The following is a 288,358-nucleotide window of genomic DNA, read 5'->3' as shown; positions in this document are numbered from 1 at the left end:
CTCTGACACTTTCTGAAACTCTCTGACACGCTCTGACCCTCTCTGAAACACTCTGAAACTCTCTGGCACTCTTTGAAACTCATCTGAAACTCTCTGACACTCTCTGACACTCTCAGACAGTCTCTGACACTCTCTGACACTTTCTGAAACTCTCTGACACTATCTGACACTTTCTGAAAATTTCTGACAATCTCTGACACTCGATCACACTCTCAGAAACGCTCAGAAACTCTCTGAAACTGTCTGAAACTCTCTGACACTCTGTGACACTCTCTGAACCTCTCTGAAGCTCTTCGGCTCTCTCTGACACTCTCAGATTCTGTCTGACACTCTCTGAAACTCTCTGACACTATCTGAACCTCTCTGACACTCTCTGACACTCTCTGACACTCTCTGAAACTGTTTTACACTTTTGGACACTCTCAGACACTGTCTGACTCTCTCTGAAACTCTCCGAAACTCTCTGACACTCTCTGACACTCCCTGACACTCTCTGAAACTCTCTGAAAATCTCTGAAACTCTCTGACACTCTCTGAAACTTTCTGACACTCTCTGAAACTCTCTGAAACTCTCGGACACTCTCAGCCAATCTCTGACACTCTCAGACACTCTCTGACTCTCTCTGACACTTTCTGAAAATCTCTGACACTATCTGAAACTTTCTGAAACTTTCTGACAATCTCTGAAAATCTCTGACTCTATCTGAAACTTTCTGAAACTTTCTGACAATCTCTGAAACTCTCTGACACTATCTGATCCTCTCTGACACTCTCCGCCAATCTCTGACACTCTCAGACACTGTCTGACTCTCTCTGAAACTCTCCAAAACTCTTTGACACTCTCTGACACTTCCTGACATTCTCTGAAACTCTCTGAAACTCTCTGAAACTCTCTGACACTCTCTGAAACTTTCTGACACTCTCTGAAACTCTCTGAAACTCTCGGACACTCTCAGCCAATCCCTGACACTCTCAGACACTCTCTGACTCTCTCTGACACTTTCTGACACTTTCTGAAACTTTCTGACAATCTCTGACACTCTCTGACACTTTCTGAAACACTCTGACACGCTCTGACACTCTCTGAAACACTCTGAAACTCTCTGGCACTCTCTGAAACTCATCTGAAACACTCTGACACTCTCTGACACTCTCAGACAATCTCTGACACTCTCTGACACTTTCTGAAACTCTCTGACACTATCTGACACTTTCTGAAAATTTCTGACAATCTCTGACACTCTATGACACTCTCAGAAACGCTCAGAAACTCTCTGAAACTCTCTGACACTCACTGACACTCTGTGACACTCTCTGAACCTCTCTGAAGCTCTTCGGCACTCTCTGACACTCTCAGATTCTGTCTGACACTCTCTGAAACTCTCTGACACTCTCTGAAATTCTCTGACACTCTCTGACACTCCCTGACATTCTCTGAAACTTTCTGGCACTCTCTGACACTCTCTGAAGATCTCTGAAACTCTCTGAAAATCTCTGACACTCTCTGAAACTCTGTGACACTGTCTGAAACACTCTGACACTCTCTGACACTCTCCGACACACTCAAAAACTGTCAGAAACACTCAGGCACTCTCTGACACTCTCAGAAAGTCTCTGAAACTCTCTGACACTATCTGAACCTCTCTGACACTCTCTGACACTCTCAGATACTGTCTGACACTCTCTGAAACTCTCTGACACTCTCTGAAGTTCTTTGACACTCTCTGACACTCCCCGACACTCTCTGAATCTCTCTGAAGCTCTCTGACACTCTGTGACACTCTCTGAAACTTTCTGGCACTCTCTGACACTCTCTGAAGATCTCTGAAACTCTCTGAAACACTCTGACACTCTCTGACTCTCTCCGACAAACTCAGAAACTGTCAGAAACTCTCAGGCACTCTCTGACACTCTCAGAAAGTCTCTGAAACTCTCTGACACTATCTGAACCTCTCTGACACTCTCTGACACTCTCTGACACTCTCTGACACTCTCTGAAACTCTTTTACACTCTCGGACACTCTCAGACACTGTCTGACTCTCTCTGAAACTCTCCGAACCTCTCTGACAATCTCTGACACTCCCTGACACTCTCTGAAACTCTCTGAAACTCTCTGAAACTCTCTGACACTCTCCGAAACTTTCTGACACTCTCTGAAACTCTCTGAAACTCTCGGACACTCTCAGCCAATCTCTGACACTCTCAGACACTCTCTGACTCTCTCTGACACTTTCTGAAAATCTCTGACACTATCTGACACTTTCTGAAACTTTCTGACAATCTCTGACACTCTCTGACACATTCTGAAACTCTCTGACACGCTCTGACACTCTCTGAAACTCATCTGAAACTCTCTGACACTCTCTGACCCTCTCAGACAATCTCTGACACTCTCTGACACTTTTTGAAACTCTCTGACACTATCTGACACTTTCTGAAAATTTCTGACAATCTCTGACACTCTATCACACTCTCAGAAACGCTCAGAAACTCTCTGAAACTGTCTGACACTATCTGACACTCTGTGACACTCTCTGAACCTCTCTGAAGCTCTTCAGCTTTCTCTGACACTCTTAGATTCTGTCTGACACTCTCTGAAACTCTCTGACACTATCTGAACCTCTCTGACACTCTCTGACACTCTCTGACACTCTCTGAAACTCTTTTACACTCTTGGACACTCTCAGACACTGTCTGACTCTCTCTGAAACTCTCCGAAACTCTCTGACACTCTCTGACACTCCCTGACACTCTCTGAAACTCTCTGAAAATCTCTGAAACTCTCTGACACTCGCTGAAACTTTCTGACACTCTCTGAAACTCTCTGAAACTCTCGGACACTCTCAGCCAATCTCTGACACTCTCAGACACTCTCTGACTCTCTCTGACACTTTCTGAAAATCTCTGACACTATCTGAAACTTTCTGAAACTTTCTGACAATCTCTGAAACTCTCTGACACTTTCTGAAACTCTCTGACACGCTCTGACACTCTCTGAAACTCTCTGAAACTCTCTGGCACTCTCTGAAACTCATCTGAAAGTCTCTGGCACTCTCTGACCCTCTCAGACAATCTCTGACACTCTCTGACACTTTCTGAAACTCTCTGACACTATCTGACACTTTCTGAAAATTTCTGACAATCTCTGACACTCTATCACACTCTCAGAAAAGCTCAGAAGCTCTCTGAAACTCTCTGACACTCTCTGACACTCTGTGACACTCTCTGAACCTCTCTGAAGCTCTTCGGCTCTCTCTGACACTCTCAGATTCTGTCTGACACTCTCTGAATCTCTCTGATACTCTCTGAAATTATCTGACACTCTCTGACACTCCCTGACACTCTCTGAAACTTTCTGGCACTCTCTGACACTCTCTGAAGATCTCTGAAACTCTCTGAAAATCTCTGACACTCTCTGAAACTCTGTGACACTCTCTGAAACACTCTGACACTCTCTGACACTCTCCGACACACTCAGAAACAGTCAGAAACTCTCAGGCACTCTCAGGCACTCTCTGTCACTCTCAGAAAGTCTCTGAAACTCTCTGACACTATCTGATCCTCTCTGACACTCACAGCCAATCTCTGACACTCTCAGACACTCTCTGACTCTCTCTGACACTTTCTGACACTTTCTGAAACTTTCTGACAATCTCTGACACTCTCTGACACTTTCTGAAACTCTCTGACACTCTCTGACACTCTCTGAAACTTTCTGACACTCTCTGAAACTCTCTGACACTCTCAGACACTCTCTGACACTCTCAGACACTCTCTGACACTCTCTGGTACTCTCAGAAAGTCTCTGAAACTCTCTGACACTCTCTGAAACTCTCTGACACTCTCAGACACTCTCTGAAACTCTTTGGCACTCTCTGACACTCTCAGATACTGTCTGACGCTCTCTGAAACTCTCTGAAACTCTCTGACACTCTCTGACACTCTGTGACACTCTCTGAACCTCTCTGAAGCTCTTCGGCTCTCTCTGACACTCTCAGATTCTGTCTGACACTCTCTGAATCTCTCTGATACTCTCTGAAATTATCTGACACTCTCTGACACTCCCTGACACTCTCTGAAACTTTCTGGCACTCTCTGACACTCTCTGAAGATCTCTGAAACTCTCTGAAAATCTCTGACACTCTCTGAAACTCTGTGACACTCTCTGAAACACTCTGACACTCTCTGACACTCTCCGACACACTCAGAAACTGTCAGAAACTCTCAGGCACTCTCAGGCACTCTCTGACACTCTCAGAAAGTCTCTGAAACTCTCTGACACTATCTGATCCTCTCTGACACTCTCAGCCAATCTCTGACACTCTCAGACACTCTCTGACTCTCTCTGACACTTTCTGACACTTTCTGAAACTTTCTGACAATCTCTGACACTCTCTGACACTTTCTGAAACTCTCTGACACTCTCTGACACTCTCTGAAACTTTCTGACACTCTCTGAAACTCTCTGACACTCTCAGACACTCTCTGACACTCTCAGACACTCTCTGACACTCTCTGGTACTCTCAGAAAGTCTCTGAAACTCTCTGACACTCTCTGAAACTCTCTGACACTCTCAGACACTCTCTGAAACTCTTTGGCACTCTCTGACACTCTCAGATACTGTCTGACGCTCTCTGAAACTCTCTGACACTCTCTGACACTCTCTGACACTCTGTGAGACTCTCTGACACTCCCCGACTCTCTCTGAATCTCTCTGAAGCTCTCTGACACTCTGTGACACTCTCTGAAACTTTCTGGCACTCTCTGACACTCTCTGACACTCTCTGAAGATCTCTGAAACTCTCTGAAACACTGTGACACTCTCTGACATTCTCCGACATACTCAGAAACTGTCAGAAACTCTCAGGCACTCTCTGACACTCTCAGAAAGTCTCTGAAACTCTCTGACACTATCTGAACCTCTCTGACACTCTCTGACACTCTCTGACACTCTCTGAAACTCTTTTACACTCTCGGACACTCTCAGACACTGTCTGACTCTCTCTGAAACTCTCCGAAACTCTTTGACACTCTCTAACACTTCCTGACATTCTCTGAAACTTTCTGACACTCTCTGAAACTCTCTGAAACTCTCCGACACTCTCAGCCAATCTCTGACACACTCAGACACTCTCTGACTATCTCTGACACTTTCTGAAACTTTCTGACAATCTCTGACACTCTCTGACACTTTCTGAAACTCTCTGACACGCTCTGACCCTCTCTGAAACACTCTGAAACTCTCTGGCACTCTTTGAAACTCATCTGAAACTCTCTGACACTCTCTGACACTCTCAGACAATCTCTGACACTCTCTGACACTTTCTGAAACTCTCTGACACTATCTGACACTTTCTGAAAATTTCTGACAATCTCTGACACTCTATCAAACTCTCAGAAACGCTCAGAAACTCTCTGAAACTGTCTGAAACTCTCTGACACTCTGTGACACTCTCTGAACCTCTCTGAAGCTCTTCGGCTCTCTCTGACACTCTCAGATTCTGTCTGACACTCTCTGAAACTCTCTGACACTATCTGAACCTCTCTAACACTCTCTGACACTCTCTGACACTCTCTGAAACTCTTTTACACTTTTGGACACTCTCAGACACTGTCTGACTCTCTCTGAAACTCTCCGAAACTCTCTGACACTCTCTGACACTCCCTGACACTCTCTGAAACTCTCTGAAAATCTCTGAAACTCTCTGACACTCTCTGAAACTTTCTGACACTCTCTGAAACTCTCTGAAACTCTCGGACACTCTCAGCCAATCTCTGACACTCTCAGACACTCTCTGACTCTCTCTGACACTTTCTGAAAATCTCTGACACTATCTGAAACTTTCTGAAACTTTCTGACAATCTCTGAAACTCTCTGACACTTTCTGAAACTCTCTGACACGCTCTGACACTCTCTGAAACTCTCTGAAACTCTCTGGCACTCTCTGAAACTCATCTGAAAGTCTCTGACACTCTCTGACCCTCTCAGACAATCTCTGACACTCTCTGACACTTTCTGAAACTCTCTGACACTATCTGACACTTTCTGAAAATTTCTGACAATCTCTGACACTCTATCACACTCTCAGAAACGCTCAGAAACTCTCTGAAACTCTCTGACACTCTCTGACACTCTGTGACACTCTCTGAACCTCTCTGAAGCTCTTCGGCTCTCTCTGACACTCTCAGATTCTGTCTGACACTCTCTGAATCTCTCTGATACTCTCTGAAATTCTCTGACACTCTCTGACACTCCCTGACACTCTCTGAAACTTTCTGGCACTCTCTGACACTCTCTGAAGATCTCTGAAACTCTCTGAAAATCTCTGACACTCTCTGAAACTCTGTGACACTCTCTGAAACACTCTGACACTCCCTGACACTCTCCGACACACTGAGAAACTGTCAGAAACTCTCAGGCACTCTCTGACACTCTCAGAAAGCCTCTGAAACTCTCTGACACTATCTGATCCTCTCTGACACTCTCTGACACTCTCTGAAACTCTTTGACACTCTCTGACACTCTCAGACACTGTCTGACTCTCTCTGAAACTCTCCGAAAATCTCTGCCACTCTCTGCCACTCACTGACACTCTTTGAAGGTCTCTGAAACTCTCTGAAACTCTCTGACACTCTCTGAATCTCTCTGACACTCTCAGACACTCTCTGACACTCTCAGACACTCTCTGACACTCTCTGGTATTCTCAGAAAGTCTCTGAAACTCTCTGACACTCTCTGAAACTCTCTGACACTCTCAGACACTCTCTGAAACTCTTCGGCACTCTCTGACACTCTCAGATATTGTCTGACACTCTCTGAAACTCTCTGACACTCTCTGAAGTTCTTTGACACTCTCTGACACTCCCCGACTCTCTCTGAATCTCTCTGAAGCTCTCTGACACTCTGTGACACTCTCTGAAACTTTCTGGCACTCTCTGACACTCTCTGAAGATCTCTGAAACTCTCTGAAACACTCTGACACTCTCTGACACTCTCCGACAAACTCAGAAACTGTCAGAAACTCTCAGGCACTCTCTGACACTCTCAGAAAGTCTCTGAAACTCTCTGACACTATCTGAACCTCTCTGACACTCTCTGACACTCTCTGACACTCTCTGAAACTCTTTTACACTCTCTGACACTCTCAGACACTGTCTGACTCTCTCTGAAACTCTCCGAAACTCTCTGACAATCTCTGACACTTCCTGACATTCTCTGAAACTCTCTGAAACTCTCTGAAACTCTCTGACACTCTCTGAAACTTTCTGACACTCTCTGAAACTCTCTGAAACTCTCGGACACTCTCAGCCAATCTCTGACACTCTCAGACACTCTCTGACTCTCTCTGACACTTTCTGACACTTTCTGAAACTTTCTGACAATCTCTGACACTCTCTGACACTTTCTGAAACTCTCTGACACTCTCTGACACTCTCTGAAACTTTCTGACACTCTCTGAAACTCTCTGACACTCTCAGACACTCTCTGACACTCTCAGACACTCTCTGACACTCTCTGGTACTCTCAGAAAGTCTCTGAAACTCTCTGACACTCTCTGAAACTCTCTGACACTCTCAGACACTCTCTGAAACTCTTCGGCACTCTCTGACACTCTCAGATACTGTCTGACGCTCTCTGAAACTCTCTGACACTCTCTGACACTCTGTGACACTCTCTGACACTCCCCGACTCTCTCTGAATCTCTCTGAAGCTCTCTGACACTCTGTGACACTCTCTGAAACTTTCTGGCACTCTCTGACACTCTCTGACACTCTCTGAAGATCTCTGAAACTCTCTGAAACACTCTGACACTCTCTGACACTCTCCGACAAACTCGGAAACTGTCAGAAACTCTCAGGCACTCTCTGACACTCTCAGAAAGTCTCTGAAACTCTCTGACACTATCTGAACCTCTCTGACACTCTCTGACACTCTCTGACACTCTCTGAAACTCTTTTACACTCTCGGACACTCTCAGACACTGTCTGACTCTCTCTGAAACTCTCCGAAACTCTTTGATACTCTCTGACACTTCCTGACATTCTCTGAAACTCTCTGAAACTCTCTGAAACTCTCTGACACTCTCTGAAACTTTCTGACACTCTCTGAAACTCTCTGAAACTCTCGGACACTCTCAGCCAATCTCTGACACTCTCAGACACTCTCTGACTCTCTCTGACACTTTCTGAAACTTTCTGACAATCTCTGACACTCTCTGACACTTTCTGAAACTCTCTGACACGCTCTGACACTCTCTGAAACACTCTGAAACTCTCTGGCACTCTTTGAAACTCATCTGAAACTCTCTGACACTCTCTGACACTCTCAGACAATCTCTGACACTCTCTGACACTTTCTGAAACTCTCTGACACTATCTGACACTTTCTGAAAATTTCTGACAATCTCTGACACTCTATGACACTCTCAGAAACGCTCAGAAACTCTCTGAAACTCTCTGACACTCACTGACACTCTGTGACACTCTGTGACACTCTCTGAACCTCTCTGAAGATCTTCGGCACTCTCTGACACTCTCAGATTCTGTCTGACACTCTCTGAAACTCTCTGACACTCTCTGAAATTCTCTGACACTCTCTGACACTCCCTGACATTCTCTGAAACTTTCTGGCACTCTCTGACACTCTCTGAAGATCTCTGAAACTCTCTGAAAATCTCTGACACTCTCTGAAACTCTGTGACACTCTCTGAAACACTCTGACACTCTCTGACACTCTCCGACACACTCAGAAACTGTCAGAAACACTCAGGCACTCTCTGACACTCTCAGAAAGTCTCTGAAACTCTCTGACACTATCTGAACCTCTCTGACACTCTCTGACACTCTCAGACACTGTCTGACACTCTCTGAAACTCTCTGACACTCTCTGAATTTCTTTGACACTCTCTGACACTCCCCGACACTCTCTGAATCTCTCTGAAGCTCTCTGACACTCCGTGACACTCTCTGAAACTTTCTGGCACTCTCTGACACTCTCTGAAGATCTCTGAAACTCTCTGAAACACTCTGACACTCTCTGACACTCTCCGACAAACTCAGAAACTGTCAGAAACTCTCAGGCACTCTCTGACACTCTCAGAAAGTCTCTGAAACTCTCTGACACTATCTGAACCTCTCTGACACTCTCTGACACTCTCTGACACTCTCTGAAACTCTTTTACACTCTCGGACACTCTCAGACACTGTCTGGCTCTCTCTGAAACTCTCCGAAACTCTCTGACAATCTCTGACACTCCCTGACACTCTCTGAAACTTTCTGACACTCTCTGAAACTCTCTGAAACTCTCGGACACTCTCAGCCAATCTCTGACACTCTCAGACACTCTCTGACTCTCTCTGACACTTTCTGAAACTTTCTGACAATCTCTGACACTCTCTGACACTTTCTGAAACTCTCAGACACGCTCTGACACTCTCTGAAACACTCTGAAACTCTCTGAAACTCTTTGAAACTCATCTGAAACTCTCTGACACTCTCTGACACTCTCAGACAATCTCTGACACTCTCTGACACTTTCTGAAACTCTCTGACACTATCTGACACTTTCTGAAAATTTCTGACAATCTCTGACACTCTATGACACTCTCAGAAACGCTCAGAAACTCTCTGAAACACTCAGGCACTCTCTGACACTCTCAGAAAGTCTCTGAAACTCTCTGACACTATCTGAACCTCTCTGACACTCTCTGACACTCTCTGACACTCTCAGACACTGTCTGACACTCTCTGAAACTCTCTGACACTCTCTGAAGTTCTTTGACACTCTCTGACACTCCCCGACACTCTCTGAATCTCTCTCAAGCTCTCTGACACTCTGTGACACTCTCTGAAACTTTCTGGCACTCTCTGACACTCTCTGAAGATCTCTGAAACTCTCTGAAACACTCTGACACTCTCTGACACTCTCCGACAAACTCAGAAACTGTCAGAAACTCTCAGGCACTCTCTGACACTCTCAGAACGTCTCTGAAACTCTCTGACACTATCTGAACCTCTCTGACACTCTCTGACACTCTCTGAAACTCTTTTACACTCTCGGACACTCTCAGACACTGTCTGACTCTCTCTGAAACTCTCCGAAACTCTCTGACAATCTCTGACACTCCCTGACACTCTCTGAAACTCTCTGAATCTCCTGAAACTCTCTGACACTCTCCGAAACTTTCTGACACTCTCTGAAACTCTCTGAAACTCTCGGACACTCTCAGCCAATCTCTGACACTCTCAGACACTCTCTGACTCTCTCTGACACTTTCTGAAAATCTCTGACACTATCTGACACTTTCTGAAACTTTCTGACAATCTCTGACACTCTCTGACACATTCTGAAACTCTCTGACACGCTCTGACACACTCTGAAACTCTCTGAAACTCTCTGGCACTCTCTGAAACTCATCTGAAACTCTCGGACACTCTCAGCCAATCTCTGACACTCTCAGACAATCTCTGACACTCTCTGACACTTTCTGAAACTCTCTGACACTATCTGAAACTTTCTGAAAATTTCTGACAATCTCTGACACTCTCTGACACTCTCAGAAACGCTCAGAAACTCTCTGAAACTCTCTGACACTCACTGACACTCTGTGACAGTCTCTGAACCTCTACGAAGCTCTTCGGCAATCTCTGACACTCTCAGATTCTGTCTGACACTCTCTGAAACTCTCGGACACTCTCTGAAATTCTCTGACACTCTCTGACACTCCCTGACACTCTCTGAAACTTTCTGGCACTCTCTGACACTCTCTGAATATCTCTGAAACTCTCTGAAAATCTCTGACACTCTCTGAAACTCTGTGACACTCTCTGAAACACTCTGACACACTCCGAAACACTCAGAAACTGTCAGAAACTCTCAGGCACTCTCTGACACTCTCAGAAAGTCTCTGAAACTCTCTGACATTATCTGAACCTCTCTGACACTCTCTGACACTCTCTGACACTCTCTGAAACTCTTTGACACTCTCTGACACTCTCAGACACTGTCTGACTCTCTCTGAAACTCTCCGAAACTCTCTGACACTCTCAGACACTCTCTGACACTCTCAGACACTCTCTGACACTCTCTGGTACTCTCAGAAAGTCTCTGAAACTCTCTGACACTCTCTGAAACTCTCTGACACTCTCAGACATTCTCTGAAACTCTTTGACACTGTTTGACACTCTCTGACTCTTTCTGAAACTCACTGACACTATCTGACACTTTCTGAAAATTTCTGACACTCTTTGACACTCTCTGACACTCTCTGACACTCTCAGAAGCTCTCAGAAACTCTCTGAAACTTTCTTGCACTCTCTGACACTCTGTGACACTCTCCAAAACTCTCTGACACTCTCTGACACTCTCTGAATCTCTCAGACAGTCTCTGACAGTCTCTGAATCTCTCTGAAGCGTTCTGGCACTCTCTGACACTCTCAGCTACTCTCTGACACTCTCTGACACTTTCTGAAACTCTCTGATACTACCTGACTCTTACTGAAACTCTCTGATACTCTCTGAAATTCTCTGACACTCTCTGACACTCCCTGACACTCTCTGAAACATTCTGGCACTCTCTGACAATCTCTGAAGATCTCTGAAACTCTCTGAAAATCTCTGACAATCTCTGAAACTCTGTGACACACTCTGAAACACTCTGACACTCTCCGACACACTCAGAAGCTGTCAGAAACTCTTTAGGCACTCTCTGACACTCTCAGAAAGTCTCTGAAACTCTCTGACACTATCTGAACCTCTCTGACACTCTCTGACACTCTCTGGCACTCTCTGAAACTCTTTGACACTCTCTGACACTCTCAGACACTGTCTGACTCGCTCTGAAACTCTCCGAAACTCTCTGACACTCTCTGCCACTCCCTGACACTCTCTGAAGCTCTCTGAAACTCTCTGACACTCTCTGGCACTCTCTGAAACTTTCTGACACTCTCTGAAACTCTCTGACACTCTCTGACACTCTTTGACACTCTCTGACACTCTCAGACACTGTCTGACTCTCTCTGAAACTCTCTGAAACTCTCTGACACTCTCTGCCACTCCCTGACACTCTCTGAAGCTCTCTGAAACTCTCTGACACTCTCTGACACTTTCTGAAAATTTCTGACACTCATTGACATTCTCTGACACTCTCTGACACTCTCTGACACTCTCAGAAGCTCTCTGAAACTCTCTGAAACTCTCTGACACTCTCTGACACTCTGTGACACTCTCCATAACTCTCTGACACTCTGTGACACTCTCTGAAACTCTCTGACACTCTCTGACACTCTCTGACACTCTCTGAACCTCTCTGAAGCTCTTCGGCACTCTCTGACACTCTCAGATTCTGTCTGACACTCTCTGAAACTCTCTGACACTCTCTGAAATTCTCTGACACTCTCTGACACTCCCTGACACTCTCTGAAACTTTCTGGCACTCTCTGACACTCTCTGAAGATCTCTGAAACTCTCTGAAACTCTCTGACACTCTCTGACACTCTGTGACGCTCTCCAAAACTCTCTGACACTCTCTGACACTCTCTGATTCTCTCAGACAGTCTCTGACACTCTCTGCCTCTCTTTGAAACTCTCTGATACTATCTGACACTTCCTGAATCTTTCTGACAATCTCTTACACTCTCTGAAACTCTATGACACTCTCTGAAACACTCTGACACTCTCTGACACTCTCTGACACTCTGCGACACACTCAGAAACAGTCAGAAACTCTCAGGCACTCTCTGACACTCTCAGAAAGTCTCTGAAACTCTCTGACACTATCTGAACCTCACTGACACTCTCTGACACTCTCTGACACTCTCTGAAATTCTTTTACACTCTCTGACACTCTCAGACACTGTCTGACTCTCTCTGAAACTCTCCGAAAATCTCTGACACTCTCTGCCACTCCCTGACACTCTTTGAAGGTCTCTGAAACTCTCTGACACTCTCTGACACACTCAGACACTCTCTGACACTCTCAGACACTCTCTGACACTCTCAGACACTCTCTGAAACTCTTTGACACTCTCTGAAACTCTCTGACACTCTCAGACACTCTCTGAAACTCTTTGACACTGTTTGACACTCTCTGTCTCTTTCTGAAACGCTCTGACACTATCTGACACTTTCTGAAAATTTCTGACACTCTTTGACACTCTCTGACACTCTCCGACACTCTCAGAAGCTCTCAGAAAATCTCTGAAACTCTCTGACACTCTCTGACACTCTGTGACACTCTCCAAAACTCTCTGACACTCTCTGACACTCTCTGAATCTCTCAGAAAGTCTCTGACACTCTCTGAAACTCTCTGAAGCTCTCTGACAAGCTCTGACACTCTCTGACACTTTCTGAAACTCTCTGATACTACCTGACTCTTACTGAAACTCTCTGACACTCTCAGAAATTCTCTGGCACTCTCTGACACTCCCTGACACTCTCTGAAACTTTCTGGCACTATCTGACACTCTCTGAAGATCTCTGAAAATCTCTGAAAATCTCTGACAATCTCTGAAACTCTGTGACACTCTCTGAAACACTCTGACACTCTCTGACACTCTCCAACACACTCAGAAACTGTCAGAAACTCTCAGGCACTCTCTGACACTCACAGAAAGTCTCTGAAACACTCTGACACTCTCTGACACTCTCTGAAATTCTTTGACACTCTCTGACACTCCCTGACACTCTCTGAAGCTCTCTGAAACTCTCTGACACTCTCTGAAAATTTCTGACACTCTCTGAAACTCTCTGAAACTCTCTGACACTCTCAGACACTCTCTGACACTCGCAGACACTCTCTGACACTCTCTGGTACTCTCAGAAAGTCTCTGAAACTCTCTGACTCTCTCTGAAACTCTCTGACACTCTCTGACACTCTCTGAAACTCTTTGACACTGTTTGACACTCTCTGACTCTTTCTGAAACTCTCTGACACTATCTGACACTTTCTGAAAATTTCTGACACTCTTTGACACTCTCTGACACTCTTTGACACTCTCTGACACTCTCAGAAGCTCTCTGAAACTCTCTGAAACTCTCTGACACTCTCTGACACTCTGTGACACTCTCCAAAACTCTCTGACACTCTGTGACACTCTCTGAATCTCTCAGACTGTCTCTGACACTCTCTGACACTCTCTGACACTCTCTGACACTCTCTGAAACTCTCTGACAATCTCTGACACTCTCTGAATCTCTCTGAAGCCCTCTGGCACTCTCTGACACTCTCTGAAACTCTCTGACACTCTCTGACACTCTCAGACACTCTCTGACACTCGCATACACTCTCTGACACTCTCTGACACTTTCTGAAACTCTCTGGTACTATCTGACACTTTCTGAAACTCTCCGACAAACTCAGAAACTCTCAGAAACTCTGTGACACTCTCTGACACTCGATGACACTCTCTGACTCTCACTGAAAGTCTCTGATACTCACTGACACTCTGTGACACTCTCTGAAACTCGGTGACACTCTCTGACACTCTCTGACACTCTCTGAACCTCTCTGAAGCTCTTCGGCACTCTCTGACACTCTCAGATTCTGTCTGATACTCTCTGAAACTTTCTGACACTCTCTGAAATTCTCTGACACTCTCTGACACTCCCTGACACTCTCTGAAACTATCTGGCACTCTCTGACACTCTCTGAAGATCTCTGAAACTCTCTGAAACTCTCTGACACTCTCTGACACTCTGTGACTCTCTCCAAAACTCTCTGACACTCTGTGACACTCTCTGAATCTCTCAGACAGTCTCTGACACTCTCTGACACTCTCTGAAACTCTCTGATACTATCTGACACTTCCTGAATCTTTCTGACAATCTCTTACACTCTCTGAAACTCTATGACACTCTCTGAAACACTCTGACACTCTCTGACACTCTGCGACACACTCAGAAACAGTCAGAAACTCTCAGGCACTCTCTGACACTCTCAGATAGTCTCTGAAACTCTCTGACACTATCTGAACCTCACTGACACTCTCTGACACTCTCTGAAACTCTTTGACACTCTCTGACACTCTCAGACACTGTCTGACTCTCTCTGAAACTCTCCGAAAATCTCTGACACTATCTGCCACTCCCTGACACTCTTTGAAGGTCTCTGAAACTCTCTGACACTATCTGAACCTCACTGACACTCTCTGACACTCTCTGACACTCTCTGAAACTCTTTGACACTCTCTGACACTCTCAGACACTGTCTGACTCTCTCTGAAACTCTCCGAAAATCTCTGACACTCTCTGCCACTCCCTGACACACTTTGAAGGTCTCTGAAACTCTCTGAAACTCTCTGACACTCTCTGACACTCTCTGACACTCTCAGACACTCTCTGACACTCTCAGACACTCTCTGACACTCTCTGGTACTCTCAGAAAGTCTCTGAAACTCTCTGAAACTCTCTGACACTCTCAGACACTCTCTGAAACTCTTTGACACTGTTTGACACTCTCTGTCTCTTTCTGAAACGCTCTGACACTATCTGACACTTTCTGAAAATTTCTGACACTCTTTGACACTCTCTGACACTCTCTGACACTCTCAGAAGCTCTCAGAAACTCTCTGAAACTCTCTGACACTCTCTGACACTCTGTGACACTCTCCAAAACTCTCTGACACTCTCTGACACTCTCTGAATCTCTCAGAAAGTCTCTGACACTCTCTGAAACTCTCTGAAGCTCTCTGAAAAGCTCTGACAAACTCTGAATCTCTCTGAAGCTCTCTGGCACTCTCTGACACTCTCAGACACTCTCTGACACTTTCTGAAACTCTCTGATACTACCTGACTCTTACTGAAACTCTCTGACACTGTCAGAACTTCTCTGGCACTCTCTGACACTCCCTGACACTCTCTGAAACTTTCTGGCACTATCTGACACTCTCTGAAGATCTCTGAAAATCTCTGAAAATCTCTGACAATCTCTGAAACTCTGTGACACTCTCAGAAACACTCTGACACTCTCTGAAACTCTCCAACACACTCAGAAACTGTCAGAAACTCTCAGGCACTCTCTGACACTCACAGAAAGTCTGTGAAACTCTCTGACACTATCTGAACCTCTCTGACACTCTCTGACACTCTCTGACACTCTCTGAAACTGTTTGACACTCTCTGACACTCTCAGACACAGTCTGACTCTCTCTGAAACTCTCCGAAACTCTCTGACAATCTCTGCCACTCCCAGACACTCTCTGAAGCTCTCTGAAACTCTCTGACACTCTCTGAAACTTTCTGACACTCTCTGAAACTCTCTGAAACTCTCTGACACTCTCAGACACTCTCTGACACTCGCAGACACTCTCTGACACTCTCTGGTACTCTCAGAAAGTCTCTGAAACTCTCTGACTCTCTCTGAAACTCTCTGACACTCTCTGACACTCTCTGAAACTCTTTGGCACTGTTTGACACACTCTGACTCTTTCTGAAACTCTCTGACACTATCTGACACATTCTGAAAATTTCTGACACTCTCTGACACTCTCTGACACTCTCTGACACTCTCAGAAGCTCTCTGAAACTCTCTGAAACTCTCTGACACTCTCTGACACTCTGTGACACTCTCCAAAACTCTCTGACACTCTGTGACACTCTCTGAATCTCTCAGACTGTCTCTGACACTCTCTGACACTCTCTGAAACTCTCTGACAATCCCTGACACTCTCTGAATCTCTCTGAAGCCCTCTGGCACTCCCTGAAACTCTCTGAAACTCTCTGACACTCTCTGACACTCTCAGACACTCTCTGACACTCTCAGACACTCTCTGACACTCTCTGACACTTTCTGAAACTCTCTGATACTATCTGACACTTTCTGAAACTCTCCGACAAACTCAGAAACTCTCAGAAACTCTGTGACACTCTCTGACACTCGATGACACTCTCTGACTCTCACTGAAAGTCTCTGATACTCACTGACACTCTGTGACACTCTCTGAAACTCTCTGACACTCTCTGACACGCTCTGATACTCTCTGAACGTCTCTGAAGCTCTTCGGCACTCTCTGACACTCTCAGATTCTGTCTGACACTCTCTGAAACTCTCTGACACTCTCTGAAATTCTCTGACACTCTCTGACACTCCCTGACACTCTCTGAAACTTTCTGGCACTCTCTGACACTCTCTGAAGATCTCTGAAACTCTCTGAAACTCTCTGACACTCTCTGACACTCTGTGACTCTCTCCAAAACTCTCTGACACTCTGTGAAACTCTCTGAATCTCTCAGACAGTCTCTGACACTCTCTGACACTCTCTGAAACTCTCTGATACTATCTGACACTTCCTGAATCTTTCTGACAATCTCTTACACTCTCTGAAACTCTATGACACTCTCTGAAACACTCTGACACTCTCTGACACTCTCTGACTCTCTCTGAAACTCTCTGACACTCTCTGACACTCTCAGACACTCTCTGACACTCTCTGACACTTTCTGAAATTCTCTGACACTATCTGACACTTTCTGAATCTCTCGGACACATTCTGACACTTTCTGACTCTCTCTGACACTCTCTGATACTCTCTGACACTTTCTGAATCTCTCTGAAACTCTCTGACACTCTCTGACACTCTCTGACTCTCGCTGACACTCTCTGATACTCTCTGACACTCACTGACACTCTGTGACACTCCCTGAAACTCTGAAACTCTCTGAAACTCTCTGACAATCACTGACACTCTGTGACACTCTCTGAAACTCTCTGACACTCTGACACTCTCTGAAACTCTTCGACACTCTCTGACACTCTCTGATACTGTCTGACACTCTCTGACACTCTCTGAAATTCTCTGACACTCTCTGACACTCTCTGACACTCCCTGACACTCTCTGAATCCCTCTGAAGCTCTCTGACACTCTCTGAAGATCTCTGAAACTCTCTGAAAATCTCTCACACTCTCTGACACACTCAGCAACTGTCAGAAACTCTCAGGCACTCTCTGACACTCTCAGAAAGTCTCTGAAACTCTCTGACACTCTCTGAAACTCTCTGACACTCTCGGACACTCTCTGAAACTCTCTGAAACTCTTTGACACTCTCCGACTCCCTCAGAAACTGTCAGAGACTCTCAGGCACTCTCTGACACTCTCAGAAAGTCTCTGAAACTCCCTGACACTCTCTGACCCTCTCTGAAACTTTCTGACTCTCTCTGACATTCTCTGAACATCTCTGAAACTCTCTGAAAATCTCTGAAACTCTCTGACACTCTCTGACTATCTCTGAAAATCACTGACACTCTCTGACACTGTCTGAAGCTCTCAGACTCTCTCTGACACTCGCTGACACTCTCTGAAAGTCTCTGAACACCTCTGACACACTGTGAAACTCTCTGACACTCTCTGACACTCTCTGACACTCTCTGACACTCTCTGAACATCTCTGAAACTCTCTGCAAATCTCTGAAACTTTCTGACACTCTCTGACCCTCTCTGAAAATCTCTGACACTCTCTGACACTGTCTGACACTTTCTGAAACTCTCTGACACTATCTGACACTTTCTGAATCTCTCGGACAATCTCTGACAATCTCTGACTCTCTCTGACACTCTCTGATACTCTCTGACACTCTCTGAATCTCTCTGAAACTCTCTGACACTCTGTGACACTCTCTGAAACTTTCTGGCACTCTCTGACACTCTCTGAAGATCTCTGAAACTCTCTGAAAATCTCTGACACTCTCTGAAACTCTGTGACACTCTCTGAAACACTCTTACACTCTCTGACAGTCTCAGACACTCTCTGAAACTCTCTGACACTTTCTGAAATTCTCTGACACTGTCTGACACTCTCTGAAACTCTCTGACCCTCTCTGACACTCTCTGAAACTCTCTGAAACTCTCTGACACTCTCTGACTCTCTCTGAAACTCTCTGACACTCTCTGACACTCTCAGACACTCTCTGACACTCTCTGACACTTTCTGACACTCTCTGACACTATCTGACACTTTCTGAATTTCTCGGACTCTCTCTGACACTCTCTGACTCCCTCTGACACTCTCCGATAGTCTCTGACACTCTCTGAATCTCTCTGAAGCTCTCTGACACTCTGTGCCACTCTCTGAAACTTTCTGGCACTCTCTAACACTCTCTGAATATCTCTGAAACTCTCTGAAAATCTCTGACACTGCTTGAAACTCTGTGACACTCTCTGAAACACTCTGACACTCTGTGAAACTCTCTGAATCTCTCTGAAACTCCCAGACACTCTCTGACTCTCTCTGAAACTTTCTGACACTCTCTGAACATCTCTGAAACTCTCTGAAAATCTCTGAAACTCTCTGACACTCTCTGACACTCTCTGAAAATCTCTGACACACTATGACACTGTCTGAAACTCTCAGACACTCTCTGATACTCTCTGACACTCTCTGACACTCTCTGAAACACTCTGAACATCTCTGACACACTGTGAAACTCTCTGAAACTCTCTGACACTCTCTGACTCTCTCTGAAACTCTCTGACACTCTCAGACACTCTCTGACACTCCCTGACACTTTCTGAAATTCTCTGACACTATCTGACACTTTCTGAATCTCTCGGACACATTCTGACACTTTCTGACTCTCTCTGACACTCTCTGATACTCTCTGACACTTTCTGAATCTCTCTGAAACTCTCTGACACTCTCTGACACTCTCTGACTCTCGCTGACACTCTCTGATACTCTCTGACACTCACTGACACTCTGTGACACTCTCTGAAACTCTGACACTCTCTGAAACTCTCTGACAATCACTGACACTCTGTGACACTCTCTGAAACTCTCTGACACTCTGACACTCTCTGAAACTCTTCGACACTCTCTGACACTCTCTGATACTGTCTGACACTCTCTGACACTCTCTGAAATTCTCTGACACTCTCTGACACTCCCTGACACTCTCTGAATCCCTCTGAAGCTCTCTGACACTCTCTGAAGATCTCTGAAACTCTCTGAAAATCTCTCACACTCTCTGACACACTCAGCAACTGTCAGAAACTCTCAGGCACTCTCTGACACTCTCAGAAAGTCTCTGAAACTCTCTGACACTCTCTGAAACTCTCTGACACTCTCGGACACTCTCTGAAACTCTCTGAAACTCTTTGACACTCTCCGACTCCCTCAGAAACTGTCAGAGACTCTCAGGCACTCTCTGACACGCTCAGAAAGTCTCTGAAACTCTCTGACACTCTCTGAAACTCTCTGACACTCTCTGACACTCTCTGACACTCTCTGAAACTCTTTGACACTCTTTGACACTCTCAGACACTGTCTGTCTCTCTCTGAAACTCTCTGACACTCTCTGAAACTCTCTGAAACTGTCTGACACTCTCCGACAGTCTCTGACACTCTCTGAAGCTCTCTGAAACTCTCTGACACTCTGTGACATTTTCTGAAAATCTCTGACACTCTCTGAAACTTTCTGACACTCTCTGAAGCTCTCTGAAACTTTCTGAAACTCTCTGACACACTCTGAAAATCTCTGACACTCTCTGACACTCTCTGACACTCTCTGACACTCTCTGAACATCTCTGAAACTCTCTGCAAATCTCTGAAACTCTCTGACACTCTCTGACTCTCTCTGAAAATCTCTGACACTCTCTGACACTGTCTGAAACTCTCAGACACTCTCTGACAATCTCTGACACTCTCAGACACTCTCTGAAACTCTCTGACACTTTCTGAAACTCTCTGACACTATCTGACACTTTCTGAATCTCTCGGACAATCTCTGACAATCTCTGACTCTCTCTGACACTCTCTGATACTCTCTGACACTCTCTGAATCTCTCTGAAACTCTCTGACACTCTGTGACACTCTCTGAAACTTTCTGGCACTCTCTGACACTCTCTGAAGATCTCTCAAACTCTCTGAAAATCTCTGACACTCTCTGAAACTCTGTGACACTCTCTGAAACAATCTGACACTCTCTGACAGTCTCAGACACTCTCTGACACTCTCTGACACTTTCTGAAACTCTCTGACACTCTCTGACAATCTCAGAAACTCTCTGACACTCTCTGACACTCTCTGACTCTCGCTGAAAATCTCTGATACTCTCTGACACTCACTGACACTCTGTGACACTCTCTGAAACTCTCTGACACTCTCTGACACTCTCTGAAACTCTGTGACACTCTCTGAAACACTCTGACACTCTCTGACACTCTCCGACTAACTCAGAATCTGTCAGAAACTCTCAGGCACTCTCTGAAACTCTCAGAAAGTCTCTGAAACTCTCTGACACTCTCTGACACTCTCAGACACTCTCTGACCATTTCTGACACTTTCTGACACTCTCTGACACTATCTGACACTTTCTGAATTTCTCGGACTCTCTCTGACACTCTCTGACTCGCTCTGACACTCTCTGATAGTCTCTGACACGCTCTGAATCTCTCTGAAGCTCTCTGACACTCTGTGCCACTCTCTGAAACTTTCTGGCACTCTCTGACACTCTCTGAATATCTCTGAAACACTCTGAAAATCTCTGACACTCTCTGAAACTCTGTGACACTCTCTGAAACACTCTGACACTCTGTGAAACTCTCTGAAGCTCTCTGAAACTCCCAGACACTCTTTGATTCACTCTGAAACTTTCTGACACTCTCTGAACATCTCTGAAACTCTCTGAAAATCTCTGAAACTCTCTAACACTCTCTCACTCTCTCTGAAAATCTCTGACACACTCTGACACTGTCTGCAACTCTCAGACACTCTCTGATACTCTCTGACACACTCTGACACTCTCTGAAACTCTCTGAACATCTCTGACACACTGTGAAACTCTCTGAAACTCTCTTACACTCTCTGACTCTCTCTGAAACTCTCTGACACTCTCAGACACTCTCAGACACTCTCTGACACTTTCTGAAATTCTCTGACACTATCTGACACTTTCTGAATTTCTCGCACACTCTCTGACACTCCGTGACTCTCTCTGAAAATCTCTGACACTCTCTGACACTGTCTGAAACTCTCAGACACTCTCTGACAATCTCTGACACTCTCAGACACTCTCTGAAACTCTCTGACACTTTCTGAAACTCTCTGACACTATCTGACACTTTCTGAATCTCTCGGACAATCTCTGACAATCTCTGACTCTCTCTGACACTCTCTGATACTCTCTGACACTCTCTGAATCTCTCTGAAACTCTCTGACACTCTGTGACACTCTCTGAAACTTTCTGGCACTCTCTGACACTCTCTGAAGATCTCTCAAACTCTCTGAAAATCTCTGACACTCTCTGAAACTCTGTGACACTCTCTGAAACAATCTGACACTCTCTGACAGTCTCAGACACTCTCTGACACTCTCTGACACTTTCTGAAACTCTCTGACACTCTCTGACAATCTCAGAAACTCTCTGACACTCTCTGACACTCTCTGACTCTCGCTGAAAATCTCTGATACTCTCTGACACTCACTGACACTCTGTGACACTCTCTGAAACTCTCTGACACTCTCTGACACTCTCTGAAACTCTGTGACACTCTCTGAAACACTCTGACACTCTCTGACACTCTCCGACTAACTCAGAATCTGTCAGAAACTCTCAGGCACTCTCTGAAACTCTCAGAAAGTCTCTGAAACTCTCTGACACTCTCTGACACTCTCAGACACTCTCTGACCATTTCTGACACTTTCTGACACTCTCTGACACTATCTGACACTTTCTGAATTTCTCGGACTCTCTCTGACACTCTCTGACTCGCTCTGACACTCTCTGATAGTCTCTGACACTCTCTGAATCTCTCTGAAGCTCTCTGACACTCTGTGCCACTCTCTGAAACTTTCTGGCACTCTCTGACACTCTCTGAATATCTCTGAAACACTCTGAAAATCTCTGACACTCTCTGAAACTCTGTGACACTCTCTGAAACACTCTGACACTCTGTGAAACTCTCTGAAGCTCTCTGAAACTCCCAGACACTCTTTGATTCACTCTGAAACTTTCTGACACTCTCTGAACATCTCTGAAACTCTCTGAAAATCTCTGAAACTCTCTAACACTCTCTCACTCTCTCTGAAAATCTCTGACACACTCTGACACTGTCTGCAACTCTCAGACACTCTCTGATACTCTCTGACACACTCTGACACTCTCTGAAACTCTCTGAACATCTCTGACACACTGTGAAACTCTCTGAAACTCTCTTACACTCTCTGACTCTCTCTGAAACTCTCTGACACTCTCAGACACTCTCAGACACTCTCTGACACTTTCTGAAATTCTCTGACACTATCTGACACTTTCTGAATTTCTCGCACACTCTCTGACACTCCGTGACTCTCTCTGAAACTCTCTGACACTCTGTGACACTCTCTGAAACTCTCTGGCACTCTCTGACACTCTCTGAAGATCTCTGAAACTCTCTGAAAATCTCTGACACTCTCTGACACTCTGTGACACTCTCTGAAACACTCTTACACTCTCTGACAGTCTCAGACACTCTCTGACACTCTCTGACACTTTCTGAAATTCTCTGACACTATCTGACACTTTCTGAAACTCTCGGACACTCTCTGACACTCTCCGAAACTCTCTGACACTCTCTGACACTCTCTGACTCTCGCTGACACTCTCTGACACTCTCTGAAACTCTGACACTCTCTGACACTCTCTGACACTCTCTGAAACTCTTTGACTCTCACTGACACTCTGTGACACTCTCTGAATCTCTCTGACACTCTCTGACACACTCAGAAACTCTTCGACACTCTCTGAAACTCTGTGAAACACTCTGAAACACTCTGACACTCTCTGACACTCTCTGACACACTCAGAAACTGTCAGAAACTCTCAGGTACTCACTGACACTCTCAGAAAATCTCTGAAACTTTCTGACACTCTGTGAAACTCTCTGACACTCTCGGACAGTCTCTGAAACTCTCTGAAACTCTTTGACACTCTCTGACACTCTCCGACTCACTCAGAAACTGTCAGAAACTCTCAGGCACTCTCTGACACTCTCAGAAAGTCTCTGAAACTCTCTGACACTCTCTGAAACTCTCTGACACTCTCTGACACTTTTTGACACTCTCTGAAACTCTTTGACACTCTTTGACACTCACAGACACTGTTTGTCTCTCTCTGAAACTCTCTGACACTCTCTGAAACTCTCTGAAACTGTCTGACACTCTCCGACAGTCTCTGAAACTCTCTGAAGCTCTCTGAAACTCTCTGACACTCTGTGACATTTTCTGAAACTCTCTGACACTCTCTGAAACTTTTTGACACTCTCTGAAGCTCTCTGAAACTTTCTGAAACTCTCTGACACTCTCAGAAACACTCAGAAACGCTCTGAAACTCTCTGACACTCTTTGACACTCTTTGACACTCTCTGAAATTCTCTGACAATCTCTGACACTCTCTGACACTTTCTGAAACTCTCTGACACTAACTGACACTTTCTGAATCTCTCGGACAATCTCTGTCACTCCCTGACTCTCTCTGACACTCTCTGATACTCTCTGACACTCTCTGAAGATCTCTGAAACTTTCTGAAAGTCTCTGACACTCTCTGAAACTCTGTGACACTCTCTGAAACAATCTGACACTCTCTGACAGTCTCAGACACTCTCTGACACTCTCTGACACTTTCTGAAACTCTCTGACACTATCTGACACTTTATGAAACTCTCGGACACTCTCTGACAATCTCAAAAACTCTCTGACACTCTCTGACACTCTCTGACTCTCGCAGAAACTCTCTGATACTCTCTGACACTCACTGACACTCTGTGACACTCTCTGAAACTCTCTGACACTCTCTGACACCCTCTGACATACTCAGAAACTCTCTGACACTCTCTGACACTCTCTGACTCTCGCTGAAACTCTCTGATACTCTCTGACACTCTCTGAAACTCTGTGACACTCCCTGAAACACTCTGACAATCTCTGACACTCTCCGACAAACTCAGAATCTGTCAGAAACTCTCAGGCAGTCTCTGACACTCTCAGAAAGTCTCTGAAACTCTCTGAGAATCTCTGACACTCTCAGACACTCTCTGACCATTTCTGACACTTTCTGACACTCTCTGACACTATCTGACACTTTCTGAATTTCTCGGACTCTCTCTGACACTCTCTGACTCTCTCTGACACTCTCTGATAGTCTCTGACACTCTCTGAATCTCTCTGAAACTCTCTGACACTCTGTACCACTCTCTGAAACTTTCTGGCACTCTCTGACAATCTCTGAATATCTCTGAAACACTCTGAAAATCTCTGACACTCTCTGAAACTCTCTGACATTCTCTGAAACACTCTTGCACTCTCTGACAGTCTCAGACACTCTCTGAAACTCTCTGACACTTTCTGAAATTCTCTGACACTATCTGACACTCTCTGAAACTCTCTGACCCTCTCTGACACTCTCTGAATCTCTCTGTAACTCCCAGACACTCTCTGACTCTCTCTGAAACTTTCTGACACTCTCTGAACATCTCTGAAACTCTCTGAAAATCTCTGAAACTCTCTAACACTCTCTGACTCACTCTGAAAATCTCTGACACACTCTGACACTGTCTGAAACTCTCAGACACTCTCTGATACTCTCTGACACTCTCTGACACTCTCTGAAACTCTCTGAACATCTCTGACACACTGTGAAACTCTCTGAAACTCTCTTACCCTCTCTGACTCTCTCTGAAACTCTCTGACACTCTCAGACACTCTCTGACACTCTCTGACACTTTCTGAAATTCTCTGACACTATCTGACACTTTCTGAATCTCTCGGACACTCTCTGACACTCTCTGACTCTCTCTGACACTCTCTGATACTCTCTGACACTCTCTGAATCTCTCTGAAACACTCTGACACTCTGTGACACTCTCTGAAACTTTCTGGCACTCTCTGACACTCTCTGAAGATCTCTGAAACTCTCTGAAAATCTCTGACACTCTCTGAAACTTTGTGACACTCTCTGAAACACTCTTACACTCTCTGACAGTCTCAGACACTCTCTGACACTCTCTGACACTTTCTGAAATTCTCTGACACTATCTGACACTTTCTGAAACTCTCGGACACTCTCTGACACTCTCTGAAACTCTCTGACACTCTTTGACACTCTCTGACTCTCGCTGACACTCTCTGATACTCTCTGACACTCACTGACACTCTGTGACACTCTCTGAAACTCTGACACTCTCTGACGCTCTCTGACACTCTCTGACACTCTCTGAAAGTCTCTGACTCTCACTGACACTCTGTGACACTCTCTGAAACACTCTGACACTCTCTGACACTCTCTGAAACTCTCCGACACTCTCTGAAATTCTCTGACACTCTCTGACACTCCCTGATACTCACTGAATCTCTCTGAAGCTCTCTGACACTCTCTGAAGATCTCTGAAACTCTCTGAAAATCTCTGACACTCTCTGACACTCTGTGAAACTCTCTGAAACACTCTGACACTCTCTGACACTCTCTGACACTCTCTGACACTCAGAAACTGTCAGAAACTCTCAGGCACTCTCTGACACTCTCAGAAAGTCTCTGAAACTCTCTGTCACTCTCTGAAACTCTCTGACACTCTCGGACACTCTCTGAAACTCTCTGAAACACTTTGACACTCTCTGACACTCTCCGACTCACTCAGAAACTGTCAGAAACTGTCAGGCACTCTCTGACACTCTCAGAAAGTCTCTGAAACTCTCTGACACTCTCTGAAACTCTCTGACACTCTCAGACACTCTCTGACACTCTCTGACACTCTCTGAAACTCTTTGACACTCTTTGACACTCTCAGACACTGTTTGTCTCTCTCTGAAACTCTCTGACACTCTCTGAAACTCTCTGAAACTGTCTGACACGCTCCGACAGTCTCTGACACTCTCTGAAGCTCTCTGAAACTCTCTGACACTCTGTGACATTTTCTGAAACTCTCGGACACTCTCTAACACACTCTGCAACTCTGTGACACTCTGTTACTCTCTCTGACACTCTCTGAATCTCTCTGAATCTCTGTGACAGTCTGTGACACTCTCTGACACTCTCTGACACTCTCTGAATCTCTCTGAAACTCCCTGACACTCTCTGACCCTCTCTGAAACTTTCTGACTCTCTCTGACACTCTCTGAACATCTCTGAAACTCTCTGAAAATCTCTGAAACTCTCTGACACTCTCTGACTCTCTCTGAAAATCTCTGACACTCTCTGACACTGTCTGAAACTCTCAGACACTCTCTGACACACTCTGACACTCTCTGACACTCTCTGAAACTCTCAGAACATCTCAGACACACTGTGAAACTCTCTGACACTCTCTGACACTCTCTGACACTCTCTGACACTCTCTGACACTCTCTGAAACTCTCTGCAACTCTCTGAAACACTCTGACACTCTCTGACTCTCTCTGAAAATCTCTGACACTCTCTGACACTGTCTGAAACTCTCAGACACTCTCTGACAATCTCTGACACTCTCAGACAATCTCTGACACTCTGTGACATATTCTGAAACTCTCTGACACTCTCTGAAACTTTCTGACACTCTCTGAAGCTCTCTGAAACTTTCTGAAACTCTCTGACACTCTCAGAAACACTCAGAAACGCACTGAAACTCTCTGACACTCTCTGACACTCTTTGACACTCTCTGAAATTCTCTGACAATCTCTGACACTCTCTGACAAACTCAGAAACTCTCTGAAGCTCTCCGACACACCATGACACTCTCAGACACTCTCTGAAACTGTCTGACACTCTGTGACACTCTCTGAAATTCGCTGACAATCTCTGAAAATCTCTGACAAACTCACAATCTCTCAGAAATTCTCTGACACTCTCTGACACTCTCTGACACTCTCTGAAACTCTCTGACACTCTGTAACACTCTCTGAAACTTTCTGGCACTCTCTGACACTCTCTGAAGATCTCTGAAACTCTCTGAAAATCTCTGACACTCTCTGAAACTCTGTGACACTCTCTGAAACACTCTGAAAATCTCTGACACTCTCAGACACTCTCTGAATCTCTCTGAAACTCCCTGACACTCTCTGACCCTCTCTGAAACTTTCTGACTCTCTCTGACACTCTCTGAACATCTCTGAAACTCTCTGAAAATCTCTGAAACTCTCTGACACTCTCTGACTCTCTCCGAAAATCTCTGACACTCTCTGACACTGTCTGAAACTTTCAGAAACTCTCTGAGACTCTCTGACACTCTCTGACACTCTCTGACACTCTCTGAAACTCTCTGAACATCTCTGACACACTGTGAAACTCTCTGACAGTCTCTGACACTCTCTGACACTCTCTGAACTTCTCTGAAACTCTCTGCAAATCTCTGAAACTCTCTGACAGTCTCTGACTCTCTCTGAAAATCTCTGACACTCTCTGACACTGTCGGAAACTCTCAGACACTCTCTGACAATCTCTGACACTCTCGGACACTCTCTGACACTCTCTGACACTTTCTGAAACTCTCTGACACTTTCTGACACGCTCTGACTCTCTCTGACACTCTCTTATACTCTCTGACACTCTCTGAATCTCTCTGAAACTCTCTGACACTCTGTGACACTCTTTGAAACTTTCTGGCACTCTCTGACACTCTCTGAAGATCTCTGAAACTCTCTGAAAATCTCTGACACTCTCTGAAACTCTGTGACACTCTCTGAAACAATCTGACACTCTCTGAAACTTTCTGACACTCTCTGAAGCTCTCTGACTCTTTCTGAAACTCTCTGACACTATCTGACACTTTATGAAACTCTCGGACACTCTCTGACAATTTCTGAAACTCTCTGACACTCTCTGACAACCTCTGACTCTCGCCGACACTCTCTGATACTCTCTGACACTCACTGACACTCTGTGACACTCTCTGAAACTCTCTGACACTCTCTGAAACTCTGTGACACTCTCTGAAACACTCTGACACTCTCTGACACTCTCCGACAAACTCAGAAACTGCAAGAATCTCTCAGGCACTCTCTGACACTCTCAGAAAGTCTCAGACACTCTCTGACACTCTGTGAAACTCTCTGACACTCTCTGACACTCTCTGACACTCTCTGAAACTCTTTGACACTCTCTGAAACTTTCTGACACTCTCTGAAGCTCTCTGAAACTTTCTGAAACTCTCTGACACTCTCTGAAACTCTCTGACACTCTCTGACACTCTCTGACACTCTCTGAAACTCTTTGACACTCTCTGAAACTTTCTGACACTCTCTGAAGCTCTCTGAAACTTTCTGAAACTCTCTGACACTGCCAGAAAGACTCAGAAACTCTCTGAAACTCGCTGACACTCTCTGACTCTCTCTGAACCTCTCTGACTCTCACTGACACTCTGTGACACTCTCTGAAACTCCCTGACACTCTCTGACTCTCTATGAAACTTTCTGACAACCTCTGACACTCTCTGAACATCTCTGAAACTCTCTGAAAATCTCTGAAACTCTCTGACACTCTCTGACACTCTCTGACACTCTGTGACACTTTCTGAAACTCTCTGACACTATCTGATACTTTCTGAATCTCTCGGACACTCTCTGACACTCTGTGACACTCTCTGAAACTTTCTGGCACTCTCTGACACTCTCTGAAAATCTCTGACACTCTCTGAAACTCTGTGACACTCTCTGAAACACTCTGACACTCTCTCACAGTCTCGGACACTCTCTGACAGTCTCTGACACTTTCTGAAACTCTTTGACACTATCTGACACTTTCTGAAACTCTCGGACACTCTCTGACACTCTCTGAAACTCTTCGACAATCTCTGACACTCTCTGATACCGTCTGAAACTCTCTGACTCTCACTGACACTCTCTGACACTCTCTGAAACTCTCTGACACTCTCTGACACTCTCTGAAACTCTTCGACAATCTCTGACACTCTCTGATACCGTCTGAAACTCTCTGAAACTCTCTGACACTCTCTGAAATTCCCTGACACTCTCTGACACTCCCTGACACTCTCTGAATCTCTCTGACACACTGTGACACTCTCTGAAACATTCTGGCACTCTCTGACACTCTCTGAAGATCTCTGAAACTCTCTGAAAATCTCTGACACTCTCTGAAACTCTCTGACACTCTTTCAAACACTCTGACACTCTCTGACACTCTGCGACACACTCAGAAACTGTCAGAAACTCTCAGGCACTCTCTGACACTCTCAGAATGTCTCTGAAACTCTCTGACACTCGCTGACACTATCTGAAACTCTATGAAACTCTTTGGCACTCTCTGACACTCTCCGACACACTCAGAAACTGTCAGAAACTCTCAGGCACTCTCTCACACTCTCAGAAAGTGTCTGAAACTTACTGACACTCTCTGAAACTCTCTGACACTCTCTGACACTCTCTGAATCTCTTTGACACTCTTTGACACTCTCAGACACTGTCTGACTCTCTGTGAAACTCTCAGACACGCTCTGAAACTCTCTGAAACTGTCTGACACTCTCTGACAGTCTCTGACACTCTCTGAAGCTCTCTGAAACTCTCTGACACTCTGTGACACTCTCTGAAACTCTCTGACTCTCTCTGAAACATTCTGACACACTCTGAAGCTCTCTGAAACATTCTTAAACTCTCTGACACTCTCGGAAACACTCAGAAACTCTCTGAAACTCTCTGACAATCTCTGACACTCTCTGACAAACTCAGAAACTCTCAGAAACTCTCTGAAACTCTCTTAAACTCTCTGAAACTCTCTGAAACTCTCTGAAACTCTCTGACTCTCACTGACGCTCTGTTACACTCTTTGAAACTCTCTGACACTCTCTGACACTCTCTGAAACTCTTCGGCACTCTCTGACACTCTCAGATACTGTCTGACACTCTCTGAAACTCTCTGACACTCTCTGAAATTCTCTGACACTCTCTGACACTCTCTGACACTCCCTGACACTCTCTGAATCTCTCTGACGTTCTGTGACACTCTGTGACACCCTCTGAAAATTTTCTGGCAATCTCTGACACTCTCTGAAGATCTCTGAAACTCTCTGAAAATCTCTGACACTCTCGGAAACACTCAGTAACTCTCTGAAAGTCTTTGAAACTCTCTGACAAACTCAGAAACTCTCAGAAACTCTCTGACACTCTCTGAAACTCTGTGACACTCTCTGAAACACACTGACATTCTCTGACACTCTCCGACACACTCAGAAACTGTCAGAAACTCTCAGGCACTCTCTGACACTCTCAGAAATTCTCCGAAACTCTCTGACACTATCTGAACCTCTCTGACATTCTCTGACACTCTCTGACGCTCTCTGAAGATCTCTGAAACTCTCTGACAATCTCTGACACTCTCTGACAAACTCAGAAACTCTCAGAAACTCTCTGAAACTCTCTGAAACTCTCTTAAACTCTCTGAAACTCTCTGAAACTTTCTGAAACTCTCTGACTCTCACTGACGCTCTGTTACACTCTTTGAAACTCTCTGACACTCTCTGACACTCTCTGAAACTCATCGGCACTCTCTGACACTCTCAGATACTGTCTGACACTCTCTGAAACTCTCTGACACTCTCTGAAATTCTCTGACACTCTCTGACACTCCCTGACACTCTCTGAATCTCTCTGACGTTCTGTGACACTCTGTGACACCCTCTGAAAATTTTCTGGCAATCTCTGACACTCTCTGAAGATCTCTGAAACTCTCTGAAAATCTCTGACACTCTCGGAAACACTCAGTAACTCTCTGAAAGTCTCTGAAACTCTCTGAAAAACTCAGAAACTCTCAGAAACTCTCTGACACACTATGACACTCTCAGACAATCTCTGAAACTCTGTGACACTCTCTGAAACACACTGACATTCTCTGACACTCTCCGACACACTCAGAAACTGTCAGAAACTCTCAGGCACTCTCTGACACTCTCAGAAATTCACCGAAACTCTCTGACACTATCTGAACCTCTCTGACATTCTCTGACACTCTCTGACGCTCTCTGAAGATCTCTGACACTCTCTGACTCTCTGTGACACTCTCTGACAAACTCACAAACTCTCAGAAACTCTCTGGCACTCTCTTTTTTTTTAGAATATTACAGCGCAGTACAGGCCCTTCGGCCCTCGATGTTGCGCCGATCATCTGACCTACACTATTCCATTTTCATCCATATGTCTATCCAATGACCACTTAAATGCCCTTAAAGTTGGCGAGTCTACTACTGTTGCAGGCAGGGCGTTCCACGCCCCTACTACTCTCTGCGTAAAGAAACTACCTCTGACATCTGTCCTATATCTTTCACCCCTCAACTTAAAGCTATGTCCCCTCGTGTTTGCCATCCTCATCCGAGGAAAAAGACTCTCACTATCCATCCTATCTAACCCTCTGATTATCTTGTATGTCTCTATTAAGTCACCTCTCCTCCTCCTTCTCTCTAACGAAAACAACCCCAAGTCTCTCAGCCTTTCCTCGTAAGACCTTCCTTCCATACCAGGCAACATCCTAGTAAATCTCCTCTGCACCCTTTCCAAAGCTTCCACATCCTTCCTATAATGCGGTGACCAGAACTGCACGCAATACTCCAGGTGCGGCCTCACCAGAGTTTTGTACAGCTGCATCATGACCCCGTGGCTCTGAAACTCGATCCCCCTACTAATAAAGGCTAACACACCATATGCCTTCTTAACAGCCCTATTAACCTGGGTAGCAACTTTCAGGGATTTATGGACCTGGATACCAAGATCTCTCTGCTCATCTACACTACCAAGAATCTTCCCATTAGCCCAGTACTCTGCATTGCTGTTACTCCTTCCAAAGTGAATCACCTCACACTTCTCCACATTAAACTCCATTTGCCATCTCTCAGCCCAGCTCTGCAGCCTATCTATGTCCCTCTGTACCCTACAACACCCTTCGACACTATCCACAACTCCACCGACCTTCGTGTCATCCGCAAATTTACTAACCCACCCTTTACACCCTCATCCAGGTCGTTTATAAAAATGACAAACAGCAGTGGCCCCAAAACAGAACCTTGCGGTACACCACTAGTAACTAAACTCCAGGATGAACATTTGCCATCAACCACCACCCTCTGTCTTCTTTCAGCTAGCCAATTTCTGATCCAAAGCTCTAAATCACCTTCAACCCCATACTTCCGTATTTTCTCTGACACTCTCAGACACTGTCTGACTCTCTCTGAAAATCTCCGAAATTCTCTTACGCTCTCTGACACTCCCTGACACTCTCTGAAGCTCTCTGAAACTCTCTGACACTCTCTGACACTCTCTGAAACTCTCTGACACTCTCTGACACTCTCTGAAACGCTTCGACAATCTCTGACACTCTCTGATACCGTCTGAAACTCTCTGAAACTCTCTGACACTCTCTGACACACTCTGAAACTCTCTGACTCTCACTGACACTCTCTGACACTCTCTGAAACTCTCTGACACTCTCTGACACTCTCTGAAACTCTTCGACAATCTCTGACACTCTCTGATACCGTCTGAAACTCTCTGAAACTCTCTGACACTCTCTGAAATTCTCTGACACTCTCTGACACTCCCTGACACTGCCTTTCAGTGCAGCAGCTTTTTCGGGAGCAGCGTGTGAGCGAGTGAGCAGCTGGGAAAGTCCGTTTGAAAGTAAATTTAATTTCCTTTTGTTTTTCGGCGGAGGCCAGGGGGCTGCTGGGTAAGTAAAACACTATATATTTGGGCGGTTTCTGAACCCGAGACACCACACTTGTAGTGTCTCCCACCCGCCCTCCTCCTCTAACCAAAAAAAAGGACTCGGTGGGGTGTTTATAAGGTAAGGCATTTTCGATTTCTCTGGTTTTATTGTGATTGGTAAAAACTTTTCGTTCCTTTTTCATTTAACTAAGTTTAAACTTAAGATTAAAAATGGCAGGAGATCTCAGACCCGTATCATGCTCCTCTTGCTCAATGTGGGAGCTCAGGGACATGGCTGATGACCCTGGCTCCTTCACGTGCAGGAAGTGTGTCCAGCTGCAGCTCTTGTTGGACCGCATGACGGCTCTCGAGCTGCGGATGGACTCACTTTGGAGCATGCGCGATGCTGAGGAGGTCGTGGATAGCACGTTTAGTGAATTGGTCACACCGCAGATTAGGATTGCTGAGGGAGAAAGGGAATGGGTGACCAAAAGGCAGAGAAAGAGCAGGAAGGCAGCGCAGGAGTCCCCTGCGGTCATCTCCCTCCAAAACAAGTATACCGTTTTGGATACTGTTGAGGGAGATGGCTCACCAGGGGAAGGCAGCAGTAGCCAGGTCCATGGCACCGTGGCTGGCTCTGCTGTTCCGAAGGGCGGGAAAAAGAGTGGAAGGGCTATAGTCGTAGGGGATTCGATTGTAAGGGGAGTAGATAGGCGGTTCTGTGGTCGAAAACGAGGCTCCCGAATGGTATGTTGCCTCCCAGGTGCACGGGTCAGGGACGTCTCAGATCGGCTGCAGAACATTCTAAAGGGGGAGGGTGAACAGCCAGTTGTCATTGTGCACATAGGCACTAATGATATAGGTAAAAAACGGGATGAGGTCCTACATGCAGAGTTTAGGGAGTTAGGAGCCAAGTTAAAAAGTAGGACCTCAAAGGTAGTAATCTCAGGATTACTACCAGTGCCACGTGATAGTCAGAGTAAAAATGAAAGAATAGTCAGGATGAATGCGTGGCTTGAGAGATGGTGCAGGAAGGAGGGGTTCAGATTTTTGGGACATTGGGACCGGTTCTGGGGGAGGTGGGACTATTACAAATTGGATGGTCTACACCTGGGCCGGACTGGAACCAATGTCCTTGGAGGTGCTTTTGCTAACGCTGTTGGGGAGGGTTTAAACTAATGTGGCAGGGGGATGGGAACCAATTGAGGTCAGTTGACAGTAAGGAGGTAGTAACAAAAGCCTGTAAGGAACTAGATAATGAAGTCAGTGTGACTAAGGGGAAGAGCAGGCAGGGAGCAGATGATGAATATAAAGGGACTGGTGGTCTGAGGTGCATTTGTTTTAATGCAAGAAGTGTAGTAGGTAAGGCAGATGAACTTAGGGCTTGGATTAGTACCTGGGAGTATGATGTTATTGCTATTACTGAGACTTGGTTGAGGGAAGGGCATGATTGGCAACTAAATATCCCAGGATATCGATGCTTCAGGCGGGATAGAGAGGGAGGTAAAAGGGGTGGAGGAGTTGCATTACTGGTCAAAGAGGATATCACAGCTGTGCTGAAGGAGGGCACTATGGAGGACTCGAGCAGTGAGGCAATATGGACTGAACTCAGAAATAGGAAGGGTGCGGTAACAATGTTGGGGCTGTACTACAGGCCTCCCAACAGCGAGCGTGAGATAGAGGTACAAATATGTAAACAGATTATGGAAAGATGTAGGAGCAACAGGGTGGTGGTGATAGGAGATTTTAATTTTCCCAACATTGACTGGGATTCGCTTAGTGTTAGAGGTCCAGATGGAGCAGAATTTGTAAGGAGCATCCAGGAGGGTTTTCTAGAGCAGTATGTAAATAGTCCAACTCGGGAAGGGGCCATACTGGACCTGGTGTTGGGGAATGAGCCCGGCCAGGTTGTTGAAGTTTCAGTAGGGGACTACTTTGGGAATAGTGATCACAATTCCGTAAGCTTTAAAATACTCATGGACAAAGACGAGAGTCGTCCAAAAGGGAGAGTGCTAAATTGGGGGAAGGCCAACTACACCAAAATTCGGCAGGAGCTGGGAAATGTAGATTGGGAGCAGCTGTTTGAAGGTAAATCCACATGTGATATGTGGGAGGCTTTTAAAGAGAGGTTGATTAGCGTGCAGGAGAGACATGTTCCTGTGAAAATGAGGGATAGAAATGGCAAGATTAGGGAACCATGGATGACAGGTGAAATTGTGAGACTAGCTAAGAGGAAAAAGGAAGCATACAAAAGGTCTAGGCGGCTGATGAAAGACGAAGCTTTGAAAGAATATCGGGAATGTAGGACCAATCTGAAACGAGGAATTAAGAGGGCTAAAAGGGGTCATGAAATATCTTTCGCAAATAGGGTCAAGGAAAATCCCAAAGCCTTTTATTCATATATAAGGAGAAAGAGGGTAACTAGAGAAAGGATTGGCCCACTAAAGGACAAAGGAGGAATGTTATGCTTGGACTCAGAGAAAATGGGTGAGATTCTAAACGAGTACTTTGCATCGGTATTCACCGAGGAGAGGGACATGACGGATGTTGAGGTTAGGAACAGATGTTTGATTACTCTAGGTCAAGTCGGCATAAGGAGGGAGGAAGTGTTGGGTATTCTAAAGGGCATTAAGGTGGACAAGTCCCCAGGTCCGGATGGGATCTATCCCAGGTTACTGAGGGAAGCGAGAGAGGAAATAGCTGGGGCCTTAACAGATATCTTTGCAGCATCCTTAAACACGGGTGAGGTCCCGGAGGACTGGAGAATTGCTAATGTTGTCCCCTTGTTTAAGAAGGGTAGCAGGGATAATCCAGGTAATTATAGACCGGTGAGCCTGACGTCAGTGGTAGGGAAGCTGCTGGAGAAGATACTGAGGGATAGGATCTATTCCCATTTGGAAGAAAATGGGCTCATCAGTGATAGGCAACATGGTTTTGTGCAGGGAAGGTCATGTCTTACCAACTTAATAGAATTCTTTGAGGAAGTGACAAAGTTGATTGATGAGGGAAGGGCTGTCGATGTCATATACATGGACTTCAGTAAGGCGTTTGATAAGGTTCCCCATGGCAGGCTGATGGAGAAAGTGAAGGCGCTTGGGGTCCAAGGTGTACTAGCTAGATGGATAAAGAACTGGCTGGGCAACAGGAGACAGAGAGTAGCAGTAGAAGGGAGTTTCTCAAAATGGAGACGTGTGACCAGTGGTGTTCCACAGGGATCCGTGCTGGGACCACTGTTGTTTGTGATATACATTAATGATTTGGAGGAAAGTATAGGTGGACTGATTAGCAAGTTTGCAGACGACACTAAGATTGGTGGAGTAGCAGATAGTGAAGGGGACTGTCAGAGAATACAGCAGAATATAGATAGATTGGAGAGTTGGGCAGAGAAATGGCAGATGGAGTTCAATCAGGGCAAATGCGAGGTGATGCATTTTGGAAGATCCAATTCAAGAGTGAACTATACAGTAAATGGAAAAGTCCTGGGGAAAATTGATGTCCAGAGAGATTTGGGTGTTCAGGTCCACTGTTCCCTGAAGGTGGCAACGCAGGTAAATAGAGTGGTCAAGAAGGCATACGGCATGCTTTCCTTCATCGGACGGGGCATTGAGTACAAGAGTTGGCAGGTCATGTTACAGTTGTATAGGACTTTGGTTCGGCCACATTTGGAATACTGCGTACAGTTCTGGTCGCCACATTATCAAAAGGATGTGGATGCTTTGGAGAGGGTGCAGAGGAGGTTCACCAGGATGTTGCCTGGTATGGAGGGCGCTAGCTATGAAGAGAGGTTGAGCAGATTAGGATTATTTTCATTAGAAAGACGGAGGTTGAGGGGGGACCTGATTGAGGTGTACAAAATCATGAGAGGTATAGACAGGGTGGATAGCAAGAGGCTTTTTCCCAGAGTGGGTGTTTCAATTACTAGAGGACACGAGTTCAAAGTGAAAGGGGAAAGGTTTAGGGGGGATATGCGTGGAAAGTTCTTTACGCAGAGGGTGGTGGGCACCTGGAACGCATTGCCAGCGGAGGTGGTAGATGCGGGCACGATGGAGTCTTTTAAGATGTATCTAGACAGATACATGAATGGGCAGGAAGAAAAGAGATACAGAACCTTAGAAAATAGGCGACATGTTTAGAGAGAGGATCTGGATCGGCGCAGGCTTGGAGGGCCGAAGGGCCTGTTCCTGTGCTGTAATTATCTTTGTTCTTTGTTCTTTGTTCTGACACTCTCTGAATCTCTCTGACACACTGTGACACTCTCTGAAACATTCTGGCACTCTCTGACACTCTCTGAAGATCTCTGAAACTCTCTGAAAATCTCTGACACTCTCTGAAACTCTGTGACACTCTTTGAAACACTCTGACAATCTCTGACACTCTGCGACACACTCAGAAACTGTCAGAAACTCTCAGGCACTCTCTGACACTCTGAGAAAGTCTCTGAAACTCTCTGACACTCGCTGACACTATCTGAAACTCTATGAAACTCTTTGGCACTCTCTGACACTCTCCGACACACTCAGAAACTGTCAGAAACTCTCAGGCACTCTCTCACACTCTCAGAAAGTCTCTGAAACTCTGTGACACTCTCTGAAACTCTCTGACACTCTCTGACACTCTCTGAAACTCTTTGACACTCTTTGACACTCTCAGACACTGTCTGACTCTCTGTGAAACTCTCTGACACGCTCTGAAACTCTCTGAAACTGTCTGACACTCTCTGACAGTCTCTGACACTCTCTGAAGCTCTCTGAAACTCTCTGACACTCTGTGACACTCTCTGAAACTCTCTGACACTCTCTGAAACATTCTGACACTCTCTCAAGCTCTCTGAAACATTCTTAAACTCTCTGACACTCTCGGAAACACTCAGAAACTCTCTGAAACTCTCTGACAATCTCTGACACTCTCTGACAAACTCAGAAACTCTCAGAAACTCTCTGAAACTCTCTTAAACTCTCTGAAACTCTCTGAAACTCTCTGAAACTCTCTGACTCTCACTGACGCTCTGTTACACTCTTTGAAACTCTCTGACAATCTCTGACACTCTCTGAAACTCTTCGGCACTCTCTGACACTCTCAGATACTGTCTGACACTCTCTGAAACTCTCTGACACTCTCTGAAATTCTCTGACACTCTCTGACACTCTCTGACACTCCCTGACACTCTCTGAATCTCTCTGACGTTCTGTGACACTCTGTGACACCCTCTGAAAATTTTCTGGCAATCTCTGACACTCTCTGAAGATCTCTGAAACTCTCTGAAAATCTCTGACACTCTCGGAAACACTCAGTAACTCTCTGAAAGTCTCTGAAACTCTCTGACAAACTCAGAAACTCTCAGAAACTCTCTGACACACTATGACACTCTCAGACACTCTCTGAAACTCTGTGACACTCTCTGAAACACACTGACATTCTCTGACACTCTCTGACACACTCAGAAACTGTCAGAAACTCTCAGGCACTCTCTGACACTCTCAGAAATTCTCCGAAACTCTCTGACACTATCTGAACCTCTCTGACATTCTCTGACACTCTCTGACGCTCTCTGAAGATCTCTGACACTCTCTGACTCTCTGTGACACTCTCTGACAAACTCACAAACTCTCAGAAACTCTCTGGCACTCTCTGACACTCTCAGACACTGTCTGACTCTCTCTGAAAATCTCCGAAATTCTCTTACGCTCTCTGACACTCCCTGACACTCTCTGAAGCTCTCTGAAACTCTCTGACACTCTCTGACACTCTCTGACACTCTCTGAAACTCTCAGAAGCTCTCTGAAACTCTCTGACACTCTCTGACACTCACTCATACTCTGTGACACTCTCTGAAACTCTCTGACACTGTCTGACAATCTCTGACAAACTCAGAAACTCTCAGAAATTCTCTGACACTCTCGGACACTCTCAGACACTCTCTGAAACTCTCTGAAACTCTCTGACACTCTCTGACTCTCTCTGAAACTCTCTGACTCTCTCTGACACTCTCAGACACTCTCTGACACTCTCTGACACTTTCTGACACACTCTGACACTATCTGACACTTTCTGAATTTCTCGGACTCTCTATGACACTCTCTGACTCTCTCTGACACTCTCTGATAAACTCTGACACTCTCTGAATCTCTCTGAAACTTTCTGGCACTCTCTGACACTCTCTGAAGATCTCTGAAACTCTCTGAAAATCTCTGACACTCTCTGAAACTCTGTGACACTCTCCGAAACACTCTGACACTCTGTGAAACTCTCTGAATCTCTCTGAAACTCCCAGACGCTCTCTGACTCTCTCTGAAACACTCTGACACTCTCTGACACTCTCTGAACATCTCTGAAACTCTCTGAAAATCTCTGAAACTCTCTGACACTCTCTGACTCTCTCTGAAAATCTCTGACACACTCTGACACTGTCTGAAACTCTCAGACACTCTCTGATACTCTCCGACACTCTCTGACACTCTCTGACACTCTCTGAAACTCTCTGACACTGTCAGACACTCTCTGACACTCTCTGAAACTCTCTGACACTTTCTGACACTTTCTGAATCTCTCGGACACTCACTGACACTCTCTGACTCTCTCTGACACTCTCAAATACTCTCTGACACTCTCTGAATCTCTCTGAAACTCTCTGACACTCTGTGAAACTCTCTGAAACTTTCTGGCACTCTCTGACACTCTCTGAAGATATCTGAAACTCTCTGAAAATCTCTGACACTCTCTGAAACTCTGTGACACTCTCGGAAACACTCTTACACTCTCTGACAGTCTCAGACACTCTCTGACACTCTCTGACACTTTCTGAAATTCTCTGACACTATCTGACACTTTGTGAAACTCTCGGACACTCTCTGACACTCTCTGAAACTCTCTGACACTCTCTGACACTCTCTGACTCTCGCTGACACTCTCTGATACTCTCTGACACTCACTGACACTCTGTGACACTCTCTGAAACTCTCTGACACTCTCTGACACTCTCTGAAACTCTCTGACTCTCACTGACACTCTGTGACACTCTCTGAAACTCTCTGACACTCTCTGACACTCTCCGACTCACTCAGAAACTGTCAGAAACTCTCAGGCACTCTCTGACACTCTCAGAAAGTCTCTGAAACTCTCTGACACTCTCTGAAACTCTCCGACACTCTCTGACACACTCTGAAACTCTCTGAAACTCTTTGACACTCTTTGACACTCTCAGACAATGTCTGACTCTCTTTGAAACTCTCTGACACTCTCTGAAACTCTCTGAAACTGTCTGACACTCTCCGACAGTCTCTGACGCTCTCTGAAGCTCTCTGAAACTCTCTGACACTCTGTGACATTTTCTGAAACTCTCTGACACTCTCTGAAACTTTATGACACTCTCTGAAGCTCTCTGAAACTTTCTGAAACTCTCTGACACTCTCAGAAACACTCAGAAACTCTCTGAAACTCTCTGACACTCTCTGACACTCCTTGACACTCTCTGAAATTCTCTGACAATCTCTGACACTCTCTGACAAATTCAGAAACTCTCTGAAGCTCTCCGACACACCATGACACTCTCAGACACTCTCTGAAACTCTCTGACACTCTGTGACACACTCTGAAATTCGCTGACAATCTCTGAAACTCTCTGACAAACTCACAATCTCTCAGAAACTCTCTGACACTCTCAGACACTCTCTGAAACTTTCTGACACTCTCTGACACTATCTGACACTTTCTGAATCTCTCGGACTCTCTCTGACACTCTCTGACTCTCTCTGACACTCTCTGATACTCTCTGACACTCTCTGAATCTCTCTGAAACTCTCTGACACTCTGTGACACTCTCTGAAACTTTCTGGCACTCTCTGACACTCTCTGAAGATCTCTGAAACTCTCTGAAAATCTCTGACACTCTCAGACACTCTCTGAAACTCTCTGACACTCTGTGACACTCTCTGAAACACTCTGAAAATCTCTGACACTCTCAGACACTCTCTGAAACTCTCTGACACTCTGTGACACTCTCTGAAATTCGCTGACAATCTCTGAAACTCTCTGACAAACTCACAATCTCTCAGAAACTCTCTGACACTCTCTGACACTCTCAGACACCCTCTGAAACTCTCTGACACTCTCTGACACTATCTGACACTTTCTGAATCTCTCGGACCCTCTCTGACACTCTCTCACTCTCTCTGACATTCTATGATACACTCTGACTGTCTCTGAATCTCTCTGAAACTCTCTGACACTCTGTGACACTCTCTGAAACTTTCTGGCACTCTCTGACACTCTCTGAAGATCTCTGAAACTCTCTGACACTCTGTGACACTCTCTGAAAATCTCTGACACTCTCTGACACTCTCTGACACATTCTGATACTCTCTGACACTATCTGACACTTTCTGAAACTCTCGAACACTCTCTGACACACTCTGCAACTCTGTGACACTCTGTGACACTCTGTGACACTCTCTGCATCTTTCTGAAACTCTCTGACACTCTGTGACACTCTCTGACACTCTCTGACACTCTCTGAATCTCTCTGAAACTCCCTGATACTCTCTGACCCTCTCTGAAACTTTCTGACTCTCTCTGGCACTCTCTGAACATCTCTGAAACTCTCTGAAAATCTCTGAAACTCGCTGACACTCTCTGACTCTCTCTGAAAATCTCTGACACTCTCTGACACTTTCCGAAACTCTCAGACATTCTATGACACTCTCTGACTCTCTCTGACACTCTCTGATACTCATTGACACTCTCTGAATCTCTCTGAAACTCTCTGACACTCTGTGACACTCTCTGAAACTTTCTGGCACTCTCTGACACTCTCTGAAGATCTCTGAAACTCTCTGATACTCTCTAACACTCACTGACGCTAACTGACACTCTCTGAAACTCTCTGACACTCACTGACACTCTGTGACACTCTCTGAAACTCTCTGACACTCACTGACATTCTGTGACACTCTATGACACTCCCTGACACTCTCTGACACTCTCTGAAACTCACTGAATCTCACAGACGCTCTGTGACACTCTCTGAAACTCTCTGACACTCTCTGACACTCTCTGAAACTCTTCGGCACTCTCTGACACTCTCAGATACTGTCTGACACTCTCTGAAACTCTCTGACACTCTCTGAAATTCTCTGGCACTCTCTGACACTCCCTGACACTCTCTGAATCTCTCTGAAGCTCTCTGACACTCTGTGACACTCTCTGAAACTTTCTGGCACTCTCTGACACTCTCTGAAGATCTCTGAAACTCTCTGAAAATCTCTGACACTCTCTGAAACACTCTGACACTCTCTGAAACTCTCCGACAAACTCAGAAACTGTCAGAAACTCTCAGGCACTCTCTGACACTCTCAGAAAGTCTCTGAAACTCTCTGACACTATCTGAACCTCTCTGACACTCTCTGACACTGTCTGACACTCTCTGAAACTCTTTGACACTCTCCGACACTCTCAGACATTGTCTGAAACTCTCTGAAACTCTCCGAAACTCTCTGACACTCTCTGACACTCTCTGACACTCCCTGACACTCTCTGAAGCTCTCTGAAACTCTCTGACACTCTCTGACACTCTCTGAAACTCTCTGACACTATCTGAAACTTTCTGAATCTCTCGGACACTCTCTGACACTCTCTGACTCTCTCTGACACTCTCAAATACTCTCTGACACTCTCTGAATCTCTCTGAAACTCTCTGACACTCTGTGAAACTCTCTGAAACTTTCTGGCACTCTCTGACACTCTCTGAAGATATCTGAAACTCTCTGAAAATCTCTGACACTCTCTGAAACTCTGTGACACTCTCGGAAACACTCTTACACTCTCTGACAGTCACAGACACTCTCTGACACTTTCTGAAATTCTCTGACACTATCTGACACTTTGTGAAACTCTCGGACACTCTCTGACACTCTCTGAAACTCTCTGACACTCTCTGACACTCTCTGTCTCTCGCTGACACTCTCTGATTCTCTCTGACACTCACTGACACTCTGTGACACTCTCTGAAACTCTCTGACACTCTCTGACACTCTCTGAAACTCTCTGACTCTCACTGACACTCTGTGACACTCTCTGAAACTCTCTGACACTCTCTGACACTCTCTGAAATTCTCTGACACGCTCTGACACTCCCTGACACTCTCTGAATTTCTCTGAAGCTCTCTGACACTCTGTGAAACTCTCTGAAATTTTCTGGCACTCTCTGACACTCTCTGAAGATCTCTGAAACTCTCTGAAAATCTCTGACACTCTCTGAAACTCTGTGACACTCTCTGAAACACTCTGACACTCTCTGACACTCTCTGACACACTCAGAAACTGTCAGAAACTCTCAGGCACTCTCTGACACTCTCAGAAAGTCTCTGAAATTCTCTGACACTCTCTGAAACGCTCTGACACTCTCGGACACTCTCTGACTCTCTCTGAAACTCTTTGACACTCTCTGACACTCTCCGACTCACTCAGAAACTGTCAGAAACTCTCAGGCACTCTCTGACACTCTCAGAAAGTCTCTGAAACTCTCTGACACTCTCTGAAACTCTCCGACACTCTCTGACACACTCTGAAACTCTCTGAAACTCTTTGACACTCTCAGACAATGTCTGACTCTCTTTGAAACTCTCTGACACTCTCTGAAACTCTCTGAAACTGTCTGACACTCTCCGACAGTCTCTGACGCTCTCTGAAGCTCTCTGAATCTCTCTGACACTCTGTGACATTTTCTGAAACTCTCTGACACTCTCTGAAACTTTATGACACTCTCTGAAGCTCTCTGAAACTTTCTGAAACTCTCTGACACTCTCAGAAACACTCAGAAACTCTCTGAACCTCTCTGACACTCTCTGACACTCCTTGACACTCTCTGAAATTCTCTGACAATCTCTGACACTCTCTGACAAACTCAGAAACTCTCTGAAGCTCTCCGACACACCATGACACTCTCAGACACTCTCTGAAACTCTCTGACACTCTGTGACACACTCTGAAATTCGCTGACAATCTCTGAAACTCTCTGACAAACTCACAATCTCTCAGAAACTCTCTGACACTCTCAGACACTCTCTGAAACTTTCTGACACTCTCTGACACTATCTGACACTTTCTGAATCTCTCGGACTCTCTCTGACACTCTCTGACTCTCTCTGACACACTCTGATACTCTCTGACACTCTCTGAATCTCTCTGAAACTCTCTGACACTCTGTGAAACTCTCTGAAACTTTCTGGCACTCTCTGACACTCTCTGAAGATCTCTGAAACTCTCTGAAAATCTCTGACACTCTCTGAAACTCTGTGACACTCTCTGAAACACTCTGAAAATCTCTGACACTCTCAGACACTCTCTGAAACTCTCTGACACTCTGTGACACTCTCTGAAATTCGCTGACAATCTCTGAAACTCTCTGACAAACTCACAATCTCTCAGAAACTCTCTGACACTCTCTGACACTCTCAGACACCCTCTGAAACTCTCTGACACTCTCTGACACTATCTGACACTTTCTGAATCTCTCGGACTCTCTCTGACATTCTCTCACTCTCTCTGACATTCTATGATACACTCTGACACTCTCTGAATCTCTCTGAAACTCTCTGACACTCTGTGACACTCTCTGAAACTTGCTGGCACTCTCTGACACTCTCTGAAGATCTCTGAAACTCACTGAAAATCTCTGACACTCTCTGAAATTCTGTGACACTCTCTGAAACACTCTGAAAATGTCTGACACTCTCAGACACTCTCTGACACTCTCTGACACATTCTGATACTCTCTGACACTATCTGACACTTTCTGAAACTCTCGAACACTATGTGACACACTCTGCAACTCTGTGACACTCTGACACTCTGTGACACTCTCTGAATCTTTCTGAAACTCTCTGACACTCTGTGACACTCTCTGACACTCTCTGACACTCTCTGAATCTCTCTGAAACTCCCTGATACTCTCTGACCCTCTCTGAAACTTTCTGACTCTCTCTGGCACTCTCTGAACATCTCTGAAACTCTCTGAAAATCTCTGAAACTCGCTGACACTCTCTGACTCTCTCTGAAAATCTCTGACACTCTCTGACACTTTCGGAAACTCTCAGACATTCTATGACACTCTCTGACTCTCTCTGACACTCTCTGATACTCATTGACACTCTCTGAATCTCTCTGAAACTCTCTGACACTCTGTGACACTCTCTGAAACTTTCTGGCACTCTCTGACACTCTCTGAAGATCTCTGAAACTCTCTGATACTCTCTAACACTCACTGACACTAACTGACACTCTCTGAAACTCTCTGACACTCACTGACACTCTGTGACACTCTCTGAAACTCTCTGACTCTCACTGACATTCTGTGTCACTCTCTGAAACTCTATGACACTCTCTGACACTCTCTGACACTCTCTGAAACTCACTGACTCTCACAGACGCTCTGTGACACTCTCTGAAACTCTCTGACACTCTCTGACACTCTCTGAAACTCTTCGGCACTCTCTGACACTCTCAGATACTGTCTGACACTCTCTGAAACTCTCTGACACTCTCTGAAATTCTCTGGCACTCTCTGACACTCCCTGACACTCTCTGAATCTCTCTGAAGCTCTCTGACACTCTGTGACACTCTCTGAAACTTTCTGGCACTCTCTGACACTCTCTGACGATCTCTGAAACTCTCTGAAAATCTCTGACACTCTCTGAAACACTCTGACACTCTCTGAAACTCTCCGACAAACTCAGAAACTGTCAGAAACTCTCAGGCACTCTCTGACACTCTCAGAAAGTCTCTGAAACTCTCTGACACTATCTGAACCTCTCTGACACTCTCTGACACTGTCTGTCACTCTCTGAAATTCTTTGACACTCTCCGACACTCTCAGACACTGTCTGACACTCTCTGAAACACTCCGAAACTCTCTGACACTCTCTGACACTCTCTGACACTCCCTGACACTCTCTGAAGCTCTCTGAAACTCTCTGACACACTCTGACACTCTCTGAAACTCTGTGAAACTCTCTGACACTCTCTGACATTCTCTGAATCTCTCAGACACTCTCTGACACTCTCTGAAACTCTCTGACACGCTCTGACACTCTCTGAAACTCTCTGAAGCTCTCTGGCACTCTCTGAAACTCTCAGACACTCTCTGACACTTTCTGAAACTCTCTGATACTATCTGACACTTTCTGAAACTTTCTGACAATCTCTGACACTCTCTGACACTCTCAGAAACTCTCAGAAAATCTCTGAAACTCACTGACACTCTCTGACACTCTGTGACACTCTCCGAAACTCTCTGACACTCGCTGACACTCTCTGACTCTCACTGAAATTCTCTGATACTCTCTGACACTCACTGACACCATCTGACACTCTCTGAAACTCTCTGACACTCACTGACACTCTGTGACACTCTCTGAAACTCTCTGACACTCTCTGATTCTCGCTGACACTCTCTGATACTCTCTGACACTCACTGACACTCTGTGACACTCTCTGAAACACTCTGACACTCCCTGAAACTCTCTGAAACTTTCTGGCACTCTCTGACACTCTCTGAAGATCTCGGAAACTCTGAAAATCTCTGACACTCTCTGAAATTCTGTGACACTCTCTGAAACTCTATGACACTCTCTGACACTCTCTGACACTCTCTGAAACTCACTGACTCTCACAGACGCTCTGTGACACTCTCTGAAACTCTCTGACACTCTCTGACACTCTCTGAAACTCTTCGGCACTCTCTGACAATCTCAGATACTGTCTGACACTCTCTGAAACTCTCTGACACTCTCTGAAATTCTCTGGCACTCTCTGACACTCCCTGACACTCTCTGAATCTCTCTGAAGCTCTCTGACACTCTGACACTCTCTGAAACTTTCTGGCACTCTCTGACACTCTCTGAAGATCTCTGAAACTCTCTGAAAATCTCTGACACTCTCTGAAACACTCTGACAATCTCTGACACTCTCTGACACTCTCAGAAACTCTCAGAAAATCTCTGAAACTCTCTGACACTCTCTGACACTCTGTGACACTCTCCGAAACTCTCTGACACTCGCTGACACTCTCTGACTCTCACTGAAATTCTCTGATACTCTCTAACACTCACTGACACTAACTGACACTCTCTGAAACTCTCTGACACTCACTGACACTCTGTGACACTCTCTGAAACTCTCTGACACTCTCTGACACTCTGTGACACTCTCCGAAACTCTCTGACACTCGCTGACACTCTCTGACTCTCACTGGAAGTCTCTGATACTCTCTAACACTCACTGACACTAACTGACACTCTCTGAAACTCTCTGACACTCACTGACACTCTGTGACACTCTCTGAAACTCTCTGACACTCACTGACAAGTTGTGACACTCTCTGAAACTCTATGACACTCTCTGACACTCTCTGACACTCTCTGAAACTCTCTGACTCTCACTGACGCTCTGTGACACTCTCTGAAACTCTCTGACACTCTCTGACACTCTCAGACACTGTCTGACACTCTCTGAAACTCTCTGACACTCTCTGAAATTCTCTGGCACTCTCTGACACTCCCTGACACTCTCTGAATCTCTCTGAAGCTCTCTGACACTCTGTGACACTCTCTGAAACTTTCTGACACTCTCTGTCACTCTGTAACACTCTCCAAAACTCTATGACACTCTGTGACAATCTCTGAATCTCTCAGACAGTCTCTGACACTCTCTGAAACTCTCTGATTCTCGCTGACACTCTCTGATACTCTCTGACACTCACTGACACTCTGTGACACTCTCTGAAACTCTCTGACACTCTCTGACACTCTCTGAAACTCTTCGGCACTCTCTGACACTCTCAGATACTGTCTGACAATCTCTGAAACTCTCTGACACTCTCTGAAATTCTCTGACACTCCCTGACACTCTCTGACTCTCTCTGAAGCTCTCTGACACTCTGTGACACTCTCTGAAACTTTCTGGCACTCTCTGACACTCTCTGAAGATCTCTGAAACTCTCAGAAAATCTGTGAAACTCTCTGACACTCTCTGAAACACTGTGACACTCTTTGACACTCTCTGACACTCTCTGACACTCTCAGAAGCTCTCAGAAACTCTCTGAGACTCTCTGAGACTCTCTGACACTCGCTGACACTCTCTGACTCTCACTGAAATTCTCTGATACTCTCTAACACTCACTGACACCATCTGACACTCTCCGAAACTCTCTGTCACTCTCTGACAGTCTCTGACACTCTCTGAAGCTCTCTGAAACTCTCTGACACTCTCTGACACTCTCTGAATCTCTCTGAAACTCTCTGACACTCTCTGACATTCTCTGAATCTCTCTGACACTCTCTGGCACTCTCTGAAACTCTCTGACACGCTCTGACACTCTTTGAAACTCTCTGAAGCTCTCTGGCACTCTCTGAAACTCTCAGACACTCTGTGACACTTTCTGAAACTCTCTGATACTATCTGACACTTTCTGAAACTTTCTGACAATCACTGACACTCTCTGACACTCTCAGAAACTCTCAGAAAATCTCTGAAACTCTCTGACACTCTCTGACACTCTGTGACACTCTCAGAAACTCTCTGACACTCGCTGACACTCTCTGACTCTCACTGAAATTCTCTGATACTCTCTAACACTCACTGACACCATCTGACACTCTCTGAAACTCTCTGACACTCACTGACACTCTGTGACACTCTCTGAAACACTGTGACACTCTTTGACACTCTCTGACACTCTCTGACACTCTCAGAAGCTCTCAGAAACTCTCTGAGACTCGCTGACACTCTCTGACTCTCATTGAAAGTCTCTGATACTCTCTAACACTCACTGACACTAACTGACACTCTCTGAAACTCTCTGACACTCACTGACACTCTGTGACACTCTCTGAAACTCTCTGACACTCACTGACAATCTGTGACACTCTCTGAAACTCTATGACACTCTCTGACACTCTCGGACACTCTCTGAAACTCTCTGACTCTCACTGACGCTCTGTGACACTCTCTGAAACTCTCTGACACTCTCTGACACTCTCTGAAACTCTTCGGCACTCTCTGACACTCTCAGATACTGTCTGACACTCTCTGAAACTCTCTGACACTCTCTGAAATTCTCTGGCACTCTCTGACACTCCCTGACACTCTCTGAATCTCTCTGAAGCTCTCTGACACTCTGTGACACTCTCTGAAACTTTCTGGCACTCTCTGACACTCTGTGAAGATCTCTGAAACTCTCTGCAAATCTCTGACACTCTCTGAAACACTCTGACACTCTCTGAAACTCTCCGACAAACTCAGAAACTGTCAGAAACTCTCAGGCACTCTCTGACACTCTCAGAAGGTCTCTGAAACTCTCTGACACTATCTGAACCTCTCTGACACTCTCTGACACTGTCTGACACTCTCTGAAACTCTTTGACACTCTCCGACGCTCTCAGACACTGTCTGACACTCTCTGAAACTCTCCGAAACTCTCTGACACTCTCTGACACTCTCTGACACTCCCTGACACTCTCTGAAGCTCTCTGAAACTCGCTGACACTCTCTGACTCTCTCTGAAAATCTCTGACACTCTCTGACACTTTCGGAAACTCTCAGACATTCTATGACACTCTCTGACTCTCTCTGACACTCTCTGATACTCATTGACACTCTCTGAATCTCTCTGAAACTCTCTGACACTCTGTGACACTCTCTGAAACTTTCTGGCACTCTCTGACACTCTCTGAAGATCTCTGAAACTCTCTGATACTCTCTAACACTCACTGACACTAACTGACACTCTCTGAAACTCTCTGACACTCACTGACACTCTGTGACACTCTCTGAAACTCTCTGACTCTCACTGACATTCTGTGTCACTCTCTGAAACTCTATGACACTCTCTGACACTCTCTGACACTCTCTGAAACTCACTGACTCTCACAGACGCTCTGTGACACTCTCTGAAACTCTCTGACACTCTCTGACACTCTCTGAAACTCTTCGGCACTCTCTGACACTCTCAGATACTGTCTGACACTCTCTGAAACTCTCTGACACTCTCTGAAATTCTCTGGCACTCTCTGACACTCCCTGACACTCTCTGAATCTCTCTGAAGCTCTCTGACACTCTGTGACACTCTCTGAAACTTTCTGGCACTCTCTGACACTCTCTGACGATCTCTGAAACTCTCTGAAAATCTCTGACACTCTCTGAAACACTCTGACACTCTCTGAAACTCTCCGACAAACTCAGAAACTGTCAGAAACTCTCAGGCACTCTCTGACACTCTCAGAAAGTCTCTGAAACTCTCTGACACTATCTGAACCTCTCTGACACTCTCTGACACTGTCTGACACTCTCTGAAATTCTTTGACACTCTCCGACACTCTCAGACACTGTCTGACACTCTCTGAAACACTCCGAAACTCTCTGACACTCTCTGACACACTCTGACACTCCCTGACACTCTCTGAAGCTCTCTGAAACTCTCTGACACACTCTGACACTCTCTGAAACTCTGTGAAACTCTCTGACACTCTCTGACATTCTCTGAATCTCTCAGACACTCTCTGACACTCTCTGAAACTCTCTGACACGCTCTGACACTCTCTGAAACTCTCTGAAGCTCTCTGGCACTCTCTGAAACTCTCAGACACTCTCTGACACTCTCTGACACTCTCAGACACTCTCTGACACTCTCTGACACTCGGTGACACTCTCCGAAGCTCTCTGACGCTCTGTGACACTCTCTGAAACTTTCTGGCACTCTCTGAAACTCTCTGAAGATCTCTGACACTCTGTGACACTCTCTGAAACTTTCTGACACTCTCTGTCACTCTGTAACACTCTCCAAAACTCTATGACACTCTGTGACAATCTCTGAATCTCTCAGACAGTCTCTGACACTCTCTGAAACTCTCTGATTCTCGCTGACACTCTCTGATACTCTCTGACACTCACTGACACTCTGTGACACTCTCTGAAACTCTCTGACACTCTCTGACACTCTCTGAAACTCTTCGGCACTCTCTGACACTCTCAGATACTGTCTGACAATCTCTGAAACTCTCTGACACTCTCTGAAATTCTCTGACACTCCCTGACACTCTCTGACTCTCTCTGAAGCTCTCTGACACTCTGTGACACTCTCTGAAACTTTCTGGCACTCTCTGACACTCTCTGAAGATCTCTGAAACTCTCAGAAAATCTGTGAAAATCTCTGACACTCTCTGAAACACTGTGACACTCTTTGACACTCTCTGACACTCTCTGACACTCTCAGAAGCTCTCAGAAACTCTCTGAGACTCTCTGAGACTCTCTGACACTCGCTGACACTCTCTGACTTTCACTGAAATTCTCTGATACTCTCTAACACTCACTGACACCATCTGACACTCTCCGAAACTCTCTGTCACTCTCTGACAGTCTCTGACACTCTCTGAAGCTCTCTGAAACTCTCTGACACTCTCTGACACTCTCTGAAACTCTCTGAAACTCTCTGACACTCTCTGACATTCTCTGAATCTCTCTGACACTCTCTGACACTCTCTGAAACTCTCTGACACGCTCTGACACTCTTTGATACTCTCTGAAGCTCTCTGGCACTCTCTGAAACTCTCAGACACTCTGTGACACTTTCTGAAACTCTCTGATACTATCTGACACTTTCTGAAACTTTCTGACAATCTCTGACACTCTCTGACACTCTCAGAAACTCTCAGAAAATCTCTGAAACTCTCTGACACTCTCTGACACTCTGTGACACTCTCAGAAACTCTCTGACACTCGCTGACACTCTCTGACTCTCACTGAAATTCTCTGATACTCTCTAACACTCACTGACACTATCTGACACTCTCTGAAACTCTCTGACACTCACTGACACTCTGTGACACTCTCTGAAACACTGTGACACTCTTTGACACTCTCTGACACTCTCTGACACTCTCAGAAGCTCTCAGAAACTCTCTGAGACTCGCTGACACTCTCTGACTCTCATTGAAAGTCTCTGATACTCTCTAACACTCACTGACACTAACTGACACTCTCTGAAACTCTCTGACACTCACTGACACTCTGTGACACTCTCTGAAACTCTCTGACACTCACTGACAATCTGTGACACTCTCTGAAACTCTATGACACTCTCTGACACTCTCGGACACTCTCTGAAACTCTCTGACTCTCACTGACGCTCTGTGACTCTCTCTGAAACTCTCTGACACTCTCTGACACTCTCTGAAACTCTTCGGCACTCTCTGACACTCTCAGATACTGTCTGACACTCTCTGAAACTCTCTGACACTCTCTGACTCTCTCTGGCACTCTCTGACACTCCCTGACACTCTCTGAATCTCTCTGAAGCTCTCTGACACTCTGTGACACTCTCTGAAACTTTCTGGCACTCTCTGACACTCTGTGAAGATCTCTGAAACTCTCTGAAAATCTCTGACACTCTCTGAAACACTCTGACACTCTCTGAAACTCTCCGACAAACTCAGAAACTGTCAGAAACTCTCAGGCACTCTCTGACACTCTCAGAAGGTCTCTGAAACTCTCTGACACTATCTGAACCTCTCTGACACTCTCTGACACTGTCTGACACTCTCTGAAACTGTTTGACACTCTCCGACGCTCTCAGACACTGTCTGACACTCTCTGAAACTCTCCGAAACTCTCTGACACTCTCTGACACTCTCTGACACTCCCTGACACTCTCTGAAGCTCTCTGAAACTCGCTGACACTCTCTGACTCTCTCTGAAAATCTCTGACACTCTCTGACACTTTCGGAAACTCTCAGACATTCTATGACACTCTCTGACTCTCTCTGACACTCTCTGATACTCATTGACACTCTCTGAATCTCTCTGAAACTCTCTGACACTCTGTGACACTCTCTGAAACTTTCTGGCACTCTCTGACACTCTCTGAAGATCTCTGAAACTCTCTGATACTCTCTAACACTCACTGACACTAACTGACACTCTCTGAAACTCTCTGACAATCACTGACACTCTGTGACACTCTCTGAAACTCTCTGACTCTCACTGACATTCTGTGTCACTCTCTGAAACTCTATGACACTCTCTGACACTCTCTGACACTCTCTGAAACTCACTGACTCTCACAGACGCTCTGTGACACTCTCTGAAACTCTCTGACACTCTCTGACACTCTCTGAAACTCTTCGGCACTCTCTGACACTCTCAGATACTGTCTGACACTCTCTGAAACTCTCTGACACTCTCTGAAATTCTCTGGCACTCTCTGACACTCCCTGACACTCTCTGAATCTCTCTGAAGCTCTCTGACACTCTGTGACACTCTCTGAAACTTTCTGGCACTCTCTGACACTCTCTGACGATCTCTGAAACTCTCTGAAAATCTCTGACACTCTCTGAAACACTCTGACACTCTCTGAAACTCTCCGACAAACTCAAAAACTGTCAGAAACTCTCAGGCACTCTCTGACACTCTCAGAAAGTCTCTGAAACTCTCTGACACTATCTGAACCTCTCTGACACTCTCTGACACTGTCTGACACTCTCTGAAATTCTTTGACACTCTCCGACACTCTCAGACACTGTCTGACACTCTCTGAAACACTCCGAAACTCTCTGACACTCTCTGACACTCTCTGACACTCCCTGACACTCTCTGAAGCTCTCTGAAACTCTCTGACACACTCTGACACTCTCTGAAACTCTGTGAAACTCTCTGACACTCTCTGACATTCTCTGAATCTCTCAGACACTCTCTGACACTCTCTGAAACTCTCTGACACGCTCTGACACTCTCTGAAACTCTCTGAAGCTCTCTGGCACTCTCTGAAACTCTCAGACACTCTCTGACACTTTCTGAAACTCTCTGATACTATCTGACACTTTCTGAAACTTTCTGACAATCTCTGACACTCTCTGACACTCTCAGAAACTCTCAGAAAATCTCTGAAACTCACTGACACTCTCTGACACTCTGTGACACTCTCCGAAACTCTCTGACACTCGCTGACACTCTCTGACTCTCACTGAAATTCTCTGATACTCTCTGACACTCACTGACACCATCTGACACTCTCTGAAACTCTCTGACACTCACTGACACTCTGTGACACTCTCTGAAACTCTCTGACACTCTCTGATTCTCGCTGACACTCTCTGATACTCTCTGACACTCACTGACACTCTGTGACACTCTCTGAAACACTCTGACACTCCCTGAAACTCTCTGAAACTTACTGGCACTCTCTGACACTCTCTGAAGATCTCGGAAACTCTGAAAATCTCTGACACTCTCTGAAATTCTGTGACACTCTCTGAAACTCTATGACACTCTCTGACACTCTCTGACACTCTCTGAAACTCACTGACTCTCACAGACGCTCTGTGACACTCTCTGAAACTCTCTGACACTCTCTGACACTCTCTGAAACTCTTCGGCACTCTCTGACAATCTCAGATACTGTCTGACACTCTCTGAAACTCTCTGACACTCTCTGAAATTCTCTGGCACTCTCTGACACTCCCTGACACTCTCTGAATCTCTCTGAAGCTCTCTGACACTCTGACACTCTCTGAAACTTTCTGGCACTCTCTGACACTCTCTGAAGATCTCTGAAACTCTCTGAAAATCTCTGACACTCTCTGAAACACTCTGACACTCTCTGAAATTCTTTGACACTCTCCGACACTCTCAGACACTGTCTGACACTCTCTGAAACTCTCCGAAACTCTCTGACACTCTCTGACACTCTCTGACACTCCCTGACACTCTCTGAAGCTCTCTGAAACTCTCTGACACTCTCTGACACTCTCTGAAACTCTCTGAAACTCTCTGACACTCTCTGACATTCTCTGAATCTCTCAGAAACTCTCTGACACTCTCTGAAACTCTCTGACACGCTCTGACACTCTCTGAAACTCTCTGAAGCTCTCTGGCACTCTCTGAAACTCTCAGACACTCTCTGACAATTTCTGAAACTCTCTGATACTATCTGACACTTTCTGAAACTTTCTGACAATCTCTGACACTCTCTGACACTCTCAGAAACTCTCAGAAAATCTCTGAAACTCTCTGACACTCTCTGACACTCTGTGACACTCTCCGAAACTCTCTGACACTCGCTGACACTCTCTGACTCTCACTGAAATTCTCTGATACTCTCTAACACTCACTGACACCATCTGACACTCTCTGAAACTCTCTGACACTCACTGACACTCTGTGACACTCTCTGAAACACTGTGACACTCTTTGACACTCTCTGACAGTCTCTGACACTCTCAGGCACTCTCTGACACTCTCTGAGACTCGCTGACACTCTCTGACTCTCATTGAAAGTCTCTGATACTCTCTAACACTCACTGACACTAACTGACACTCTCTGAAACTCTCTGACACTCACTGACACTCTGTGACACTCTCTGAAACGCTCTGACACTCACTGACAATCTGTGACACTCTCTGAAACTCTATGACACTCTCTGACACTCTCGGACACTCTCTGAAACTCTCTGACTCTCACTGACGCTCTGTGACACTCTCTGAAACTCTCTGACACTCTCTGACACTCTCTGAAACTCTTCGGCACTCTCTGACACTCTCAGATACTGTCTGACACTCTCTGAAACTCTCTGACACTCTCTGAAATTCTCTGGCACTCTCTGACACTCCCTGACACTCTCTGAATCTCTCTGAAGCTCTCTGGCACTCTGTGACACTCTCTGAATCTTTCTGGCACTCTCTGATTCTCGCTGACACTCTCTGATACTCTCTGACACTCACTGACACTCTGTGACACTCTCTGAAACACTCTGACACTCCCTGAAACTCTCTGAAACTTTCTGGCACTCTCTGACACTCTCTGAAGATCTCGGAAACTCTGAAAATCTCTGACACTCTCTGAAATTCTGTGACACTCTCTGAAACTCTATGACACTCTCTGACACTCTCTGACACTCTCTGAAACTCACTGACTCTCACAGACGCTCTGTGACACTCTCTGAAACTCTCTGACACTCTCTGACACTCTCTGAAACTCTTCGGCACTCTCTGACAATCTCAGATACTGTCTGACACTCTCTGAAACTCTCTGACACTCTCTGAAATTCTCTGGCACTCTCTGACACTCCCTGACACTCTCTGAATCTCTCTGAAGCTCTCTGACACTCTGACACTCTCTGAAACTTTCTGGCACTCTCTGACACTCTCTGAAGATCTCTGAAACTCTCTGAAAATCTCTGACACTCTCTGAAACACTCTGACACTCTCTGAAACTCTCCGACAAACTCAGAAACTGTCAGAAACTATCAGGCACTCTCTGACACTCTCAGAAAGTCTCTGAAACTCTCTGACACTATCTGAACCTCTCTGACACTCTCTGACACTGTCTGACACTCTCTGAAACTCTTTGACACTCTCCGACACTCTCAGACACTGTCTGACACTCTCTGAAACTCTCCGAAACTCTCTGACACTCTCTGACACTCTCTGACACTCCCTGACACTCTCTGAAGCTCTCTGAAACTCTCTGACACTCTCTGACACTCTCTGAAACTCTCTGAAACTCTCTGACACTCTCTGACATTCTCTGAATCTCTCAGAAACTCTCTGACACTCTCTGAAACTCTCTGACACGCTCTGACACTCTCTGAAACTCTCTGAAGCTCTCTGGCACTCTCTGAAACTCTCAGACACTCTCTGACAATTTCTGAAACTCTCTGATACTATCTGACACTTTCTGAAACTTTCTGACAATCTCTGACACTCTCTGACACTCTCAGAAACTCTCAGAAAATCTCTGAAACTCTCTGACACTCTCTGACACTCTGTGACACTCTCCGAAACTCTCTGACACTCGCTGACACTCTCTGACTCTCACTGAAATTCTCTGATACTCTCTAACACTCACTGACACCATCTGACACTCTCTGAAACTCTCTGACACTCACTGACACTCTGTGACACTCTCTGAAACACTGTGACACTCTTTGACACTCTCTGACAGTCTCTGACACTCTCAGGCACTCTCTGACACTCTCTGAGACTCGCTGACACTCTCTGACTCTCATTGAAAGTCTCTGATACTCTCTAACACTCACTGACACTAACTGACACTCTCTGAAACTCTCTGACACTCACTGACACTCTGTGACACTCTCTGAAACTCTCTGACACTCACTGACAATCTGTGACACTCTCTGAAACTCTATGACACTCTCTGACACTCTCGGACACTCTCTGAAACTCTCTGACTCTCACTGACGCTCTGTGACACTCTCTGAAACTCTCTGACACTCTCTGACACTCTCTGAAACTCTTCGGCACTCTCTGACACTCTCAGATACTGTCTGACACTCTCTGAAACTCTCTGACACTCTCTGAAATTCTCTGGCACTCTCTGACACTCCCTGACACTCTCTGAATCTCTCTGAAGCTCTCTGGCACTCTGTGACACTCTCTGAATCTTTCTGGCACTCTCTGACACTCTGTGAAGATCTCTGAAACTCTCTGAAAATCTCTGACACTCTCTGAAACACTCTGACACTCTCTGAAACTCTCCGACAAACTCAGAAACTGTCAGAAACTCTCAGGCACTCTCTGACACTCTCAGAAGGTCTCTGAAACTCTCTGACACTATCTGAACCTCTCTGACACTCTCTGACACTGTCTGACACTCTCTGAAACTCTTTGACACTCTCCGACGCTCTCAGACACTGTCTGACACTCTCTGAAACTCTCCGAAACTCTCTGACACTCTCTGACACTCTCTGACACTCCCTGACACTCTCTGAAGCTCTCTGAAACTCTCTGACACTCTCTGACACTCTCTGAAACTCTCTGAAACTCTCTGACACTCTCTGACATTCTCTGAATCTCTCAGACACTCTCTGACACTCTCTGACACTCTCTGACCCTCTCTGAAACTCTCTGACACGCTCTGACAATCTCTGAAACTCTCTGAAGCTCTCTGGCACTCTCTGAAACTCTCAGACACTCTCTGACACTTTCTGAAACTCTCTGATACTATCTGACACTTTCTGAAACTTTCTGACAATCTCTGACATTCTCTGACACTCTCAGAAACTCTCAGAAAATCTTTGAAACTCTCTGACACTCTCTGACACTCTGTGAGACTCTCCGAAACTCTCAAACACTCACTGACACCATCTGACACTCTCTGAAACTCTCTGACATTCACTGACACTCTGTGACACTCTCTGAAACTCTCTGACACTCTATGAGTCTCGCTGACACTCTCTGATTCTCTCTGACACTCACTGACACTCTGTGACACTCTCTGAAGATCTCGGAAACTCTCTGAAAATCTCTGACACTCTCTGAAATTCTGTGACACTCTCTGAAACACTCTGACACTCGCTGACAATCTCCGACACACTCAGAAATTGTCAGAAACTCTCAGGCACTCTCTGACACTCTCAGAAAGTCTCTGAAACTCTCTGACACTCGCTGACACTCTCCGATTCTCGCTGACACTCTCTGAAACTCTCTGACACTCTCTGACACTGTCTGAAACTCTCTGAAACTCTCTGACTTTCACTGACGCTCTGTGACACTCTCTGAAACTCTCTGACACTCTCTGACACTCTCTGAAACTCTTCGGCACTCTCTGACACTCTTAGATACTGTCTGACACTCTCTGAAACTCTCTGACACTCTCTGAAATTCACTGACACTCTCTGACACTCCCCGACACTCTCTGAATCTCTCTGAAGCTCTCTGACACTCTCTGAATCTCTCTGAATCTTTCTGGCACTCTCTGACAATTTCTGAAGATCTCTGAAACTCTCTGAAAATCTCTTACACTCTCTGAAACTCTGTGACACTCTCTGAAACACTCTGACACTCTCTGACACTCTCCGACAAACTCAGAAACTGTCAGAAACTCTCAGGCACTCTCTGACACTCTCAGAAAGTCTCTGAAACTCTCTGACACTATCTGAACCCCTCTGACACTATCTGAAACTCTCTGACACTCTGACACTCGCTGACACTCTCTGATTCTCGCTTGCACTCTCTGATACTCTCTCACACTCACTGACACTCTGTGACACTCTCTGAAACTCTCTGACACTCTCTGAAACTGTCTGACACTCTGTGACAATCTCTGAAACTCTCTGACAAACTCACAATCTCTCAGACACTCTCTGACACTCTCTGACACTCTCAGACACTATCTGACACTTTCTGAATCTCTCGGACTCTCTCTGACACTCTCTGACTCTCTCTGACACTCTCTGATACTCTCTGACACTCTCTGAATCTCTCTGAAACTCTCTGACACTCTGTGACACTCTCTGAAACTTTCTGGCACTCTCTGACACGCTCTGAAGATCTCTGAAAGTCTCTGAAAAGCTCTGACATTCTCTGAAACTCTGTGACACTCTCTGAAACACTCTGACACTCTCTGACACTCTCAGACACTCTCTGACACTCTCTGACACATTCTGAAACTCTCTGACACAATCTGACACTTTCTGAAACTCTCGGACACTCTCTGACACACTCTGCAACTCTGTGACACTCTATGACGCTCTCTGACACTCTCTGAATCTCTCTGAAACTCTGTGACACTCTGTGACACTCTCTGAAACTCCCTGACACTCTCTGACCCTCTCTGAAACTTTCTGACTCTCTCTGACACTCTCTGAACATCTCTGAAACTCTCTGAAAATCTCTGAAACTCTCTGACACTCTCTGACTATCTCTGAAAATCTGTGACGCTCTCTGACACTGTCTGAAGCTCTCAGACACTCTCTGAACACCTCTGACACACTGTGAAACTCTCTGACACTCTGAAATTCACTGACACTCTCTGACACTCCCCGACACTCTCTGAATCTCTCTGAAGCTCTCTGACACTCTGTGACACTCTCTGAATCTTTCTGGCACTCTCTGACAATCTCTGAGGATCTCTGAAACTCTCTGAAAATCTCTGACACTCTCTGAAACTCTGTGACAATCTCTGAAACACTCTGACACTCTCTGACACTCTCCGACAAACTCAGAAACTGTCAGAAACTCTCAGGCACTCTCTGACACTCTCAGAAAGTCTCTGAAACTCTCTGACACTATCTGAACCCCTCTGACACTATCTGAAACTGTCTGACACCCTCTGACACTCGCTGACACACTCTGATTCTCGCTGACACTCTCTGATACTCTCTGACACTCACTGACACTCTGTGACACTCTCTGAAACTCTCTGACACTCTCTGAAACTGTCTGACACTCTGTGACACTCTCTGAATTTCTCTGACAATCTCTGAAACTCTCTGACAAACTCACAATCTCTCAGAAACTCTCTGACACTCTCTGACACTCTCAGACACTCTCTGAAACTCTCTGACACTCTCTGACGCTATCTGACACTTTCTGAATCTCTCGGACTCTCTCTGACACTCTCTGACTCTCTCTGACACTCTCTGATACTCTCTGACACTCTCTGAATCTCTCTGAATCTCTGTGACACTCTGTGACACTCTCTGAAACTTTCTGGCACTCTCTGACACTCTCTGAAGATCTCTGAAACTCTCTGAAAAGCTCTGACACTCTCTGAAACTCTGTGACACTCTCTGAAACACTCTGACACTCTCTGACACTCTCCGACAAACTCAGAAACTGTCAGAAACTCTCAGGCACTCTCTGACACTTTCAGAAAGTCTCTGAAACTCTCTGACACTATCTGAAACTCTCTGACACTCTCTGACACTCGCTGACACTCTCTGATTCTCGCTTACACTCTCTGATACTCTCTGACACTCACTGACACTCTGTGACACTCTCTGAAACTCTCTGACACTCTCTGAAACTGTCTGACATTCTGTGACACTCTCTGAAATTATCTGACAATCTTTGAAACTCTCTGACACTCTCTGACACTCTCAGACACTCTCTGACACCATCTGACACTCTCCGAAACTCTCTGTCACTCTCTGAAACTCCCTGACACTCTCTGAAGCTCTCTGAAACTCTCTGACACTCTCTGACACTCTCTGAAACTCTCTGAAACTCTCTGACACTCTCTGACATTCTCTGAATCTCTCAGACACTCTCTGATACTCTCTGAAACTCTCTGACACGCTCTGACACTCTTTGAAACTCTCTGAAGCTCTCTGGCACTCTCTGAAACTCTCATACACTCTCTGACACTTTCTGAAACTCTCTGATACTATCTGACACTTTCTGAAACTTTCTGACAGTCTCTGACACTCTCTGACACTCTCAGAAACTCTCAGAAAATCTCTGAAACTCTCTGACACTCTCTGACACTCTGTGACACTCTCCGAAACTCTCTGACACTCGCTGACACTCTCTGACTCTCACTGAAATTCTCTGATACTCTCTCACACTCACTGACACCATCTGACACTCTCTGAAACTCTCTGACACTCACTGACACTCTGTGACACTCTCTGAAACTCTCTGACACTCTCTGATTCTCGCTGACACTCTCCGATACTCTCTGACACTCTCTGAAATTCTGTGACACTCTCTGAAACTCTCTGACACTCTATGAGTCTCGCTGACACTCTCTGATACTCTCTGACACTCACTGACACTCTGTGACACTCTCTGAAACACTCTGACACTCCCTGAAACTCTCTGAAACTTTCTGGCTCTCTCTGACACTCTCTGAAGATCTCGGAAACTCTCTGAAAATCTCTGACACTCTCTGAAATTCTGTGACACTCTCTGAAACACTCTGACACTCGCTGACAATCTCCGACACACTCAGAAACTGTCAGAAACTCTCAGGCACTCTCTGACACTCTCAGAAAGTCTCTGAAACTCTCTGACACTCGCTGACACTCTCCGATTCTCGCTGACACTCTCTGAAACTCTCTGACACTCTCTGACACTGTCTGAAACTCTCTGAAACTCTCTGACTTTCACTGACGCTCTGTGACACTCTCTGAAACTCTCTGACACTCTCTGACACTCTCTGAAACTCTTCGGCACTCTCTGACACTCTTAGATACTTTCTGACACTCTCTGAAACTCTCTGACACTCTCTGAAATTCACTGACACTCTCTGACACTCCCCGACACTCTCTGAATCTCTCTGAAGCTCTCTGACACTCTCTGAATCTCTCTGAATCTTTCTGGCACTCTCTGACAATCTCTGAAGATCTCTGAAACTCTCTGAAAATCTCTTACACTCTCTGAAACTCTGTGACACTCTCTGAAACACTCTGACACTCTCTGACACTCTCCGACAAACTCAGAAACTGTCAGAAACTCTCAGGCACTCTCTGACACTCTCAGAAAGTCTCTGAAACTCTCTGACACTATCTGAACCCCTCTGACACTATCTGAAACTCTCTGACACTCTGACACTCGCTGACACTCTCTGATTCTCGCTTGCACTCTCTGATACTCTCTGACACTCACTGACACTCTGTGACACTCTCTGAAACTCTCTGACACTCTCTGAAACTGTCTGACACTCTGTGACACTCTCTGAAATTCTCTGACAATCTCTGAAACTCTCTGACAAACTCACAATCTCTCAGACACTCTCTGACACTCTCTGACACTCTCAGACACTATCTGACACTTTCTGAATCTCTCGGACTCTCTCTGACACTCTCTGACTCTCTCTGACACTCTCTGATACTCTCTGACACTCTCTGAATCTCTCTGAAACTCTCTGACACTCTGTGACACTCTCTGAAATTTTCTGGCACTCTCTGACACGCTCTGAAGATCTCTGAAAGTCTCTGAAAAGCTCTGACACTCTCTGAAACTCTGTGACACTCTCTGAAACACTCTGACACTCTCTGACACATTCTGAAACTCTCTGACACTATCTGACACTTTCTGAAACTCTCGGACACTCTCTGACACACTCTGCAACTCTGTGACACTCTGTGACACTCTCTGACGCTCTCTGACACTCTCTGAATCTCTCTGAAACTCTGTGACACTCTGTGACACTCTCTGACACTCTCTGACACTCTCTGAATCTCTCTGAAACTCCCTGACACTCTCTGACCCTCTCTGAAACTTTCTGACTCTCTCTGACACTCTCTGAACATCTCTGAAACTCTCTGAAAATCTCTGACACTCTCTGAAACTCTGTGACACTCTCTGACACACTCTGCAACTCTGTGACACTCTGTGACACTCTCTGACGCTCTCTGACACTCTCTGAATCTCTCTGAAACTCTGTGACACTCTGTGACACTCTCTGACACTCTCTGACACTCTCTGAATCTCTCTGAAACTCCCTGACACTCTCTGACCCTCTCTGAAACTTTCTGACTCTCTCTGACACTCTCTGAACATCTCTGAAACTCTCTGAAAATCTCTGACACTCTCTGAAACTCTGTGACACTCTCTGAAACACTCTGACACTCTCTGACACTCTCCGACAAACTCAGAAACTGTCAGAAACTCTCAGGCACTCTCTGACACTCTCAGAAAGTCTCTGAAACTCTCTGACACTATCTGAACCCCTCTGACACTATCTGAAACTCTCTGACACTCTCTGACACTCGCTGACACACTCTGATTCTCGCTGACACTCTCTGATACTCTCTGACACTCACTGACACTCTGTGACACTCTCTGAAACTCTCTGACACTCTCTGAAACTGTCTGACACTCTGTGACACTCTCTGAATTTCTCTGACAATCTCTGAAACTCTCTGACAAACTCACAATCTCTCAGAAACTCTCTGACACTCTCTGACACTCTCAGACACTCTCTGAAACTCTCTGACACTCTCTGACACTATCTGACACTTTCTGAATCTCTCGGACTCTCTCTGACACTCTCTGACTCTCTCTGACACTCTCTGATACTCTCTGACACTCTCTGAATCTCTCTGAATCTCTGTGACACTCTGTGACACTCTCTGAAACTTTCTGGCACTCTCTGACACTCTCTGAAGATCTCTGAAACTCTCTGAAAAGCTCTGACACTCTCTGAAACTCTGTGACACTCTCTGAAACACTCGGACACTCTCTGACACTCTCCGACAAACTCAGAAACTGTCAGAAACTCTCAGGCACTCTCTGACACTTTCAGAAAGTCTCTGAAACTCTCTGACACTATCTGAAACTCTCTGACACTCTCTGACACTCGCTGACACTCTCTGATTCTCGCTTACACTCTCTGATACTCTCTGACACTCACTGACACTCTGTGACACTCTCTGAAACTCTCTGACACTCTCTGAAACTGTCTGACACTCTGTGACACTCTCTGAAATTCTCTGACAATCTTTGAAACTCTCTGACAAACTCACAATCTCTCAGACACTCTCTGACACTCTCTGACACTCTCAGACACTATCTGACACTTTCTGAATCTCTCGGACTCTCTCTGACACTCTCTGACTCTCTCTGACACTCTCTGATACTCTCTGACACTCTCTGAATCTCTCTGAAACTCTCTGACATTCTGTGACACTCTCTGAAACTTTCTGGCACTCTCTGACACTCTCTGAAGATCTCTGAAAGTCTCTGAAAAGCTCTGACACTCTCTGAAACTCTGTGACACTCTCTGAAACACACTGACACGCTCTGACACTCTCAGACACTCTCTGACACCATCTGACACTCTCCGAAACTCTCTGTCACTCTCTGAAACTCCCTGACACTCTCTGAAGCTCTCTGAAACTCTCTGACACTCTCTGACACTCTCTGAAACTCTCTGAAACTCTCTGACACTCTCTGACATTCTCTGAATCTCTCAGACACTCTCTGACACTCTCTGAAACTCTCTGACACGCTCTGACACTCTTTGAAACTCTCTGAAGCTCTCTGGCACTCTCTGAAACTCTCATACACTCTCTGACACTTTCTGAAACTCTCTGATACTATCTGACACTTTCTGAAACTTTCTGACAGTCTCTGACACTCTCTGACACTCTCAGAAACTCTCAGAAAATCTCTGAAACTCTCTGACACTCTCTGACACTCTGTGACACTCTCCGAAACTCTCTGACACTCGCTGACACTCTCTGACTCTCACTGAAATTCTTTGATACTCTCTCACACTCACTGACACCATCTGACACTCTCTGAAACTCTCTGACACTCACTGACACTCTGTGACACTCTCTGAAACTCTCTGACACTCTCTGATTCTCGCTGACACTCTCCGATACTCTCTGACACTCTCTGAAATTCTGTGACACTCTCTGAAACTCTCTGACACTCTATGAGTCTCGCTGACACTCTCTGATACTCTCTGACACTCACTGACACTCTGTGACACTCTCTGAAACACTCTGACACTCCCTGAAACTCTCTGAAACTTTCTGGCTCTCTCTGACACTCTCTGAAGATCTCGGAAATTCTCTGAAAATCTCTGACACTCTCTGAAATTCTGTGACACTCTCTGAAACACTCTGACACTCGCTGACAATCTCCGACACACTCAGAAACTGTCAGAAACTCTCAGGCACTCTCTGACACTCTCAGAAAGTCTCTGAAACTCTCTGACACTCGCTGACACTCTCCGATTCTCGCTGACACTCTCTGAAACTCTCTGACACTCTCTGACACTGTCTGAAACTCTCTGAAACTCTCTGACTTTCACTGACGCTCTGTGACACTCTCTGAAACTCTCTGACACTCTCTGACACTCTCTGAAACTCTTCGGCACTCTCTGACACTCTTAGATACTTTCTGACACTCTCTGAAACTCTCTGACACTCTCTGAAATTCACTGACGCTCTCTGACACTCCCCGACACTCTCTGAATCTCTCTGAAGCTCTCTGACACTCTCTGAATCTCTCTGAATCTTTCTGGCACTCTCTGACAATCTCTGAAGATCTCTGAAACTCTCTGAAAATCTCTTACACTCTCTGAAACTCTGTGACACTCTCTGAAACACTCTGACACTCTCTGACACTCTCCGACAAACTCAGAAACTGTCAGAAACTCTCAGGCACTCTCTGACACTCTCAGAAAGTCTCTGAAACTCTCTGACACTATCTGAACCCCTCTGACACTATCTGAAACTCTCTGACACTCTGACACTCGCTGACACTCTCTGATTCTCGCTTGCACTCTCTGATACTCTCTGACACTCACTGACACTCTGTGACACTCTCTGAAACTCTCTGACACTCTCTGAAACTGTCTGACACTCTGTGACACTCTCTGAAATTCTCTGACAATCTCTGAAACTCTCTGACAAACTCACAATCTCTCAGACACTCTCTGACACTCTCTGACACTCTCAGACACTATCTGACACTTTCCGAATCTCTCGGACTCTCTCTGACACTCTCTGACTCTCTCTGACACTCTCTGATACTCTCTGACACTCTCTGAATCTCTCTGAAACTCTCTGACACTCTGTGACACTCTCTGAAATTTTCTGGCACTCTCTGACACTCTCTGAAGATCTCTGAAAGTCTCTGAAAAGCTCTGACACTCTCTGAAACTCTGTGACACTCTCTGAAACACTCTGACACTCTCTGACACTCTCAGACACTCTCTGACACTCTCTGACACATTCTGAAACTCTCTGACACTATCTGACACTTTCTGAAACTCTCGGACACTCTCTGACACACTCTGCAACTCTGTGACACTCTATGACGCTCTCTGACACTCTCTGAATCTCTCTGAAACTCTGTGACACTCTGTGACACTCTCTGACACTCTCTGACACTCTCTGAATCTCTCTGAAACTCCCTGACACTCTCTGACCCTCTCTGAAACTTTCTGACTCTCTCTGACACTCTCTGAACATCTCTGAAACTCTCTGAAAATCTCTGAAACTCTCTGACACTCTCTGACTATCTCTGAAAATCTCTGACGCTCTCTGACACTGTCTGAAGCTCTCAGACACTCTCTGACACTCTCTGACACTCTCAGACACTCTCTGAACACCTCTGACACACTGTGAAACTCTCTGACACTCTCTGAAATTCACTGACACTCTCTGACACTCCCCGACACTCTCTGAATCTCTCTGAAGCTCTCTGACACTCTGTGACACTCTCTGAATCTTTCTGGCACTCTCTGACAATCTCTGACGATCTCTGAAACTCTCTGAAAATCTCTGACACTCTCTGAAACTCTGTGACACTCTCTGAAACACTCCGACAAACTCAGAAACTGTCAGAAACTCTCAGGCACTCTCTGACACTCTCAGAAAGTCTCTGAAACTCTCTGACACTATCTGAACCCCTCTGACACTCTCTGAAACTCTCTGACACTCTCTGACACTCGCTGACACACTCTGATTCTCGCTGACACTCTCTGATACTCTCTGACACTCACTGACACTCTGTGACACTCTCTGAAACTCTCTGACACTCTCTGAAACGGTCTGACACTCTGTGACACTCTCTGAATTTCTCTGACAATCTCTGAAACTCTCTGACAAACTCACAATCTCTCAGAAACTCTCTGACACTCTCTGACACTCTCTGACACTCTCTGAAACTCTCTGACACTCTCTGACACTATCTGACACTTTCTGAATCTCTCGGACTCTCTCTGACACTCTCTGACACTCTCTGACACATTCTGAAACTCTCTGACACTATCTGACACTTTCTGAAACTCTCGGACACTCTCTGACACACTCTGCAACTCTGTGACACTCTATGACGCTCTCTGACACTCTCTGAATCTCTCTGAAACTCTGTGACACTCTGTGACACTCTCTGACACTCTCTGACACTCTCTGAATCTCTCTGAAACTCCCTGACACTCTCTGACCCTCTCTGAAACTTTCTGACTCTCTCTGACACTCTCTGAACATCTCTGAAACTCTCTGAAAATCTCTGAAACTCTCTGACACTCTCTGACTATCTCTGAAAATCTCTGACGCTCTCTGACACTGTCTGAAGCTCTCAGACACTCTCTGACACTCTCTGACACTCTCAGACACTCTCTGAACACCTCTGACACACTGTGAAACTCTCTGACACTCTCTGAAATTCACTGACACTCTCTGACACTCCCCGACACTCTCTGAATCTCTCTGAAGCTCTCTGACACTCTGTGACACTCTCTGAATCTTTCTGGCACTCTCTGACAATCTCTGACGATCTCTGAAACTCTCTGAAAATCTCTGACACTCTCTGAAACTCTGTGACACTCTCTGAAACACTCCGACAAACTCAGAAACTGTCAGAAACTCTCAGGCACTCTCTGACACTCTCAGAAAGTCTCTGAAACTCTCTGACACTATCTGAACCCCTCTGACACTCTCTGAAACTCTCTGACACTCTCTGACACTCGCTGACACACTCTGATTCTCGCTGACACTCTCTGATACTCTCTGACACTCACTGACACTCTGTGACACTCTCTGAAACTCTCTGACACTCTCTGAAACGGTCTGACACTCTGTGACACTCTCTGAATTTCTCTGACAATCTCTGAAACTCTCTGACAAACTCACAATCTCTCAGAAACTCTCTGACACTCTCTGACACTCTCTGACACTCTCTGAAACTCTCTGACACTCTCTGACACTATCTGACACTTTCTGAATCTCTCGGACTCTCTCTGACACTCTCTGACTCTCTCTGACACTCTCTGATACTCTCTGACACTCTCTGAATCTCTCTGAATCTCTGTGACACTTTGTGACACTCTCTGAAATTTTCTGGCACTCTCTGACACTCTCTGAAGATCTCTGAAACTCTCTGAAAAGCTCTGACACTCTCTGAAACTCTGTGACACTCTCTGAAACACTCTGACACTTTCTGACACTCTCCGACAAACTCAGAAACTGCCAGAAACTCTCAGGCACTCTCTGACACTCTCAGAAAGTCTCTGAAACTCTCTGACACTATCTGAAACTCTCTGACACTCTCTGACACTCGCTGACACTCTCTGATTCTCGCTTACACTCTCTGATACTCTCTGACACTCACTGACACTCTGTGACACTCTCTGAAACTCTCTGACACTCTCTGAAACTGTCTGACACTCTGTGACACTCTCTGAAATTCTCTGACAATCTTTGAAACTCTCTGACAAACTCACAATCTCTCAGACACTCTCTGACACTCTCTGACACTCTCTGACACTCTCAGACACTATCTGACACTTTCTGAATCTCTCGGAATCTCTCTCTGACACTCTCTGACTCTCTCTGACACTCTCTGATACTCTCTGACACTCTCTGAATCTCTCTGAAACTCTCTGACATTCTGTGACACTCTCTGAATCTTTCTGGCACTCTCTGACACGCTCTGAAGATCTCTGAAAGTCTCTGAAAAGCTCTGACACTCTCTGAAACTCTGTGACACTCTCTGAAACACTCTGACACTCTCAGACACTCTCTGACACCATCTGACACTCTCCGAAACTCTCTGTCACTCTCTGACACTCCCTGACACTCTCTGAAGCTCTCTGAAACTCTCTGACACTCTCTGACACTCTCTGAAACTCTCTGAAACTCTCTGACACTCTCTGACATTCTCTGAATCTCTCAGACACTCTCTGACACTCTCTGAAACTCTCTGATACGCTCTGACACTCTTTGAAACTCTCTGAAGCTCTCTGGCACTCTCTGAAACTCTCAGACACTCTCTGACACTTTCTGAAACTCTCTGATACTATCTGACACTTTCTGAAACTTTCTGACAATCTCTGACACTCTCTGACACTCTCAGAAACTCTCAGAAAATCTCTGAAACTCTCTGACACTCTCTGACACTCTGTGACACTCTCCGAAACTCTCTGACACTCGCAGACACTCTCTGACTCTCACTGAAATTCTCTGATTCTCTCTAATACTCACTGACACCATCTGACACTCTCTGAAACTCTCTGACACTCACTGACACTCTGTGACACTCTCTGAAACTCTCTGACACTCTCTGATTCTCGCTGACACTCTCTGATACTCTCTGACACTCTCTGAAATTCTGTGACACTCTCTGAAACACTGTGACACTCTTTGACACTCTCTGACACTCTCTGACACTCTCAGAAGCTCTCAGAAACTCTCTGAGACTCGCTGACACTCTCTGACTCTCACTGAAAGTCTCTGATACTCTCTAACACTCACTGACACTAACTGACACTCTCTGAAACTCTCTGACACTCACTGACACTCTGTGACACTCTCTGAAACTCTCTGAAACTCACTGACAATCTGTGACACTCTCTGAAACTCTATAACAATCTCTGACACTCTCGGACACTCTCTGAAACTCTCTGACTCTCACTGACGCTCTGTGACACTCTCTGAAACTCTCTGACACTCTCTGACACTCTCTGAAACTCTTCGGCACTCTCTGACACTCTCAGATACTGTCTGACACTCTCTGAAACTCTCTGACACTCTCTGAAATTCTCTGGCACTCTCTGACACTCCCTGACACTCTCTGAATCTCTCTGAAGCTCTCTGACACTCTGTGACACTCTCTGAAACTTTCTGGCACTCTCTGACACTCTGTGAAGATCTCTGAAACTCTCTGAAAATCTCTGACACTCTCTGAAACACTCTGACACTCTCTGAAACGCTCCGACAAACTCAGAAACTGTCAGAAACTCTCAGGCACTCTCTGACACTCTCAGAAGGTCTCTGAAACTCTCTGACACTATCTGAACCTCTCTGACACTCTCTGACACTGTCTGACACTCTCTGAAACTCTTTGACACTCTCCGACGCTCTCAGACACTGTCTGACACTCTCTGAAACTCTCCGAAACTCTCTGACACTCTCTGACACTCTCTGACACTCCCTGACACTCTCTGAAGCTCTCTGAAACTCTCTGACACTCTCTGACACTCTCTGAAACTCTCTGAAACTCTCTGACACTCTCTGACATTCTCTGAATCTCTCAGACACTCTCTGACACTCTCTGACACTCTCTGACACTCTCTGAAACTCTCTGACACGCTCTGACACTCTCTGAAACTCTCTGAAGCTCTCTGGCACTCTCTGAAACTCTCAGACACTCTCTGACACTTTCTGAAACTCTCTGATACTATCTGACACTTTCTGAAACTTTCTGACAATCTCTGACATTCTCTGACACTCTCAGAAACTCTCAGAAAATCTCTGAAACTCTCTGACACTCTCTGACACTCTGTGACACTCTCCGAAACTCTCAGACACTCACTGACACCATCTGACACTCTCTGAAACTCTCTGACATTCACTGACACTCTGTGACACTCTCTGAAACTCTCTGACACTCTATGAGTCTCGCTGACACTCTCTGATACTCTCTGACAATCACTGACACTCTGTGACACTCTTTGAAACACTCTGACACTCCCTGAAACTCTCTGAAACTTTCTGGCACTCTCTGACACTCTCTGAAGATCTCGGAAACTCTCTGAAAATCTCTGACACTCTCTGAAATTCTGTGACACTCTCTGAAACACTCTGACACTCGCTGACAATCTCCGACACACTCAGAAACTGTCAGAAACTCTCAGGCACTCTCTGACAGTCTCAGAAAGTCTCTGAAACTCTCTGACACTCGCTGAAACTCTCCGATTCTCGCTGACACTCTCTGAAACTCTCTGACACTCTCTGACACTGACTGAAACTCTCTGAAACTCTCTGACTTTCACTGACGCTCTGTGACACTCTCTGAAACTCTCTGACACTCTCTGACACTCTCTGAAACTCTTCGGCACTCTCTGACACTCTTAGATACTGTCTGACACTCTCTGAAACTCTCTGACACTCTCTGAAATTCACTGACACTCTCTGACACTCCCCGACACTCTCTGAATCTCTCTGAAGCTCTCTGACACTCTCTGAATCTCTCTGAATCTTTCTGGCACTCTCTGACAATCTCTGAAGATCTCTGAAACTCTCTGAAAATCTCTTACACTCTCTGAAACTCTGTGACACTCTCTGAAACACTCTGACACTCTCTGACACTCTCCGACAAACTCAGAAACTGTCAGAAACTCTCAGGCACTTTCTGACACTCTCAGAAAGTCTCTGAAACTCTCTGACACTATCTGAACCCCTCTGACACTATCTGAAACTCTCTGACACTCTGACACTCGCTGACACTCTCTGATTCTCGCTTGCACTCTCTGATACTCTCTGACACTCACTGACACTCTGTGACACTCTCTGAAACTCTCTGACACTCTCTGAAACTGTCTGACACTCTGTGACACTCTCTGAAATTCTCTGACAATCTCTGAAACTCTCTGACAAACTCACAATCTCTCAGAAACTCTCTGACACTCTCTGACACTCTCAGACACTATCTGACACTTTCCGAATCTCTCGGACTCTCTCTGACACTCTCTGACTCTCTCTGACACTCTCTGATACTCTCTGACACTCTCTGAATCTCTCTGAAACTCTCTGACACTCTGTGACACTCTCTGAAACTTTCTGGCACTCTCTGACACGCTCTGAAGATCTCTGAAAGTCTCTGAAAAGCTCTGACACTCTCTGAAACTCTGTGACACTCCCTGAAGCACTCTGACACTCTCTGACACTCTCTGACACTCTCTGACACATTCTGAAACTCTCTGACACTATCTGACACTTTCTGAAACTCTCGGACACTCTCTGACACACTCTGCAACTCTGTGACACTCTATGACGCTCTCTGACACTCTCTGAATCTCTCTGAAACTCTGTGACACTCTGTGACACTCTCTGACACTCTCTGACATTCTCTGAATCTCTCTGAAACTCCCTGACACTCTCTGACCCTCTCTGGAACTTTCTGACTCTCTCTGACAATCTCTGAACATCTCTGAAACTCTCTGAAAATCTCTGAAACTCTCTGACACTATCTGACTATCTCTGAAAATCTCTGACGCTCTCTGACACTGTCTGAAGCTCTCAGACACTCTCTGACACTCTCTGACACTCTCTGACACTCTCTGAACACCTCTGACACACTGTGAAACTCTCTGACACTCTCTGAAATTCACTGACACTCTCTGACACTCCCCGACACTCTCTGAATCTCTCTGAAGCTCTCTGACACTCTGTGACACTCTCTGAATCTTTCTGGCACTCTCTGACAATCTCTGAAGATCTCTGAAACTCTCTGAAAATCTCTGACACTCTCTGAAACTCTGTGACACTCTCTGAAACACTCTGACACTCTCTGACACTCTCCGACAAACTCAGAAACTGTCAGAAACTCTCAGGCACTCTCTGACACTCTCAGAAAGTCTCTGAAACTCTCTGACACTATCTGAACCCCTCTGACACTATCTGAAACTCTCTGACACTCTCTGACACTCGCTGACACACTCTGATTCTCGCTGACACTCTCTGATACTCTCTGACACTCACTGACACTCTGTGACACTCTCTGAAACTCTCTGACACTCTCTGAAACTGTCTGACACTCTGTGACACTCTCTGAATTTCTCTGACAATCTCTGAAACTCTCTGACAAACTCACAATCTCTCAGAAACTCTCTGACACTCTCTGACACTCTCAGACACTCTCTGAAACTCTCTGACACTCTCTGACACTATCTGACACTTTCTGAATCTCTCGGACTCTCTCTGACACTCTCTGACTCTCTCTGACACTCTCTGATACTCTCTGACACTCTCTGAATCTCTCTGAATCTCTGTGACACTCTGTGACACTCTCTAAAACATTCTGGCACTCTCTGACACGCTCTGAAGATCTCTGAAAGTCTCTGAAAAGCTCTGACACTCTCTGAAACTCTGTGACACTCTCTGAAACACTCTGACACTCTCTGACACTCTCCGACAAACTCAGAAACTGTCAGAAACTCTCAGGCATTCTCTGACACTCTCAGAAAGTCTCTGAAACTCTCTGACACTATCTGAAACTCTCTGACACTCGCTGACACTCTCTGATTCTCGCTTACACTCTCTGATACTCTCTGACACTCACTGACACTCTGTGACACTCTCTGAAACTCTCTGACACTCTCTGAAACTGTCTGACACTCTGTGACACTCTCTGAAATTCTCTGACAATCTCTGAAACTCTCTGACAAACTCACAATCTCTCAGACACTCTCTGACACTCTCTGACAAACTCAGACACTATCTGACACTTTCTGAATCTCTCGGACTCTCTCTGACACTCTCTGACACTCGCTGACACACTCTGATTCTCGCTGACACTCTCTGATACTCTCTGACACTCACTGACACTCTGTGACACTCTCTGAAACTCTCTGACACTCTCTGAAACTGTCTGACACTCTGTGACACTCTCTGAATTTCTCTGACAATCTCTGAAACTCTCTGACAAACTCACAATCTCTCAGAAACTCTCTGACACTCTCTGACACTCTCAGACACTCTCTGAAACTCTCTGACACTCTCTGACACTATCTGACACTTTCTGAATCTCTCGGACTCTCTTTGACACTCTCTGACTCTCTCTGACACTCTCTGATACTCTCTGACACTCTCTGAATCTCTCTGAATCTCTGTGACACTCTGTGACACTCTCTAAAACATTCTGGCACTCTCTGACACGCTCTGAAGATCTCTGAAAGTCTCTGAAAAGCTCTGACACTCTCTGAAACTCTGTGACACTCTCTGAAACACTCTGACACTCTCTGACACTCTCCGACAAACTCAGAAACTGTCAGAAACTCTCAGGCATTCTCTGACACTCTCAGAAAGTCTCTGAAACTCTCTGACACTATCTGAAACTCTCTGACACTCGCTGACACTCTCTGATTCTCACTTACACTCTCTGATACTCTCTGACACTCACTGACACTCTGTGACACTCTCTGAAACTCTCTGACACTCTCTGAAACTGTTTGACACTCTGTGACACTCTCTGAAATTCTCTGACAATCTCTGAAACTCTCTGACAAACTCACAATCTCTCAGACACTCTCTGACACTCTCTGACACTCTCAGACACTATCTGACACTTTCTGAATCTCTCGGACTCTCTCTGACACTCTCTGACTCTCTCTGACACTCTCTGATACTCTCTGACACTCTCTGAATCTCTCTGAAACTCTCTGACACTCTGTGACACTCTCTGAAACTTTCTGGCACTCTCTGACACGCTCTGAAGATCTCTGAAAGTCTCTGAAAAGCTCTGACACTCTCTGAAACTCTGTGACACTCTCTGAAACACTCTGACACTCTCTGACACTCTCAGACACTCTCTGACACTCTCTGACACATTCTGAAACTCTCTGACACTATCTGACACTTTCTGAAACTCTCGGATACTCTCTGACACACTCTGCAACTCTGTGACACTCTGTGACGCTCTCTGACACTCTCTGAATCTCTCTGAAACTCTGTGACACTCTGTGACACTCTCTGACACTCTCTGACACTCTCTGAATCTCTCTGAAACTCCCTGACACTCTCTGACCCTCTCTGAAACTTTCTGACTCTCTCTGACACTCTCTGAACATCTCTGAAACTCTCTGAAAATCTCTGAAACTCTCTGACACTCTCTGAAAATCTCTGACACTCTCTGAAACTCTGTGACACTCTCTGAAACACTCTGACACTCTCTGACACTCTCCGACAAACTCAGAAACTGTCAGAAACTCTCAGGCACTCTCTGACACTCTCAGAAAGTCTCTGAAACTCTCTGACACTATCTGAACCCCTCTGACACTATCTGAAACTCTCTGACACTCTCTGACACTCGCTGACACACTCTGATTCTCGCTGACACTCTCTGATACTCTCTGACACTCACTGACACTCTGTGACACTCTCTGAAACTCTCTGACACTCTCTGAAACTGTCTGACACTATGTGACACTCTCTGAAATTCTCTGACAATCTCTGAAACTCTCTGACAAACTCACAATCTCTCAGAAACTCTCTGACACTCTCTGACACTCTCAGACACTCTCTGAAACTCTCTGACACTCTCTGACACTATCTGACACTTTCTGAATCTCTCGGACTCTCTCTGACACTCTCTGACTCTCTCTGACACTCTCTGATACTCTCTGACACTCTCTGAATCTCTCTGAATCTCTGTGACACTCTGTGACACTCTCTGAAACTTGCTGGCACTCTCTGACACTCTCTGAAGATCTCTGAAACTCTCTGAAAAGCTCTGACACTCTCTGAAACTCTGTGACACTCTCTGAAACACTCTGACACTCTCTGACACTCTCCGACAAACTCAGAAACTGTCAGAAACTCTCAGGCACTCTCTGACACACTCAGAAAGTCTCTGAAACTCTCTGACACTATCTGAAACTCTCTGACACTCTCTGACACTCGCTGACACTCTCTGATTCTCGCTTACACTCTCTGATACTCTCTGACACTCACTGACACTCTGTGACACTCTCTGAAATTCTCTGACAATCTTTGAAACTCTCTGACAAACTCACAATCTCTCAGACACTCTCTGAAACTCTCTGACACTATCTGAAACTCTCTGACACTCACTGACACTCTGTGACACTCTCTGAAACTCTCTGACACTCTCTGAAACTGTCTGACACTCTGTGACACTCTCTGACACTCTCTGACACACTCTGAATCTCTCTGATACTCTCTGACACTCTGTGACACTCTCTGACACTCTCGGAAACTCTCTGAAACTCTCTGAAACTCTCTGAAACTGTCTGACACTCTCTGACACTCTCTGAAGCTCTCTGAAAGTTTCTGACACTCTCTGAAATTCTCTGAAATTCTCTGACACTCTCTGACACCCCCTGACACTCTCTGAATCTCTCTGAAGCTCTCTGACACTCTGTGACACTCTCTGAAACTTTCTGGCACACTCTGACACTCTCTGAAGATCTCTGAAACTCTCTGAAAATCTCTGACACTCTCTGACACTCTCTGAAACTCTATGACACTCTCTGAAACACTCTGGCACTCTCTGACACTCTCCGAAACACTCAGAAACTGTCAGAAACACCCAGGCACTCTCTGACACTCTCAGAAAGTCTCTGAAACTCTCTGACACTCTCTGAAACTCTCCGAAACTCTTTGACACTCTTTGACACTCTCAGACACTGTCTGATCTCTCTGAAACTCTCTGAAACTCTCTGACACTCTCTGAAACTCTCTGAAACTGTCTGACACTCTCTGACACACTCTGACACTCTCTGAAGCTCTCTGAAACTCTCTGACACTCTGTGACACTCTCTGAAACTCTCTGACACTCTCTGAAACTTTCTGACACTCTCTGAAACTCTCTGAAACTCTCTGAAACTCTCTGACACTCTCAGAATCTCTCAGAAGCTCTCTGGAACTCTCTGACACTCTCTGACACTCACAGATAATTTCTGAAACTCTCTGACACTATCTGACACTTTCTGAATCTCTCAGACACACTCCGACACCCTCAGAATTTCTCAGAAGCTCTCTGGTACTCTCTGACAATCTCAAAAAGTCTCTGAAACTCTCTGACACTCTCTGAAGCTCTCTGAAACTCTCTGAAACTCTGTGACACTCTCTGAAACTCTCTGACACTCTCAGAATCTCTCAGAAGCTCTCTGGAACTCTCTGACACTCTCTGACAGTCACAGATAATTTCTGAAACACTCTGACACTATCTGACACTTTCTGAAACTCTCTGACACTCTCTGACATTCTCTGAAACTCTCTGACTCTCACTGACACTCTGTGACACTCTCTGAAACTCTCTGACACACTCTGACACTCTCTGACACTCTCTGAAACTCTCTGACTCTCACTGACACTCTGTGACATTCTCTGAAACTCTCTGGCACTCTCTGACACTCTCTGACACACTGTGAAACTCTTCGACACTCTCTGACACTCTCTGAAATTCTCTGACACTCTCTGACACTCCCTGACACTCTCTGAATCTCTCTGAAGCTCTCTGACACTCTGTGACACTCTCAGACCCTCTCTGACACTCTCTGACACTTTCTGAAACTCTCTGACACTATCTGACACGTTCTGAATCTCTCGGACAATCTCTGACACTCTCTGACAATTTCTGAATCTCTCTGACACTATCTGACACTTTCTGAATCTCTCAGACACACTCCGACACACTCAGAAAATCTCAGAAACTCTCTGGCACTCTCTGACACTCTCAGAAAGTCTCTGAAACTGTCTGAAACTGTCTGAAACTCTCTGACACTCTGACACTCTCTGTAACTCGCCGACACTCTCTGAAACTCTCTGACACTCTCTGAAAGTTTCTGACACTCTCTGAAACTCTCTGAAACTCTCTGAAACTCTCTGACACTCTCAGAATCTCTCAGAAGATCTCTGGAACTCTCTGACACTCTCTGACACTCACAGATAATTTCTGAAACTCTCTGACACTATCTGACACTTTCTGAAACTCTCTGACACTCTCTGACACTCTCTGACACAGTCTGAAACTCTCTGACTCTCACTGACACTCTGTGACACTCTCTGAAACTCTCTAGCATTCTCTGACACTCTCTGACAATTTCTGAATCTCTCTGACACTAGCTGACACTTCCTGAATCTCTCAGACACACTCCGACACACTCAGAAAATCGCAGTAACTCTCTGGCACTCTCTGACACTCTCAGAAAGTCTCTGAAACTCTCTGAAACTGTCTGACACTCTCTGACACTCTGTGACACTCTGAAACTTTCTGGCACACTCTGACACTCTCTGAAGATCTCTGAAACTCTCTGAAAATCTCTGACACTCTCTGAAACTCTATGACACTCTCTGAAACACTCTGGCACTCTCTGACACTCTCCGACACACTCAGAAACTGTCAGAAACACTCAGGCACTCTCTGACACTCTCAGAAAGTCTCTGAAACTCTCTGACACTCTCTGAATCTCTCTGACACTCTCTGAAACTCTCTGAAACTCTTTGACACTCTTTGACACTCTCAGACACTGTCTGAACTCTCTGAAACTATCTGAAACTCTCTGACGCTGTCTGACACTCTCTGACACTCTCTGAAACTCTCTGAAACTCTCTGACACTCTCTGAAACTCTCTGAAACTGTCTGACACTCTCTGACACACTCTGACACTCTCTGAAGCTCTCAGAAACTCTCTGACACTCTGTGACACTCTCTGAAACTCTCTGACACTCTCTGAAACTTTCTGACACTCTCTGAAACTCTCTGAAACTCTCTGACACTCTCAGAATCTCTCAGAAGCTCTCTGGAACTCTCTGACACTCTCTGGCACTCACAGATAATTTCTGAAACTCTCTGACACTATCTGACACTTTCTGAATCTCTCAGACACACTCCGACAAACTCAGAATTTCTCAGAAACTCTCTGGCACTCTCTGACAATCTCATAAAGTCTCTGAAACTCTCTGACACTCTCTGACACTCTCTGAAAATGTCTGACACTCTCTGACACTCTCTGAAACTCTCTGAAACTCTCTGACACTCTGTGAAACTCTCTGAAACTCTCTAACACTCTCAGAATCTTTCAGAAGTTCTCTGGAACTCTCTGACACTCTCTGACACTCACAGATCATTTCTGAAACTCTCTGACACTTTCTGACACTTTCTGAAACTCTCTGACACTCTCTGACATTCTCTGAAACTCTCTGATTCTCACTGACACTCTGTGACACTCTCTGAAACTCTCTGACACACTCTGACACTCTCTGAAACTCTCTGACTCTCACTGGCACTCTGTGACATTCTCTGAAACTCTCTGGCACTCTCTGACACTCTGTGACACACTCTGAAACTCTTCGACACTCTCTGACACTCTCAGATACTCTCTGACACTCTCTGAAACTCTCTGACACTCTCTGAAATTCTCTGACAATCTCTGACACTTCCTGACACTCTCTGAATCTCTCTGAAGCTCTCTGACACTCTGTGACACTCTCAGACACTCTCTGACACTCTCTGACACTTTCTGAAACTCTCTGACACTATCTGACACGTTCTGAATCTCTCGCACAATCTCTGACACTCTCTGACAATTTCAGAATCTCTCTGACACTATCTGACACTTTCTTAATCTCTCAGACACACTCCGACACACTCAGAAAATCTCAGAAACTCTCTGGCACTCTCTGACACTCTCAGAAAGTCTCTGAAACTCTCTGAACCTCTCTGAAACTCTCTGACACTCTGTGACACTCTCTGAAACTCTCCGACACTCTCTGAAACTCTCTGACACTCTCTGAAAGTTTCTGACACTCTCTGAAACTCTCTGAAACTCTCTGAAACTCTCTGACACTCTCAGAATCTCTCAGAAGATCTCTGGAACTCTCTGACACTCTCTGACACTCACAGATAATTTCTGAAACTCTCTGACACTATCTGACACTTTCTGAAACTCTTTGACACTCTCTGACACAGTCTGAAACTCTCTGACTCTCACTGACACTCTGTGACACTCTCTGAAACTCTCTGACACTCTCTGACACTCTGTGAAACTCTCTGAAACACTCAGACACTCTCTGACACTCTCAGACACTCTCTGACACTATTTGACACTTTTTGAAATTCTTGGTCTCTCTCTGACTCACTCTGCAACTCTGTGACACTCTGTGAAACTCTCTGACACTCTCTGACACACTCTGAATCTCTCTGATACTCTCTGACACTCTGTGACACTCTCTGACACTCTCGGACACTCTTTGAAACTCTCTGAAACTCTCTGAAACTGTCTGACACTCTCTGACACTCTCTGAAGCTCTCTGAAACTCTCTGACACTCTGTGACACTCTCTGAAACTCTCCGACACTCTCTGAAACTCTCTGACACTCTCTGAAAGTTTCTGACACTCTCTGAAACTCTCTGAAATTCTCTGACACTCTCTGACACTCCCTGGCACACTCTGAATCTCTCTGAAGCTCTCTGACACTCTGTGACACTCTCTGAATCTTTCTGGCACACTCTGACACTCTCTGAAGATCTCTGAAACTCTCTGAAAATCTCTGACACTCTCTGAAGCTCTATGACACTCTCTGAAACACTCTGGCACTCTCTGACACTCTCCGACACACTCAGAAACCGTCACAAACACTCAGGCACTCTCTGACACTCTCAGAAAGTCTCTGAAACTCTCTGACACTCTCTGAAACTCTCTGACACTCTCTGAAAATCTCTGAAACTCTTTGACACTCTTTGACACTCTCAGACACTGTCTGATCTCTCTGAAACTCTCTGAAACTCTCTGACGATGTCTGACACTCTCTGACACTCTCTGAAACTCTCTGAAACTCTCTGACACTCCCTGAAACTCTCTGAAACTGTCTGACACTCTCTGACACACTCTGACACTCTCTGAAGCTCTCTGAAACTCTCTGACACTCTGTGACACTCTCTGAAACTCTCTGACACTCTCTGAAACTTTCTGACACTCTCTGAAACTCTCTGAAACTCTCTGAAACTCTCTGACACTCTCAGAATCTCTCAGAAACTCTCTGGAACTCTCTGACACTCTCTGACACTCACAGATAATTTCTGAAACTCTCTGACACTATCTGACACTTTCTGAATCTCTCAGACACACTCCGACACACTCAGAATTTCTCAGAAACTCTCTGGCACTCTCTGACAATCTCAATAAGTCTCTGAAACTCTCTGACACTCTCTGACACTCTCTGAAACTGTCTGACACTCTCTGACACTCTCTGAAGCTCTCTGAAACTCTCTGACACTCTGTGACACTCTCTGAAACTCTCTGACACTCTCAGAATCTCTCAGAAGCTCTCTGGAACTCTCTGACACTCTCTGACACTGTCTGATCTCTCTGAAACTCTCTGAAACTCTCTGAAACTCTCTGACACTCTCTGACACTCTCTGAAACTCTCTGAAACTCTCTGACACTCTCTGACACACTCTGACACTCTCTGAAGCTCTCTGAAACTCTCTGACACTCTGTGACACTCTCTGAAACTCTCTGACACTCTCTGAAACTTTCTGATACTCTCTGAAACTCTCTGAAACTCTCTGACACTCTCAGAATCTCTCAGAAGCTCTCTGGAACTCTCTGACACTCTCTGACACTCACAGATAATTTCTGAAACTCTCTGACACTATCTGACACTTTCTGAATCTCTCAGACACACTCCGACACCCTCAGAATTTCTCAGAAGCTCTCTGGCACTCTCTGAAACTCTGTGACACTCTCTGAAACTCTCTGACACTCTCAGAATCTCTCAGAAGCTCTCTGGAACTCTCTGACACTCTCTGACACTCACAGATAATTTCTGAAACTCTCTGACACTATCTGACACTTTCTGAAACTCTCTGACACTCTCTGACATTCTCTGAAACTCTCTGACTCTCACTGACACTCTGTGACACTCTCTGAAACTCTCTGACACACTCTGACACTCTCTGACACTCTCTGAAACTCTCTGACTCTCACTGACACTCTGTGACATTCTCTGAAACTCTCTGGCACTCTCTGACACTCTCTGACACACTCTGAAACTCTTCGACACTCTCTGACACTCTCAGATACTCTCTGACACTCTCTGAAACTCTCTGACACTCTCTGAAATTCTCTGACACTCTCTGACACTCCCTGACACTCTCTGAATCTCTCTGAAGCTCTCTGACACTCTGTGACACTCTCAGACACTCTCTGACACTCTCTGACACTTTCTGAAACTCTCTGACACTATCTGACACGTTCTGAATCTCTCGGACAATCTCTGACACTCTCTGACAATTTCTGAATCTCTCTGACACTGTCTGACACTTCCTGAATCTCTCAGACACACTCCGACACACTCAGAAAATCTCAGAAACTCTCTGGCACTCTCTGACACTCTCAGAAAGTCTCTGAAACTCTCTGAAACTCTCTGAAACTGTCTGACACTCTCTGACACTCTGTGACACTCTCTGAAACTTTCTGGCACACTCTGACACTCTCTGAAGATCTCTGAAACTCTCTGAAAATCTCTGACACTCTCTGAAACTCTATGACACTCTCTGAAACACTCTGGCACTCTCTGACACTCTCCGACACACTCAGAAACTGTCAGAAACACTCAGGCACTCTCTGACACTCTCAGAAAGTCTCTGAAACTCTCTGACACTCTCTGAAACTCTCTGACATTCTCTGAAACTCTCTGACACTCTCTGAAACTTTCTGACACTCTCTGAAACTCTCTGAACCTCTCTGAAACTCTCTGACACTCTCAGAATCTCTCAGAAGCTCTCTGGAACTCTCTGACACTCTCTGACACTCACAGATAATTTCTGAAACTCTCTGACACTATCTGACACTTTCTGAATCTCTCAGACACACTCCGACACACTCAGAATTTCTCAGAAACTCTCTGGCACTCCCTGACAATCTCAGAATCTCTCAGAAGCTCTCTGGAACTCTCTGACACTCTCTGACACTCACAGATAATTTCTGAAACTCTCTGACACTATCTGACACTTTCTGAATCTCTCAGACACACTCCGACACCCTCAGAATTTCTCAGAAGCTCTCTGGCACTCTCTGAAACTCTGTGACACTCTCTGAAACTCTCTGACACTCTCAGAATCTCTCAGAAGCTCTCTGGAACTCTCTGACACTCTCTGACACTCACAGATAATTTCTGAAACTCTCTGACACTATCTGACACTTTCTGAAACTCTCTGACACTCTCTGACATTCTCTGAAACTCTCTGACTCTCACTGACACTCTGTGACACTCTCTGAAACTCTCTGACACACTCTGACACTCTCTGACACTCTCTGAAACTCTCTGACTCTCACTGACACTCTGTGACATTCTCTGAAACTCTCTGGCACTCTCTGACACTCTCTGACACACTCTGAAACTCTTCGACACTCTCTGACACTCTCAGATACTCTCTGACACTCTCTGAAACTCTCTGACACTCTCTGAAATTCTCTGACACTCTCTGACACTCCCTGACACTCTCTGAATCTCTCTGAAGCTCTCTGACACTCTGTGACACTCTCAGACACTCTCTGACACTCTCTGACACTTTCTGAAACTCTCTGACACTATCTGACACGTTCTGAATCTCTCGGACAATCTCTGACACTCTCTGACAATTTCTGAATCTCTCTGACACTGTCTGACACTTCCTGAATCTCTCAGACACACTCCGACACACTCAGAAAATCTCAGAAACTCTCTGGCACTCTCTGACACTCTCAGAAAGTCTCTGAAACTCTCTGAAACTCTCTGAAACTGTCTGACACTCTCTGACACTCTGTGACACTCTCTGAAACTTTCTGGCACACTCTGACACTCTCTGAAGATCTCTGAAACTCTCTGAAAATCTCTGACACTCTCTGAAACTCTATGACACTCTCTGAAACACTCTGGCACTCTCTGACACTCTCCGACACACTCAGAAACTGTCAGAAACACTCAGGCACTCTCTGACACTCTCAGAAAGTCTCTGAAACTCTCTGACACTCTCTGAAACTCTCTGACATTCTCTGAAACTCTCTGACACTCTCTGAAACTTTCTGACACTCTCTGAAACTCTCTGAACCTCTCTGAAACTCTCTGACACTCTCAGAATCTCTCAGAAGCTCTCTGGAACTCTCTGACACTCTCTGACACTCACAGATAATTTCTGAAACTCTCTGACACTATCTGACACTTTCTGAATCTCTCAGACACACTCCGACACACTCAGAATTTCTCAGAAACTCTCTGGCACTCCCTGACAATCTCAAAAAGTCTCTGAAACTCTCTGACACTCTCTGACACTCTCTGAAACTGTCTGACACTCTCTGACACTCTCTGAAGCACTCTGAAACTCTCTGACACTCTGTGACACTCTCTGAAACTCTCTGACACTCTCAGAATCTCTCAGAAGCTCTCTGGAACTCTCTGACACTCTCTGACACTGTCTGATCTCTCTGAAACTCTCTGAAACTCTCTGACGCTCTCTGACACTCTCTGACACTCTCTGAAACTCTCTGAAACTCTCTGACACTCTCTGAAACTCTCTGAAACTCTCTGACACTCTCTGACACACTCTGACACTCTCTGAAGCTCTCTGAAACTCTCTGACACTCTGTGACACTCTCTGAATCTCTCTGACACTCTCTGAAACTTTCTGACACTCTCTGAAACTCTCTGAAACTCTCTGACACTCTCAGAATCTCTCAGAAGCTCTCTGGAACTCTCTGACACTCTCTGACACTCACAGATAATTTCTGAAACTCTCTGACACTATCTGACACTTTCTGAAACTCTCTGACACTCTCTGACATTCTCTGAAACTCTCTGACTCTCACTGACACTCTGTGACACTCTCTGAAACTCTCTGACGCACTCTGACACTCTCTGACACTCTCTGAAACTCGCTGACTCTCACTGACACTCTGTGACATTCTCTGAAACTCTCTGGCACTCTCTGACACTCTCTGACACACTCTGAAACTCTTCGACACTCTCTGACACTCTCAGATACTCTCTGACACTCTCTGAAACTCTCTGACATTCTCTGAAATTCTCTGACACTCTCTGACACTCCCTGACACTCTCTGAATCTCTCTGAAGCTCTCTGACACTCTGTGACACTCTCAGACACTCTCTGACACTTTCTGAAACTCTCTGACACTATCTGACACGTTCTGAACCTCTCGGACAATCTCTGACACTCTCTGACAATTTCTGAATCTCTCTGACACTATCTGACACTTCCTGAATCTCTCAGACTCACTCCGACACACTCAGAAAATCTCAGAAACTCTCTGGCACTCTCTGACACTCTCAGAAAGTCTCTGAAACTCTCTGAAACTCTCTGAAACTGTCTGACACTCTCTGACACTCTGTGACACTCTCTGAAACTTTCTGGCACACTCTGACACTCTCTGAAGATCTCTGAAACTCTCTGAAAATCTCTGACACTCTCTGAAACTCTATGACACTCTCTGAAACACTCTGGCACTCTCTGACACTCTCCGACACACTCAGAAACTGTCAGAAACACTCAGGCACTCTCTGACACTCTCAGAAAGTCTCTGAAACTCTCTGACACTCTCTGAAACTCTGTGATATTCTCTGAAACTCTCTGAAACTCTTTGACACTCTTTGACACTCTCAGACACTGTCTGATCTCTCTGAAACTATCTGAAACTCTCTGACGCTGTCTGACACTCTCTTACACTCTCTGAAACTCTCTGAAACTCTCTGACACTCTCTGAAACTCTCTGAAACTGTCTGACACTCTCTGACACACTCTGACACTCTCTGAAGCTCTCTGAAACTCTCTGACACTCTGTGACACTCTCTGAAACTCTCTGACACTCTCTGAAACTTTCTGACACTCTCTGAAACTCTCTGAAACTCTCTGACACTCTCAGAATCTCTCAGAAGCTCTCTGGAACTCTCTGACACTCTCTGGCACTCACAGATAATTTCTGAAACTCTCTGACACTATCTGACACTTTCTGAATCTCTCAGACACACACCGACAAACTCAGAATTTCTCAGAAACTCTCTGGCACTCTCTGACAATCTCAAAAAGTCTCTGAAACTCTCTGACACTCTCTGACACTCTCTGAAACTGTCTGACACTCTCTGACACTCTCTGAAACTCTCTGAAACTCTCTGACACTCTGTGACACTCGCTGAAACTCTCTGACACTCTCAGAATCTCTCAGAAGCTCTCTGGAACTCTCTGACACTCTCTGACACTCACAGATAATTTCTGAAACGCTCTGACACTATCTGACACTTTCTGAAACTCTCTGACACTCTCTGACACTCTCTGACATTCTCTGAAACTCTCTGACTCTCACTGACACTCTGTGACACTCTCTGAAACTCTCTGACACACTCTGACACTCTCTGACACTCTCTGAAACTCTCTGACTCTCACTGACACTCTGTGACATTCTCTGAAACTCTCTGGCACTCTCTGACACTCTTGACACACTCGGAAACTCTTCGACACTCTCTGACACTCTCAGATACTCTCTGACACTCTCTGAAATTCTCTGACACTCCCTGACACTCTCTGAATCTCTCTGAAGCTCTATGATACTCTGTGACACTCTCAGACACTCTCTGACACTCTCTGACACTTTCTGAAACTCTCTGACACTATCTGACACGTTCTGAATCTCTCGGACAATCTCTGACACTCTCTGACAATTTCTGAATCACTCTGACACTATCTGACACTTTCTGAATCTCTCAGACACACTCCGACACACTCAGAAAAACTCAGAAACTCTCTGGCACTCTCTGACACTCTCAGAAAGTCTCTGAAACTCTCTGAAACTCTCTGAAACTGTCTGACACTCTGTGACACTCTCTGAAACTTTCTGGCACACTCTGACACTCTCTGAAGATCTCTGAAACTCTCTGAAAATCTCTGACACTCTCTGAAACTCTATGACATTCTCTGAAACACTCTGGCACTCTCTGACACTCTCCGACACACTCAGAAACTGTCAAAAACACTCAGGCACTCTCTGACACTCTCAGAAAGTCTCTGAAACTCTCTGACACTCTATGAAACTTTCTGACACTCTCTGAAACTCTCTGAAACTCTCTGACACTCTCAGAATCTCTCAGAAGATCTCTGGAACTCTCTGACACTCTCTGACACTCACAGATAATTTCTGAAACTCTCTGACACTCTCTGAAATTCTCTGACACTCTCTGACACTCCCTGACACTCTCTGAATCTCTCTGAAGCTCTCTGACACTCTGTGACACTCTCAGACACTCTCTGACACTCTCTGACACTTTCTGAATCTCTCTGACACTATCTGACACGTTCTGAATCTCTCGGACAATCTCTGACACTCTCTGACAATTTCTGAATCTCTCTGACACTATCTGACACTTCCTGAATCTCTCAGACACACTCCGACACACTCAGAAAATCTCAGAAACTCTCTGGCACTCTCTGACACTCTCAGAAAGTCTCTGAAACTGTCTGAAACTCTCTGAAACTGTCTGACACTCTCTGACACTCTGTGACACTCTCTGAAACTTTCTGGCACACTCTGACACTCTCTGAAGATCTCTGAAACTCTCTGAAAATCTCTGACACTCTCTGAAACTCTATGACACTCTCTGAAACACTCTGGCACTCTCTGACACTCTCCGACACACTCAGAAACTGTCAGAAACACTCAGGCACTCTCTGACACTCTCAGAAAGTCTCTGAAACTCTCTGACACTCTCTGAAACTCTCTGAAACTCTTTGACACTCTTTGACACTCTCAGACACTGTCTCATCTCTCTGAAACTATCTGAAACTCTCTGACGCTGTCTGACACTCTCTGACAGTCTCTGAAACTCTCTGAAACTCTCTGACACTCTCTGAAACTCTCTGAAACTGTCTGACACTCTCTGACACACTCTGACACTCTCTGAAGCTCTCTGAAACTCTCTGACACTCTGTGACACTCTCTGAAACTCTCTGACACTCTCTGAAACTTTCTGACACTCTCTGAAACTCTCTCAAACTCTCTGACACTCTCAGAATCTCTCAGAAGCTCTCTGGAACTCTCTGACACTCTCTGGCACTCACAGATAATTTCTGAAACTCTCTGACACTCTCTGAAACTCTCTGAAAATGTCTGACACTTTCTGGCACACTCTGACACTCTCTGAAGATCTCTGAAACTCTCTGAAAATCTCTGACACTCTCTGAAACTCTATGACATTCTCTGAAACACTCTGGCACTCTCTGACACTCTCCGACACACTCAGAAACTGTCAGAAACACTCAGGCACTCTCTGACACTCTCAGAAAGTCTCTGAAACTCTCTGACACTCTCTGAAACTCTCTGAAACTCTTTGACACTCTTTGACACTCTCAGACAATGTCTGATCTCTCTGAAACTATCTGAAACTCTCTGACGCTGTCTGACACTCTCTGACAGTCTCTGAAACTCTCTGAAACTCTCTGACACTCTCTGAAACTCTCTGAAACTGTCTGACACTCTCTGACACACTCTGACACTCTCTGAAGCTCTCTGAAACTCTCTGACACTCTGTGACACTCTCTGAAACTCTCTGACACTCTCTGAAACTTTCTGACACTCTCTGAAACTCTCTGAAACTCTCTGACACTCTCTGGCACTCACAGATAATTTCTGAAACTCTCTGACACTATCTGACACTTCCTGAATCTCTCAGACACACTCCGACACACTCAGAAAATCTCAGAAACTCTCTGGCACTCTCTGACACTCTCAGAAAGTCTCTGAAACTCTCTGAAACTCTCTGAAACTGTCTGACACTCTCTGACACTCTGTGACACTCTCTGAAACTTTCTGGCACACTCTGACACTCTCTGAAGATCTCTGAAACTCTCTGAAAATCTCTGACACTCTCTGAAACTCTATGACACTCTCTGAAACACTCTGGCACTCTCTGACACTCTCCGACACACTCAGAAACTGTCAGAAACACTCAGGCACTCTCTGACACTCTCAGAAAGTCTCTGAAACTCTCTGACACTCTCTGAAACTCTCTGACACTCTCTGAAACTCTCTGAAACTCTTTGACACTCTTTGACACTCTCAGACACTGTCTCATCTCTCTGAAACTATCTGAAACTCTCTGACGCTGTCTGACACTCTCTGACAGTCTCTGAAACTCTCTGAAACTGTCTGACACTCTGTGACACTCTCTGAAACTTTCTGGCACACTCTGACACTCTCTGAAGATCTCTGAAACTCTCTGAAAATCTCTGACACTCTCTGAAACTCTATGACATTCTCTGAAACACTCTGGCACTCTCTGACACTCTCCGACACACTCAGAAACTGTCAAAAACACTCAGGCACTCTCTGACACTCTCAGAAAGTCTCTGAAACTCTCTGACACTCTCTGAAACTTTCTGACACTCTCTGAAACTCTCTGAAACTCTCTGACACTCTCAGAATCTCTCAGAAGATCTCTGGAACTCTCTGACACTCTCTGACACTCACAGATAATTTCTGAAACTCTCTGACACTCTGTGACACTCTCTGAAACTGTCTGACACTCTCTGACACTCTGTGACACTCTCTGAAACTTTCTGGCACACTCTGACACTCTCTGAAGATCTCTGAAACTCTCTGAAAATCTCTGACACTCTCTGAAACTCTATGACACTCTCTGAAACACTCTGGCACTCTCTGACACTCTCCGACACACTCAGAAACTGTCAGAAACACTCAGGCACTCTCTGACACTCTCAGAAAGTCTCTGAAACTCTCTGACACTCTCTGAAACTCTCTGACACTCTCTGAAACTCTCTGAAACTCTTTGACACTCTTTGACACTCTCAGACACTGTCTCATCTCTCTGAAACTATCTGAAACTCTCTGACGCTGTCTGACACTCTCTGACAGTCTCTGAAACTCTCTGAAACTCTCTGACACTCTCTGAAACTCTCTGAAACTGTCTGACACTCTCTGACACACTCTGACACTCTCTGAAGCTCTCTGAAACTCTCTGACACTCTGTGACACTCTCTGAAACTCTCTGACACTCTCTGAAACTTTCTGACACTCTCTGAAACTCTCTCAAACTCTCTGACACTCTCAGAATCTCTCAGAAGCTCTCTGGAACTCTCTGACACTCTCTGGCACTCACAGATAATTTCTGAAACTCTCTGACACTCTCTGAAACTCTCTGAAACTGTCTGACACTCTCTGACACTCTGTGACACTCTCTGAAACTTTCTGGCACACTCTGACACTCTCTGAAGATCTCTGAAACTCTCTGAAAATCTCTGACACTCTCTGAAACTCTATGACATTCTCTGAAACACTCTGGCACTCTCTGACACTCTCCGACACACTCAGAAACTGTCAGAAACACTCAGGCACTCTCTGACACTCTCAGAAAGTCTCTGAAACTCTCTGACACTCTCTGAAACTCTCTGACACTCTCTGAAACTCTCTGAAACTCTTTGACACTCTTTGACACTCTCAGACAATGTCTGATCTCTCTGAAACTATCTGAAACTCTCTGACGCTGTCTGACACTCTCTGACAGTCTCTGAAACTCTCTGAAACTCTCTGACACTCTCTGAAACTCTCTGAAACTGTCTGACACTCTCTGACACACTCTGACACTCTCTGAAGCTCTCTGAAACTCTCTGACACTCTGTGACACTCTCTGAAACTCTCTGACACTCTCTGAAACTTTCTGACACTCTCTGAAACTCTCTGAAACTCTCTGACACTCTCAGAATCTCTCAGAAGCTCTCTGGAACTCTCTGACACTCTCTGGCACTCACAGATAATTTCTGAAACTCTCTGACACTATCTGACACTTTCTGAATCTCTCAGACACACTCCGACAAACTCAGAATTTCTCAGAAACTCTCTCGCACTCTCTTACAATCTCAAAAAGTCTCTGAAACTCTCTGACACTCTCTGACACTCTCTGAAACTGTCTGACACTCTCTGACACTCTCTGAAACTCTCTGACACTCTGTGACACTCTCTGAAACTCTCTGACACTCTCAGAATCTCTCAGAAGCTATCTGGAACTCTCTGACACTCTCTGACACTCACAGATAATTTCTGAAACTCTCTGACACTATCTGACTCTTTCTGAAACTCTCTGACACTCTCTGACACTCTCTGACATTCTCTGAAACTCTCTGACTCTCACTGACACTCTGTGACAATCTCTGAAACTCTCTGACACACTCTGACACTCTCTGACACTCTCTGAAACTCTCTGAATCTCACTGACACTCTGTGACATTCTCTGAAACTCTCTGGCACTCTCTGACACTCTCTGACACACTCTGAAACTCTTCGACACTCTCTGACACTCTCAGATACTCTCTGACACTCTCTGAAACTCTCTGACACTCTCTGAAATTCTCTGACACTCTCTGACACTCCCTGACACTCTCTGAATCTCTCTGAAGCTCTCTGACACTCTGTGACACTCTCAGACACTCTCTGACACTCTCTGACACTTTCTGAAACTCTCTGACACTATCTGACACGATCTGATTCTGTCGGACAATCTCTGACACTCTCTGACAATTTCTGAATCTCTCTGACACTATCTGACACTTTCTGAATCTCTCAGACACACTCCGACACACTCAGAAAATCTCAGAAACTCTCTGGCACTCTCTGACAATCTCAAAAAGTCTCTGAAACTCTCTGACACTCTCTGACACTCTCTGAAACTGTCTGACACTCTCTGACACTCTCTGAAACTCTCTGAAACTCTCTGACACTTTCTGAAACTCTCTGACACTCTCTGACACTCTCTGACATTCTCTGAAACTCTCTGACTCTCACTGACACTCTGTGACACTCTCTGAAACTCTCTGACACACTCTGACACTCTCTGACACTCTCTGAAACTCTCTGACTCTCACTGACACTCTGTGACATTCTCTGAAACTCTCTGGCACTCTCTGACACTCTCTGACACACTCTGAAACTCTTCGACACTCTCTGACACTCTCAGATACTCTCTGACACTCTCTGAAATTCTCTGACACTCCCTGACACTCTCTGAATCTCTCTGAAGCTCTCTGATACTCTGTGACACTCTCAGACACTCTCTGACACTCTCTGACACTTTCTGAAACTCTCTGACACTATCTGACACGTTCTGAATCTCTCGGACAATCTCTGACACTCTCTGACAATTTCTGAATCTCTCTGACACTATCTGACACTTTCTGAATCTCTCAGACACACTCCGACACACTCAGAAAATCTCAGAAACTCTCTGGCACTCTCTGACACTCTCAGAAAGTCTCTGAAACTCTCTGAAACTCTCTGAAACTCTCTGACACTCTGTGACACTCTCCGAAACTCTCCGACACTCTCTGAAACTCTCTGACACTCTCTGACACTCTCAGAATCTCTCAGACGATCTCTGGAACTCTCTGACACTCTCTGACACTCACAGATAATTTCTGAAACTCTCCGACACTCTCTGAAATTCTCTGACACTCTCTGACACTCCCTGACACTCTCTGAATCTCTCTGAAGCTCTCTGACACTCTGTGACACTCTCAGACACTCTCTGACACTCTCTGACACTTTCTGAAACTCTCTGACACTATCTGACACGTTCTGAATCTCTCGGACAATCTCTGACACACTCTGACAATTTCTGAATCTCTCTGACACTATCTGACACTTCCTGAATCTCTCAGACACACTCCGACACACTCAGAAAATCCTAGAAACTCTCTGGCACTCTCTGACACTCTCAGAAAGTCTCTGAAACTCTCTGAAACTCTCTGAAACTGTCTGACACTCTCTGACACTCTGTGACACTCTCTGAAACTTTCTGGCACACTCTGACACTCTCTGAAGATCTCTGAAACTCTCTGAAAATCTCTGACACTCTCTGAAACTCTATGACATTCTCTGAAACACTCTGGCACTCTCTGACACTCTCCGACACACTCAGAAACTGTCAGAAACACTCAGGCACTCTCTGACACTCTCAGAAAGTCTCTGAAACTCTCTGACACTCTCTGAAACTCTCTGACACTCTCTGAAACTCTCTGAAACTCTTTGACACTCTTTGACACTCTCAGACACTGTCTGATCTCTCTGAAACTATCTGAAACTCTCTGACGCTGTCTGACACTCTCTGACAGTCTCTGAAACTCTCTGAAACTCTCTGACACTCTCTGAAACTCTCTGAAACTGTCTGACACTCTCTGACACACTCTGACACTCTCTGAAGCTCTCTGAAACTCTCTGACACTCTGTGACACTCTCTGAAACTCTCTGACACTCTCTGAAACTTTCTGACACTCTCTGAAACTCTCTCAAACTCTCTGACACTCTCAGAATCTCTCAGAAGCTCTCTGGAACTCTCTGACACTCTCTGGCACTCACAGATAATTTCTGAAACTCTCTGACACTTTATGAATCTCTCAGACACACTCCGACAAACTCAGAATTTCTCAGAAACTCTCTGGCACACTCTTACAATCTCAAAAAGTCTCTGAAACTCTCTGACACTCTCTGACACTCTCTGAAACTGTATGACACTCTCTGACACTCTCTGAAACTCTCTGAAACTCTCTGACACTCTGTGACACTCGCTGAAACTCTCTGACACTCTCAGAATCTCTCAGAAGCTATCTGGAACTCTCTGACACTCTCTGACACTCACAGATAATTTCTGAAACTCTCTGACACTATCTGACACTTTCTGAAACTCTCTGACACTCTCTGACACTCTCTGACATTCTCTGAAACTCTCTGACTCTCACTGACACTCTGTGACACTCTCTGAAACTCTCTGACACACTCTGACACTCTCTGACACTCTCTGAAACTCTCTGAATCTCACTGACACTCTGTGACATTCTCTGAAACTCTCTGGCACTCTCTGACACACTCTGAAACTCTTCGACACTCTCTGACACTCTCAGATACTCTCTGACACTCTCTGAATCTCTCTGACACTCTCTGAAATTCTCTGACACTCTCTGACACTCCCTGACACTCTCCGAATCTCTCTGAAGCTCTCTGACACTCTGTGACACTCTCAGACACTCTCTGACACTCTCTGACACTTTCTGAAACTCTCTGACACTATCTGACTCGTTCTGAATCTCTCGGACAATATCTGACACTCTCTGACAATTTCTGAATCTCTCTGACACTATCTGACACTTTCTGAATCTCTCAGACACACTCCGACACACTCAGAAAATCTCAGAAACTCTCTGGCACTCTCTGACACTCTCAGAAAGTCTCTGAAACTCTCTGAAACTCTCTGAAACTCTCTGACACTCTGTGACACTCTCTGAAACTCTCCGACACTCTCTGAAACTCTCTGAAACTCTCTGACACTCTCAGAATCTCTCAGAAGATCTCTGGAACTCTCTGACACTCTCTGACACTCACAGATAATTTCTGAAACTCTCTGACACTATCTGACACTTTCTGAAACTCTCTGACACTCTCTGACACTCTCTGACACAGTCTGAAACTCTCTGACTCTCACGGACACTCTGTGACACTCTCTGAAACTCTCTGACACTCTCTGACACTCTGTGAAACTCTCTGAAACACTCAGACACTCTCTGACACTCTCAGACACTCTCTGACACTATTTGACACTTTCTGAAATTCTTGGTCTCTCTCTGACTCACTCTGCAACTCTGTGACACTCTGTGACACTCTCTGACACTCTCTGACACACTCTGAATCTCTCTGATACTCTCTGACACTCTGTGACACTCTCTGACACTCTCGGACACTCTCTGAAACTCTCTGAAACTCTCTGAAACTGTCTGACACTCTCTGACACTCTCTGAAGCTCTCTGAAACTCTCTGACACTCTGTGAAACTCTCTGAAACTCTCCGACACTCTCTGAAACTCTCTGACACTCTCTGAAAGTTTCTGACACTCTCTGAATCTCTCTGAAGCTCTCTGACACTCTGTGACACTCTCTGAAACTTTGTGGCACACTCTGACACACTCTGAAGATCTCTGAAACTCTCTGAAAATCTCTGACACTCTCTGAAACTCTATGACACTCTCTGAAACACTCTGGCACTCTCTGACACTCTCCGACACACTCAGAAACTGTCAGAAACACTCAGGCACTCTCTGACACTCTCAGAAAGTCTCTGAAACTCTCTGACACTCTCTGAAACTCTCTGACGCTCTCTGAAACTCTCTGAAACTCTTTGACACTCTTTGACACTCTCAGACACTGTCTGATCTCTCTGAAACTATCTGAAACTCTCTGACGCTGTCTGACACTCTCTGACAGTCTCTGAAACTCTCTGAAACTCTCTGACACTCTCTGAAACTCTGAAACTGTCTGACACTCTCTGACACACTCTGACACTCTCTGAAGCTCTCTGAAACTCTCTGACACTCTGTGACACTCTCTGAAACTCTCTGACACTCTCTGAAACTTTCTGACACTCTCTGAAACTCTCTGAAACTCTCTGACACTCTCAGAATCTCTCAGAAGCTCTCTGGAACTCTCTGACACTCTCTGGCACTCACAGATAATTTCTGAAACTCTCTGACACTATCTGACACTTTCTGAATCTCTCAGACACACTCCGACAAATTCAGAATTTCTCAGAAACTCTCTGGCACTCTCTGACAATCTCAAAAAGTCTCTGAAACTCTCTGACACTCTCTGACACTCGCTGAAACTGTCTGACACTCTCTGACACTCACAGATAATTTCTGAAACTCTCTGACACTATCTGACACTTTCTGAAACTCTCTGACACTCTCTGACACTCTCTGACACAGTCTGAAACTCTCTGACTCTCACTGACACTCTGTGACACTCTCTGTAACTCTCCGACACTCTCTGAAACTCTCTGACACTCTCTGAAAGTTTCTGACACTCTCTGAAACTCTCTGAAACTCTCTGAAACTCTCTGACACTCTCAGAATCTCTCAGAAGATCTCTGGAACACTCTGACACTCTCTGACACTCACAGATAATTTCTGAAACTCTCTGACACTATCTGACACTTTCTGAAACTCTCTGACACTCTCTGACACAGTCTGAAACTCTCTGACTCTCACTGACACTCTGTGACACTCTCTGAAACTCTCTGACACTCTCTGACACTCTGTGAAACTCTCTGAAACACTCAGACACTCTCTGACACTCTCAGACACTCTCTGACACTATTTGACACTTTCTGAAATTCTTGGTCTCTCTCTGACTCACTCTGCAACTCTGTGACACTCTGTGACACTCTCTGACACTCTCTGACACACTCTGAATCTCTCTGATACTCTCTGACACTCTGTGACACTCTCTGACACTCTCGGACACTCTCTGAAACTCTCTGAAACTCTCTGAAACTGTCTGACACTCTCTGACACTCTCTGAAGCTCTCTGAAACTCTCTGACACTCTGTGACACTCTCTGAAACTCTCCGACACTCTCTGAAACTCTCTGACACTCTCTGAAAGTTTCTGACACTCTCTGAAACTCTCTGAAATTCTCTGACACTCTCTGACACTCCCTGACACTCTCTGCATCTCTCTGAAGCTCTCTGACACTCTGTGACAATCTCTGAAACTTTCTGGCACACTCTGACACTCTCTGAAGATCTCTGCAACTCTCTGAAGATCTCTGACACTCTCTGAAACTCTATGACACTCTCTGAAACTCTCTGACACTCTCTGAATCTCTCTGACACTCTCTGAAACTCTCTGAAACTCTTTGACACTCTTTGACACTCTCAGACACTGTCTGATCTCTCTGAAACTCTCTGAAACTCTCTGACACTTTCTGACACTCTCTGACACTCTCTGAAACTCTCTGAAACTCTCTGACACTCTCTGAAACTCTCTGAAACAGTCTGACATTCTCTGACACACTCTGACACTCTCTGAAGCTCTCTGAAACTCTCTGACACTCTGTGACACTCTCTGAAACTCTCTGACACTCTCTGAAACTTTCTGACACTCTCTGAAACTCTCTGAAACTCTCTGAAACTCTCTGACACTCTCAGAATCTCTCAGAAGCTCTCTGGAACTCTCTGACACTCACAGATAATTTCTGAAACTCTCTGACACTATCTGACACTTTCTGAATCTCTCAGTCACACTCCGACACACTCAGAATTTCTCAGAAACTCTCTGGCACTCTCTGACAATCTCAATAAGTCTCTGAAACTCTCTGACACTCTCTGACACTCTCTGAAACTGTCTGACACTCTCTGACACTCTCTGAAGCTCTCTGAAACTCTCTGACACTCTGTGACACTCTCTGAAACTCTCTGACACTCTCAGAATCTCTCAGAAGCTCTCTGGAACTCTCTGACACTCTCTGACACTCACAGATAATTTCTGAAACTCTCTGACACTATCTGACACTTTCTGAAACTCTGACACTCTATGACACTCTCTGACATTCTCTGAAACTCTCGGACTCTCACTGACACTCTGTGACACTCTCTGAAACTCTCTGACACACTCTGACACTCTCTGACACTCTCTGAAACTCTGTGACTCTCACTGACACTCTGTGACATTCTCTGAAACTCTCTGGCACTCTCTGACACTCTCTGACACACTCTGAAACTCTTCGACACTCTCTGACACTCTCAGATACTCTCTGACACTCTCTGAAACTCTCTGACACTCTCTGAAATTCTCTGACACTCCCTGACACTCTCTGAATCTCTCTGAAGCTCTCTGACACTCTGTGACACTCTCAGACACTCTCTGGCACTCTCTGACACTTTCTGAAACTCTCTGACACTATCTGACACGTTCTGAATCACTCGGACAATCTCTGACACTCTCTGACAATTTCTGAATCTCTCTGACACTATCTGACACTTTCTGAATCTCCCAGACACACTCCGACACACTCAGAAAATCTCAGAAACTCTCTGGCACTCTCTGACACTCTCAGAAAGTCTCTGAAACTCTCTGAAACTCTCTGAAACTCTCTGACACTCTGTGACACTCTCTGAAACTCTCCGACACTCTCTGAAACTCTCTGAAACTCTCTGACACTCTCAGAATCTCTCAGAAGATCTCTGGAACTCTCTGACACTCTCTGACACTCACAGATAATTTCTGAAACTCTCTGACACTATCTGACACTTTCTGAAACTCTCTGACACTCTCTGACACTCTCTGACACAGTCTGAAACTCTCTGACTCTCACGGACACTCTGTGACACTCTCTGAAACTCTCTGACACTCTCTGACACTCTGTGAAACTCTCTGAAACACTCAGACACTCTCTGACACTCTCAGACACTCTCTGACACTATTTGACACTTTCTGAAATTCTTGGTCTCTCTCTGACTCACTCTGCAACTCTGTGACACTCTGTGACACTCTCTGACACTCTCTGACACACTCTGAATCTCTCTGATACTCTCTGACACTCTGTGACACTCTCTGACACTCTCGGACACTCTCTGAAACTCTCTGAAACTCTCTGAAACTGTCTGACACTCTCTGACACTCTCTGAAGCTCTCTGAAACTCTCTGACACTCTGTGAAACTCTCTGAAACTCTCCGACACTCTCTGAAACTCTCTGACACTCTCTGAAAGTTTCTGACACTCTCTGAATCTCTCTGAAGCTCTCTGACACTCTGTGACACTCTCTGAAACTTTGTGGCACACTCTGACACACTCTGAAGATCTCTGAAACTCTCTGAAAATCTCTGACACTCTCTGAAACTCTATGACACTCTCTGAAACACTCTGGCACTCTCTGACACTCTCCGACACACTCAGAAACTGTCAGAAACACTCAGGCACTCTCTGACACTCTCAGAAAGTCTCTGAAACTCTCTGACACTCTCTGAAACTCTCTGACGCTCTCTGAAACTCTCTGAAACTCTTTGACACTCTTTGACACTCTCAGACACTGTCTGATCTCTCTGAAACTATCTGAAACTCTCTGACGCTGTCTGACACTCTCTGACAGTCTCTGAAACTCTCTGAAACTCTCTGACACTCTCTGAAACTCTGAAACTGTCTGACACTCTCTGACACACTCTGACACTCTCTGAAGCTCTCTGAAACTCTCTGACACTCTGTGACACTCTCTGAAACTCTCTGACACTCTCTGAAACTTTCTGACACTCTCTGAAACTCTCTGAAACTCTCTGACACTCTCAGAATCTCTCAGAAGCTCTCTGGAACTCTCTGACACTCTCTGGCACTCACAGATAATTTCTGAAACTCTCTGACACTATCTGACACTTTCTGAATCTCTCAGACACACTCCGACAAATTCAGAATTTCTCAGAAACTCTCTGGCACTCTCTGACAATCTCAAAAAGTCTCTGAAACTCTCTGACACTCTCTGACACTCGCTGAAACTGTCTGACACTCTCTGACACTCACAGATAATTTCTGAAACTCTCTGACACTATCTGACACTTTCTGAAACTCTCTGACACTCTCTGACACTCTCTGACACAGTCTGAAACTCTCTGACTCTCACTGACACTCTGTGACACTCTCTGTAACTCTCCGACACTCTCTGAAACTCTCTGACACTCTCTGAAAGTTTCTGACACTCTCTGAAACTCTCTGAAACTCTCTGAAACTCTCTGACACTCTCAGAATCTCTCAGAAGATCTCTGGAACACTCTGACACTCTCTGACACTCACAGATAATTTCTGAAACTCTCTGACACTATCTGACACTTTCTGAAACTCTCTGACACTCTCTGACACAGTCTGAAACTCTCTGACTCTCACTGACACTCTGTGACACTCTCTGAAACTCTCTGACACTCTCTGACACTCTGTGAAACTCTCTGAAACACTCAGACACTCTCTGACACTCTCAGACACTCTCTGACACTATTTGACACTTTCTGAAATTCTTGGTCTCTCTCTGACTCACTCTGCAACTCTGTGACACTCTGTGACACTCTCTGACACTCTCTGACACACTCTGAATCTCTCTGATACTCTCTGACACTCTGTGACACTCTCTGACACTCTCGGACACTCTCTGAAACTCTCTGAAACTCTCTGAAACTGTCTGACACTCTCTGACACTCTCTGAAGCTCTCTGAAACTCTCTGACACTCTGTGACACTCTCTGAAACTCTCCGACACTCTCTGAAACTCTCTGACACTCTCTGAAAGTTTCTGACACTCTCTGAAACTCTCTGAAATTCTCTGACACTCTCTGACACTCCCTGACACTCTCTGCATCTCTCTGAAGCTCTCTGACACTCTGTGACAATCTCTGAAACTTTCTGGCACACTCTGACACTCTCTGAAGATCTCTGCAACTCTCTGAAGATCTCTGACACTCTCTGAAACTCTATGACACTCTCTGAAACTCTCTGACACTCTCTGAATCTCTCTGACACTCTCTGAAACTCTCTGAAACTCTTTGACACTCTTTGACACTCTCAGACACTGTCTGATCTCTCTGAAACTCTCTGAAACTCTCTGACACTTTCTGACACTCTCTGACACTCTCTGAAACTCTCTGAAACTCTCTGACACTCTCTGAAACTCTCTGAAACAGTCTGACATTCTCTGACACACTCTGACACTCTCTGAAGCTCTCTGAAACTCTCTGACACTCTGTGACACTCTCTGAAACTCTCTGACACTCTCTGAAACTTTCTGACACTCTCTGAAACTCTCTGAAACTCTCTGAAACTCTCTGACACTCTCAGAATCTCTCAGAAGCTCTCTGGAACTCTCTGACACTCACAGATAATTTCTGAAACTCTCTGACACTATCTGACACTTTCTGAATCTCTCAGTCACACTCCGACACACTCAGAATTTCTCAGAAACTCTCTGGCACTCTCTGACAATCTCAATAAGTCTCTGAAACTCTCTGACACTCTCTGACACTCTCTGAAACTGTCTGACACTCTCTGACACTCTCTGAAGCTCTCTGAAACTCTCTGACACTCTGTGACACTCTCTGAAACTCTCTGACACTCTCAGAATCTCTCAGAAGCTCTCTGGAACTCTCTGACACTCTCTGACACTCACAGATAATTTCTGAAACTCTCTGACACTATCTGACACTTTCTGAAACTCTGACACTCTATGACACTCTCTGACATTCTCTGAAACTCTCGGACTCTCACTGACACTCTGTGACACTCTCTGAAACTCTCTGACACACTCTGACACTCTCTGACACTCTCTGAAACTCTGTGACTCTCACTGACACTCTGTGACATTCTCTGAAACTCTCTGGCACTCTCTGACACTCTCTGACACACTCTGAAACTCTTCGACACTCTCTGACACTCTCAGATACTCTCTGACACTCTCTGAAACTCTCTGACACTCTCTGAAATTCTCTGACACTCCCTGACACTCTCTGAATCTCTCTGAAGCTCTCTGACACTCTGTGACACTCTCAGACACTCTCTGGCACTCTCTGACACTTTCTGAAACTCTCTGACACTATCTGACACGTTCTGAATCACTCGGACAATCTCTGACACTCTCTGACAATTTCTGAATCTCTCTGACACTATCTGACACTTTCTGAATCTCCCAGACACACTCCGACACACTCAGAAAATCTCAGAAACTCTCTGGCACTCTCTGACACTCTCAGAAAGTCTCTGAAACTCTCTGAAACTCTCTGAAACTGTCTGACACTCTCTGACACTCTCTGAAGCTCTCTGAAACTCTCTGACACTCTGTGACACTCTCTGAAACTCTTCGACACTCTCTGAAACTCTCTGACACTCTCTGAAATTTTCTGACAATCTCTGAAACTCTCTGAAACTCTCTGAAACTCTCTGAAACTCTCTGACACTCTCAGAATCTCTCAGAAGGTCTCTGGAACTCTCTGACACTCTCTGACACTTACAGATAATTTCTGAAACTCTCTGACACTATCTGACACTTCCTGAAACTCTCTGACACTCTCTGACAATCTCTGACACAGTCTGAAACTCTCTGACTCTCACTGACACTCTGTGACACTCTCTGTAACTCTCTGACACTCTCTGACACTCTGTGGCACTCTCTGAAACTCACTGACTCTCACTGACACTCTGTGACACTCTCTGAAACACTCTGGCACTCTCTGACACTCTCTGACACAGTCTGAAACTCTTCGACACTCTCTGACACTCCCTGACACTCTCTGAATCTCTCGGAAGCTCTCTGACACTCTGTGACACTCTCTGAAACTTTCTGGCACTCTCTGACACTCTCTGAAGATCTCTGAAACTCTCTGAAAATCTCTGACACTCTCTGAAACTCTGTGACACTCTCTGAAACACTCTGGCACTCTCTGACACTCTCCGACACACTCAGAAACTGTCAGAAACTCTCAGGCACTCTCTGACACTCTCAGAAAGTCTCTGAAACTCTCTGACACTCTCTGACACTCTGTGACACTCTCTGACACTCTCTGAAACTCTCTGACTCTCACTGACACTCTGTGACACTCTCTGAAACTCTCTGACACACTCTGACACTCTCTGACACGCTCTGAAACTCTCTGACTCTCACTGACACTCTGTGACATTCTCTGAAACTCTCTGGCACTCTCTGACACTCTCTGACACACTCTGAAACTCTTCGACACTCTCTGACACTCTCAGATACTCTCTGACACTCTCTGAAACTCTCTGACACTCTCTGAAATTCTCTGACACTCTCTGACACTCCCTGACACTCTCTGAATCTCTCTGAAGCTCTCTGACACTCTGTGACACTCTCAGACACTCTCTGACACTCTCTGACACTTTCTGAAACTCTCTGACACTATCTGACACGTTCTGAATCTCTCGGACAATCTCTGACACTCTCTGACAATTTCTGAATCTCTCTGACACTATCTGACACTTTCTGAATCTCTCAGACACACTCCGACACACTCAGAAAATCTCAGAAAATCTCTGGCACTCTCTGACACTCTCAGAAAGTCTCTGAAACTCTCTGAAACTCTCTGAAACTCTCTGACACTCTGTGACACTCTCTCAAACTCTCCGACACTCTCTGAAACTCTCTGACACTCTCTGAAAGTTTCTGACACTCTCTGAAACTCTCTGAAACTCTCTGAAACTCTCTGACACTCTCAGAATCTCTCAGAAGATCTCTGGAACTCTCTGACACTCTCTGACACTCACAGATAATTTCTGAAACTCTCTGACACTATCTGACACTTTCTGAAACTCTCTGACGCTCTCTGACACTCTCTGACACAGTCTGAAACTCTCTGACTCTCACTGACACTCTGTGACACTCTCTGAAACTCTCTGACACTCTGTGACACTCTGTGAAACTCCCTGAAACACTCAGACACTCTCTGACACTTTCAGACACTCTCTGACACTATTTGACACTTTCTGAAATTCTTGGTCTCTCTCTGACTCACTCTGCAAATCTGTGACACTCTGTGACACTCTCTGACACTCTCTGACGCACTCTGAATCTCTCTGATACTCTCTGACACTCTGTGACACTCTCTGACACTCTCGGACACTCTCTGAAACTCTCTGAAACTCTCTGAAACTGTCTGACACTCTCTGACACTCTCTGAAGCTCTCTGAAACTCTCTGACACTCTGTGACACTCTCTGAAACTCTCCGACACTCACTGAAACTCTCTGACACTCTCTGAAAGTTTCTGACACTCTCTGAAACTCTCTGAAATTCTCTGACACTCTCTGACACTCCCTGACACTCTCTGAATCTCTCTGAAGCTCTCTGACACTCTGTGACACTCTCTGAAACTTTCTGGCACACTCTGACACACTCTGAAGATCTCTGAAACTCTCTGAAAATCTCTGACACTCTCTGAAACTCTATGACACTCTCTGAAACACTCTGGCACTCTCTGACACTCTCCGACACACTCAGAAACTGTCAGAAACACTCAGACACTCTCTGACACTCTCAGAAAGTCTCTGAAACACTCTGACACTCTCTGAAACTCTCTGAAGCTCTCTGAAACTCTCTGAAACTCTTTGACACTCTTTGACACTCTCAGACACTGTCTGATCTCTCAGAAAGTCTCTGAAAGTCTCTGAAACTCTCTGAAACTCCCTGACACTCTGTGACACTCTCTGAAACTCTCTGACACTCTCTGAAACTCTCTGAAAGTTTCTGACACTCTCTGAAACTCTCTGAAACTCTCTGACACTCTCAGAATCTCTCAGAAGATCTCTGGAACACTCTGACACTCTCTGACACTCACAGATAATTTCTGAAACTCTCTGACACTATCTGACACTTTCTGAAACTCTCTGACACTCTCTGACACTCTCTGACACAGTCTGAAACTCTCTGACTCTCACTGACACTCTGTGACACTCTCTGACACTCACAGATAATTTCTGAAACTCTCTGACACTATCTGACACTTTCTGAAACTCTCTGACACTCTCTGACACTCTCTGACACAGTCTGAAACTCTCTGACTCTCACTGACACTCTGTGACACTCTCTGTAACTCTCCGACACTCTCTGAAACTCTCTGACACTCTCTGAAAGTTTCTGACACTCTCTGAAACTCTCTGAAACTCTCTGAAACTCTCTGACACTCTCAGAATCTCTCAGAAGATCTCTGGAACACTCTGACACTCTCTGACACTCACAGATAATTTCTGAAACTCTCTGACACTATCTGACACTTTCTGAAACTCTCTGACACTCTCTGACACAGTCTGAAACTCTCTGACTCTCACTGACACTCTGTGACACTCTCTGAAACTCTCTGACACTCTCTGACACTCTGTGAAACTCTCTGAAACACTCAGACACTCTCTGACACTCTCAGACACTCTCTGACACTATTTGACACTTTCTGAAATTCTTGGTCTCTCTCTGACTCACTCTGCAACTCTGTGACACTCTGTGACACTCTCTGACACTCTCTGACACACTCTGAATCTCTCTGATACTCTCTGACACTCTGTGACACTCTCTGACACTCTCGGACACTCTCTGAAACTCTCTGAAACTCTCTGAAACTGTCTGACACTCTCTGACACTCTCTGAAGCTCTCTGAAACTCTCTGACACTCTGTGACACTCTCTGAAACTCTCCGACACTCTCTGAAACTCTCTGACACTCTCTGAAAGTTTCTGACACTCTCTGAAACTCTCTGAAATTCTCTGACACTCTCTGACACTCCCTGACACTCTCTGCATCTCTCTGAAGCTCTCTGACACTCTGTGACAATCTCTGAAACTTTCTGGCACACTCTGACACTCTCTGAAGATCTCTGCAACTCTCTGAAGATCTCTGACACACTCTGAAACTCTATGACACTCTCTGAAACTCTCTGACACTCTCTGAATCTCTCTGACACTCTCTGAAACTCTCTGAAACTCTTTGACACTCTTTGACACTCTCAGACACTGTCTGATCTCTCTGAAACTCTCTGAAACTCTCTGACACTTTCTGACACTCTCTGACACTCTCTGAAACTCTCTGAAACTCTCTGACACTCTCTGAAACTCTCTGAAACAGTCTGACATTCTCTGACACACTCTGACACTCTCTGAAGCTCTCTGAAACTCTCTGACACTCTGTGACACTCTCTGAAACGCTCTGACACTCTCTGAAACTTTCTGACACTCTCTGAAACTCTCTGAAACTCTCTGAAACTCTCTGACACTCTCAGAATCTCTCAGAAGCTCTCTGGAACTCTCTGACACTCACAGATAATTTCTGAAACTCTCTGACACTATCTGACACTTTCTGAATCTCTCAGTCACACTCCGACACACTCAGAATTTCTCAGAAACTCTCTGGCACTCTCTGACAATCTCAATAAGTCTCTGAAACTCTCTGACACTCTCTGACACTCTCTGAAACTGTCTGACACTCTCTGACACTCTCTGAAGCTCTCTGAAACTCTCTGACACTCTGTGACACTCTCTGAAACTCTCTGACACTCTCAGAATCTCTCAGAAGCTCTCTGGAACTCTCTGACACTCTCTGACACTCACAGATAATTTCTGAAACTCTCTGACACTATCTGACACTTTCTGAAACTCTGACACTCTATGACACTCTCTGACATTCTCTGAAACTCTCGGACTCTCACTGACACTCTGTGACACTCTCTGAAACTCTCTGACACACTCTGACACTCTCTGACACTCTCTGAAACTCTGTGACTCTCACTGACACTCTGTGACATTCTCTGAAACTCTCTGGCACTCTCTGACACTCTCTGACACACTCTGAAACTCTTCGACACTCTCTGACACTCTCAGATACTCTCTGACACTCTCTGAAACTCTCTGACACTCTCTGAAATTCTCTGACACTCCCTGACACTCTCTGAATCTCTCTGAAGCTCTCTGACACTCTGTGACACTCTCAGACACTCTCTGGCACTCTCTGACACTTTCTGAAACTCTCTGACACTATCTGACACGTTCTGAATCACTCGGACAATCTCTGACACTCTCTGACAATTTCTGAACCTCTCTGACACTATCTGACACTTTCTGAATCTCCCAGACACACTCCGACACACTCAGAAAATCTCAGAAACTCTCTGGCACTCTCTGACACTCTCAGAAAGTCTCTGAAACTCTCTGAAACTCTCTGAAACTGTCTGACACTCTCTGACACTCTCTGAAGCTCTCTGAAACTCTCTGACACTCTGTGACACTCTCTGAAACTCTTCGACACTCTCTGAAACTCTCTGACACTCTCTGAAATTTTCTGACAATCTCTGAAACTCTCTGAAACTCTCTGAAACTCTCTGAAACTCTCTGACACTCTCAGAATCTCTCAGAAGGTCTCTGGAACTCTCTGACACTCTCTGACACTTACAGATAATTTCTGAAACTCTCTGACACTATCTGACACTTCCTGAAACTCTCTGACACTCTCTGACAATCTCTGACACAGTCTGAAACTCTCTGACTCTCACTGACACTCTGTGACACTCTCTGTAACTCTCTGACACTCTCTGACACTCTGTGGCACTCTCTGAAACTCACTGACTCTCACTGACACTCTGTGACACTCTCTGAAACACTCTGGCACTCTCTGACACTCTCTGACACAGTCTGAAACTCTTCGCCACTCTCTGACACTCCCTGACACTCTCTGATTCTCTCGGAAGCTCTCTGACACTCTGTGACACTCTCTGAAACTTTCTGGCACTCTCTGACACTCTCTGAAGATCTCTGAAACTCTCTGAAAATCTCTGACACTCTCTGAAACTCTGTGACACTCTCTGAAACACTCTGGCACTCTCTGACACTCTCCGACACACTCAGAAACTGTCAGAAACTCTCAGGCACTCTCTGACACTCTCAGAAAGTCTCTGAAACTCTCTGACACTCTCTGACACTCTGTGACACTCTCTGACACTCTCTGAAACTCTCTGACTCTCACTGACACTCTGTGACACTCTCTGAAACTCTCTGACACACTCTGACACTCTCTGACACGCTCTGAAACTCTCTGACTCTCACTGACACTCTGTGACATTCTCTGAAACTCTCTGGCACTCTCTGACACTCTCTGACACACTCTGAAACTCTTCGACACTCTCTGACACTCTCAGATACTCTCTGACACTCTCTGAAACTCTCTGACACTCTCTGAAATTCTCTGACACTCTCTGACACTCCCTGACACTCTCTGAATCTCTCTGAAGCTCTCTGACACTCTGTGACACTCTCAGACACTCTCTGACACTCTCTGACACTTTCTGAAACTCTCTGACACTATCTGACACGTTCTGAATCTCTCGGACAATCTCTGACACTCTCTGACAATTTCTGAATCTCTCTGACACTATCTGACACTTTCTGAATCTCTCAGACACACTCCGACACACTCAGAAAATCTCAGAAAATCTCTGGCACTCTCTGACACTCTCAGAAAGTCTCTGAAACTCTCTGAAACTCTCTGAAACTCTCTGACACTCTGTGACACTCTCTCAAACTCTCCGACACTCTCTGAAACTCTCTGACACTCTCTGAAAGTTTCTGACACTCTCTGAAACTCTCTGAAACTCTCTGAAACTCTCTGACACTCTCAGAATCTCTCAGAAGATCTCTGGAACTCTCTGACACTCTCTGACACTCACAGATAATTTCTGAAACTCTCTGACACTATCTGACACTTTCTGAAACTCTCTGACGCTCTCTGACACTCTCTGACACAGTCTGAAACTCTCTGACTCTCACTGACACTCTGTGACACTCTCTGAAACTCTCTGACACTCTGTGACACTCTGTGAAACTCCCTGAAACACTCAGACACTCTCTGACACTTTCAGACACTCTCTGACACTATTTGACACTTTCTGAAATTCTTGGTCTCTCTCTGACTCACTCTGCAAATCTGTGACACTCTGTGACACTCTCTGACACTCTCTGACACACTCTGAATCTCTCTGATACTCTCTGACACTCTGTGACACTCTCTGACACTCTCGGACACTCTCTGAAACTCTCTGAAACTCTCTGAAACTGTCTGACACTCTCTGACACTCTCTGAAGCTCTCTGAAACTCTCTGACACTCTGTGACACTCTCTGAAACTCTCCGACACTCACTGAAACTCTCTGACACTCTCTGAAAGTTTCTGACACTCTCTGAAACTCTCTGAAATTCTCTGACACTCTCTGACACTCCCTGACACTCTCTGAATCTCTCTGAAGCTCTCTGACACTCTGTGACACTCTCTGAAACTTTCTGGCACACTCTGACACACTCTGAAGATCTCTGAAACTCTCTGAAAATCTCTGACACTCTCTGAAACTCTATGACACTCTCTGAAACACTCTGGCACTCTCTGACACTCTCCGACACACTCAGAAACTGTCAGAAACACTCAGGCACTCTCTGACACTCTCAGAAAGTCTCTGAAACACTCTGACACTCTCTGAAACTCTCTGAAGCTCTCTGAAACTCTCTGAAACTCTTTGACACTCTTTGACACTCTCAGACACTGTCTGATCTCTCAGAAAGTCTCTGAAAGTCTCTGAAACTCTCTGAAACTCTCTGAAACTCCCTGACACTCTGTGACACTCTCTGAAACTCTCTGACACTCTCTGAAACTCTCTGAAAGTTTCTGACACTCTCTGAAACTCTCTGAAACTCTCTGACACTCTCAGAATCTCTCAGAAGATCTCTGGAACACTCTGACACTCTCTGACACTCACAGATAATTTCTGAAACTCTCTGACACTATCTGACACTTTCTGAAACTCTCTGACACTCTCTGACACTCTCTGACACAGTCTGAAACTCTCTGACTCTCACTGACACTCTGTGACACTCTCTGAAACTCTCTGACACTCTCTGACACTCTGTGAAACTCTCTGAAACACTCAGACACTCTCTGACACTCTCAGACACTCTCTGACACTATTTGACACTTTCTGAAATTCTTGGTCTCTCTCTGACTCACTCTGCAACTCTGTGACACTCTGTGACACTCTCTGACACTCTCTGACACACTCTGAATCTCTCTGATACTCTCTGACACTCTGTGACACTCTCTGACACTCTCGGACACGCTCTGAAACTCTCTAAAACTCTCTGAAACTGTCTGACACTGTCTGACACTCTCTGAAGCTCTCTGAAACTCTCTGACACTCTCTGAAACTCTCTGAAACTGTCTGACACTCTCTGACACACTCTGACACTCTCTGAAGCTCTCAGAAACTCTCTGACACTCTGTGACACTCTCTGACGCTCTCTGAAACTCTCTGAAACTCTTTGACACTCTTTGACACTCTCAGACACTGTCTGATCTCTCAGAAAGTCTCTGAAAGTCTCTGAAACTCTCTGAAACTCCCTGAAACTGTCTGACACTGTCTGACACTCTCTGAAGCTCTCTGAAACTCTCTGACACTCTGTGACACTCTCTGAAACTCTCCGACACTCCCTGAAAATCTCTGACACTTTCTGAAAGTTTCTGCAACTCTGTGACACTCTCTGAAATTCTCTGACACTCTCTGACACTCCATGACACTCTCTGCATCTCTCTGAAGCTCTCTGACACTCTGTGACACTCTCTGAAACTTTCTGGCACACTCTGACACTCTCTGAAGATCTCTGAAACTCTCTGAAAATCTCTGACTCTCTCTGAAACTCTATGACACTCTCTGAAACACTCTGGCACTCTCTGACACTCTCCGACACACTCAGAAACTGTCAGAAACACTCAGGCACTCTCTGACACTCTCAGAAAGTCTCTGAAACTCTCTGACAATCTCTGAATCTCTCTGACACTCTCTGAAACTCTCTGAAACTCTTTGACACTCTTTGACACTCTCAGACACTGTCTGATCTCTCTGAAACTCTCTGAAACTCTCTGACACTGTCTGACACTCTCTGACACTCTCTGAAACTCTCTGAAACTCTCTGACACTCTCTGAAACTCTCTGAAACTGTCTGACACTCTCTGACACACTCTGACACTCTCTGAAGCTCTCTGAAACTCTCTGACACTCTGTGACACTCTCTGAAACTCTCTGACACTCTCTGAAACTTTCTGACACTCTATGAAACTCTCTGAAACTCTCTGAAACTCTCTGACACTCTCAGAATCTCTCAGAAGCTCTCTGGTACTCTCTGACACTCACAGATAATTTCTGAAACTCTCTGACACTATCTGACACTTTCTGAATCTCTCAGACACACTCCGACAGACTCAGAATTTCTCAGAAACTCTCTGGCACTCTCTGACAATCTCAATAAGTCTCTGAAACTCTCTGACACTCTCTGACACTCTCTGAAACTGTCTGACACTCTCTGACACTCTCTGAAGCTCTCTGAAACTCTCTGACACTCTGTGACACTCTCTGAAACTCTCTGACACTCTCAGAATCTCTCAGAAGCTCTCTGGAACTCTCTGACACTCTCTGACACTCACAGATAATTTCTGAAACTCTCTGACACTATCTGACACTTTCTGAAACTCTGACACTCTATGACACTCTCTGACATTCTCTGAAACTCTCTGACTCTCACTGACACTCTGACACTCTCTGAAACTCTCTGACACACTCTGACACTCTCTGACACTCTCTGAAACTCTCTGACTCTCACTGACACTCTGTGACATTCTCTGAAACTCTCTGGCACTCTCTGACACTCTCTGACACACTCTGAAACTCTTCGACACTCTCTGACACTCCCAGATACTCTCTGACACTCTCTGAAACTCTCTAACACTCTCTGAAATTCTCTGACACTCCCTGACACTCTCTGAATCTCTCTGAAGCTCTCTGACACTCTGTGACACTCTCAGACACTCTCTGGCACTCTCTGACACTTTCTGAAACTCTCTGACACTATCTGACACGTTCTGAATCTCTCGGACAATCTCTGACACTCTCTGACAATTTCTGAATCTCTCTGACACTATCTGACACTTTCTGAATCTCCCAGACACACTCCGACACACTCAGAAAATCTCAGAAACTCTCTGGCACTCTCTGACACTCTCAGAAAGTCTCTGAAACTCTCTGAAACTCTCTGAAACTGTCTGACACTCTCTGACACTCTCTGAAGCTCTCTGAAACTCTCTGACACTCTGTGACACTCTCTGAAACTCTTCGACACTCTCTGAAACTCTCTGACACTCTCTGAAAGTTTCTGACAATCTCTGAAACTCTCTGAAACTCTCTGAAACTCTCTGAAACTCTCTGACACTCTCAGAATCTCTCAGAAGGTCTCTGGAACTCTCTGACACTCTCTGACACTCACAGATAATTTCTGAAACTCTCTGACACTATCTGACACTTCCTGAAACTCTCTGACACTCTCTGACAATCTCTGACACAGTCTGAAACTCTCTGACTCTCACTGACACTCTGTGACACTCTCTGTAACTCTCTGACACTCTCTGACACTCTGTGACACTCTCTGAAACTCACTGACTCTCACTGACACTCTGTGACACTCTCTGAAACACTCTGGCACTCTCTGACACTCTCTGACACAGTCTGAAACTCTTCGACACTCTCTGACACTCCCTGACACTCTCTGAATCTCTCGGAAGCTCTCTGACACTCTGTGACACTCTCTGAAACTTTCTGGCACTCTCTGACACTCTCTGAAGATCTCTGAAACTCTCTGAAAATCTCTGACACTCTCTGAAACTCTGTGACACTCTCTGAAACACTCTGGCACTCTCTGACACTCTCCGACACACTCAGAAACTGTCAGAAACTCTCAGGCACTCTCTGACACTCTCAGAAAGTCTCTGAAACTCTCTGACACTCTCTGACACTCTGTGACACTCTCAGACACTCTCTGACACCTTCTGAAACTCTCTGACACTGTCTGACACTTTCTGAATCTCTCGGACACTCACTGACACTCTCTGACACTCTTTGACACTCTTTGACACTCTCAGACACTGTCTGACACTCTCAGAATCACTCAGAAGCTCTCTGGAACTCTCTGACACTCTCTCACACTCTGTGACACTCTCTGAAACTCTCTGACACTCTCTGACAATCTCAGACACTCTCAGAGACTCTCTGAAACTCTCTGAAACTCTCTGACACTCTCTGACACTCTCTGAAACTCTCTGAAACTCTCTGACAATCTCTGACTCTCTCTGAAACTCTCTGACACTCTCAGACTCTCTCTGACACTCTCTGACACTTTCTGAAGCTCTCTGACACTATCTGACACCTTCTGAATCTCTCGGACTCTCTGACACTCTCTGACTCTCTCTGACAGTCTCTGATACTCTCTGACACTCTCTGAATCTATCTGAAACTCTCGGACACTCTGTGACACTCTCTGAAACGTTCTGGCACTCTCTGACACTCTCTGAAGATCTCTGAAACTCTCTGAAAATCTCTGACACTCTCTGACACACTCTGAACCTCATCGACACTCTCTGACACTCTCTGACACTTTCTGAAGCTCTCTGACACTATCTGACATCTTCTGAATCTCTCGGACTCTCTGACACTCTCTGACTCTCTCTGACAGTCTCTGATACTCTCTGACACTCTCTGAATCTATCTGAAACTCTCGGACACTCTGTGACACTCTCTGAAACGTTCTGGCACTCTCTGACACTCTCTGAAGATCTCTGAAACTCTCTGAAAATCTCTGACACTCTCTGACACACTCTGAACCTCATCGACACTCTCTGACACTCTCTGAAACTCTCTGACACTCTCTGAAATTCTCTGACACTCTCTGACACTCCCTGACACTCTCCGAATCTCTCTGAAGGTCTCTGACACTCTGTGACACTCTCTGAAACTTTCTGGCACTCTCTGACACTCTCTGACACTCTCAGAAAGTCTCTGAAACTCTCTGACACTCTCTGAAACTCTCTGAAACTCACTGAAACTCTCAGAAACTCTTTGACACTCTTTGACACTCTCAGACACTGTCTGATCTCTCTGAAACTCTCTGAAACTCTCTGACGCTGTCTGACACTCTCTGACACTCTCTGAAGCTCTCTGAAACTCTCTGACACTCTCTGACACTCTCTGAAACGCTCTGAAACTCTCTGACACTCTCTGAAACTTTCTGACACTCTCTGAAACTCTCTGAAACTCTCTGACACTCTCAGAATCTCTCAGAAACTCTCTGGAACTCTCTGACACTCTCTCACACTCTGTGACACTCGCTGAAACTCTCTGACACTCTCTGACAATCTCAGACACTCTCTGACACAATCTGAAAATCTCTGAAACTCTCTGACACTCCCTGACACTCTCTGATTCTCACTGAAACTCTCTGACACTCTCTGACACTCTCAGACACTCTCTGACACTCTCTGACACTTTCTGAAACTCTCTGACACTGTCTGACACTTTCTGAATCTCTCGGACACTCTCTAACACTCTCTGACATTCTCTGACACACTCTGACACTCTCTGAATCTCTCTGAAGCTCTCTGACACTCTGTGACACTCTCTGAAACTTTCTGGCACTCTCTGACACTCTCTGAAGATCTCTGAAACTCGCTGAAAATCTCTGACACTCTCTGAAACTCTGTGACGCACTCTGAAACACTCTGACACTCTCTGACTCTCTCAGACACTCTCTGACACTCTCTGACACTTTCTGAAACTCTCTGGAAATATCCGACACTTTCTGAAACTCTCGGACACTCTCTGACACACTCTGCAACTCTGTGACACTCTCTGACACTCTGTGACACTCTCAGACACTCTCTGACAATCTCTGACACTTTCTGAAACTCTCTGACACTATGTGACACTTTCTGAATCTCTCGGTCACTCTCTGACAATCTCTGACTCTCTCTGACACTCTCTGATACTCTCTGACAATCTCTGAATCTCTCTGAAACTCTCTGACACTCTGTGACTCTCTCTGAAACTTTCTGGCACTCTCTGACACTCTCTGATACTCTCTGAAGATCTCTGAAACTCCCTGAAAATCTGTGACGCTCTCTGAAACTCTTCGACACTCTCTGAAACTCTCTGACACTCTCTGAAAGTTTCTGACAATCTCTGAAACTCTCTGAAACTCTCTGAAACTCTCTGACACTCTCAGAATCTCTCAGAAGATCTCTGGAACTCTCTGACACTCTCTGACACTCACAGATAATTTCTGAAACTCTCTGACACTATCTGACACTTCCTGAAACTCTCTGACACTCTCTGACAATCTCTGACACAGTCTGAAACTCTCTGACTCTCACTGACACTCTGTGACACTCTCTGTAACTCTCTGACACTCTCTGACACTCTGTGACACTCTCTGAAACTCACTGACTCTCACTGACACTCTGTGACACTCTCTGAAACACTCTGGCACTCTCTGACACTCTCCGACACAGTCTGAAACTCTTCGACACTCTCTGACACTCCCTGACACTCTCTGAATCTCTCGGAAGCTCTCTGACACTCTGTGACACTCTCTGAAACTTTCTGGCACTCTCTGACACTCTCTGAAGATCTCTGAAACTCTCTGAAAATCTCTGACACTCTCTGAAACTCTGTGACACTCTCTGAAACACTCTGGCACTCTCTGACACTCTCCGACACACTCAGAAACTGTCAGAAACTCTCAGGCACTCTCTGAAACTCTCTGAAACTCTCTGAAACTCTCTGACACTCTCAGAATCTCTCAGAAGCTCTCTGGAACTCTCTGACACTCTCTGACACTCACAGATAATTTCTGAAACTCTCTGACACTATCTGACACTTTCTGAATCTCTCAGACACACTCCGACACACTCAGAAAGTCTCAGAAACTCTCTGGCACTCTCTGACAATCTCAAAAAGTCTCTGAAACTCTCTGAAACTCTCTGACACTCTCTGAAACTGTCTGACACTCTCTGTCACTCTCTGAAGCTCTCTGAAACTCTCTGACACTCTGTGACACTCTCTGAAACTCTCTGACACTCTCTGAAACTCTCTCACAGACTCTGAAACTTTCTGACACTCTCTGAAACTCTCTGAAACTCTCTGACACTCTCAGAATCTCTCAGAAACTATCTGGAACTCTCTGACACACTCTCACACTCAGTGACACTCGCTGAAACTCTCTGACACTCTCTGACAATCTCAGACACTCTCTGACACTCTCTGAAAATCTCTGAAACTCTCTGACACTCCCTGACACTCTCTGACTCTCACTGAAACTCTCTGACACTCTCTGACGCTCTCAGACACTCTCTGACACTTTCTGAAACTCTCTGACACTGTCTGACACTTTCTGTATCTCTCGGACACTCTCTGACACTCTCTGACTTTCTCTGACACTCTCTGACACTCTCTGAATCTCTCTGAAGCTCTCTGACACTCTTTGACACTCTCTGAAACTTTCTGGCACTCTCTGACAATCTCTGAAGATCTCTGAAACTCTCTGAAAATCTCTGACACTCTCTGAAACTCTGTGACGCACTCTGAAACACTCTGACACTCTCTGGCACTCTCAGACACTCTCTGACACTTTCTGAAACTCTCTGGAACTATCCAACACTTTCTGAAACCCTCGGACACTCTCTGACACACTCTGCAACTCTGTGACACTCTCTGACACTCTGTGACACTCTCAGACACTCTCTGAAACTCTCTGACACTCTCTGAAAGTTTCTGACACTCTCTGAAAGTCTCTGAAATTCTCCGACAATCTCTGACACTCCCTGACACTCTCTGAATCTCTCTGAAGCTCTCTGACACTCTGTGACGCTCTTTGAAACTTTCTGGCACACTCAGACACTCACTGAAGATCTCTGAAACTCTCCGAAAATCTCTGACACTCTCTGAAACTCTATGACACTCTCTGAAACACTCTGGCACTCTCTGACACTCTCCGACACACTCAGAAACTGTCAGAAACACTCAGGCACTCTCTGACACTCTCAGAAAGTCTCTGAAACTCTCTGACACTCTCTGAAACTCTCTGACACTCTCTGAAACTCTCTGAAACTCTTTGACACTCTTTGACACTCTCAGACACTGTCTGATCTCTCTGAAACTCTCTGAAACTCTCTGACGCTGTCTGACACTCTCTGACACTCTCTGAAACTCTCTGAAACTCTCTGACACTCTCTGAAACTCTCTGAAACTGTCTGACACTCTCTGACACAATCTGACACTCTCTGAAGCTCTCTGAAACTCTCTGACACTCTGCGACACTCTCTGAAACTCTCTGACACTCTCTGAAACTCTCTGACACTCTCTGAAACTTTCTGACACTCTCTGAAACTCTCTGAAACTCTCTGAAACTCTCTGACACTCTCAGAATCTCTCAGAAGCTCTCTGGAACTCTCTGACACTCTCTGACACTCACAGATAATTTCTGAAACTCTCTGACACTATCTGACACTTTCTGAATCTCTCAGACACACTCCGACACACTCAGAAAGTCTCCGAAACTCTCTGGCACTCTCTGACAATCTCAGAAAGTCTCTGAAACTCTCTGAAACTCTCTGACACTCTCTGAAACTGTCTGACACTCTCTGTCACTCTCTGAAGCTCTCTGAAACTCTCTGACACTCTGTGACACTCTCTAAAACTCTCTGACACTCTCTGAAACTCTCTCACAGACTCTGAAACTTTCTGACACTCTCTGAAACTCTCTGAAACTCTCTGACACTCTCAGAATCTCTCAGAAGCTCTCTGGAACTCTCTGACACTCTCTGACACTCACAGATAATTTCTGAAACTCTCTGACACTATCTGACACTTTCTGAAACTCTCTGACTCTCACTGACACTCTGTGACACTCTCTGAAACTCTCTGACACACTCTGACACTCTCTGAAACTCTCTGACTCTCACTGACACTCTGTGACATTCTCAGAAACTCTCTGGCACTCTCTGACACTCTCTGACACACTCTGAAACTCTTCGACACTCTCTGACACTCTCAGATACTCTCTGACACTCTCTGAAACTCTCTGACACTCTCTGAAATTCTCTGACACTCTCTGACACTCCCTGACACTCTCTGAATCTCTCTGAAGCTCTCTGACACTCTGTGTCACTCTCAGACACTCTCTGACACTCTCTGACACCTTCTGAAACTCTCTGACACTGTCTGACACGTTCTGAATCTCTCGGACAATCTCTGACACTCTCTGACACTTTCTGAATCTCTCTGACACTATCTGACACTTTCTGAATCTCTCGGACACACTCCGACACACTCAGAAAATCTCAGAAACTCTCTGGCACTCTCTGACACTCTCAGAAAGTCTCTGAAACTCTCTGAAACTCTCTGAAACTGTCTGACAGTCTCTGACACTCTCTGAAGCTCTCTGAAACTCTCTGACACTCTGTGACACTCTCTGAAACTCTCTGACACTCTCTGAAACTCTCTGACACTCTCTGAAAGTTTCTGACACTCTCTGAAACTCTCTGAAACTCTCTGACACTCTCAGAATCTGTCAGAAGATCTCTGGAACTCTCTGACACTCTCTGACACTCACAGATAATTTCTGAAACTCTCTGACACTATCTGACACTTTCTGAAACTCTCTGACACTCTCTGACACTCTCTGACACAGTCTGAAACTCTCTGACTCTCACTGACACTCTGTGACACTCACTGAAACTCTCTGACACTCTCTGACACTCTCTGACACTCTCTGAAACTCACTGACTCTCACTGACACTCTGTGACACTCTCTGAAACACTCTGGCACTCTCTGACACTCTCTGACACAGTCTGAAACTCTTCGACACTCTCTGACATTCTCTGACACCCTCTGACACTCCCTGACACTCCTGAATCTCTCTGAAGCTCTCTGACACTCTGTGACACTCTCTGAAACTTTCTGGCACTCTCTGACACTCTCTGAAGATCTCTGAAACTCTCTGAAAATCTCTGACACTCTCTGAAACTCTGTGACACTCTCTGAAACACTCTGGCACTCTCTGACACTCTCCGACACACTCAGAAACTGTCAGAAACTCTCAGGCACTCTCTGACACTCTCAGAAAGTCTCTGCAACTCTCTGACACTCTCTGACACTCTCTGACACTCTGTGACACTCTCAGACACTCTCTGACACCTTCTGAAACTCTCCGACACTGTCTGACACTTTCTGAATCTCTCGGACAATCACTGACACTCTCTGACACTCTCAGACACTGTCTGACACTCTCAGAATCACTCAGAAGCTCTCTGGAACTCTCTGACACTCTCTCACACTCTCTGACAATCTCAGACACTCTCAGAGACTCTCTGAAACTCTCTGAAACTCTCTGACACTCTCTGACACTCTCTGAAACTGTCTGACACTCTCTGTCACTCTCTGAAGCTCTCTGAAACTCTCTGACACTCTGTGACACTCTCTAAAACTCTCTGAAACTCTCTGAAACTCTCTCACAGACTCTGAAACTTTCTGACACTCTCTGAAACTCTCTGAAACTCTCTGACACTCTCAGAATCTCTCAGAAGCTCTCTGGAACTCTCTGAAACTCTCTGACTCTCACTGACACTCTGTGACACTCTCTGAAACTCTCAGACACACTCTGACACTCTCTGAAACTCTCTGACTCTCACTGACACTCTGTGACATTCTCAGAAACTCTCTGGCACTCTCTGACACTCTCTGACACACTCTGAAACTCTTCGACACTCTCTGACACTCTCAGATACTCTCTGACACTCTCTGAAACTCTCTGACACTCTCTGAAATTCTCTGACACTCTCTGACACTCCCTGACACTCTCTGAATCTCTCTGAAGCTCTCTGACACTCTGTGTCACTCTCAGACACTCTCTGACACTCTCTGACACCTTCTGAAACTCTCTGACACTGTCTGACACGTTCTGAATCTCTCGGACAATCTCTGACACTCTCTGACACTTTCTGAATCTCTCTGACACTATCTGACACTTTCTGAATCTCTCGGACACACTCCGACACACTCAGAAAATCTCAGAAACTCTCTGGCACTCTCTGACACTCTCAGAAAGTCTCTGAAACTCTCTGAAACTCTCTGAAACTGTCTGACAGTCTCTGACACTCTCTGAAGCTCTCTGAAACTCTCTGACACTCTGTGACACTCTCTGAAACTCTCCGACACTCTCTGAAACTCTCTGACACTCTCTGAAAGTTTCTGACACTCTCTGAAACTCTCTGAAACTCTCTGAAACTCTCTGACACTCTCAGAATCTGTCAGAAGATCTCTGGAACTCTCTGACACTCTCTGACACTCACAGATAATTTCTGAAACTCTCTGACACTATCTGACACTTTCTGAAACTCTCTGACACTCTCTGACACTCTCTGACACAGTCTGAAACTCTCTGACTCTCACTGACACTCTGTGACACTCACTGAAACTCTCTGACACTCTCTGACACTCTCTGACACTCTCTGAAACTCACTGACTCTCACTGACACTCTGTGACACTCTCTGAAACACTCTGGCACTCTCTGACACTCTCTGACACAGTCTGAAACTCTTCGACACTCTCTGACATTCTCTGACACCCTCTGACACTCCCTGACACTCCTGAATCTCTCTGAAGCTCTCTGACACTCTGTGACACTCTCTGAAACTTTCTGGCACTCTCTGACACTCTCTGAAGATCTCTGAAACTCTCTGAAAATCTCTGACACTCTCTGAAACTCTGTGACACTCTCTAAAACACTCTGGCACTCTCTGACACTCTCCGACACACTCAGAAACTGTCAGAAACTCTCAGGCACTCTCTGACACTCTCAGAAAGTCTCTGCAACTCTCTGACACTCTCTGACACTCTCTGACACTCTGTGACACTCTCAGACACTCTCTGACACCTTCTGAAACTCTCCGACACTGTCTGACACTTTCTGAATCTCTCGGACAATCACTGACACTCTCTGACACTCTCAGACACTGTCTGACACTCTCAGAATCACTCAGAAGCTCTCTGGAACTCTCTGACACTCTCTCACACTCTCTGACAATCTCAGACACTCTCAGAGACTCTCTGAAACTCTCTGAAACTCTCTGACACTCTCTGACACTCTCTGAAAAGCTCTGACACTCTCTGAAACTCTGTGACACTCTCTGAAACACTCTGACACTCTCTGACACTCTCCGACACACTCAGAAACTGTCAGAAACTCTCAGGCAATCTCTGACACTCTCAGAAAGTCTCTGAAACTCTCTGACATTATCTGAACCTCTCTGACACTCTCTGACACTCTCTGACACTCTCTGAAACTCTTTGGCATTCTCTGACACTCTCAGACACTGTCTGACTCTCTCTGAAACTCTCCGAAACTCTCTGACACTCTCAGACACTCTCTGACACTCTCAGACACTTTCTGACACTCTCTGAAACTCTCTGACACTCTCTGACACTCGCTGACACTCTCTGATTCTCGCTGACACTCTCTGATACTCTCTGACACTCACTGACACTCTGTGACACTCTCTGAAACTCTCTGACACTCTCTGACACTCTCTGAAACTCTCTGAAACACTCTGACTCTCACTGAAAGTCTGTGACACTCTCTGAAACTCTCTGACACTCTGACACTCTCTGAAACTCTTCGGAACTCTCTGACACTCTCAGATACTGTCTGAAACTCTCTGAAACTCTCTGACACTCTCTGAAATTCGCTGACACCCTCTGACACTCCCTGACACTCTCTGAATCTCTCTGAAGCTCTCTGACACTCTGTGACACTCTCTGAAACTTTTTGGCACTCTCTGACACTCTCTGAAGATCTCTGAAACTCTCAGAAAATCTCTGACACTCTCTGAAATTCTGTGACACTCTCTGAAACACTCTGACACTCTCTGACACTCTCCGACACACTCAGAAATTGTCAGAAACTCTCAGGCACTCTCTGACACTCTCAGAAAGTCTCTGAAACTCTCTGACACTCGCTGAGACTCTCTGATTCTCGCTGGCCCTCTCTGACACTATCTGACACTCTCTGAAACTCTTTGGCATTCTCTGACACTCTCAGACACTGTCTGACTCTCTCTGAAATTCTCCGAAACTCTCTGACACTCTCAGACACTCTCAGACACTTTCTGACACTCTCTGAAACTCTCTGACACTCTCTGACACTCTCTGATTCTCGCTGACACTCTCTGATACTCTCTGACACTCACTGACACTCTGTGACACTCTCTGAAACTCTCTGACACTCTCTGACACTCTCTGAAACTCTCAGATACTGTCTGACACTCTCTGAAACTCTCTGACACTCTCTGAAGTTCTTTGACACTCTCTGACACTCCCCGACACTCTCTGAATCTCTCGCAAGCTCTCTGACACTCTGTGACACTCTCTGAACCTTTCTGGCACTCTCTGACACTCTCTGAAGATCTCTGAAACTCTCTGAAACACTCTGACACTCTCTGACACTCTCCGACAAACTCAGAAACTGTCAGAAACTCTCAGGCACTCTCTGACACTCTCAGAAAGTCTCTGAAACTCTCTGACACTATCTGAACCTCTCTGACACTCTCTGACACTCTCTGAAACTCTTTTACACTCTCGGACACTCTCAGACACTGTCTGACTCTCTCTGAAACTCTCCGAAACTCTCTGACACTCTCTGACACTCCCTGACACTCTCTGAAACTCTCTGAAAATCTCTGAAACTCTCTGACACTCTCTGAAACTTTCTGACACTCTCTGAAACTCTCTGAAACTCTCGGACACTCTCAGCCAATCTCTGACTCTCTCTGACACTTTCTGAAAATCTCTGACACTATCTGAAACTTTCTGAAACTTTCTGACAATCTCTGAAACTCTCTGACACTTTCTGAAACTCTCTGACAAGCTCTGACACTCTCTGAAACTCTCTGAAACTCTCTGGCACTCTCTGAAACTCATCTGAAACTCTCTGACACTCTCTGACCCTCTCAGACAATCTCTGACACTCTCTGATACTTTCTGAAACTCTCTGACACTATCTGACACTTTCTGAAAATTTCTGACAATCTCTGACACTCTATAACACTCTCAGAAACGCTCAGAAACTCTCTGAAACTGTCTGACACTCTCTGACACTCTGTGACACTCTCTGAACCTCTCTGAAGCTCTTCGGCTCTCTCTGACACTCTCAGATTCTGTCTGACACTCTCTGAAAGTCTCTGACTCTATCTGAACCTCTCTGACACTCTCTGACACTCTCTGACACTCTCTGAAACTCTTTTACACTCCTGGACACTCTCAGACACTGTCTGACTCTCTCCGAAACTCTCCGAAACGCTCTGACACTCTCTGACACTCCCTGACACTCTCTGAAACTCTCTGAAAATCTCTGAAACTCTCTGACACTCTCTGAAACTTTCTGACACTCTCTGAAACTCTCTGAAACTCTCGGACACTCTCAGCCAATCTCTGACACTCTCAGACACTCTCTGACTCTCTCTGACACTTTCTGAAAATCTCTGACACTATCTGAAACTTTCTGAAACTTTCTGACAATCTCTGAAACTCTCTGACACTTTCTGAAACTCTCTGACACGCTCTGACACTCTCTGAAACTCTCTGGCACTCTCTGAAACTCATCTGAAAGTCTCTGACACTCTCTGACCCTCTCAGACAATCTCTGACACTCTCTGACACTATCTGACACTTTCTGAAAATTTCTGACAATCTCTGACACTCTATCACACTCTCAGAAACGCTCAGAAACTCTCTGAAACTCTCTGACACTCTCTGACACTCTGTGACACTCTCTGAACCTCTCTGAAGCTCTTCGGCTCTCTCTGACACTCTCAGATTCTGTCTAACACTCTCTGAAACTCTCTGATACTCTCTGAAATTCTCTGACACTCTCTGACACTCCCTGACACTCTCTGAAACTTTCTGGCACTCTCTGACACTCTCTGAAGATCTCTGAAACTCTCTGAAAATCTCTGACACTCTCTGAAACTCTGTGACACTCGCTGAAACACTCTGACACTCTCTGACACTCTCCGAAACACTCAGAAACTGTCAGAAACTCTCAGGCACTCTCTGACACTCTCAGAAAGTCTCTGAAACTCTCTGACACTATCTGATCCTCTCTGACACTCTCTGACACTCTCTGACACTCTCTGAAACTCTTTCACACTCTCTGACACTCTCAGACACTGTCTGACTCTCTCTGAGACTCTCCGAAAATCTCTGCCACTCTCTGCCACTCGCTGACACTCTTTGAAGGTCTCTGAAACTCTCTGAAACTCTCTGACACTCACTGACACTCTCTGAAACTTCCTGACACTCTCTGAAACTCTCTGACACTCTCAGACACTCTCTGACACTCTCAGACACTCTCTGACACTCTCTGGTACTCTCAGAAAGTCTCTGAAACTCTCTGACACTCTCTGAAACTCTCTGACACTCTCAGACACTCTCTGAAACTCTTCGGCACTCTCTGACACTCTCAGATACTGTCTGACACTCTCTGAAACTCTCTGACACTCTCTGAAGTTCTTTGACACTCTCTGACACTCCCCGACTCTCTCTGAATCTCTCTGAAGCTCTCTGACACTCTGTGACACTCTCTGAAACTTTCTGGCACTCTCTGACACACTCTGAAGATCTCTGAAACTCTCTGAAACACTCTGACACTCTCTGACACTCTCCGACAAACTCAGAAACTGTCAGAAACTCTCAGGCACTCTCTGACACTCTCAGAAAGTCTCTGAAACTCTCTGACACTATCTGAACCTCTCTGACACTCTCTGACACTCTCTGACACTCTCTGACACTCTCTGAAACTCTTTTACACTCTCGGACACTCTCAGACACTGTCTGACTCTCTCTGAAACTCTCCGAAACTCTCTGACACTCTCTGAAACTTTCTGACACTCTCTGAAACTCTCCGAAACTCTTTGACACTCTCTGCCAATCTCTGACACTCTCAGACACTCTCTGACTCTCTCTGACACTTTCTGACACTTTCTGAAACTTTCTGACAATCTCTGACACTCTCTGACAATTTCTGAAACTCTCTGACACTCTCTGACACTTTCTGAAACTTTCTGACACTCTCTGAAACTCTCTGACACTCTCAGACACTCTCTGACACTCTCAGACACTCTCTGACACTCTCTGGTACACTCAGAAAGTCTCTGAAACTCTCTAACACTCTCTGAAACTCTCTGACACTCTCAGACACTCTCTGAAACTCTTCGGCACTCTCCGACACTCTCAGATACTGTCTGACACTCTCTGAAACTCTCTGACACTCTCTGACACTCTGTGACACTCTCTGACACTCCCCGACTCTCTCTGAATCTCTCTGAAGCTCTCTGACACTCTGTGACACTCTCTGAAACTTTCTGGCACTCTCTGACACTCTCTGACACTCTCTGACACTCTCTGACACTCTCTGAAACACTCTGACACTCTCTGACACTCTCCGACAAACTCAGAAACTGTCAGAAACTCTCAGGCACTCACTGACACTCTCAGAAAGTCTCTGAAACTCTCTGACACTATCTGAACCTCTCTGACACTCTCTGACACTCTCTGACACTCTCTGAAACTCTTTTACACTCTCGGACACTCTCAGACACTGTCTGACTCTCTCTGAAACTCTCCGAAACTCTTTGACACTCTCTGACACTTCCTGACATTCTCTGAAACTCTCTGAAAATCTCTGAAACTCTCAGACACTCTCTGAAACTTTCTGACACTCTCTGAAACTCTCTGACACTCTCTGACACTCTCTGACACTCTCTGACACTCTGTGACACTCTCTGACACTCCCCGACTCTCTCTGAATCTCTCTGAAGCTCTCTGACACTCTGTGACACTCTCTGAAACTTTCTGGCACTCTCTGACACTCTCTGACACTCTCTGAAGATCTCTGAAACTCTCTGAAACACTGTGACACTCTCTGACATTCTCCGACAAACTCAGAAACTGTCAGAAACTCTCAGGCACTCTCTGACACTCTCAGAAAGTCTCTGAAACTCTCTGACACTATCTGAACCTCTCTGACACTCTCTGACACTCTCTGACACTCTCTGAAACTCTTTTACACTCTCGGACACTCTCAGACACTGTCTGACTCTCTCTGAAACTCTCCGAAACTCTTTGACACTCTCTGACACTTCCTGACATTCTCTGAAACTCTCTGAAACTCCCTGAAACTCTCTGACACTCTCTGAATCTTTCTGACACTCTCTGAAACTCTCCGAAACTCTCGGACACTCTCAGCCAATCTCTGACACTCTCAGACACTCTCTGACTCTCTCTGACACTTTCTGAAACTTTCTGACAATCTCTGACACTCTCTGACACTTTCTGAAACTCTCTGACACGCTCTGACCCTCTCTGAAACTCTTTTACACTCTCGGACACTCTCAGACACTGTCTGACTCTCTCTGAAACTCTCCGAAACTCTTTGACACTCTCTGACACTTCCTGACATTCTCTGAAACTCTCTGAAAATCTCTGAAACTCTCAGACACTCTCTGAAACTTTCTGACACTCTCTGAAACTCTCTGACACTCTCTGACACTCTCTGACACTCTCTGACACTCTGTGACACTCTCTGACACTCCCCGACTCTCTCTGAATCTCTCTGAAGCTCTCTGACACTCTGTGACACTCTCTGAAACTTTCTGGCACTCTCTGACACTCTCTGACACTCTCTGAAGATCTCTGAAACTCTCTGAAACACTGTGACACTCTCTGACATTCTCCGACAAACTCAGAAACTGTCAGAAACTCTCAGGCACTCTCTGACACTCTCAGAAAGTCTCTGAAACTCTCTGACACTATCTGAACCTCTCTGACACTCTCTGACACTCTCTGACACTCTCTGAAACTCTTTTACACTCTCGGACACTCTCAGACACTGTCTGACTCTCTCTGAAACTCTCCGAAACTCTTTGACACTCTCTGACACTTCCTGACATTCTCTGAAACTCTCTGAAAATCTCTGAAACTCTCAGACACTCTCTGAAACTTTCTGACACTCTCTGAAACTCTCTGACACTCTCTGACACTCTCTGACACTCTCTGACACTCTGTGACACTCTCTGACACTCCCCGACTCTCTCTGAATCTCTCTGAAGCTCTCTGACACTCTGTGACACTCTCTGAAACTTTCTGGCACTCTCTGACACTCTCTGACACTCTCTGAAGATCTCTGAAACTCTCTGAAACACTGTGACACTCTCTGACATTCTCCGACAAACTCAGAAACTGTCAGAAACTCTCAGGCACTCTCTGACACTCTCAGAAAGTCTCTGAAACTCTCTGACACTATCTGAACCTCTCTGACACTCTCTGACACTCTCTGACACTCTCTGAAACTCTTTTACACTCTCGGACACTCTCAGACACTGTCTGACTCTCTCTGAAACTCTCCGAAACTCTTTGACACTCTCTGACACTTCCTGACATTCTCTGAAACTCTCTGAAACTCCCTGAAACTCTCTGACACTCTCTGAATCTTTCTGACACTCTCTGAAACTCTCCGAAACTCTCGGACACTCTCAGCCAATCTCTGACACTCTCAGACACTCTCTGACTCTCTCTGACACTTTCTGAAACTTTCTGACAATCTCTGACACTCTCTGACACTTTCTGAAACTCTCTGACACGCTCTGACCCTCTCTGAAACACTCTGAAACTCTCTGGCACTCTTTGAAACTCATCTGAAACTCTCAGACACTCTCTGACACTCTCAGACAATCTCTGACACTCTCTGACACTTTCTGAAACTCTCTGACACTATCTGACACTTTCTGAAAATTTCTGACAATCTCTGACACTCTATCACACTCTCAGAAACGCTCAGAAACTCTCTGAAACTGTCTGAAACTCTCTGACACTCTGTGACACTCTCTGAACCTCTCTGAAGCTCTTCGGCTCTCTCTAACACTCTCAGATTCTGTCTGACACTCTCTGAAACTCTCTGACACTATCTGAACCTCTCTGACACTCTCTGACACGCTCTGACACTCTCTGAAACTCTTTTACACTCTCGGACACTCTCAGACACTGTCTGACTCTCTCTGAAACTCTCCGAAACTCTCTGACAATCTCTGACACTCCCTGACACTCTCTGAAACTCTCTGAAACTCTCTGACACTCTCTGAAACTTTCTGACACTCTCTGAAACTCTCGGACACTCTCAGCCAATCTCTGACACTCTCAGACACTATCTGACTCTCTCTGACACTTTCTGAAAATCTCTGACACTATCTGACACTTTCTGAAACTTTCTGACAATCTCTGACACTCTCTGAAACTCTCTGAAACTCTCTGACACGCTCTGACACTCTCGGACACTCTGAAATTCTGTGACACTCACTGACACTCCCTGACACTCTCTGAAACTTTCTGGCACTCTCTGACACTCTCTGAAGATCTCTGAAACTCTCTGAAAATCTCTGACACTCTCTGAAACTCTGTGACACTCTCTGAAACACTCAGATAGGCGGTTCTGTGGTCGAAAACGAGGCTCCCGAATGGTATGTTGCCTCCCAGGTGCACGGGTCAGGGACGTCTCAGATCGGCTGCAGAACATTCTACAGGGGGAGGGTGAACAGCCAGTTGTCATTGTGCACATAGGCACTAATGATATAGGTAAAAAACGGGATGAGGTCCTACATGCAGAGTTTAGGGAGTTAGGAGCCAAGTTAAAAAGTAGGACCTCAAAGGTAGTAATCTCAGGATTACTACCAGTGCCACGTGATAGTCAGAGTAAAAATGAAAGAATAGTCAGGATGAATGCGTGGCTTGAGAGATGGTGCAGGAAGGAGGGGTTCAGATTTTTGGGACATTGGGACCGGTTCTGGGGGAGGTGGGACTATTACAAATTGGATGGTCTACACCTGGGCCGGACTGGAACCAATGTCCTTGGAGGTGCTTTTGCTAACGCTGTTGGGGAGGGTTTAAACTAATGTGGCAGGGGGATGGGAACCAATTGAGGTCAGTTGACAGTAAGGAGGTAGTAACAAAAGCCTGTAAGGAACTAGATAATGAAGTCAGTGTGACTAAGGGGAAGAGCAGGCAGGGAGCAGATGATGAATATAAAGGGACTGGTGGTCTGAGGTGCATTTGTTTTAATGCAAGAAGTGTAGTAGGTAAGGCAGATGAACTTAGGGCTTGGATTAGTACCTGGGAGTATGATGTTATTGCTATTACTGAGACTTGGTTGAGGGAAGGGCATGATTGGCAACTAAATATCCCAGGATATCGATGCTTCAGGCGGGATAGAGAGGGAGGTAAAAGGGGTGGAGGAGTTGCATTACTGGTCAAAGAGGATATCACAGCTGTGCTGAAGGAGGGCACTATGGAGGACTCGAGCAGTGAGGCAATATGGACAGAACTCAGAAATAGGAAGGGTGCGGTAACAATGTTGGGGCTGTACTGCAGGCCTCCCAACAGCGAGCGTGAGATAGAGGTACAAATATGTAAACAGATTATGGAAAGATGTAGGAGCAACAGGGTGGTGGTGATAGGAGATTTTAATTTTCCCAACATTGACTGGGATTCGCTTAGTGTTAGAGGTCCAGATGGAGCAGAATTTGTAAGGAGCATCCAGGAGGGTTTTCTAGAGCAGTATGTAAATAGTCCAACTCGGGAAGGGGCCATACTGGACCTGGTGTTGGGGAATGAGCCCGGCCAGGTTGTTGAAGTTTCAGTAGGGGACTACTTTGGGAATAGTGATCACAATTCCGTAAGCTTTAAAATACTCATGGACAAAGACGAGAGTGGTCCAAAAGGGAGAGTGCTAAATTGGGGGAAGGCCAACTACACCAAAATTCGGCAGGAGCTGGGAAATGTAGATTGGGAGCAGCTGTTTGAAGGTAAATCCACATGTGATATGTGGGAGGCTTTTAAAGAGAGGTTGATTAGCGTGCAGGAGAGACATGTTCCTGTGAAAATGAGGGATAGAAATGGCAAGATCAGGGAACCATAGATGACAGGTGAAATTGTGAGACTAGCTAAGAGGAAAAAGGAAGCATACATAAGGTCTAGGCGGCTGATGAAAGACGAAGCTTTGAAAGAATATCGGGAATGTCGGACCAATCTGAAACGAGGAATTAAGAGGGCTAAAAGGGGTCATGAAATATCTTTAGCAAACAGGGTTAAGGAAAATCCCAAAGCCTTTTATTCATATATAAGGAGAAAGAGGGTAACTAGAGAAAGGATTGGCCCACTAAAGGACAAAGGAGGAATGTTATGCTTGGACTCAGAGAAAATGGGTGAGATTCTAAACGAGTACTTTGCATCGGTATTCACCGAGGAGAGGGACATGACGGATGTTGAGGTTAGGAACAGATGTTTGATTACTCTAGGTCAAGTCGGCATAAGGAGGGAGGAAGTGTTGGGTATTCTAAAGGGCATTAAGGTGGACAAGTCCCCAGGTCCGGATGGGATCTATCCCAGGTTACTGAGGGAAGCGAGAGAGGAAATAGCTGGGGCCTTAACAGATATCTTTGCAGCATCCTTAAACACGGGTGAGGTCCCGGAGGACTGGAGAATTGCTAATGTTGTCCCCTTGTTTAAGAAGGGTAGCAGGGATAATCCAGGTAATTATAGACCGGTGAGCCTGACGTCAGTGGTAGGGAAGCTGCTGGAGAAGATACTGAGGGATAGGATCTATTCCCATTTGGAAGAAAATGGGCTCATCAGTGATAGGCAACATGGTTTTGTGCAGGGAAGGTCATGTCTTACCAACTTAATAGAATTCTTTGAGGAAGTGACAAAGTTGATTGATGAGGGAAGGGCTGTCGATGTCATATACATGGACTTCAGTAAGGCGTTTGATAAGGTTCCCCATGGCAGGCTGATGGAGAAAGTGAAGGCGCTTGGGGTCCAAGGTGTACTAGCTAGATGGATAAAGAACTGGCTGGGCAACAGGAGACAGAGAGTAGCAGCAGAAGGGAGTTTCTCAAAATGGAGACGTGTGACCAGTGGTGTTCCACAGGGATCCGTGCTGGGACCACTGTTGTTTGTGATGTACATTAATGATTTGGAGGAAAGTATAGGTGGACTGATTAGCAAATTTGCAGACGACACTAAGATTGGTGGAGTAGCAGATAGTGAAGGGGACTGTCAGAGAATACAGCAGAATATAGATAGATTGGAGAGTTGGGCAGAGAAATGGCAGATGGAGTTCAATCAGGGCAAATGCGAGGTGATGCATTTTGGAAGATCCAATTCAAGAGTGAACTATACAGTAAATGGAAAAGTCCTGGGGAAAATTGATGTCCAGAGAGATTTGGGTGTTCAGGTCCACTGTTCCCTGAAGGTGGCAACGCAGGTAAATAGAGTGGTCAAGAAGGCATACGGCATGCTTTCCTTCATCGGACGGGGCATTGAGTACAAGAGTTGGCAGGTCATGTTACAGTTGTATAGGATTTTGGTTCGGCCACATTTGGAATACTGCGTACAGTTCTGGTCGCCACATTATCAAAAGGATGTGGATGCTTTGGAGAGGGTGCAGAGGAGGTTCACCAGGATGTTGCCTGGTATGGAGGGCGCTAGCTATGAAGAGAGGTTGAGCAGATTAGGATTATTTTCATTAGAAAGACGAAGGTTGAGGGGGGACCTGATTGAGGTGTACAAAATCATGAGAGGTATAGACAGGGTGGATAGCAAGAGGCTTTTTCCCAGAGTGGGGGTTTCAATTACTAGAGGACACGAGTTCAAAGTGAAAGGGGAAAAGTTTAGGGGGGATATGCGTGGAAAGTTCTTTACGCAGAGGGTGGTGGGCACCTGGAACGCATTGCCAGCGGAGGTGGTGGATGCGGGCACGATGGATTCTTTTAAGATGTATCTAGACAGATACATGAATGGGCAGGAAGAAAAGAGATACAGAACCTTAGAAAATAGGCGACATGTTTCGAGAGAGGATCTGGATCGGCGCAGGCTTGGAGGGCCGAAGGGCCTGTTCCTGTGCTGTAATTATCTTTGTTCTTTGTTCTTTGTTCTTTGACACTCTCTGACACTCTCCGACACACTCAAAAACTGTCAGAAACTCTCAGGCACTCTCTGACACTCTCAGAAAGTCTCTGAAACTCTCTGACATTATCTGAACCTCTCTGACACTCTCTGACACTCTCTGAAACTCTTTGGCATTCTCTTACACTCTCAGACACTGTCTGACTCTCTCTGAAACTCTCCGAAACTCTCTGACAATTTCTGACACTCCCTGACACTCTCTGAAACTCTCTGAAACTCTCTGAAACTCTCTGACGCTCTCCGAAACTTTCTGACTCTCTCTGAAACTCACTGAAACTCTCGGACACTCTCAGCCAATCTCTGACACTCTCAGACACTATCTGATTCTCTCTGACACTTTCTTAAAATCTCTGACACTATCTGACACTCTCTGAAACTCTCTGAAAATCTCTGGCACTCTCTGAAACTCATCTGAAACTCTCTGACACTCTCTGACACTCTCAGACAATCTGTGACACTCTCTGACACTTTCTGAAACTCTCTGACACTATCTGACACTTTCTGAAAATTTCTGACAATCTCTGACACTCTCTGACACTCTCAGAAACGCTCAGAAACTCTCTGACACTCTCTGACACTCTGTGACACTCTGTGACACTCTCTGAACCTCTCTGAAGCTCTTCGGCACTCTCTGACACTCTCAGATTCTGTCTGACACTCTCTGAAACTCTCGGACACTCTCTGAAATTCTGTGACACTCACTGACACTCCCTGACACTCTCTGAAACTTTCTGGCACTCTCTGACACTCTCTGAAGATCTCTGAAACTCTCTGAAAATATCTGACACTCTCTGAAACTCTGTGACACTCTCTGAAACACTCTGACACTCTCTGACACTCTCCGACACACTCAGAAACTGTCAGAAACTCTCAGGCACTCTCTGACACTCTCAGAAAGTCTCTGAAACTCTCTGACATTATCTGAACCTCTCTGACACCCTCTGACACTCTCTGACACTCTCTGAAACTCTTTGGCATTCTCTGACACTCTCAGACACTGTCTGACTCTCTCTGAAACTCTCCGAAACTCTCTGACACTCTCAGACACTCTCTGACACTCTCAGACACTTTCTGACACTCTCTGAAACTCTCTGACACTCTCTGACACTCGCTGACACTCTCTGATTCTCGCTGACACTGTCTGAAACTCTCTGACACTCTCTGACACTCTCTGAAACTCTCTGAAACACGTCGGAACTCTCTGACACTCTCAGATACTGTCTGAAACTCTCTGAAACTCTCTGACACTCTCTGAAATTCGCTGACACCCTCTGACACTCCCTGACACTCTCTGAATCTCTCTGACACTCTGTGACACTCTCTGAAACTTTTTGGCACTCTCTGACACTCTCTGAAGATCTCTGAAACTCTCTGAAAATCTCTGACACTCTCTGAAATTCTGTGACACTCTCTGAAACACTCTGACACTCTCTGACACTCTCGGACACACTCAGAAATTGTCAGAAACTCTAAGGCACTCTCTGACACTCTCAGAAAGTCTCTGAAACTCTCTGACACTCGCTGACACTCTCTGATTCTCGCTGGCCCTCTCTGATACTCTCTGACACTCACTGACACTCTGTGACACTCTCTGAAACTCTCTGACACTCTCTGACACTCTCTGAAACTCTCAGATACTGTCTGACACTCTCTGAAACTCTCTGACACTCTCTGAAGTTCTTTGACACTCTCTGACACTCCCCGACACTCTCTGAATCTCTCGGAATCTCTCTGACACTCTGTGACACTCTCTGAAACTTTCTGGCACTCTCTGACACTCTCTGAAGATCTCTGAAACTCTCTGAAACGCTCTGACACTCTCTGACACTCTCCGACAAACTCAGAAACTGTCAGAAACTCTCAGGCACTCTCTGACACTCACAGAAAGTCTCTGAAACATCTCTGACACTATCTGAACCTCTCTGACACTCTCTGACACTCTCTGACACTCTCTGACACTCTCTGAAACTCTTTTACACTCTCGGACACTCTCAGACACTGTCTGACTCTCTCTGAAACTCTCCGAAACTCTCTGACACTCTCTGACACTCCCTGACACTCTCTGAAACTCTCTGAAAATCTCTGAAACTCTCTGACATTCTCTGAAACTTTCTGACACTCTCTGAAACTCTCTGGCACTCTCTGAAACTCATCTGAAACTCTCTGACACTCTCTGAAACTTTCTGACAATCTCTGAAACTCTCTGACACTTTCTGAAACTCTCTGACACGCTCTGACACTCTCTGAAACTCTCTGGCACTCTCTGAAACTCATCTGAAACTCTCTGACACTCTCTGACCCTCTCAGACAATCTCTGACACTCTCTGACACTTTCTGAAACTCTCTGACACTATCTGACACTTTCTGAAAATTTCTGACAATCTCTGACACTCCATCACACTCTCAGAAACGCTCAGAAACTCTCTGAAACTGTCTGACACTCTCTGACACTCTGTGACACTCTCTGAACCTCTCTGAAACTCTTCGGCTCTCTCTGACACTCTCAGATTCTGTCTGACATTCTCTGAAACTCTCTGACACTATCTGAACCTCTCTGACACTCTCTGACACTCTCTGAAACTCTTTTACACTCTTGGACACTCTCAGACACTGTCTGACTCTCTCTGAAACTCTCCGAAACTCTCTGACACTCTCTGACACTCCCTGACACTCTCTGAAACTCTCTGAAAATCTCTGAAACTCTCTGACACTCTCTGGTACTTTCTGACACTCTCTGAAACTCTCTGAAACTCTCGGACACTCTCAGCCAATCTCTGACACTCTCAGACACTCTCTGACTCTCTCTGACACTTTCTGAAAATCTCTGACACTATCTGAAACTTTCTGACACTCTCTGAAACTCTCTGGCACTCTCTGAAACTCATCTGAAACTCTCTGACACTCTCTGAAACTTTCTGACAATCTCTGAAACTCTCTGACACTTTCTGAAACTCTCTGACACGCTCTGACACTCTCTGAAACTCTCTGAAACTCTCTGGCACTCTCTGAAACTCATCTGAAACTCTCTGACACTCTCTGACCCTCTCAGACAATCTCTGACACTCTCTGACACTTTCTGAAACTCTCTGACACTATCTGACACTTTCTGAAAATTTCTGACAATCTCTGACACTCCATCACACTCTCAGAAACGCTCAGAAACTCTCTGAAACTGTCTGACACTCTCTGACACTCTGTGACACTCTCTGACCCTCTCTGAAACTCTTCGGCTCTCTCTGACACTCTCAGATTCTGTCTGACACTCTCTGAAACTCTCTGACACTATCTGAACCTCTCTGACACTCTCTGACACTCTCTGAAACTCTTTTACACTCTTGGACACTCTCAGACACTGTCTGACTCTCTCTGAAACTCTCCGAAACTCTCTGACACTCTCTGACACTCCCTGACACTCTCTGAAACTCTCTGAAAATCTCTGAAACTCTCTGACACTCTCAGCCAATCTCTGACACTCTCGGACACTCTCAGCCAATCTCTGACACTCTCAGACACTCTCTGACTCTCTCTGACACTTTCTGAAAATCTCTGACACTATCTGAAACTTTCTGACAATCTCTGAAACTCTCTGACACTTTCTGAAACTCTCTGACACGCTCTGACACTCTCTGAAACTCTCTGAAACTCTCTGGCACTCTCTGAAACTCATCTGAAACTCTCTGACACTCTCTGACCCTCTCAGACAATCTCTGACACTCTCTGACACTTTCTGAAACTCTCTGACACTACCTGACACTTTCTGAAAATTTCTGACAATCTCTGACACTCTATCACACTCTCAGAAACGCTCAGAAACTCTCTGAAACTCTCTGACACTCTCTGACACTCTGTGACACTCTCTGAACCTCTCTGAAGCTCTTCGGCTCTCTCTGACACTCTCAGATTCTGTCTGACACTCTTTGAAACTCTCTGACACTCTCTGAAATTCTCTGACACTCTCTGACACTCCCTGACACTCTCTGAAACTTTCTGGCACTCTCTGACACTCTCTGAAGATCTCTGAAACTCTCTGAAAATCTCTGACACTCTCTGAAACTCTGTGACACTCTCTGAAACACTCTGACACTCTCTGACACACTCAGAAACTGTCGGAAACTCTCAGGCACTCTCTGACACTCTCAGAAAGTCTCTGAAACTCTCTGACACTATCTGATCCTCTCTGACACTCTCTGACACTCTCTGACAATCTCTGAAACTCTTTGACACTATCTGATCCTCTCTGACACTCTCTGACACTCTCAGACACTGTCTGACTCTCTCTGAAACTCTCCGAAAATCTCTGCCACTCTCTGCCACTCGCTGACACTCTTTGAAGGTCTCTGAAACTCTCTGAAACTCTCAGATACTGTCTGACACTCTCTGAAACTCTCTGACACTCTCTGAAGTTCTTTGACACTCTCTGACACTCCCCGACACTCTCTGAATCTCTCGGAAGCTCTCTGACACTCTGTGACACTCTCTGAAACTTTCTGGCACTCTCTGACAGTCTCTGAAGATCTCTGAAACTCTCTGAAACACTCTGACACTCTCTGACACTCTCCGACAAACTCAGAAACTGTCAGAAACTCTCAGGCACTCTCTGACACTCTCAGAAAGTCTCTGAAACTCTCTGACACTATCTGAACCTCTCTGACACTCTCTGACACTCTCTGACACTCTCTGAAACTCTTTTACACTCTCGGACACTCTCAGACACTGTCTGACTCTCTCTGAAACTCTCCGAAACTCTCTGACACTCTCTGACACTCCCTGACACTCTCTGAAACTCTCTGAAAATCTCTGAAACTCTCTGACACTCTCTGAAACTTTCTGACACTCTCTGAAACTCTCTGGCACTCTCTGAAACTCATCTGAAACTCTCTGACACTTACTGAAACTTTCTGACAATCTCTGAAACTCTCTGACACTTTCTGAAACTCTCTGACACGCTCTGACACTCTCTGAAACTCTCTGAAACTCTCTGGCACTCTCTGAAACTCATCTGAAACTCTCTGACACTCTCTGACCCTCTCAGACAATCTCTGACACTCTCTGACACTTTCTGACACTCTCTGACACTATCTGACACTTTCTGAAAATTTCTGACAATCTCTGACACTCCATCACACTCTCAGAAACGCTCAGAAACTCTCTGAAACTGTCTGACACTCTCTGACACTCTGTGACACTCTCTGAACCTCTCTGAAGCTCTTCGGCTCTCTCTGACACTCTCAGATTCTGTCTGACACTCTCTGAAACTCTCTGACACTATCTGAACCTCTCTGACACTCTCTGACAATCTCTGACACTCTCTGAAACTCTTTTACACTCTTGGACACTCTCAGACACTGTCTGACTCTCTCTGAAACTCTCCGAAACTCTCTGACACTCTCTGACACTCCCTGACACTCTCTGAAACTCTCTGAAAATCTCTGAAACTCTCTGACACTCTCTGAAACTTTCTGACACTCTCTGAAACTCTCTGAAACTCTCGGACACTCTCAGCCAATCTCTGACACTCTCAGACAATCTCTGACTCTCTCTGACACTTTCTGAAAATCTCTGACACGATCTGAAACTTTCTGAAACTTTCTGACAATCTCTGAAACTCTCTGACACTTTCTGAAACTCTCTGACACGCTCTGACACTCTCTGAAACTCTCTGAAACTCTCTGGCACTCTCTGAAACTCATCTGAAACTCTCTGACACTCTCTGACCCTCTCAGACAATCTCTGACACTCTCTGACACTTTCTGAAACTCTCTGACACTATCTGACACTTTCTGAAAATTTCTGACAATCTCTGACACTCTCTGACACTCTCAGAAACGCTCAGAAACTCTCTGAAACTCTCTGACACTCTCTGACACTCTGTGACACTCTCTGAACCTCTCTGAAGCTCTTCGGCTCTCTCTGACACTCTCAGATTCTGTCTGACACTCTTTGAAACTCTCTGACACTCTGTGAAATTCTCTGACACTCTCTGACACTCCCTGACACTCTCTGAAACTTTCTGGCACTCTCTGACACTCCCTGAAGATCTCTGAAACTCTCTGAAAATCTCTGACACTCTCTGAAACTCTGTGACACTCTCTGAAACACTCTGACACTCTCTGACACTCTCTGACACACTCAGAAACTGTCAGAAACTCTCAGGCACTCTCTGACACTCTCAGAAAGTCTCTGAAACTCTCTGACACTATCTGAACCTCTCTGACACTCTCTGACACTCTCTGAAACTCTTTGACACTCTCTGACACTCTCAGACACTGTCTGACTCTCTCTGAAACTCTCCGAAACTCTCTGACACTCTCAGACACTCTCTGACACTCTCAGACACTCTCTGACAATCTCTGGTACACTCAGAAAGTCTCTGAAACTCTCTGACACTCTCTGAAACTCTCTGACACTCTCAGACACTCTCTGAAACTCTTCGGCACTCTCTGACACTCTCAGATACTGTCTGACACTCTCTGAAACTCTCTGACACTCTCTGAAGATCTCTGAAACTCTCTGAAACACTCTGACACTCTCTGCCACTCTTGACAAACTCAGAAACTGTCAGAAACTCTCAGGCACTCTCTGACACTCTCAGAAAGTCTCTGATACTCTCTGACACTATCTGAACCTCTCTGACACTCTCTGACACTCTCTGACACACGCTCAAACTCTTTTACACTCTCGGACACTCTCAGACACTGTCTGACTCTCTCTGAAACTCTCCGAAACTCTCCGACAATCTCTGACACTCCCTGACACTCTCTGAAACTCTCTGACACTCTCAGACACTCTCTGAAACTCTTCGGCACTCTCTGACACTCTCAGATACTGTCTGACACTCTCTGAAACTCTCTGACACTCTCTGAAGTTCTTTGACACTCTCTGACACTCCCCGACTCTCTCTGAATCTCTCTGAAGCTCTCTGACACTCTGTGACACTCTCTGAAACTTTCTGGCACTCTCTGACACTCTCTGAAGATCTCTGAAACTCTCTGAAACACTCTGACACTCTCTGACACTCTCCGACAAACTCAGAAACTGTCAGAAACTCTCAGGCACTCTCTGACACTCTCAGAAAGTCTCTGAAACTCTCTGACACTATCTGAACCTCTCTGACACTCTCTGACACTCTCTGACACTCTCTGAAACTCTTTTACACTCTCGGACACTCTCAGACACTGTCTGACTCTCTCTGAAACTCTCCGAAACTCTCTGACACTCTCTGACACTTCCTGACATTCTCTGAAACTCTCTGAAACTCTCTGAAACTCTCTGACACTCTCTGAAACTTTCTGAAACTCTCGGACACTCTCAGCCAATCTCTGACACTCTCAGACACTCTCTGACTCTCTCTGACACTTTCTGACACTTTCTGAAACTTTCTGACAATCTATGACACTCTCTGACACTTTCTGAAACTCTCTGACACTCTCTGACACTCTCTGAAACTTTCTGACACTCTCTGAAACTCTCTGACACTCTCAGACACTCTCTGGTACTCTCAGAAAGTCTCTGAAACTCTCTGACACTCTCAGACACTCTCTGAAACTCTTCGGCACTCACTGACACTCTCAGACACTCTCTGACACTCTGTGACACTCTCTGACACTCCCCGACTCTCTCTGAATCTCTCTGAAGCTCTCTGACACTCTGTGACACTCTCTGAAACTTTCTGGCACTCTCTGACACTCTCTGAAGATCTCTGAAACTCTCTGAAACACTCTGACACTCTCTGACACTCTCCGACAAACTCAGAAACTGTCAGAAACTCTCAGGCACTCTCTGACACTCTCAGAAAGTCTCTGAAACTCTCTGACACTATCTGAACCTCTCTGACACTCTCTGACACTCTCTGACACTCTCTGACACTCTCTGAAACTCTTTTACACTCTCGGACACTCTCAGACACTGTCTGACTCTCTCTGAAACTCTACGAAACTCTTTGACACTCTCTGACACTTCCTGACATTCTCTGAAACTCTCTGAAACTCTCTGAAACTCTCTGACACTCTCTGAAACTTTCTGACACTCTCTGAAACTCTCTGAAACTCTCGGACACTCTCAGCCAATCTCTGACACTCTCAGACACTCTCTGACTCTCTCTGACACTTTCTGACACTTTCTGAAACTTACTGACAATCTCTGACACTCTCTGACACTTTCTGAAACTCTCTGACACGCTCTGACACTCTCTGAAACACTCTGCAACTCTCTGGCACTCTCTGAAACTCATCTGAAACTCTCTGACACTCTCTGACACTCTCTGACAATCTCTGACACTCTCTGACACTTTCTGAAACTCTCTGACACTATCTGACACTTTCTGAAAATTTCTGACAATCTCTGACACTCTCTGACACTCTCAGAAACGCTCAGAAACTCTCTGAAATTCTCTGACACTCACTGACACTCTGTGACACTCTCTGACACTCTCTGAACCTCTCTGAAGCTCTTCGGCACTCTCTGACACTCTCAGATTCTGTCTGACACTCTCTGAAACTCTCTGACACTCTCTGAAATTCTCTGACACTCTCTGACACTCCCTGACATTCTCTGAAACTTTCTGGCACTCTCTGACACTCTCTGAAGATCTCTGAAACTCTCTGAAAATCTCTGACACTCTCTGAAACTCTGTGACACTCTCTGAAACACCCTGACACTCTCTGACACTCTCCGACACACTCAAAAACTGTCAGAAACACTCAGGCACTCTCTGACACTCTCAGAAAGTCTCTGAAACTCTCTGACACTATCTGAACCTCTCTGACACTCTCTGACACTCTCTGACACTCTCAGATACTGTCTGACACTCTCTGAAACTCTCTGACACTCTCTGAAGTTCTTTGACACTCTCTGACACTCCCCGACACTCTCTGAATCTCTCTGAAGCTCTCTGACACTCTGTGACACTCTCTGAAACTTTCTGGCACTCTCTGACACTCTCTGAAGATCTGTGAAACTCTCTGAAACACTCTGACACTCTCTGCCACTCTCCGACAAACTCAGAAACTGTCAGAAACTCTCAGGCACTCTCTGACACTCTCAGAAAGTCTCTGAAACTCTCTGACACTATCTGAACCTCTCTGACACTCTCTGACACTCTCTGACACTCTCTCAAACTCTTTTACACTCTCGGACACTCTCAGACACTGTCTGACTCTCTCTGAAACTCTCCGAAACTCTCTGACAATCTCTGACACTCCCTGACACTCTCTGAAACTCTCTGAAACTCTCTGAAACTCTCTGACACTCTCCGAAACTTTCTGACACTCTCTGAAACTCTCTGAAACTCTCGGACACTCTCAGCCAATCTCTGACACTCTCAGACACTCTCTGACTCTCTCTGACTCTCTCTGACACTTTCTGAAAATCTCTGACACTATCTGACACTTTCTGAAACTTTCTGACAATCTCTGACACTCTCTGACACATTCTGAAACTCTCTGACACGCTCTGACACGCTCTGAAACTCTCTGAAACTCTCTGGCACTCTCTGACACTCTCTGACACTCTCTGAAGATCTCTGAAACTCTCTGAAACACTCTGACACTCTCTGACACTCTCCGACAAACTCAGAAACTGTCAGAAACTCTCAGGCACTCTCTGACACTCTCAGAAAGTCTCTGAAACTCTCTGACACTATCTGAACCTCTCTGACACTCTCTGACACTCTCTGACACTCTCTGAAACTCTTTTACACTCTCGGACACTCTCAGACACTGTCTGACTCTCTCTGAAACTCTCCGAAACTCTTTGACACTCTCTGACACTTCCTGACATTCTCTGAAACTCTCTGAAACTCTCTGAAACTCTCTGACACTCTCTGAAACTTTCTGACACTCTCTGAAACTCTCTGAAACTCTCGGACACTCTCAGCCAATCTCTGACACACTCAGACACTCTCTGACTCTCTCTGACACTTTATGACACTTTCTGAAACTTTCTGATAATCTCTGACACTCTCTGACACTTTCTGAAACTCTCTGACACGCTCTGACACTCTCTGAAACACTCTGCAACTCTCTGGCACTCTCTGAAACTCATCTGAAACTCTCTGACACTCTCTGACACTCTCAGACAATCTCTGACACTCTCTGACACTTTCTGAAACTCTCTGACACTATCTGACACTTTCTGAAAATTTCTGACAATCTCTGACACTCTCTGACACTCTCAGAAACGCTCAGAAACTCTCTGAAATTCTCTGACACTCACTGACACTCTGTGACACTCTCTGACACTCTCTGAACCTCTCTGAAGCTCTTCGGCACTCTCTGACACTCTCAGATTCTGTCTGACACTCTCTGAAACTCTCTGACACTCTCTGAAATTCTCTGACACTCTCTGACACTCCCTGACATTCTCTGAAACTTTCTGGCACTCTCTGACACTCTCTGAAGATCTCTGAAACTGTCTGAAAATCTCTGACACTCTCTGAAACTCTGTGACACTCTCTGAAACACTCTGACACTCTCTGACACTCTCCGACACACTCAAAAACTGTCAGAAACACTCAGGCACTCTCTGACACTCTCAGAAAGTCTCTGAAACTCTCTGACACTATCTGAACCTCTCCGACACTCTCTGACACTCTCTGACACTCTCAGATACTGTCTGACACTCTCTGAAATTCTCTGACAATCTCTGAAGCTCTTTGACACTCTCTGACACTCCCCGACACTCTCTGAATCTCTCTGAAGCTCTCTGACACTCTGTGACACTCTCTGAAACTTTCTGGCACTCTCTGAAGATCTCTGAAACTCTCTGAAACACTCTGACACTCTCTGCCACTCTTGACAAACTCAGAAACTGTCAGAAACTCTCAGGCACTCTCTGACACTCAGAAAGTCTCTGAAGCTCTCTGACACTATCTGAACCTCTCTGACACTCTCTGACACTCTCTGACACACTCTCAAACTCTTTTACACTCTCGGACACTCTCAGACACTGTCTGACTCTCTCTGAAACTCTCCGAAACTCTCTGAGAATCTCTGACACTCCCTGACACTCTCTGAAACTCTCTGAAACTCTCTGAAACTCTCGGACACTCTCAGCCAATCTCTGACACTCTCAGACACTCTCTGACTCTCTCTGACAATTTCTGAAAATCTCTGACACTATCTGACACTTTCTGAAACTTTCTGACAATCTCTGAAGATCTCTGAAACTCTCTGAAACACTCTGACACTCTCTGCCACTCTTGACAAACTCAGAAACTGTCAGAAACTCTCAGGCACTCTCTGACACTCAGAAAGTCTCTGAAGCTCTCTGACACTATCTGAACCTCTCTGACACTCTCTGACACTCTCTGACACTCTCTGACACACTCTCAAACTCTTTTACACTCTCGGACACTCTCAGACACTGTCTGACTCTCTCTGAAACTCTCCGAAACTCTCTGACAATCTCTGACACTCCCTGAAACTCTCTGAAACTCTCTGAAACTCTCGGACACTCTCAGCCAATCTCTGACACTCTCAGACACTCTCTGACTCTCTCTGACACTTTCTGAAAATCTCTGACACTATCTGACACTTTCTGAAACTTTCTGACAATCTCTGACACTCTCTGACACATTCTGAAACTCTCTGACACGCTCTGACACGCTCTGAAACTCTCTGAAACTCTCTGGCACTCTCTGAAACTCATCTGAAACTCTCTGACACTCTCTGACACTCTCAGAGAATCTCTGACACTCTCTGACACTTTCTGAAACTCTCTGACACTATCTGACACTTTCTGAAAATTTCTGACAATCTCTGACACTCTCTGACACTCTCAGAAACGCTCAGAAACTCTCTGAAACTCTCTGAAACTCACTGACACTCTGTGACACTCTCTGACACTCTCTGAACCTCTCTGAAGCTCTTCGGCACTCTCTGACACTCTCAGATTCTGTCTGACACTCTCTGAAACTCTCGGACACTCTCTGAAATTCTCTGACACTCTCTGACACTCCCTGACACTCTCTGAAACTTTCTGGCACTCTCTGACACTCTCTGAATATCTCTGAAACTCTATGAAAATCTCTGACACTCTCTGAAACTCTGTGAAACTCTCTGAAACACTCTGACACTCTCCGACACACTCAGAAACTGTCAGAAACTCTCAGGCACTCTCTGACACTCTCAGAAAGTCTCTGAAACTCTCTGACATTATCTGAACCTCTCTGACACTCTCTGACACTCTCTGACACTCTCTGAAACTCTTTGACACTCTCTGACACTCTCAGACACTGTCTGACTCTCTCTGAAACTCTCCGAAACTCTCTGACACTCTCAGACACTCTCTGACACTCTCAGACACTCTCTGACACTCTCTGGTACACTCAGAAAGTCTCTGAAACTCTCTGACACTCTCTGAAACTCTCTGACACTCTCAGACACTCTCTGAAACTCTTCGGCACTCTCTGACACTCTCAGATACTGTCTGACACTCTCTGAAACTCTCTGACACTCTCTGAAGATCTCTGAAACTCTCTGAAACACTCTGACACTCTCTGCCACTCTTGACAAACTCAGAAACTGTCAGAAACTCTCAGGCACTCTCTGACACTCTCAGAAAGTCTCTGAAACTCTCTGACACTATCTGAACCTCTCTGACACTCTCTGACACTCTCTGACACACTCTCAAACTCTTTTACACTCTCGGACACTCTCAGACACTGTCTGACTCTCTCTGAAACTCTCTGAAACTCTCCGACAATCTCTGACACTCCCTGACACTCTCTGAAACTCTCTGAAACTCTCTGAAACTCTCTGACGCTCTCCGAAACTTTCAGACACTCTCTGAAACTCTCTGAAACTCTCGGACACTCTCAGCCAATCTCTGACACTCTCAGACACTCTCTGACTCTCTCTGACACTTTCTGAAAATCTCTGACACTATCTGACACTTTCTGAAACTTTCTGACAATCTCTGACACTCTCTGACACATTGTGAAACTCTCTGACACGCTCTGACACGCTCTGAAACTCTCTGAAACTCTCTGGCACTCTCTGACACTCTCTGACAATCTCTGAAGATCTCTGAAACTCTCTGAAACACTCTGACACTCTCTGACACTCTCCGACAAACTCAGAAACTGTCAGAAACTCTCAGGCACTCTCTGACACTCTCAGAAAGTCTCTGAAACTCTCTGACACTATCTGAACCTCTCTGACACTCTCTGACACTCTCTGACACTCTCTGAAACTCTTTTACACTCTCGGACACTCTCAGACACTGTCTGACTCTCTCTGAAACTCTCCGAAACTCTTTGACACTCTCTGACACTTCCTGACATTCTCTGAAACTCTCTGAAACTCTTTGACACTCTCTGACACTCTCTGAAACTTTCTGACACTCTCTGAAACTCTCTGAAACTCTCGGACACTCTCAGCCAATCTCTGACACTCTCAGACACTCTCTGACTCTCTCTGACACTTTCTGACACTTTCTGAAACTTTCTGACAATCTCTGACACTCTCTGACACTTTCTGAAACTCTCTGACTCGCTCTGACACTCTCTGAAACACTCTGCAACTCTCTGGCACTCTCTGAAACTCATCTGAAACTCTCTGACACTCTCTGACACTCTCAGACAATCTCTGACACTCTCTGACACTTTCTGAAACTCTCTGACACTATCTGACACTTTCTGAAAATTTCTGACAATCTCTGACACTCTATGACACTCTCAGAAACGCTCAGAAACTCTCTGAAATTCTCTGACACTCACTGACACTCTGTGACACTCTCTGACACTCTCTGAACCTCTCTGAAGCTCTTCGGCACTCTCTGACACTCTCAGATTCTGTCTGACACTCTCTGAAACTCTCTGACACTCTCTGAAATTCTCTGACACTCTCTGACACTCCCTGACATTCTCTGAAACTTTCTGGCACTCTCTGACACTCTCTGAAGATCTCTGAAACTGTCTGAAAATCTCTGACACTCTCTGAAACTCTGTGACACTCTCTGAAACACTCTGACACTCTCTGACACTCTCCGACACACTCAAAAACTGTCAGAAACACTCAGGCACTCTCTGACACTCTCAGAAAGTCTCTGAAACTCTCTGACACTATCTGAACCTCTCCGACACTCTCTGACACTCTCTGACACTCTCAGATACTGTCTGACACTCTCTGAAATTCTCTGACAATCTCTGAAGCTCTTTGACACTCTCTGACACTCCCCGACACTCTCTGAATCTCTCTGAAGCTCTCTGACACTCTGTGACACTCTCTGAAACTTTCTGGCACTCTCTGAAGATCTCTGAAACTCTCTGAAACACTCTGACACTCTCTGCCACTCTTGACAAACTCAGAAACTGTCAGAAACTCTCAGGCACTCTCTGACACTCAGAAAGTCTCTGAAGCTCTCTGACACTATCTGAACCTCTCTGACACTCTCTGACACTCTCTGACACACTCTCAAACTCTTTTACACTCTCGGACACTCTCAGACACTGTCTGACTCTCTCTGAAACTCTCTGAAACTCTCTGACAATCTCTGACACTCCCTGACACTCTCCGACAAACTCAGAAACTGTCAGAAACTCTCAGGCACTCTCTGACACTCTCAGAAAGTCTCTGAAACTCTCTGACACTATCTGAACCTCTCTGACACTCTCTGACACTCTCTGACACTCTCTGAAACTCTTTTACACTCTCGGACACTCTCAGACACTGTCTGACTCTCTCTGAAACTCTCCGAAACTCTTTGACACTCTCTGACACTTCCTGACATTCTCTGAAACTCTCTGAAACTCTCTGAAACTCTCTGACACTCTCTGAAACTTTCTGACACTCTCTGAAACTCTCTGAAACTCTCGGACACTCTCAGCCAATCTCTGACACTCTCAGACACTCTCTGACTCTCTCTGACACTTTCTGACAATTTCTGAAACTTTCTGACAATCTCTGACACTCTCTGACACTTTCTGAAACTCTCTGACTCGCTCTGACAATCTCTGAAACACTCTGCAACTCTCTGGCACTCTCTGAAACTCATCTGAAACTCTCTGACACTCTCTGACACTCTCAGACAATCTCCGACACTCTCTGACACTTTCTGAAACTCTCTGACACTATCTGACACTTTCTGAAAATTTCTGACAATCTCTGACACTCTATGACACTCTCAGAAACGCTCAGAAACTCTCTGAAATTCTCTGACACTCACTGAAACTCTGTGACACTCTCTGACACTCTCTGAACCTCTCTGAAGCTCTTCGGCACTCTCTGACACTCTCAGATTCTGTCTGACACTCTCTGAAACTCTCTGACACTCTCTGAAATTCTCTGACACTCTCTGACACTCCCTGACATTCTCTGAAACTTTCTGGCACTCTCTGACACTCTCTGAAGATCTCTGAAACTGTCTGAAAATCTCTGACACTCTCTGAAACTCTGTGACACTCTCTGAAACACTCTGACACTCTCTGACACTCTCCGACACACTCAAAAACTGTCAGAAACACTCAGGCACTCTCTGACACTCTCAGAAAGTCTCTGAAACTCTCTGACACTATCTGAACCTCTCCGACACAATCTGACACTCTCTGACACTCTCAGATACTGTCTGACACTCTCTGAAATTCTCTGACAATCTCTGAAGCTCTTTGACACTCTCTGACACTCCCCGACACTCTCTGAATCTCTCTGAAGCTCTCTGACACTCTGTGACACTCTCTGAAACTTTCTGGCACTCTCTGAAGATCTCTGAAACTCTCTGAAACACTCTGACACTCTCTGCCACTCTTGACAAACTCAGAAACTGTCAGAAACTCTCAGGCACTCTCTGACACTCAGAAAGTCTCTGAAGCTCTCTGACACTATCTGAACCTCTCTGACACTCTCTGACACTCTCTGACACACTCTCAAACTCTTTTACACTCTCGGACACTCTCAGACACTGTCTGACTCTCTCTGAAACTCTCTGAAACTCTCTGACAATCTCTGACACTCCCTGACACTCTCTGAAACTCTCTGAAACTCTCGGACACTCTCAGCCAATCTCTGACACTCTCAGACACTCTCTGACTCTCTCTGACACTTTCTGAAAATCTCTGACACTATCTGACACTTTCTGAAACTTTCTGACAATCTCTGAAGATCTCTGAAACTCTCTGAAACACTCTGACACTCTCTGCCACTCTTGACAAACTCAGAAACTGTCAGAAACTCTCAGGCACTCTCTGACACTCAGAAAGTCTCTGAAGCTCTCTGACACTATCTGAACCTCTCTGACACTCTCTGACACTCTCTGACACACTCTCAAACTCTTTTACACTCTCGGACACTCTCAGACACTGTCTGACTCTCTCTGAAACACTCCGAAACTCTCTGACAATCTCTGACACTCCCTGAAACTCTCTGAAACTCTCTGAAACTCTCTGAAACTCTCGGACACTCTCAGCCAATCTCTGACACTCTCAGACACTCTCTGACTCTCTCTGACACTTTCTGAAAATCTCTGACACTATCTGACACTTTCTGAAACTTTCTGACAATCTCTGACACTCTCTGACACATTCTGAAACTCTCTGACACGCTCTGACACGCTCTGAAACTCTCTGAAACTCTCTGGCACTCTCTGAAACTCATCTGAAACTCTCTGACACTCTCTGACACTCTCAGAGAATCTCTGACACTCTCTGACACTTTCCGAAACTCTCTGACACTATCTGACACTTTCTGAAAATTTCTGACAATCTCTGACACTCTCTGACACTCTCAGAAACGCTCAGAAACTCTCTGAAACTCTCTGAAACTCACTGACACTCTGTGACACTCTGTGACACTCTCTGAACCTCTCTGAAGCTCTTCGGCACTCTCTGACACTCTCAGATTCTGTCTGACACTCTCTGAAACTCTCGGACACTCTCTGAAATTCTCTGACACTCTCTGACACTCCCTGACACTCTCTGAAACTTTCTGGCACTCTCTGACACTCTCTGAATATCTCTGAAACTCTATGAAAATCTCTGACACTCTCTGAAACTCTGTGACACTCTCTGAAACACTCTGACACTCTCCGACACACTCAGAAACTGTCAGAAACTCTCAGGCACTCTCTGACACTCTCAGAAAGTCTCTGAAACTCTCTGACATTATCTGAACCTCTCTGACACTCTCTGACACTCTCTGACACTCTCTGAAACTCTTTGACACTCTCTGACACTCTCAGACACTGTCTGACTCTCTCTGAAACTCTCCGAAACTCTCTGACACTCTCAGACACTCTCTGACACTCTCAGACACTCTCTGACACTCTCTGGTACACTCAGAAAGTCTCTGAAACTCTCTGACACTCTCTGAAACTCTCTGACACTCTCAGACACTCTCTGAAACTCTTCGGCACTCTCTGACACTCTCAGATACTGTCTGACACTCTCTGAAACTCTCTGACACTCTCTGAAGATCTCTGAAACTCTCTGAAACACTGACACTCTCTGCCACTCTTGACAAACTCAGAAACTGTCAGAAACTCTCAGGCACTCTCTGACACTCTCAGAAAGTCTCTGAAACTCTCTGACACTATCTGAACCTCTCTGACACTCTCTGACACTCTCTGACACACTCTCAAACTCTTTTACACTCTCGGACACTCTCAGACACTGTCTGACTCTCTCTGAAACTCTCCGAAACTCTCCGACAATCTCTGACACTCCCTGACACTCTCTGAAACTCTCTGAAACTCTCTGAAACTCTCTGACGCTCTCCGAAACTTTCAGACACTCTCTGAAACTCTCTGAAACTCTCGGACACTCTCAGCCAATCTCTGACCCTCTCAGACACTCTCTGACTCTCTCTGACACTTTCTGAAAATCTCTGACACTATCTGACACTTTCTGAAACTTTCTGACAATCTCTGACACTCTCTGACACATTCTGAAACTCTCTGACACGCTCTGACACGCTCTGAAACTCTCTGAAACTCTCTGGCACTCTCTGACACTCTCTGACAATCTCTGAAGATCTCTGAAACTCTCTGAAACACTCTGACACTCTCTGACACTCTCCGACAAACTCAGAAACTGTCAGAAACTCTCAGGCACTCTCTGACACTCTCAGAAAGTCTCTGAAACTCTCTGACACTATCTGAACCTCTCTGACACTCTCTGACACTCTCTGACACTCTCTGAAACTCTTTTACACTCTCGGACACTCTCAGACACTGTCTGACTCTCTCTGAAACTCTCCGAAACTCTTTGACACTCTCTGACACTTCCTGACATTCTCTGAAACTCTCTGAAACTCTCTGAAACTCTCTGACACTCTCTGAAACTTTCTGACACTCTCTGAAACTCTCTGAAACTCTCGGACACTCTCAGCCAATCTCTGACACTCTCAGACACTCTCTGACTCTCTCTGACACTTTCTGACACTTTCTGAAACTTTCTGACAATCTCTGACACTCTCTGACACTTTCTGAAACTCTCTGACACGCTCTGACACTCTCTGAAACACTCTGCAACTCTCTGGCACTCTCTGAAACTCATCTGAAACTCACTGACACTCTCTGACACTCTCAGACAATCTCTGACACTCTCTGACACTTTCTGAAACTCTCTGACACTATCTGACACTTTCTGAAAATTTCTGACTATCTCTGACACTCTATGACACTCTCAGAAACGCTCAGAAACTCTCTGAAATTCTCTGACACTCACTGACACTCTGTGACACTCTCTGACACTCTCTGAACCTCTCTGAAGCTCTTCGGCACTCTCTGACACTCTCAGATTCTGTCTGACACTCTCTGAAACTCTCTGACACTCTCTGAAATTCTCTGACACTCTCTGACACTCCCTGACATTCTCTGAAACTTTCTGGCACTCTCTGACACTCTCTGAAGATCTCTGAAACTGTCTGAAAATCTCTGACACTCTCTGAAACTCTGTGACACTCTCTGAAACACTCTGACACTCTCTGACACTCTCCGACACACTCAAAAACTGTCAGAAACACTCAGGCACTCTCTGACACTCTCAGAAAGTCTCTGAAACTCTCTGACACTATCTGAACCTCTCTGACACTCTCTGACACTCTCTGACACTCTCAGATACTGTCTGACACTCTCTGAAACTCTCTGACAATCTCTGAAGTTCTTTGACACTCTCTGACACTCCCCGACACTCTCTGAATCTCTCTGAAGCTCTCTGACACTCTGTGACACTCTCTGAAACTTTCTGGCACTCTCTGAAGATCTCAGAAAGTCTCTGAAACACTCTGACACTCTCTGCCACTCTTGACAAACTCAGAAACTGTCAGAAACTCTCAGGCACTCTCTGACACTCAGAAAGTCTCTGAAGCTCTCTGACACTATCTGAACCTCTCTGACACTCTCTGACACTCTCTGACACACTCTCAAACTCTTTTACACTCTCGGACACTCTCAGACACTGTCTGACTCTCTCTGAAACTCTCCGAAACTCTCTGACAATCTCTGACACTCCCTGACACTCTCTGAAACTCTCTGAAACTCTCGGACACTCTCAGCCAATCTCTGACACTCTCAGACACTCTCTGACTCTCTCTGACACTTTCTGAAAATCTCTGACACTATCTGACACTTTCTGAAACTTTCTGACAATCTCTGACACTCTCTGACACATTCTGAAACTCTCTGACACGCTCTGACACGCTCTGAAACTCTCTGAAACTCTCTGGCACTCTCTGAAACTCATCTGAATCTCTCTGACACTCTCTGACACTCTCAGAGAATCTCTGACACTCTCTGACACTTTCTGAAACTCTCTGACACTATCTGACACTTTCTGAAAATTTCTGACAATCTCTGACACTCTCTGACACTCTCAGAAACGCTCAGAAACTCTCTGAAACTCTCTGAAACTCACTGACACTCTGTGACACTCTGTGACACTCTCTGAACCTCTCTGAAGCTCTTCGGCACTCTCTGACACTCTCAGATTCTGTCTGACACTCTCTGAAACTCTCGGACACTCTCTGAAATTCTCTGACACTCTCTGACACTCCCTGACACTCTCTGAAACTTTCTGGCACTCTCTGACACTCTCTGAATATCTCTGAAACTCTATGAAAATCTCTGACACTCTCTGAAACTCTGTGACACTCTCTGAAACACTCTGACACTCTCCGACACACTCAGAAACTGTCAGAAACTCTCAGGCACTCTCTGACACTCTCAGAAAGTCTCTGAAACTCTCTGACATTATCTGAACCTCTCTGACACTCTCTGACACTCTCTGACTCTCTCTGAAACTCTTTGACACTCTCTGACACTCTCAGACACTGTCTGACTCTCTCTGAAACTCTCCGAAACTCTCTGACACTCTCAGACACTCTCTGACACTCTCAGACACTCTCTGACACTCTCTGGTACACTCAGAAAGTCTCTGAAACTCTCTGACACTCTCTGAAACTCTCTGACACTCTCAGACATTCTCTGAAACTCTCTGAAACTCTCTGAAACTCTCTGACACTCTCTGAAACTTTCTGACACTCTCTGAAACTCTCTGAAACTCTCGGACACTCTCAGCCAATCTCTGACACTCTCAGACACTCTCTGACTCTCTCTGACACTTTCTGACACTTTCTGAAACTTTCTGACAATCTCTGACACTCTCTGACACTTTCTGAAACTCTCTGACACGCTCTGACACTCTCTGAAACACTCTGCAACTCTCTGGCACTCTCTGAAACTCATCTGAAACTCTCTGACACTCTCTGACACTCTCAGACAATCTCTGACACTCTCTGACACTTTCTGAAACTCTCTGACACTATCTGACACTTTCTGAAAATTTCTGACTATCTCTGACACTCTATGACACTCTCAGAAACGCTCAGAAACTCTCTGAAATTCTCTGACACTCACTGACACTCTGTGACACTCTCTGACACTCTCTGAACCTCTCTGAAGCTCTTCGGCACTCTCTGACACTCTCAGATTCTGTCTGACACTCTCTGAAACTCTCTGACACTCTCTGAAATTCTCTGACACTCTCTGACACTCCCTGACATTCTCTGAAACTTTCTGGCACTCTCTGACACTCTCTGAAGATCTCTGAAACTGTCTGAAAATCTCTGACACTCTCTGAAACTCTGTGACACTCTCTGAAACACTCTGACACTCTCTGACACTCTCCGACACACTCAAAAACTGTCAGAAACACTCAGGCACTCTCTGACACTCTCAGAAAGTCTCTGAAACTCTCTGACACTATCTGAACCTCTCTGACACTCTCTGACACTCTCTGACACTCTCAGATACTGTCTGACACTCTCTGAAACTCTCTGACAATCTCTGAAGTTCTTTGACACTCTCTGACACTCCCCGACACTCTCTGAATCTCTCTGAAGCTCTCTGACACTCTGTGACACTCTCTGAAACTTTCTGGCACTCTCTGAAGATCTCTGAAACTCTCTGAAACACTCTGACACTCTCTGCCACTCTTGACAAACTCAGAAACTGTCAGAAACTCTCAGGCACTCTCTGACACTCAGAAAGTCTCTGAAGCTCTCTGACACTATCTGAACCTCTCTGACACTCTCTGACACACTCTCAAACTCTTTTACACTCTCGGACACTCTCAGACACTGTCTGACTCTCTCTGAAACTCTCCGAAACTCTCTGACAATCTCTGACACTCCCTGACACTCTCTGAAACTCTCTGAAACTCTCTGAAACTCTCGGACACTCTCAGCCAATCTCTGACACTCTCAGACACTCTCTGACTCTCTCTGACACTTTCTGAAAATCTCTGACACTATCTGACACTTTCTGAAACTTTCTGACAATCTCTGACACTCTCTGACACATTCTGAAACTCTCTGACACGCTCTGACACGCTCTGAAACTCTCTGAAACTCTCTGGCACTCTCTGAAACTCATCTGAAACTCTCTGACACTCTCTGACACTCTCAGAGAATCTCTGACACTCTCTGACACTTTCTGAAACTCTCTGACACTATCTGACACTTTCTGAAAATTTCTGACAATCTCTGACACTCTCTGACACTCTCAGAAACGCTCAGAAACTCTCTGAAACTCTCTGAAACTCTCTGACACTCTGTGACACTCTGTGACACTCTCTGAACCTCTCTGAAGCTCTTCGGCACTCTCTGACACTCTCAGATTCTGTCTGACACTCTCTGAAACTCTCGGACACTCTCTGAAATTCTCTGACACTCTCTGACACTTTCTGAAACTTTCTGACAATCTCTGACACTCTCTGACACTTTCTGAAACTCTCTGACACGCTCTGACACTCTCTGAAACACTCTGCAACTCTCTGGCACTCTCTGAAACTCATCTGAAACTCTCTGACACTCTCTGACACGCTCAGACAATCTCTGACACTCTCTGACACTTTCTGAAACTCTCTGACACTATCTGACACTTTCTGAAAATTTCTGACTATCTCTGACACTCTATGACACTCTCAGAAACGCTCAGAAACTCTCTGAAATTCTCTGACACTCACTGACACTCTGTGACACTCTCTGAAACACTCTGACACTCTCTGACACTCTCCGACACACTCAAAAACTGTCAGAAACACTCAGGCACTCTCTGACACTCTCAGAAAGTCTCTGAAACTCTCTGACACTATCTGAACCTCTCTGACACTCTCTGACACTCTCTGACACTCTCAGATACTGTCTGACACTCTCTGAAACTCTCTGACAATCTCTGAAGTTCTTTGACACTCTCTGACACTCCCCGACACTCTCTGAATCTCTCTGAAGCTCTCTGACACTCTGTGACACTCTCTGAAACTTTCTGGCACTCTCTGAAGATCTCTGAAACTCTCTGAAACACTCTGACACTCTCTGCCACTCTTGACAAACTCAGAAACTGTCAGAAACTCTCAGGCACTCTCTGACACTCAGAAAGTCTCTGAAGCTCTCTGACACTATCTGAACCTCTCTGACACTCTCTGACACACTCTCAAACTCTTTTACACTCTCGGACACTCTCAGACACTGTCTGACTCTCTCTGAAACTCTCCGAAACTCTCTGACAATCTCTGACACTCCCTGACACTCTCTGAAACTCTCTGAAACTCTCTGAAACTCTCGGACACTCTCAGCCAATCTCTGACACTCTCAGACACTCTCTGACTCTCTCTGACACTTTCTGAAAATCTCTGACACTATCTGACACTTTCTGAAACTTTCTGACAATCTCTGACACTCTCTGACACATTCTGAAACTCTCTGACACGCTCTGACACGCTCTGAAACTCTCTGAAACTCTCTGGCACTCTCTGAAACTCATCTGAAACTCTCTGACACTCTCTGACACTCTCAGAGAATCTCTGACACTCTCTGACACTTTCTGAAACTCTCTGACACTATCTGACACTTTCTGAAAATTTCTGACAATCTCTGACACTCTCTGACACTCTCAGAAACGCTCAGAAACTCTCTGAAACTCTCTGAAACTCTCTGACACTCTGTGACACTCTGTGACACTCTCTGAACCTCTCTGAAGCTCTTCGGCACTCTCTGACACTCTCAGATTCTGTCTGACACTCTCTGAAACTCTCGGACACTCTCTGAAATTCTCTGACACTCTCTGACACTTTCTGAAACTTTCTGACAATCTCTGACACTCTCTGACACTTTCTGAAACTCTCTGACACGCTCTGACACTCTCTGAAACACTCTGCAACTCTCTGGCACTCTCTGAAACTCATCTGAAACTCTCTGACACTCTCTGACACGCTCAGACAATCTCTGACACTCTCTGACACTTTCTGAAACTCTCTGACACTATCTGACACTTTCTGAAAATTTCTGACTATCTCTGACACTCTATGACACTCTCAGAAACGCTCAGAAACTCTCTGAAATTCTCTGACACTCACTGACACTCTGTGACACTCTCTGACACTCTCTGAACCTCTCTGAAGCTCTTCGGCACTCTCTGACACTCTCAGATTCTGTCTGACACTCTCTGAAACTCTCTGACACTCTCTGAAATTCTCTGACACTCTCTGACACTCCCTGACATTCTCTGAAACTTTCTGGCACTCTCTGACACTCTCTGAAGATCTCTGAAACTGTCTGAAAATCTCTGACACTCTCTGAAACTCTGTGACACTCTTTGAAACACTCTGACACTCTCTGACACTCTCCGACACACTCAAAAACTGTCAGAAACACTCAGGCACTCTCTGACACTCTCAGAAAGTCTCTGAAACTCTCTGACACTATCTGAACCTCTCTGACACTCTCTGACACTCTCTGACACTCTCAGATACTGTCTGACACTCTCTGAAACTCTCTGACAATCTCTGAAGTTCTTTGACACTCTCTGACACTCCCCGACACTCTCTGAATCTCTCTGAAGCTCTCTGACACTCTGTGACACTCTCTGAAACTTTCTGGCACTCTCTGAAGATCTCTGAAACTCTCTGAAACACTCTGACACTCTCTGCCACTCTTGACAAACTCAGAAACTGTCAGAAACTCTCAGGCACTCTCTGACACTCAGAAAGTCTCTGAAGCTCTCTGACACTATCTGAACCTCTCTGACACTCTCTGACACTCTCTGACACACTCTCAAACTCTTTTACACTCTCGGACACTCTCAGACACTGTCTGACTCTCTCTGAAACTCTCCGAAACTCTCTGACAATCTCTGACACTCCCTGACACTCTCTGAAACTCTCTGAAACTCTCTGAAACTCTCTGACACTCTCCGAAACTTTCTGACACTCTGTGAAACTCTCTGAAACTCTCGGACACCCTCAGCCAATCTCTGACAATCTCAGACACTCTCTGACTCTCTCTGACACTTTCTGAAAATCTCTGACACTATCTGACACTTTCTGAAACTTTCTGACAATCTCTGACACTCTCTGACACATTCTGAAACTCTCTGACACGCTCTGACACGCTCTGAAACTCTCTGGCACTCTCTGGCACTCTCTGAAACTCATCTGAAACTCTCTGACACTCTCTGACACTCTCAGAGAATCTCTGACACTCTCTGACACTTTCTGAAACTCTCTGACACTATCTGACACTTTCTGAAAATTTCTGACAATCTCTGACACTCTCTGACACTCTCAGAAACGCTCAGAAACTCTCTGAAACTCTCTGAAACTCACTGAAACTCTGTGACACTCTGTGACACTCTCTGAACCTCTCTGAAGCTCTTCAGCACTCTCTGACACTCTCAGATTCTGTCTGACACTCTCTGAAACTCTCGGACATTCTCTGAAATTCTCTGACACTCTCTGACACTCCCTGACACTCTCTGAAACTTTCTGGCACTCTCTGACACTCTCTGAATATCTCTGAAACTCTCTGAAAATCTCTGACACTCTCTGAAACTCTGTGACACTCTCTGAAACACTCTGACACTCTCCGACACACTCAGAAACTGTCAGAAACTCTCAGGCACTCTCTGACACTCTCAGAAAGTCTCTGAAACTCTCTGACATTATCTGAACCTCTCTGACACTCTCTGACACTCTCTGACACTCTCTGAAACTCTTTGACACTCTCTGACACTCTCAGACACTGTCTGACTCTCTCTGAAACTCTCCGAAACTCTCTGACACTCTCAGACACTCTCTGACACTCTCAGACATTCTCTGACACTCTCTGGTACACTCAGAAAGTCTCTGAAACTCTCTGACACTCTCAGAAACTCTCTGACACTCTCAGACACTCTCTGACACTCTCAGACACTCTCTGAAACTCTTCGGCACTCTCTGACACTCTCAGATACTGTCTGACACTCTCTGAAACTCTCTGACACTCTCTGAAGATCTCTGAAACTCTCTGAAACACTCTGACACTCTCTGCCACTCTTGACAAACTCAGAAACTGTCAGAAACTCTCAGGCACTCTCTGACTCTCTCTGGTACTCTCAGAAAGTCTCTGAAACTCTCTGACACTATCTGAACCTCTCTGACACTCTCTGACACTCTCTGAAACACTCTGACTCTCACTGAAGCTCTGTGACACTCTCTGAAACTCTCTGACACTCTGACACTCTCTGAAACTCTTCGGCACTCTCTGACACTCTCTGACACGATCTGACACTCTCTGAAACACTCTGACTCTCACTGAAGCTCTGTGACACTCTCTGAAACTCTCTGACACTCTGTGACACTCTCTGAAACTTTTTGGCACTCTCTGAAGATCTCTGAAATTCTCTGAAAATCTCTGACACTCTCTGAAACACTCTGACACTTTCTGACACTCTCCGACACACTCAGAAACTGTCAGAAACTCTCAGGCACACTCTGACACTCTCAGAAAGTCTCTGAAACTCTCTGACACTCGCTGACACTCTCTGATTCTCGCTGACCCTCTCTGATACTCTCTGACATTCACTGACACTCTGTGACACTCTCTGAAACTCTCTGACACTCTCTGACTTTTTCTGAAACTCTCTGACTCTCACTGACGCTCTGTGACACTCTCTGAAACTCTTCGGCACTCTCTGACACTCTTAGATACTGTCTGAATCTCTCTGAAGATCTCTGACACTCTGTGACACTCTATGAATCTTTCTGGCACTCTCTGACAATCTCTGAAACTCTCTGAAAATCTCTGACACTCTCTGAAACTCTCTGATACTCTCTGAAACTCTGTGACACTCTCCGAAACTCTCAGACACTCGCTGACACTGTCTGACTCTCACTGAAATTCTCTGATACTCTCTAACACTCACTGACACCATCTGACACTCTCTGAAACTCTCTGACACTCAATGACACTCTGTGACACTCTCTGAAACTCTCTGACACTCTCTGACACTGTCTGAAACTCTCTGAAACTCTCTGACTTTCACTGACGCTCTGTGACACTCTCTGAAACTCTCTGACACTCTCTGACACTCTCTGAAACTCTTCGGCACTCTCTGACACTCTTAGATACTGTCTGACACTCTCTGAAACTCTCTGAAATTCACTGACACTCTCTGACACTCCCCGACACTCTCTGAATCTCTCTGAAGCTCTCTGACACTCTGTGACACTCTCCGAATCTTTCTGGCACTCTCTGACAATCTCTGAAGATCTCTGAAACTCTCTGAAACTCTCTGACACTCTCTGAAACTCTGTGACAGTCTCTGAAACACTCTGACACACTCTGACACTCTCCGACAATCTCAGAAACTGTCAGAGACTCTCAGGCACTCTCTGACACTCTCAGAAAGTCTCTGAAACTCTCTGACACTATCTGAACCCCTCTGACACTATCGGAAACTCTCTGACACTCTCTGACACTCGCTGACACTCTCTGATTCTCCCTGACACTCTCTGATACTCTCTGACACTCACTGACACTCTGTGACACTCTCTGAAACTCTCTGACACTCTCTGAAACTCTCTGAAACTTTCTGGCACTCTCTGACACACTCTGAAGATCTCGGAAACTCTCTGAAAATCTCTGACACTCTCTGAAATTCTGTGACACTCTCTGAAACACTCTGACACTCGCTGACACTCTCCGACACACTCAGAAACTGTCAGAAACTCTCAGGCACTCTCTGACACTCTCAGAAAGTCTCTGAAACTCTCTGACACTCGCTGACACTCTCCGATTCTCGCTGACCCTCTCTGATACTCTCTGACACTCACTGACACTCTGTGACACTCTCTGAAACTCTCTGACACTCTCTGACACTGTCTGAAACTCTCTGAAACTCTCTGACTTTCACTGACGCTCTGTGACACTCTCTGAAACTCTCTGACACTCTCTGACACTCTCTGAAACTCTTCGGCACTCTCTGACACTCTTAGATACTGTCTGACACTCTCTGAAACTCTCTGACACTCACTGAAATTCACTGACACTCTCTGACACTCCCCGACACTCTCTGAAGATCTCTGAAACTCTCTGACACTCTCTGACACTCTCTGAAACTCTTCGGCACTCTCTGACACTCTTAGATACTGAAGCTCTCTGACACTCTGTGACACTCTCTGAATCTTTCTGGCACTCTCTGACAATCTCTGAAGATCTCTGAAACTCTCTGAAAAACTCTGACACTCTCTGAAACTCTCTGACACTCCCTGAAACACTGTGACACTCTTTGACACTCTCTGACACTCTCTGACACTCTCAGAAGCTCTCAGAAACTCTCTGAAACTCTCTGACACTCTCTGACACTCGCTGACACCCTCTGACTCTCACTGAAAGTCTCTGATACTCTCTAACACTCACTGACACTAACTGACACTCTCTGAAACTCTCTGACACTCACTGACACTCTGTGACACTCTCTGAAAATCTCTGACACTCTCTGAAACTCTGTGACAGTCTCTGAAACACTCTGACACACTCTGACACTCTCCGACAATCTCAGAAACTGTCAGAGACTCTCAGGCACTCTCTGACACTCTCAGAAAGTCTCTGAAACTCTCTGACACTATCTGAACCCCTCTGACACTATCGGAAACTCTCTGACACTCTCTGACACTCGCTGACACTCTCTGATTCTCGCTGACACTCTCTGATACTCTCTGACACTCACTGACACTCTGTGACACTCTCTGAAACTCTCTGACACTCTCTGAAACTCTCTGAAACTTTCTGGCACTCTCTGACACACTCTGAAGATCTCGGAAACTCTCTGAAAATCTCTGACACTCTCTGAAATTCTGTGACACTCTCTGAAACACTCTGACACTCGCTGACACTCTCCGACACACTCAGAAACTGTCAGAAACTCTCAGGCACTCTCTGACACTCTCAGAAAGTCTCTGAAACTCTCTGACACTCGCTGACACTCTCCGATTCTCGCTGACCCTCTCTGATACTCTCTGACACTCACTGACACTCTGTGACACTCTCTGAAACTCTCTGACACTCTCTGACACTGTCTGAAACTCTCTGAAACTCTCTGACTTTCACTGACGCTCTGTGACACTCTCTGAAACTCTCTGACACTCTCTGACACTCTCTGAAACTCTTCGGCACTCTCTGACACTCTTAGATACTGTCTGACACTCTCTGAAACTCTCTGACACTCACTGAAATTCACTGACACTCTCTGACACTCCCCGACACTCTCTGAAGATCTCTGAAACTCTCTGACACTCTCTGACACTCTCTGAAACTCTTCGGCACTCTCTGACACTCTTAGATACTGTCTGAATCTCTCTGAAGCTCTCTGACACTCTGTGACACTCTCTGAATCTTTCTGGCACTCTCTGACAATCTCTGAAGATCTCTGAACCTCTCTGAAAAACTCTGACACTCTCTGAAACTCTCTGACACTCTCTGAAACACTGTGACACTCTTTGACACTCTCTGACACTCTCTGACACTCTCAGAAGCTCTCAGAAACTCTCTGAAACTCTCTGACACTCTCTGACACTCGCTGACACCCTCTGACTCTCACTGAAAGTCTCTGATACTCTCTAACACTCACTGACACTAACTGACACTCTCTGAAACTCTCTGACACTCACTGACACTCTGTGACACTCTCTGAAACTCTCTGACACTCACTGACAATCTGTGACACTCTCTGAAACTCTCTGACATTCTCTGACACTCTCTGACACTCTCTGAAACTCTCTGACTTTCACTGACGCTCTGTGACACTCTCTGAAGCTCTCTGACACTCTCTGAAACTCTTCGGACTCTCTGACACTCTCGGATACTGTCTGACACTCTCTGAAACTCTCTGACACTCTCTGAAATTCTCTGGCACTCTCTGACACTCCCTGACACTCTCTGAATCTCTCTGAAGCTCTCTGACACTCTGTGACACTCTCTGAAACTTTCTGGCACTCTCTGACACTCTCTGAAGATCTCTGAAACTCTCTGAAAATCGATGACACTCTCTGAAACACTCTGACACTCTCTGAAACTCTCAGACAAACTCAGAAACTGTCAAAAACTCTCAGGCACTCTCTGACACTCACAGAAAGTCTCTGAAACTCTCTGACACTATCTGAACCTCTCTGACACTCTCTGACACTGTCTGACACTCTCTGAAACTCTTTGACACTCTCCGACACTCTCAGACACTGTCTGACACTCTCTGAAACTCTCCGAAACTCTCTGACACGCTGTGACACTCTCTGACACTCCCTGACACTCTTTGAAGCTCTCTGAAACTCTCTGACACTCTCTGAAACTCTCTGAAACTCTCTGACACTCTCTGACACTCTCTGAATCTCTCAGACACTCTCTGACACTCTCTGACACTCTCTGAAACTCTCTGACACGCTCTGACACTCTCTGACACTCTGTGACCCTCTCCGAAACTCTCAGACACTCGCTGACACTCTCTGACTCTCACTGAAATTCTCTGATACTCTCTAACACTCACTGACACCATCTGACACTCTCTGAAACTCTCTGACACTCAATGACACTCTGTGATACTCTCTGAAACTCTCTGACACTCTCTGATTCTCGCTGACACTCTCTGATACTCTCTGACACTCACTGACACTCTGTGACACTCTCTGAAACTCTCTGAAACTTTCTGGCACTCTCTGAAACTCTCTGAAGATCTCGGAAACTCTCTGAAAATCTCTGACACTCTCTGAAATTCTGTGACACTCTCTGAAACACTCTGACACTTGCTGACACTCTCCGACACACTCAGAAACTGTCAGAAACTCTCAGGCACTCTCTGAAACTCTCAGAAAGTCTCTGAAACTCTTTGACACTCGCTGAAACTCTCCGATTCTCGCTGACCCTCTCTGATACTCTCTGACACTCACTGACACTCTGTGACACTCTCTGAAACTCTCTGACACTCTCTGACACTGTCTGAAACTCTCTGAAACTCTCTGACTTTCACTGACGCTCTGTGACACTCTCTGAAACTCTCTGACACTCTCTGACACTCTCTGAAACTCTTCGGCACTCTCTGACACTCTTAGATACTGTCTGGCACTCTCTGAAACTCTCTGACACTCTCTGAAATTCACTGACACTCTCTGACACTCCCCGACACTCTCTGAATCTCTCTGAAGCTCTCTGACACTCTGTGACACTGTCCGAATCTTTCTGGCACTCTCTGACAATCTCTGAAGATCTCTGAAACTCTCTGAAAATCTCTGACACTCTCTGAAACTCTGGGACACTCTCTGAAACACTCTGACACTCTCTGACACTCTCCGACAAACTCAGAAACTGGCAGAAACTCTCAGGCACTCTCTGACACTCTCTGAAACTCTCTGACACGCTCTGACACTCTCTGAAACTCTCTGAAGCCCCCTGCACTCTCTGAAACTCTCAGACGCTCTCTGACACTTTCTGAAACTCTCTGATACTATCTGACACTTTCTGAAACTTTCTGACAATCTCTGACACTCTCTGACACTCTCAGAAACTCTCAGAAAATCTCTGAAACTCTCCGACACTCTCTGACACTCTGTGACACTCTCTGAAACTCTCTGACACTCGCTGACACTCTCTGACTCTCACTGAAATTCTCTGATACTCTCTAACACTCACTGACACCATCTGACACTCTCTGAAACTCTCTGACACTCACTGACACTCTGTGACACTCTCTGAAACTCTCTGACTCTCTCTGACACTCTCTGACACTATCTGAAACTCTCTGACACTATCTGACACTCGCTGACACTCTCTGATTCTCGCTGACACTCTCTGATACTCTCTGACACTCACTGACACTCTGTGACACTCTCTGAAACTTTCTGGCACTCTCTGACACTCTCTGAAGATGTCGGAAATTCTCTGAAAATCTCTGACACTCTCTGAAATTCTGTGACACTCTCTGAAACACTCTGACATTCGCTGACACTCTCCGACACACTCAGAAACTGTCAGAAACTATCAGGCACTCTCTGACACTCTCAGAAAGTCTCTGAAACTCTCTGACACTCGCTGACACTCTCCGATTCTCGCTGACCCTCTCTGATACGCTCTGACACTCACTGACACTCTGTGACACTCCCTGAAAGTCTCTGACACTCTCTGACACTGTCTGAAAATCTCTGAAACTCTCTGACTTTCACTGACGCTCTGTGACACTCTCTGAAACTCTCTGACACTCTCTGACACACTCTGAAACTCTACGGCACTCTCTGACACTCTTAGATACTCTCTGACACTCTCTGAAATTCACTGACACTCTCTGACACTCCCTGACACTCTCTGAATCTCTCTGAAGCTCTCTGACACTCTGTGACACTCTCTGAATCTTTCTGGCACTCTCTGACAATCTCTGAAGATCTCTGAAACTCTCTGAAAATCTCTGACACTCTCTGAAACTCTTTGACACTCTCTGAAACACTCTGACACTCTCTGACACTCTCCGACGAACTCAGAAACTGTCAGAAACTCTCAGGCACTCTCTGACACTCTCAGAAAGTCTCTGAAACTCTCTGACACTATCTGAACCTCTCTGACACTCTCTGACACTCTATGACAGTCTCTGAAACTCTTTTACACTCTCGGACACTCTCAGACACTGTCTGACTCTCTCTGAAACTCTCCGAAACACTCTGACACTCTCTGACACTCTCTGACACTCCCTGACACTCTCTGAAATTCTCTGAAACTCTCTGAAATTCTCTGACACTCTCTGAAACTTTATGACACTCTCTGAAACTCTCTGAAACTCTCTGACACTCTCAGACACTCTCTGACACTCTCAGACACTCTCTGACACTTTCTGAAAATCTCTGACACTATCTGACACTTTCTGAAACTTTCTGACACTCTCTGAAACTCTCTGAAACTCTCTGACACTCTCAGACACTCTCTGACACTCTCAGACACTCTCTGACACTCTCTGGTGCTCTCAGAAAGTCTCTGAAACTCTCTGACACTCTCTGAAACGCTCTGACACTCTCTGACACTCTCTGAAACTCTTTGACACTGTTTGACACTCTCTGACTCTTTCTGAAACTCTCTGACACTATCTGACACTTTCTGAAAATTTCTGACACTCTCTGACACTCTCTGACACTCTCAGAAGCTCTCAGAAACTTTCTGAAACTCTCTGACACTCTCTGATATTCTGTGACACTCTCCAAAACTCTCTGACACTCTGTGAAACTCTCTGAATCTCTCAGACAGTCTCTGACACTCTCTGACACTCTCTGAAACTCTCTGACACGCTCTGACACTCTCTGAATCTCTCTGAAGATCTCTGGAACTCTCTGAAACTCTCTGAAACTCTCTGACACTCTCAGACACTCTCTGACACTCTCAGACATTCTCTGACACTCTCTGACACTCGGTGACACTCTCCGAAGCTCTCTGACACTCTGTGACACTCTCTGAAACTTTCTGGCACTCTCTCAAACTCTCAGAAGATCTCTGAAACTCTCTGAAAATCTCTGACACTCTCTGAAACTCTGTGACACTCTCTGAAACACTCTGACACTCTCTGACATTCTCCGACACACTCAGAAACTGTCAGAAACTCTCAGGCACTCTCAGAAAGTCTCTTAAACTCTCTGACACTATCTGAACCTGTCTGACACTCTCTGACACTCTCTGCCACTCCCTGACACTCTCTGAAGCTCTCTGAAACTCTCTGAAACTCTCTGACACTCTCTGAAACTCTCTGAGACTCTCTGACACTCTCTGAAACTTTCTGACACTCTCTGAAACTCTCTGAAATGTCCCTGAAACTCTCTGACACTCGCAGACACTTTCTGACACTCTCAGACACTCTCTGGCACTCTCTGGTACTCTGAGAAAGTATCTGAAACTCTCTGACACTCGCTGACTCTCTCCGATTCTCGCTGACCCTCTGTGATACTCTCTGACACTCTCTGACACTGTCTGAAACTCTCTGAAGCTCTCTGACTTTCACTGACGCTCTGTGACACTCTCTGAAACTCTCTGACACTCTCTGAAACTCTTCGGCACTCTCTGACACTCTTAGATACTGTCTGACACTCTCTGAAACTCTCTGACACTCTCTGAAATTCACTGACACTCTCTGACACTCCCCGACACTCTCTGAATCTCTCTGAAGCTCTCTGACACTCTGTGACACTCTCTGAATCTTTCTGGCACTCTCTGACAATCTCTGAAGATCTCTGAAACTCTCTGAAAATCTCTGACACTCTCTGAAACTCTGTGACACTCTCTGAAACACTCTGACACTCTCTGACACTCTCCGACAAACTCAGAAACTGTCAGAAACTCTCAGGCACTCTCTCACACTCTCAGAAAGTCTCTGAAACTCTCTGACACTATCTGAACCTCTCTGACACTCTCTGACACTCTCTGACAGTCTCTGAAACTCTTTTACACTCTCGGACACTATCAGACACTGTCTGACTCTCTCTGAAACTCTCCGAAACTCTCTGACACTCTCTGACGCTCCCTGACACTCTCTGAAACTCTCTGAAATTCTCTGACACTCTCTGAAACTTTCTGACACTCTCTGAAACTCTCTGAAACTCTCTGACACTGTCTGAAACTCTCTGAAGCTCTCTGACTTTCAGTGACGCTCTGTGACACTCTCTGAAACTCTCTGACACTCTCTGAAACTCTTCGGCACTCTCTGACACTCTTAGATACTGTCTGACACTCTCTGAAGCTCTCTGACACTCTCTGAAATTTACTGACACTCTCTGACACTCCCCGACACTCTCTGAATCTCTCTGAAGCTCTCTGACACTCTGTGACACTCTGTGAATCTTTCTGGCAATCTCTGACAATCTCTGAAGATCTCTGAAACTCTCTGAAAATCTCTGACACTCTCTGAAACTCTGTGACACTCTCTGAAACACTCTGACACTCTCTGACACTCTCCGACAAACTCAGAAACTGTCAGAAACTCTCAGGCACTCTCTCACACTCTCAGAAAGTCTCTGAAACTCTCTGACACTATCTGAACCTCTCTGACACTCTCTGACACTCCCTGACACTCTCTGAAACTCTCTTGAACTCTCTGAAATTCTCTGACACTCTCTGAAACTTTCTGACACTCTCTGAAACTCTCTGAAACTCTCTGACACTCTCAGACACTCTCTGACACTCTCAGACACTCTCTGACACTCTCTGACACTTTCTGAAAATCTCTGACACTATCTGACACTTTCTGAAACTTTCTGACACTCTCTGAAACTCTCTGAAACTCTCTGACACTCTCAGACACTCTCTGAAACGCTCTGAAACTCTCTGACACTCTCTGAAACTGTTTGACACTGTTTGACACTCTCTGACTCTTTCTGAAACTCTCTGACACGATCTGACACTTTCTGAAAATTTCTGACACTCTTTGACACTCTCTGACACTCTCTGAAACTCTCTGACACTCTCTCACACTCTGTGAAACTCTCTGAATCTCTCAGACAGTCTCTGGCACTCTCTGACACTCTCTGAAACTCTCTGACACGCTCTGACACTCTCTGAATCTCTCTGAAGATCTCTGGAACTCTCTGAAACTCTCTGAAACTCTCTGACACTCTCTGACACTCTCAGACACTCTCTGACACTCTCAGACACTCTCTGACACTCTGTGACACTCTCCGAAGCTCTCTGACACTCTGTGACACTCTCTGAAACTTTCTGGCACTCTCTGAAACTCTCTGAAGATCTCTGAAACTCTCTGAAAATCTCTGACACTCTCTGAAACTCTGTGACACTCTCTGAAACACTCTGACACTCTCTGACATTCTCCGACACACTCAGAAACTGTCAGAAACTCTCAGGCACTCTCTGACACTCTCAGAAAGTCTCTTAAACTCTCTGACACTATCTGAACCTCTCTGACACTCTCTGCCACTCCCTGACACTCTCTGAAGCTCTCTGAAACTCTCTGAAACTCTCTGACACTCTTTGAAACTCTCTGAAACGCTCTGAGACTCTCTGACACTCTCTGAAACTTTCTGACACTCTCTGAAACTCTCTGAAACTCTCTGAAACTCTCTGACACTCGCAGACACTCTCTGACACTCTCAGACACTCTCTGACACTCTCTGGTACTCTGAGAAAGTCTCTGAAACTCTCTGACACTCTCTGAAACTCTTTGACACTGTTTGACACTCTCTGACTCTTTCTGAAACTCTCTGACACTATCTGACACTTTCTGAAACTATCTGACACTCTCTGACACACTCTGATGCTCTCTGAAGATCTCTGACACTCTCTGACTCTCTGTGACACTCTCTGACAAACTCACAAAATCTCAGAAACCCTCTGGCACTCTCTGACACTCTCAGACACTGTCTGACTCTCTCTGAAAATCTCCGAATTTCTCTTACACTCTCTGAGACTGCCTGACACTCTCTGACACTCTCTGAAACTCTCTGAAACTCTCTGACACTCTCTGACACTCTCAGAAACTCTCTGAAGCTCTCTGAAACTCTCTGACAATCTCTGACACACACTCATACTCTGTGACACTCTCTGAAACTCTCTGACACTCTCTGACAATCTCTGACAAACTCAGAAACTCTCAGAAACTCTCTGACACTCTCGGACACTCTCAGACACTCTCTGAAACTCTCTGACCCTCTCTGACACTCTCTGAAACTCTCTGAAACTCTCTGACACTCTCTGACACTATCAGACACTCTCTGACACTCTCTGACACTTTCTGAAAATCTCTGACACTCTTTGAAACTCTCTGAAACTCTCTGACACTCTCAGACACTCTCTGACACTCTCAGACACTCTCTGACACTCTCTGGTACTCTCAGAATGTCTCCGAAGCTCTCTGACACTCTCTTAAACGCTCTGACACTCTCTGACACTCTCTGAAACTCTTTGACACTGTATAACACTCTCTGACTCTTTCTGATAATTTCTGACACTCTTTGACACTCTCAGACAGTCTCTGGCACTCTCTGACACTCTCTGAAACTCTCTGACACGCTCTGACACTCTCTGAATCTCTCTGAAGATCTCTGGAACTCTCTGAAACTCTCTGAAACTCTCTGACACTCTCTGACAATCTCAGACACTCTCTGACACTCTCAGACACTCTCTGACACTCTGTGACACTCTCTGAAACTTTCTGGCACTCTCTGAAACTCTCTGAAGATCTCTGAAACTCTCTGAAAATCTCTGACACTCTCTGAAACTCTGTGACACTCTCTGAAACACTCTGACACTCTCTGACATTCTCCGACACACTCAGAAACTGTCAGAAACTCTCAGGCACTCTCTGACACTCTCAGAAAGTCTCTTAAACTCTCTGACACTATCTGAACTTCTCTGACACTCTCTGCCACTCCCTGACACTCTCTGAAGCTCTCTGAAACTCTCTGAAACTCTTTGAAACTCTCTCAAACGCTCTGAGACTCTCTGACACTCTCTGAAACTCTCTGACACTCTCTGAAACTCTTTGACACTGTTTGACACTCTCTGACTCTTTCTGAAACTCTCTGACACTATCTGACACTTTCTGAAACTATCTGACACTCTCTGACACACTCTGATGCTCTCTGAAGATCTCTGACACTCTCTGACTCTCTGTGACACTCTCTGACAAACTCACAAAATCTCAGAAACACTCTGGCACTCTCTGACACTCTCAGACACTGTCTGACTCTCTCTGAAAATCTCCGAATTTCTCTTACACTCTCTGAGACTGCCTGACACTCTCTGACACTCTCTGAAACTCTCTGAAACTCTCTGACACTCTCTGACACTCTCAGAAACTCTCTGAAGCTCTCTGAAACTCTCTGACAATCTCTGACACACACTCATACTCTGTGACACTCTCTGAAACTCTCTGACAATCTCTGACAAACTCAGAAACTCTCAGAAACTCTCTGACACTCTCGGACACTCTCAGACACTCTCTGAAACTCTCTGACCCTCTCTGACACTCTCTGAAACTCTCTGAAACTCTCTGACACTCTCTGACACTCTCAGACACTCTCTGACACTCTCTGACACTTTCTGAAAATCTCTGACACTCTTTGAAACTCTCTGAAACTCTCTGACACTCTCAGACACTCTCTGACACTCTCAGACACTCTCTGACACTCTCTGGTACTCTCAGAAAGTCTCTGAAACTCTCTGACACTCTCTTAAACGCTCTGACACTCTCTGACACTCTCTGAAACTCTTTGACACTGTATAACACTCTCTGACTCTTTCTGAAAATTTCTGACACTCTTTGACACTCTCTGACACTCTCTGACACTCTCAGAAGCTCTCAGAAACTCTCTGAAACTCTCTGACACTCTCTGATACTCTGTGAAACTCTCTGAATCTCTCAGACAGTCTCTGACACTCTCTGACACTCTCTGACACGCTCTGACACTCTCTGAATCTCTATGAAGATCTCTGGAACTCTCTGATACTCTCTGAAACTCTCTGACACTCTCTGACACTCTCAGACACTCTCTGACACTCTCAGACACTCTCTGACACTCTCTGACACTCGGTGACACTCTCCGAAGCTCTCTGACACTCTGTGACACTCTCTGAAACTTTCTGGCAATCTCTGAAACTCTCTGAAGATCTCTGAAACTCTCTGAAAATCTCTGACACTCTCTGAAACTCTGTGACACTCTCTGAAACACTCTGACACTCTCTGACATTCTCCGACACACTCAGAAACTGTCATAAACTCTCAGGCACTCTCTGACACTCTCAGAAAGTCTCTTAAACTCTCTGACACTATCTGAACCTCTCTGACACTCTCTGCCACTCCCTGACACTCTCTGAAGCTCTCTGAAACTCTCTGAAACTCTCTGACACTCTCTGACACTCTCTGAAACGCTCTGAGACTCTCTGACACTCTCTGAAACTTTCTGACACTCTCTGAAACTCTCTGAAACTCTCTGACACTCGCAGACACTCTCTGACACTCTCAGACACTCTCTGACACTCTCTGGTACTCTGAGAAAGTCTCTGAAACTCTTTGACACTGTTTGACACTCTCTGACTCTTTCTGAAACTCTCTGACACTATCTGACACTTTCTCAAACTATCTGACACTCTCTGACACTCTCTGACGCTCTCTGAAGATCTCTGACACTTTCTGACTCTCTGTGACACTCTCTGACAAACTCACAAAATCTCAGAAACCCTCTGGCACTCTCTGACACTCTCAGACACTGTCTGACTCTCTCTGAAAATCTCCGAAATTCTCTTACACTCTCTGAGACTCCCTGACACTCTCTGAAGCTCTCTGAAACTCTCTGACACTCTCTGATACTCTCTGAAACACTCTGAAACTCTCTGACACTCTCTGAAACTTTCTGACACTCTCTGACACTCTCAGAAACTCTCAGAAGCTCTCTGAAACTCTCTGACAATCTCTGACACACACTCATACTCTGTGACAGTCTCTGAAACTCTCTGACACTCTCTGACAAGCTCTGACAAACTCAGAAACTCTCAGAAACTCTCTGACACTCTCAGACACTCTCTGAAACTCTCTGACCCTCTCTGACACTCTCTGAAACTCTCTGAAACTCTCTGACACTCTCTGACTCTCTCTGAAACTCTCTGACACTCTCTGACACTCTCAGACACTCTCTGACACTCTCTGACACTTTCTGACACTATATGACACTTTCTGAATTTCTCGGACTCTCTCTGACACTCTCTGACTCTCTCTGACACTCTCTGATAGTCTCTGACACTCTCTGAATCTCTCTGAAACTCTCTGACACTCTGTGCCACTCTCTGAAACTTTCTGGCACTCTCTGACACTCTCTGAATATCTCTGAAACTCTCTGAAAATCTCTAACCCTCTCTGAAACTCTGTGAAACTCTCTGAATCTCTCTGAAACTCTCAGACACTCTCGGACACCCTCAGACACTCTCTGAAACTCTCTGACCCTCTCCGACACTCTCGGATTCTCTCTGAAACTCTCTGACACTCTATGACTCTCTCTGAAACTCTCTGAATCTCTCTCAAACTCTCAGACAATCTCTGATACTCTCTGCCACTCTCTGACACTCTCTGAAACTCTCTGAACATCTCTGACACACTGTGAAACTCTCTGAAACTCTCTTACCCTCTCTGACTCTCTCTGAAACTCTCTGACACTATCTGACGCACTCAGACACTCTCTGACAGTCTCTGACACTTTCTGAAATTCTCTGACCCTATCTGACACTTTCTGAAGCTCTCGGACACTCTCTGACACTTTCTGAGTCTCTCTGACACTCTCTGATACTCTCTGACACTCTCTGAATCTCTCTGAAACTCTCTGACACTCTGTGACCCTCTCTGAAACTTTCTGGCACTCTCTGACACACTCTGAAGATCTCTGAAACTCTCTGAAAATCTCTGACACTCTCTGAAACTCTGTGACACTCTCTGAAACACTCTTACACTCTCTGACAGTCTCAGACACTCTCTGAAACTCTCTGACACTTTCTCAAATTCTCTGACACTATCTGACACTTTCGGAAACTCTCGGACACTCTCTGACACTCTCTGAAACTCTCTGACAATCTCTGACACTCTCTGACTCTCGCTGACACTCACTGATACTCTCTGACACTCACTGACACTCTGTGACACTCACTGAAACTCTCTGACACTCTCTGCAACTCTCTGAAACTCTTCGACACTCTCTGACACTCTCTGATACTGTCTGACACTCTCTGACACACTCTGAAATTCTCTGACACTCTCTGACTCTCCCTAAAACTCTCTGAATCCCTATGAAGCTCTCTGACACTCTGTGAAGATCTCTGAAACTCTCTGACACTCTCTGAAACTTTCTGACACTCTCTGAAACTCTCTGAAACTCTCTGACACTCTCAGACACTCTCTGACACTCCCTGACACTCTCTGAATCCCTCTGAAGCTATCTGACACTCTCTGAAACTCTCTGAAATTCTCTGACAGTCTCTGAAACTTTCTGACACTCTCTGAAACTCTCTGAAACTCTCTGACACTCTCAGACACTCTCTGACACTCTCAGACACTCTCTGACACTCTCTGACACTTTCTGAAAATCTCTGACACTATCTGACACTTTCTGGAACTTTCTGACAATCTCTGATACTCTCTGACACTTTCTGACACTCTCTGACACGCTCTGACACTCTCTGAAACTCTTCGGCACTCTCTGACACTCTCAGATACTGTCTGACACTCTCTGAAACTCTCTGAAAATCTCTGACACTCTCTGACACTCTCTGAAACTCTGTGACACTCTCTGAAACACTCTGACACTCTCTGACACTCTCCGACAAACTCAGAAACTGTCAGAAACTCTCAGGCACTCTCTGAAACTCTCAGAAAATCTCTGAAACACTCTGACACTATCTGAATCTCTCTGACACTCTCTGACACTCTCTGAAACTCTTTTACACTCTCGGACACTCTCAGACAATGTCTGACTCTGTCTGAAACTCTCCGAAACTCTCTGGCACTCTCTGAAACTCTCTGAAACTCTCTGACACTATCCAAAATTATCTGACACTCTCTGACACTCCCTAAAACTCTCTGAATCCCTCTGAAGCTCTCTGTCACTCTCTGAAGATCTCTGTAACTCTCTAACACTCTCTGAAACTTTCTGACACTCTCTGAAACTCTCTGACACTCCCTGACACTCTCTGAATTCCTCTGAAGCTCTCTGACACTCTCTGAAACTCTCTGAAATTCTCTGACAGTCTCTGAAACTTTCTGACACTCTCTGAAACTCTCTGAAACTCTCTGACACTCTCAGACAATCTCTGACACTCTCACACACTCTCTGACACTCTCTGACACTCTCTGACACTTTCTGAAAATCTCTGACACTATCTGACACTTCCTGAAACGTTCTGACAATCTCTGATACTCGCTGACACTTTCTGAAACTCTCTGACACGCTCTGACACTCTCTGAAACTCTTCAGCACTCTCTGACACTCTCAGATACTGTCTGACACTCTCTGAAACTCTCTGACACTCCCTGACACTCTCTGAATCTCTCTGACACTCTGTGACACTCTCTGAAACTTTCTGGCACTCTCTGACACTCTCTGAAGATCTCTGAAACTCTCTGAAAATCTCTGACACTCTCTGAAACTCTGTGACACTCTCTGAAACACTCTCTGACACTCTCCGACAAACTCAGAAACTGTCAGAAACTCTCAGGCACTCTCTGAAACTCTCAGAAAGTCTCTGAAACACTCTGACACTATCTGAATCTCTCTGACACTCTCTGACACTCTCTGAAACTCTTTTACACTCTCGGACACTCTCAGACAATGTCTGACTCTCTCTGAAACTCTCCGAAACACTCTGGCACTCTCTGAAACTCTCTGTAACTCCCTGACACTCTCCAAAACTCTCTGACACTCTGTGACACTCTCTGAATCTCTCAGACAGTCTCTGACACTTTCTGACACTCTCTGAATCTCTCTGACACTATCTGACACTTTCTGAAAATTTCTGTCAATCTCTGACACTCTATGACACTCTCAGAAACGCTCAGAAACTCTCTGAAACTCTCTGACACTCTCTGACACTCTCTGAAACTCTCTGAAACTCTTCGGCACTCTCTGACACTCTCAGATACTGTCTGACACTCTCTGAAACTCTCTGACATAGTCTGAAATTCTCTGACACTCTCTGATACTCCCTGACACTCTCTGAATCTCTCTGAAGCTCTCTGACACTCTGTGACACTCTCTGAAACTTTCTGGCACTCTCTGACACTCTCTGAAGTTCTCTGAAACTCTCTGAAAATCTCTGACAGACTCTGAAACTCTGTGAAAATCTCTGAAACACTCTGACACTCTCTGACACTCTCCGACACACTCAGAAACTGTCAGAAACTCTCAGGCACTCTCTGACACTCTCAGAAAGTCTCTGAAACTCTCTGACACTATCTGAAGCTCTCTGACACTCTCTGACACTCTCTGACACTCTCTGACACTCTCTGAAACTCTTTGACACTCTCTGACTCTCTCAGACACTGTCTGACTCTCTCTGAAACTCTCCGAAAATCACTGACACTCTCTGCCACTCCCTGACACTCTCTGAAGCTCTCTGAAACTCTCTGAATCTCTCTGACACAATCTGAAACTCTCTGAAACTCTCTGACACTCTCTGACACTCTCTGAAACTTTCTGACACTCTCAGAAACTCTCGGACACTCTCAGACACTCTCTGACACTTTCTGGTACTCTCAGAAAGTCTCTGAAACTCTCTGACACTCTCTGAATCTCTCTGACACTCTCTGACACTCTCTGAAACTCTTTGACACTGTTTGACACTCTCTGACTCTTTCTGAAACTCTCTGTCACTATCTGACCCTTTCTGAAAATTTCTGACACTCTTTGACACTCTCTGACTCTCTGACACTCTCTGACACTCTCAGAAGCTCTCAGAAACTCTCTGAAACTCTCTGACACTCTCTGACACTCTGTGACACTCTCCAAAACTCTCTGACACTCTGTGAAACTCTCTGAATCTCTCAGACAGTCTCTGACAGTCTCTGACACTCTCTGAAACTCTCTGACACGCTCTGACACTCTCTGAATCTCTCTGAAGATCTCTGGAACTCTCTGAAACTCTCTGAAACTCTCTGACACTCTCTGACACTCTCAGACACTCTCTGACACTCTCAGACACTCTCTGACACTCTCTGACACTTTCTGACACTTTCTGAAACTCTCAGACACTCTCTGACACTCTCTGACACTTTCTGAAACTCTCTGATACTATCTGGCACTTTCTGAAACTTTCTGACAATCTCTGACACTCTCTGACACTCTCAGAAACTCTCAGAAAATCTCTGAAACTCTCTGACACTCTCTGACACTCTGTGAAACTCTCCGAAGCTCTCTGACACTCTGTGACACTCTCTGAAACTTTCTGGCACTCTCTGAAACTCTCTGAAGATCTCTGAAACTCTCTGAAAATCTCTGACACTCTCTGAAACTCTGTGACACTCTCTGAAACACTCTGACACTCTCTGACATTCTCCGACACACTCAGAAACTGTCAGAAACTCTCAGGCACTCTCTGACACTCTCAGAAAGTCTCTTAAACTCTCTGGTACTCTGAGAAAGTCTCTGAAACTCTCTGACACTCTCTGAAACTCTTTGACACTCTCTGACTCTTTCTGAAACTCTCTGACACTATCTGACACTTTCTGAAACTATCTGACACTCTCTGACGCTCTCTGAAGATCTCTGACACTCTCTGAGACTCTCTGACACTCTCTGAAACTTTCTGACACTCTCTGAAACTCTCTGACACTCGCAGACACTCTCTGACACTCTCAGACACTCTCTGACACTCTCTGGTACTCTGAGAAAGTCTCTGAAACTCTCTGACACTCTCTGAAACTCTTTGACACTGTTTGACACTCTCTGACTCTTTCTGAAACTCTCTGACACTATCTGACACTTTCTGAAACTATCTGACACTCTCTGACACTCTCTGACGCTCTCTGAAGATCTCTGACACTCTCTGACTCTCTGTGACACTCTCTGACAAACTCACAAAATCTCAGAAACCCTCTGGCACTCTCTGACACTCTCAGACACTGTCTGACTCTCTCTGAAAATCTCCGAAATTCTCTTACACTGTCTGAAACTCTGTGACACTCTCTGAAACACTCTGACACTCTGTGAAACTCTCTGAATCTCTCTGAAACTCCCAGACACTCTCTGACTCTCTCTGAAACTTTCTGACACTCTCTGACTCTCTCTGAAAATCTCTGACACACTCTGACACTGTCTGAAACTCTCAGACACTCTCTGATACTCTCTGACACTCTCTGACACTCTCTGAAACTCTCTGAACATCTCTGACACACTGTGAAATTCTCTGAAACTCTCTTACCCTCTCTGACTCTCACTGAAACTCTCTGACACTCTCTGACACTCTCTGACACTTTCTGAAATTCTCTGACACTATCTGACACTTTCTGAATCTCTCGGACACTCTCTGACACTTTCGGACTCTCTCTGACAATCTCTGATACTCTCTGAAACTCTCTGAAAATCTCTGAAACTCTCTGACACACTCTGACACTGTCTGAAACTCTCAGACACTCTCTGATACTCTCTGACACTCTCTGACACTCTCTGAAACTCTCTGAACATCTATGACACACTGTGAAACTCTCTGAAACTCTCTTACCCTCTCTGACTCTCTCTGAAACACTCTGACAATCTCTGACACTCTCAGACACTCTCTGACACTCTCTGACACTTTCTGAAATTCCCTGACACTATCTGACACTTTCTGAATTTCTCGGACACTCTCTGACACTTTCGGACTCTCTCTGACAATCTCTGATACTCTCTGACACTCTCTGAATCTCTCTGAAACTCTCTGACACTCTGTGACCCTCTCTGAAACTTTCTGGAACTCTGTGACACTCTCTGAAACACTCTTACACTCTCTGACAGTCTCAGACACTCTCTGAAACTCTCTGACACTTTCTGAAATTCTCTGACACTATCTGACACTATTTGAAACTCTCTGACCCTCTCTGACACTCTCTGAAACTCTCTGAAACTCTCTGACACTCTCTGACACTCTCAGACACTCTCTGACACTCGCAGACACTCTCTGACACTCTCAGACACTCTCTGACACTCTCTGGTACTCTGAGAAAGTCTCTGAAACTCTCTGACACTCTCTGAAACTCTTTGACACTGTTTGACACTCTCTGACTCTTTCTGAAACTCTCTGACACTATCTGACACTTTCTGAAACTATCTGACACTCTCTGACACTCTCTGACGCTCTCTGAAGATCTCTGACACTCTCTGACTCTCTGTGACACTCTCTGACAAACTCACAAAATCTCAGAAACCCTCTGGCACTCTATGACACTCTCAGACACTGTCTGACTCTCTCTGAAAATCTCCGAAATTCTCTTACACTCTCTGACACTCCCTGACACTCTCTGAAGCTCTCTGAAACTCTCTGACACTCTCTGACAATCTCTGAAACTCTCTGAAACTCTCTGACACTCTCTGAAACTTTCTGACACTCTCTGACACTCTCCGAAACTCTCTGAAGCTCTCTGAAACTCTCTGACAATCTCTGACACACACTCATACTCTGTGACACTCTCTGAAACTCTCTGACACTCTCTGTCAATCTCTGACAAACTCAGAAACTCTCTGAAACTCTCTGACACTCTCTGACACTCTCTGACAATCTCTGAAACTCTCTGAAACTCTCTGACACTCTCTGAAACTTTCTGACACTCACTGACACTCTCAGAACCTCTCAGAAGCTCTCTGAAACTCTCTGACAATCCTTGACACACACTCATACTCTGTGACACTCTCTGAAACTCTCTGACACTCTCTGTCAATCTCTGACAAACTCAGAAACTCTCAGAAACTCTCTGACACTCTCGGACACTCTCAGACACTCTCTGAAACTCTCTGACCCTCTCTGACACTCTCGGAAACTCTCTGAAACTCTCTGACACTCTCTGACTCTCTCAGAAACTCTCTGACACTCTCTGACACTTTCTGACACTCTCTGATACTATCTGACACTTTCTGAAAATTTCTGTCAATCTCTGACACTCTATGACACTCTCAGAAACGCTCAGAAACTCTCTGAAACTCTCTGACACTTTCTGACACTCTCTGACACTCTCTGAAACTCTCTGAAACTCTTCGGCACTCTCTGACACTCTCAGATACTGTCTGACACTCTCTGAAACTCTCTGACATTCTCTGAAATTCTCTGACACTCTCTGACACTCCCTGACACTCTCTGAATATCTCTGAAGCTCTCTGACACTCTGTGACACTCTCTGAAACTTTCTGGCACTCTCTGACACTCTCTGAAGTTCTCTGAAACTCTCTGAAAATCTCTGAAACACTCTGACACTCTCTGACACTCTCCGACACACTCAGAAACTGTCAGAAACTCTCAGGCACTCTCTGACACTCTCAGAAAGTCTCTGAAACTCTCTGACACTATCTGAACCTCTCTGACACTCTCTGACACTCTCTGACACTCTCTGAAACTCTTTGACACTCTCTGACACTCTCTGACACTCTCAGACACTGTCTGACTCTCTCTGAAACTCGCCGAAAATCACTGACACACTCTGCCACTCCCTGCCACTCTCTGAAGCTCTCTGAAACTCGCTGAATCTCTCTGACACAATCTGAAACTCTCTGAAACTCTCAAACACTCTCTGAAACTTTCTGACACTCTCTGAAACTCTCTGAAACTTTCTGGATCTCTCAGAAACTCTCGGACACTCTCAGACTCTCTCTGACACTTTCTGGTACTCTCAGAAAGTCTCTGAAACTCTCTGACACTCTCTGACACTCTCAGACACTCTCTGACACTCGCAGACACTCTCTGACACTCTCAGACACTCTCTGACACTCTCTGGTACTCTGAGAAAGTCTCTGAAACTCTCTGACACTCTCTGAAACTCTTTGACACTGTTTGACACTCTCTGACTCTTTCTGAAACTCTCTGACACTATCTGACCCTTTCTGAAAATTTCTGACACTCTTTGACACTCTCTGACTCTCTGACACTCTCTGACACTCTCAGAAGCTCTCAGAAACTCTCTGAAACTCTCTGACACTCTCTGACACTCTGTGACACTCTCCAAAACTCTCTGACACTCTGTGAAACTCTCTGAATCTCTCAGACAGTCTCTGACAGTCTCTGACACTCTCTGAAACTCTCTGACACGCTCTGACACTCTCTGAATCTCTCTGAAGATCTCTGGAACTCTCTGAAACTCTCTGAAACTCTCTGACACACTCTGACACTCTCAGACACTCTCTGACACTCTCAGACACTCTCTGACACTCTCTGACACTTTCTGAAACTCTCTGATACTATCTGGCACTTTCTGAAACTTTCTGACAATCTCTGACACTCTCTGAAACTCTCAGAAACTCTCAGAAAATCTCTGACACTCTCTGACACTCTCTGACACTCTGTGAAACTCTCCGAAGCTCTCTGACACTCTGTGACACTCTCTGAAACTTTCTGGCACTCTCTGAAACTCTCTGAAGATCTCTGAAACTCTCTGAAAATCTCTGACACTCTCTGAAACTCTGTGACACTCTCTGAAACACTCTGACACTCTCTGACATTCTCCGACACACTCAGAAACTGTCAGAAACTCTCAGGCACTCTCTGACACTCTCAGAAAGTCTCTTAAACTCTCTGGTACTCTGAGAAAGTCTCTGAAACTCTCTGACACTCTCTGGAACTCTTTGACACTGTTTGACACTCTCTGACTCTTTCTGAAACTCTCTGACACTATCTGACACTTTCTGAAACTATCTGACACTCTCTGACACTCTCTGACGCTCTCTGAAGATCTCTGACACTCTCTGACATTCTCCGACACACTCAGAAACTGTCAGAAACTCTCTGACACTCTCTGACTCTCTCTGCCACTCCCTGACACTCTCTGAAGCTCTCTGAAACTCTCTGAAACTCTCTGACACTCTCTGAAACTCTCTGAAACTCTCTGAGACTCTCTGACACTCTCTGAAACTTACTGACACTCTCTGAAACTCTCTGACAATCGCAGAGACTCTCTGACACTCTCACACACTCTCTGACACTCTCTGGTACTCTGAGAAAGTCTCTGAAACTCTCTGACACTCTCTGAAACTCTTTGACACTGTTTGACACTCTCTGACTCTTTCTGAAACTCTCTGACACTATCTGACACTTTCTGAAACTATCTGACACTCTCTGACACTCTGACGCTCTCTGAAGATCTCGGACACTCTCTGACTGTCTGTGACACTCTCTGACAAACTCACAAAATCTCCGAAATTCTCTTACACTCTCTGACACTCCCTGACACTCTCTGAAGCTCTCTGAAACTCTCTGACACTCTCTGACAATCTCTGAAACTCTCTGAAACTCTCTGACACTCTCTGAAACTTTCTGAAACTCTCTGACACTCTCAGAAACTCTCAGAAGCTCTCTGAAACTCTCTGACAATCTCTGACACACACTCATACTCTGTGACACTCTCTGAAACTCTCTGACACTCTCTGTCAATCTCTGACAAACTCAGAAACTCTCAGAAACTCTCTGACACTCTCGGACACTCTCAGACACTCTCTGAATCTCTCTGACACTCTCTGACACTCTCGGAAACTCTCTGAAACTCTCTGACACTCTCTGACACTCTCTGACTTTCTCTGAAACTCTCTGACACTCTTTGACACTCTCAGACACTCTCTGACACTCTCTGACACTTTCTGACACTCTCTGACACTATCTGACACTTTCTGAATTTCTCGGACTTTCTCTGACACTCTCTGACCCTCTCTGACTCTCTCTGAAACTCTCTGACACTCTCTCACACTCTCAGACACTCTCTGACACTCTCAGACACTCTCTGACACTTTCTGGCACTCTCTGACACTCTCTGAATATCTCTGAAACTCTCTGAAAATCTCTGACACTGTCTGAAACTCTGTGACACTCTCTGAAACACTCTGACACTCTGTGAAACTCTCTGAATCTCTCTGAAACTCCCAGACACTCTCTGACTCTCTCTGAAACTTTCTGACACTCTCTGACTCTCTCTGAAAATCTCTGACACACTCTGACACTGTCTGAAACTCTCAGACACTCTCTGATACTCTCTGATACTCTCTGACACTCTCTGACACTCTCTGAAACTCTCTGAACATCTATGACACACTGTGAAACTCTCTGAAACTCTCTTACCCTCTCTGACTCTCTCTGAAACTCTCTGACACTCTCTCACACTCTCAGACACTCTCTGACACTCTCAGACACTCTCTGACACTTTCTGGCACTCTCTGACACTCTCTGAATATCTCTGAAACTCTCTGAAAATCTCTGACACTGTCTGAAACTCTGTGACACTCTCTGAAACACTCTGACACTCTGTGAAACTCTCTGAATCTCTCTGAAACTCCCAGACACTCTTTGACTCTCTCTGAAACTTTCTGACACTCTCTGACTCTCTCTGAAAATCTCTGACACACTCTGACACTGTCTGAAACTCTCAGACACTCTCTGATACTCTCTGATACTCTCTGACACTCTCTGACACTCTCTGAAACTCTCTGAACATCTATGACACACTGTGAAACTCTCTGAAACTCTCTTACCCTCTCTGACTCTCTATGAAACTCTGACACTCTCTGACACACTCAGACACTCTCTGACACTCTCTGACACTTTCTGAAATTCTCTGACACTATCTGACACTTTCTGAATCTCTCGGACACTCTCTGACACTTTCGGACTCTCTCTGACAATCTCTGATACTCTCTGACACTCTCTGAATCTCTCTGAAACTCTCTGACACTCTGTGACCCTCTCTGAAACTTTCTGGAACTCTGTGACACTCTCTGAAACACTCTTACACTCTCTGACAGTCTCAGACACTCTCTGAAACTCTCTGACACTTTCTGAAATTCTCTGACACTATCTGACACTATCTGAAACTCTCTGACCCTCTCTGACACTCTCTGAAACTCTCTGAAACTCTCTGACACTCTCTGACACTCTCAGACACTCTCTGAAACTCTCTGACACTCTCTGACACTCTCAGACACTCTCAGACACTCTCTGACACTCTCTGAAACTCTCTGACACTCTGTGCCACTCTCTGAAACTTTCTGGCACTCTCTGACACTTTCTGAAGATCTCTGACACTCTCTGAAACTCTGTGACACTCTCTGAAACAATTTGACACTCTCTGACAGTCTCAGACACTCTCTGACACTCTCTGACACTTTCTGAAACTCTCTGACACTATCTGACACTTTATGAAACTCTCGGACACTATCTGACACTTTCTGAATCTCTCGGACACTCTCTGACACTTTCAGACTCTCTCTGACAATCTCTGATACTCTCTGACACTCTCTGAATCTCTCTGAAACTCTCTGACACTCTGTGACCCTCTCTGAAACTTTCTGGCACTCTCTGACACTCTCTGAAGATCTCTGAAACTCTCTGAAAATCTCTGACACTGTCTGAAACTCTCAGACACTCTCTGATACTCTCTGACACTCTCTGACACTCTCTGAACATCTCTGACACACTGTGAAACTCTCTGAAACTCTCTTACCCTCTCTGACTCTCTCTGAAACTCTCTGACACTCTCTGACACTCTCAGACACTCTCTGACACTCTCTGACACTTTCTGAAATTCTCTGACACTATCTGACACTTTCTGAATCTCTCGGACACTCTCTGACACTTTCGGACTCTCTCTGACAATCTCTGATACTCTCTGACACTCTCTGAATCTCTCTGAAACTCTCTGACACTCTGTGACCCTCTCTGAAACTTTCTGGCACTCTGTGACACTCTTTGAAACACTCTTACACTCTCTGACAGTCTCAGACACTCTCTGAAACTCTCTGACACTTTCTGAAATTCTCTGACACTATCTGACACTCTCTGAAACTCTCTGACCCTCTCTGAAACTCTCTGAAACTCTCTGACACTCTCTGACACTCTCAGACACTCTCTGACACTCGCTGACACTCTCTGATAGTCTCTGACACTCTCCGAATCTCTCTGAAACTCTCTGACACTCTGTGCCACTCTCTGAAACTTTCTGGCACTCTCTGACACTTTCTGAAGATCTCTGAAACTCTCTGAAAATCTCTGACACTCTCTGAAACTCTGTGACACTCTCTGAATCAATCTGACACTCTCTGACAGTCTCAGACACTCTCTGACACTCTCTGACACTTTCTGAAACTCTCTGACACTATCTGACACTTGATGAAACTCTCGGACACTATCTGACACTTTCTGAATCTCTCGGAGACTCTCTGACACTTTCGGACTCTCTCTGACAATCTCTGATACTCTCTGACACTCTCTGAATCTCTCTGAAACTCTCTGACACTCTGTGACCCTCTCTGAAACTTTCTGGCACTCTCTGACACTCTCTGAAGATCTCTGAAACTCACTGAAAATCTCTGACACTCTCTGAAATTCTCTGACACTCTCTGAAACACTCTTACACTCTCTGACAGTCTCAGACACTCTCTGAAACTCTCTGACACTTTCTGAAATTCTCTGACACTATCTGACACTCACTGAAACTCTCTGACCCTCTCTGACACTCTCTGAAACTCTCTGAAACTCTCTGACACTCTCTGACTCTCTCTGAAAATCTCTGACACTCTCAGACATTCTCTGACACTCTCTGACACTTTCTGACACTCTCTGACACTATCCGACACTTTCTGAATTTCTCGGACTCTCTCTGACACTCTCTGACTCTCTCTGACACTCTCTGATAGTCTCTGACACTCTCTGTATCTCTCTGAAACTCTCTGACACTCTGTGCCACTCTCTGAAACTTTCTGGCACTCTCTGACACTCTCTGAATATCTCTGAAACACTCTGAAAATCTCTGACACTGTCTGAAACTCTGTGACACTCTCTGAAACACTCTGACACTCTGTGAAACTCTCTGAATCTCTCTGAAACTCCCAGACACTCTCTGACTCTCTCTGAAACTTTCTGACACTCTCTGAACATCTCTGAAACTCTCTGAAAATCTCTGAAACTCTCTGACACTCTCTGACTCTCTCTGAAAATCTCTGACACACTCTGACACTCTCTGATACTCTCTGACACTTTCTGACACTCTCTGAAACACTCTGAACATCTCTGACACACTGTGAAACTCTCTGAAACTCTCTGAAACTCTCTTACCCTCTCTGACTCTCTCTGAAACTCTCTGACACTCTCAGACACTCTCTGACACTCTCTGACAATTTCTGAATCTCTCGGACACTCTCTGACACTTTCTGACTCTCTCTGACACTCTCTGATACTCTCTGACACTTTCTGAATCTCTCTGAAACTCTCTGACACTCTCTGACACTCTCTGACTCTCGCTGACACTCTCTGATACTCTCTGACACTCACTGACACTCTGTGACACTCTCTGAAACTCTCTGACACTCTCTGACACTCTCTGAAACTCTTCGACACTCTCTGACACTCTCTGATACTGTCTGACACTCTCTGACACTCTCTGAAATTCTCTGACACTCTCTGACACTCCCTGACACTCTCTGAATCCCTCTGAAGCTCTCTGACACTCTCTGAAGATCTCTGAAACTCTCTGAAAATCTCTGACACTCTCTGAAACTCTGTGAAACTCTCTGAAACACTGACACTCTCTGAAACTCTCTGACACACTCAGAATCTGTCAGAAATTCTCAGGCACTCTCTGAAACTCTCAGAAAGTCTCTGAAACTCTCTGACACTCTCTGAAACTCTCTGACACTCTCGGACACTCTCTGAAACTCTCTGAAACTCTTTGACACTCTCCGACTCCCTCAGAAACTGTCAGAAACTCTCAGGCACTCTCTGACACTCTCAGAAAGTCTCTGAAACTCTCTGACACTCTCTGAAACTCTCTGACACTCTCTGACACTCTGTGAAACTCTTTGACACTCTTTGACACTCTCAGACACTGTCTGACTCTCTCTGAAACTCTCTGACACTCTCTGAAACTCTCTGAAACTGTCTGACACTCTGTGACATTTTCTGAAACTCTCTGACACTCTCCGACAGTCTCTGACACTCTCTGAAGCTCTCTGAAACTCTCTGACACTCTGTGACATTTTCTGAAACTCTCTGACACTCTCTGAAACTTTCTGACACTCTCTGAAGCTCTCTGAAACTTTCTGAAACTGTCTGACAATCTCAGAAACACTCAGAAACGCTATGAAACTCTCTGACACTCTCCGACAGTCTCTGACACTCTCTGAAGCTCTCTGAAACTCTCTGACACTCTGTGACATTTTCTGAAACTCTCTGACACTCTCTGAAACTTTCTGACACTCTCTGAAGCTCTCTGAAACTTTCTGAAACTGTCTGACACTCTCAGAAACACTCAGAAACGCTATGAACCTCTCTGACACTCTCTGACACTCTTTGACACTCTCTGAAATTCTCTGACAATCTCTGACAATCTCTGACAAACTCAGAAACTCTGTGAATCTCTCCGACACACCATGACACTCTCAGACACTCTCTGAAACTGTCTGACACTCTGTGACACTCTCTGAAATTCTCTGACAATCTCTGAAACTCTCTGACAAACTCACAACCTCTCAGAAACTCTCTGACACTCTCTGACACTCTCAGTCACTCTCTGAAACTCTCTGACACTCTCTGACTCTATCTGACACTTTCTGAATCTCTCGGACTCTCTCTGACACTCTCTGACTCTCTCTGACACTCTCTGATACTCTCTGACACTCTCTGAAGATCTCTGAAACTCTCTGAAAAGCTCTGACACTCTCTGAAACTCTGTGACACTCTCTGAAACACTCTGACACTCTCTGACACTCTCAGACACTCTCTGACACATTCTGAAACTCTCTGACACTCTCTGAAACTCTCTGAACACCTCTGACACACTGTGAAACTCTCTGACACTCTCTGACACTCTCTGAACATCTCTGAAACTCTATGCAAATCTCTGAAACTCTCTGACACTCTCTGATTCTCTCTGAAAATCTCTGACACTCTCTGACACTGTCTGAAACTCTCTGACACTCTCTGACACTGTGTGACACTATCTGAACCTCTCTGACACTCTCTGACACTCTCTGACACTCTCTGAAACTCTTTCACACTCTCTGACACTCTCTGACACTCTCAGACACTTTCTGACTCTCTCTGAAACTCTCCGAAAATCTCTGACACTCTCTGCCACTCCCTGACACTCTCTGAAGCTCTCTGAAACTCTCTGAAACTCTCTGACACTCTCTGACACTCTCTGAAACTTTCTGACACTCCCTGAAACTCTCTGAAACTCTCTGACACTCTCAGGCACTCTCTGACACTCTCGGACACTCTCTGACTTTCTCTGGTACTCTCAGAAAGTCTCTGAAACTCTCTGACACTCTCTGAAACTCTCTGACACTCTCTGAAACTCTTTGACACTGTTTGACACTCTCTGACTCTTTCTGAAACTCTCTGACACTATCTGACACTTTATGACACTCTCTAGATCTCTGAAACTCTCTGAAAATCTGTGAAACTCTCTGACACTCTCTGAAACACTGTGACACTCTTTGACACTCTCTGACACTCTCTGACACTCTCAGAAGCTCTCAGAAACTCTCTGAAACTCTCTGACACTCTCTGACACTCGCTGACACTCTCTGACTCTCACTGAAACTCTCTGATACTCTCTAACACTCACTGACACTAACTGACACTCTCTGAAACTCTCTGACACTCACTGACACTCTGTGACACTCTCTGAAACTCTCTGACACTCACTGACAATCTGTGACACTCTCTGAAACTCTATGACACTCTCTGACACTCTCTGACACTCTCTGAAACTCTCTGACTCTCACTGACGCTCTGTGACACTCTCTGAAACTCTCTGACACTCTCTGACACTCTCTGAAACTCTTCGGCACTCTCTGACACTCTTAGATACTGTCTGACACTCTCTGAAACTCTCTGACACTCTCTGAAATTCACTGACACTCTCTGACACTCCCCGACACTCTCTGAATCTCTCTGACACTCTGTGACACTCTCTGAATCTTTCTGGCACTCTCTGACAATCTCTGAAGATCTCTGAAGCTCTCTGAAAATCTCTGACACTCTCTGAAACTCTGTGACACTCTCTGAAACACTCTGACACTCTCTGACACTCTCCGACAAACTCAGAAACCGTCAGAAACTCTCAGACACTCTCTGACACTCTCAGAAAGTCTCTGAAACTCTCTGACACTATCTGAACCCCTCTGACACCATCTGAAACTCTCTGACACTCTCTGACACTCGCTGACACTCTCTGATTCTCGCTGACACTCTCTGATACTCTCTGACACTCACTGACACTCTGTGACACTCTCTGAAACTCTCTGACACTCTCTGAAACTGTCTGACACTCTGTGACACTCTCTGAAATTCTCTGACAATCTCTGAAACTCTCTGACAAACTCACAATCTCTCAGAAACTCTCTGACACTCTCTGACACTCTCAGACACTCTCTGAAACTCTCTGACACTCTCTGACACTATCTGACACTTTCTGAATCTCTCGGACTCTCTCTGACACTCTCTGACTCTCTCTGACACTCTCTGATACTCTCTGACACTCTCTGAGACTCTCTGACACTCTGTGACACTCTCTGAAACTTTCTGGCACTCTCTGAGACTCTCTGAAGATCTCTGAACAAAGAACAAAGAACAAAGATAATTACAGCACAGGAACAGGCCCTTCGGCCCTCCAAGCCTGCGCCGATCCAGATCCTCTCTCTAAACATGTCGCCTATTTTCTAAGGTTCTGTATCTCTTTTCTTCCTGCCCATTCATGTATCTGTCTAGATACATCTTAAAAGACTCCATCGTGCCCGCATCTACCACCTCCGCTGGCAATGCGTTCCAGGTGCCCACCACCCTCTGCGTAAAGAACTTTCCACGCATATCCCCCCTAAACTTTTCCCCTTTCACTTTGAACTCGTGTCCTCTAGTAATTGAAACCCCCACTCTGGGAAAAAGCCTCTTGCTATCCACCCTGTCTATACCTCTCATGATTTTGTACACCTCAATCAGCTCCCCCCTCAACCTTCGTCTTTCTAATGAAAATAATCCTAATCTGCTCAACCTCTCTTCATAGCTAGCGCCCTCCATACCAGGCAACATCTTGGTGAACCTCCTCTGCACCCTCTCCAAAGCATCCACATCCTTTTGATAATGTGGCGACCAGAACTGTACGCAGTATTCCAAATGTGGCCGAACCAAAGTCCTATACAACTGTAACATGACCTGCCAACTCTTGTACTCAATGCCCCGTCCGATGAAGGAAAGCATGCCGTATGCCTTCTTGACCACTCTATTTACCTGCGTTGCCACCTTCATGGAACAGTGGACCTGAACACCCAAATCTCTCTGGACATCAATTTTCCCCAGGACTTTTCCATTTACTGTATAGTTCACTCTTGAATTGGATCTTCCAAAATGCATCACCTCGCATTTGCCCTGATTGAACTCCATCTGCCATTTCTCTGCCCAACTCTCCAATCTATCTATATTATGCTGTATTCTCTGACAGTCCCCTTCACTATCTGCTACTCCACCAATCTTAGTGTCGTCTGCAAATTTGCTAATCAGTCCACCTATACTTTCCTCCAAATCATTAATGTATATCACAAACAACAGTGGTCCCAGCACGGATCCCTGTGGAACACCACTGGTCACACGTCTCCATTTTGAGAAACTCCCTTCTACTGCTACTCTCTGTCTCCTGTTGCCCAGCCAGTTCTTTATCCATCTAGCTAGTACACCTTGGACCCCAAGCGCCTTCACTTTCTCCATCAGCCTGCCATGGGGAACCTTATCAAACGCCTTACTGAAGTCCATGTATATGACATCGACAGCCCTTCCCTCATCAATCAACTTTGTCACTTCCTCAAAGAATTCTATTAAGTTGGTAAGACATGACCTTCCCTGCACAAAACCATGTTGCCTATCACTGATGAGCCCATTTTCTTCCAAATGGGAATAGATCCTATCCCTCAGTATCTTCTCCAGCAGCTTCCCTACCACTGACGTCAGGCTCACCGGTCTATAATTACCTGGATTATCCCTGCTACCCTTCTTAAACAAGGGGACAACATTAGCAATTCTCCAGTCCTCCGGGACCTCACCCGTGTTTAAGGATGCTGCAAAGATATCTGTTAAGGCCCCAGCTATTTCCTCTCTCGCTTCCCTCAGTAACCTGGGATAGATCCCATCCGGACCTGGGGACTTGTCCACCTTAATGCCCTTTAGAATACCCAACACTTCCTCCCTCCTTATGCCGACTTGACCTAGAGTAATCAAACATCTGTTCCTAACCTCAACATCCGTCATGTCCCTCTCCTCGGTGAATACCGATGCAAAGTACTCGTTTAGAATCTCACCCATTTTCTCTGAGTCCAAGCATAACATTCCTCCTTTGTCCTTTAGTGGGCCAATCCTTTCTCTAGTTACCCTCTTTCTCCTTATATATGAATAAAAGGCTTTGGGATTTTCCTTAACCCTGTTTGCTAAAGATATTTCATGACCCCTTTTAGCCCTCTTAATTCCTCGTTTCAGATTGGTCCGACATTCCCGATATTCTTTCAAAGCTTCGTCTTTCATCAGCCGCCTAGACCTTATGTATGCTTCCTTTTTCCTCTTAGCTAGTCTCACAATTTCACCTGTCATCCATGGTTCCCTAATCTTGCCATTTCTATCCCTCATTTTCACAGGAACATGTCTCTCCTGCACGCTAATCAACCTCTCTTTAAAAGCCTCCCACATATCACATGTGGATTTACCTTCAAACAGCTGCTCCCAATCTACATTTCCCAGCTCCTGCCGAATTTTGGTGTAGTTGGCCTTCCCCCAATTTAGCACTCTCCCTTTTGGACCACTCTCGTCTTTGTCCGTGAGTATTTTAAAGCTTACGGAATTGTGATCACTATTCCCAAAGTAGTCCCCTACTGAAACTTCAACAACCTGGCCGGGCTCATTCCCCAACACCAGGTCTAGTATGGCCCCTTCCCGAGTTGGACTATTTACATACTGCTCTGGAAAACCCTCCTGGATGCTCCTTACAAATTCTGCTCCATCTGGACCTCTAACACTAAGCGAATCCCAGTCAATGTTGGGAAAATTAAAATCTCCTATCACCACCACCCTGTTGCTCCTACATCTTTCCATAATCTGTTTACATATTTGTACCTCTATCTCACGCTCGCTGTTCGGAGGCCTGTAGTACAGCCCCAACATTGTTACCGCACCCTTCCTATTTCTGAGTTCTGTCCATATTGCCTCACTGCTCGAGTCCTCCATAGTGCCCTCCTTCAGCACAGCTGTGATATCCTCTTTGACCAGTAATGCAACTCCTCCACCCCTTTTACCTCCCTCTCTATCCCGCCTGAAGCATCGATATCCTGGGATATTTAGTTGCCGATCATGCCCTTCCCTCAACCAAGTCTCAGTAATAGCAATAACATCATACTCCCAGGTACTAATCCAAGCCCTAAGTTCATCTGCCTTACCTACTACACTTCTTGCATTAAAACAAATGCACCTCAGACCACCAGTCCCTTTATATTCATCATCTGCTCCCTGCCTGCTCTTCCCCTTAGTCACACTGACTTCATTATCTAGTTCCTTACAGGCTTTTGTTACTACCTCCTTACTGTCAACTGACCTCAATTGGTTCCCATCCCCCTGCCACATTAGTTTAAACCCTCCCCAACAGCGTTAGCAAAAGCACCTCCAAGGACATTGGTTCCAGTCCGGCCCAGGTGTAGACCGTCCAATTTGTAATAATCCCACCTCCCCCAGAACCGGTCCCAATGTCCCAAAAATCTGAACCCCTCCTTCCTGCACCATCTCTCAAGCCACGCATTCATCCTGACTATTCTTTCATTTTTACTCTGACTATCACGTGGCACTGGTAGTAATCCTGAGATTACTACCTTTGAGGTCCTACTTTTTAACTTGGCTCCTAACTCCCTAAACTCTGCATGTAGGACCTCATCCCGTTTTTTACCTATATCATTAGTGCCTATGTGCACAATGACAACTGGCTGTTCACCCTCCCCCTTTAGAATGTTCTGCAGCCGATCTGAGACGTCCCTGACCCGTGCACCTGGGAGGCAACATACCATTCGGGAGCCTCGTTTTCGACCACAGAACCGCCTATCTACTCCCCTTACAATCGAATCCCCTACGACTATAGCCCTTCCACTCTTTTTCCCGCCCTTCGGAACAGCAGAGCCAGCCACGGTGCCATGGACCTGGCTACTGCTGCCTTCCCCTGGTGAGCCATCTCCCTCAACAGTATCCAAAACGGTATACTTGTTTTGGAGGGAGATGACCGCAGGGGACTCCTGCGCTGCCTTCCTGCTCTTTCTCTGCCTTTTGGTCACCCATTCCCTTTCTCCCTCAGCAATCCTAATCTGCGGTGTGACCAATTCACTAAACGTGCTATCCACGACCTCCTCAGCATCGCGCATGCTCCAAAGTGAGTCCATCCGCAGCTCGAGAGCCGTCATGCGGTCTAACAAGAGCTGCAGCTGGACACACTTCCTGCACGTGAAGGAGTCAGGGTCATCAGCCATGTCCCTGAGCTCCCACATTGACCAAGAGGAGCATGATACGGTTCTGAGATCTCCTGCCATTTTTAATCTTAAGTTTAAACTTAGTTAAATGAAAAAGGAACGAAAAGTTTTTACCAATCACAATAAAACCAGAGAAATCGAAAAATCCTTACCTTATAAACACCCCACCGAGTCCTTTTTTTTGGTTAGAGGAGGAGGGCGGGTGGGAGACACTACAAGTGTGGTGTCTCGGGTTCAGAAACCGCCCAAATATATAGTGTTTTACTTACCCAGCAGCCCCCTGGCCTCCGCCGAAAAACAAAAGGAAATTAAATTTACTTTCAAACGGACTTTCCCAGCTGCTCACTCGCTCACACGCTGCTCCCGAAAAAGCTGCTGCACTGAAAGGAAAGTTATTTTAAACCGCCCAAATATATAGTGTTTTACTTGCCCAGCAGCCCCCTGGCCTCCGCCGAGAAACAAAAGGAAATTAAATTTACTTTCAAACGGACTTTCCCAGCTGCTCACTCGCTCACACGCTGCTCCCGAAAAAGCTGCTGCACTGAAACTCTCTGAAAAGCTCTGATACTCTCTGAAACTCTGTGACACTCTCTGAAACACTCTGACACTCTCTGACACTCTCAGACACTCTCTGACACTCTCTGACACATTCTGAAACTCTCTGACACTATCTGACACTTTCTGAAACTCTCGGACACTCTCTGAAACACTCTGACACTCTGTGAAACTCTCTGAATCTCTCTGAAACTCCCAGACACTCTATGACTCTCTCTGAAACTTTCTGACACTCTCTGACTCTCTCTGAAAGTCTCTGACACACTCTGACAGTGTCTGAAACTCTCAGACACTCTCTGATACTCTCTGACACTCTCTGACACTCTCTGAAACTCTCTGAACATCTCTGACACACTGTGAAACTCTCTGAAACTCTCTTACCCTCTCTGACTCTCACTGAAACTCTCTGACACTATCTGACACTCTCAGACACTCTCTGACACTCTCTGACACTTTCTGAAATTCTCTGACCCTATCTGACACTTTCTGAAGCTCTCGGACACTCTCTGACACTTTCTGAGTCTCTCTGACACTCTCTGATACTCTCTGACACTCTCTGAATCTCTCTGAAACTCTCTGACACTCTGTGACCCTCTCTGAAACTTTCTGGCACTCTCTGACACACTCTGAAGATCTCTGAAACTCTCTGAAAATCTCTGACACTCTCTGAAACTCTGTGACACTCTCTGAAACACTCTTACACTCTCTGACAGTCTCAGACACTCTCTGAAACTCTCTGACAATCTCTGACACTCTCTGACTCTCGCTGACACTCACTGATACTCTCTGACACTCACTGACACTCTGTGACACTCTCTGAAACTCTCTGACACTCTCTGCAACTCTCTGATACTGTCTGACACTCTCTGACACTCTCTGAAATTCTCTGACACTCTCTGACACTCCCTAAAACTCTCTGAATCCCTCTGAAGCTCTCTGACACTCTGTGAAAATCTCTGAAACTCTCTGACACTCTCTGATACTCTCTGACACTCTCAGGCACTCTCTGACACTCCCTGGCACTCTCTGAATCCCTCTGAAGCTATCTCACACTCTCTGAAACTCTCTGAAATTCTCTGACAGTCTCTGAAACTTTCTGACACTCTCTGAAACTCTCTGAAACTCTCTGACACTCTCAGACACTCTCTGACACTCTCAGACACTCTCTGACACTCTCTGACACTTTCTGAAAATCTCTGACACTATCTGAAACTTTCTGAAACTTTCTGACAGTCTCTGATACTCACTGACACTTTCTGACACTCTCTGAAACTCTATGACACTCTCTGACACTCTCTGACACTCTCTGAAACTCTCTGACTCTCACTGACGCTCTGTGACACTCTCTGAAACTCTCTGAATCTCTCTGAAACTCTGTGACACTCTGTGACATCTCTGACACTCTCTGACACTCTCTGAATCTCTGTGACACTGTCTGAAAATCTCTGACACTCTCTGAAACTCTGTGACACTCTCTGAAACACTCTGACACTCTGTGAAACTCTCTGAATCTCTCTGAAACTCCCAGACACTCTCTGACTCTCTCTGAAACTTTCTGACACTCTCTGAACATCTCTGAAACTCTCTGAAAATCTCTGAAACTCTCTGACACTCTCTGACTCTCTCTGAAAGTCTCTGACACACTCTGACAGTGTCTGAAACTCTCAGACACTCTCTGATACTCTCTGACACTCTCTGACACTCTCTGAAACTCTCTGAACATCTCTGACACACTGTGAAACTCTCTGAAACTCTCTTACCCTCTCTGACTCTCACTGAAACTCTCTGACACTATCTGACACTCTCAGACACTCTCTGACACTCTCTGACACTTTCTGAAGCTCTCGGACACTCTCTGACACTTTCTGAGTCTCTCTGACACACTCTGAAGATCTCTGAAACTCTCTGAAAATCTCTGACACTCTCTGAAACTCTGTGACACTCTCTGAAACACTCTTACACTCTCTGACAGTCTCAGACACTCTCTGAAACTCTCTGACAATCTCTGACACTCTCTGACTCTCGCTGACACTCACTGATACTCTCTGACACTCACTGACACTCTGTGACACTCTCTGAAACTCTCTGACACTCTCTGCAACTCTCTGAAACTCTTCGACACTCTCTGACACTCTCTGATACTGTCTGACACTCTCTGACACTCTCTGAAATTCTCTGACACTCTCTGACACTCCCTAAAACTCTCTGAATCCCTCTGAAGCTCTCTGACACTCTGTGAAGATCTCTGAAACTCTCTGACACTCTCTGATACTCTCTGACACTCTCAGACACTCTCTGACACTCCCTGGCACTCTCTGAATCCCTCTGAAGCTATCTCACACTCTCTGAAACTCTCTGAAATTCTCTGACACTCTCTGAAACTCTGTGACACTCTCTGAAACACTCTGACACTCTGTGAAACTCTCTGAATCTCTCTGAAACTCCCAGACACTCTCTGACTCTCTCTGAAACTTTCTGACACTCTCTGAACATCTCTGAAACTCTCTGAAAATCTCTGAAACTCTCTGACACTCTCTGACTCTCTCTGAAAATCTCTGACACACTCTGACAGTGTCTGAAACTCTCAGACACTCTCTGATACTCTCTGACACTCTCTGACACTCTCTGAAACTCTCTGAACATCTCTGACACACTGTGAAACTCTCTGAAACTCTCTTACCCTCTCTGACTCTCACTGAAACTCTCTGACACTATCTGACACTCTCAGACACTCTCTGACACTCTCTGACACTTTCTGAAGCTCTCGGACACTCTCTGACACTTTCTGAGTCTCTCTGACACACTCTGAAGATCTCTGAAACTCTCTGAAAATCTCTGACACTCTCTGAAACTCTGTGACACTCTCTGAAACACTCTTACACTCTCTGACAGTCTCAGACACTCTCTGAAACTCTCTGACAATCTCTGACACTCTCTGACTCTCGCTGACACTCACTGATACTCTCTGACACTCACTGACACTCTGTGACACTCTCTGAAACTCTCTGACACTCTCTGCAACTCTCTGAAACTCTTCGACACTCTCTGACACTCTCTGATACTGTCTGACACTCTCTGACACTCTCTGAAATTCTCTGACACTCTCTGACACTCCCTAAAACTCTCTGAATCCCTCTGAAGCTCTCTGACACTCTGTGAAGATCTCTGAAACTCTCTGACACTCTCTGATACTCTCTGACACTCTCAGACACTCTCTGACACTCCCTGGCACTCTCTGAATCCCTCTGAAGCTATCTCACACTCTCTGAAACTCTCTGAAATTCTCTGACAGTCTCTGAAACTTTCTGACACTCTCTGAAACTCTCTGAAACTCTCTGACACTCTCAGACACTCTCTGACACTCTCAGACACTCTCTGACACTCTCTGACACTTTCTGAAAATCTCTGACACTATCTGAAACTTTCTGAAACTTTCTGACAGTCTCTGATACTCTCTGACACTTTCTGACACTCTCTGAAACTCTATGACACTCTCTGACACTCTCTGACACTCTCTGAAACTCTCTGACTCTCACTGACGCTCTGTGACACTCTCTGAAACTCTCTGACACTCTCTGACACTCTCTGAAACTCTTCGGCACTCTCTGACACTCTTAGATACTGTCTGACACTCTCTGAAACTCTCTGACACTCTCTGAAATTCACTGACACTCTCTGACACTCCCCGACACTCTCTGAATCTCTCTGAAGCTCTCTGACACTCTGTGACACTCTCTGAATCTTTCTGGCACTCTCTGACAATCTCTGAAGATCACTAAACTCTCTGAAAATCTCTGACACTCTCTGAAACTCTGTGACACTCTCTGAAACACTCTTACACTCTCTGACAGTCTCAGACAATCTCTGAAACTTTCTGAAACTGTCTGACACTCTCAGAAACACTCAGAAACGCTATGAAACTCTCTGACACTCTCTGACACTCTTTGACACTCTCTGAAATTCTCTGACAATCTCTGACAATCCCTGACAAACTCAGAAACTCTGTGAATCTCTCCGACACACCATGACACTCTCAGACACTCTCTGAAACTGTCTGACAAACTCACAATCTCTCAGAAACTCTCTGACACTCTCTGACACTCTCAGTCACTCTCTGAAACTCTCTGACACTCTCTGACACTATCTGACACTTTCTGAATCTCTCGGACTCTCTCTGACACTCTCTGACACTCTCTGACACACTCTGATACTCTCTGACACTCTCTGAAGATCTCTGAAACTCTCTGAAAAGCTCTGACACTCTCTGAAACTCTGTGACACTCTCTGAAACACTCTGACACTCTCTGACACTCTCAGACACTCTCTGACACATTCTGAAACTCTCTGACACTCTCTGACACTCTCTGAAACTCTCTGAACACCTCTGACACACTGTGAAACTCTCTGACACTCTCTGAAACTCTCTGACACTCTCTGAACACCTCTGAAACTCTCTGCAAATCTCTGAAACTCTCTGACACTCTCTGACTCTCTCTGAAAATCTCTGACACTCTCTGACACTGTCTGAAACTCTCTGACACTCTCTGACACTGTGTGACACTCTCTGAAACTCTCTGACACTCTGTGCCACTCTCTGAAACTTTCTGGCACTCTCTGACACTCTCTGAATATCTCTGAAACACTCTGACACTCTGTGAAACTCTCTGAATCTCTCTGAAACTCCCAGACACTCTCTGACTCTCTCTGAAACTTTCTGACACTCTCTGACTCTCTGAAAATCTCTGACACACTCTGACACTGTCTGAAACTCTCAGACACTCTCTGATACTCTCTGATACTCTCTGACACTCTCTGACACTCTCTGAAACTCTATGAACATCTATGACACACTGTGAAACTCTCTGAAACTCTCTTACCCTCTCTGACTCTCTCTGAAACTCTCTGACACTCTCTGACACTCTCAGACACTCTCTGACACTCTAAACACTCTCTGACACTTTCTGGCACTCTCTGACACTCTCTGAATATCTCTGAAACTCTCTGAAAATCTCTGACACTGTCTGAAACTCTGTGACACTCTCTGAAACACTCTGACACTCTGTGAAACTCTCTGAATCTCTCTGAAACTCCCAGACACTCTCTGACTCTCTCTGAAACTTTCTGACACTCTCTGACTCTCTCTGAAAATCTCTGACACACTCTGACACTGTCTGAAACTCTCAGACACTCTCTGATACTCTCTGATACTCTCTGACACTCTCTGACACTCTCTGAAACTCTCTGAACATCTATGACACACTGTGAAACTCTCTGAAACTCTCTTACCCTCTCTGACTCTCTCTGAAACTCTCTGACACTCTCTGACACACTCAGACACTCTCTGACACTCTCTGACACTTTCTGAAATTCTCTGACACTATCTGACACTTTCTGAATCTCTCGGACACTCTCTGACACTTTCTGGCACTCTCTGACACTCTCTGAAGATCTCTGAAACTCTCTGAAAATCTCTGACACACTCTGACACTGTCTGAAACTCTCAGACACTCTCTGATACTCTCTGACACTCTCTGACACTCTCTGAACATCTCTGACACACTGTGAAACTCTCTGAAACTCTCTTACCCTCTCTGACTCTCTCTGAAACTCTCTGACACTCTCTGACACTCTCAGACACTCTCTGACACTCTCTGACACTTTCTGAATCTCTCGGACACTCTCTGACACTTTCGGACTCTCTCTGACAATCTCTGATACTCTCTGACACTCTCTGAATCTCTCTGAAACTCTCTGACACTCTGTGACCCTCTCTGAAACTTTCTGGCACTCTGTGACACTCTCTGAAACACTCTTACACTCTCTGACAGTCTCAGACACTCTCTGAAACTCTCTGACACTTTCTGAAATTCTCTGACACTATCTGACACTCTCTGAAACTCTCTGACCCTCTCTGAAACTCTCTGAAACTCTCTGACACTCTCTGACACTCTCAGACACTCTCTGACACTCGCTGACACTCTCTGATAGTCTCTGACACTCTCTGAATCTCTCTGAAACTCTCTGACACTCTGTGCCACTCTCTGAAACTTTCTGGCACTCTCTGACACTTTCTGAAGATCTCTGAAATTCTCTGAAAATCTCTGACACTCTCTGAAACTCTGTGACACTCTCTGAAACAATCTGACACTCTCTGACAGTCTCAGACACTCTCTGACACTCTCTGACACTTTCTGAAACTCTCTGACACTATCTGACACTTTATGAAACTCTCGGACACTATCTGACACTTTCTGAATCTCTCGGAGACTCTCTGACACTTTCGGACTCTCTCTGACAATCTCTGATACTCTCTGACACTCTCTGAATCTCTCTGAAACTCTCTGACACTCTGTGACCCTCTCTGAAACTTTCTGGCACTCTCTGACACTCTCTGAAGATCTCTGAAACTCTCTGAAAATCTCTGACACTCTCTGAAATTCTCTGACACTCTCTGAAACACTCTTACACTCTCTGACAGTCTCAGACACTCTCTGAAACTCTCTGACACTTTCTGAAATTCTCTGACACTATCTGACACTCACTGAAACTCTCTGACCCTCTCTGACACTCTCTGAAACTCTCTGAAACTCTCTGACAATCTCTGACTCTCTCTGAAAATCTCTGACACTCTCAGACATTCTCTGACACTCTCTGACACTTTCTGACACTCTCTGACACTATCTGACACTTTCTGAATTTCTCGGACTCTCTCTGACGCTCTCTGACTCTCTCTGACACTCTCTGATAGTCTCTGACACTCTCTGAATATCTCTGAAACACTCTGAAAATCTCTGACACTGTCTGAAACTCTGTGACACTCTCTGAAACACTCTGACACTCTGTGAAACTCTCTGAATCTCTCTGAAACTCCCAGACACTCTCTGACTCTCTCTGAAACTTTCTGACACTCTCTGAACATCTCTGAAACTCTCTGAAAATCTCTGAAACTCTCTGACACTCTCTGACTCTCACTGAAAATCTCTGACACACTCTGACACTCTCTGATACTCTCTGACACTTTCTGACACTCTCTGAAACACTCTGAACATCTCTGACACACTGTGAAACTCTCTGAAACTCTCTGAAACTCTCTTACCCTCTCTGACTCTCTCTGAAACTCTCTGACACTCTCTGACACTCTCAGACACTCTCTGACACTCTCTGACAATTTCTGAATCTCTCGGACACTCTCTGACACTTTCTGACTCTCTCTGACACTCTCTGATACTCTCTGACACTTTCTGAATCTCTCTGAAACTCTCTGACACTCTCTGACACTCTCTGACTCTCGCTGACACTCTCTGATACTCTCTGACACTCACTGACACTCTGTGACACTCTCTGAAACTCTCTGACACTCTCTGACACTCTCTGAAACTCTTCGACACTCTCTGACACTCTCTGATGCTGTCTGACACTCTCTGACACTCTCTGAAATTCTCTGACACTCTCTGACACTCCCTGACACTCTCTGAATCCCTCTGAAGCTCTCTGACACTCTCTGAAGATCTCTGAAACTCTCTGAAAATCTCTGACACTCTCTGAAACTCTGTGACACTCTCTGAAACAATCTGACACTCTCTGACAGTCTCAGACACTCTCTGACACTCTCTGACACTTTCTGAAACTCTCTGACACTATCTGACACTTGATGAAACTCTCGGACACTATCTGACACTTTCTGAATCTCTCGGAGACTCTCTGACACTTTCGGACTCTCTCTGACAATCTCTGATACTCTCTGACACTCTCTGAATCTCTCTGAAACTCTCTGACACTCTGTGACCCTCTCTGAAACTTTCTGGCACTCTCTGACACTCTCTGAAGATCACTGAAGCTTTCTGAAAATCTCTGACACTCTCTGAAAGTCTCTGACACTCTCTGAAACACTCTTACACTCTCTGACAGTCTCAGACACTCTCTGAAACTCTCTGACACTTTCTGAAATTCTCTGACACTATCTGACACTCACTGAAACTCTCTGACCCTCTCTGACACTCTCTGAAACTCTCTGAAACTCTCTGACACTCTCTGACTCTCTCTGAAAATCTCTGACACTCTCAGACATTCTCTGACACTCTCTGACACTTTCTGACACTCTCTGACACTATCTGGCACTTTCTGAATTTCTCGGACTCTCTCTGACGCTCTCTGACCCCTCTCTGACACTCTCTGATAGTCTCTGACACTCTCTGTATCTCTCTGAAACTCTCTGACACTCTGTGCCACTCTCTGAAACTTTCTGGCACTCTCTGACACTCTCTGAATATCTCTGAAACACTCTGAAAATCTCTGACACTGTCTGAAACTCTGTGACACTCTCTGAAACACTCTGACACTCTGTGAAACTCTCTGAATCTCTCTGAAACTCCCAGACACTCTCTGACTCTCTCTGAAACTTTCTGACACTCTCTGAACATCTCTGAAACTCTCTGAAAATCTCTGAAACTCTCTGACACTCTCTGACTCTCTCTGAAAATCTCTGACACACTCTGACACTCTCTGATACTCTCTGACACTTTCTGACACTCTCTGAAACACTCTGAACATCTCTGACACACTGTGAAACTCTCTGAAACTCTCTGAAACTCTCTTACCCTCTCTGACTCTCTCTGAAACTCTCTGACACTCTCTGACACTCTCAGACACTCTCTGACACTCTCTGACAATTTCTGAATCTCTCGGACACTCTCTGACACTTTCTGACTCTCTCTGACACTCTCTGATACTCTCTGACACTTTCTGAATCTCTCTGAAACTCTCTGACACTCTCTGACACTCTCTGACTCTCGCTGACACTCTCTGATACTCTCTGACACTCACTGACAGTCTGTGACACTCTCTGAAACTCTCTGACACTCTCTGACACTCTCTGAAACTCTTCGACACTCTCTGACACTCTCTGATACTGTCTGACACTCTCTGACACTCTCTGAAATTCTCTGACACTCTCTGACACTCCCTGACACTCTCTGAATCCCTCTGAAGCTCTCTGACACTCTCTGAAGATCTCTGAAACTCTCTGAAAATCTCTGACACTCTCTGAAACTCTGTGAAACTCTCTGAAACACTGACACTCTCTGAAACTCTCTGACACACTCAGAATCTGTCAGAAATTCTCAGGCACTCTCTGAAACTCTCAGAAAGTCTCTGAAACTCTCTGACACTCTCTGAAACTCTCTGACACTCTCGGACACTCTCTGAAACTCTCTGAAACTCTTTGACACTCTCCGACTCCCTCAGAAACTGTCAGAAACTCTCAGGCACTCTCTGACACTCTCAGAAAGTCTCTGAAACTCTCTGACACTCTCTGAAACTCTCTGACACTCTCTGACACTCTGTGAAACTCTTTGACACTCTTTGACACTCTCAGACACTGTCTGACTCTCTCTGAAACTCTCTGACACTCTCTGAAACTCTCTGAAACTGTCTGACACTCTGTGACATTTTCTGAAACTCTCTGACACTCTCCGACAGTCTCTGACACACTCTGAAGCTCTCTGAAACTCTCTGACACTCTGTGACATTTTCTGAAACTCTCTGACACTCTCTGAAACTTTCTGACACTCTCTGAAGCTCTCTGAAACTTTCTGAAACTGTCTGACAATCTCAGAAACACTCAGAAACGCTATGAAACTCTCTGACACTCTCCGACAGTCTCTGACACTCTCTGAAGCTCTCTGAAACTCTCTGACCCTCTCTGACACTCTCTGAAACTCTCTGAAACTCTCTGACAATCTCTGACTCTCTCTGAAAATCTCTGACACTCTCAGACATTCTCTGACACTCTCTGACACTTTCTGACACTCTCTGACACTATCTGACACTTTCTGAATTTCTCGGACTCTCTCTGACGCTCTCTGACTCTCTCTGACACTCTCTGATAGTCTCTGACACTCTCTGAATATCTCTGAAACACTCTGAAAATCTCTGACACTGTCTGAAACTCTGTGACACTCTCTGAAACACTCTGACACTCTGTGAAACTCTCTGAATCTCTCTGAAACTCCCAGACACTCTCTGACTCTCTCTGAAACTTTCTGACACTCTCTGAACATCTCTGAAACTCTCTGAAAATCTCTGAAACTCTCTGACACTCTCTGACTCTCACTGAAAATCTCTGACACACTCTGACACTCTCTGATACTCTCTGACACTTTCTGACACTCTCTGAAACACTCTGAACATCTCTGACACACTGTGAAACTCTCTGAAACTCTCTGAAACTCTCTTACCCTCTCTGACTCTCTCTGAAACCCTCTGACACTCTCTGACACTCTCAGACACTCTCTGACACTCTCTGACAATTTCTGAATCTCTCGGACACTCTCTGACACTTTCTGACTCTCTCTGACACTCTCTGATACTCTCTGACACTTTCTGAATCTCTCTGAAACTCTCTGACACTCTCTGACACTCTCTGACTCTCGCTGACACTCTCTGATACTCTCTGACACTCACTGACACTCTGTGACACTCTCTGAAACTCTCTGACACTCTCTGACACTCTCTGAAACTCTTCGACACTCTCTGACACTCTCTGATGCTGTCTGACACTCTCTGACACTCTCTGAAATTCTCTGACACTCTCTGACACTCCCTGACACTCTCTGAATCCCTCTGAAGCTCTCTGACACTCTCTGAAGATCTCTGAAACTCTCTGAAAATCTCTGACACTCTCTGAAACTCTGTGACACTCTCTGAAACAATCTGACACTCTCTGACAGTCTCAGACACTCTCTGACACTCTCTGACACTTTCTGAAACTCTCTGACACTATCTGACACTTGATGAAACTCTCGGACACTATCTGACACTTTCTGAATCTCTCGGAGACTCTCTGACACTTTCGGACTCTCTCTGACAATCTCTGATACTCTCTGACACTCTCTGAATCTCTCTGAAACTCTCTGACACTCTGTGACCCTCTCTGAAACTTTCTGGCACTCTCTGACACTCTCTGAAGATCACTGAAGCTTTCTGAAAATCTCTGACACTCTCTGAAAGTCTCTGACACTCTCTGAAACACTCTTACACTCTCTGACAGTCTCAGACACTCTCTGAAACTCTCTGACACTTTCTGAAATTCTCTGACACTATCTGACACTCACTGAAACTCTCTGACCCTCTCTGACACTCTCTGAAACTCTCTGAAACTCTCTGACACTCTCTGACTCTCTCTGAAAATCTCTGACACTCTCAGACATTCTCTGACACTCTCTGACACTTTCTGACACTCTCTGACACTATCTGGCACTTTCTGAATTTCTCGGACTCTCTCTGACGCTCTCTGACCCCTCTCTGACACTCTCTGATAGTCTCTGACACTCTCTGTATCTCTCTGAAACTCTCTGACACTCTGTGCCACTCTCTGAAACTTTCTGGCACTCTCTGACACTCTCTGAATATCTCTGAAACACTCTGAAAATCTCTGACACTGTCTGAAACTCTGTGACACTCTCTGAAACACTCTGACACTCTGTGAAACTCTCTGAATCTCTCTGAAACTCCCAGACACTCTCTGACTCTCTCTGAAACTTTCTGACACTCTCTGAACATCTCTGAAACTCTCTGAAAATCTCTGAAACTCTCTGACACTCTCTGACTCTCTCTGAAAATCTCTGACACACTCTGACACTCTCTGATACTCTCTGACACTTTCTGACACTCTCTGAAACACTCTGAACATCTCTGACACACTGTGAAACTCTCTGAAACTCTCTGAAACTCTCTTACCCTCTCTGACTCTCTCTGAAACTCTCTGACACTCTCTGACACTCTCAGACACTCTCTGACACTCTCTGACAATTTCTGAATCTCTCGGACACTCTCTGACACTTTCTGACTCTCTCTGACACTCTCTGATACTCTCTGACACTTTCTGAATCTCTCTGAAACTCTCTGACACTCTCTGACACTCTCTGACTCTCGCTGACACTCTCTGATACTCTCTGACACTCACTGACAGTCTGTGACACTCTCTGAAACTCTCTGACACTCTCTGACACTCTCTGAAACTCTTCGACACTCTCTGACACTCTCTGATACTGTCTGACACTCTCTGACACTCTCTGAAATTCTCTGACACTCTCTGACACTCCCTGACACTCTCTGAATCCCTCTGAAGCTCTCTGACACTCTCTGAAGATCTCTGAAACTCTCTGAAAATCTCTGACACTCTCTGAAACTCTGTGAAACTCTCTGAAACACTGACACTCTCTGAAACTCTCTGACACACTCAGAATCTGTCAGAAATTCTCAGGCACTCTCTGAAACTCTCAGAAAGTCTCTGAAACTCTCTGACACTCTCTGAAACTCTCTGACACTCTCGGACACTCTCTGAAACTCTCTGAAACTCTTTGACACTCTCCGACTCCCTCAGAAACTGTCAGAAACTCTCAGGCACTCTCTGACACTCTCAGAAAGTCTCTGAAACTCTCTGACACTCTCTGAAACTCTCTGACACTCTCTGACACTCTGTGAAACTCTTTGACACTCTTTGACACTCTCAGACACTGTCTGACTCTCTCTGAAACTCTCTGACACTCTCTGAAACTCTCTGAAACTGTCTGACACTCTGTGACATTTTCTGAAACTCTCTGACACTCTCCGACAGTCTCTGACACACTCTGAAGCTCTCTGAAACTCTCTGACACTCTGTGACATTTTCTGAAACTCTCTGACACTCTCTGAAACTTTCTGACACTCTCTGAAGCTCTCTGAAACTTTCTGAAACTGTCTGACAATCTCAGAAACACTCAGAAACGCTATGAAACTCTCTGACACTCTCCGACAGTCTCTGACACTCTCTGAAGCTCTCTGAAACTCTCTGACACTCTGTGACATTTTCTGAAACTCTCTGACACTCTCTGAAACTTTCTGACACTCTCTGAAGCTCTCTGAAACTTTCTGAAACTCTCTGACACTCTCAGAAACACTCAGAAACGCTATGAACCTCTCTGACACTCTCTGACACTCTTTGACACTCTCTGAAATTCTCTGACAATCTCTGACAATCTCTGACAAACTCAGAAACTCTGTGAATCTCTCCGACACACCATGACACTCTCAGACACTCTCTGAAACTGTCTCACACTCTGTGACACTCTCTGAAATTCTCTGACAATCTCTGAAACTCTCTGACAAACTCACAATCTCTCAGAAACTCTCTGACACTCTCTGACACTCTCAGTCACTCTCTGAAACTCTCTGACACTCTCTGACTCTATCTGACACTTTCTGAATCTCTCGGACTCTCTCTGACACTCTCTGACTCTCTCTGACACTCTCTGATACTCTCTGACACTCTCTGAAGATCTCTGAAACTCTCTGAAAAGCTCTGACACTCTCTGAAACTCTGTGACACTCTCTGAAACACTCTGACACTCTCTGACACTCTCAGACACTCTCTGACACATTCTGAAACTCTCTGACACTCTCTGACACTCTCTGAAACTCTCTGAACACCTCTGACACACTGTGAAACTCTCTGACACTCTCTGAACATCTCTGAAACTCTATGCAAATCTCTGAAACTATCTGACACTCTCTGACTCTCTCTGAAAATCTCTGACACTCTCTGACACTGTCTGAAACTCTCTGACACTCTCTGACACTGTGTGACACTATCTGAACCTCTCTGACACTCTCTGACACTCTCTGACACTCTCTGAAACTCTTTCACACTCTCTGACACTCTCTGACACTCTCAGACACTTTCTGACTCTCTCTGAAACTCTCCGAAAATCTCTGACACTCTCTGCCACTCCCTGACACTCTCTGAAGCTCTCTGAAACTCTCTGAAACTCTCTGACACTCTCTGACACTCTCTGAAACTTTCTGACAATCCCTGAAACTCTCTGAAACTCTCTGACACTCTCAGACACTCTCTGACACTCTCGGACACTCTCTGACTTTCTCTGGTACTCTCAGAAAGTCTCTGAAACTCTCTGACACTCTCTGAAACTCTCTGACACTCTCTGAAACTCTTTGACACTGTTTGACACTCTCTGACTCTTTCTGAAACTCTCTGACACTATCTGACACTTTATGACACTCTCTAGATCTCTGAAACTCTCAGAAAATCTGTGAAACTCTCTGACACTCTCTGAAACACTGTGACACTCTTTGACACTCTCTGACACTCTCTGACACTCTCAGAAGCTCTCAGAAACTCTCTGAAACTCTCTGACACTCTCTGACACTCGCTGACACTCTCTGACTCTCACTGAAACTCTCTGATACTCTCTAACACTCACTGACACTAACTGACACTCTCTGAAACTCTCTGACACTCACTGACACTCTGTGACACTCTCTGAAACTCTATGACACTCTCTGACACTCTCTGACACTCTCTGAAACTCTCTGACTCTCACTGACGCTCTGTGACACTCTCTGAAACTCTCTGACACTCTCTGACACTCTCTGAAACTCTTCGGCACTCTCTGACACTCTTAGATACTGTCTGACACTCTCTGAAACTCTCTGACACTCTCTGAAATTCACTGACACTCTCTGACACTCCCCGACACTCTCTGAATCTCTCTGACACTCTGTGACACTCTCTGAATCTTTCTGGCACTCTCTGACAATCTCTGAAGATCTCTGAAGCTCTCTGAAAATCTCTGACACTCTCTGAAACTCTGTGACACTCTCTGAAACACTCTGACACTCTCTGACACTCTCCGACAAACTCAGAAACTGTCAGAAACTCTCAGGCACTCTCTGACACTCTCAGAAAGTCTCTGAAACTCTCTGACACTATCTGAACCCCTCTGACACCATCTGAAACTCTCTGACACTCTCTGACACTCGCTGACACTCTCTGATTCTCGCTGACACTCTCTGATACTCTCTGACACTCACTGACACTCTGTGACACTCTCTGAAACTCTCTGACACTCTCTGAAACTGTCTGACACTCTGTGACACTCTCTGAAATTCTCTGACAATCTCTGAAACTCTCTGACAAACTCACAATCTCTCAGAAACTCTCTGACACTCTCTGACACTCTCAGACACTCTCTGAAACTCTCTGACACTCTCTGACACTATCTGACACTTTCTGAATCTCTCGGACTCTCTCTGACACTCTCTGACTCTCTCTGACACTCTCTGATACTCTCTGACACTCTCTGAGACTCTCTGACACTCTGTGACACTCTCTGAAACTTTCTGGCACTCTCTGAGACTCTCTGAAGATCTCTGAACAAAGAACAAAGAACAAAGATAATTACAGCACAGGAACAGGCCCTTCGGCCCTCCAAGCCTGCGCCGATCCAGATCCTCTCTCTAAACATGTCGCCTATTTTCTAAGGTTCTGTATCTCGTTTCTTCCTGCCCATTCATGTATCTGTCTAGATACATCTTAAAAGACTCCATCGTGCCCGCATCTACCACCTCCGCTGGCAATGCGTTCCAGGTGCCCACCACCCTCTGCGTAAAGAACCTTCCACGCATATCCCCCCTAAACTTTTCCCCTTTCACTTTGAACTCGTGTCCTCTAGTAATTGAAACCCCCACTCTGGGAAAAAAGCCTCTTGCTATCCACCCTGTCTATACCTCTCATGATTTTGTACACCTCAATCAGCTCCCCCCTCAACCTTCGTCTTTCTAATGAAAATAATCCTAATCTGCTCAACCTCTCTTCATAGCTAGCGCCCTCCATACCAGGCAACATCTTGGTGAACCTCCTCTGCACCCTCTCCAAAGCATCCACATCCTTTTGATAATGTGGCGACCAGAACTGTACGCAGTATTCCAAATGTGGCCGAACCAAAGTCCTATACAACTGTAACATGACCTGCCAACTCTTGTACTCAATGCCCCGTCCGATGAAGGAAAGCATGCCGTATGCCTTCTTGACCACTCTATTTACCTGCGTTGCCACCTTCAGGGAACAGTGGACCTGAACACCCAAATCTCTCTGGACATCAATTTTCCCCAGGACTTTTCCATTTACTGTATAGTTCACTCTTGAATTGGATCTTCCAAAATGCATCACCTCGCATTTGCCCTGATTGAACTCCATCTGCCATTTCTCTGCCCAACTCTCCAATCTATCTATATTATGCTGTATTCTCTGACAGTCCCCTTCACTATCTGCTACTCCACCAATCTTAGTGTCGTCTGCAAATTTGCTAATCAGTCCACCTATACTTTCCTCCAAATCATTAATGTATATCACAAACAACAGTGGTCCCAGCACGGATCCCTGTGGAACACCACTGGTCACACGTCTCCATTTTGAGAAACTCCCTTCTACTGCTACTCTCTGTCTCCTGTTGCCCAGCCAGTTCTTTATCCATCTAGCTAGTACACCTTGGACCCCAAGCGCCTTCACTTTCTCCATCAGCCTGCCATGGGGAACCTTATCAAACGCCTTACTGAAGTCCATGTATATGACATCGACAGCCCTTCCCTCATCAATCAACTTTGTCACTTCCTCAAAGAATTCTATTAAGTTGGTAAGACATGACCTTCCCTGCACAAAACCATGTTGCCTATCACTGATGAGCCCATTTTCTTCCAAATGGGAATAGATCCTATCCCTCAGTATCTTCTCCAGCAGCTTCCCTACCACTGACGTCAGGCTCACCGGTCTATAATTACCTGGATTATCCCTGCTACCCTTCTTAAACAAGGGGACAACATTAGCAATTCTCCAGTCCTCCGGGACCTCACCCGTGTTTAAGGATGCTGCAAAGATATCTGTTAAGGCCCCAGCTATTTCCTCTCTCGCTTCCCTCAGTAACCTGGGATAGATCCCATCCGGACCTGGGGACTTGTCCACCTTAATGCCCTTTAGAATACCCAACACTTCCTCCCTCCTTATGCCGACTTGACCTAGAGTAATCAAACATCTGTTCCTAACCTCAACATCCGTCATGTCCCTCTCCTCGGTGAATACCGATGCAAAGTACTCGTTTAGAATCTCACCCATTTTCTCTGAGTCCAAGCATAACATTCCTCCTTTGTCCTTTAGTGGGCCAATCCTTTCTCTAGTTACCCTCTTTCTCCTTATATATGAATAAAAGGCTTTGGGATTTTCCTTAACCCTGTTTGCTAAAGATATTTCATGACCCCTTTTAGCCCTCTTAATTCCTCGTTTCAGATTGGTCCGACATTCCCGATATTCTTTCAAAGCTTCGTCTTTCATCAGCCGCCTAGACCTTATGTATGCTTCCTTTTTCCTCTTAGCTAGTCTCACAATTTCACCTGTCATCCATGGTTCCCTAATCTTGCCATTTCTATCCCTCATTTTCACAGGAACATGTCTCTCCTGCACGCTAATCAACCTCTCTTTAAAAGCCTCCCACATATCACATGTGGATTTACCTTCAAACAGCTGCTCCCAATCTACATTTCCCAGCTCCTGCCGAATTTTGGTGTAGTTGGCCTTCCCCCAATTTAGCACTCTCCCTTTTGGACCACTCTCGTCTTTGTCCGTGAGTATTTTAAAGCTTACGGAATTGTGATCACTATTCCCAAAGTAGTCCCCTACTGAAACTTCAACAACCTGGCCGGGCTCATTCCCCAACACCAGGTCTAGTATGGCCCCTTCCCGAGTTGGACTATTTACATACTGCTCTGGAAAACCCTCCTGGATGCTCCTTACAAATTCTGCTCCATCTGGACCTCTAACACTAAGCGAATCCCAGTCAATGTTGGGAAAATTAAAATCTCCTATCACCACCACCCTGTTGCTCCTACATCTTTCCATAATCTGTTTACATATTTGTACCTCTATCTCACGCTCGCTGTTCGGAGGCCTGTAGTACAGCCCCAACATTGTTACCGCACCCTTCCTATTTCTGAGTTCTGTCCATATTGCCTCACTGCTCGAGTCCTCCATAGTGCCCTCCTTCAGCACAGCTGTGATATCCTCTTTGACCAGTAATGCAACTCCTCCACCCCTTTTACCTCCCTCTCTATCCCGCCTGAAGCATCGATATCCTGGGATATTTAGTTGCCGATCATGCCCTTCCCTCAACCAAGTCTCAGTAATAGCAATAACATCATACTCCCAGGTACTAATCCAAGCCCTAAGTTCATCTGCCTTACCTACTACACTTCTTGCATTAAAACAAATGCACCTCAGACCACCAGTCCCTTTATATTCATCATCTGCTCCCTGCCTGCTCTTCCCCTTAGTCACACTGACTTCATTATCTAGTTCCTTACAGGCTTTTGTTACTACCTCCTTACTGTCAACTGACCTCAATTGGTTCCCATCCCCCTGCCACATTAGTTTAAACCCTCCCCAACAGCGTTAGCAAAAGCACCTCCAAGGACATTGGTTCCAGTCCGGCCCAGGTGTAGACCGTCCAATTTGTAATAATCCCACCTCCCCCAGAACCGGTCCCAATGTCCCAAAAATCTGAACCCCTCCTTCCTGCACCATCTCTCAAGCCACGCATTCATCCTGACTATTCTTTCATTTTTACTCTGACTATCACGTGGCACTGGTAGTAATCCTGAGATTACTACCTTTGAGGTCCTACTTTTTAACTTGGCTCCTAACTCCCTAAACTCTGCATGTAGGACCTCATCCCGTTTTTTACCTATATCATTAGTGCCTATGTGCACAATGACAACTGGCTGTTCACCCTCCCCCTTTAGAATGTTCTGCAGCCGATCTGAGACGTCCCTGACCCGTGCACCTGGGAGGCAACATACCATTCGGGAGCCTCGTTTTCGACCACAGAACCGCCTATCTACTCCCCTTACAATCGAATCCCCTACGACTATAGCCCTTCCACTCTTTTTCCCGCCCTTCGGAACAGCAGAGCCAGCCACGGTGCCATGGACCTGGCTACTGCTGCCTTCCCCTGGTGAGCCATCTCCCTCAACAGTATCCAAAACGGTATACTTGTTTTGGAGGGAGATGACCGCAGGGGACTCCTGCGCTGCCTTCCTGCTCTTTCTCTGCCTTTTGGTCACCCATTCCCTTTCTCCCTCAGCAATCCTAATCTGCGGTGTGACCAATTCACTAAACGTGCTATCCACGACCTCCTCAGCATCGCGCATGCTCCAAAGTGAGTCCATCCGCAGCTCGAGAGCCGTCATGCGGTCTAACAAGAGCTGCAGCTGGACACACTTCCTGCACGTGAAGGAGTCAGGGTCATCAGCCATGTCCCTGAGCTCCCACATTGACCAAGAGGAGCATGATACGGTTCTGAGATCTCCTGCCATTTTTAATCTTAAGTTTAAACTTAGTTAAATGAAAAAGGAACGAAAAGTTTTTACCAATCACAATAAAACCAGAGAAATCGAAAAATCCTTACCTTATAAACACCCCACCGAGTCCTTTTTTTTGGTTAGAGGAGGAGGGCGGGTGGGAGACACTACAAGTGTGGTGTCTCGGGTTCAGAAACCGCCCAAATATATAGTGTTTTACTTACCCAGCAGCCCCCTGGCCTCCGCCGAAAAACAAAAGGAAATTAAATTTACTTTCAAACGGACTTTCCCAGCTGCTCACTCGCTCACACGCTGCTCCCGAAAAAGCTGCTGCACTGAAAGGAAAGTTATTTTAAACCGCCCAAATATATAGTGTTTTACTTGCCCAGCAGCCCCCTGGCCTCCGCCGAGAAACAAAAGGAAATTAAATTTACTTTCAAACGGACTTTCCCAGCTGCTCACTCGCTCACACGCTGCTCCCGAAAAAGCTGCTGCACTGAAACTCTCTGAAAAGCTCTGATACTCTCTGAAACTCTGTGACACTCTCTGAAACACTCTGACACTCTCTGACACTCTCAGACACTCTCTGACACTCTCTGACACATTCTGAAACTCTCTGACACTATCTGACACTTTCTGAAACTCTCGGACACTCTCTGAAACACTCTGACACTCTGTGAAACTCTCTGAATCTCTCTGAAACTCCCAGACACTCTATGACTCTCTCTGAAACTTTCTGACACTCTCTGACTCTCTCTGAAAGTCTCTGACACACTCTGACAGTGTCTGAAACTCTCAGACACTCTCTGATACTCTCTGACACTCTCTGACACTCTCTGAAACTCTCTGAACATCTCTGACACACTGTGAAACTCTCTGAAACTCTCTTACCCTCTCTGACTCTCACTGAAACTCTCTGACACTATCTGACACTCTCAGACACTCTCTGACACTCTCTGACACTTTCTGAAATTCTCTGACCCTATCTGACACTTTCTGAAGCTCTCGGACACTCTCTGACACTTTCTGAGTCTCTCTGACACTCTCTGATACTCTCTGACACTCTCTGAATCTCTCTGAAACTCTCTGAAACTCTGTGACACTCTCTGAAACTTTCTGGCACTCTCTGACACACTCTGAAGATCTCTGAAACTCTCTGAAAATCTCTGACACTCTCTGAAACTCTGTGACACTCTCTGAAACACTCTTACACTCTCTGACAGTCTCAGACACTCTCTGAAACTCTCTGACAATCTCTGACACTCTCTAACTCTCGCTGACACTCACTGATACTCTCTGACACTCACTGACACTCTGTGACACTCTCTGAAACTCTCTGACACTCTCTGCAACTCTCTGATACTGTCTGACACTCTCTGACACTCTCTGAAATTCTCTGACACTCTCTGACACTCCCTAAAACTCTCTGAATCCCTCTGAAGCTCTCTGACACTCTGTGAAAATCTCTGAAACTCTCTGACACTCTCTGATACTCTCTGACACTCTCAGACACTCTCTGACACTCCCTGGCACTCTCTGAATCCCTCTGAAGCTATCTCACACTCTCTGAAACTCTCTGAAATTCTCTGACAGTCTCTGAAACTTTCTGACACTCTCTGAAACTCTCTGAAACTCTCTGACACTCTCAGACACTCTCTGAAACTTTCTGACAATCTCTGACACTCTCTGACACTCTCAGAAACTCTCAGAAAATCTCTGAAACTCTCTGACACTCTCTGACACTCTGTGACACCCTCCGAAGCTCTCTGACACTCTGTGACACTCTCTGAAACTTTCTGGCACTCTCTGAAACTCTCTGAAGATCTCTGAAACTCTCTGAAAATCTCTGACACTCTCTGAAACTCTGTGACACTCTCTGAAACACTCTTACACTCTCTGACACTCTCCGACACACTCAGAAACTGTCAGAAACTCTCAGGCACTCTCTGACACTCTCAGAAAGTCTCTTAAACTCTCTGGTACTCTGAGAAAGTCTCTGAAACTCTCTGACACTCTCTGAAACTCTTTGACACTGTTTGACACTCTCTGACTCTTTCTGAAACTCTCTGACACTATCTAACACTTTCTGAAACTATCTGACACTCTCTGACACTCTCTGACGCTCTCGGAAGATCTCTGACACTCTCTGACATTCTCCGACACACTCAGAAACTGTCATAAACTCTCTGACACTCTCTGACACTCCCTGAAACTCTCTGAAGCTCTCTGAAACTCTCTGAAACTCTCTGACACTCTCTGAAACTCTCTGAAACTCTCTGAGACTCTCTGACACTCTCTGAAACTTTCTGACACTCTCTGAAACTCTCTGAAACTCTCTGACACTCGCAGACACTCTCTGACACTCTCAGACACTCTCTGACACTCTCTGGTACTCTGAGAAAGTCTCTGAAACTCTCTGACACTCTCTGAAGCTCTTTGACACTGTTTGACACTCTCTGATTCTTTCTGAAACTCTCTGACACTATCTGACACTTTCTGAAACTATCTGACACTCTCTGACACTCTCTGACGCTCTCTGAAGATCTCTGACACTCTCTGACTCGCTGTGACACTCTCTGACAAACTCACAAAATCTCAGAAACTCTCTGGCACTCTCTTAAAATCTCCGAAATTCTCTTACACTCTCTGACACTCCCTGACACTCTCTGACACTCTCTGAAACTCACTGACCCTCTCTGACACTCTCTGAAACTCTCTGAAACTCTCTGACACTCTCTGACAATCTCTGAAACTCTCTGAAACTCTCTGACACTCTCTGAAACTTTCTGACACTCTCTGACACTCTCAGAAACTCTCAGAAGCTCTCTGAAACTCTCTGACAATCTCTGACACACACTCATACTCTGTGACACTCTCTGAAACTCTCTGACACTCTCTGACAATCTCTGACAAACTCAGAAACTCTCAGAAACTCTCTGACACTCTCGGACACTCTCAGACACTCTCTGAAACTCTCTGACCCTCTCAGACACTCTCGGAAACTCTCTGAAACTCTCTGACACTCTCTGACTCTCTCTGAAACTCTCTGACACTCTCTGACACTCTCAGACACTCTCTGACACTCTCTGACACTTTCTGACACTCTCTGACACTATCTGACACTTTCTGGATCTCTCGGACACTCTCTGACACTTTCGGACTCTCTCTGACAATCTCTGATACTCTCTGACACTCTCTGAATCTCTCTGAAACTCTCTGACACTCTGTGACCCTCTCTGAAACTTTCTGGCACTCTCTGACACTCTCTGAAGATCTCTGAAACTCTTTGAAAATCTCTGACACTCTCTGAAACTCTGTGACACTCTCTGAAACACTCTTACACTCTCTGACAGTCTCAGACACTCTCTGAAACTCTCTGACACTTTGTGAAATTCTCTGACACTATCTGACACTCTCTGAAACTCTCTGACACTCTCTGACACTCTCAGACACTCTCTGACACTCTCTGAAACTCTCTGACACTCTCTGAAACTCTCTGACACTCTCTGACACTTTCTGAAACTCTCTGATACTATCTGGCACTTTCTGAAACTTTCTGACAATCTCTGACACTCTCTGACACTCTCAGAAACTCTCTGACACTCTCTGAAACTCTCAGACACTCTCTCACACTCTCAGACACTCTCTGACACTCTCTGACACTTTCTGAAACTCTCTGATACTATCTGGCACTTTCTGAAACTTTCTGACAATCTCTGACACTCTCTGACACTCTCTGACACTCTGTGACACCCTCCGAAGCTCTCTGACACTCTGTGACACTCTCTGAAACTTTCTGGCACTCTCTGAAACTCTCTGAAGATCTCTGAAACTCTCTGAAAATCTCTGACACTCTCTGAAACTCTGTGACACTCTCTGAAACACTCTTACACTCTCTGACACTCTCCGACACACTCAGAAACTGTCAGAAACTCTCAGGCACTCTCTGACACTCTCAGAAAGTCTCTTAAACTCTCTGGTACTCTGAGAAAGTCTCTGAAACTCTCTGACACTCTCTGAAACTCTTTGACACTGTTTGACACTCTCTGACTCTTTCTGAAACTCTCTGACACTATCTGACACTTTCTGAAACTATCTGACACTCTCTGACACTCTCTGACGCTCTCTGAAGATCTCTGACACTCTCTGACATTCTCCGACACACTCAGAAACTGTCATAAACTCTCTGACACTCTCTGACACTCCCTGAAACTCTCTGACACTCTCTGACACTTTCTGAAACTCTCTGATACTATCTGGCACTTTCTGAAACTTTCTGACAATCTCTGACACTCTCTGACACTCTCTGACACTCTGTGACACCCTCCGAAGCTCTCTGACACTCTGTGACACTCTCTGAAACTTTCTGGCACTCTCTGAAACTCTCTGAAGATCTCTGAAACTCTCTGAAAATCTCTGACACTCTCTGAAACTCTGTGACACTCTCTGAAACACTCTTACACTCTCTGACACTCTCCGACACACTCAGAAACTGTCAGAAACTCTCAGGCACTCTCTGACACTCTCAGAAAGTCTCTTAAACTCTCTGGTACTCTGAGAAAGTCTCTGAAACTCTCTGACACTCTCTGAAACTCTTTGACACTGTTTGACACTCTCTGACTCTTTCTGAAACTCTCTGACACTATCTGACACTTTCTGAAACTATCTGACACTCTCTGACACTCTCTGACGCTCTCTGAAGATCTCTGACACTCTCTGGCACTCTCTTAAAATCTCCGAAATTCTCTTACACTCTCTGACACTCCCTGAAACTCTCTGAAGCTCTCTGAAACTCTCTGAAACTCTCAGACACTCTCTGACACTCTCTGACACTTTCTGAAACTCTCTGATACTATCTGGCACTTACTGAAACTTTCTGACAATCTCTGACACTCTCTGACACTCTCTGACACTCTGTGACACCCTCCGAAGCTCTCTGACACTCTGTGACACTCTCTGAAACTTTCTGGCACTCTCTGAAACTCTCTGAAGATCTCTGAAACTCTCTGAAAATCTCTGACACTCTCTGAAACTCTGTGACACTCTCTGAAACACTCTTACACTCTCTGACACTCTCCGACACACTCAGAAACTGTCAGAAACTCTCAGGCACTCTCTGACACTCTCAGAAAGTCTCTTAAACTCTCTGGTACTCTGAGAAAGTCTCTGAAACTCTCTGACACTCTCTGAAACTCTTTGACACTGTTTGACACTCTCTGACTCTTTCTGAAACTCTCTGACACTATCTGACACTTTCTGAAACTATCTGACACTCTCTGACACTCTCTGACGCTCTCTGAAGATCTCTGACACTCTCTGGCACTCTCTTAAAATCTCCGAAATTCTCTGACACTCTCTGACAATCTCTGAAACTCTCTGAAACTCTCTGACACTCTCTGAAACTTTCTGACACTCTCTGACACTCTCAGAAACTCTCAGAAGCTCTCTGAAACTCTCTGACAATCTCTGACACACACTCATACTCTGTGACACTCTCTGAAACTCTCTGACACTCTCTGACAATCTCTGACAAACTCAGAAACTCTCAGAAACTCTCTGACACTCTCGGACACTCTCAGACACTCTCTGAAACTCTCTGACCCTCTCTGACACTCTCGGAAACTCTCTGAAACTCTCTGACACTCTCTGACTCTCTCTGAAACTCTCTGACACTCTCAGACACTCTCTGACACTCTCTGACACTTTCTGACACTCTCTGACACTATCTGACACTTTCTGAATCTCTCGGACACTCTCTGACACTTTCGGACTCTCTCTGACAATCTCTGATACTCTCTGACACTCTCTGAATCTCTCTGAAACTCTCTGACACTCTGTGACCCTCTCTGAAACTTTCTGGCACTCTCTGACACTCTCTGAAGATCTCTGAAACTCTTTGAAAATCTCTGACACTCTCTGAAACTCTGTGACACTCTCTGAAACACTCTTACACTCTCTGACAGTCTCAGACACTCTCTGAAACTCTCTGACACTTTCTGAAATTCTCTGACACTATCTGACACTCTCTGAAACTCTCTGACACTCTCTGAAACTCTGTGACACTCTCTGAAACACTCTTCCACTCTCTGACACGCTCCGACACACTCAGAAACTGTCAGAAACTCTCAGGCACTCTCTGACACTCTCAGAAAGTCTCTTAAACTCTCTGGTACTCTGAGAAAGTCTCTGAAACTCTCTGACACTCTCTGAAACTCTTTGACACTGTTTGACACTCTCTGACTCTTTCTGAAACTCTCTGACACTATCTGACACTTTCTGAAACTATCTGACACTCTCTGACACTCTCTGACGCTCTCTGAAGATCTCGGACACTCTCTGGCACTCTCTTAAAATCTCCGAAATTCTCTTACACTCTCTGACACTCCCTGACACTCTCTGACACTCTCTGAAACTCACTGACCCTCTCTGACACTCTCTGAAACTCTCTGAAACTCTCTGACACTCTCTGACAATCTCTGAAACTCTCTGAAACTCTCTGACACTCTCTGAAACTTTCTGACACTCTCTGACACTCTCAGAAACTCTCAGAAGCTCTCTGAAACTCTCTGACAATCTCTGACACACACTCATACTCTGTGACACTCTCTGAAACTCTCTGACACTCTCTGACAATCTCTGACAAACTCAGAAACTCTCAGAAACTCTCTGACACTCTCGGACACTCTCAGACACTCTCTGAAACTCTCTGACCCTCTCTGGCACTCTCGGAAACTCTCTGAAACTCTCTGACACTCTCTGACTCTCTCTGAAACTCTCTGACACTTTCTGACACTCTCTGACACTATCTGACACTTTCTGAATCTCTCGGACACTCTCTGACACTTTCGGACTCTCTCTGACAATCTCTGATACTCTCTGACACTCTCTGAATCTCTCTGAAACTCTCTGACACTCTGTGACCCTCTCTGAAACTTTCTGGCACTCTCTGACACTCTCTGAAGATCTCTGAAACTCTTTGAAAATCTCTGACACTCTCTGAAACTCTGTGACACTCTCTGAAACACTCATACACTCTCTGACAGTCTCAGACACTCTCTGAAACTCTCTGACACTTTCTGAAATTCTCTGACACTATCTGACACTCTCTGAAACTCTCTGACACTCTCTGACACTCTCAGACACTCTCTGACACTCTCTGAAACTCTCTGACTCTCTCTGACTCTCTCTGAAACTCTCTGACACTCTCTGACACTCTCAGACACTCTCTGACACTCTCTGACAATTTCTGACACTCTCTGACACTTTCGGACACTCTCTGACACTATCTGACACTTTCTGAATTTCTCGGACTCTCTCTGACACTCTCTGACTCTCTCTGACTCTCTCTGACACTCTCTGATAGTCTCTGACACTCTCTGAATCTCTCTGAAACTCTCTGACACTCTCTGACACTTTCTGAAACTCTCTGACACTATCTGACACTTTATGAAACTCTCGGACACTATCTGACACTTTCTGAATCTCTCGGACACTCTCTGACACTTTCGGACTCTCTCTGACAATCTCTGATACTCTCTGACTCTCTCTGAATCTCTCTGAAACTCTCTGACACTCTGTGACCCTCTCTGAAACTTTCTGGCACGCTCTGACACTCTCTGAAGATCTCTGAAATTCTCTGAAAATCTCTGACACTCTCTGAAACTCTGTGACACTCTCTGAAACACTCTTACACTCTCTGACACTCTCTGACACTCTCAGACACTCTCTGAAACTCTCTGACACTTTCTGAAATTCTCTGACACTATCTGACACTCTCTGAAACTCTCTGACCCTCTCCGACACTCTCTGAAACTCTCTGAAACTCTCTGACACTCTCTGACTCTCTCTGAAACTCTCTGACACTCTCTGACACTCTCAGACACTCTCGGACACTCTCTGACACTTTCTGATACTCACTGACACTATCTGACACGTTCTGAATTTCTCGGACTCTCTCTGACACTCTCTGACTCTCTCTGACACTCTCTGATAGTCTCTGACACTCTCTGTATCTCTCTGAAACTCTCTGACACTCTGTGCCACTCTCTGAAACTTTCTGGCACTCTCTGACACTCTCTGAATATCTCTGAAACTCTCTGAAAATCTCTGACACTGTCTGAAACTCTGTGACATTCTCTGAAACACTCTGACACTCTGTGAAACTCTCTGAATCTCTCTGAAACTCCCAGACACTCTCTGACTCTCTCTGAAACTTTCTGACACTCTCTGACACTATCTGACACTTTCTGAATTTCTCGGACTCTCTCTGACACTCTCTGACTCTCTCTGACACTCTCTGATAGTCTCTGACACTCTCTGAATCTCTCTGAAACTCTCTGACACTCTGTGCCACTCTCTGAAACTTTCTGGCACTCTCTGACACTCTCTGAATATCTCTGAAACTCTCTGAAAATCTCTGACACTGTCTGAAACTCTGTGACATTCTCTGAAACACTCTGACACTCTGTGAAACTCTCTGAATCTCTCTGAAACTCCCAGACACTCTCTGACACTCTCTGACACTTTCTGAAATTCTCTGACACTATCTGACACTTTCTGAATCTCTCGGACACTCTCTGACACTTTCTGACTCTCTCTGACACTCTCTGATACTCTCTGACACTTTCTGAATCTCTCTGAAACTCTCTGACACTCTCAGACACTCTCTGACACTCTCAGACACTCTCTGACTCTCTCTGGTACTCTCAGAAAGTCTCTGAAACTCTCTGACACTCTCTGAAACTCTCTGACACTCTCTGAAACTCTTTGACACTGTTTGAAACTCTCTGACTCTTTCTGAAACTCTCTGACACTATCTGACACTTTATGAAAATTTCTGACACTCTCTGACACTCTCTGACACTCTCTGACACTCTCAGAAGCTCTCTGAAACTCTCTGAAACTCTCTGACACTCTCTGACACTCTGTGACACTCTCCAAAACTCTCTGACACTCTGTGACAATCTCTGAATCTCTCAGACAGTCTCTGACACTCTCTGAAACTCTCTGATTCTCGCTGACACTCTCTGATACTCTCTGACACTCACTGACCTCTGTGACACTCTCTGAAACTCTCTGACACGCTCTGACACTCTCTGAAACTCTCTGACTCTCTCTGAAACTCTCTGACACTCTCTGACACTCTCAGACACTCTCTGACACTCTCTGACACTTTCTGACACTCTCTGACACTATCTGACACTTTCTGAATCTCTCGGACACTCTCTGACACTTTCGGACTCTCTCTGACAATCTCTGATACTCTCTGACACTCTCTGAATCTCTCTGAAACTCTCTGACACTCTGTGACCCTCTCTGAAACTTTCTGGCACTCTCTGACACTCTCTGAAGATCTCTGAAACTCTTTGAAAATCTCTGACACTCTCTGAAACTCTGTGACACTCTCTGAAACACTCTTACACTCTCTGACAGTCTCAGACACTCATGAAACTCTCTGACACTTTCTGAAATTCTCTGACACTATCTGACACTCTCTGAAACTCACTGACCCTCTCTGACACTCTCTGAAACTCTCTGAAACTCTCTGACACTCTCTGACTCTCTCTGAAACTCTCTGACACTCTCTGACACTCTCAGACACTCTCTGACACTCTCTGACAATTTCTGACACTCTCTGACACTTTCTGCCACTCTCTGACACTATCTGACACTTTCTGAATTTCTCGGAATCTCTCTGACACTCTCTGACTCTCTCTGACTCTCTCTGACACTCTCTGATAGTCTCTGACACTCTCTGAATCTCTCTGAAACTCTCTGACACTCTCTGACACTTTTTGAAACTCTCTGACACTATCTGACACTTTATGAAACTCTCGGACACTATCTGACACTTTCTGAATCTCTCGGACACTCTCTGACACTTTCGGACTCTCTCTGACAATCTCTGATACTCTCTGACTCTCTCTGAATCTCTCTGAAACTCTCTGACACTCTGTGACCCTCTCTGAAACTTTCTGGCACTCTCTGACACTCTCTGAAGATCTCTGAAACTCTCTGAAAATCTCTGACACTCTCTGAAACTCTGTGACACTCTCTGAAACATTCTTACAGTCTCTGACACTCTCAGACACTCTCTGAAACTCTCTGACACTTTCTGAAATTCTCTGACACTATCTGACACTCTCTGAAACTCTCTGACCCTCTCCGTCACTCTCTGAAACTCTCTGAAACTCTCTGACTCTCTCTGACTCTCTCTGAAACTCTCTGACACTCTCTGACACTCTCAGACACTCTCGGACACTCTCTGACACTTTCTGATACTCACTGACACTATCTGACACGTTCTGAATTTCTCGGACTCTCTCTGACACTCCCTGACTCTCTCTGACACTCTCTGATAGTCTCTGACACTCTCTGTATCTCTCTGAAACTCTCTGACACTCTGTGCCACTCTCTGAAACTTTCTGGCACTCTCTGACACTCTCTGAATGTCTCTGAAACTCTCTGAAAATCTCTGACACTGTCTGAAACTCTGTGACATTCTCTGAAACACTCTGACACTCTGTGAAACTCTCTGAATCTCTCTGAAACTCCCAGACACTCTCTGACTCTCTCTGAAACTTTCTGACACTCTCTGACACTATCTGACACTTTCTGAATTTCTCGGACTTTCTCTGACACTCTCTGACTCTCTCTGACACTCTCTGATAGTCTCTGACACTCTCTGAATCTCTCTGAAACTCTCTGACACTCTGTGCCACTCTCTGAAACTTTCTGGCACTCTCTGACACTCTCTGAATATCTCTGAAACTCTCTGAAAATCTCTGACACTGTCTGAAACTCTGTGACATTCTCTGAAACACTCTGACACTCTGTGAAACTCTCTGAATCTCTCTGAAACTCCCAGACACTCTCTGACTCTCTCTGAAACTTTCTGACACTCTCTGACACTCTCTGACACTTTCTGAAATTCTCTGACACTATCTGACACTTTCTGAATCTCTCGGACACTCTCTGACGCTTTCTGACTCTCTCTGACACTCTCTGATACTCTCTGACACTTTCTGAATCTCTCTGAAACTCTCTGACACTCTCAGACACTCTCTGACACTCTCAGACACTCTCTGACTCTCTCTGGTACTCTCAGAAAGTCTCTGAAACTCTCTGACACTCTCTGAAACTCTCTGACACTCTCTGAAACTCTTTGACACTGTTTGACACTCTCTGACTCTTTCTGAAACTCTCTGACACTATCTGAAACTTTATGAAAATTTTTGACACTCTCTGACACTCTCTGACACTCTCTGACACTCTCTGACACTCTCAGAAGCTCTCTGAAACTCTCTGAAACTCTCTGACACTCTCTGACACTCTGTGACACTCTCCAAAACTCTCTGACACTCTGTGACAATCTCTGAATCTCTCAGACAGTCTCTGACACTCTCTGAAACTCTCTGATTCTCGCTGACACTCTCTGATACTCTCTGACACTCACTGACCTCTGTGACACTCTCTGAAACTCTCTGACACGCTCTGACACTCTCTGAAACTCTTCGGCACTCTCTGACACTCTCAGATACTGTCTGACACTCTCTGAAACTCTCTGACTCTCTCTGAAACTCTCTGACACTCTCTGACACTCTCTGCAACTCTATGACACTCTATGACACTCTCTGACACTCTCTGAATCTCTGAAACTCTGTGACACTCTGAGACACTCTCTGACACTCTCTGACACTCTCTGAATCTCTCTGAAACTCCCTGACACTCTCTGACCCTCTCTGAAACTTTCTGACTCTCTGACACTCTCTGAACATCTCTGAAACTCTCTGAAAATCTCTGAAACTCTCTGACACTCTCTGACTATCTCTGAAAATCTCTGACGCTCTCTGACACTGTCTGAAGCTCTCAGACACTCTGTGACACTCTCTGACACTCTCTGACACTCTCTGACACTCTCTGAACACCTCTGACACACTGTGAAACTCTCTGACACTCTCTGAAATTCACTGACACTCTCTGACACTCCCCGACACTCTCTGAATCTCTCTGAAGCTCTCTGACACTCTGTGACACTCTCTGAATCTTTCTGGCACTCTCTGACAATCTCTGAAGATCTCTGAAACTCTCTGAAAATCACTGACACTCTCTGAAACTCTGTGACACTCTCTGAAACACTATGACACTCTCTGACACTCTCCGACAAACTCAGAAACTGTCAGAAACTCTCAGGCACTCTCTGACACTCTCAGAAAGTCTCTGAAACTCTCTGACACTATCTGAACCCCTCTGACACTATCTGAAACTCTCTGACACTCTCTGACACTCGCTGACACACTCTGATTCTCGCTGACACTCTCTGATACTCTCTGACACTCACTGACACTCTGTGACACTCTCTGAAACTCTCTGACACTCTCTGAAACTGGCTGACACTCTGTGACACTCTCTTGAAATTCTCTGACAATCTCTGAAACTCTCTGACAAACTCACAATCTCTCAGAAACTATCTGACACTCTCTGACACTCTCAGACACTCTCTGAAACTCTCTGACACTCTCTGACACTATCTGACACTTTCTGAATCTCTCGGACTCTCTCTGACACTCTCTGACTCTCTCTGACATTCTCTGATACTCTCTGACACTCTCTGAATCTCTCTGAATCTCTCTGACACTCTCTGACTCTCTCTGACTCTCTCTGACACTCTCTGATAGTCTCTGACACTCTCTGAATCTCTCTGAAACTCTCTGACACTCTCTGACACTTTTTGAAACTCTCTGACACTATCTGACACTTTATGAAACTCTCGGACACTATCTGACACTTTCTGAATCTCTCGGACACTCTCTGACACTTTCGGACTCTCTCTGACAATCTCTGATACTCTCTGACTCTCTCTGAATCTCTCTGAAACTCTCTGACACTCTGTGACCCTCTCTGAAACTTTCTGGCACTCTCTGACACTCTCTGAAGATCTCTGAAACTCTCTGAAAATCTCTGACACTCTCTGAAACTCTGTGACACTCTCTGAAACATTCTTACACTCTCTGACACTCTCAGACACTCTCTGAAACTCTCTGACACTTTCTGAAATTCTCTGACACTATCTGACACTCTCTGAAACTCTCTGACCCTCTCCGACACTCTCTGAAACTCTCTGAAACTCTCTGACTCTCTCTGACTCTCTCTGAAACTCTCTGACACTCTCTGACACTCTCAGACACTCTCGGACACTCTCTGACACTTTCTGACACTCACTGACACTATCTGACACGTTCTGAATTTCTCGGACTCTCTCTGACACTCTCTGACTCTCTCTGACACTCTCTGATAGTCTCTGACACTCTCTGTATCTCTCTGAAACTCTCTGACACTCTGTGCCACTCTCTGAAACTTTCTGGCACTCTCTGACACTCTCTGAATGTCTCTGAAACTCTCTGAAAATCTCTGACACTGTCTGAAACTCTGTGACATTCTCTGAAACACTCTGACACTCTGTGAAACTCTCTGAATCTCTCTGAAACTCCCAGACACTCTCTGACTCTCTCTGAAACTTTCTGACACTCTCTGACACTATCTGACACTTTCTGAATTTCTCGGACTTTCTCTGACACTCTCTGACTCTCTCTGACACTCTCTGATAGTCTCTGACACTCTCTGAATCTCTCTGAAACTCTCTGACACTCTGTGCCACTCTCTGAAACTTTCTGGCACTCTCTGACACTCTCTGAATATCTCTGAAACTCTCTGAAAATCTCTGACACTGTCTGAAACTCTGTGACATTCTCTGAAACACTCTGACACTCTGTGAAACTCTCTGAATCTCTCTGAAACACCCAGACACTCTCTGACTCTCTCTGAAACTTTCTGACACTCTCTGACACTCTCTGACACTTTCTGAAATTCTCTGACACTATCTGACACTTTCTGAATCTCTCGGACACTCTCTGACACTTTCTGACTCTCTCTGACACTCTCTGATACTCTCTGACACTTTCTGAATCTCTCTGAAACTCTCTGACACTCTCAGACACTCTCTGACACTCTCAGACACTCTCTGACTCTCTCTGGTACTCTCAGAAAGTCTCTGAAACTCTCTGACACTCTCTGAAACTCTCTGACACTCTCTGAAACTCTTTGACACTGTTTGACACTCTCTGACTCTTTCTGAAACTCTCTGACACTATCTGAAACTTTATGAAAATTTTTGACACTCTCTGACACTCTCTGACACTCTCTGACACTCTCAGAAGCTCTCTGAAACTCTCTGAAACTCTCTGACACTCTCTGACACTCTGTGACACTCTCCAAAACTCTCTGACACTCTGTGACAATCTCTGAATCTCTCAGACAGTCTCTGACACTCTCTGAAACTCTCTGATTCTCGCTGACACTCTCTGATACTCTCTGACACTCACTGACCTCTGTGACACTCTCTGAAACTCTCTGACACGCTCTGACACTCTCTGAAACTCTTCGGCACTCTCTGACACTCTCAGATACTGTCTGACACTCTCTGAAACTCTCTGACTCTCTCTGAAACTCTCTGACACTCTCTGACACTCTCTGCAACTCTATGACACTCTATGACACTCTCTGACACTCTCTGAATCTCTGAAACTCTGTGACACTCTGAGACACTCTCTGACACTCTCTGACACTCTCTGAATCTCTCTGAAACTCCCTGACACTCTCTGACCCTCTCTGAAACTTTCTGACTCTCTGACACTCTCTGAACATCTCTGAAACTCTCTGAAAATCTCTGAAACTCTCTGACACTCTCTGACTATCTCTGAAAATCTCTGACGCTCTCTGACACTGTCTGAAGCTCTCAGACACTCTGTGACACTCTCTGACACTCTCTGACACTCTCTGACACTCTCTGAACACCTCTGACACACTGTGAAACTCTCTGACACTCTCTGAAATTCACTGACACTCTCTGACACTCCCCGACACTCTCTGAATCTCTCTGAAGCTCTCTGACACTCTGTGACACTCTCTGAATCTTTCTGGCACTCTCTGACAATCTCTGAAGATCTCTGAAACTCTCTGAAAATCACTGACACTCTCTGAAACTCTGTGACACTCTCTGAAACACTATGACACTCTCTGACACTCTCCGACAAACTCAGAAACTGTCAGAAACTCTCAGGCACTCTCTGACACTCTCAGAAAGTCTCTGAAACTCTCTGACACTATCTGAACCCCTCTGACACTATCTGAAACTCTCTGACACTCTCTGACACTCGCTGACACACTCTGATTCTCGCTGACACTCTCTGATACTCTCTGACACTCACTGACACTCTGTGACACTCTCTGAAACTCTCTGACACTCTCTGAAACTGTCTGACACTCTGTGACACTCTCTTGAAATTCTCTGACAATCTCTGAAACTCTCTGACAAACTCACAATCTCTCAGAAACTATCTGACACTCTCTGACACTCTCAGACACTCTCTGAAACTCTCTGACACTCTCTGACACTATCTGACACTTTCTGAATCTCTCGGACTCTCTCTGACACTCTCTGACTCTCTCTGACATTCTCTGATACTCTCTGACACTCTCTGAATCTCTCTGAAACTCTCTGACACTCCGTGACACTCTCTGAAACTTTCTGGCACTCTCTGACACTCTCTGAAGATCTCTGAAACTCTCTGAAAAGCTCTGACACTCTCTGAATCTCTGTGAAACTCTCTGAAACACTCTGACACACTCTGACATTCTCAGACGCTCTCTGACACTCTCTGACACTTTCTGAAACTCTCTGACAGTATCTGACTCTTTCTGAAGCTCTCGGACACTCTCTGACATTCTCTGAATCTGTCTGAGACTTTCTGACACTCTCTGACACTCTCTGAACATCTCTGAAACTCTCTGAAAATCTCTGACACTCTCTGACACTCTGTGACACTCTCAGATACTCTCTGACTCCCGCAGACACACTTCGACACACTCAGAAACTCTCAGAAACTCTCTGGCACTCTCTGACACTCTCTGAAACTCTCTGACACTCTCTGACACTCTCTGAAACTCTTTGACAAACTTTGACACTCTCAGACACTGTCTGACACTCTCTGAAACTCTCTGACACTCTCTGACACTCTCTGAAACTCTTTGACGCTCTTGGACAATCTCAGACACTGTCTGACTCCATCTGAAACTCTCTGACACTCCCTGACATTGTCTGAAGCTCTCTGACACTCTCTGACACTCTCTGAAACTCTCTGAAACTCTCTGACACTCTATGACACTCTCTGAAACTCTCTGACAATCTCTGACACTCTCAGACACTCTCTGACACTCTCTGACACTTTCTGAAACTCTCTGACACTATCTGAATCTCTCTGAAACTCTCCGGCACTCTGTGGCACTCTCTGAAACTTTCTGGCACTCTCTGAAGATCTCTGAAACTCTCTGAAAATCTCTGACACTCTCTGACACTCACTGACACTCTGTGGCACTCACTGACACTCTCTGAAGATCTCTGAAACTCTCTGAAAATCTCTGACACTCTCTGAAACTCTGTGACACTCTCTGAAACACTCTGACACTCTCTGGCACTCTCCAGCACACTCAGAAAATGTCAGAAACTCTCAGGCACTCTCTGACACTCTCAGAAATTCTCTGAAACGCTCTGACACTCTCTGAAACCCTCTGACACTCTCTGACACTCTCTGACACTCTCTGAAACTCTTTGACACTCTTTGACACTCTCAGACACTGTCTGACTCTCTCTGAAACTATCTGAAACTCTTTGACACTCTCTGAAACTCCCTGAAACTCTCTGAAACTCTCAGACACTCTCTGAAACTTTCCGACACTCTCTGAAACTCTCTGAAACTCTTTGTAACTCTCTGACACTCTCAGAAACTCTCAGAAGCTCTCTGAAACTCTCTGACACCCTCTGAAACTCTCAGACACTCTCATACACTCTCTGACACTCTCTGACACTATCTGAGACTCTCTGAAACTCTCTGCCACTCTCTGCCACTCTCTGAAACTCTCTGAAATTCTCTGACACTCTCTGACACTCTCTGAAACTCTCCGACACTCTCTGACACTCTCAGACACTCTCTGACACTCACTGACACTCTGTGGCACTCACTGACACTCTCTGAAGATCTCTGAAACTCTCTGAAAGTCTCTGACACTTTCTGAAACTCTCTGACACTATCTGACACTTTCTGAATCTCTCGGACACTCTCTGAATTTCTCTGAAACTCTCCGACACTCTATGACACTCCCTGAAACTTCCTGGCACTCTCTGACACTCTCTGAAGATCTCTGGCAATCTCTGACACTCTCTGACACTCTCTGAAACTCTTTGACACTCTTTGACACTCTCAGACACTGTCTGACACTCTCTGAAACTCTCTGACACTCTCTGACACTCTCTGAAACTCTTTGACACTCTTTGACAATCTCAGACACTGTCTGACTCCATCTGAAACTCTCTGACACTCCCTGACACTGTCTGAAGCACTCTGACACTCTCTGACACTCTCTGAAACTCTCTGAAACTCTCTGACACTCTCTGAAACTCTCTGACAATCTCTGACACTCTCAGACACTCTCTGACACTCTCTGACACTTTCTGAAACTCTCTGACACTATCTGACACTTTCTGAATCTCTCGGACACGCTCTGAATCTCTCTGAAACTCTCCGACACTCTGTGACACTCTCTGAAACTTTCTGGCACTCTCTGACACTCTCTGAAGATCTCTGAAACTCTCTGAAAATCTCTGACACTCTCTGACACTCTCTGACACTCTCTGACACTCACTGACACTCTGTGGCACTCACTGACACTCTCCGAAGATCTCTGAAACTCTCTGAAAGTCTCTGACACTCTCTGAAACTCTGTGACACTTTCTGAAACACTCAGAAAGTGTCAGAAACTCTCAGGCACTCTCTGACACTCTCAGAAATTCTCTGAAACTCTCTGTCACTCTCTGAAAACCTCTGACACTCTCTGACACTCTCTGACACTCTGTGGCACTCACTGACACTCTCTGAAGAGCTCTGAAACTATCTGAAAATCTCTGACACTCTCTGACACTCTCTGACACTCTCTGAAACACTCAGAAAGTGTCAGAAACTCTCAGCCACTCTCTGACACTCTCTGAAGATCTCTGAAACTCTCTGAAAATCTCTGACACTCTCTGACACTCTCTGACACTCTCTGACACTCACTGACACTCTGTGGCACACACTGACACTCTCTGAAGATCTCTGAAACTCTCTGAAAATCTCTGACACACTCTGACACTCTGTGACACTCACTGACACTCTGTGGCACTCACTGACACTCTCTGAAGATCTCTGAAACTATCTGAAAATCTCTGACATTCTCTGACACTCTCTGACACTCTCTGAAACACTCAGAAAGTGTCAGAAACTCTCAGGCACTCTCTGACACTCTCTGAAGATCTCTGAAACTCTCTGAAAATCTCTGACACTCTCTGACACTCTCTGACACTCACTGACACTCTGTGGCACACACTGACACTCTCTGAAGATCTCTGAAACTCTCTGAAAATCTCTGACACTCTCTGACACTCTCTGACACTCTCCAGCACACTCAGAAAGTGTCAGAAACTCTCAGGCACTCTCTGACACTCTCAGAAATTCTCTGAAACTCTCTGTCACTCTCTGAAACCCTCTGACACTCTCTGACAAAATCTGACACTGTCTGATACTCTTTGACACTCTTTGACACTCACAGACACTGTCTGACTCTCTCTGAAACTCTCTGAAACTCTTTGACACTCTCTGAAACTCCCTGAAACTCTCTGAAGTTTTCGGAAACTCTCTGACACTCTGTGACACCCTCTGAAACTCTCTGAAACTCTCGGACACTCTCTGAAACTTTCTGACACTCTCTGAAACTCTCTGAAACTCTTTGTAAATCTCTGACACTCTCAGAAACTCTCAGAAGCTCTCTGAAACTCTCTGACACCCTCTGAAACTCTCAGACACTCTCAGACACTCTCTGACACTCTCTGACACTATCTGAGACTCTCTGAAACTCTCTGACACTCTCTGCCACTCTCTGAAACTCTCTGAAATTCTCTGATACTCTCTGACACTTTCTGAAACTTTCCAACACTCTCTGACACTCTCAGACACTCTCTGACACTCTGTGACACTTTCTGAAACTCTCTGACACTATCTGACACTTTCTGAATCTCTCGGACACTCTCTGAATCTCTCTGAAACTCTCCGACACACTATGACACTCTCTGAAACTTTCTGGCACTATCTGACACTCTCTGAAGATCTCTGGCAATCTCTGACACTCTCTGACACTCTCTGAAACTCTTTGACACTCTTTGACACTCTCAGACACTGTCTGACACTCTCTGAAACTCTCTGACACTCTCTGACACTCTCTGAAACTCTCAGACACTCTCAGACACTCTCTGACACTCTCTGACACTATCTGAGACTCTCTGAAACTCTCTGACACTCTCTGCCACTCTCTGAAACTCTCTGAAAATCTCTGACACTCTCTGAAACTCTCTGACACTATCTGAAACCCTCTGTCACTCTCTGACACTCTCTGAAAGTCTCTGAAACTCTCTGACACTCTTTGACACTCTCAGACACTGTCTGACACTTTCTGAAACTCTCTGAAACTCTTTGACACTCTCTGAAACTCCCTGAAACTCTCTGAAGTTTTCGGAAACTCTCTGACACTCTGTGACACCCTCTGAAACTCTCTGAAACTCTCGGACACTCTCTGAAACTTTCTGACACTCTCAGAAGCTCTCTGAAACTCTCTGACACCCTCTGAAACTCTCAGATACTCTCAGACACTCTCTGACACTCTCTGACACTATCTGAGACTCTCTGAAACTCTCTGACACTCTCTGACACTCTCTGAAACTCTCTGAAATTCTCTGACACTCTCTGACACTCTCTGAAACTCTCCGACACTCTCTGACACTCTCAGACACGCTCAGACACTCTGTGACACTTTCTGAAACTCTCTGACACTATCTGACACTTTCTGAATCTCTCGGACACTCTCTGAATCTCTCTGAAACTCTCCGACACTCTATGACACTCTATGAAACTTTCTGGCACTCTCTGACACTCTCTGATTCTCGCTTACACTCTCTGATACTCTCTGACACTCACTGACACTCTGTGACACTCTCTGAAACTCTCTGACACTCTCTGAAACTGTCTGACACTCTGTGACACTCTCTGAAATTCTCTGACAATCTCTGAAACTCTCTGACAAACTCACAATCTCTCAGAAACTCTCTGACACTCTCTGACACTCTCAGACACTATCTGACACTTTCTGAATCTCTCGGACTCTCTCTGACACTCTCTGACTCTCTCTGACACTCTCTGATACTCTCTGACACTCTCTGAATCTCTCTGAAACTCTCTGACACTCTGTGACACTCTCTGAAACTTTCTGGCACTCTCTGACACGCTCTGAAGATCTCTGAAAATCTCTGAAAAGCTCTGACATTCTCTGAAACTCTGTGACACTCTCTGAAACGCTCTGACACTCTCTGACACTCTCAGACACTCTCTGACACTCTCAGACACATTCTGAAACTCTCTGACACTATCTGACACTTTCTGAAACGCTCGGACACTCTCTGACACACTCTACAACTCTGTGACACTCTATGACACTCTCTGACACTCTCTGAATCTCTCTGAAACTCTGTGACACTCTGAGACACTCTCTGACACTCTCTGACACTCTCTGAATCTCTCTGAAACTCCCTGACACTCTCTGACCCTCTCTGAAACTTTCTGACTCTCTGACACTCTCTGAACATCTCTGAAACTCTCTGACACTCTCTGCCACTCTCTGAAACTCTCTGAAATTCTCTGACACTCTCTGACACTCTCTGAAACTCTCCGCCACTCTCTGACACTCTCAGACACTCTCTGACACTCACTGACACTCTGTGGCACTCACTGACACTCTCTGAAGATCTCTGAAACTCTCTGAAAGTCTCTGACACTTTCTGAAACTCTCTGACACTATCTGACACTTTCTGAATCTCTCGGACACTCTCTGAATTTCTCTGAAACTCTCCGACACTCTATGACACTCCCTGAAACTTCCTGGCACTCTCTGACACTCTCTGAAGATCTCTGGCAATCTCTGACACTCTCTGACACTCTCTGAAACTCTTTGACACTCTTTGACACTCTCAGACACTGTCTGACACTCTCTGAAACTCTCTGACACTCTCTGACACTCTCTGAAACTCTTTGACACTCTTTGACAATCTCAGACACTGTCTGACTCCATCTGAAACTCTCTGACACTCCCTGACACTGTCTGAAGCACTCTGACACTCTCTGACACTCTCTGAAACTCTCTGAAACTCTCTGACACTCTCTGAAACTCTCTGACAATCTCTGACACTCTCAGACACTCTCTGACACTCTCTGACACTTTCTGAAACTCTCTGACACTATCTGACACTTTCTGAATCTCTCGGACACTCTCTGAATCTCTCTGAATCTCTCCGACACTCTGTGACACTCTCTGAAACTTTCTGGCACTCTCTGACACTCTCTGAAGATCTCTGAAACTCTCTGAAAATCTCTGACACTCTCTGACACTCTCTGACACTCTCTGACACTCACTGACACTCTGTGGCACTCACTGACACTCTCCGAAGATCTCTGAAACTCTCTGAAAATCTCTGACACTCTCTGACACTCTCTGACACTCTCTGACACTCACTGACACTCTGTGGCACTCACTGACACTCTCCGAAGATCTCTGAAACTCTCTGAAAGTCTCTGAAACTCTCTGAAACTCTGTGACACTTTCTGAAACACTCAGAAAGTGTCAGAAACTCTCAGGCACTCTCTGACACTCTCAGAAATTCTCTGAAACTCTCTGTCACTCTCTGAAACCCTCTGACACTCTCTGACACTCTCTGACACTCTGTGGCACTCACTGACACTCTCTGAAGAGCTCTGAAACTATCTGAAAATCTCTGACACTCTCTGACACTCTCTGACACTCTCTGAAACACTCAGAAAGTGTCAGAAACTCTCAGCCACTCTCTGACACTCTCTGAAGATCTCTGAAACTCTCTGAAAATCTCTGACACTCTCTGACACTCTCTGACACTCACTGACACTCTGTGGCACACACTGACACTCTCTGAAGATCTCTGAAACTCTCTGAAAATCTCTGACACACTCTGACACTCTGTGACACTCACTGACACTCTGTGGCACTCACTGACTCTCTCTGAAGATCTCTGAAACTATCTGAAAATCTCTGACACTCTCGGACACTCTCTGAAACACTCAGAAAGTGTCAGAAACTCTCAGGCACTCTCTGACACTCTCTGAAGATCTCTGAAACTCTCTGAAAATCTCTGACACTCTCTGACACTCTCTGACACTCTCCAGCACACTCAGAAAGTGTCAGAAACTCTCAGGCACTCTCTGACACTCTCAGAAATTCTCTGAAACTCTCTGTCACTCTCTGAAACCCTCTGACACTCTCTGACAAAATCTGACACTGTCTGATACTCTTTGACACTCTCAGACACTGTCTGACACTTTCTGAAACTCTCTGAAACTCTTTGACACTCTCTGAAACTCCCTGAAACTCTCTGAAGTTTTCGGAAACTCTCTGACACTCTGTGACACCCTCTGAAACTCTCTGAAACTCTCGGACACTCTCTGAAACTTTCTGACACTCTCAGAAGCTCTCTGAAACTCTCTGACACCCTCTGAAACTCTCAGACACTCTCAGACACTCTCTGACACTCTCTGACACTATCTGAGACTCTCTGAAACTCTCTGACACTCTCTGACACTCTCTGAAACTCTCTGAAATTCTCTGACACTCTCTGACACTCTCTGAAACTCTCCGACACTCTCTGACACTCTCATACACGCTCAGACACTCTGTGACACTTTCTGAAACTCTCTGACACTATCTGACACTTTCTGAATCTCTCGGACACTCTCTGAATCTCTCTGAAACTCTCCGACACTCTATGACACTCTATGAAACTTTCTGGCACTCTCTGACACTCTCTGATTCTCGCTTACACTCTCTGATACTCTCTGACACTCACTGACACTCTGTGACACTCTCTGAAACTCTCTGACACTCTCTGAAACTGTCTGACACTCTGTGACACTCTCTGAAATTCTCTGACAATCTCTGAAACTCTCTGACAAACTCACAATCTCTCAGAAACTCTCTGACACTCTCTGACACTCTCAGACACTATCTGACACTTTCTGAATCTCTCGGACTCTCTCTGACACTCTCTGACTCTCTCTGACACTCTCTGATACTCTCTGACACTCTCTGAATCTCTCTGAAACTCTCTGACACTCTGTGACACTCTCTGAAACTTTCTGGCACTCTCTGACACGCTCTGAAGATCTCTGAAAATCTCTGAAAAGCTCTGACATTCTCTGAAACTCTGTGACACTCTCTGAAACGCTCTGACACTCTCTGACACTCTCAGACACTCTCTGACACTCTCAGACACATTCTGAAACTCTCTGACACTATCTGACACTTTCTGAAACGCTCGGACACTCTCTGACACACTCTACAACTCTGTGACACTCTATGACACTCTCTGACACTCTCTGAATCTCTCTGAAACTCTGTGACACTCTGAGACACTCTCTGACACTCTCTGACACTCTCTGAATCTCTCTGAAACTCCCTGACACTCTCTGACCCTCTCTGAAACTTTCTGACTCTCTGACACTCTCTGAACATCTCTGAAACTCTCTGACACTCTCTGCCACTCTCTGAAACTCTCTGAAATTCTCTGACACTCTCTGACACTCTCTGAAACTCTCCGACACTCTCTGACACTCTCAGACACTCTCTGACACTCACTGACACTCTGTGGCACTCACTGACACTCTCTGAAGATCTCTGAAACTCTCTGAAAGTCTCTGACACTTTCTGAAACTCTCTGACACTATCTGACACTTTCTGAATCTCTCGGACACTCTCTGAATTTCTCTGAAACTCTCCGACACTCCATGACACTCCCTGAAACTTCCTGGCACTCTCTGACACTCTCTGAAGATCTCTGGCAATCTCTGACACTCTCTGACACTCTCTGAAACTCTTTGACACTCTTTGACACTCTCAGACACTGTCTGACACTCTCTGAAACTCTCTGACACTCTCTGACACTCTCTGAAACTCTTTGACACTCTTTGACAATCTCAGACACTGTCTGACTCCATCTGAAACTCTCTGACACTCCCTGACACTGTCTGAAGCACTCTGACACTCTCTGACACTCTCTGAAACTCTCTGAAACTCTCTGACACTCTCTGAAACTCTCTGACAATCTCTGACACTCTCAGACACTCTCTGACACTCTCTGACACTTTCTGAAACTCTCTGACACTATCTGACACTTTCTGAATCTCTCGGACACTCTCTGAATCTCTCTGAATCTCTCCGACACTCTGTGACACTCTCTGAAACTTTCTGGCACTCTCTGACACTCTCTGAAGATCTCTGAAACTCTCTGAAAATCTCTGACACTCTCTGACACTCTCTGACACTCTCTGACACTCACTGACACTCTGTGGCACTCACTGACACTCTCCGAAGATCTCTGAAACTCTCTGAAAGTCTCTGAAACTCTCTGAAACTCTGTGACACTTTCTGAAACACTCAGAAAGTGTCAGAAACTCTCAGGCACTCTCTGACACTCTCAGAAATTCTCTGAAACTCTCTGTCACTCTCTGAAACCCTCTGACACTCTCTGACACTCTCTGACACTCTGTGGCACTCACTGACACTCTCTGAAGAGCTCTGAAACTATCTGAAAATCTCTGACACTCTCTGACACTCTCTGACACTCTCTGAAACACTCAGAAAGTGTCAGAAACTCTCAGCCACTCTCTGACACTCTCTGAAGATCTCTGAAACTCTCTGAAAATCTCTGACACTCTCTGACACTCTCTGACACTCACTGACACTCTGTGGCACACACTGACACTCTCTGAAGATCTCTGAAACTCTCTGAAAATCTCTGACACACTCTGACACTCTGTGACACTCACTGACACTCTGTGGCACTCACTGACACTCTCTGAAGATCTCTGAAACTATCTGAAAATCTCTGACACTCTCGGACACTCTCTGAAACACTCAGAAAGTGTCAGAAACTCTCAGGCACTCTCTGACACTCTCTGAAGATCTCTGAAACTCTCTGAAAATCTCTGACACTCTCTGACACTCTCTGACACTCACTGACACTCTGTGGCACACACTGACACTCTCTGAAGATCTCTGAAACTCTCTGAAAATCTCTGACACTCTCTGACACTCTCTGACACTCTCCAGCACACTCAGAAAGTGTCAGAAACTCTCAGGCACTCTCTGACACTCTCAGAAATTCTCTGAAACTCTCTGTCACTCTCTGAAACCCTCTGACACTCTCTGACAAAATCTGACACTGTCTGATACTCTTTGACACTCTTTGACACTCACAGACACTGTCTGACTCTCTCTGAAACTCTTTGACACTCTCTGAAACTCCCTGAAACTCTCTGAAGTTTTCGGAAACTCTCTGACACTCTGTGACACCCTCTGAAACTCTCTGAAACTCTCGGACACTCTCTGAAACTTTCTGACACTCTCTGAAACTCTCTGAAACTCTTTGTAAATCTCTGACACTCTCAGAAACTCTCAGAAGCTCTCTGAAACTCTCTGACACCCTCTGAAACTCTCAGACACTCTCAGACACTCTCTGACACTCTCTGACACTATCTGAGACTCTCTGAAACTCTCTGACACTCTCTGCCACTCTCTGAAACTCTCTGAAATTCTCTGATACTCTCTGACACTTTCTGAAACTTTCCAACAATCTCTGACACTCTCAGACACTCTCTGACACTCTGTGACACTTTCTGAAACTCTCTGACACTATCTGACACTTTCTGAATCTCTCGGACACTCTCTGAATCTCTCTGAAACTCTCCGGCACTCTATGACACTCTCTGAAACTTTCTGGCACTATCTGACACTCTCTGAAGATCTCTGGAACTCTCTGAAAATCTCTGACACTCTCTGAAACTCTCTGACACTATCTGAAACCCTCTGTCACTCTCTGACACTCTCTGAAAGTCTCTGAAACTCTCTGACACTCTTTGACACTCTCAGACACTGTCTGACACTTTCTGAAACTCTCTGAAACTCTTTGACACTCTCTGAAACTCCCTGAAACTCTCTGAAGTTTTCGGAAACTCTCTGACACTCTGTGACACCCTCTGAAACTCTCTGAAACTCTCGGACACTCTCTGAAACTTTCTGACACTCTCAGAAGCTCTCTGAAACTCTCTTACACCCTCTGAAACTCTCAGACACTCTCAGACACTCTCTGACACTCTCTGACACTATCTGAGACTCTCTGAAACTCTCTGACACTCTCTGACACTCTCTGAAACTCTCTGAAATTCTCTGATACTCTCTGACACTCTCTGAAACTCTCCGACACTCTCTGACACTCTCAGACACGCTCAGACACTCTGTGACACTTTCTGAAACTCTCTGACACTATCTGACACTTTCTGAATCTCTCGGACACTCTCTGAATCTCTCTGAAACTCTCCGACACTCTATGACACTCTATGAAACTTTCTGGCACTCTCTGACACTCTCTGATTCTCGCTTACACTCTCTGATACTCTCTGACACTCACTGACACTCTGTGACACTCTCTGAAACTCTCTGACACTCTCTGAAACTGTCTGACACTCTGTGACACTCTCTGAAATTCTCTGACAATCTCTGAAACTCTCTGACAAACTCACAATCTCTCAGAAACTCTCTGACACTCTCTGACACTCTCAGACACTATCTGACACTTTCTGAATCTCTTGGACTCTCTCTGACACTCTCTGACTCTCTCTGACACTCTCTGATACTCTCTGACACTCTCTGAATCTCTCTGAAACTCTGTGACACTCTGTGACACTCTCTGAAACTTTCTGGCACTCTCTGACACGCTCTGAAGATCTCTGAAAATCTCTGAAAAGCTCTGACATTCTCTGAAACTCTGTGACACTCTCTGAAACGCTCTGACACTCTCTGACACTCTCAGACACTCTCTGACACTCTCTGACACATTCTGAAACTCTCTGACACTATCTGACACTTTCTGAAACGCTCGGACACTCTCTGACACACTCTGCAACTCTGTGACATTCTATGACACTCTCTGACACTCTCTGAATCTCTCTGAAACTCTGTGACACTCTGAGACACTCTCTGACACTCTCTGACACTCTCTGAATCTCTCTGAAACTCCCTGACACTCTCTGACCCTCTCTGAAACTTTCTGACTCTCTGACACTCTCTGAACATCTCTGAAACTCTCTGAAAATCTCTGAAACTCTCTGACACTCTCTGACTATCTCTGAAAATCTCTGACGCTCTCTGACACTGTCTGAAGCTCTCAGACACTCTGTGACACTCTCTGACACTCTCTGACACTCTCTGACACTCTCTGAACACCTCTGACACACTGTGAAACTCTCTGACACTCTCTGAAATTCACTGACACTCTCTGACACTCCCCGACACTCTCTGAATCTCTCTGAAGCTCTCTGACACTCTGTGACACTCTCTGAATCTTTCTGGCACTCTCTGACAATCTCTGAAGATCTCTGAAACTCTCTGAAAATCTCTGACACACTCTGAAACTCTGTGACACTCTCTGAAACACTCTGACACTCTCTGACACTCTCCGACAAACTCAGAAACTGTCAGAAACTCTCAGGCACTCTCTGACACTCTCAGAAAGTCTCTGAAACTCTCTGACACTATCTGAACCCCTCTGACACTATCTGAAACTCTCTGACACTCTCTGACACTCGCTGACACACTCTGATTCTCGCTGACACTCTCTGATACTCTCTGACACTCACTGACACTCTGTGACACTCTCTGAAACTCTCTGACACTCTCTGAAACTGGCTGACACTCTGTGACACTCTCTTGAAATTCTCTGACAATCTCTGAAACTCTCTGACAAACTCACAATCTCTCAGAAACTCTCTGACACTCTCTGACACACTCAGACACTCTCTGAAACTCTCTGACACTCTCTGACACTATCTGACACTTTCTGAATCTCTCGGACTCTCTCTGACACTCTCTGACTCTCTCTGACATTCTCTGATACTCTCTGACACTCTCTGAATCTCTCTGAAACTCTCTGACACTCTGTGACACTCTCTGAAACTTTCTGGCACTCTCTGACACTCTCTGAAGATCTCTGAAACTCTCTGAAAAGCTCTGACACTCTCTGAATCTCTGTGAAACTCTCTGAAACACTCTGACACACTCTGACATTCTCAGACGCTCTCTGACACTCTCTGACACTTTCTGAAACTCTCTGACAGTATCTGACTCTTTCTGAAGCTCTTGGACACTCTCTGACATTCTCTGAATCTCTCTGAGACTTTCTGACACTCTCTGACACTCTCTGAACATCTCTGAAACTCTCTGAAAATCTCTGACACTCTCTGACACTCTGTGACACTCTCAGATACTCTCTGACTCCCGCAGACACACTTCGACACACTCAGAAACTCTCAGAAACTCTCTGGCACTCTCTGACACTGTCAGAAACTCTCTGAAACTCCTTGACACTCTCTGAAACTCTCTGACACTCTCTGACACTCTCTGAAACTCTTTGACAATCTTTGACACTCTCAGACACTGTCTGACACTCTCTGAAACTCTCTGACACTCTCTGAAACTCTTTGACGCTCTTGGACAATCTCAGACACTGTCTGACTCCATCTGAAACTCTCTGACACTCCCTGACATTGTCTGAAGCTCTCTGACACTCTCTGACACTCTCTGAAACTCTCTGAAACTCTCTGACACTCTCTGACACTCTCTGAAACTCTCTGACAATCTCTGACACTCTCAGACACTCTCTGACACTCTCTGACACTTTCTGAAACTCTCTGACACTATCTGAATCTCTCTGAAACTCTCCGACACTCTGTGACACTCTCTGAAACTTTCTGGCACTCTCTGACACTCTCTGAAGATCTCTGAAACTCTCTGAAAATCTCTGACACTCTCTGACACTCTCTGACACTCACTGACACTCTGTGGCACTCATTGACACTCTCTGAAGATCTCTGAAACTCTCTGAAAATCTCTGACACTCTCTGAAACTCTGTGACACTCTCTGAAACGCTCTGACACTCTCTGACACTCTCCAGCACACTCAGAAAATGTCAGAAACTCTCAGGCACTCTCTGACACTCTCAGAAATTCTCTGAAACGCTCTGACACTCTCTGAAACCCTCTGACACTCTCTGACACTCTCTGAAACTCTTTGACACTCTTTGACACTCTCAGACACTGTCTGACTCTCTCTGAAACTATCTGAAACTCTTTGACACTCTCTGAAACTCCCTGAAACTCTCTGAAACTCTCAGACACTCTCTGAAACTTTCCGACACTCTCTGAAACTCTCTGAAACTCTTTGTAACTCTCTGACACTCTCAGAAACTCTCAGAAGCTCTCTGAAACTCTCTGACACCCTCTGAAACTCTCAGACACTCTCATACACTCTCTGACACTCTCTGACACTATCTGAGACTCTCTGAAACTCTCTGACACTCTCTGCCACTCTCTGAAACTCTCTGAAAGTCTCTGACACTCTCTGACACTCTCTGAAACTCTCCGACACTCTCTGACACTCTCAGACACTCTCTGACACTCACTGACACTCTGTGGCACTCACTGACACTCTCTGAAGATCTCTGAAACTCTCTGAAAGTCTCTGACACTTTCTGAAACTCTCTGACACTATCTGACACTTTCTGAATCTCTCGGACAATCTCTGAATCTCTCTGAAACTCTCCGACACTCTATGACACTCCCTGAAACTTCCTGGCACTCTCTGACACTCTCTGAAGATCTCTGGCAATCTCTGACACTCTCTGACACTCTCTGAAACTCTTTGACACTCTTTGACACTCTCAGACACTGTCTGACACTCTCTGAAACTCTCTGACACTCTCTGACACTCTCTGAAACTCTTTGACACTCTTTGACAATCTCAGACACTGTCTGACTCCATCTGAAACTCTCTGACACTCCCTGACACTGTCTGAAGCACTCTGACACTCTCTGACACTCTCTGAAACTCTCTGAAACTCTCTGACACTCTCTGAAACTCTCTGACAATCTCTGACACTCTCAGACACTCTCTGACACTCTCTGACACTTTCTGAAACTCTCTGACACTATCTGACACTTTCTGAATCTCTCGGACACTCTCTGAATCTCTCTGAAACTCTCCGACACTCTGTGACACTCTCTGAAACTTTCTGGCACTCTCTGACACTCTCTGAAGATCTCTGAAACTCTCTGAAAATCTCTGACACTCTCTGACACTCTCTGACACTCTCTGACACTCACTGACACTCTGTGGCACTCACTGACACTCTCCGAAGATCTCTGAAACTCTCTGAAAGTCTCTGACACTCTCTGAAACTCTGTGACACTTTCTGAAACACTCAGAAAGTGTCAGAAACTCTCAGGCACTCTCTGACACTCTCAGAAATTCTCTGAAACTCTCTGTCACTCTCTGAAACCCTCTGACACTCTCTGACACTCTCTGAAACACTCAGAAAGTGTCAGAAACTCTCAGCCACTCTCTGACACTCTCTGAAGATCTCTGAAACTCTCTGAAAATCTCTGACACTCTCTGACACTCTCTGACACTCACTGACACTCTGTGGCACACACTGACACTCTCTGAAGATCTCTGAAACTCTCTGAAAATCTCTGACACACTCTGACACTCTCTGACACTCACTGACACTCTGTGGCACTCACTGATACTCTCTGAAGATCTCTGAAACTATCTGAAAATCTCTGACACTCTCTGACACTCTCTGACACTCTCTGAAACACTCAGAAAGTGTCAGAAACTCTCAGGCACTCTCTGACACTCTCTGAAGATCTCTGAAACTCTCTGAAAATCTCTGACACTCTCTGACACTCTCTGACACTCTCCAGCACACTCAGAAAGTGTCAGAAACTCTCAGGCACTCTCTGACACTCTCAGAAATTCTCTGAAACTCTCTGTCCCTCTCTGAAACCCTCTGACACTCTCTGACAAAATCTGACACTGTCTGATACTCTTTGACACTCTTTGACACTCACAGACACTGTCTGAATTAGAATTAGAATTAGAATATTACAGCGCAGTACAGGCCCTTCGGCCCTCGATGTTGCGCCGATCATCTGACCTACAATATTCCATTTACATCCATATGTCTATCCAATGACCACTTAAATGCCCTTAAAGTTGGCGAGTCTACTACTGTTGCAGGCAGGGCGTTCCACGCCCCTACTACTCTCTGCGTAAAGAAACTACCTCTGACATCTGTCCTATATCTTTCACCCCTCAACTTAAAGCTATGTCCCCTCGTGTTTGCCATCCTCATCCGAGGAAAAAGACTCTCACTATCCACCCTATCTAACCCTCTGATTATCTTGTATGTCTCTATTAAGTCACCTCTCCTCCTCCTTCTCTCTAACGAAAACAACCCCAAGTCCCTCAGCCTTTCCTCGTAAGACCTTCCTTCCATACCAGGCAACATCCTAGTAAATCTCCTCTGCACCCTTTCCAAAGCTTCCACATCCTTCCTATAATGCGGTGACCAGAACTGCACGCAATACTCCAGGTGCGGCCTCACCAGAGTTTTGTACAGCTGCATCATGACCCCGTGGCTCTGAAACTCGATCCCCCTACTAATAAAGGCTAACACACCATATGCCTTCTTAACAGCCCTATTAACCTGGGTAGCAACTTTCAGGGATTTATGTACCTGGATACCAAGATCTCTCTGCTCATCTACACTACCAAGAATCTTCCCATTAGCCCAGTACTCTGCATTGCTGTTACTCCTTCCAAAGTGAATCACCTCACACTTCTCCGCATTAAACTCCATTTGCCATCTCTCAGCCCAGCTCTGCAGCCTATCTATGTCCCTCTGTACCCTACAACACCCTTCGACACTATCCACAACTCCACCGACCTTCGTGTCATCCGCAAATTTACTAACCCACCCTTCTACACCCTCATCCAGGTCGTTTATAAAAATGACAAACAGCAGTGGCCCCAAAACAGAACCTTGCGGGACACCACTAGTAACTAAACTCCAGGATGAACATTTGCCATCAACCACCACCCTCTGTCTTCTTTCAGCTAGCCAATTTCTGATCCAAAGCTCTAAATCACCTTCAACCCCATACTTCCGTATTTTCTGCAATAGCCTACCGTGGGGAACCTTATCAAACGCCTTACTGAAATCCATATACACCACATCCACGGCTTTACCCTCATCCACCTGTTTGGTCACCTTCTCGAAAAACTCAATAAGGTTTGTGAGGCACGACCTACCTTTCACAAAACCGTGCTGACTATCACAAATGAACTTATTCTTTTCAAGATGATTATAAATCCTGTCTCTTATAACCTTTTCCAACATTTTACCCACAACCGAAGTAAGGCTCACAGGTCTATAATTACCAGGGCTGTCTCTACTCCCCTTCTTGAACAAGGGGACAACATTTGCTATCCTCCAGTCCTCCGGCACTACTCCTGTCGACAATGACGACTTAAAGATCAACAACAACGGCTCTGCAATCTCCTCCCTGGCTTCCCAGAGAATCCTAGGATAAATCCCATCTGGCCCAGGGGACTTATCTATTTTCACTCTTTCCAAAATTGCTAACACCTCCTCCTTGTGAATCTCAATCCCATCTAGCCTAGTAGGCTGTATCTCAGTAATCTCCTCGGCAACATTTTCTTTCTCTACTGTAAATACTGACGAAAAATATTCATTTAACGCTTCCCCTATCTCCTCTGATTCCGCACACAACTTCCCACTACTATCCTTGATTGGCCCTGTTCTAACTCTTATCATTCGTTTATTCCTGATATACCTATAGAAAGCCTTAGGGTTTTCTTTGATCCTATCCGCCAATGACTTCTCGTGTCCTCTCCTTGCTCTTCTTAGCCCTCCCTTTAGATCCTTCCTGGCTAGCTTGTAACTCTCAAGCGCCCTAACTGAGCCTTCACGTCTCATCCTAACATAAGCCGCCCTCTTCCTCTTGACAAGCGCTTCAACTTCTTGAGTAAACCACGGCTCCCTTGCTCGACAACTTCCTCCCTGCCTGACAGGTGCATACTTATCAAGGACACGCATTAGCTGCTCCTTGAATAAGCTCCACATTTCGTTTGTGCCCATCCCCTGCAGTTTCCTTCCTCATCCTACACATCCTAAATCTTGCCTAATCGCGTCGTAATTTCCTTTCCCCCAGCTATAATTCTTGCCCTGCGGTATATACCTGTCCCTGCCCATCGCTAAGGTAAACCTAACCGAATTGTGATCACTATCGCCAAAGTGCTCACCTACATCTAAATCGAACACCTGGCCGGGTTCATTACCCAATACCAAATCCAATGTGGCATCGCCCCTGGTTGGCCTGTCCACATACTGTGTCAGAAAACCCTCCTGCACACACTGGACAAAAACAGACCCATCTAAAGTACTCGAACTATAGTATTTCCAGTCAATATTTGGAAAGTTAAAGTCCCCCATAACCACTACCCTGTTACTCTCGCTCCTGTCGAGAATCATCTTCGCTATCCTTTCCTCTACATCTCTGGAACTATTCAGAGGTCTATAGAAAACTCCCAACAGGGTGACCTCTCCTCTCCTGTTTCTAACCTCGGCCCATACTACCTCAGTAGACGAGTCCTCAAACGTCCTTTCTGCCGCTGTAATACCTTCCTTGATTAACAATGCCACACCCCCCCCTCTTTTACCCTCTTCTCTGTTCTTTCTGAAACATCTAAATCCCGGAACCTGCAACATCCATTCCTGCCCCTGCTCTACCCATGTCTCCGAAATGGCCACAACATCAGGATCCCAGGTACCAACCCATGCTGCAAGCTGAAGTTGTTGAGTCAGAAACTTTAGGGACTTTCAAAAGGCTTTTGGATAGGTATATGGATAAAGGAGAATGATGGGGTATAGATTAAATTGTCCTTGACAGAGGACAAAGGATCGGCACAACATCGTGGGCCGAAGGGCCTGTTCTGTGCTGTATTTTTCTATGTTCTATGTTCTATGTTCTCACCCATCTTATTCCGGATGCTCCTGGCGTTGAAGTAGACACACTTTAAACCAAGTTCTTGCTTGTCAGTGCCCTCTTGCGTCCCTGTAACCTTATCCCCTACCTCACTACTCTCAACAGCCTGTAGACTGGAACTACAATTTAGGTTCCCATTCCCCTGCTGATTTAGTTTAACCCCCCCCCGAAGAGCACTAACAAATCTCCCCCCCAGGATATTGGTACCCCTCTGGTTCAGGTGAAGACCATCCTGTTTGTAGAGGTCCCACCTACCCCAGAAAGAGCCCCAATTATCCAGGAAACCAAAACCCTCCCTCCTACACCATTCCTGCAGCCACGTGTTCAACTCCTCTCTCTCCCTATTCCTCTCTTCGCTAGCACGTGGCACAGGCAACAACCCAGAGATAACAACTCTGGTTGTTCTCGCTCTAAGCTTCCACCCTAGCTCCCTGAATTTCTGCCTTAAATCCCCATCTCTCTTCCTACCTATGTCGTTGGTGCCTATGTGGACCACGACTTGGGGGTGCTCCCCCTCCCCCTTAAGGATCCCAAAAACACGATCGGAGACATCACGTACCCTGGCACCTGGGAGGCAACACACCAACTGTGAGTCTCTCTCGTTCCCACAGAACCTCCTATCTGTTCCCCTAACTATGGAGTCCCCAATGACTAATGCTCTGCTCCTCTTCCCTTTTCCCTTCTGAGCAACAGGGACAGACTCTGTGCCAGAGACCTGCACCCCATCGCTTACCCCTGGTAAGTCGTCCCCCCCAACAGTATCCAAAACGGTATACCTGTTGTTGAGGGAAACGGCCACAGGGGATCCCTGCACTGCCTGCTGGTTCCCTTTCCTTCCCCTGACGGTAACCCATCTACCTACTTCTTTTACCTGAGGTGTGACTGCCTCCCTATAACTCCTGTCAATAATCCCCTCCGCCTCCCGAATGATCCGAAGTTCATCCAGCTCCAGCTCCAGTTCCCTAACGCGGTCTGCGAGGAGCTGGAGTTGGGCGCACTTCCCGCAGATGCAGTCAGCAGGGACACTCTTGGCGACCCCTACCTCCCACATTCTGCAGGAGGAACATACAACTACCTTAACCTCCATTCCCACTATTCTAGATTCCCAATAAATCTACTGAAAAACCAAACGAAAAAAAAAAGTCAAAACTTGTTCGCTTAGCAATCCGACGGACTGAACTTTTTAAATAAAAAGCTTACCTTATCAACACCCTAGAGTCCTTTTTTTTTGGTTAGAGGAGGAGGGTGGGTGGGAGACACTACACGTGTAGTGTCTCGGGTACTGCCACTGCCCAAATAAATAGTTTTCCCCTACCCAGCAGTCCCCGGTCCTCCGAAACAAAAAAGGGATTAACTTGTAACTTACTGAAATTGACCGCTCAGCTGAAAGTCCGCTCCGCACCCCGTTATATCAAGGCTGCTCTTCGCAAAAGACAAAGATTTTAAAAACTGCCCAAATAAATAGTTTTCCCCTACCCAGCAGTCCCCGGTCCTCCGAAACAAAAAAGGGATTAACTTGTAACTTACTGAAATTGACCGCTCAGCTGAAAGTCCGCTCCGCACCCCGTTCTATCAAGGCTGCTCCTCGCAAAAGACAAAGATTTTAAAACTGCCCAAATAAATAGTTTTCCCCTCTCTGAAACTCTCTGAAACTCTTTGACACTCTCTGAAACTCCCTGAAACTCTCTGAAGTTTTCTGAAAATCTCTGACACTCTGTGACACCCTCTGAAACTCTCTGAAACTCTCGGACACTCTCTGAAACTTTCTGACACTCTCTGAAACTCTCTGAAACTCTTTGTAACTTTCTGACACTCTCAGAAACTCTCAGAAGCTCTCTGAAACTCTCTGACACCCTCTGAAACTCTCAGACATTCTCAGACACTCTCTGACACTCTCTGACACTATCTGAGACTCTCTGAAACTCTCTGACACTCTCTGCCACTCTCTGAAACTCTCTGAAATTCTCTGACACTCTCTGACACTTTCTGAAACTCTCCGACACTCTCTGACACTCTCAGACACTCTCTGACACTCTGTGACACTTTCTGAAACTCTCTGACACTATCTGACACTTTCTGAATCTCTCGGACACTCTCTGAATCTCTCTGAAACTCTCCGACACTCTATGACACTCTCTGAAACTTTCTGGCACTATCTGACACTCTCTGAAGATCTCTGGAACTCTCTGAAAAACTCTGACACTCTCTGAAACTCTCTGACACTATCTGAAACCCTCTGTCACTCTCTGACACTCTCTGAAAGTCTCTGAAAGTCTCTGACACTCTTTGACACTCTCAGACACTGTCTGACACTTTCTGAAACTCTCTGAAACTCTTTGACACTCTCTGAAACTCCCTGAAACTCTCTGAAGTTTTCGGAAACTCTCTGACACTCTGTGACACGCTCTGAAACTCTCTGAAACTCTCGGACACTCTCTGAAACTTTCTGACACTCTCAGAAGCTCTCTGAAACTCTCTGACACCCTCTGAAACTCTCAGACACTCTCAGACACTCTCTGACACTCTCTGACACTATCTGAGACTCTCTGAAAGACTCTGACACTCTCTGACACTCTCTGAAACTCTCTGAAATTCTCTGACACTCTCTGACACTTTCTGAAACTCTCCGACACTCTCTGACACTCTCAGACACGCTCAGACACTCTGTGGCACTTTCTGAAACTCTCTGACACTATCTGACACTTTCTGAATCTCTCGGACACTCTCTGAATCTCTCTGAAACTCTCCGACACTCTATGACACTCTATGAAACTTTCTGGCACTCTCTGACACTCTCTGAAGATCTCTGGCACTCTCTGAAAATTTCTGAATCTCTGTGACACTCTCTGAAAGACTCTGACACTCTCTGACGCTCTCAGACACTCTCTGACTCTCTCTGAAACTTTCTGACACTCTCTGAAACTCTTTGAACATCTCTGAAACTCTCTGAAAATCTCTGACACTCTCTGACACTCTGTGACACTCTCAGATACTCTTAGAAACTCTCTGGAACACTCTGACGCTCTCTGAAACTCTCTGACACTCTCTGACGCTCTCTGACACTCTCTGAATCTCTGTGACACTCTTTGACACTCTCTGACATTCACTGACTCTCTCTGAAACTCTCTGACACTCTCTGAAACTCTCTGAAACTGTCTGAAATTCTCTGACAATCTCTGACACTCTCTGAATCTCTGTGACTCACTCTGACACTCTGTGAGACTCTCTGAAACACTCTGACACCATCTGAAACTTTCTGACACTCTCTGAAACTCTCTGAAGCTCTCTGAAACTCTCTGAAACTCTCTGATACTCTCTGAAACTTTCTCGCACTCTCTGACACTCTCTGAAGATCTCTGACACTCTCTGACATTCTCAGACACTCTCTGACACTCTCTGACACTTTCTGAAACTCTCTGACAGTATCTGACACTTTCTGAAACTCTCGGACAGTCTCTGACACACTCTGCAACTCTGTGTCACTCTGTGACACTCTCTGACACTCTCTGACACTCTCTGAATCTCTCTGTAACTCTCTGAAGCTCCCTGACACTCTCTGAAACTCTCTGAAACTCTCCGACACTCTCTGATACTCTCTGAAACTCTCTGACAATCTCTGACACTCTCAGACACTCTCAGACACTCTCTGAAGATCTCTGAAACTCTCTGACAATATCTGACACTTTCCGAATCTCTTGGACACTCTCTGAATCTCTCTGAAACTCTCCGACACTCTGTGACACTCTCTGAAACTTTCTCGCTCTCTCTGACTCTCTCTGAAGATCTCTGACACTCTCTGACATTCTCAGACACTCTCTGACACTCTCTGACACTTTCTGAAACTCTCTGACAGTATCTGACGCTTTCTGAAACTCTCTGACACTCTCTGACACACTCTGCAACTCTGCGTCACTCTGTGACACTCTCTGACACTCTCTGACACTCTCTGAATCTCTTTGTAACTCTCTGAAACTCCCTGACACTCTCTGAACATCTCTGAAGCTCTCTGAAAATCTCTGACACTCTCTGACACACTGTAACACCCTCAGATACTCTCTGACTCCCGCAGACACACTTCGACACACTCAGAAACTCTCAGAAGCTCTCTGGCAGCTCTGATACTCTCAGAAACTCTCTGAAACTCTTTGACACTCTCTGAAACTCTCTGACACTCTCTGACACTCTCTGAATCTCTTTGACACTCTTTGACACTCTCAGACACTGTCTGACTCTCTCTGAAACACTCTGAAACTCTCTGACACTCCATGACACTCTCTGAAACTCTCTGACACTCTCTGAAACTTTCTGACACTCTCTGAAACTCTTTGAACATCTCTGAAACTCTCTGAAAATCTCTGACACTCTCTGACACTCTGTGACACTCTCAGATACTCTTAGAAACTCTCTGGAACACTCTGACGCTCTCTGAAACTCTCTGACACTCTCTGACGCTCTCTGACACTCTCTGAATCTCTGTGACACTCTTTGACACTCTCTGACATTCACTGACTCTCTCTGAAACTCTCTGACACTCTCTGAAACTCTCTGAAACTGTCTGAAATTCTCTGACAATCTCTGACACTCTCTGAATCTCTGTGACTCACTCTGACACTCTGTGAGACTCTCTGAAACACTCTGACACCATCTGAAACTTTCTGACACTCTCTGAAACTCTCTGAAGCTCTCTGAAACTCTCTGAAACTCTCTGATACTCTCTGAAACTTTCTCGCACTCTCTGACACTCTCTGAAGATCTCTGACACTCTCTGACATTCTCAGACACTCTCTGACACTCTCTGACACTTTCTGAAACTCTCTGACAGTATCTGACACTTTCTGAAACTCTCGGACAGTCTCTGACACACTCTGCAACTCTGTGTCACTCTGTGACACTCTCTGACACTCTCTGACACTCTCTGAATCTCTCTGTAACTCTCTGAAGCTCCCTGACACTCTCTGAAACTCTCTGAAACTCTCCGACACTCTCTGATACTCTCTGAAACTCTCTGACAATCTCTGACACTCTCAGACACTCTCAGACACTCTCTGAAGATCTCTGAAACTCTCTGACAATATCTGACACTTTCCGAATCTCTTGGACACTCTCTGAATCTCTCTGAAACTCTCCGACACTCTGTGACACTCTCTGAAACTTTCTCGCTCTCTCTGACTCTCTCTGAAGATCTCTGACACTCTCTGACATTCTCAGACACTCTCTGACACTCTCTGACACTTTCTGAAACTCTCTGACAGTATCTGACGCTTTCTGAAACTCTCTGACACTCTCTGACACACTCTGCAACTCTGCGTCACTCTGTGACACTCTCTGACACTCTCTGACACTCTCTGAATCTCTTTGTAACTCTCTGAAACTCCCTGACACTCTCTGAACATCTCTGAAGCTCTCTGAAAATCTCTGACACTCTCTGACACACTGTAACACCCTCAGATACTCTCTGACTCCCGCAGACACACTTCGACACACTCAGAAACTCTCAGAAGCTCTCTGGCAGCTCTGATACTCTCAGAAACTCTCTGAAACTCTTTGACACTCTCTGAAACTCTCTGACACTCTCTGACACTCTCTGAATCTCTTTGACACTCTTTGACACTCTCAGACACTGTCTGACTCTCTCTGAAACACTCTGAAACTCTCTGACACTCCATGACACTCTCTGAAACTCTCTGACACTCTCTGACACTCTCTGAAACTCTTTGACACTCTTTGACAATCTCAGACACTGTCTGACTCCATCTGAAACTCTCTGACACGCCCTGACACTGTCTGAAGCTCTCTGACACTCTCTGACACTCTCTGAAACTCTCTGACACTCTCTGACACTCTCTGAAACTCTCTGACAATCTCTGACACTCTCAGACACTCTCTGACACTCTCTGACACTTTCTGAAACTCTCTGACACTATCTGACACTTTCTGAATCTCTCGGACGCTCTCTGAATCTCTCTGAAACTCTCCGACACTCTGTGACACTCTCTGAAACTTTCCGGAACTCTCTGACACTCTCTGACACTCCCTGACACTCTCTGAAACTCTCTGACACCCTCTGAAACTCTCAGACACTCTCAGACACTCTCTGACACTCTCTGACACTATCTGAGACTCTCTGAAACTCTCTGACACTCTCTGCCACTCTCTGAAACTCTCTGAAATTCTCTGACACTCTCTGACACTCTCTGAAACTCTCCGACACTCTCTGACACTCTCAGACACTCTCTGACACTCTGTGACACTTTCTGAAACTCTCTGACACTATCTGACACTTTCTGAATCTCTCTGAATCTCTCTGAATCTCTCTGAAACTCTCCGTCACTCTATGACACTCTCTGAAACTTTCTGGCACTATCTGACACTCTCTGAAGATCTCTGGCACTCTCTAAAAATCTCTGACACTCTCTGAAACTCTCTGACACTATCTGAAACCCTCTGGCACTCTCTGACACTCTCTGAAACTCTCTGAAACTCTCTGATACTCTTTGACACTCTCAGACACTGTCTGACACTTTCTGAAACTCTCTGAAACTCTTTGACACTCTCTGAAACTCCCTGAAACTCTCTGAAGTTTTCGGAAACTCTCTGACACTCTGTGACACCCTCTGAAACTCTCTGAAACTCTCGGACACTCTCTGAAACTTTCTGACACTCTCAGAAGCTCTCTGAAACTCTCTGACACCCGCTGAAACTCTCAGACACTCTCAGACACTCTCTGACACTATCTGAGACTCTCTGAAATTCTCTGACACTCTCTGACACTCTCTGAAACTCTCCGACACTCTCTGACACTCTCAGACACTCTCAGATACTCTGTGACACTTTCTGAAACTCTCTGACACTATCTGACACTTTCTGAATCTCTCGGACACTCTCTGAATCTCTCGGAAACTCTCCGACACTCTATGACACTCTATGAAACTTTCTGGCACTCTCTGACACTCTCTGAAGATCTCTGGCACTCTCTGAAAATTTCTGAATCTCTGTGACACACTCTGAAAGACTCTGACACTCTCTGACGCTCTCAGACACTCTCTGACTCTCTCTGAAACTTTCTGACACTCTCTGAAACTCTTTGAACATCTCTGAAACTCTCTGAAAATCTCTGACACTCTCTGATACTCTGTGACACTCTCAGATACTCTCAGAAACTCTCTGGAACACTCTGACGCTCTCTGAAACTCTCTGACACTCTCTGACGCTCCCTGACACTCTCTGAATCTCTGTGACACTCTTTGACACTCTCTGACACTCACTGACTCTCTCTGAAACTCTCTGACACTCTCTGAAACTCTCTGAAACTGTCTGAAATTCTCTGACAATCTCTGACACTCTCTGAATCTCTCTGAATCACTCTGACACTCTGTGAGACTCTCTGAAACTCTCTGACACTCTCTGAAACTTTCTGACACTCTCTGAAACTCTCTGAAGCTCTCTGAAACTCTCTGAAACTCTCTGATACTCTCTGAAACTTTCTCGCACTCTCTGACACTCTCTGAAGATCTCTGACACTCTCTGACATTCTCAAACACTCTCTGACACTCTCTGACACTTTCTGAAACTCTCGGACAGTCTCTGACACACTCTGCAACTCTGTGTCACTCTGTGACACTCTCTGACACTCTCTGACACTCTCTGAATCTCTCTGTAACTCTCTGAAGCTCCCTGACACTCTCTGAAACTCTCTGAAACTCTCCGACACTCTCTGATACTCTCTGAAACTCTCTGACAATCTCTGACACTCTCAGACACTCTCAGACACTCTCTGAAGATCTCTGAGACTCTCTGACAATATCTGACACTTTCTGAATCTCTCGGACACTCTCTGAATCTCTCTGAACCTCTCCGACACTCTGTGACACTCTCTGAAACTTTCCCGCTCTCTCTGACTCTCTCTGAAGATCTCTGACACTCTCTGACATTCTCAGACACTCTCTGACACTCTCTGACACTTTCTGAAACTCTCTGACAGTATCTGACACTTTCTGAAACTCTCTGACACTCTCTGACACACTCTGCAACTCTGTGTCACTCTGTGACACTCTCTGACACTCTCTGACACTCTCTGAATCTCTTTGTAACTCTCTGAAACTCCCTGACACTCTCTGAACATCTCTGAAGGTCTCTGAAAATCTCTGACACTCTCTGACACACTGTAACACCCTCAGATACTCTCTGACTCCCGCAGACACACTTCGACACACTCAGAAACTCTCAGAAACTCTCTGGCACTCTCTGACACTCTCAGAAACTCTCTGAAACTCATTGACACTCTCTGAAACTCTCTGACACTCTCTGACACTCTCTGACACTCTCTGAATCTCTTTGACACTCTTTGACACTCTCAGACACTGTCTGACTCTCTCTGAAACACTCTGAAACTCTCTGACATTCCATGACACTATCTGAAACTCTCTGACACTCTCTGACACTCTCTGAAACTCTTTGACACTCTTTGACAATCTCAGACACTGTCTGACTCCATCTGAAACTCTCTGACACGCCCTGACACTGTCTGAAGCTCTCTGACACTCTCTGACTCTCTCTGACACTCTCTGAAACTCTCTGACACTCTCTGACACTCTCTGAAACTCTCTGACAATCTCTGACACTCTCAGACACTCTCTGACACTCTCTGACACTTTCTGAAACTCTCTGACACTATCTGACACTTTCTGAATCTCTCGGACGCTCTCTGAATCTCTCTGAAACTCTCCGAAACTCTGTGACACTCTCTGAAACTTTCCGGAACTCTCTGACACTCTCTGACACTCCCTGACACTCTCTGAAACTCTCTGACACCCTCTGAAACTCTCAGACACTCTCAGACACTCTCTGACACTCTCTGACACTATCTGAGACTCTCTGAAACTCTCTGACACTCTCTGCCACTCTCTGAAACTCTCTGAAATTCTCTGACACTCTCTGACACTCTCTGAAACTCTCCGACACTCTCTGACACTCTCAGACACTCTCTGACACTCTGTGACACTTTCTGAAACTCTCTGACACTATCTGACACTTTCTGAATCTCTCTGAATCTCTCTGAATCTCTCTGAATCTCTCTGAAACTCTCCGACACTCTATGACACTCTCTGAAACTTTCTGGCACTATCTGACACTCTCTGAAGATCTCTGGCACTCTCTGAAAATCTCTGACACTCTCTGAAACTCTCTGACACTATCTGAAACCCTCTGACACTCTCTGACACTCTCTGAAACTCTCTGAAACTCTCTGATACTCTTTGACACTCTCAGACACTGTCTGACACTTTCTGAAACTCTCTGAATCTCTTTGACACTCTCTGAAACTCCCTGAAACTCTCTGAAGTTTTCGGAAACTCTCTGACACTCTGTGACACCCTCTGAAACTCTCTGAAACTCTCGGACACTCTCTGAAACTTTCTGACACTCTCAGAAGCTCTCTGAAACTCTCTGACACCCGCTGAAACTCTCAGACACTCTCAGACACTCTCTGACACTATCTGAGACTCTCTGAAATTCTCTGACACTCTCTGACACTCTCTGAAACTCTCCGACACTCTCTGACACTCTCAGACACTCTCAGATACTCTGTGACACTTTCTGAAACTCTCTGACACTATCTGACACTTTCTGAATCTCTCGGACACTCTCTGAATCTCTCTGAAACTCTCCGACACTCTATGACACTCTATGAAACTTTCTGGCACTCTCTGACACTCTCTGAAGATCTCTGGCACTCTCTGAAAATTTCTGAATCTCTGTGACACACTCTGAAAGACTCTGACACTCTCTGACGCTCTCAGACACTCTCTGACTCTCTCTGAAACTTTCTGACACTCTCTGAAACTCTTTGAACATCTCTGAAACTCTCTGAAAATCTCTGACACTCTCTGACACTCTGTGACACTCTCAGATACTCTCAGAAACTCTCTGGAACACTCTGACGCTCTCTGAAACTCTCTGACACTCTCTGACGCTCTCTGACACTCTCTGAATCTCTGTGACACTCTTTGACACTCTCTGACACTCACTGACTCTCTCTGAAACTCTCTGATACTCTCTGAAACTCTCTGAAACTGTCTGAAATTCTCTGACAATCTCTGACACTCTCTGAATCTCTCTGAATCACTCTGACACTCTGTGAGACTCTCTGAAACTTTCTGACACTCTCTGACACTCTCTGACACTCTCTGAATCTCTTTGACACTCTTTGACACTCTCAGACACTGTCTGACTCTCTCTGAAACACTCTGAAACTCTCTGACATTCCATGACACTATCTGAAACTCTCTGACACTCTCTGACACTCTCTGAAACTCTTTGACACTCTTTGACAATCTCAGACACTGTCTGACTCCATCTGAAACTCTCTGACACGCCCTGACACTGTCTGAAGCTCTCTGACACTCTCTGACTCTCTCTGACACTCTCTGAAACTCTCTGACACTCTCTGACACTCTCTGAAACTCTCTGACAATCTCTGACACTCTCAGACACTCTCTGACACTCTCTGACACTTTCTGAAACTCTCTGACACTATCTGACACTTTCTGAATCTCTCGGACGCTCTCTGAATCTCTCTGAAACTCTCCGAAACTCTGTGACACTCTCTGAAACTTTCCGGAACTCTCTGACACTCTCTGACACTCCCTGACACTCTCTGAAACTCTCTGACACCCTCTGAAACTCTCAGACACTCTCAGACACTCTCTGACACTCTCTGACACTATCTGAGACTCTCTGAAACTCTCTGACACTCTCTGCCACTCTCTGAAACTCTCTGAAATTCTCTGACACTCTCTGACACTCTCTGAACCTCTCCGACACTCTCTGACACTCTCAGACACTCTCTGACACTCTGTGACACTTTCTGAAACTCTCTGACACTATCTGACACTTTCTGAATCTCTCTGAATCTCTCTGAATCTCTCTGAATCTCTCTGAAACTCTCCGACACTCTATGACACTCTCTGAAACTTTCTGGCACTATCTGACACTCTCTGAAGATCTCTGGCACTCTCTGAAAATCTCTGACACTCTCTGAAACTCTCTGACACTATCTGAAACCCTCTGACACTCTCTGACACTCTCTGAAACTCTCTGAAACTCTCTGATACTCTTTGACACTCTCAGACACTGTCTGACACTTTCTGAAACTCTCTGAATCTCTTTGACACTCTCTGAAACTCCCTGAAACTCTCTGAAGTTTTCGGAAACTCTCTGACACTCTGTGACACCCTCTGAAACTCTCTGAAACTCTCGGACACTCTCTGAAACTTTCTGACACTCTCAGAAGCTCTCTGAAACTCTCTGACACCCGCTGAAACTCTCAGACACTCTCAGACACTCTCTGACACTATCTGAGACTCTCTGAAATTCTCTGACACTCTCTGACACTCTCTGAAACTCTCCGACACTCTCTGACACTCTCAGACACTCTCAGATACTCTGTGACACTTTCTGAAACTCTCTGACACTATCTGACACTTTCTGAATCTCTCGGACACTCTCTGAATCTCTCTGAAACTCTCCGACACTCTATGACACTCTATGAAACTTTCTGGCACTCTCTGACACTCTCTGAAGATCTCTGGCACTCTCTGAAAATTTCTGAATCTCTGTGACACACTCTGAAAGACTCTGACACTCTCTGACGCTCTCAGACACTCTCTGACTCTCTCTGAAACTTTCTGACACTCTCTGAAACTCTTTGAACATCTCTGAAACTCTCTGAAAATCTCTGACACTCTCTGACACTCTGTGACACTCTCAGATACTCTCAGAAACTCTCTGGAACACTCTGACGCTCTCTGAAACTCTCTGACACTCTCTGACGCTCTCTGACACTCTCTGAATCTCTGTGACACTCTTTGACACTCTCTGACACTCACTGACTCTCTCTGAAACTCTCTGATACTCTCTGAAACTCTCTGAAACTGTCTGAAATTCTCTGACAATCTCTGACACTCTCTGAATCTCTCTGAATCACTCTGACACTCTGTGAGACTCTCTGAAACTCTCTGACACTCTCTGAAACTTTCTGACACTCTCTGAAACTCTCTGAAGCTCTCTGAAACTCTCTGAAACTCTCTGATACTCTCTGAAACTTTCTCGCACTCTCTGACACTCTCTGAAGATCTCTGACACTCTCTGACATTCTCAGACACTCTCTGACACTCTCTGACACTTTCTGAAACTCTCGGACAGTCTCTGACACACTCTGCAACTCTGTGTCACTCTGTGACACTCTCTGACACTCTCTGACACTCTCTGAATCTCTCTGTAACTCTCTGAAGCTCCCTGACACTCTCTGAAACTCTCTGAAACTCTCCGACACTCTCAGATACTCTCTGAAACTCTCTGACAATCTCTGTCACTCTCAGACACTCTCAGACACTCTCTGAAGATCTCTGAGACTCTCTGACAATATCTGACACTTTCTGAATCTCTCGGACACTCTCTGAATCTCTCTGAAACTCTCCGACACTCTGTGACACTCTCTGAAACTTTCTCGCTCTCTCTGACTCTCTCTGAAGATCTCTGACACTCTCTGACATTCTCAGACACTCTCTGACACTCTCTGACACTTTCTGAAACTCTCTGACAGTATCTGACACTTTCTGAAACTCACTGACACTCTCTGACACACTCTGCAACTCTGTGTCACTCTGTGACACTCTCTGACACTCTCTGACACTCTCTGAATCTCTTTGTAACTCTCTGAAACTCCCTGACACTCTCTGAACATCTCTGAAGGTCTCTGAAAATCTCTGACACTCTCTGACACACTGTAACACCCTCAGATACTCTCTGACTCCCGCAGACACACTTCGACACACTCAGAAACTCTCAGAAACTCTCTGGCACTCTCTGACACTCTCAGAAACTCTCTGAAACTCTTTGACACTCTCTGAAACTCTCTGACACATCTGACACTCTCTGACACTCTCTGAATCTCTTTGACACTCTTTGACACTCTCAGACACTGTCTGACTCTCTCTGAAACACTCTGAAACTCTCTGACACTCCATGACACTATCTGAAACTCTCTGACACTCTCTGACACTCTCTGAAACTCTTTGACACTCTTTGACAATCTCAGACACTGTCTGACTCCATCTGAAACTCTCTGACACGCCCTGACACTGTCTGAAGCTCTCTGACACTCTCTGACTCTCTCTGACACTCTCTGAAACTCTCTGACACTCTCTGACACTCTCTGAAACTCTCTGACAATCTCTGACACTCTCAGACACTCTCTGACACTCTCTGACACTTTCTGAAACTCTCTGACACTATCTGACACTTTCTGAATCTCTCGGACGCTCTCTGAATCTCTCTGAAACTCTCCGACACTCTGTGACACTCTCTGAAACTTTCTGGAACTCTCTGACACTCTCTGACACTCCCTGACACTCTCTGAAACTCTCTGACACACTCTGACACTCTCTGAAACTCTTTGACACACTTTGACAATCTCAGACACTGTCTGACTCTATCTGAAGCTCTCTGACACTCTCTGACTCTCCCTGACACTGTCTGAAGCTCTCTGACACTCTCTGACACTCTCTGAAGCTATCTGAAACTCTCTGACACTCTCTGAAACTCTGTGACACTCTCTGAAACACTCTGACACTCTCTGACACTCTCCGGCACACTCAGAAACTGTCAGAAACTCTCAGGCACTCTCTGACACTCTCAGAAATTCTCTGAAACTCTCTGACACTCTCTGAAACCCTCTGACATTCTCTGACACTCTCTGAAACTCTTTGACACTCTTTGACACTCTCAGACACAGTCTGACTTTCTCTGAAACTCTCTGACACTCTCTAACACTCCCTGACACTCTCTGAAGCTTTCTGAAACTCCCTGACACTCTGTGACACCGTCTGAAACTCTGTGAAACTCTCGGACACTCTCTGAAACTTTCTGACACTCTCTGAAACTCTCTGAAACTCTTTGTAACTCTTTGAGACTCTCAGAAACTCTCAGAAGCTCACTGAAACTCTCTGACACTCTCTGACACTCTCTGAAACTCTCAGATACTCTCAGACACTCTCTGACACTCTCCGACACTATCTGAGACTCTCTGAAACTCTCTGACACTCTCTGAAATTCTCTGAAACTCTCTGACACTCTCTGACACTCTCTGAAACTCTCTGACACTCTCTGACACTCTCAGACACTCTCTGACACTCTGTGACACTTTCTGAAACTCTCTGACACTATCTGACACTTTCTGAATCTCTCGGACACTCTCTGAATCTCTCTGAAACTCTCCGACACACTGTGACACTCTCCGAAACTTTCTGGCACTCTCTGACACTCTCTGAAGATCTCTGGCACTCTCTGAAAATCTCTGACACTCTCTGAAACTCTGTGACACTCTCTGAAAGACTCTGACACCCTCTGACACTCTCAGACACACTCTGACACACTCTGACACTTACTGAAACTCTCTGACACAATCTGACACTTTCTGAATCTCTCGGACACTCTCTGAATCTCTCTGAAACTCTCCGACAATCTCTGACACTCTCTGACAATCTCTGACACTCTCAGACACACTCTGACACGCCCTGACACTGTCTGAAGCTCTCTGACACTCTCTGACTCTCTCTGACACTCTCTGAAACTCTCTGACACTCTCTGACACTCTCTGAAACTCTCTGACAATCTCTGACACTCTCAGACACTCTCTGACACTCTCTGACACTTTCTGAAACTCTCTGACACTATCTGACACTTTCTGAATCTCTCGGACGCTCTCTGAATCTCTCTGAAACTCTCCGAAACTCTGTGACACTCTCTGAAACTTTCCGGAACTCTCTGACACTCTCTGACACTCCCTGACACTCTCTGAAACTCTCTGACACCCTCTGAAACTCTCAGACACTCTCAGACACTCTCTGACACTCTCTGACACTATCTGAGACTCTCTGAAACTCTCTGACACTCTCTGCCACTCTCTGAAACTCTCTGAAATTCTCTGACACTCTCTGACACTCTCTGAAACTCTCCGACACTCTCTGACACTCTCAGACACTCTCTGACACTCTGTGACACTTTCTGAAACTCTCTGACACTATCTGACACTTTCTGAATCTCTCTGAATCTCTCTGAATCTCTCTGAATCTCTCTGAAACTCTCCGACACTCTATGACACTCTCTGAAACTTTCTGGCACTATCTGACACTCTCTGAAGATCTCTGGCACTCTCTGAAAATCTCTGACACTCTCTGAAACTCTCTGACACTATCTGAAACCCTCTGACACTCTCTGACACTCTCTGAAACTCTCTGAAACTCTCTGATACTCTTTGACACTCTCAGACACTGTCTGACACTTTCTGAAACTCTCTGAATCTCTTTGACACTCTCTGAAACTCCCTGAAACTCTCTGAAGTTTTCGGAAACTCTCTGACACTCTGTGACACCCTCTGAAACTCTCTGAAACTCTCGGACACTCTCTGAAACTTTCTGACACTCTCAGAAGCTCTCTGAAACTCTCTGACACCCGCTGAAACTCTCAGACACTCTCAGACACTCTCTGACACTATCTGAGACTCTCTGAAATTCTCTGACACTCTCTGACACTCTCTGAAACTCTCCGACACTCTCTGACACTCTCAGACACTCTCAGATACTCTGTGACACTTTCTGAAACTCTCTGACACTATCTGACACTTTCTGAATCTCTCGGACACTCTCTGAATCTCTCTGAAACTCTCCGACACTCTATGACACTCTATGAAACTTTCTGGCACTCTCTGACACTCTCTGAAGATCTCTGGCACTCTCTGAAAATTTCTGAATCTCTGTGACACACTCTGAAAGACTCTGACACTCTCTGACGCTCTCAGACACTCTCTGACTCTCTCTGAAACTTTCTGACACTCTCTGAAACTCTTTGAACATCTCTGAAACTCTCTGAAAATCTCTGACACTCTCTGACACTCTGTGACACTCTCAGATACTCTCAGAAACTCTCTGGAACACTCTGACGCTCTCTGAAACTCTCTGACACTCTCTGACGCTCTCTGACACTCTCTGAATCTCTGTGACACTCTTTGACACTCTCTGACACTCACTGACTCTCTCTGAAACTCTCTGATACTCTCTGAAACTCTCTGAAACTGTCTGAAATTCTCTGACAATCTCTGACACTCTCTGAATCTCTCTGAATCACTCTGACACTCTGTGAGACTCTCTGAAACTTTCTGACACTCTCTGACACTCTCTGACACTCTCTGAATCTCTTTGACACTCTTTGACACTCTCAGACACTGTCTGACTCTCTCTGAAACACTCTGAAACTCTCTGACATTCCATGACACTATCTGAAACTCTCTGACACTCTCTGACACTCTCTGAAACTCTTTGACACTCTTTGACAATCTCAGACACTGTCTGACTCCATCTGAAACTCTCTGACACGCCCTGACACTGTCTGAAGCTCTCTGACACTCTCTGACTCTCTCTGACACTCTCTGAAACTCTCTGACACTCTCTGACACTCTCTGAAACTCTCTGACAATCTCTGACACTCTCAGACACTCTCTGACACTCTCTGACACTTTCTGAAACTCTCTGACACTATCTGACACTTTCTGAATCTCTCGGACGCTCTCTGAATCTCTCTGAAACTCTCCGAAACTCTGTGACACTCTCTGAAACTTTCCGGAACTCTCTGACACTCTCTGACACTCCCTGACACTCTCTGAAACTCTCTGACACCCTCTGAAACTCTCAGACACTCTCAGACACTCTCTGACACTCTCTGACACTATCTGAGACTCTCTGAAACTCTCTGACACTCTCTGCCACTCTCTGAAACTCTCTGAAATTCTCTGACACTCTCTGACACTCTCTGAACCTCTCCGACACTCTCTGACACTCTCAGACACTCTCTGACACTCTGTGACACTTTCTGAAACTCTCTGACACTATCTGACACTTTCTGAATCTCTCTGAATCTCTCTGAATCTCTCTGAATCTCTCTGAAACTCTCCGACACTCTATGACACTCTCTGAAACTTTCTGGCACTATCTGACACTCTCTGAAGATCTCTGGCACTCTCTGAAAATCTCTGACACTCTCTGAAACTCTCTGACACTATCTGAAACCCTCTGACACTCTCTGACACTCTCTGAAACTCTCTGAAACTCTCTGATACTCTTTGACACTCTCAGACACTGTCTGACACTTTCTGAAACTCTCTGAATCTCTTTGACACTCTCTGAAACTCCCTGAAACTCTCTGAAGTTTTCGGAAACTCTCTGACACTCTGTGACACCCTCTGAAACTCTCTGAAACTCTCGGACACTCTCTGAAACTTTCTGACACTCTCAGAAGCTCTCTGAAACTCTCTGACACCCGCTGAAACTCTCAGACACTCTCAGACACTCTCTGACACTATCTGAGACTCTCTGAAATTCTCTGACACTCTCTGACACTCTCTGAAACTCTCCGACACTCTCTGACACTCTCAGACACTCTCAGATACTCTGTGACACTTTCTGAAACTCTCTGACACTATCTGACACTTTCTGAATCTCTCGGACACTCTCTGAATCTCTCTGAAACTCTCCGACACTCTATGACACTCTATGAAACTTTCTGGCACTCTCTGACACTCTCTGAAGATCTCTGGCACTCTCTGAAAATTTCTGAATCTCTGTGACACACTCTGAAAGACTCTGACACTCTCTGACGCTCTCAGACACTCTCTGACTCTCTCTGAAACTTTCTGACACTCTCTGAAACTCTTTGAACATCTCTGAAACTCTCTGAAAATCTCTGACACTCTCTGACACTCTGTGACACTCTCAGATACTCTCAGAAACTCTCTGGAACACTCTGACGCTCTCTGAAACTCTCTGACACTCTCTGACGCTCTCTGACACTCTCTGAATCTCTGTGACACTCTTTGACACTCTCTGACACTCACTGACTCTCTCTGAAACTCTCTGATACTCTCTGAAACTCTCTGAAACTGTCTGAAATTCTCTGACAATCTCTGACACTCTCTGAATCTCTCTGAATCACTCTGACACTCTGTGAGACTCTCTGAAACTCTCTGACACTCTCTGAAACTTTCTGACACTCTCTGAAACTCTCTGAAGCTCTCTGAAACTCTCTGAAACTCTCTGATACTCTCTGAAACTTTCTCGCACTCTCTGACACTCTCTGAAGATCTCTGACACTCTCTGACATTCTCAGACACTCTCTGACACTCTCTGACACTTTCTGAAACTCTCGGACAGTCTCTGACACACTCTGCAACTCTGTGTCACTCTGTGACACTCTCTGACACTCTCTGACACTCTCTGAATCTCTCTGTAACTCTCTGAAGCTCCCTGACACTCTCTGAAACTCTCTGAAACTCTCCGACACTCTCAGATACTCTCTGAAACTCTCTGACAATCTCTGACACTCTCAGACACTCTCAGACACTCTCTGAAGATCTCTGAGACTCTCTGACAATATCTGACACTTTCTGAATCTCTCGGACACTCTCTGAATCTCTCTGAAACTCTCCGACACTCTGTGACACTCTCTGAAACTTTCTCGCTCTCTCTGACTCTCTCTGAAGATCTCTGACACTCTCTGACATTCTCAGACACTCTCTGACACTCTCTGACACTTTCTGAAACTCTCTGACAGTATCTGACACTTTCTGAAACTCACTGACACTCTCTGACACACTCTGCAACTCTGTGTCACTCTGTGACACTCTCTGACACTCTCTGACACTCTCTGAATCTCTTTGTAACTCTCTGAAACTCCCTGACACTCTCTGAACATCTCTGAAGGTCTCTGAAAATCTCTGACACTCTCTGACACACTGTAACACCCTCAGATACTCTCTGACTCCCGCAGACACACTTCGACACACTCAGAAACTCTCAGAAACTCTCTGGCACTCTCTGACACTCTCAGAAACTCTCTGAAACTCTTTGACACTCTCTGAAACTCTCTGACACTCTCTGACACTCTCTGACACTCTCTGAATCTCTTTGACACTCTTTGACACTCTCAGACACTGTCTGACTCTCTCTGAAACACTCTGAAACTCTCTGACACTCCATGACACTATCTGAAACTCTCTGACACTCTCTGACACTCTCTGAAACTCTTTGACACTCTTTGACAATCTCAGACACTGTCTGACTCCATCTGAAACTCTCTGACACGCCCTGACACTGTCTGAAGCTCTCTGACACTCTCTGACTCTCTCTGACACTCTCTGAAACTCTCTGACACTCTCTGACACTCTCTGAAACTCTCTGACAATCTCTGACACTCTCAGACACTCTCTGACACTCTCTGACACTTTCTGAAACTCTCTGACACTATCTGACACTTTCTGAATCTCTCGGACGCTCTCTGAATCTCTCTGAAACTCTCCGACACTCTGTGACACTCTCTGAAACTTTCTGGAACTCTCTGACACTCTCTGACACTCCCTGACACTCTCTGAAACTCTCTGACACACTCTGACACTCTCTGAAACTCTTTGACACACTTTGACAATCTCAGACACTGTCTGACTCTATCTGAAGCTCTCTGACACTCTCTGACTCTCCCTGACACTGTCTGAAGCTCTCTGACACTCTCTGACACTCTCTGAAGCTATCTGAAACTCTCTGACACTCTCTGAAACTCTGTGACACTCTCTGAAACACTCTGACACTCTCTGACACTCTCCGGCACACTCAGAAACTGTCAGAAACTCTCAGGCACTCTCTGACACTCTCAGAAATTCTCTGAAACTCTCTGACACTCTCTGAAACCCTCTGACATTCTCTGACACTCTCTGAAACTCTTTGACACTCTTTGACACTCTCAGACACAGTCTGACTTTCTCTGAAACTCTCTGACACTCTCTAACACTCCCTGACACTCTCTGAAGCTTTCTGAAACTCCCTGACACTCTGTGACACCGTCTGAAACTCTGTGAAACTCTCGGACACTCTCTGAAACTTTCTGACACTCTCTGAAACTCTCTGAAACTCTTTGTAACTCTTTGAGACTCTCAGAAACTCTCAGAAGCTCACTGAAACTCTCTGACACTCTCTGACACTCTCTGAAACTCTCAGATACTCTCAGACACTCTCTGACACTCTCCGACACTATCTGAGACTCTCTGAAACTCTCTGACACTCTCTGAAATTCTCTGAAACTCTCTGACACTCTCTGACACTCTCTGAAACTCTCTGACACTCTCTGACACTCTCAGACACTCTCTGACACTCTGTGACACTTTCTGAAACTCTCTGACACTATCTGACACTTTCTGAATCTCTCGGACACTCTCTGAATCTCTCTGAAACTCTCCGACACACTGTGACACTCTCCGAAACTTTCTGGCACTCTCTGACACTCTCTGAAGATCTCTGGCACTCTCTGAAAATCTCTGACACTCTCTGAAACTCTGTGACACTCTCTGAAAGACTCTGACACCCTCTGACACTCTCAGACACACTCTGACACACTCTGACACTTACTGAAACTCTCTGACACAATCTGACACTTTCTGAATCTCTCGGACACTCTCTGAATCTCTCTGAAACTCTCCGACACTCTGAGACACTCTCTGAAACTTTCTGGAACTCTCTGACACTCCCTGACACTCTCTGAAACTCTCTGACACTCTCTGACACTCTCTGAAACTCTTTGACACACTTTGACAATCTCAGACACTGTCTGACTCTATCTGAAGCTCTCTGACACTCTCTGACACTCCCTGACACTGATTGAAGCTCTCTGACACTCTCTGACACTCTCTGAAACTATCTGAAACTCTCTGACACTCTCTGAAACTCTGTGACACTCTCTGAAACACTCTGACACTCTCTGACACTCTCCGGCACACTCAGAAACTGTCAGAAACTCTCAGGCACTCTCTGACACTCTCAGAACTTCTCTGAAACTCTCTGACACTCTCTGAAACCCTCTGACAATCTCTGACACTCTCTGAAACTCTTTGACACTCTTTGACACTCTCAGACACAGTCTGACTTTCTCTGAAACTCTCTGACACTCTCTGACACTCCCTGACACTCTCTGAAGCTTTCTGAAACTCTCTGACACTCTGTGACACCCTCTGAAACTCTGTGAAACACTCGGACTCTCTCTGAAACTTTCTGACACTCTCTGAAACTCTCTGAAACTCTTTGTAACTCTTTGAAACTCTCAGAAACTCTTAGAAGCTCACTGAAACTCTCTGACACTCTCTGACACTCTCTGAAACTCTCAGACACTCTCAGACACTCTCTGACACTCTCCGACACTATCTGAGACACTCTGAAACTCTCTGACACTCTCTGAAATTTTCTGAAACTCTCTGACACTCTCTGACACTCTCTGAAACTCTCTGACAATCTCTGACACTCTCAGACATTCTCTGACACTCTGTGACACTTTCTGAAACTCTCTGACACTATCTGACACTTTCTGAATCTCTCGGACACTCTCTGAATCTCTCTGAAACTCTCCGACACACTGTGACACTCTCTGACACTTTCTGGCACTCTCTGACACTCTCTGAAGATCTCTGGCACTCTCTGAAAATCTCTGACACTCTCTGAAACTCTGTGACACTCTCTGAAAGACTCTAACAACCTCTGACACTCTCAGACACACTCTGACACTCTCTGACACTTTCTGAAACTCTCTGACACTATCTGACTCTTTCTGAAACTCTCGGACACTCTCTGACACACTCTGCAACTCTATAACATTCTGTGACACTCTTTGACACTCTCTGAATCTCTCTGACAAGCTCTGACACTCTGTGAAACTCTGTGAAACTCTCTGAAACTCCCTGACACTCTCTGACTCTCTCTGAAACTTTCTGACACTCTCTGACACTCTCTGAACATCTCTGAAACTCTCTGAAAATCTCTGACACTCTCTGACACTCTGTGACACTCTCAGATACACTCTGACTCTCTCAAACACACTCTGACACACTCAGAAACTCTAAGAAACCCCTGGAACTCTCTGACACTTTCAGAAAGTCTCTGAAACTCTCTGACACTCTCTGAAACTCTCTGACACTCTCTGAAACTCTGTGACACTCTTTGACACTCGCTGACACTCACTGTCTCTCCCTGAAACTCTCTGACACTCTCTGAAGATCTCTGAAACTCACTGACACTATCTGACACTTTCTGAATCTCTCGGACACTCTCTGAATCTCTCTCAAAATCTCCGACACTCTCTGACACTCTCTGAATCTCTCTGACAATCTCTGACACTCTCAGACACTCTCTGACACTCTCTGACACTTTCTGAATGTCTCGGACACTCTCTGAATCTCTTTGAAACTCTCCGACACTCTGTGACACTCTCTGAAACTTTCTGGCACTCTCTGACACTCTCTGAAGATCTCTGAAACTCTCTGAAAATCTCTGACACACTCTGCAACTCTATGACACTCTGTGACACTCTCTGACACTCTCTGAATCTCTCTGAAAAGCTCTGACACTCTGTGACACTCTCTGAAACTCTCTGAAACTCCCTGACACTCTCTGACTCTCTCTGAAACTTTCTGACATTCTCTGACACTCTCTGAACATCTCTGAAACTCTCTGAAACTTTCTGACACTCTCTGACAATCTCTGACACTCTCTGAATCTCTCTGAATCACTGTGACACTCTCTGACACTCTCTGAAACTCTCTGACACTCTCTGAAACTTTCTGACACTCTCTGAAGCTCTCTGAAGCTCTCTGAAACCCTCTGAAACTCTCTGACACTCTCTGGCACTCTCTGAAACTCTCTGAAGCTCTCTGACACTCTCTGACACTCTCTGAAACTCTCTGACAATCTGTGGCACTCTCAGACACTCTCAGACACTCTCTGAAGATCTCTGAAACTCTCAGACAATATCTGAAACTCTCTGACAATCTGTGGCACTCTCAGACACTCTCAGACACTCTCTGAAGATCTCTGAAACTCTCTGACAATATCTGACACTTTCTGAATCTCTCTGAAACTCTCCGACACTCTGTGACACTCTCTGAAACTTTCTCGCACTCTCTGACAATCTCTGAAGATCTCTGAAACTCTCTGAAAATCTCTGACACTCTCTGAAACTCTGTGAAACTCTCTGAAACACTCTGACACTCTCTGACATTCTCAGAAACTCACTGACACTCTCTGACACTTTCTGAAACTCTCTGACAGTATCTGACACTTTCTGAAACTCTCGGACACTCTCTGACACACTCTGCAACTCTGTGTCACTCTCTGAAACTCTCTGACACTCTGTGACACTCTGTGGCACTCTCTTAAACTCCCTGACACTCTCTGACACTCTCTGCAACTTTCTGACACTCTCTGACACTCTCTGAACATCTCTGAAACTCTCTGAAAATCTCTGACACTCTCTGACACTCTGTGACACTCTCAGATACTCTCTGACTCCCGCAGACAAACTTCGACACACTCAGAAACTCTCAGAAACTCTCTGACACATTCTGAAACTCTCTGACACTATCTGACACTTTCTGAATCTCTCGGACACTCTCTGAATTTCTCTGAATCTCTCCGACACTCTGTGACACTCTCTGAAACTTTCTGGCACTCTCTGACACTCTCTGTAGATCTCTGAAACTCTCTGAAAATCTCTGACACTCTCTGAAACTCTCTGACACTCACTGACACTCTGTGGCACTCACTGACACTCTCTGAAGATCTCTGAAACTCTCTGAAAATCTCTGACACTCTCTGAAACTCTGTGACACTCTCTGAAACTCTCAGACACTCTCTGACACTCTCCGAAAGTCTCTGACACTCTCTGACACTCTCTGAAACCCTCAGACACTGTCTGACTCTCTCTGAAACTCTCTGAAACTCCCTGACACTCTCTGAAGCTTCCTGAAACTCTCTCACACTCTGTGACACCCTCTGAAACTCTCTGAAACTCTCAGACACTCTCAGACACTCTCTGACACTCTCTGACACTATCTGAGACTCTCTGAAACTCTCTGAAACTCTCTGAAACTCTCTGAAACTCTCGGACACTCTCTGACACTCTCTGAAACTCTCTAACACTCTCTGACACTCTCAGACACTCTCTGACACTCTGTGACACTTTCTGAAACTCTCTGACACTATCTGACACTTTCTGAATCTCTCGAACACTCTCTGAATCTCTCTGAAACTCTCCGACACTCTGTGACACTCTCTGAAACTTTCTGGCACTCTCTGACACTCTCTGAAGATCTCTGGCACTCTCTGAAAATCTCTGACACTCTCTGAAACTCTGTGACACTCTCCGAAAGACTCTGACACTCTCTCTCACTCTCAGACACTCTCTGACACTTTCTGAAACTCTCTGACACTATATGACTCTTTCTGAAACTCTCGGTAACTCTCTGACACACTCTGCAACTCTATGACACTCTGTGACACTCTCTGACACTCTCTGAATCTCTCTGAAAAGCTCTGACTCTCTGTGACACTGTCTGAAACTCTCTGAAACTCCCAGACACTCTCTGACTCTCTCTGAAACTTTCTGACATTCTCTGACACTCTCTGAACATCTCTGAAACTCTCTGAAACTTTCTGACACTCTCTGACAATCTCTGACACTCTCTGAATCTCTCTGAATCACTCTGACACTCTGTGACACTCTCTGAAACTCTCTGACACTCTCTGAAACTTTCTGACACTCTCTGAAACTCTCTGAAGCTCTCTGAAACCCTCTGAAACTCTCTGACACTCTCTGGCACTCTCTGAAACTCTCTGAAACTCTCTGACACTCTCTGAAACTCTCTGACAATCTGTGGCACTCTCAGACACTCTCAGACACTCTCTGAAGATCTCTGAAACTCTCTGACAATATCTGACACTTTCTGAATCTCTCGGACACTCTCTGAATCTCTCTGAAACTCTCCGACACTCTGTGACACTCTCTGAAACTTTCTCGCACTCTCTGACAATCTCTGAAGATCTCTGAAACTCTCTGAAAATCTCTGACACTCTCTGAAACTCTGTGAAACTCTCTGAAACACTCTGACACTCTCTGACATTCTCAGAAACTCTCTGTCACTCTCTGACACTTTCTGAAACTCTCTGACAGTATCTGACACTTTCTGAAACTCTCGGACACTCTCTGACACACTCTGCAACTCTGTGTCACTCTCTGAAACTCTCTGACACTCTGTGACACTCTGTGGCACTCTCTGAAACTCCCTGACACTCTCTGACACTCTCTGAAACTTTCTGACACTCTCTGACACTCTCTGAACATCTCTGAAACTCTCTGAAAATCTCTGACACTCTCTGACACTCTGTGACACTCTCAGATACTCTCTGACTCCCGCAGACACACTTCGACACACTCAGAAACTCTCAGAAACTCTCTGGCACACTCTGACACTCTCGGAAACTCTCTGAAACTCTTTGACACTCTCTGAAACTCTCTGACACTCTCTGACACTCTCTGACACTCTCTGAAACTCATTGACACTCCTTGACAATCTCAGACACTGTCTGACTCCATCTGAAACTCTCTGACACTCCCTGACACTGTCTGAAGTTCTCTGACACTCTCTGACACTCTCTGAAACTCTCTGAAACTCTCTGACACTCACTGACACTCTCTGAAACTCTCTGACAATCTCTGACAATCTCTGACACTCTCTGAAACTCTCTGACAATCTCTGACAATCTCTGACACTCTCAGACACTCTCTGACACTCTCTGACACTTTCTGAAACTCTCTGACACTATCTGACACTTTCTGAATCTCTCGGACACTCTCTGAATCTCTCTGAAACTCTCCGACACTCTGTGACACTCTCTGAAACTTTCTGGCACTCTCTGACACTCTCTGAAGATCTCTGAAACTCTCTGAAAATCTCTGACACTCTCTGAAACTCTCTGACACTCTCTGAAACTCTCTAACACTCTCTGACACTCTCAGACACTCTCTGACACTCTGTGACACTTTCTGAAACTCTCTGACACTATCTGACACTTTCTGAATCTCTCGAACACTCTCTGAATCTCTCTGAAACTCTCCGACACTCTGTGACACTCTCTGAAACTTTCTGGCACTCTCTGACACTCTCTGAAGATCTCTGGCACTCTCTGAAAATCTCTGACACTCTCTGAAACTCTGTGACACTCTCCGAAAGACTCTGACACTCTCTCACACTCTCAGACACTCTCTGACACTTTCTGAAACTCTCTGACACTATCTGACTCTTTCTGAAACTCTCGGAAACTCTCTGACACACTCTGCAACTCTATGACACTCTGTGACACTCTCTGACACTCTCTGAATCTCTCTGTAAAGCTCTGACACTCTGTGACACTGTCTGAAACTCTCTGAAACTCCCTGACACTCTCTGACTCTCTCTGAAACTTTCGGACATTCTCTGACACTCTCTGAACATCTCTGAAACTCTCTGAAACTTTCTGACAATCTCTGACAATCTCTGACACTCTCTGAATCTCTCTGAATCACTCTGACACTCTGTGACACTCTCTGAAAATCTCTGACACTCTCTGAAACTTTCTGACACTCTCTGAAACTCTCTGAAGCTCTCTGAAACCCTCTGAAACTCTCTGACACTCTCTGGCACTCTCTGAAACTCTCTGAAACTCTCTGACACTCTCTGACACTCTCTGAAACTCTCTGACAATCTGTGGCACTCTCAGACACTCTCAGACACTCTCTGAAGATCTCTGAAACTCTCTGACAATATCTGACACTTTCTGAATCTCTCGGACACTCTCTGAATCTCTCTGAAACTCTCCTACACTCTGTGACAGTCTCTGAAACTTTCTCGCACTCTCTGACAATCTCTGAAGATCTCTGAAACTCTCTGAAAATCTCTGACACTCTCTGAAACTCTGTGAAACTCTCTGAAACACTCTGACACTCTCTGACATTCTCAGAAACTCTCTGTCACTCTCTGACACTTTCTGAAACTCTCTGACAGTATCTGACACTTTCTGAAACTCTCGGACACTCTCTGACACACTCTGCAACTCTGTGTCACTCTCTGAAACTCTCTGACATTCTGTGACACTCTGTGGCACTCTCTGAAACTCCCTGACACTCTCTGACACTCTCTGAAACTTTCTGACACTCTCTGACACTCTCTGAACATCTCTGAAACTCTCTGAAAATCTCTGAAAATCTCTGACACTCTCTGACACTCTCTGACACTCTCAGATACTCTCTGACTCCCGCAGACACACTTCGACACACTCAGAAACTCTCAGAAACTCTCTGGCACACTCTGACACTCTCGGAAACTCTCTGAAACTCTTTGACACTCTCTGAAACTCTCTGACACTCTCTGACACTCTCTGACACTCTCTGAAACTCATTGACACTCTTTGACAATCTCAGACACTGTCTGACTCCATCTGAAACTCTCTGACACTCCCTGACACTGTCTGAAGTTCTCTGACACTCTCTGACACTCTCTGAAACTCTCTGAAACTCTCTGACACTCACTGACACTCTCTGAAACTCTCTGACATTCTCTGACACTCTCTGACACTCTCTGAAACTCTTTGACAAACTTTGACACTCTCAGACACTGTCTGACTCTCTCGGAAACTCTCTGACACACTTTGACAATCTCCAACACTGTCTGACTCTATCTGAAACTCTCTGACACTCTCTGACACTCTCTGACACTCCCTGACACTGTCTGAAGCTCTCTGACACTCTCTGACACTCTCTGAAACTATCGGAAACTCTCTGACACTCTCTGACACTCTCTGAAACTCTCTGTAACTCTCTGACAATCTCTGACACTCTCAGACACTCTCTGACACTCTCTGACACATTCTGAAACTCTCTGACACTATCTGACACTTTCTGAATCTCTCGGACACTCTCTGAATCTCTCTGAAATTCTCCGACACTCTGTGACACTCTCTGAAACTTTCTGGCACTCTCTGACACTCTCAGAAGATCTCTGAAACTCTCTGAAAATCTCTGACACTCTCTGAAACTCTCTGACACTCACTGACACTCTGTGGCACTCACTGACACTCCCAGAAGATCTCTGAAACTCTCTGAAAATCTCTGACACTCTCTGAAACTCTGTGACACTCTGTGAAACTCTCAGGCACTCTCTGACACTCTCCGAAAGTCTCTGACATTCTCTGACACTCTCTGAAACCCTCTGACACTCTCTGACACACTCTGAAACTCTTTGACACTCTTTGACACTCTCAGACAATGTCTGACTCTCTCTGAAACTCTCTGAAACTCCCTGACACTCTCTGAAGCTTCCTGAAACTCTCTCACACTCTGTGACACCCTCTGAAACTCTCTGAAACTCTCGGACACTCTCTGAAACTTTCTGACACTCTCTGAAACTCTCTGAAACTTTTTGTAACTCTCTGACACTCTCAGAAACTCTCAGAAGCTCTCTGAAACTCTCTGACACTCTCTGAAACCCTCTGAAACTCTCAGACACTCTCAGACACTCTCTGACACTCTCTGACACTATCTGAGACTCTCTGAAACTCTCTGACACTCTCTGAAACTCTCTGAAACTCTTTGAAACTCTCTGACACTCTCTGACACTCTCTGAAACTCTCTAACACTCTCTGACACTCTCAGACACTCTCTGACACTCTGTGACACTTTCTGAAACTCTCTGACACTATCTGACACTTTCTGAATCTCTCGGACACTCTCTGAATCTCTCTGAAACTCTCCGACACTCTGTGACACTCTCTGAAAGACTCTGACACTCTCTCACACTCTCAGACACTCTCTGACACTTTCTGAAACTCTCTGACACTATCTGACTCTTTCTGAAACTCTCGGAAACTCTCTGACACACTCTGCAACTCTATGACACTCTGTGACACTCTCTGACACTCTCTGAATCTCTCTGAAAAGCTCTGACACTCTGTGACACTCTCTGAAACTCTCTGAAACTCCCTGACACTCTCTGACTCTCTCTGAAACTTTCTGACATTCTCTGACACTCTCTGAACATCTCTGAAACTCTCTGAAACTTTCTGACACTCTCTGACAATCTCTGACACTCTCTGAATCTCTCTGAATCACTGTGACACTCTCTGACACTCTCTGAAACTCTCTGACACTCTCTGAAACTTTCTGACACTCTCTGAAGCTCTCTGACACTCTCTGAAACTCTCTGACAATCTGTGGCACTCTCAGACACTCTCAGACACTCTCTGAAGATCTCTGAAACTCTCAGACAATATCTGAAACTCTCTGACAATCTGTGGCACTCTCAGACACTCTCAGACACTCTCTGAAGATCTCTGAAACTCTCTGACAATATCTGACACTTTCTGAATCTCTCTGAAACTCTCCGACACTCTGTGACACTCTCTGAAACTTTCTCGCACTCTCTGACAATGTCTGAAGATCTCTGAAACTCTCTGAAAATCTCTGACACTCTCTGAAACTCTGTGAAACTCTCTGAAACACTCTGACACTCTCTGACATTCTCAGAAACTCACTGACACTCTCTGACACTTTCTGAAACTCTCTGACAGTATCTGACACTTTCTGAAACTCTCGGACACTCTCTGACACACTCTGCAACTCTGTGTCACTCTCTGAAACTCTCTGACACTCTGTGACACTCTGTGGCACTCTCTTAAACTCCCTGACACTCTCTGACACTCTCTGCAACTTTCTGACACTCTCTGACACTCTCTGAACATCTCTGAAACTCTCTGATAATCTCTGACACTCTCTGACACTCTGTGACACTCTCAGATACTCTCTGACTCCCGCAGACACACTTCGACACACTCAGAAACTCTCAGAAACTCTCTGACACATTCTGAAACTCTCTGACACTATCTGACACTTTCTGAATCTCTCGGACACTCTATGAATCTCTCTGAATCTCTCCGACACTCTGTGACACTCTCTGAAACTTTCTGGCACTCTCTGACACTCTCTGTAGATCTCTGAAACTCTCTGAAAATCTCTGACACTCTCTGAAACTCTCTGACACTCACTGACACTCTGTGGCACTCACTGACACTCTCTGAAGATCTCTGAAACTCTCTGAAAATCTCTGACACTCTCTGAAACTCTGTGACACTCTCTGAAACTCTCAGACACTCTCTGACACTCTCCGAAAGTCTCTGACACTCTCTGACACTCTCTGAAACCCTCTGACACTCTCTGACACTCTCTGAAACTCTTTGACACTCTTTGACACTCTCAGACACTGTCTGACTCTCTCTGAAACTCTCTGAAACTCCCTGACACTCTCTGAAGCTTCCTGAAACTCTCTCACACACTGTGACACCCTCTGAAACTCTCTGAAACTCTCGGACACTCTCAGAAACTCTCAGAAGCTCTCTGAAACTCTCTGACACTCTCTGAAACTCTCTGAAACTCTCAGACACTCTCTGACACTCTCTGACACTATCTGAGACTCTCTGAAACTCTCTGACTCTCTCTGAAACTCTCTGAAACTCTCGGACACTCTCTGACACTCTCTGAAACTCTCTAACACTCTCTGACACTCTCAGACACTCTCTGACACTCTGTGACACTTTCTGAAACTCTCTGACACTATCTGACACTTTCTGAATCTCTCGAACACTCTCTGAATCTCTCTGAAACTCTCCGACACTCTGTGACACTCTCTGAAACTTTCTGGCACTCTCTGACACTCTCTGAAGATCTCTGGCACTCTCTGAAAATCTCTGACACTCTCTGAAACTCTGTGACACTCTCCGAAAGACTCTGACACTCTCTCACACTCTCAGACACTCTCTGACACTTTCTGAAACTCTCTGACACTATCTGACTCTTTCTGAAACTATCGGAAACTCTCTGACACACTCTGCAACTCTATGACACTCTGTGACACTCTCTGACACTCTCTGAATCTCTCTGAAAAGCTCTGACACTCTGTGACACTGTCTGAAACTCTCTGAAACTCCCTGACACTCTCTGACTCTCTCTGAAACTTTCTGACATTCTCTGACAATCTCTGACACTCTCTGAATCTCTCTGAATCAGTCTGACACTCTGTGACACTCTCTGAACATCTCTGAAACTCTCTGAAACTTTCTGACACTCTCTGACAATCTCTGACACTCTCTGAATCTCTCTGAATCAGTCTGACACTCTGTGACACTCTCTGAAAATCTCTGACACTCTCTGAAACTTTCTGACACTCTCTGAAACTCTCTGAAGCTCTCTGAAACCCTCTGAAACTCTCTGACACTCTCTGGCACTCTCTGAAACTCTCTGAAGCTCTCTGACACTCTCTGACACTCTCTGAAACTCTCTGACAATCTGTGGCACTCTCAGACACTCTCAGACACTCTCTGAAGATCTCTGAAACTCTCTGACAATATCTGACACTTTCTGAATCTCTCGGACACTCTCTGAATCTCTCTGAAACTCTCCGACACTCTGTGACACTCTCTGAAACTTTCTCGCACTCTCTGACAATCTCTGAAGATCTCTGAAACTCTCTGAAAATCTCTGACACTCTCTGAAACTCTGTGAAACTCTCTGAAACACTCTGACACTCTCTGACATTCTCAGAAACTCTCTGTCACTCTCTGACACTTTCTGAAACTCTGACAGTATCTGACACTTTCTGAAACTCTCGGACACTCTCTGACACACTCTGCAACTCTGTGTCACTCTCTGAAACTCTCTGACATTCTGTGACACTCTGTGGCACTCTCTGAAACTCCCTGACACTCTCTGACACTCTCTGAAACTTTCTGACACTCTCTGACACTCTCTGAACATCTCTGAAACTCTCTGAAAATCTCTGACACTCTCTGACACTCTCTGACACTCTCAGATACTCTCTGACTCCCGCAGACACACTTCGACACACTCAGAAACTCTCAGAAACTCTCTGGCACACTCTGACACTCTCGGAAACTCTCTGAAACTCTTTGACACTCTCTGAAACTCTCTGACACTCTCTGACACTCTCTGACACTCTCTGAAACTCATTGACACTCTTTGACAATCTCAGACACTGTCTGACTCCATCTGAAACTCTCTGACACTCCCTGACACTGTCTGAAGTTCTCTGACACTCTCTGACACTCTCTGAAACTCTCTGAAACTCTCTGACACTCACTGACACTCTCTGAAACTCTCTGACATTCTCTGACACTCTCTGACACTCTCTGAAACTCTTTGACAAACTTTGACACTCTCAGACACTGTCTGACTCTCTCGGAAACTCTCTGACACACTTTGACAATCTCCAACACTGTCTGACTCTATCTGAAACTCTCTGACACTCTCTGACACTCTCTGACACTCCCTGACACTGTCTGAAGCTCTCTGACACTCTCTGACACTCTCTGAAACTATCGGAAACTCTCTGACACTCTCTGACACTCTCTGAAACTCTCTGTAACTCTCTGACAATCTCTGACACTCTCAGACACTCTCTGACACTCTCTGACACATTCTGAAACTCTCTGACACTATCTGACACTTTCTGAATCTCTCGGACACTCTCTGAATCTCTCTGAAATTCTCCGACACTCTGTGACACTCTCTGAAACTTTCTGGCACTCTCTGACACTCTCAGAAGATCTCTGAAACTCTCTGAAAATCTCTGACACTCTCTGAAACTCTCTGACACTCACTGACACTCTGTGGCACTCACTGACACTCCCAGAAGATCTCTGAAACTCTCTGAAAATCTCTGACACTCTCTGAAACTCTGTGACACTCTGTGAAACTCTCAGGCACTCTCTGACACTCTCCGAAAGTCTCTGACATTCTCTGACACTCTCTGAAACCCTCTGACACTCTCTGACACACTCTGAAACTCTTTGACACTCTTTGACACTCTCAGACAATGTCTGACTCTCTCTGAAACTCTCTGAAACTCCCTGACACTCTCTGAAGCTTCCTGAAACTCTCTCACACTCTGTGACACCCTCTGAAACTCTCTGAAACTCTCGGACACTCTCTGAAACTTTCTGACACTCTCTGAAACTCTCTGAAACTTTTTGTAACTCTCTGACACTCTCAGAAACTCTCAGAAGCTCTCTGAAACTCTCTGACACTCTCTGAAACCCTCTGAAACTCTCAGACACTCTCAGACACTCTCTGACACTCTCTGACACTATCTGAGACTCTCTGAAACTCTCTGACACTCTCTGAAACTCTCTGAAACTCTTTGAAACTCTCTGACACTCTCTGACACTCTCTGAAACTCTCTAACACTCTCTGACACTCTCAGACACTCTCTGACACTCTGTGACACTTTCTGAAACTCTCTGACACTATCTGACACTTTCTGAATCTCTCGGACACTCTCTGAATCTCTCTGAAACTCTCCGACACTCTGTGACACTCTCTGAAAGACTCTGACACTCTCTCACACTCTCAGACACTCTCTGACACTTTCTGAAACTCTCTGACACTATCTGACTCTTTCTGAAACTCTCGGAAACTCTCTGACACACTCTGCAACTCTATGACACTCTGTGACACTCTCTGACACTCTCTGAATCTCTCTGAAAAGCTCTGACACTCTGTGACACTCTCTGAAACTCTCTGAAACTCCCTGACACTCTCTGACTCTCTCTGAAACTTTCTGACATTCTCTGACACTCTCTGAACATCTCTGAAACTCTCTGAAACTTTCTGACACTCTCTGACAATCTCTGACACTCTCTGAATCTCTCTGAATCACTGTGACACTCTCTGACACTCTCTGAAACTCTCTGACACTCTCTGAAACTTTCTGACACTCTCTGAAGCTCTCTGACACTCTCTGAAACTCTCTGACAATCTGTGGCACTCTCAGACACTCTCAGACACTCTCTGAAGATCTCTGAAACTCTCAGACAATATCTGAAACTCTCTGACAATCTGTGGCACTCTCAGACACTCTCAGACACTCTCTGAAGATCTCTGAAACTCTCTGACAATATCTGACACTTTCTGAATCTCTCTGAAACTCTCCGACACTCTGTGACACTCTCTGAAACTTTCTCGCACTCTCTGACAATGTCTGAAGATCTCTGAAACTCTCTGAAAATCTCTGACACTCTCTGAAACTCTGTGAAACTCTCTGAAACACTCTGACACTCTCTGACATTCTCAGAAACTCACTGACACTCTCTGACACTTTCTGAAACTCTCTGACAGTATCTGACACTTTCTGAAACTCTCGGACACTCTCTGACACACTCTGCAACTCTGTGTCACTCTCTGAAACTCTCTGACACTCTGTGACACTCTGTGGCACTCTCTTAAACTCCCTGACACTCTCTGACACTCTCTGCAACTTTCTGACACTCTCTGACACTCTCTGAACATCTCTGAAACTCTCTGATAATCTCTGACACTCTCTGACACTCTGTGACACTCTCAGATACTCTCTGACTCCCGCAGACACACTTCGACACACTCAGAAACTCTCAGAAACTCTCTGACACATTCTGAAACTCTCTGACACTATCTGACACTTTCTGAATCTCTCGGACACTCTATGAATCTCTCTGAATCTCTCCGACACTCTGTGACACTCTCTGAAACTTTCTGGCACTCTCTGACACTCTCTGTAGATCTCTGAAACTCTCTGAAAATCTCTGACACTCTCTGAAACTCTCTGACACTCACTGACACTCTGTGGCACTCACTGACACTCTCTGAAGATCTCTGAAACTCTCTGAAAATCTCTGACACTCTCTGAAACTCTGTGACACTCTCTGAAACTCTCAGACACTCTCTGACACTCTCCGAAAGTCTCTGACACTCTCTGACACTCTCTGAAACCCTCTGACACTCTCTGACACTCTCTGAAACTCTTTGACACTCTTTGACACTCTCAGACACTGTCTGACTCTCTCTGAAACTCTCTGAAACTCCCTGACACTCTCTGAAGCTTCCTGAAACTCTCTCACACACTGTGACACCCTCTGAAACTCTCTGAAACTCTCGGACACTCTCAGAAACTCTCAGAAGCTCTCTGAAACTCTCTGACACTCTCTGAAACTCTCTGAAACTCTCAGACACTCTCTGACACTCTCTGACACTATCTGAGACTCTCTGAAACTCTCTGACTCTCTCTGAAACTCTCTGAAACTCTCGGACACTCTCTGACACTCTCTGAAACTCTCTAACACTCTCTGACACTCTCAGACACTCTCTGACACTCTGTGACACTTTCTGAAACTCTCTGACACTATCTGACACTTTCTGAATCTCTCGAACACTCTCTGAATCTCTCTGAAACTCTCCGACACTCTGTGACACTCTCTGAAACTTTCTGGCACTCTCTGACACTCTCTGAAGATCTCTGGCACTCTCTGAAAATCTCTGACACTCTCTGAAACTCTGTGACACTCTCCGAAAGACTCTGACACTCTCTCACACTCTCAGACACTCTCTGACACTTTCTGAAACTCTCTGACACTATCTGACTCTTTCTGAAACTATCGGAAACTCTCTGACACACTCTGCAACTCTATGACACTCTGTGACACTCTCTGACACTCTCTGAATCTCTCTGAAAAGCTCTGACACTCTGTGACACTGTCTGAAACTCTCTGAAACTCCCTGACACTCTCTGACTCTCTCTGAAACTTTCTGACATTCTCTGACAATCTCTGACACTCTCTGAATCTCTCTGAATCAGTCTGACACTCTGTGACACTCTCTGAACATCTCTGAAACTCTCTGAAACTTTCTGACACTCTCTGACAATCTCTGACACTCTCTGAATCTCTCTGAATCAGTCTGACACTCTGTGACACTCTCTGAAAATCTCTGACACTCTCTGAAACTTTCTGACACTCTCTGAAACTCTCTGAAGCTCTCTGAAACCCTCTGAAACTCTCTGACACTCTCTGGCACTCTCTGAAACTCTCTGAAGCTCTCTGACACTCTCTGACACTCTCTGAAACTCTCTGACAATCTGTGGCACTCTCAGACACTCTCAGACACTCTCTGAAGATCTCTGAAACTCTCTGACAATATCTGACACTTTCTGAATCTCTCGGACACTCTCTGAATCTCTCTGAAACTCTCCGACACTCTGTGACACTCTCTGAAACTTTCTCGCACTCTCTGACAATCTCTGAAGATCTCTGAAACTCTCTGAAAATCTCTGACACTCTCTGAAACTCTGTGAAACTCTCTGAAACACTCTGACACTCTCTGACATTCTCAGAAACTCTCTGTCACTCTCTGACACTTTCTGAAACTCTGACAGTATCTGACACTTTCTGAAACTCTCGGACACTCTCTGACACACTCTGCAACTCTGTGTCACTCTCTGAAACTCTCTGACACTCTGTGACACTCTGTGGCACTCTCTGAAACTCCCTGACACTCTCTGACACTCTCTGAAACTTTCTGACACTCTCTGACACTCTCTGAACATCTCTGAAACTCTCTGAAAATCTCTGACACTCTCTGACACTCTGTGACACTCTCAGATACTCTCTGACTCCCGCAGACACACTTCGACACACTCAGAAACTCTCAGAAACTGTCTGGCACACTCTGACACTCTCGGAAACTCTCTGAAACTCTTTGACACTCTCTGAAACTCTCTGACACTCTCTGACACTCTCTGACACTCTCTGAAACTCATTGACACTCTTTGACAATCTCAGACACTGTCTGACTCCATCTGAAACTCTCTGACACTCCCTGACACTGTCTGAAGTTCTCTGACACTCTCTGACACTCTCTGAAACTCTCTGAAACTCTCTGACACTCACTGACACTCTCTGAAACTCTCTGACAATCTCTGACACTCTCTGAAACTCTCTGACAATCTCTGACAATCTCTAACACTCTCAGACACTCTCTGACACTCTCTGACACTTTCTGAAACTCTCTGACACTATCTGACACTTTCTGAATCTCTCGGACACTCTCTGAATCTCTCTGAAACTCTCCGACACTCTGTGACACTCTCTGAAACTTTCTGACACTCTCTGAAGATCTCTGAAACTCTCTGAAAATCTCTGACACTCTCTGACACTCTCTGACACTTACTGACACTCTGTGGCACTCACTGACAATCTCTGAAGATCTCTGAACCTCTCTGAAATTCTCTGACTCTCTCCAAAACTCTGTGACACTCTCTGAAACACTCTGACACTCTCTGACACTCTCCGGCACACTCAGAAACTGTCAGAAACTCTCAGGCACTCTCTGACACTCTCAGAAATTCTCTGAAACACTCAGACACTCTCTGAAACCCTCTGACACTCTCTGACACTCTCTGACACTCTCTGAAACTCTTTGACACTCTCTGAAACTCCCTGAATCTCTCTGAAGTTTTCGGAAACTCTCTGACACTCTGTGACACCCTCTGAAACTCTCTGAAACTCTCGGACACTCTCAGAAACTCTCAGAAGCTCTCTGAAACTCTCTGACACTCTCTGAAACTCTCTGAAACTCTGTGACACTCTCCGAAAGACTCTGACACTCTCTCACACTCTCAGACACTCTCTGACACTTTCTGAAACTCTCTGACACTATCTGACTCTTTCTGAAACTATCGGAAACTCTCTGACACACTCTGCAACTCTATGACACTCTGTGACACTCTCTGACACTCTCTGAATCTCTCTGAAAAGCTCTGACACTCTGTGACACTGTCTGAAACTCTCTGAAACTCCCTGACACTCTCTGACTCTCTCTGAAACTTTCTGACAATCTCTGACAATCTCTGACACTCTCTGAATCTCTCTGAATCAGTCTGACACTCTGTGACACTCTCTGAACATCTCTGAAACTCTCTGAAACTTTCTGACACTCTCTGACAATCTCTGACACTCTCTGAATCTCTCTGAATCAGTCTGACACTCTGTGACACTCTCTGAAAATCTCTGACACTCTCTGAAACTTTCTGACACTCTCTGAAACTCTCTGAAGCTCTCTGAAACCCTCTGAAACTCTCTGACACTCTCTGGCACTCTCTGAAACTCTCTGAAACTCTCTGACACTCTCTGACACTCTCTGAAACTCTCTGACAATCTGTGGCACTCTCAGACACTCTCAGACACTCTCTGAAGATCTCTGAAACTCTCTGACAATATCTGACACTTTCTGAATCTCTCGGACACTCTCTGAATCTCTCTGAAACTCTCCGACACTCTGTGACACTCTCTGAAACTTTCTCGCACTCTCTGACAATCTCTGAAGATCTCTGAAACTCTCTGAAAATCTCTGACACTCTCTGAAACTCTGTGAAACTCTCTGAAACACTCTGACACTCTCTGACATTCTCAGAAACTCTCTGACACTCTCTGACACTTTCTGAAACTCTGACAGTATCTGACACTTTCTGAAACTCTCGGACACTCTCTGACACACTCTGCAACTCTGTGTCACTCTCTGAAACTCTCTGACACTCTGTGACACTCTGTGGCACTCTCTGAAACTCCCTGACACTCTCTGACACTCTCTGAAACTTTCTGACACTCTCTGACACTCTCTGAACATCTCTGAAACTCTCTGAAAATCTCTGACACTCTCTGACACTCTGTGACACTCTCAGATACTCTCTGACTCCCGCAGACACACTTCGACACACTCAGAAACTCTCAGAAACTGTCTGGCACACTCTGACACTCTCGGAAACTCTCTGAAACTCTTTGACACTCTCTGAAACTCTCTGACACTCTCTGACACTCTCTGACACTCTCTGAAACTCATTGACACTCTTTGACAATCTCAGACACTGTCTGACTCCATCTGAAACTCTCTGACACTCCCTGACACTGTCTGAAGTTCTCTGACACTCTCTGACACTCTCTGAAACTCTCTGAAACTCTCTGACACTCACTGACACTCTCTGAAACTCTCTGACAATCTCTGACACTCTCTGAAACTCTCTGACAATCTCTGACAATCTCTAACACTCTCAGACACTCTCTGACACTCTCTGACACTTTCTGAAACTCTCTGACACTATCTGACACTTTCTGAATCTCTCGGACACTCTCTGAATCTCTCTGAAACTCTCCGACACTCTGTGACACTCTCTGAAACTTTCTGACACTCTCTGAAGATCTCTGAAACTCTCTGAAAATCTCTGACACTCTCTGAAACTCTGTGACACTCTCTGAAACTCTCAGACACTCTCTGACACTCTCCGAAAGTCTCTGACACTCTCTGACACTCTCTGAAACCCTCTGACACTCTCTGACACTCTCTGAAACTCTTTGACACTCTTTGACACTCTCAGACACTGTCTGACTCTCTCTGAAACTCTCTGAAACTCCCTGACACTCTCTGAAGCTTCCTGAAACTCTCTCACACACTGTGACACCCTCTGAAACTCTCTGAAACTCTCGGACACTCTCAGAAACTCTCAGAAGCTCTCTGAAACTCTCTGACACTCTCTGAAACTCTCTGAAACTCTCAGACACTCTCTGACACTCTCTGACACTATCTGAGACTCTCTGAAACTCTCTGACTCTCTCTGAAACTCTCTGAAACTCTCGGACACTCTCTGACACTCTCTGAAACTCTCTAACACTCTCTGACACTCTCAGACACTCTCTGACACTCTGTGACACTTTCTGAAACTCTCTGACACTATCTGACACTTTCTGAATCTCTCGAACACTCTCTGAATCTCTCTGAAACTCTCCGACACTCTGTGACACTCTCTGAAACTTTCTGGCACTCTCTGACACTCTCTGAAGATCTCTGGCACTCTCTGAAAATCTCTGACACTCTCTGAAACTCTGTGACACTCTCCGAAAGACTCTGACACTCTCTCACACTCTCAGACACTCTCTGACACTTTCTGAAACTCTCTGACACTATCTGACTCTTTCTGAAACTATCGGAAACTCTCTGACACACTCTGCAACTCTATGACACTCTGTGACACTCTCTGACACTCTCTGAATCTCTCTGAAAAGCTCTGACACTCTGTGACACTGTCTGAAACTCTCTGAAACTCCCTGACACTCTCTGACTCTCTCTGAAACTTTCTGACATTCTCTGACAATCTCTGACACTCTCTGAATCTCTCTGAATCAGTCTGACACTCTGTGACACTCTCTGAACATCTCTGAAACTCTCTGAAACTTTCTGACACTCTCTGACAATCTCTGACACTCTCTGAATCTCTCTGAATCAGTCTGACACTCTGTGACACTCTCTGAAAATCTCTGACACTCTCTGAAACTTTCTGACACTCTCTGAAACTCTCTGAAGCTCTCTGAAACCCTCTGAAACTCTCTGACACTCTCTGGCACTCTCTGAAACTCTCTGAAGCTCTCTGACACTCTCTGACACTCTCTGAAACTCTCTGACAATCTGTGGCACTCTCAGACACTCTCAGACACTCTCTGAAGATCTCTGAAACTCTCTGACAATATCTGACACTTTCTGAATCTCTCGGACACTCTCTGAATCTCTCTGAAACTCTCCGACACTCTGTGACACTCTCTGAAACTTTCTCGCACTCTCTGACAATCTCTGAAGATCTCTGAAACTCTCTGAAAATCTCTGACACTCTCTGAAACTCTGTGAAACTCTCTGAAACACTCTGACACTCTCTGACATTCTCAGAAACTCTCTGTCACTCTCTGACACTTTCTGAAACTCTGACAGTATCTGACACTTTCTGAAACTCTCGGACACTCTCTGACACACTCTGCAACTCTGTGTCACTCTCTGAAACTCTCTGACACTCTGTGACACTCTGTGGCACTCTCTGAAACTCCCTGACACTCTCTGACACTCTCTGAAACTTTCTGACACTCTCTGACACTCTCTGAACATCTCTGAAACTCTCTGAAAATCTCTGACACTCTCTGACACTCTGTGACACTCTCAGATACTCTCTGACTCCCGCAGACACACTTCGACACACTCAGAAACTCTCAGAAACTGTCTGGCACACTCTGACACTCTCGGAAACTCTCTGAAACTCTTTGACACTCTCTGAAACTCTCTGACACTCTCTGACACTCTCTGACACTCTCTGAAACTCATTGACACTCTTTGACAATCTCAGACACTGTCTGACTCCATCTGAAACTCTCTGACACTCCCTGACACTGTCTGAAGTTCTCTGACACTCTCTGACACTCTCTGAAACTCTCTGAAACTCTCTGACACTCACTGACACTCTCTGAAACTCTCTGACAATCTCTGACACTCTCTGAAACTCTCTGACAATCTCTGACAATCTCTAACACTCTCAGACACTCTCTGACACTCTCTGACACTTTCTGAAACTCTCTGACACTATCTGACACTTTCTGAATCTCTCGGACACTCTCTGAATCTCTCTGAAACTCTCCGACACTCTGTGACACTCTCTGAAACTTTCTGACACTCTCTGAAGATCTCTGAAACTCTCTGAAAATCTCTGACACTCTCTGACACTCTCTGACACTTACTGACACTCTGTGGCACTCACTGACAATCTCTGAAGATCTCTGAACCTCTCTGAAATTCTCTGACTCTCTCCAAAACTCTGTGACACTCTCTGAAACACTCTGACACTCTCTGACACTCTCCGGCACACTCAGAAACTGTCAGAAACTCTCAGGCACTCTCTGACACTCTCAGAAATTCTCTGAAACACTCAGACACTCTCTGAAACCCTCTGACACTCTCTGACACTCTCTGACACTCTCTGAAACTCTTTGACACTCTCTGAAACTCCCTGAATCTCTCTGAAGTTTTCGGAAACTCTCTGACACTCTGTGACACCCTCTGAAACTCTCTGAAACTCTCGGACACTCTCAGAAACTCTCAGAAGCTCTCTGAAACTCTCTGACACTCTCTGAAACTCTCTGAAACTCTGTGACACTCTCCGAAAGACTCTGACACTCTCTCACACTCTCAGACACTCTCTGACACTTTCTGAAACTCTCTGACACTATCTGACTCTTTCTGAAACTATCGGAAACTCTCTGACACACTCTGCAACTCTATGACACTCTGTGACACTCTCTGAAACTCTCTGACAATCTGTGGCACTCTCAGACACTCTCAGACACTCTCTGAAGATCTCTGAAACTCTCTGACAATATCTGACACTTTCTGAATCTCTCGGACACTCTCTGAATCTCTCTGAAACTCTCCGACACTCTGTGACACTCTCTGAAACTTTCTCGCACTCTCTGACAATCTCTGAAGATCTCTGAAACTCTCTGAAAATCTCTGACACTCTCTGAAACTCTGTGAAACTCTCTGAAACACTCTGACACTCTCTGACATTCTCAGAAACTCTCTGTCACTCTCTGACACTTTCTGAAACTCTGACAGTATCTGACACTTTCTGAAACTCTCGGACACTCTCTGACACACTCTGCAACTCTGTGTCACTCTCTGAAACTCTCTGACACTCTGTGACACTCT

The sequence above is a fragment of the Heterodontus francisci genome, unplaced genomic scaffold, assembly GCF_036365525.1.
Source record: "Heterodontus francisci isolate sHetFra1 unplaced genomic scaffold, sHetFra1.hap1 HAP1_SCAFFOLD_96_2, whole genome shotgun sequence".
NCBI classification, from domain to species: domain Eukaryota; kingdom Metazoa; phylum Chordata; class Chondrichthyes; order Heterodontiformes; family Heterodontidae; genus Heterodontus; species Heterodontus francisci.
Note: the sequence above shows the minus strand (reverse complement) of the source record.